At 39.5% G+C, this 288,358-nt stretch overlaps 2 protein-coding genes and 1 pseudogene across 4 annotated transcripts; 2 read left to right on the forward strand and 1 right to left on the reverse strand.

Annotated features, from left to right (window-relative positions):
* Nucleotides 1–95,485: 95,485 nt before the first annotated feature.
* On the reverse strand, nt 95,486–208,471 carry GUCY2F (guanylate cyclase 2F, retinal). Its single transcript, XM_054472791.1, has 20 exons — nt 208,251–208,471; nt 201,521–202,333; nt 191,445–191,746; nt 179,824–180,178; nt 178,342–178,426; nt 174,388–174,484; nt 167,678–167,809; nt 159,005–159,094; nt 131,519–131,695; nt 126,855–127,011; nt 121,106–121,255; nt 117,905–118,053; nt 115,465–115,628; nt 114,475–114,667; nt 111,059–111,233; nt 107,758–107,856; nt 104,687–104,781; nt 98,642–98,730; nt 98,461–98,549; nt 95,486–95,578 (listed from the first exon to the last, which is right to left on the reverse strand). Exons 2-19 carry the CDS (start codon nt 202,248–202,250, stop codon nt 98,462–98,464), a joined length of 3,327 nt encoding a protein of 1,108 aa, XP_054328766.1. The 5' UTR covers nt 202,251–202,333; nt 208,251–208,471; the 3' UTR covers nt 95,486–95,578; nt 98,461.
* A 44,502-nt stretch (nt 208,472–252,973) lies between these two features.
* Nucleotides 252,974–261,894, forward strand: NXT2 (nuclear transport factor 2 like export factor 2). 3 transcript variants are annotated; one of them, XM_054472792.2, is made up of 5 exons: nt 252,974–253,164; nt 254,124–254,208; nt 255,247–255,333; nt 258,689–258,833; nt 259,720–261,894. In XM_054472792.2, the coding sequence occupies exons 1-5, from the start codon at nt 253,073–253,075 to the stop codon at nt 259,899–259,901; spliced, it is 591 nt and encodes a 196-aa protein (XP_054328767.1). In that variant the 5' UTR covers nt 252,974–253,072; the 3' UTR covers nt 259,902–261,894. The 3 variants fall into 3 exon arrangements, with proteins under 3 accessions (XP_054328767.1, XP_063516050.1, XP_054328769.1); XM_063659980.1 differs by lacking the exons at nt 252,974–253,164; nt 254,124–254,208 and adding an exon at nt 254,357–254,456; XM_054472794.2 differs by lacking the exons at nt 252,974–253,164; nt 254,124–254,208 and adding an exon at nt 254,561–254,906.
* Nucleotides 261,895–267,542: 5,648 nt separating this feature from the next.
* Nucleotides 267,543–286,522, forward strand: LOC129024161 (mitofusin-1-like; annotated as a pseudogene).
* Nucleotides 286,523–288,358: the final 1,836 nt, after the last annotated feature.

Below are 288,358 nucleotides of genomic sequence, written 5' to 3' on the forward strand. Positions count from 1 at the left end.
TCTGGTTTTGTTATCAGGTTAATACTGGCCTCATAGAATGACTTTGGAGGTATTCTCTCCACCTCTATTTTTTGAAGGAGTTTGAGTATAATTGATATTAGTTCTTTTTAAAATGTTTGATAGAATTCAGCAGTGAAGCCATAGGGTCCTGGGCTAGTCTTTGCAGGACAATTTTTATTACAATTCCAATCTTATTACTTGGTATTGGTCTGCTCAGGTTTTGGATTTCTTCATGGTTCAATCTTGGTAACTTGTATGTGTCTAGGAATTTGTCCATTTCTTCTAGGTTTTCCAATTTATTGATATGTAGTTGCTCATAGTGGTCTCTAATAATCCCTTTAAATTCTGTGGTCGGTTGTTATGTCTCCTTTTTCATTTCTGATTTTATGTATTTGTGTCTTCTCTCTTCTTAGTCTAGCTAAAGGTTTTTCAATTTTGTTTAACTTAAAAAAAAACTTTTGTTTCATTGATCTTTTGTATTATTTTCTTCATTTCAACTTCATTTATTGCTACTCTGATCTTTATTGTTTCTTTTCTTCTACTAATTTTGGCCTTGACTTGCTCTTGCTTTTCTAGTTCTTCAAGGTCCATCATTAGATGATTTACTTGAAGTTTTTTCTCTTTTTTTTTTTTTTGATGTAAGTACTTACAGCTATAAACTTCACTCTTAGTATTGCTTTTGTTGTACTAGGTTTTGGTATGTTGTATTTCTGTTATCATTAGTTTCAATTTTTCAATTTCCTTCTTAATTTCTTCACTGACCCACTGGTCATTCAGGAACATATTGTTTAATTTCTATGTGTTTGTATAGTTTACAAAATTCCTCTTCTTATTAATTTCTAGTTTTATTCCCTTGTGGTCAGAGAAGATGCTTGATATTATTTCAATTTTTTGAATGTTTTAAGACTTGCTTTATTAGCTAACATATGGTCTATCCTTGAGAATGATGCATGTGCTGAGGAAAAGAATGTGTGTTTTCTAGCTTTTGGATGAAATATTCTGTAAATATCTATTAGATTCCTTTGTTCTATAATGCAGATTAAATCCAGTGTTTCTTTGTTGATTTTCTGTCTGGACGATCTCTCCAATGCTGAAGGTGGAGTGTTGATGTTTCCATCTGTTATTGTATTGGGGCCTATCTCTCTCTTTAGCTCTAATAATATTTGCTGTATATATCTTTAAGTATACTTTAAATTGTTATATTCTCTTTCTGGATTGATCCCTTTATATATAGTGGATCTTATATAAAGGGATCTTGTCTCTTCTTAAAGTTTTTGCCTCAAAATCTATTTTGTCTGATACAAATATAGCTACTCCTGCTTTTTTTTTGTTTCCATCGGCATGGAATATCTTTTTCCATCCTTTAATATTCAGTCTGTGTGTGTGTTTATATGTTAAGTGTATTTCTTGTAGACAACAACTCATTGGGTCTTGTTTTTTCAATCCATTCAGCCACTCTCTGGCTTTTGATTAGAGAGTTATTCCATTTACATTCAATATTATTGTTGATAATAAGTAAGGACTTACTAATGCTATTTTATTGGGTTTTTTGGTTGTTTTGTGGTCTTCTCCTCCTTTCTTTCCTTCCTGTCTTCCTTCAATGAAGGTTATTTTCTGTGGTGTCATAATTTAGATGCTTGATTTTTATATTTCGTGTATCTGTTCTATGTGTTTTTGGTTTGAGGTGACCATGAGGCTTGCAGTTATACCTTATAACTCATTATTTTACACTTATAACAACACTGTTTTCATAAGCAAATAAACAGAGACAACTAATAAAGATTCTACACCTTACCTTCATCCCCCCTTTTTGTTAACTTTTTGTTGTTTCTATTTACATCTTATTGTACTCTCTACGTCTTGAAAAGTTGTTGTTGTTTTTATTATTTTTGATTGGTTCATCATGTATTCTTTCTACTTAGGGTAAGAATAGTTTACACACCACAGTTATAGTGTTATCTTATTCTGTGTTTTTCTGTGTAATTATTATTACCAGTGAGTTTTGCATCTTCAGGTGATTACTTCTTGCTCATGAATTTCCTTTTCTTTCTGAATGAAGTACTTCCTTTTGCATTTCTTATAGGACAGGTCTGGTGTTGATGGAATGTTTCAGCTTTTGTTTGTGTGGGAAAATCTTTATGTCTTCTTTATGTTTGAAGGATGTTTTGCCAATTTACTATTCTAGGGTAAAAGAATTTATTTCCTTCAGCATTTTAAATATGTCATGCCACTCTCTCCTGGCCTGTAAAGTTTTCACTGAAAACTCTGCTGCCAGACATATTGGAGCTCCATTGTATGTTATTTGTTTCTATTTTCTTGCTGCTTTTAGGATCCTTTGTTTATTCTTGACCTTTGTGAGTTTCATTATTAAATGTCTTGAGGCAATGTTCTGTGTGTAAATCTGCTTGTTTCTATAACCTTCTTGCACTTGGATATTGATATCTTTCTCTAGGTTTGGGAAGTTCTCTGTTATCCATTTGAATAAACTTTCTACCCATATTTCTTTTTCTATCTCCTCTTTAAGGTCAATAACTCTTATAATTTCTCTTTTGAGGCTATTTTTATATCCTGTAGGTATGCTTCATTGTTTTTTATTCTTTTTAAAATTATTTCTATTTTTAAAATTATTTTTTCTGTTGTCTCTTATGACTGTGTATTGTAGTCATAAGACCACAATAGCACATGGTCAAGCTCACTTAAAGCCATCCCATTACTGGGTATATACCCAAAGGAATATAAATCATGCTGCTGTAAAGACACATGCACACATATGTTTATTGCGACACTATTTACAATAGCAAAGACTTGGAACCAACCCAAATGTCCAACAATGATAGACTGGATTAAGAAAATGTGGCACATATATACCATGGAATACTATGCAGCCATAAAAAAGGATGAGTTCATGTCCTTTGTAGGGACATGGATGAAGCTGGAAACCATCATTCTCAGCAAACTTTTGCAAGGACAAAACACCAAACACTGCATGTTCTCACTCATAGGTGGGAATTGAACAATGAGAACACTTGGACACAGGAAGGGGAACATCACACACTGGGGCCTGTTGTGGGGTTGGGAGAGGGGGGAGGGATAGCAAGCATTAGGAGATATACCTAATGTAAATGACGAGTTAATGGGTGCAGCACACCAACATGGCACATGTATACATATATAACAAACCTGCACATTGTGCACATGTACCCTAGAACTTAAAGTATAATAAAAAATATATATATTAAAAAAAAATTTCTTTTGCTTGATCAATTATGTTATTAATGGACTCTGATGCATTCTTCAGTATGCCAATTAATTTTTCTCCCCCAGAATTTCTGCTTGGTTCTTTTTAATTATTTCAATCTCTTTGTTAAATTTATTGGATAGAAATCTAATTTCCTTCTCTGTGTTATTTTGAATTTGAGTTTCCTCAACACAGCTTTTCTGAATTCTCTGTCTAAAATGTCACATATCTCAATTTCTCCAGGATTAGCCCCTGGTGCCTTATTTAGTTCACTTGGTGAGGTCATGCTCTCCTGGATGGTGTTGATGCTATTAGGTGTTCTTCAGTGTCTGGGCACTGAGGAGTTAGATATTTATTATATTCTTCACTGTCTGGGCATGTTTGTACCTGTTCTTCTAGGGAGAGCTTTCCAGATATTTAAAAGGTCTTGGGTGTTGTGATCTAAGCTGTATCTGCTTTGGGAGGAACCCTAAGCCCAGTAACACAGTGGTTTTTGCAGACTCATAAACCACATTGATGATCTTGGATAAGATTCAGGAGAATCCTCTGGATTACCAAGCAGAGACTCTTGTTCTCTTTCTTTATTTTCTCCCAAACATACGAGGTGTCTCTCTCTGTTCTGCACCCCCTAAAGCTGGAGTGGGGTGACACAAGCTCCCCTATTGCCCCCACTGCTATGACCAAGCAGGGGTAGATTTGAAGCCAACACAGCACTGGGTCTCACCCAAGGCCTGCTGTAACCACTCCCTGACTATTGCCTGTTCATTCAAAGCCCTGAGGCTTTACAATCACTAAGTGTCAAAGCCTGCCAGATCTGTGTCCTTCCCTTCAGGTCAGTGAGTTCTCTTATGCCCTGGGTGCATCCAGAGGTGCCATGTGGGAGTCAAGGACTAGAGTCAAAAACCTTAGAAGTCTACCTGGTGTTCTACTGTAGTGTGGCTGAGCTGGCACTCAAACCACAAGACACAATCCTTGCCACTCTTCCTTCCCCTCTTCAAAGGCAGAAGAGCCTCACCCTGTAGCCACCACCACCAAAGGCCACGAGGAGTACTTCCAGACCACTACTGATGTTCCCTGAAAGCCCAAGTGCTCTTATTTCAGTTTTGGTGAATGCTGCCTGGCCTGGGATTCACTCTTCATGACAGTGGGCTTCCTTCTGGCCCAGAGCAGGTCCAGAGTTCCCATCCAAGAGTCAAGTCCTGGAATCAGGTGCCCCAAGAACCTGCTAGGTGTTCTACCCTCCTGAGGCTGTTTTGCTACCTGAGGTGCAAGAGCAAGTTCCTTTTACTTTTCCCTTTGCTTTTCTCAAGCAGAAGGAGGTGCACCCCATAGTCACCACAGCTAGTAATGTGCTGAGTCTCACCTGAAGCCAGCAAGTTTAACAGGCTCACCCAAGTCTCTTGATGTAGTACCTGGGTATTGCTGCTAATTACTCAGGGCCCAAGGGCTCTTCAGTTAACAGGTCATCAGTGCTACCAGGACTTGGTCCTTCCCTTCAAGGCAGCAGGTTTCATTCTAGCCCAGGGTGTGTCTAGAAATGTTGTTCATGAGCTAGGGCTTGGAACAGGGGGTTCCATGACTTTGACCAGTGCCCTATTCTGCTGTGGCTGAGCTGGTATTCAAGATGCAAGACAAAGTCCTCCCTACTCTTCCCTCTCCTCTCTTCAAGTGGAAAACAGGGGTCTCTTTTGGTGCCATAAGCTGTGCAGCCTGGGGTTAGGGGAGGAGTGATGCCAGTACTCCCTCAACTGCTCTAGCTTTTTTCTCAGTAGATCTCATGTCCTGCAGTCCACTGCCTCTGGGCCCAGTTCAGCACTAGTACTCACCTATGAGTTGCAGTCTTTATGGCCTAGTGTGCCTTTCAAGTTTATTTAGAGCACAGAGCACTTTAGCCCACAGTGGTGAGGTTTGCAGGAACTCAGTTTCTGACTCTGGGATTAGCGATTCCCCTCTGGCTTGGTCTGGTTTAAATGATCCCTCCGTGGGTGGGCATTAGCTGAGTTTAGTACAGTTTTCCTTTCTGCTCTAACAGGACAGCACTGGGTTAACTGCTTCACAATTGTATTGCTCTCCCTCCCAGAGAGGTGCTCTCCATACCACAAGGCCACTGCCAGGGGTAGGGGAGGGTAGCATCAGCAATTCAATACTGTATTTTCTATCTCTTCAGTGCCTCTTTCAGTGATATGTCAAAGCCAGGTACTAGGAGTGCTCACCTGATTTTTTGCTCTTATGAAGGTGCTTCTTCTGTGTAGATAGTGTTAAATTGGTATCCTTGAAGTGGCAATGATTGGTGGAGCCTTCTATTCGGCCGTCATGCTGTGCCTCCTCCCACTATGGTTTTTTTTTAATTATTATTATTTTTAACAAGTTTCCCTTCAAAATGCACATTTATTTTGGAAAATAAATATATTTTGGAAAATAAAATTATTTTGGAAAATAAATATATTAAGCCATCCACAGTTGCCATCCACACCTTAAGTCAAGTTAATTTAATCAGAATTCTTCCTCTCTAACAAATAGATGGGTTTCACTGTGGAAGAAATTAGAGACTGTTTTGAGTAAGGGACAGAGATAAGGTTAATTTGAGAGTGTGGAAACACTGCTTAAGCATGGGGAGGATTGCACAAAGCTTTCCCCAGCCCTTCTTTTAAAGTGCCAACATTCCTGGGAAAGGTTATCCAAAATAGTTTCACATTGGTCTATCTGATCTGGTTTACTCCTAGCAGGAATGAGGAGGGCCTGGTGTAACAAGCTGGAGAGGAGGAAGGAGGAAAGGGAGGGCATTTTTGTGCCTGAACCCCATCAGCAACCTAGGACCTTCATGTGGTTCATGCTTCATAGATCAGGGAAAAGCAGAAAGGGGAAGTTAAGGAACTAGTGGGGTTTGTCCCAGCCAAATTATTTGTCCCTAGTGCTTCCCTCTCTTAAGTGAAAATTCAAGCCTCAGCAGAATATTCCTAGAGGTTCCCATGACTCTTCAATAGTTGAGAATATCAGTTTAATTAATGGATCAGAGCCTTGGCACTCTTTAATGTAACAAGGGTACCCCAAAGCTGGCCACTGCAGCTGTGTCTGCATCACAGGGAATAGTCTCTGCCATACAAAGGACCTAATGGTGGACTTTCAGGTGCTACAGCAGGCCCGCATGAGAACAAATCTCAGTTGAAGAAGCCTTTCTGGTTATTCTAAAATCATATCACAAAGGTGAGGATCTACCTTTACATTTGGCTGTGGTGATTTTCTAACCTGTATGTTCTTCCTCTTATATGCAAATCTGCTTGTCTAACACACGGACACAAATTTGAGTTCATATTGAATCGGCTTACGATTTGTTTCAGAGCCAAGGATTGCAGTCCAACTCTTTCAGATGTTCTTCCCCTCACTGTTACTAGGGTGAAAAGTCAGTAAGGTTGTAGACAATGAAGGGAAGGGGAGGGAGGAGAAGTTACTTGAGGGCAAGGGGAAAAAAGGAAGGAGGAGAAAGGAAGTAGCTAATTGTGACCTGTTGGTTCCAAAACATACACACAAATTCATAAAAGAAAGAAACCATCTCTACTACCTAGGCCTCCTAAGGATGAAATCAAGGCCAAAAAGTTTAAGGTGTTGTTAGAAATGGAGGAGTCATGCTTAAGGTGGTCTTCACAGCACAGTTTGAGATCATGAAGTGCAGAAAGTGCAGTGAAATACATTCATGCAGATGTGACATACCTCTTCCCCATATGCACCCTCACCCAATATATGCATGGATGTAGTTGCATACCATGGCTTCTGCACTCACACAGACACACACAGAGGTACACATTGCCAAATACCAAAACACACGTATATACCCATATAGGTACATGTATACAAAGTCAAATATGGATGCCTGGAAAATATAAACATGGTGGTACACACAAGAAAACACAGTTATAAACAAGATGGCTATGTAAATGATAGTACCTACTATTTATCAGGGGTCTACTGTGTGTCCAGCACTTCACATATCCTGGCTCATTAATTCTCAAAAATTCTGCTCTGTGGGAGATATTATTAATCTCATTTTAAAAATGGGAAACTAAAACTTAGAGAAGATACTAACTTACCAAGAGACATAAAGTTAGTATGGCTTATAGCAGAGCAGAAGTCCAAAACCAGGCCAGTCTCCCTGAAAAGTTACAACTCTCCAGTAGCCATATGTTGTAGACTGTCATGACAGTTCACAGACATGACACTTTAGAAACATCCATAAACAGATGCATATCCATTTATAGGTACTCATGCTCCTTAACCAAGAGAATTTTAAAATGTGATTAACATAATTGAGGGTCTGTTGTCATCTTAATCATTTGTTTGAACTAAACAATCTAGAATTCTGTTGAGTGATTAGTACCCATTGGTAAATTAAAATGTGTTTAAATTATCTCTACAGTATTTAAATTTAAACACTCTTGTATCTTGGAGCAGGGCCAGCCAATATTTTTAAATAATAACACTATAATTAAAGCTTAGGGTAGGCTTAGGATCTCATTCAAGTTAACAAAAGATTACCCTTCACACCAGAATTTAAAACAAGGCTCTAATTAATTAATGTGCTAATTGTTCTCTTTTTTTGCAATTGTTCAAAAAGATGCTACACAGATATTCACACAAAAACCACAGCTGATACCCTGGTGGATTGCAGTGCTCAGAAAGCTGTCATTTCACTGTGCTATGGTGGGCAACTGTGGGGCACTCCTGTGATGTCAAATGTAGGCCTAGAGTAGAGTCCTTTAATGTGAATTTACACTCTCAAGTATTGGAGAGCTGTAGCTATCTCTAGAATAGGGAACCCAGCCCCCTCGGTTTGCCTGAGACAGTCCAGCTCCCTCGGTTTGCCTGAGACAATCCAGCTTACTCCTATTGTCTTGATTTAGTTGTTAAGAGTACCTTAAAGAGTGTCCTAATTTAGGTGATAACTTACCTGGTCACCCTACGTCAGATCATTCGCAGAGTCTTGAATCTTACCAGCAGAGAAGGAGACAAGGTGGGGAAGAGAAATGAGGAGATGGATAATGGTGACTTTATTCCTGGGCCAAGACTCCTATTAGCATTGATATTTTTGCCAGAGGGTGGATTTCCTGTCATGGCCCCCTAGTTTGTACAATCATAACCACATACAGTTCCAGTTATTAGGGGCTTTCCACCTTCCTCTGGCACAACCAAAATTATAGTGTTTCCTGGGAACTAAGACTTTTTTCTTCTTTGTGGTGCATACAAATTTTAGCACCTTGTAATAATGGTGATGATGCTACAGAACAGACATGGGATTCAAAAAACAATTCCTTAGTGTTTCACAATTTTATCTGGCTAGGAATTAGAAGATTACAACTCAATGTAACATATAAACCTTACAGAAGAAAGAAAATGTTTGCAGAACATTTCCAACAAAACATTCAGGGGAAGGCACATACTCTGAAGATTGGAAACACTAAACAAAAACACATGGGGTGTGTCATGGGGAGCAATCCTGCCTGAGCAAGCAAGAGGTTGACTGCTCTGCTGGACATTTTTCAAGTCTAACTTCTAAGGATTTTTCTCCTGAAGAGACTGAAAGGAGAACAATGGGGGTCAAACTGCAAAACACACAGCCAGCAAAAGCCAATCTTTTCTGTGGGATCTTTGAAAGACAATGAGAAAAGATAACACCTCAGATCCCTACAATACCTTTCTTTTGAAAAGCCCATTGCTCTTTCACATTTTAAAATTATATTCTCTTGACATTTCTATAATATAGTCATGAAGAAATAGAGGGAATTTCCCTAAGTTTTGCAAGACAATGGCAGAGCCAGAATCAGACTAAGCTTTCTTGATTTCAAGCCTAGGAGGGTTTTTTTTGTTTTGTTTTTAACTGAACTTTGTGCCTACGGTAAGATTCCTTTAGTATAGTGGCTAAATGCAAGGACTCTTGAACTTGACTGTTAAAGTTTGAATCCTGGCTATACCACTTACCAGCTGCATGACTTTAGGTAACAACCTTCACTTCTCTGTGCCTCAGTTTCTTCATTCATAAAACAGAATAGTAATAAATAGTAATAGTACTTCTTTCAGATTGTTTCTGGAAGGATTATATGTGATATTACATATAGAACTCTTAGAGCAAATCTTGGCACATAGCAAACATTCAATAAATGTCAGCTGTTACATAAAACAATTTCTAACACCAATTGTGGGTCCTTCACTAAGCAATCAGTTGGATAGACACACAGCTGAATAAATCTCAAAACATCCATTAATGATCAACTCATGTTTGGGGTAACCAAATAAGGAAGTCACGTTAATTGTGTAACCATAAATTTGGTAGTTAGTTCCTGTGATACAATTACATTTTCGGCAGTTCTGTTAAAGCACAGGTTTCTGAGCTCTTTAGATACCAAGAAATGAGTATTAATATTTATCAGAGTGTGTTGCAAGTTTCTTTCTAAATAATTAAACAGGAGGAGGGCCTCCTTAAAGGGTTTTTCATGACCCAAGAATGAAACTTATCCTAAGCTAAATTGTACAGAAAAAAAATTAAAACATGCGGAGAACATGACATGGTTTAGTTTTCCTCCTGGGGATTAATAAGTATGTGGCATTTTACACTCAACTCTAATGCTACAACCATAATCTATTGTTTCAATCTAAAGTTCCTGCACCTTTAACATTAGTTTCTTGAACTTGCCATTTAGATGCCAACAGTAATACCAAATATCTGCATTCTCCAATCAATGGCCTCTACGTGCCGTAAATGCCTTTCTCTGTATTGTCCAAGGCAAAAGAAAGGGCAGCCAGAAACAGTGTTTACAAGGTGAATTATCCAGGAAATTGTGCCCAAAGTGGAGGAGGATTGTACCTTGTACATTTTGTAGGCAAAGAAGAGTTGGCTGAAGAACAAACACGGATTTAATGTTCCTTTCTTCCTTCCATATGAAGAGAGCCATGCAGGCTCTAAAACAGCTTTCTCTGTCATTCAGGCAAGATATGAACTCTGCTGTTGTTCCACATCACCAGATGAACATCTGACAAGCCTACAGGGATGCAATTGAGGTGGGACACTTAAAACTCCCTGCAGTGGCCCCTGCTATCTCTTTTATCTACTGTCTGATACCTCCTTCCCAAGGAGCAGGTTGGAGAGGCAGGACAGTATATAAGCATTACTCTTTCTATCCTCCCCAGTCCTTTCCAGCCCCAGAGGCCTCAGGTCTCAAAGCTTTGAGCTATGTGAGCTGTTGTATAGATGAAGTGGGTGCTGTGTTGGTGTTCACTTGCATCAGCTCCTAAGGGCTGATTGTGTTCATCTCTTTCCAACTCCATATTTAGTGACATGCTACTAGCTTGAAGTTAATTATGGTGGAGATATTTTCACTATGGAAATTGGCAAATGTTTCAAATCAAGGCTTCCCTCTCCACATCACAGGGCTAGTCATTGAACATTTACCAGCACATCCCTGGGCAGAATAAACTGCCATTGTGTCAGACACAGCTCCTTCATATGGTTAGGTGAGGTGAGAACTTTTGGCCCTTGGCAAATATTGAGAGCTTTTAACTAGCTGAAGAGCTTCACTGAATTAGGACTGGACAGTTTTGGTTCAATTTTTCACTTCAAGGTTGTTGGCTGTGGCAGTGCTAACAACATATCTGCAAAGGGCACTAGATTACCCAGCCTTTCCACACCTAAGAGGTCTCATTCAATCAAAGAAGAATTTGAGGCCCAAGATGCTAGATGTTTCTCTAAAGAGCAAATCCAAAACAAGCTAATATTGGAAGAAACTGAATTCAATGAAACGAGCACAACTAGCCTGCTTTCAAGTTTTTGATCATCATTTCAGAGAGTGAGATTTCTTCCATTATCAAAGAAAGAAGGGGATTGTACACAAACCCAGGAACCAATTTGAACTTTAATGACTAAACAGAGAGGATTGGGTTAAAGCCAACTTATAGAACCAGTGAAAGGGATGGAAGTTGAAACAATACAGGCATAGAACAAACAGGCTTTAGGCCACATGTAAATCTAGACAAATACAAAACACATGGTGTGGTCTCAGAGCACAGGCTTTGCTCTTTGCCTCTCTCTCTTCCACACTGCTTCCTTTAAAGGTGGTTGATCACATCTTGATAGTACTGTAACAAGAGAAAGGTATCTGTTGGTATTTTGCCTATGTTAGACTCCAAAATAGAAGGCAAGGCCCCAGCTTGCCCTCCTAGAATAAGGTCAGGATCCAGTTCTCTCTGTGGTACTATCATAGAATTGCCAAATCTGAGCACTAGAAGATTATCTTCTAGTTCAGTCCCCTTTGTTAATAACTTTGGAAACTGAGACCCAGAGAAGTGAATTCTCTGAAGTCTCAAAGCTGATTAATGGCAGTTATGGCCCAAAAGCTCAGGACTGATACATTACTGTGAAGCACAAGTCAAATATTCCTTAAGAGTTTCTCTTGTAAATATCCACGTAGAGATGGGGTATGTCCTTGTGAAGTTGAGAAGACCCTGATCTTCTAGTTACTGGTCCTAACTTTCACACTGCAGCCCAAAATCTACAACTGTTCATCCAGATCACAGAAGTATTTACAAATTTAATTCATATACAGTCTAGAAATCTTGGCTTTTAAGAATTATTGATAGCATATACTTGACACAAGAGCATCTGTGAACCAAGCAAAATTCTATGATATGTAGGGAGTAAATCATGGCTGGGATTCCTTTACTGTATTCATAGTCAACAAGCTTTTACCTCCTGGTGGGACTTATTCTGACCTCTGAAACAATACAGGCTTGAAAATGACTGAGTACATTGAATAGATTTTATCTCTGAGTTGCAGAACTCTATTACTGAGGACTTTCTCTTCACTCTTCAACCATTTTCCAGTTGCTGTGCTATATAGTCACCTTGAGACAGCAAATCCCTTTGTACAGAATACCAGCCTGTCTGCAGAAAGTTCTTCTAGGGGTATTTAGGCTCACTGTAAACCTTTTACTGTAACCAGTTCCCTCACACAATTTTTTATACAAACTCAATATTATATGATTCAGCAGGTGACTGACCATGCCTTCCTTGGGCTTCCTTGAATCTTGAGGACTCTCCTGGTTTCAACATCACAGGGTCAACTTGTGATATCACTTTGTAGTTCTGCTGCTGGGAGGGAAGAGGAAAGGGAATAAAGGATAATAGACTGCTATGAGCTGACAAACTATAGATGGCCTGCAACCTGGGGAATCATTGTATTTCTACAAGGCTCAGGGCAAACGGGAGATCTAAATCTGCTGGATGAGAGAGAACTAACATTTTTTTTTGAAATTTCTTTATTTTTATTATACTTCAAGTAACATTTCTTAAAGGCCTTTTATGTGATAGGGAAGTTAACTTTGAGTCTTCCCGAAAATTGCATGCACTACAGGGAAATTGAGCCTCATAGAAATTAAGTTATTCAGGTAGGAAGTAGCACAACTAGAGTGAGACATCGGGTCTGTTGGATTTCTAATTCTATTTCAAAATTCATACTCTTTCTACAAGACCAGCCTGCCTCCATAAAGGGAGGGAGGGACACCTGAGCTGAGTTCTGACTGGCCTCTTCTTACATCTCCTCCTTGAAGAAGGGCCTCTCCTTAGCCATGTTCATAAGCTCATCTGCTCAATCTGAGTTTGACAGCTGCAAAAAGAAAGTTTGCCAGCCTAGAAAGAGAAACAAAGGCAGTGGGAGTCAGAAGCAGCAGCCTTCCAGGTGCAGAATTCAGGCTGAACTCAAGGCCTTGCTTTGGAGAATTCCCATATGCTGACTCTTTACACAAGCCACATGAATAGTTCCTCAGAGATGTGGCTGTTCTCAATATACCTCTCCAGCATGAACACCATTTGCCTCAGAAAGAAAAAGCATTCTAATTATTCACACTACAGAGTGGACAGTCAGGGCTTGTGCAAACTAATTTTAATGCTTGTGGAAAGGGAAGTAGGCAGGAAAGCATTTTACCTGTCTGTCTGTCATTGTCTTTGCCAAGAGTACCAAATCATAGCATTCATTAGTTCACTCATGCAGCCTACAAATAATGACTCCGACTATGTGCCAGTTAGTGTGCTAGGCTCTGGGGCTACAAAGGCAAATGGCATAGTCTCTTCCCCTACCCTTGAAGAGTTCCCAGTTCTTAGCATAACTATAAGCAAGCTCCTAGAGGCAGTCTGGATTGGTGGCTAATAAACTGGGTCCTAGAATCAAACCTCTGGGCTAATGTCCTGATTCCACCACTTACTAGTTGTGTGACCTTAGACAGATGACTTAACCTTTCTGCTCCTCATCTTTGAAATAGGGTTGAGAGGATTAGTTAGCCCATGTCTGGCACATTGTAAAGCCTTAATAAATACTAGTTATCGTTACTATAAGCCAAAGTAAATTTTTCTAAAGCCTGTCCTATCAGAATGAGTGTATTCAGCAAATGAGATAACTTTAGATTTTTGGAAAATTACCCTGAATATGTGGATAGAAATAGAGTCCAGCTGGGGTGATCTTCAAATGAGGCAAGAATGATTCTCCATATCCAGTTTATTTTGAGAATGAATGCCAATTAGAAGCAGATAGTACTATTGACATTTTATAAACAATGAATTACCCTAAAAGCCTCACATATGTGGAAAATTTCCTTGAAACAACACAGCTTGGGCTGGAAACTGCCTCTTTGTAGGCCTCAATTTCTCTATCTGTGGGTTGAAAGAGTTGGATTAAATTGATTACGGGAGGCCCTTTGGGCTCTGACATTCAATATTTCTTTTATACTCAGTGCTCAATTGTTATTTATGGAGAAATAAAATTTAATAAAATCTTGAAAGGTTTGTTAGAAAAGTTCCTGTTTTGTCAAATAATTTTGGCTGTGAAAGAAAATTCTAATTTAGTGACTATTGATCATTGCTCAAAATATATGATTTTATTATAATTATATTCCAGAATAATATAAAGCAGTGTAACAGGTTGAAGAGACTTTAAATTAGATCATCTAGTATAGAGCTTCTCAAACTTGGCACTATTGATATTTTGGGCCAGATTATTCCTTCTTGTTGGGGGGCTGTTCTGTGCATTGTACGATGTTTGGCAGTATCTCTGGCTTTTTTGCTCACTAGATGCCAGTTGCACCCACACCAGTTTTCTCCAGACATTGCCAATGTCCCCTGGGATAGTGCTGACAGATTTAGCAGGTATATTTTATGTGTGAACCCTAGCTGCAAGGCAAAATTGACTCCAGTTAAGAATAACTGATCTAGCCCCTTGCTACTCAAAGTTCAACATGGGCATCACCTTGGAACTTGGTCAAAGAGCAGATTCTCAAGCCCCAACCCACACCTACTGATTTGTAAGGGAGAGACAGTTTAACAACAGCAATAGGTGATTTTTATGCACATTAACTGTTGAAAAACCTTGATTTAGTCTTAACCGTGTTTGTGTATCAGAATTACCACTGATGCTTTAAAAAATACAGATGATCCATAGAGCCTAAAGTATAATAATAATAATAATAATAATAAAAAGAAAAAAAAAATACAGATGATCACAATGATTCATTCTGATTCAGTAGATCTTCAGTAAGGCCCCAGGATTAGTATTGTTGATTTTTGCTGCTTCCTCTGCCTAATGGTTATGAGGTGCAGCTAGGCTTAGGAACACTGATCTAGTCCAACCCCTTCATTTCACAAATGGAGCTGAGTCCCAAAATGCGACAAGTGACTTGCACAGATCACAAAGACTCACTTGAAGAACTATACTTAAGCCCCAGAATTAGACCTCAGGTCCACTGCCTTCTCATCTAGTACTCTTCTTAATTTCCACTGTTTCTTCCATTGTCATTAAAATTGTCTGGCAAAAGTAGTCTCTTCCTAAGAGGAAATCAAGGGAGCAAAGGTGTTGCAAAATCAAATAAACTTTCACAATTCAAAAATGTTAGGAGTTACTGCCATACAGATGGATAGCGCTCTGGGAGGAATTCAGAGTCCATTCTTTATAATCAGCTGTAAGGAATGTTGCAATTAGAAACAGATGGCTTTAGGGTAAGCTATATCTCAACTCAGTCATCAGGGAATATTGCAGACAAAACACCAAGAGGATCATTGATTTGGGTTCATTTTGAAATAAAATGAGGAGCAAGCAAAGACCATTCTAAACAGCATGTCAATGAGCCTGTATTCTACTTTAGGTCAGTTGTAGCACTGAAGAGCCACCATCCCTGGATATCCCTGTAGGAGCAGACAATCCTCTACATCCCAAGATATAAAGGCATACATTCAGGGTAGGATATGAGAGTTCAGTTCTAGGTACCTTGGAAGCCAACAGTCATCTCAGAAGAATTTAGGAAGTACCTCATTTCCTGGATTGCATTAGAATACTCTGGGATTCAGCAGTCTCCGGCTGGTGTTTGACACTCCCAGAAGCTGTTGAAATTGGTGGAGGAAGGGGTAAACAATTGTGTTTTTGAAGCAAGCCTCAGTCTGGAGAATTTGATGGCTCCAGAAATAACTTTGAATTTTAATGTCTTCATATTCCAGAAAGAATGCAACATCTACATCTTAGAAGAAGAAATCTGGAAAGTGGAGGGTATAGAGTAATCTTTGCAGGTTGACCACCCCACCCTACCTTACATAGCCCAGGGCAAAGACAGATGGAAAACTTAATGTGTTCATTTGACAATAACCCCAAAGTCTACATTCTGTAATTCATTTTTCTAGGCCCCTAAGTTATTCATCAGTGAGTGTGAAGTGTGCCTGAGGGACATTCCTGGATCAAATTTATCTTTATAGTTAAAGTGATTTGTTAGGATTTATGAGTAAATTCTTTAACACCAGTTGATTACTGGGTTGTCTTAGAAAAAATCCCACTTCCAACACTGTATCCTTGCCAATTTCCCCACCTGGAATTAATCAACAAATGGTACAGTATTTTGATCACTTATTATGTGCCCTATGGTGTGCTGGGCATGACAGAAGATAGAGGATGGAAAAGGAGGGATATTACTGTCAGTTTCAGAGAACATAAAAACAAATGTTAAACCAATGGTACAAGAGCAGTTACTCATTAAACTGCATGCAGTTGGAGTTCAATGAAGAAATAGAGTTATCTGAGAAGAAAGGCTTTATGGAATAGGTATAATGAGACTGGGCAGAAGGAGGTACCTTTATGCCTTCCCAAATCACACAAGCCATTTCCAAAGCAAGTAATAATCTATATGAGATCACTGGTTCAAAATATGGTGTCCAATCACCTATTTGGAATTTATATAGCTTTTTCAAATGTTATAACATCCATCCATTCAACAAATATTTATTGAGTCCCTACTATGTGCCAGGTATTGTCCTAGGAACTGCAGATATGCCTATAAACAAAGCAGGAAAGTCCCTGCTTTCAAGGATAGTCCATTCTAACTGGGGGAAAGGATACTGATGCAGGAGTTTTCTCGACTCCTTCATTGGACTTGTGACAGGGATGCCCCATTTACTCAGCCTGCCATGCTCGGCATCTTGCAGGAGGGAGCACTTGAGCAAGCAAGTAAGATCCAGCCGGACACTTTGGGCACCAGCAGGAGCAAGCTCTCTGTGAGCCCTATGGTGATGCCCAGGTGGGGGTGCCTGTGACTCCTGAAGCCCCAGAGGGTGTGTGACAGTACTCTCTTAGCTCTGCTGTCTGTAGACAGCAGTGTGTTATTAGCTCAGTGGGCCCCTTGCCTCATCACGTGGACAGCTGTCCTCCACCAGTGAGGGCAAAGGGCCAGTGTGACAGCCTTTTTGGGGTACCTGCACTCAGTGGGTCCCAAGCTCTTGTCTGGCAGCTAGGAAGAATGAGGTCACACAGACACTTGAAGGATGGTGGAGGGGGAGAATTTCACTTAGCAATGGAAATGGCTCTCAGGGGAGAAGGGATCTGCAGAGGTGTAGGAACAGGCAGAAATCTTTCCTGAAGTTCAGCTGTCTGTTCTTCGAAGTTAAGCTGTCTCGCCTCTGAAGTCCAGCCATCTCTCTGAAGTCAAGTCACCTCTCTCCAGTCAAACCACTTCTCCCCCTCTACCAACTGAGTCTGGGATATTTATAGGGACAGGATGAGGGGTGGGGTGGGCCATAGGTAGTTTTGGATAAGGCAATATTCAATTGGTAAAAAGACATTATTCAGAAAGAACCAATCGGGAGAGCAGGCAAACAAGGATGTTTGTTCTTACTTTGGGCCATGGTTTCAGGCTTTTCAGCTTGAATATGGAGTGTTGCCAGGGACCTGCTGCTATCTGCCTAGAATTTCTCTGCCTCCTGCCTTTATCATTTCCCCCTCTGAAGAGGCACATCTAACTGCTGTTAGAATACAGATGATGTCCGATCTTAGTAACTTTGTACTGACAGGGGACGTTGTTTTGGGGAAAATGGCAGTCAGATTTCCCTCAGAGGTCTACCTAAGAGTTCCCAGTAAAAGGGAGCCATCATCTCAGGCTCCAGTTGCATGATCACTTGGAGTTTGATAGCCTCTAGGTGAGAAGAAACAAGTTTTACCAGGTTAAGTATGCATGGGTCAAATATGCGTATTATACAAAGAGAAGTTAAAAGGAATGAATCTAGTGCCAAAGATTACAGAAATAAGAAGTGAAATATACTAATCGTTCTGAAAACAATATTGTGCCCTGAGCTGTTTCACCCTGGTGAAAGAAATTAAACCTTGTATGGGAGTAGTTACAGTTTAGGAGAGGATAACTGTTTAGGGGAGTAGATATTTCCATGGGGATTCAGGATTAAGGGGTCTTTGGTAAATGTGCCCCATGGTATAGAAGAGAACAAAGGTCAGAACAGCAAGCATGGGCAATACTATACAGAGGATATCCATGGAAAGTCAATTATTAACACTTATCTTTTGTAATTTTTAGCTTGAGATCCCTGATTTCTTCACATTTGTACTTTGAGTGCTCCACTGGGTGGACAGAGGTAACTCCATCAGCTTCCCAGGCCTATACTCGAGTATAATGAATTATAATGAATTCAAGAATCTATTCCAGTGACCTTTACTACTGTAGGAGTAGAAATAAGTACAGTGCAAGGTCCTTCCCAATCCATGCTTGTAGAGGGAGAAAGGGAAGGAAGTACTTTTACCAGCACTAGGTCCCCTATGTTGAATAGACTGCAGGATCCTGTAATGCCCAAGAGTTCCCTCAGTTGCTTGAGGGTTTTGGTGAGTGGAAAGAAGGAGATGAGCTTAATCATTTCTTTGCCCAGTGCCCTGGCCCCCTCTGACAAGACCAAACCTAGGTAGTTCACTGAAGTCTGACAGAGCTGAACTTTAGATTTTTAAACCTTATGTCCTCTGTTAGCTAGAAAATTAAGAGCCTTACTGCCCTTCTGAGAGATTTCCTCAGTTGGAGCACAGAGGAGAATGTCATCTACATATTGTAAAACTTTAAAAACCTTAGGATAAAGGAGTTCAAAGAGGTCTTTGGACAATGCCTGCCCAAACAGGGTTCTGTCCCAGAATCCCTGAGGTAACACCATCCGAGTTAGCTGGGTGGCTTGGTTAGAGGGATCCTCAAATGCAAACAAATACTGGGAGTTGGGGTGTAATGGTATGCAGAAAAAGGCATCCTTTAGGTCCAGGACTATGAACCACTTAGTTTCCTCAGGTATTGGAGCTAGCAGGGTATAGAGATTGGAACCCACTGGGTGTATTGGAACCACAGTTTAATTAACGAGGTGGAGGTCGTGAACTAGTCTCCATTCCCTGTTGGGTTTTGTACCCCCAATATTGGGGTATTAAAAGGGCTATTGCAGGGTTTGAAGAGCTCCTGCATCTTCAAATGATCAGTGATGGCTTCTAGTCCTTTCCTAAATTCTGGCTTCTGGGGATATTGTCTCTGGTTAGGAAAGGAGGTGAGATCCTTAAGGTGGATCCAGACTGGTATAGCGATTATGGCTCAGCCAATTTTCCCTTGAATTGCCCAAATTTCTTGGTAAATATTGGTCTCCACTAGGGGTAGACAAAGAGTTTGTCCTGATGCCATCAAGATGGTGGTCTCTGTCAGAATATCCCTACCCAACAGAGGAATTGGGTTTTCAGGCATAATTAGAAAGGCATAGGTGAAGAAGAGGTCTCCCCAACTACAACTAAAGAGTTGGGAAAAATATTGGGTTAAATACCTTCCTGAGATGCCCCTCATGATTGTGGTAAGAGAGAAGGGAGTGGCCAGATTGGAGAGGATAACTAAGAGACCCACCCCAGTGTCCAGAACGAGTTCCACTTTCCTCCCTTCAATTTCCAGAAATACCTGGGGCTCTTGTGTGGTAGTAGTGGTTTGGACCACTGGAACCAGAAACAGGAGCCCGCAGGAGCCATCAGTCTTGATGGACCATTTTGGAGATTGGCTCTGGACCTGATGACCTGCATCTCTGGGGACAGTCTGTCCTCCAGTGGTCCCCATTGCAGATTGGACAGGGTCATGGTGGCTTCCTCATGCTGTCGGGACAATCCTTCTTAAAATGCCCTGACTTGCCACATTTGTAGCAGTTAGCAGATGCATCCTAGGGGTTCTGGAGTTTTTGGGCCTAAGAGGTGGCCATTAAAGCCTCTGTCTGTTTCTTGTTTCTCTTTCCTCTGTCCCAGGCCTCCTCCATGTCCCTATAGTAAAAGACCAAGATGGCCACTTTCAGGAGGTCCTCTCTACTGTCTGGTCCCATGGCCTGTTTCTGCAGTTTCCTCCTGGTATCAGGAGCTGCCTGAGTAAAAAACTTATCCTTTAGGATAAGTTGTCCCTCAACTGAATCAGAAGAAAGAGAGGTGTGCTTATCAAGGTCCCTATAAGCCTTTCCAAGAAGGCAGCAGGATTCTCTTCAAATCCCTGGTCTATCAAGGGTAGTTTGGAATAGTTGAGAGGCTTAGTTCTAGTCCTACGTAAGCCCTCCAGCATGCACACCTGAAAGTGTTTTCTCTTCCATTCTCCCAGTTCATCACTGGGATCCCATTTAGGGTCATCCAATGGTACTGCTTCTCTTCCAATTGAATAAGGCTCATCCTCTTCCCTGATACTATATGAAATACAAAGCTTATCCAGAAATCTCTCTGCCACATGCAAAGCAGCCTGCTTCTCAATGTTAGTCAGAGTTTGATTCAAAAGTAAAATAACATCTTTCCAAGAGAGTTCAGATACTTGGGATAAGTTCTGGAAAGCCTCTATATACCTGTCAGGGTCATCTGAAAACTTGCTAAGCTCCCCCTTAATTTGCCTTAAGTCCTGTAGAGAGAAGGAGGACCTGGACCTTACTGGGGCCATATTCACTAGGCATCTGCTATAGGGGCAGGAGTGGGACTGGGGCCTGTCTGGAGTGAGGATTTCTAGAAGGGGGCAAGTGAGAGAGATAAATTGGATGGGGAGGATGGGGTGGACCTGGAGAAGCAGGGCCAGAGGGAGCTGGCTTCCCTGCAGGAGGTGCCTCTTGGGTTTGTTTCTCTAGCTGCCTGAGATTTCCCCCTTGCAGCATCTCCTGAGATGGCAAACAGGAGGGCTGGATCAATCCTACACTGTCAGCAAAGGTCTGGATTACCTGCAAGGTAAAGAAAGCCTGCACATATGGGGCCTCAGACCATCTGTCCTCATGTTTACAGAAAAGATCCAGCTGCAGGATGGTATAGAAATGAATGGTTCCTTCTTGAGGCCATCCAGTCCTTCCTGCAAATCATAATTTGGCCAAACCTTTGTGCAAAAGACTATGAGGCATTTTTTCTCCAGAGTCTGAGGGTCAAAGCAGTCCCAGTAGTTCAGGGTACACTCCAGAGGAGTGTAGGCTGAAGATGATTGGTTAGCCATTTGAAAAAGAGAGAGAAACGGTGTCCTTTAATTCCTTTCTCTCTTTCAGTGGAAACTCAGTGTGTGAGGGAGAAAAGGGTGTCTCCTTTTTTCTTCCATCTTTTCATCCCTGAGTCCCAGTGGCCTAGGTCGGACACCATCCATGTGTGCCAGTGCAACCTGCACCCATGAAGCAGTGGGGCCTAAAAGGCAAGAGTTATTCACATTTACCTACACAGTCTATCATCCCCATTGTCGGTAATCTTTGAGTTCCCTGGGCTTAATTTATGCCATGGATACTAGCATGACCTCTATCCATGAAACAGCGGCTTAACTGGCCCACCTACACTGTGCCCCTACTTTCCATTTTTGCATGCTTTTGGATCCCTCAGATCTAATTTTTATTTCTAGGGCTTCAACCCAAAGCTTGGAATTGAGTTTGGGACAAAAGGTGTCTCAGAGGGATGCATGGATTCATTGAGATTAAGTCCCAGATGGCCTTCATCAAATTTGCAGCCAGCCACCAGTGAGGCCACTCATTGCTTCCCTATCATAAGCAGAGTGTTAAGGTAGGGAGAAAGAAACCCAGTCACATAGAAAAGGTCGCTGTATTTGCATGGCTATGACCTCCTGACATGGTGGAGAAAAGGAAAAAAGCAGCTTAAGTGAAGGAGGGAAAGAGGTGCCTGGAGAGAAAACTCTTGTTCTATGCAAATTGGTTCCTTTAACAGAGGAAAGACCTGTGCCCCAAGACCACCCCGGGACCTGGGTGGCAGCCACAACTCATCCGTGCCCTGTGTGATTGTTGGGTGCAGTGTGCACATGCAGTGGACATGGCCATGTGCCCCAGCCGGGGGTAGGGGGAGCCGCCGTATGCGTGTCCATCCATTGCACACACCTGGAGCTGTTGGGGTGGGGGTGGGACCTCTAAGAATAGACAGAAATTGCATTGTTCTGAATTGCATATCTGATGGCTGGGCCAAATGCTTATTTTACCTAGTAATATTTCTGCAGTTTGCAGCAACACCCTTAACATGATAAAAGAAGAGATAAGAGCCATTTCAAACCATGAAAGAAGGAAGAAAAGACACCATAGAAAAGTCTGGGCATCTTGGCCAACACACTTACAGGCAGTCATGGATGGAACCAGTTTAGGGGCCTTCCAGAAACACTGAGGAGTGGTCTCAGTGAGATACCTTCAGTTGCCCCAGGACATTATCCCAGTCCCACCCAATGGCTAGACCTCCATGAAGGGAAACAAAGCTAACATTCCTTTCACTCAAAAGAAAGAGAAGTGGCAGAGTCACATTCTGTCTTCTGTAGCACTGCTATTTGCCTTTAACTGGACACTCAGAGGTTTGGTGCATCATCTGCCTTCAGAGGAAAGTCTGAAGACAAGAAGTCTTGGGAAAAAAAGTGAAGAGACAGATCCACATTTACTGACCCTTCTGATGAATCCCAGATGAGTCCCCAGATAATGCAGGAGTTTTCTTGACTTGTTCATCGGACTTTCAATGGGGGTTCCCTGTTTACTCAGCCTGCCATCCTCAACCTCTTGTGGGAGGGAGCACTTGAATAAGTGTGTGTGGGATCAAGCCAACTAGCCGCTTTTGGCACCTGCACGAGTAGGCTCTATGCAGGCCCTGTGGCCAGACTAGGCATATTCAAATGAGTGAAGCATATGGCTGGCTGCTTCAGGTGCCAGCAGAAGCTGGCTCCTTGTGGGCCGCATGGCAGTGCCCAGGCAGAGGTGCGGTGATCCCTGAAGTCTCAGATGATGTGTTACAATGTTCTCTTAGCTCTGACATTCATGAAGAGTGGTGTGTTATCAGCTCAATGAGCCCCTTGCCTCGTCACATGGGATGGCTGCCCTCCACCAGTGAGGGCAAAGGGCTAGTGTGATGACAGCCTTCTTAGGATACCCACACTCGGTGGGTCCCAAGCTCTTGTCTGGTGTCCAAGAAGAATGAGGTCACACAGACATTTGATGGATGGTGGAGGTGGAGAATTTTATTTAGCAATTGAAATGGCTCTCAGTGGAGAGGGGAGCCAGAGAAGGGTTGGGACAGGTGGATAATCTTCCTGAAGTTCAGCCATCCCCAGGCATCTCTTCTTCGAAGTTAAGACATCTCTCCTCCAAAGTCCAGCCATCCCTCTGAAGTCAAGTTACCTCTCTCCAGTCAAGCTTTTTCTCACCCTCTTTTGACTGAACCTGTGGTCTTTATAGGCACAGGATGGGGGATGGGGTAGTCCATAGGTAATTTTGGAAAAGGCAATATTCAATTGGTAAAAAGACATTATTCAGAAAGAGCCAATCGGGAGAGATCAGGCAAACAGGGATAGATGTTCTCACTTTCAGCTGTGGGTTTCAGGTTTTTAGGCTCAAAGGTGAAGTTTTGCCAGGCACCCACCCCTGTCTGCCTAGAATTTTCCTGACTTCTGCCTCTATCAATACTAAGCATATATTTAAATAATTATAAAGCAGGATAGGAGAATAGTGATGGAGAGTGTGACTTTCTACAGAGAGAGTTAAGGATAGCCTCTCTAAAGAGGTGGCATCTAAACTGAGACCTTAGTGGAGTGAGGGAGACGGCCAGGTAGATATCAGAAGGAAGAGTATAAATTCATTATTCTGGTCAATCTTGCCTTTCATGGGCATCAGCGCACCTTCGTAATATCCTACTCCCAAGTTATACCCATTTCCATGAAAGGTGAAAATTTTCATTCTGCTCCTTTAGTCTAGTGCACTTGCTTCTGAGATAAACAATTTTTCATCACTTCTTTGAGCATACAGCTTATAGTTGCCTGCAAGCACACTAGTAATTTTGATGGGAGTTGGGTGATCATTTTTAACTAGTGGTGACTAGAACAATGCTAGAAGATGTAAAATGGCTTAGTTTTGACTCAGGCAGGTTCATAACCTCTAGACTCTATTTCTGCCAATCAGTAAAAAATCAGAGCAAAAGCTATTTAGACACTATTATTAATCCAACCATATTATTAGTCTGACAATTTCTTTTATGAAAACAATTGGAAAATTTTTTCTAAACTTAAACTTTAAAAAGCCTTCTAACTTCTGTTTCGAATGTCATAGTTTATTTTTAAGAGCATATTATATCTACTTTGTTCTTTAAGTCTTATGAAGGCCTCAGATGAAAAGCAATAAAATTTTGAACTGACCTAAATGCCTTTGCCTTCACCTATCCAACTCCTTTTTATGCCAAATCCTCACAATTCTATGAAATCTGCTAAACCAGCCTCATATAAGCTCTGCCTCTTCAATAGACTGTTAGCTGTTTCAGGATGGAAACTATGTCTTATGCAGTGTTTGTACCTCTCTATTGTACCTAGCATACTGCTTTGTCCCTAGGTACTCTATAAATATTTGCATGTTGTTTAACTAAATTTAGGCACTCTAATATAGGTAAGCCTGGGCAGAAGACATGATGCTGCAGAAACTGTTTCCAAGTCCTTTGTTGACTAACTCAGTTAGTGATGTGCTCTCTGATAGCTGGAGTCCTAGGAATAAGGGGAATGACTGACCCTATTAACAAGGGTGGCTTCCTGGTCAGACACTGAATCACCATGTCGTAATCTCTCTGCTTCAATCTGCACCACAGGAAACCAAGTGATCTGTTACATGCATGGGTCACTTCAGAGACCGTTGACTTTCTCTTTTTCTGGGGAAAGTAGAGCCACATGTCTGTGAGAAAAATAAAATGAGCATTCCAACATCTTATTTTTAAAACAGAATGCAGTGTATACCTGCCCATTCAGGGCAGAATGTCTGAGATTACTTGGGAATCTCAAATAGAACTATTAATTATGAATAATGTAAAACTTAGACAAAGCTGATAGAAGAGGCTATGGAGTTGAAGGGACAGATGCAAAAGATGCTTTGAAAGAACAGATTAGGTAACTGATAGGCTCTGGGTGTAAGGCAGTTGTTAACGTTTCTAATATTGGGCCTGGCAAAATAATTTTTCCTTTACCTTAAGGACTGCCACCCTTGTCAGACCTAAAGCAAAAAGGCCAGTAGAGCATGCATATCTTTTCAAGTGACTACCACCTTCTCCAGTGTTAGCCTCTGATAGAGGTGCATTTAATGACTTCCCTTCCATCCTTTTCTTTGTTTTTTTTTCTTTTTTTTAAATTATACTTTAAATTTTAGGGTACATGTGCACAATGTGCAGGTTAGTTACATATGTATACATGTGCCATGTTGGTGTGCTGCACCCATTAACTTGTCATTTAACATTAGGTGTATCTCCTAATGCTATCCCTCCCCCTTCCCCCCACCCCACAACAGGCCCCAGTGTGTGATGTTCCCCTTCCTTTGTCCATGTGTTATTGTTCAGTTCCCACCTATGAGTGAGAACATGCAGTGTTTGGTTTTTTGTCCTTGTGATAGTTTGCTGAGAATGATGGTTTCCAGCTTCATGATGAGTTCATGTCCTTTGCAGGGACATGGATGAAGCAGAAATTTATTTCTCACAGTTCTGGAGGCTCTGAAGCCCAAGATCAAGGTGCCAGCAAGTTTGGTGTCTGGTGAGGGCCACTCTCTGCTTTTAAGATGGCACCTTATTGCTGCATCCTCTGGAGGGTTTGAATGCTCAGTCCTCACATGGCAGAAAAAGTGGAAGGGGTAAATTTGCCACTTCAAGTTCTTTTATAAGTTGTTAATCCATTTATAAGGGCAGAGACCTCATGGACTCATCACCTCCTGAAGTCTCCACCTCTTAATGCTCCACCTTTATTGAACTGGGAATTAATTAAGTTTCAACATAAATTTTGAAGGGGGCACAAACATTCAAACTACAGAAAAAGGTCAATCTTCTTCTTGTTTCTGGGCCTTCAACTGACTGGATGAGGGCTATCACATTAGGGAGAGCAATCCACTTTACTCAGCCTACCAATTCAAAGGTTAATCTCTTCCAAAACACCCTTACAGATAAACCCAGAATAATATTTGACCAAATATCTGGGCATCTAGTGGCCATTCAAGTTGACACAGAAAATTAACTATCACAACATGTAAGGTATGATTTTATTTTTATAGACCAAGAGGCAAATACATACATAGACAGAAGGAAATATTAATAGCAGTCACCTCTGGGAGAGAGGGCCTGAGATTTGGAGTATGGATTGGGAAGTTCTTTGACCTTTTATTCTTTTACGGTCTCATTTTTAGTTGACTTTTAAAATCATAACTTGTATTTTATTGCTTTTTTAATTTTAAAAACTAGTTAATAATAAAATAGAAGGTAATGTAGAAGTCTCTCTAATTCACACCCACTGGAATGGTTGTAAGGGAAAGAGATGTAGGAGAAAAATCCATCCAAAACTACTAGCTACAGACAGGTTATAAGGATAGCACACTTTCCCCTTTAGCTTTTCTTATCTCCTATTTCCAATCTCTTCTTTCTGTTGAGTACCCTTTGCCCCTCATGTCTTATGATTCAGCACTTCTTTTTTTAAATGTTTATTTTATTATAGTTTAAGTTCTGGGATACGTGTACAGAATGTGCAGGTTTGTTACATAGGTATACACATGCCAATGGTTGGTTGCTGCACCCATCAATTCATCATTTACATTAGGTATTTCTCCTAATGCTATCCCTCCCCTAGCCCCCCATACCCTGACAGGCCCGGGTGTGTGATGTTGCCCTCCCTGTGTCCATGTATTCTCATTGTTCGACTCTCATTTATGAGTGAGAACATGCGATGTTTGGTTTTCTGTTCTTGTGTTGGTTTTCTGAGAATGATGGTTTCCAGCTTCATCCACGTCCCTGCAAAGGACAAGAACTCATCCTTTTTAATGCCTGCACAGTATTCCATGGTGTATATGTGCCACATTTTCTTTATCCAGTCTATCATTGATGGGCATTTGGGTTGGTTCCAAGTCGTTGCTATTGTGAACAGTGCTGCAATAAACATACATGTGCATGTGTCTTTATAGTAGAATGATTTATAATCCTTTGGGTATATACCCAATAATGGGATTGCTGGGTCAAATGGTGTTTCTGATTCTAGATCCTTGAGGAATCACCACACTGTCTTCCACAATGGTTGAACTAATTTACACTCCCACCAGCAGTGTAAAAGCATTCCTATTTCTCCACTTCCTCTCCAGCATCCGTTGTTTCCTGAATTTTAGTGATTGCCATTCTAACTGGCATGAGATGGTATCTCATTGTGGTTGGATTTGCATTTATCTAATGACTAGTGATGATGAGCTTTTTTTCATATGTTTGTTGGCCACATAAATGTCTTGTTTTGAGAAGTGTCTGTTCATATCCTTCACCCACTTTTTGATGGGGTTGTTTTTTTCTTGTAAGTTTGTTGAAGTTCTTTGTAGACTCTGCATATTAGCCATTTGCCAGAAGGATAGATTGCAAAAAATTTTTCCCATTCTGTAGGTTGCCTGTTTACTCTAATGATAGTTTCTTTCACTGTGAAGAAACTCTTTAGTTTAAAGAGATCCCATTTGTCAATTTTGGCTTTTGTTGCCATTACTTTTTGTGTTTCAGTCATGAAGTCTTTGCCCAAGCCTATGTCCTGAATGATATTGCCTAAGTTTTCTTCTAGGGTTTGTATAGTTTTAGGTCTTACATTTAAGTCTTTAATCCATCTTCAGTTAATTTTTGTATAAGGTGTAAGGAATGGGTTCAGTTTCAGTTTTCTGCATATGGCTAGCCATTTTTCCCAACACCATTTTTTAAATAGGGAATCCTTTCCCCCATTGCTTGTTTTTGTCAGGTTTGTCAAAGACCAGATGGTTGTAGATGTGTGGGGTTATTTCTGAGGCCTCTGTTCTGTTCCATTGATCTATATATCTGTTTTGGTACCATTACCATGCTGTTTTGGTTACTGTAGCTTTGTAGTATAGTTTGAAGTCAGGTAGCATGATGCCTCCAGCTTTGTTCTTTTTGCTTAGGATTGTCTTGGCAATGTGGGCTCTTTTTTGGTTCCATATGAAATTTAAAGTTGTTTTTTCCAATTCTGTGAAGAATGTCAATTGTAGCTTGATGAGGATAGCATTGAATCTATAAATTACCTTGGGCAGTATGGCTTTTTTCACGACATTAATTCTTCCTATCCATGAGCATGGAATGTTCTTCCATTTGTTTGTGTCTTCTTTTATTTTGTTGAGCAGTGGTTTGTAATTCTCCTTGAAGAGTTCCTTCACATCCCTTGTAACTTGTATTCCTAGGTATTTTATTATGTTTGTAGGAATTGTGAACGGGAGTTCACCCATTATTTGGCTCTCTGTCTATCATCACTGTATAGGAATGCTTGTGATTTCTGCACATTCATTTTGTATCCTGAGACTTTGCTGAAGTTGCTTATCAGCTTAAGGAGATTTGTGGCTGAGATGATGGGGCTTTCTAAAGATACAATCATGTCAACTGCAAACAGAGACAATTTGACTTCCTCTCTTCCTATTTGAATACGCTTTATTTCTTTCTCTTGCCTGATTGCCCTGGCCAGAACTTCCAATACCATGTTGAATAGGAGTAGTGAGAGAGGGCATCCTTGTCTTGTGCTGGTTTTCAAAGGAAATGCTTCCAGTTTTTGCCCATTCAGTATGATATTGGCTGTGGGTTTATAATAAATAATTCTTATTATTTTGAGATACATTCCATCAATACCTAGTTTATTGAGTACTTTTAGCATGAAGGGGTGTTGAATTTTGTCAAAGGTCATTTCTGCATCTACTGAGATAATCATGTGGTTTTTGTCATTGGTTCTGTTTATGTGATGGATTACGTTTATTGATTTGCATATGTTGAACCAGCTTTGCATCCCAGGGATGAACCCAACTTGATGGTGGTGGATAAACTTTTTGATGTACTGCTGGATTTGGTTTGCCAGTATTTTATTGAGGATTTTTGAGTATCTTATTGAGGATTTTTGCATCGAGGCTCATCAGGGATATTGGCCTGAAATTTTCTTTTTTTGTTGTTGTTGTGTTTCTGCCAGGTTTTGATATCAGGATGATGCTGGTCTCATAAAATAAGTTAGGGAGGATTCCCTCTTTTTCTATTGTTTGGAATAGTTTCAGAAGGAATGGTACCAGCTCCTCTTTGTACCTCTGATAGAATTTGGCTGTGAATCCGTCTGGTCCTGGACTTTTTTTGGTTTGTAGGCTATTAATTACTGCCTCAATTCCAGAACTTGTTACTGGTCTATTCAAGGAATCGACTTCTTTCTGGTTTAGAATTGGAAGGGTGTATGTGTCTAGGAATGTGTTTATTTCTTCTAGATTTTCTAGTTTATTTGCATAGAGGTGTTTATAGTATTCTCTGATGGTAGTTTGTATTTCTGTGGGATCAGTGGTGATATCTTCTTTATCATTTTTTATTGCATCTATTTGATTCTTCTCTCTTTTATTCTCTATTAGTCTGGCTGGTAATCTATCTATTTTGTTGATCTTTTTGAAAAATAAGCTCCTGGATTCATTTTTTTTTTTTTTAAGGGATTTTCGTGTCTCTATCTCCTTCACTTCTGCTCTGATCTTAGTTATTTCTTGTCTTCTCCTAGCTTCTCTAGTTCTTTTAATTGTGATGTTAGGGTGTCGATTTTAGATCTTTCCTGCTTTCTCTTGTGGGCATTTAGTGCTATAAATTTCCACCTAAACACTGCTTTAGCTGTGTCCCAGAGATTCTGGTATGTTGTGTCTGTTCCCACAGATTTCAAAGAACTTATTTATTTCTGCCTTAATTTCGTTATTTACCCAGTCATCATTTGGGAGCAGGTTGTTCAGTTTCCAAGTAGTTAGTTGTGCAGTTTTGAGTGAGTTTCTTAATCCTAAGTTCTAATTTGATTACAGTATGGTCTGAGAGACTGTTTCTTATGATTTTGTTCTTTTGCATTTGCTGAGGAGTGTTTCACTTCCAATTATATGGTCAATTTTAGAATAAGTGCAATGTGGTGCTGAGAAAAATGTATATTCTGTTGATTTGTGGTAGAGAGTTCTGTAGATGTCTATTAGGTCTGCTTGGTCCAGAGCTGAGATCAAGTCCTGAATATCCTTGTTAATTTTCTGTCTCATTGATCTGTCTAATATTTACAGTGGGGTGTTAAAATCTCCCACCATTATTGTGTGGGAGTCTAAGTCTCTTTTGTAGGTCTCTAAGAACTTGCTTAATGAATCTGGGTGCTCCTTTATTAGGTGCATATATATTTAGGATAGTTAGTTCTTCTTGTTGCATTGATCCCTTTACCAATATGTAATGCACTTCTTTGTCTCTTTTGATCTTTGTTGGTTTAAAGTCTGTTTTATCAGAGACTAGGCTTGCAACCCCTGCTTTTTTGTTTGTTTGCTTTGTTTTTGCTTTCCATTTGCTTGGTAAATATTCCTCCATCCCTTTATTTTGAGCCTATGTGTGTCTGTGCACGTGACGTGGCTTTCCTGAATACAGCATACTGATGGATCTTGACTCTTTATCCAATTTGCCAGTCTGTGTCTTTTAATTGGTTCATGTAGCCCATTTACATTTAAGGTTAATATTGTTATGTGTGAAATTTATCCTGTCATTATGATGCTAGCTGGTTAATTTGCCCGTTAGTTGATTCAGTTTCTTCATAGTTTTGATGGTCTTTACAATTTGGTATGTTTTTACAGTGGCTGGTACCATTTGTTTCTTTCCATGTTTCATGCTTCCTTCAGGAGCTCTTGTAAGGCAGGCCTAGTGGTGACAAAATCTCTCAGCATTTGCTTGTCTGTGAAGGATTTTATTTCTCCTTCACTTGTGAAGCTCAGTTTGGCTGGGTATGAAATTCTGGGTTGAAAATTCTTTTCTTTAAGAATGTTGAATATCGGCCCCCACTCTCTTCTGGCTTGTAGGGTTTCTGCCAAGAGATCCGCTGTTAGTCTGATGGGTTTCCATTTGTGGGTAACCCAACCTTTCTCTCTGGCTGCCCTTAACATTTTTTCCTTCATTTCAACCTTAGTGAATCTGACGCTTATGTGTCTTGGGGTTGGTCTTCTTGAGGATTATCTTTGTGGTGTTCTCTGTATTTCCTGAATTTGAATGTTGGCCTGTCTTGCTAGGTGGGGAAGTTCTCCTGGATAATATCCTGAAGAGTGTTTTCCAACTTGTTTCCATTCTCCCCATCACTTTCAGGTACACCAGTCAAATGTAGGTTTGGTCTTTTCACATAGTCCCATATTTCTTGGAGGCTTCATCCATTCCTTTTCATTCTTTTTTCTCTAATCTTGTCTTCATGCTTTATTTCATTAAGTTGATCTTCAATCTGTGATATCCTTTCTTCCACTTGATCGATTGAGCTATTGATACTTGTGTATGCTTCACAAAGTTCTTGATTCAGCACTTCTAAATGCACTCCCACTTATGGCTCTTTTCTTGTGAAAACTTTTATTTTCAACTGTTTACTTTCTCTATTTCTCTTAGTGCAGTGATTCCAAATAAGGGCAGAGTCCAGCTAATTCTCACTTTGGAATCAGCTTATACGTGAATTAATCAGTAGATGCTACTAACTGGCAACTACTTTATTTACATATTCAACAAACATGTAACATCTACAGAGTGTCTACTATGTGTGCATCATTGTGCTAGAGGATAAGTAGTTCTGCCCAGGGGAAGTAGAGGTTTGATCTCAGGAAAAACTAAGTAAAAGTTGTGTGAAACATGGGACACAATATTCTAGGCAGAGGGAACAATGTCTTTCAAGGTTTGGAGATATGAAATTCCATGACCTTTAAGAAAAATTGTGGGCCGGGCACGGTGGCTCACGCCTGTAATCTCAGCACTGTGGGAGGCCAAAGCGAGTGGATCACGAGGTCAGGAGATCGAGACCACAGTGAAACCTCATCTCTACTAAAAATACAAAAAATTAGCCAGGTTTGGTGGCAGGCACCTGTAGTCCCAGCTACTCGGGAGGCTGAGGCAGGAGAATGGCGTGAACCCGGGAGGCGGAGCTTGCAGTGAGCCAAGATTGCACCACTGCACTCCAGCCTGGGTGACAGATTGAGACTCCATCTCAAAAAAAAAAAAAAAAAGAAAAGAAAAATTGTGTGTCATTTAATATGGCTGGATATAAGATGTGAAGAGAGCACACAGTGAGAAATGAGGATGCAGAAGTCAACAGAAAATATTAGCTGGACATTTTTTCTTATGTGAGATTGCTTCTTTGTTTGCAGAATATTGGGCATCCCTGTCTTCTCCCCACTGAATGCCAGAAGATGTCCCAGTCATCACAGTAATTAAAAAAAACCCACCACACATACTCACACATTTTAAAACACTTCTAAATGAGTACCCCCTTTGGTTGAGAACCACTGGGGCTTGATCAAGGATGACCTTTTATGCTCTTCTAATAAGTTTAGACTTACACCTGTAGGGCCTGAGATTCTCAAACTGCAGTAGAGGATGGTGTGCAAAAGGATATATAAATTCCTAAGACATATATGGCTAATTTTTAAGCATTAATTATATTCATTTTTTAAATTAATGAAAGTATAGTAATATATTATTTTATATTGAAATAAACAGATAAAATATGGAGTAGAATTCTAAATGACCCTGAATTTTTACAACAAAATAAAAGAAAATTTTTGCATGCACTGCCACTTCTAACTATATCTCAAACTCCTGGGGATATTTCAATTGGAAAGTTTGAAAAGCAATGGAAATTATGAGTCAATGAAGTGTTTGCAACAAGGAGAAAGTGCAATCAGATTTGTGTTTTAGAGAGATCACTTTATCTGCTACTGGGAAAGGCACTGGAAAATGTAAGACAGGCAGACAGACCAGTTAGGAGTAATAACTCATGACTGAAATAACAAGAGCCTATCCTATGAACAGGAGGGATGGATGTCAGAGTTATTTAGGAAGAAGAGTTGGCATGGCTCAGTAAATGAATGGATGTGCAGAATGAAAGAAAGTTATTGAAAACATAAGCCAGGTTTCTTGCTTGAGCATTTAGTGAATAACATGAAAGTGCTCAAAGGATCAGCTGAATTGGGGAAGGAAAAGGAAAGATACTGCAAGGTTTTGGACACGTTGAGTTTGAGTTGGATACAGATTTCTAATGTATATGTCAAGTAAGCAATAGTAAATATGCACCTCTAGCACAGGAAAGATAATACGAGTTGGTGATCTGGCTTTTGAAATTATAATTATGTTGGTAGTCAAACTCAGGGGCATGCATAAGTTACTCCAAGGAAAGTGAGCAGAGTGATAAAAAAAAGAAGAGGGCTGGGGAGGCAGCAAATGGCCAAATATAAGTCTTCACCCATCATCCTCCCTGCGGGAACACCAAATGTAGCAACCATCTACACAAAAAACACATTCATAGGAACAAAAAATTAGGTTAGTAATCACAGTACCTGGTTTTAACTTTGTATTACTGAAAGAGGCACTTAACAGGGTAGGAAAACAACCTTGAATTGCTGATGCCATTTCTCCCTCATCCCCTGGTGGCAGCAATGTGGCACAGTGAATCTTTACACTTGGGGGAGGGAGAGTGCAGTGATAGTAGGACTTTGCATTGGAACTCAGTGCTTCCCCATCACAGCAGAAAGCAACAATGGGAAGAACTCAGCCAATGCCCATGAAGGGAGTACTTGCAAAGCTCTAGCCAAAGGGGGATTGTCTTTCTGAGCAGTCAGAACTTGAGTTACCGCAAGCCATGCCACTGCAAGATAAAGGGCTCTGGGGTTCTAAATAAACTTCAAAGGCAGCCTAGGCCACAAAGACTGCAACTCCTAGGCAAGTCAAAGTGCTGTGCTAAACTCAGAGCCAGTGGACTTGGGGGGGTCATGCAACCTAATGAGACATCAGCCAGGGTGGCCAAGGGAGTGCTTGTGCCACAGCTCCCCAAACCAAGGGCAGCACAGCTAACAACTCCAAGAGACTCCTTCTTTCTGCTTGAGGAGAGGAGTGGGAAGAGTAAAGAGGACTTTGTCTTTATACTTGAATACCAGCTCAGCTGCAGTAGAATAGAGCATCAGGTAGAGTCCTGAGGCACCCATTCCAGGTCCTGACTCCTGGATGACATTTCTAGACACACCCTGGGACAGTAGGGAACCCACTTCCTTGAAACGAAGAACCCAATTCTGGCAGGATTTATCACCTGGCAAAAGAGCCCTTGGGCCCTGAATAATCAGCAGTAGTAACCAGGTAGTACATGCGATTGGTCTTGGGTGACACTCTGAGACATGCTAACTTCAGGTGTGACCCAGCACATTTCCAGCTGTGCTGGCTATAAGGATATACCCCTTTGGCTTGAGAAAATGAGAAGGAAGAGTAAACGGGCTTTGTCTTGCACCTTAGGTACTGGCTTACCCACAGTGGTGCAGAGCACCAACGAGGCTCTTGGGGTCACTAATTCCAGGCCTTGGCTCTTGGGCAGTATTTATGAACCTGTCTTGGGCCAGAAGGGAGTCCACTGCCCTGCAGGGTGAGTCCAGGCCTGGCAGAATTCACCACAAGCTGACTGAAGATACCTTGGGCCTTGAGTGAACATTGGTGATAGTTTGGCAATACTGCCCACAGGCATATTGCAGTGGTGGACATGGAGAGGCTTTTCTGCTTATAAAAAGGGGAGGGAAGTGTGAGAAGGACTTTGTCTTGCAGCTTGAGTGACAGCATCAATAGAACACCTGGTAGATTCCTAAGGTTTCTAATTCCAGCCCTTGGCTTCTGAGCAGCATCTCTGGACCTGACTGGAGCTGAGGGAAACTTGCCACCCTGAAAAGAAGAACACAAGCATGGCTGGCTTCTCCACTTGATGATTGTAGATCTCTAGGGGCTTGCTTGAACACAGATGGAAGCCAGGCAGTGATTTCTGTGGTCTTTGGGCAAGATTCAGGCCTGTGCTGGCTTCAGGTCTGACCCAGTGCAGTCCCAATGGTGGTGGCCATAGGGATCCTAATGTTAACTTTCCCCTAGCTCCAGGCAGCTCAGCACAGAGAAAAACTGTATTTGTTTGGGAAAAAAGTAAGGGAAAAGAACAAGTGTCTCTGGCTGGTAATCCAGAGAGTTATTCTGGATCTTATCCAAGACTATCAATATGGTACCTTTAAAAGTCTGCAAGAGCCACAGCGTTACTGGGCTTGGGGTGTCCCATAATTCAGATATGGCAGCAGCAACAGAAAACTTAGATCAAAACACCCAAGTCTCTTCAAATCCCTGGAAAGCCTTCTTAAGAAGGATGGGTACAAATAAGTCCAGACTGCAAAGACTACAATGACTATCTAACCCTTCAATGCCAAGACGCTAACAAACATCCACAAGCATCAAGACCATGGAGGAAAGTTTGACTTCACCAAACAAACTAAGCAAAGCACCAGGGATGAATCTAAGAAAGACAGAGATATGTGACTTTTCAAAAATAGAATTCAAAATAGCTGTTTTTGAGAAATTCAAGATAACACAGAGAAGGAATTTAGAATCTTCTTAGATAAATTTAACAAAGAGATTGAAATGATTGAGAAGAATAAAGCAGAAATTCTAGAGTTGAAAATAGGAATTGGCATACTGAAGAATGCTTTGTAGTCTCTTAACAGCAGAATTCCTCAGTCAAAAGAAATAATTAGGAAGCTTGAAGACAGATTATTTGAAAACATGCAGTCAGAGGAGATAAAAGAAAAAAATTGAAAATGAGAAAGCATGGCTACAAGATCTAGAAAACAACCTCAAAAGGATAAATCCAAGACTATTGGCCTTAAAAAAAAAAAAAAAAAAAAAAAAAACAGAGAGAGACAAGGGTAGAACGTTTATTCAAAAGAATAATAACAGAGAATGTCTGAAACCCAGAGAAAGATATCAATATTCAAGTGCAAGAAGATTATAGAACACAAAGAAGATTTAACCCAAATAAGACTAACTCAAGACACTTAATAATAAAGCACCCAAAAGTCAAGGATAAAGAAAGGATCCTAAAAGCAGCAAGAGAAAAGAAACAAATAATATACAATGCATCTCCAATACATCTGGCAACAAACTTCTTGGTGGAAAACTTATAAGCCAGAAGAAAGTGGTATGACATATTTAAAGTGCTGAAGTGAAAAAAAAAATATGCCAGAATAGTATATCCAGAGAAAATATCCTTCACACGTGAAGGAGAAATAGACTTTTCCAAACAAACTAACCTGAGGGATTTCATCAACACCAGATATGTCCTACAAGAAAAGCTAAAAGGAGATCTTCAATCTGAAAGAAAAGGATGTTAATTAGCAATAAGAAATAATCTGAAGATACAAACCTAACTGGTAATAGCAAACAGGAAAACACAGAATATTATAACACTGTAATTGTGTTGTGCAAACTACCCATATCTTGAGTATAATGACCAAAATATGACCCTATCAAAAATAATAACTATGACCAGGCACAATGACTCACACCTGTAATCCCAGCAGTTTGGGAGGCTGAGGTAGGTGGATCACCTGACGTCAGGAGTTCACAACAAGCCAGGCCAACATGGCAAAACCTTGTCTCTACTAAAAATACAAAAATTAGCCAGGGGTGGTAGTGCATGCCTGTAGTCCCAGCTACTCAGGAGGCTGAGGCAGGAGAAATTGCCTGAACCCGGGAGGCAGTGGCGGCAGTGAGCTGAGATCATGCCACTGCACTCCAGCCTGGGTGAAAGAGCAAGACTCCATCTCTAAATAAATAAAATAAATAAATAACAAACTACAACAGCTTCTCAAGACAAAAACACTATGAGATGATATAAACAGAAATAATGAAAAGCTGAAAAGCAGGGGGATGAAGTTAAAGTGTGGAGTTTTTTTAGCCTTCTTTTGGCTTGTTAGTTTGTTTCTTCATGCAATTGGTGTTAGGGTTTCATCAATTTAAAATAATAAGTTATAAGATATTATTTGCAAGCCTCATGGCAACCTCAAACCAAAAAAAAAAAACTTACAACAGATATACAAAAAATAGGAAACAAGAAATTAAAACATCATTGAAGAAAGTCACATACACTAAAAGGAAGAGAAGAAAAAAGGAAGAGAAGACCACAAGACAGCCAGAAAGCAAATTATTTATTTATTTATTTTTTTAATTAATTAATTAATTTGTTATTATTATACTTTAGGTTTTAGGGTACATGTGCGCAATGTGCAGGTTAGTTACATATGTATACATGTGCCATGCTGGTGTGCTGCACCCACTAACTTGTCGTCTAGCATTAGGTATATCTCCCAATGCCATCCCTCCTCCCTCCCCCCACCCAACAACAGTCCCCAGAGTGTGATGTTCCCCTTCCTGTGTCCATGTGTTCTCATTGTTCAATTCTCACCTATGAGTGAGAATATGCAGTGTTTGGTTTTTTGTTCCTGTGATAGTTTACTGAGAATGATGATTTCCAATTTCATCCATGTCCCTACAAAGGACATGAACTCATCATTTTTTATGGCTGCATGGTATTCCATGGTGTATATGTGCCACATTTTCTTAATCCAGTCTATCATTGTTGGACATTTGGGTTGGTTCCAAGTCTTTGCTATTGTGAATAATGCCGCAATAAACATACGTGTGAATGTGTCTTTATAGCAGCATGATTTATAGTCCTTTGGGTATATACCCAGTAATGGGATGGCTGGGTCAAATGGTATTTCTAGTTCTAGATCCCTGAGGAATCACCACACTGACTTCCACAAGGGTTGAACTAGTTTACAGTCCCACCAACAGTGTAAAAGTGTTCCTATTTCTCCACATCCTCTCCAGCACCTGTTGTTTCCTGACTTTTTAATGATTGCCATTCAAACTGGTGTGAGATGGCATCTCATTGTGGTTTTGATTTGCATTTCTCTGATGGCCAGTGATGGTGAACATTTTTTCATGTGTTTTTTGGCTGCATAAATGTCTTCTTGTAGATTCTGGATATTAGCCCTTTGTCAGATGAGTAGGTTGCGAAAATTTTCTCCCATTTTGTAGGTTACCTGTTCACTCTGATGGTAGTTTCTTTTGCTGTGCAGAAGCTCTTTAGTTTAATTAGATCTCATTTGTCAATTTTGGCTTTTGTTGCCATTGCTTTTGGTGTTTTAGACATGAAGTCCTTGCCCATGCCTATGTCCTGAATGGCATTGCCTAGGTTTTCTTCTAGGGTTTTTATGGTTTTAGGTCTAACCTTTAAGTCTTTAATCCATCTTGAATTGATTTTTGTATAAGGTGTAAGGAAGGAATCTAGTTTCAGATTTCTACATATGGCTAGCCAGTTTTCCCAGCACCATTTATTAAATAGGGAATCCTTTCCCCATTTCTTGTTTTTCTCAGGTTTGTCAAAGATCAGATAGTTGTAGATATGCAGCATTATTTCTGAGGGCTCTGTTCTGTTCCATTGATCTATATCTCTGTTTTGGTACGAGTACCATGCTGTTTTGGTTACTGTAGCCTTGTAGTATAGTTTGAAGTCAGGTAGCGTGTTGCCTCCAGCTTTGTTCTTTTGGCTTAGGATTGACTTGGCGATGCGGTCTCTTTTTTGGTTCCATATGAACTTTAAAGTAGTTTTTTCCAATTCTGTGAAGAAAGTCATTGGTAGCTTGATGGAGATGGCATTGAATCTATAAATTACCTTGGGCAGTGTGGCCATTTTCACGATATTGATTCTTCCTATCCATGAGCATGGAATGTTCTTCCATTTGTTTGTATCCTCTTTTATTTCCTTGAGCAGTGGTTTGTAGTTCTCCTTGAAGAGGTCCTTCATGTCCCTTGTAAGTTGGATTCCTAGGTATTTTATTCTCTTTGAAGCAATTGTGAATGGGAGTTCACTCATGATTTGGCTCTCTGTTTGTCTGTTGTTGGTGTATTAGAATGCTTGTGATTTTTGTACATTGATTTTGTATCCTGAGACTTTGCTGAAGTTGCTTATCAGCTGAAGGAGACTTTGGGCTGAGACAATGGGGTTTTCTAGATATACAATCATGTCATCTGCAAACAGGGACAATTTGACTTCCTCTTTTCCTAATTCAATACCCTTTATTTCCTTCTCCTGTCTAATTGCCCTGGCCAGAACTTCCAACACTATGTTGAATAGGAGTGGTAAGAGAGGGCATCCCTGTCTTGTGCCAGTTTTCAAAGGGAATACTTCCAGTTTTTGCCCATTCAGTATGATATTGGCTGTGGGTTTGTCATAGATAGCTCTTATTATTTTGAGATACATCCCATCAATACCTAATTTATTGAGAGTTTTTAGCATGAAGCGTTGTTGAATTTTGTCAAAGGCCTTTTCTGCATCTGTGGAGATAATCATATGGTTTTTGTCTTTGGTTCTGTTTATATGCTGGATTACATTTATTGATTTGTGTATATTGAACCAGCCTTGCATCCCAGGGATGAAGCCCACTTGATCATGGTGGATAAGCTTTTTGATGTGCTGCTGGATTTGGTTTGCCAGTATTTTATTGAGGATTTTTGCATCAATGTTCATCAAGGATATTGTTCTAAAATTCTCTTTTTTGGCTGTGTCTCTGCCAGGCTTTGGTATCAGGATGATGCTGGCCTCATAAAATGAGTTAGGGAGGATTTCCTCTTTTTCTATTGATTGGAATAGTTTCAGAAGGAATGGTACCAGTTCCTCCTTGTACCTCCGGTAGAATTCGGCTGTGAATCCATCTGGTCCTGGACTCTTTTTGGTTGGTAAGCTATTGATTATTGCCACAATTTCAGATCCTGTTATTGGTCTATTCAGAGATTCAAGTTCTTCCTGGTTTAGTCTTGGGAGAGTGTATGTGTTGAGGAATTTATCCATTTCTTCTAGATTTTCTAGTTTATTTGCGTAGAAGTGTTTGTAGTGTTCTCTGATGGTAGTTTGTATTTCTGTGGGATCGGTGGTGATATCCCCTTTATCATTTTTTATTGCATCTATTTGATTCTTCTCTCTTTTTTTCTTTATTAGTCTTGCTAGTGGTCTATCAATTTTGTTGATCCTTTCAAAAAACCAGCTCCTGGATTCATTAATTTTTTGAAGCGTTTTTTGTGTCTCTGTCTCCTTCAGTTCTGCTCTGATTTTAGTTATTTCTTGCCTTCTGCTAGCTTTTGAATGTGTTTGCTCTTGCTTCTCTAGTTCTTTTAATTGTGATGTTAGGGTGTCAATTTTGGATCTTTCCTGCTTTCTCTTGTGGGCATTTAGTGCTATAAATTTCCCTCTACACACTGCTTTGAATGCATCCCAGAGATTCGGGTGTGTTGTGTCTTGGTTCTCGTTGGTTTCAAAGAACATCTTTATTTCTGCCTTCATTTTGTTATGTACCCAGTAGTCATTCATGAGCTGGTGGTTCAGTTTCCATGTAATTGAGCAGTTTTGAGTGAGATTCTTAATCCTGAGTTCTAGCTTGATTGCACTGTGATCTGAGAGATAGTTTGTTATAATTTCTGTTCTTTTACATTTGCTTTGGAGAGCTTTACTTCCAACTATGTGGTCAATTTTGGAATAGGTGTGGTGTGGTGCTGAGAAGAATGTATATTCTGTTGATTTGGGGTGGGGAGTTCTGTAGATGTCTATTAGTTCCACTTGGTGCAGAGCTGAGTTCAATTCCTGGGTATCCTTGTTGACTTTCTGTCTCATTGATCTGTCTAATGTTGACAGTGGGGTGTTAAAGTCTCCCATTATTCGTGTGTGGGAGTCTAAGTCTCTTCATAGGTCACTCAGGCCTTGCTTTATGAATCTGGGTGCTCCTCTATTGGGTGCGTATATATTTAGAATAGTTAGCTCTTCTTGTTGAATTGATCCCTTTACCATTATGTAATGGCCTTCTTTGTCTCTTTTGATCTTTTTTGGTTTAAAGTCTGTTTTATCAGAGACTAGGATTGCAACCCTGCCTTTTTTTTTGCTTTCCATTTGCTTGGTAGATCTTCCTCCATCCTTTTATTTTGAGCTTATATGTGTCTCTGCACGTGAGATGGGTTTCCTGAATACAGCACACTGATGGGTCTTGACTCTTTATCCAATTTGCCAGTCTGTGTCTTTTAATTGGAGCATTTAGTCCATTTACATTTAAAGTTAATATTGTTATGTGTGAATTTGATCCTGTCATTATGATGTTAGCTGGTTATTTTGCTCATTAGTTGATGCAGTCTCTTCCTAGTCTCGATGGTCTTTACATTTCGGCATGATTTTGCAGCGGCTAGTACCGGTTGTGCCTTTCCGTGTTTAACACTTCCTTCAGGAGCTCTTTTAGTGCAGGCCTGGTGGTGACAAAATCTCTCAGCATTTGCTTGTCTGTAAAGGATTTTATTTCTCCTTCACTTATGAAGCTTAGTTTGGCTGGATATGAAATTCTGGGTTGGAAATTCTTTTCTTTAAGAATGTTGAGTATTGGCCCCCACTCTCTTCTGGCTTGTAGAGTTTCTGCCAAGAGATCCACTGTTAGTCTGATGGGCTTCCCTTTGTGGTAACCCGACCTTTCTCTCTGGCTGCCCTTTACATTTTTTCCTTCATTTCAACTTTGGTGAATCTGGCAATTATGTGTCTTGGAGTTGCTCTTCTCGAGGAGTATCTTTGTGGCATTCTCTGTATTTTCTGAATCTGAATGTTGGCCTGCCTTACTAGATTGGGTAAGTTCTCCTGGATAATATCCTGCAGAGTGATTTCCAACTTGGTTCCATTCTCCCCGTCACTTTCAGGTACACCAATCAGACGTAGATTTGGTCTTTTCACATAGTCCCATATTTCTTGGAGGCTTTGTTCGTTTCTTTTTATTCTTTTTTCTCTAAACTTCCCTTCTTGCTTCATTTCATTCTTTTCATCTTCCATCACTGATACCCTTTCTTCCAGTTGATTGCATCAGCTCCTGAGGCTTCTGCATTCTTCACGTAGTTCTTGTGCCTTGGTTTTCAGCTCCATCAGCTCCTTTAAGCACTTCTCTGTATTGGTTATTCTAGTTATACATTCTTCTAAATTTTTTTTCAAAGTTTTCAACTTCTTTGCCTTTGGTTTGAGTATCCTCCCGTAGCTCAGAGTAATTTCATCATCTGAAGCCTTCTTCTCTCAGCTTGTCAAAGTCATTCTCCGTCCAGCTTTGTTCCGTTGCTGGTGAGGAACTGCGTTCCTTTGGAGAAGGAGAGGCACTCTGCTTTTTAGAGTTTCCAGTTTTTCTGCTCTGTTTTTTCCCCATCTTTGTGGTTTTATCTACTTTTGATCTTTGATAATGGTGATGTACAGATGGGTTTTTGGTGTGGATGTCCTTTCTGTTTGTTAGTTTTCCTTCTAACAGACAGGACCCTCAGCTGCAGGCCTGTTGGAGTACCCAGCTTTGTGAGGTGTCAGTCTGCCCCTGCTGGGGGGTGCCTCCCAGTTAGGCTGCTCAGGGTTCAGGGGTCAGGGAACCACTTGAGGAGGCAATCTGCCCGTTCTCAGATCTCCAGCTGCATGCTGGGAGAACCACTGCTCTCCTCACAGCTGTCAGACAGGGACATTTAAGTCTGCAGAGGTTACTGCTGTCTTTTTGTTTGTCTGTGCCCTGCCCCCAGAGGTGGAGCCTACAGAGGCAGGCAGGCCTCCTTGAGTTGTGGTGGGCTCCACCCAGTTCCAGCTTCCTGGCTGCTTTGTTTACCTAAGCAAGCCTGGGCAATGGTGGGTGCCCCTCCCCCAGCCTCACTGCTGCCTTGCAGTTTGATCTCAGAGTACTGTGCTAGCAATCAGTGAGTCTCCGTGGGCATAGGACCCTCTGAGCCAGGTGCAGGATATAATCTCCTGGTGCGCCATTTTTTAAGCCCATTGGAAAAGCACAGTATTCAGGTGGGAGTGACCCGATTTTCCAGGTGCCGCCTGTCACCCCTTTCTTTGACTAGGAAAGGGAACGACCTGACCCCTTGTGTTTCCCGAGTGAGGCAATGCCTCGTCCTTCTTCGGCTCGCGCATGGTGCGCACACCCACTGACTTGCGCCCACTGTCTGGCACTAGTGAGATGAACCCGGTACCTCAGATGGAAATGCAGAAATCACCTGTCTTCTGTGTCGCTCACCCTGGGAGCTGTAGACTGGAGCTGTTCCTATTCGGCCATCTTGGCTCCTCTCCCCTGCAAATTTTTTAAATGGCAGGAGAAAGACTTTACTTACCAATAATATTGAATATAAAGGGACTAAACTCTCCAATCAAAAGACACAGAGTGGCTGAATGGATAAAAAACAAGATGCACTAATCTGTTGCCTACAAGAAATGCACTTCACCTATAAAAACACACATCAATTGAAAATAAAGGGATGAACAAAGATATTCCATGCCAATGGAAACCAAAGAAAAGAAGGAGTAGCTCTACCTATATCAGACAAAAGAGGTCTCAAGACAAAAACTCTAAATAGTGAAAAAGAAGGTCATTATATAATGATAAAGGAGTCAATTCAGCAAGAGGATATAACAGTTGTAAATATATATGCACCCAACACTGGAGCACCCAGATATGCAAAGCAAATATTATTAGAGCTAAAGAGAGAGATCATTCTCAATACAACAACAGCTGGAGACTTCAACACTGCACTTTCAGCATTGGACAGATCTTCCAGACAGAAAATCAACAAAGAAACATCAGACTTACTCTGCAATATGTACCAAATAGACCAACTAGGTATTTATAGAACATTTATTCAATGGCTGAAGAATACACATTTTTCTCCTCAGCACATAGATGATTCTCAAGGATAGATCATATGTTATACCATAAAAGAAGTCTTAAAAATTTCAAAAACAGTGAAATTACATTCTGCTTTTTGTGACCACAATGAAATATAACTAGAAATCAATAATTAAAAGAATGTTGGAAACTGCAAACACATGGAAATTAAACATTATGCTCCTGATTGACCAGTGAGTCAAGGAGAAAATTGAAAAATTGCTGGAAACAAATGACAATGGCAACACAACATACCAAACCCTATGGGATACAGTGAAAGCAGTACTAATAGGAAAGTTTAGAGCTATAAGCACCTACAACAAAAAAAGATAAAGACTTCAAGTAAATAACCTAATAATCCATGTTAAAGAACTAGAAAAGTAAAAACAAATTAAAACCAAAATCAGTAGAAAAAAAGAAATTATAAAGACCAGAGTAAAAATAAATGAAATTGAAATGAAGAAAACAATACAAAGGATCTATAAAACAAAAAGTTGGGTTTTAAAATATTTTTAAGTTCAGTTGTACATGTGCAGGTTTGTCATATAGGTAAACTCATGTAACAGGGGTTTGTTGTACAGAATATTTTGTCACCCAGGCATTAAGCCTAGTCCCCAATAGTTATTTTTCTAATCCTCTCTCCCCTATCCCCACCCTTAGGGAGGCCCCAGTGTCTATTGTTCTCCTGTTTGTTTTCATTATATAGCTCCTACTTCTAAAAGACAACATGCAGAATATGCTTTTCTGTTCCTGTGTTAGTTGGTGAAGGATAGTGGCCTCCAGCTCCATCCATGTTTCTACAAAGGACATGATATCGTTCTTTTCTATGACTGCGTAGTATCCCATGGTGTATATATAGCATATTTTCTTTATCCAGTCTAGCCATTGATGCCATTTAGGTTGATTTCATGTCTTTGCTATTATGAACAGTGACGCAATGAAGATACACATGCATGTGTTTTTTATCATAGAATGATTTATATTCCTTTAAGTATATACCTAGTGATGGGGTTCCTTGGTCAAATGATAGTTCTGTCTTTAGGTTTTTGAGGAAACGCCACACTGCTTTCCACAATCACTGAACTAATTTATGCTACCACTACCAGTTTATAAGCATTTCATTTTCTCTGCAACCTCACCAACATCTGTTATTTTTGACTTTTTTGTAGTAGCCTTTCTGATTGATGTGAGATGGTATCTCATTGTGTTTTAGATTTGCATTTTTCTAATGATCAGTGATGTTGAGGTTTTTTTTTCATATGATTGTTGGCTGCATGTATGTCTTCTTTTGAAACATGTCTGTTCATGTCTTTGCCCACTTTCCAATGGGGTTACTTTTTTCCTGTAAATTTGTTCAAGTTCCTTATAGATGCTGGATATTAGACCTTTGCTGGATGAAGAGTTTGCAAAAATTTTCTCCCAACCTGTAGGTTATCTGTTTACTCTGTTGATAGCTTATTTTGCTGCACAGAAGCTCTTTAGTTTAATTAGAACCCATTTGTCAATTTTTGCTTTTGTTGCAATAGCTTTTATCTTCTTTATCATGAAATCTTTGCCCATTCCTATGTCAAGAATGATATTATCTAGTTGTCTTCCAGGGTTTTCATAGTTTAGGTTTTACAATTAAGTCTTTAATCCATCTTGAGCTGATCTTTGTATATGGTATATATGGGGTCTGGTTTCAATCTTCTGCATATGGCTAGCCAGTTATCCCAGCATCATTTATTGAATAGAGAGTCCTTTCCACATTGTTTGTTTTTGCCACCTTTGTTGAATATCAGATGGTTGTTGGTGTGTGGCCATATTTCTGGGCTATGTATTTTGTCCCATTGGTCTATGTGCCTGCTTTTGTACCAGTACCATGCTGTTTTGTTTACTGTATCCCTGTAGAATAGTTTGAAGTCAGGTAGTGTGATGCCTCCAGCTTTGGTCTTTTTGCTTAGGATTGCCTTGGCTATTTGGGGCTCTGTTTTGGTTTCATATTAATTTTTTTTAATTTTTAATTTTTTTATTTTAATAGGCTTTTGGAGAAACAGGTGGTGTTTAGTTATATTAATAAGTTCTTTAATGGTGATCTCTGAAATTATTGATGTACCCATTACCCAAGCAATGTACACTGTACCCAGTGTGTAGTCTTTTATCCTTCACCCTCAATCATTTCTCCCAAGTTTCCAAAGTCCAGTGCATCATTCTTATGCCTTTGCATCCTCATAGCTTAGCTCCCACATATGAGTGAGAACGTACAATGTTTGTTTTTTACTCCTGAGTTACTTCACTTAGATTAATAGTCTCCAATTCCATCCAGGTTGCTGTGAATGTCATCATGTTGTTCCTTTTTATGGCACAGTAGTATTCCATGGTATATATATTGTCCACTCATTGATGGATGGGCATTTGGGCTTGTTTCATATTTTAGCAATTGCAAATTGTGCTGCTATAAACATGTGTGTACAAGTATCTTTTTCATATAATGACTTATTTTCCTCTGGGTAGTTACATAGTAGTGGGATTGCTGAATCAAATGGTAGACCTACTTTTAGTTCTTTAAGGAATCTACACACTGTTTTCCATAGTTTACATTCCCGCCAACAGTGTAAAAGTGTTCCCCTTTCACCACACCCACACCAACATCTATTATTTTTTGATTATTTGATTATGGTCATTCTTGAAAAAGTGAGGCGGTATCACATTGTGGTTTTGATTTGTATTTCCCAGATACTTAGTGGTGTTGAGCATTTTTCCATATGCCTGTTGGCCATTTGTATATCTTTTTTTGAGAATTGTCTATTCATGTCCTTTTGATGGGATTGTTTTTTTCTTACTGATTTGTTTCAGTTCTTTGTATATTCTGGATATCCTTTGTTGGAGATGTAAATTGTGAAGATTTTCTCCCACTCTGTGGATTGTCTGTTAACTCTACTGATTACTTCTTTTGCTGTGCAGAAGCTTTTCAGTTTAATTAAGTCCCATCTATTTATATTTGTTTTTGTTGCATTTGCTTTTGGGTTCTTGATCATGAAGTTTTTTCCTCAGCCTATGTCTAGAAGGGTTTTTTTGATGTTATCTTCTACAATCTTTATGGTTTCAGGTCTTACATGTAAGTCTTTGGTTCATCTTGAGTTGGTTTTTTGTATAAGGTGAGAGATGAGGATCCAGTTTTATTCTTCTACATGTGGCTTGCCAATTATCCAAGCACCATTTGTTGAATAAGGTGTTCTTTCCCCACTTTATGTTTTTGTCACTTTGTTGAAGATCAGTTGGCTGTAAGTATTTGGCTTTATTTCTAGGTTCTCTATTATGTTCCATTGGTCTATGTGTCTATTTTTATACCAGTACCAGGCTGTTTTGGTGACTATGGCCTTATAGTATAATTTGAAGTGGGTGATGTGATGCCTCCAGATTTTTTCTTTTTGCTTAGTCTTGCTTTGACTATGTGGACACTTTTTTGGTTCCATATTAATTTTAGAACTGTTTTTTTCTAATTCTGTGAATAATGATGGTGGTATTTTGATGGGAATTGTGTTGAATTTGTAGATTGCTTTTGGCAGCATGGCCATTTTCACAATATTGATTCTACCCATCCATGAGTATGGGATGTGTTTCCATTTGTTTGTGTTGTCTATGATTTCCTTCAGCAGTGTTTTGTAGTTGTCCTTGTGGAAGTCTTTCACCTCCTTAATTAGGTATGTTCCTAACTTTTTTTGTTTTGTTTTTGTTTTTATTGTGTGTGTTTTTTTGCAGCTATTGTAAAAGGAGTAGAGTTCTTGATTTGATTCTCAGCTAGTTCATTGTCGGTGTATAGCACAGCTACTGATTTGTGTGCATTAATTTTGTATCCTGAAACTTGCCAAATTCATTTACCAGTTCTATGAACTTTTTGGATGAGTCTTTAGGGTATTCTATGTATACGATTATATCATCAGCAAATGGTGACAGTTTGACTTCCTCTTTACCAATTTGGATGCCCTTGATTTCTTTTTCTTGTCTGATTACTCTGGCTAGGACTTTTTGTACTATTTTGAATAGAAGTGGTGAAAGTGGACATCCTTCTCTTGTTCCAGTTCTCAGGGGGAATGCTTTTAACCTTTCCCTATTCAGTATAATGTTAGCTGTGTGTTAGTCATAGATGGTTTTTATTACCTCAAGTTATGTCCCTTCTATGCTGATTTTGCTGAGGGTTTTAAACATAACAGGATGCTGAATTTTGTCAGTTGCTTTTTCTGTGTCTATTGAAATGATCATGTAGTTTTTGTTTTTAGTTCTGTTTATGTGCTGTATCACATTTATTGACTTATGTATTTTAAACCATTCCCACATCTCTGGTATGAAACCCACTTGATCATGGTGAATTATCTTTTTCATATGCTGTTGAATTCAATTACCCAGTATTTGTTCAGGATTTTTGCATCTGTGTTCATCAGGGATATTGGCCTGTAGTTTTCCTTTTTTCTTATGTCCTTCCCTGGTTTTGGTATTAGGGTGATACTGGCTTCATAGAATGAATTTAGGGAGAATTCCCTCTTTCTCAATCCTGTGGAACAGTGTCAATAGGATTGGTACTAATTCTTCTTTGAATGTCTGACAGAATTCAGCTGTGAATCTGCCTGGTCCTGGACTTTTTTTGTTGGCCATTTTTTATTACCATTTCAATCTCACTGCTCATTATTGGTCTGTTCAGAGACCAATATCTATATCTACCTGGTTTAATCTAAGAAGGTTGTATCTTTCCAGGAATTTATCCATCTCCTCTAGGTTTTCTAGTTTATGTGCATAAACTTGCTCATAGTAGCCTTGAATAATCCTTTGTATTTCTGTGGTATGAGTTGTAATATCTCCTGTTTATTTCTGATTGAGCTTATTTGGATATTCTCTCTTTTCTTGGTTAATCTTGCCAATGGTCTATCAATTTTATTTATCTTTTCAAAGAACCACCTTTTTATTTCATTAACCTTTTGTATTTTTGTTGTTGTTATTGTTGTTTCAATTTCATTTAGTTTTGCTCTGATTTTCATTATTTCTTTTATTCTTCTGGGTTTGGGTTTGGTTTGTTATTGTTTCTTCAGTTCCGTGGGGTGTGGCCTTAGATTTTCTATTTGTGCTCTTTCAGGCTCTTTAAGGTAGGCATTTAATGCCATGAGCTTTCCTTTTATCACCACTTTAACATCCCCAAAAGATCATACCAGCTCATCAGCAATGGATCCAAACAAAGACAAAATCTCTGAATTGCCAGAAAATGAATTCAGAGGGTCAATTATTAAGCTAATCAATAAGTCACCAGAAAAAGGTGAAGTTCAACTTAAGGAAATAAAAAATATGATACACAATATGAAAGGAAAATTGTTTAGTAAAATAGATAACATAAATAGAAAGCAATCACAACTTCTGAAAATCAAGGACACACTTAGAGAAATGCAAAATGCACTAGAAAGTCTCAGCAACAGAATCAAACAAGCGGAAGAAAGAATATCAGGGCCCAAAGACAAGGCTTTCAAATTAGCCCAACCTGTCAACGACAAAGAAAAAAGAGTAAAAAAAGATAAACAAAGCCCCTAAGAAGTTTGAGACTATGTTAAACATCCAAATCTAATAATAATTGGTGTTTCCAAGAAAGAAGAGAAATCAAAACATTTGGAAAACATTTTTGAGGGAATAATTGAGGAAAACTTCCCTGGCCTTGCTAGAGATTGAGACATCCAAATACAAGAAGCTCAAAGAACACCTGGGAAATTAGCTGCAAAAAGATCATTGCCTAGACACCCTGTCATCAGGTTATCTAAAGTCAAGATGAAGGAAAGAATCTTAAGAGCTGTGAAGCAAAGTATCAGGTAACCTATAAAGGAAAATGTATCAGATTAACAGAAGAGTTCTCAGCAGAATCCTTACAAGCTAGAAGAATTTGGGGTCCTATTTTTAGCCTCCTTAAACAAAACAATTACCAGCCAAGAATTTTGTATCCAGCAAAAAAAGATACAGTCTCTTCCAGATGAACAAATGTTAAGAGAATTTGCCACTGCCAAGCCAGCACTACAAGAACTGCTAAAATGGAACTCTAAATTTTGAAACAAATTCTCAATATACACCAAAATAGAAGCTTCTTAAAACATAAATCTCACAGAACCTATATGATGATAACACAATGAAAAATACCCAAAGTATTCGGGCAACAAATAGCATGAAAAATAGCATAGTAACTCACATCTCAATACTAACATTGAATGTAAATGACCTAAATGCACCACTTAAAAGATACAGAATGGCTGTAATCCCAACACTTTAGGAGGTGGAGGCAGGTGGATCACGAGGTCAGGAGATTGAGACCATCCTGGCTAACATGGTGAAACCCTGTCTCTACTAAAAATACAAAACATTAGCCAGGTGTGGTGGTGGATGCCTGCAGTCCCAGCTACTCAGGAGGAGAATGGTGTGAACCCAGAAGGCAGAGCTTGTAGTGAGCCGAGATCATACCACTGCACTCCAGCCTGGGCAAAAGTGCAAGACTCCATCTCAAAAAAAAAAAAAAAAAAAAAAAAAAAAAAAAAAGATACAGAATGGCAAAAAGGAGAAGAATTCACCAATCAAGTTTCTTCGGCCTTCAGGAGATTCACCTAACACATAAGGACTCACATAAACTTAAGGTTAAAGGATGGAAAAAGGTATTCCATGCAAATGGACCAAAAGCAAGCAGGAGTAGCTATTCTTATATCAGACAAAAAAACTTTAAAGCAACAGCAGTTTAAAAAGACAAAGAGGGATATTACACAATGATAAAAGGACTAGTCCAACAGGAAAATATCACAATTCTAAATACATGTGCACCTAACACTGGCACTTCCAAATTTATAAAACAATTGCTACTAGACCTAAGAAATGAGATAGATGGCAACAAAATACTGATGGTGGTTATGTATGAGTTTTTAAATATTTTTTCTACTTGTGTGAAGAATGTCATTGGTAATTTCATAGGAATAGCATTGAACCTATAAATTGCTTTGGGAAGTATGGCCGTTGTAAGCAGACTGAGTCTTTCTATCCATGAGCATGGAATATTTTTCCATTTGTTTTTGTCATCTCTGATTTCTTTGAACTTGTAGTTCTTGTTGCAGAGATATTTCACCTCCCTGGTTAGCTATATTTCTATGTATTTTACCCTTTTTGTGACAATTGTGGATAGAATTGCATTCCTGATTTGGCTGTCAGCTTGACTGTTGGTGTATAGGAATGCTAGTGATTTTTGTACATTGATTTTGTATTCTGAGATTTCATTGAAGTTTTTTATCAGCTTAAGGAGCATTTGAGCTAAGACCATGGGATTTTTCAGCTATATAATCATGTTATCAGCAATAGTCTGACTTCCTCTCTTCCTATTTGAATGCCCTTTATTCCTTTCTTTTGCCCGATTGCTCTGGCCAGGACTTCGAATACTATGCTGAATAGGAGTGGTAGAGAGCACATAGTTTTCTTGTGCTGGTTTTCAAAGGGAATGCTTCCAGCTTCTTCCTATTCAGTGTGATATGGGTTGTGGAATTTTCATAGATGGCTCTTATTATTTTGAGGTATGTTCCTTCAATACCTAGATTATTGAGAATTTTAAAATGAAAGGCTGTTGAATTTTATTTAAGGCATTTTCTACATTTATTGAGATAATCATGTGATTTTGTCTTTAGCTCTTTTTATGTAATAAGTCGCATTTATTGATTTGCATATGTTGAAACAACTTTGCATCCCAGAGATGAAGCCTATTTGTTTTTGGTGGATAAGTTTTTTATTTGCCGCTGGGTTTGGTTTGCCAGTGTTTTGTTGGGGATTTTTGCACAAATGTGCATCAAGGATACCGGCCTGAAGTTTCTTTTTTTGTTGTGCCTCTGCCAGGTTTTGGTATCAGGATGATGCTGGTCTCATATAATGAGTTAGGGAGGAGTCTTTCCTAGTCAATTTTTTTGGGATAATTTCAGTAAGAATGGGACTAGCTCTTCTTTGTACATCTGATAGCATTAGACTGTGAATCCGATCCTGGGCTTTTTTGTTTTGTTTTGTTTGGTTTGGTAGGCTATTTTTACACATTTAATTTTTGAGATTATTATTAGTCTGTTCAGGGATCAAAATTATCTCTGGTTCAGTATATGTGTACAGGAATTTATCCATTTTTTTAAATTAGGTTTCCTAGTTTGTGTGCAAAGCAGTGTTTTAATATTCTCTGATGGTGGCTCACACCTGTAATCCCAGCACTTTGGGAGGTCGAGGCGGGTGGATCATGAGGTCAGGAGATCCAGACCATCCTGGCTAACACATGAAACCCTGTCTCTACTAAAAACACAAAAAAATTAGCCTGGCGTGGTGGCAGGGGCCTGTAATCCCAGCTACTCGGGAGGCTGAGGCAGAAGAACGGCGTGAACCTGGGAGGTGGAGCTTGCAGTGAGCCAAGATTGCACCACTGCACTCCAGCCTGGGCGACAGAGCAAGACTCTGTCTCAAAAAATATATGTGTATATTCTCTGATGGTTATTTATGTTTCTATAGGGTTGGTAGTAACATCTCCTTTGTCACTGCTAATTTGGATTGTTTGAATCTTCTCTCTTTTCTTCTTTATTATTCTAGCTAGTGGTCTATATTTTATTAATTTTTTTTCAAAAAATACAACTCCTTGAGTTATTAATTTTTTGAATGGTTTTTCTTTTGAATGGTTGAGCTCAAATCTCCTTCAGTTCAGCTCTGATTTTGATTTTGGTTATTTCTGGTCTTCTACTAGATTTGGGGTTGGTTTTCTCTTCATGCTCTAGTTCTTTTAGTTGAGATAATTGCTTTTGGTTCCCTAGTATTTTTAGTTGTGATGTTAGGTTTTTAAATTGAGATCTTTCATACTTTTTGATGTGGGCATTTTGTACTATAAATTTCCCTCTTAACACTACCTTAACTGTGACCCAGAAATTATGGTATGTTTTATCTTTGTTCTCATTAGTTTCAAAGAACTTCTTGATTTCTACCTTAATTTCATTATTTACCCAAAAGTCATTCAGGAGCAGGTTATTTAATTTTCATGAGATTGCAGAGTTTTGAGTCATATTCTTGGTCTGGATTTCTCAATTTATTGTGCTGTGGTCCAAGACAGTGGTTGGTATTATTTCAGTTCTTTTGTATTTGCTGAGGATTGTTTTATGTCCAGTTATGTGGTCAATTTTGAAACATGTGCCATATTGTGATGAGAAAAAATGTCTATTCTGTTGTTTTGGGGTGAAGAGCTCTGTAGATATCAGGTCCATTTGATCCAGTACTGAATTGAGGTCCTGAGTATCTTTGTTAATGTTTTGTCTTGATGATCTGTCTGATACTGTCAGTGTGGTGTTGAAGTCTCCCACTATTATTGTGTGAGAATCTAAGTCTCTTTGAAGGTCTCTAAGAACTTTATAAATCTTGGCGCTCCTGTGTTGGGCTCATTTATTTAGAATAGGTAAATCTTGTTTAGTTGAACCATTTAACATTATGTAATGCCCTTCTTTGTCTTTTTAAATCTTTGTTGGTTTAAAGTCTGTTTTTTTCTTTTTCTTTTCCTTTCTCTTTCTTCTTTTATTATTATACTTTAAGTACTAGCATGCATGTGCACAACGTGCAAGTTAGTTACATTTGTATACATGTGCCACGCTGGTGTGCTGCACCCGTTAACTTGTCATTTACATTAGGTATATCTCCTAATGCTATCCCTCCCCTCTTCCCCAACTCCACGACAGGCCCTGTGTGTGATGGTCCCCTTCCTGTGTCCAAGTGTTCTCACTGTTCAATTCCCACCTATGGGTGAGAACATGCGGGGTTTGGTTTTCTGTCATTGCAATAGTTTGCTCAGGATGATGGTTTCCAGCTTCATCCATGTCCCTACGAAGGACATGAACTCATCATTTTTTATGGCTGCATAGTATTCCATGGTGTAAATGTGCCACATTTTCTCAATCCAGTCCATCATTGATGGGCATTTGGGTTGGTTCCAAGTCTTTGCTATTGTATATAGTGCCACAATAAACATACGTGTACATGTGTCTTTATAGCAGCATGATTTATAGTCCTTTGGGTATATACCCAGTAATGGGATGGCTGGGTCAAATGGTATTTCTAGTTATAGATCCTTGAGGAATTGCCACACTGTCTTCCACAATGGTTGAACTAGTTTACAGTCCCAACAACAGTGTAAAAGTGTTCCTATTTCTCCACATCCTCTCCAGCACCTGTTGTTTCCTGACTTTTTAATGATCGCCATTCTAACTGGTGTGAGATGGTATCTCATTGTGGTTTTGATTTGCATTTCTCTGATGGCCAGTGATGGTGAGCATTTTTTCATGTGTCTGTTGGCTGCATCAATGTCTTCTTTTGAGAAGTGTCTGTTCATGTCCTTCACCCACTTTTTGATGGGGTTGTTTGATTTTTTTCTTGTAAATTTGTTTAAGTTCTTTGTAGATTCTGGATATTACCCCTTTGTCAGATGGGTAGATTGCAAAAATTTTCTCCCATTCTGTAGGTTGCCTGTTCACTCTGATGGTAGTTTCTTTTGCTGTGCAGAAGCTCTTTAGCTTAATTAGATCCCATTTGTCAATTTTGGCTTTTGTTCCCATTGCTTTTGGTGTTTTAGACATGAAGTCCTTGCCCATGCCTATGTCCTGAATGGTATTGCCTAGGTTTTCTTCTAGGGTTTTTATGGTTTTAGGTCTAATGTTTAAGTCTTTAATCCATCTTGAATTAATTTTTGTATAAGGTGAAAGGAAGGGATCCAGTTTCAGCTTTCTACATATGGCTAGCCAGTTTTCCCAGCACCACTTATTAAATAGAGAATCCTTTCCCATTTCTTGTTTTTCTCAGGTTTGTCAAAGATCAGATAGTTGTAGATGTGTGGTATTATTTCTGAGGGCTCTGTTCTGTTCCATTGGTCTATATCTCTGTTTTGGTACCAGTACCATGCTGTTTTGGTTACTGTAGCCTTGTAGTATAGTTTGAAGTCAGGTAGCGTGATGACTCCAGCTTTGTTCTTTTGGCTTAGGATTGACTTGGCAATGAGGGCTCTTTTTTGGTTCCATATGAACTTCAAAGTAGTTTTTTTCTGATTCTGTGAAGAAAGTCATTGGTATCTTGATGGGGATGGCAATGAATCTATAAATTAGCTTCGGCAGTATGGCCATTTTCACGACATTGAGTCTTCCTATCCATGAGCATGGAATGTTCTTCCAATTGTTTGTGTCCTCTTTTATTTTGTTGAGCAGTGGTTTGTAGTTCTCCTTGAAGAGGTCCTTCACATCCCTTGTAAGTTGGATTCCTAGGTATTTTATTCTCTTTGAAGCAATTGTGAATGGGAGTTCACTCATGATTTCACTCTCCATTTGTCTGTTATTGGTGTATAGGAAAACTTGTGATTTTTGCCCATTGATTTTGTATCCTGAGACTTTGCTGAAGTTGCTTATCAGCTTAAGGAGATTTTGGGCTGAGACAATGGGGTTTTCTAAATATACAATCATGTCATCTGCAAACAGGGACAATTTGACTTCCCCTTTTCCTAATTGAATACCCTTTCTTCTTTCTCCTGCCTGATTGCCCTGGACAGAACTTCCAACACTATGTTGAATAGGAGTGGTGAGAGAGGGCATCCCTGTCTTGTGCCATTTTTCAAAGGGAATGCTTCCAGTTTTTGCCCATTCAGTATGATATTGGCTGTGGGTTTGTCATAAATAGCCTCAAAATATTATTTTGAGATATGTCCCTTCGATACCTAATTTATTGAGAATTTTTAGCCTGAAGGCTGTTGAATTTTGTCAAAGGCCTTTTCTGCATCTATTGAGATGATCATGTGGTTTTTGTCTTTGTTTCTGTTTATATGATGGATTACATTTATTGATTTGTGTATGTTGAACGAGCATTGCATCCCCGGGATGAAGCCAACTTGATCATGGTGGATAAGCTTTTTGATGTGCTGCTGGATTCAGTTTGCCAGTATTTTATTGAGGATTTTTGCATCGATGTTCATCCGGGATATTGGTCTAAAATTCTATTTTTTTGTTGTGTCTCTGCCAGGCTTTGGTATCAACATGATGCTGGCCTCATAAAATGAGTTAGGGAGGATTCTCTCTTTTCTATCGATTGGAATAGTTTCAGAAGGAATGGTACCAGCTCCTCATTGTACCTCTGGTAGAATTCAGCTGTGAATCCGTCTGGTCCTGGACTTTTTTTGGTTGGTAGGCTATGAATTGTTGCCTCAATTTCAGAGCCTGTTATTGGTCTATTCTGGAATCCAACTTCTTCCTGGTTTAGTATTGGAAGGGTGTATGTGTCCAGGAATTTATCCATTTCTTCTAGATTTTCTAGTTTATTTGTGTAGAGGTGTTTATAGTATTCTCTGATGGTAGTTTGTATTTCTGTGTGATCAGTGGTGATAACCCCTTTACCATTTTCTGTTGCATCTATTTGATTCTTCTCACTTTTCTTCTTTATTAGTCTTGCTAGCAGTCTCTCAACTTTGTCAATCTTTTCAAAAATCCAGCTCTTGGATTCATTGATTTTTGAAGGGTTTTTTGTGTCTCTATTTCCTTCAGTTCTGCTCTGATCTTAGTTATTTCTTGCCTTCTACTTGTTTTTGAATGTGTTTGTTCTTGCTTCTCTAGTTCTTTTAATTGTGATGTTAGGGTGTCAATTTTGGATCTTTCCTGCTTTCTCTTGTGGGCATTTAGTGCTATGAATTTCCCTCTACACACTGCTTTGAATGTGTCCCAGAGATTCTGGTATGTTGTGTCTTTGTTCTCATTGGTTTCAAAGAACATCTTTATTTCTGCCTTCATTTCCTTATGTACCCAGTGGTCATTCAGGAACAGGTTGTTCAGTTTCCATGTAGTTGAGTGGTTTTGAGTGAGTTTCTTAATCCTGAGTTCTAATTTGATTGCACTGTGGTCTGAGAGACAGTTTGTTATAATTTCTGTTCTTTTACATTTGCTGAGGAGTGCTTACTTCCAACTATGTGGTTAATTTTGGAATAAGTGTGATGTGGTGCTGTGAAGAATGTATATTCTGCTGATATGGGTTGGCAAGTTTTGTAGATGTCTATTAGGTCCGCATGGTGCAGAGCTGAGTTCAATTCCTGGATATCCTTGTTAACTTTCTGTCTCATTGATCTGTCTAATGTTGAGACAGTGGGGTGTTAAAGTCTCCCATTATTATTGTGTGGGAGTCGAAGTCTCTTTGTAGGTCTCTAAGGACTTGCTTTATGAATCTGGGTGCTCCTGTATTGGGTGCATATATATTTAGGATAGTTAGCTCTTCTTGTTGAATTGATCCCTTTACCATTATGTAATGGCCTTCTTTGTCTCTTTTGATCTTTGTTGGTTTAAAGCCTGTTTTATCAGAGACTAGGATTGCAACCCCTGCTTTTTTTTGTTTTCCATTTGCTTGGTAGATCTTCCTCCATCCCTTTATTTTGAGCCTATGTGTGTCTCTGCATGTGAGATGGGTCTCCTGAATACAGCATACTGATGGGTCTTGACTGCTTATCCAATTTGCCAGTCTGTGTCTTTTAATTGGAGCATTTAGCCCATTTACATTTAAGATTAATGTTGTTATGTGTGAATTTGATCCTGTCGTTATGATGTTAGCTGGTTATTTTGCTCGTTAGTTGATGCAGTTTCTTCCTAGCATTGATGGTCTTTACAGTTTGGCATATTTTTGCAGTGGCTGGTACCAGTTGCTCCTTTCCATGTTTCGTGCTTCCTTCAGGAGCTCTTGTAAGGCAGGCCTGGTGGTGACAAAATCTCTCAGCATTTACTTGTCTGTGAAGGATTTTATTTTTCCTTTGCTTATGAAGCTTAGTTTGGCTGGATATGAAATTCTGGGTTGAAAATTCTTTTCTTTAAGAATGTTGAATATTGGCCCCCAGTCTCTTCTGGCTTGTAGAGTTTCTGCCAAGAGATCTGCTGTTAGTCTGATGGGCTTCCCTTTGTGGGTAACCCGACCTTTCTCTCTGGCTGCCCTTAACATTTTTTCCTTCATTTCAACTTTGGTGAATCTGACAAATATGTGTCTTGCAGTTGCTCTTCTCGAGGAGTATCTTTGTGGCATTCTCTGTATTTCCTGAATTTGAATGTTGGCCTGCCTTGCTAGGTTGGGGAAGTTCTCATGGATAATATCCTGAAGAGTGTTTTCCTAATTGGTTCCATTCTCCCTGTCACTTTCACGTGCACCAATCAGACATAGATTTCATCTTTTCACATGGTCCCATGTTTCTTGGAGGCTTTGTTCATTTCTTTTTACTCTTTTTTCTCTAAACTTCTCTTCTCACTTCATTTCATTCATTTGATCTTCAATCATTGATACCCTTTCTTCCAGTTGATCAAATCAGCTACTGAAGCTTGTGCATGTGTCATGTAGTTCTCGTGCCATTGTTTTCACCTCCATCAGGTCATTTAAGGACTCCTCTACACTGATTATTCTAGTTAGCCATTCATCTAATCTTTTTTCAAGGTTTTTAGCTTCTTTGTGATGGGTTTGAACGTCCTCCTTTAGCTCAGAGAAGTTTGATAATCTGAAGCCTTCTTCTGTCAACTTGTCAAAGTCATTCTCCATCCAGCTTTATTCCATTGCTTGCAAGGAGCTGCATTCCTTTGGAGGAGAAGAGGTGCTCTGATTTTTAGAATTTTCAGCTTTTCTGCTCTGGTTTCTCCCCATCTTTGTGGTTTTATCTACCTTTGGTTTTTGATGATGGTGATGTACAGATGGGGTTTTGGTGTGGTTGTCCTTTTTGTTTGTTAGTTTTCCTTCTAATAGTCAGGACCCTCAGCTGCAGGTCTGTTGGACTTTGCTGGAGGTCCACTCCAGACCCTGTTTGCCTGGGTATCACCAGCGGAGGCTTCAGAACAGCAAATATTGCAGAACAGGAAATGTTGCTGCCTGATGGTTCCTCTGGAAGCTTCATCTCAGGGGGGCACCTGGCAGTGTGAGGTGTCAGTTGGCCCCTACTGGGGGATGCCTCCCAGTTAGGCTACTCAGGGTTCAGGGACCCACTTGAGGAGGCAGTCTGTCCGTTGTCAGATCTCAAACTCCATGCTGGGAGAACTACTACTCTCTTCAAAGCTGTCAGACAGGGACATTTAAGTCTGCAGAAGTTTCTGCTGCCTTTTGTTCAGCTATGCCCTGCCCCCAGAGGTGGAGTCCTATGGAGGCAGACAGGCCTCCTTGAGCTACAGTGGGCTCCACCCAGTTTGAGCTTCCTGGCCGCTTTGTTTACCTACTCAAGCCTCAGCAATGGCAGGCACTCTTCCCCCAGCCTCGCTGCCACCTTGCAGTTTGATCTTAGACTGCTGTGCTAGCAATGAGTGAGGCTCTGTGGGCATGGGACCCTCTGAGCCAGGTACGGGATATAATTTTCTGGTGTGCCTTTTGCTAAGACTGTTGGAAAAGCCCAGTATTAAGGTGGGAGTAACCCGATTTTCCAGGTGCCATCTGTCACAGCTTCCCTTGACTAGGAAAGGGAATTCCCTGACCCCTTGTGCTTCCCGGGTGAGGTGATTCCTCACTGTGCTTCAGCTGTTGCTCAGTGGGCTGCACCTCCAGTCCTGCACCCACTGTCTGACAAGCCCCAGTGAGATGAACCTGGTACCTCAGTTGGAAATGCAGAAATCACCCATCTTCTTCATCACTCATACTGGGAGCTGTAGACTGGAGCTGTTCCTATTCGGCCATCTTGGAACCTCCCTCTAAAGTCTGTTTTGACTGAAATTAGGATTGCAACCCTTGTTTTTTCTGTCTAAGTCTTTTTGGAGGTCTCTAAAGACTTGTTTAATAAATCTGGGTTCTCCTGTGTTGAGTGCCTATATATTTAGCATCGTTAGGTCTCCTTGTTGAGCTGAGCCCTTTGTGTAATGCCCTTCATCGTCTTTTTGTACCTTTGTTGGTTTAAAGTATGTTTTATCTGAAATTAGGATTACAACCTCTGCTTTTTTTCTGTTTTCCATTTTCTTGGTGGATTTTTCTTCCTCTCATTGTTTTGAGCCTATTGGTGTCATTGCATGCGAGATGGGTCTCTTGATGACAGCATACCAGTGGGTCTTGGTTCTTTATCCACCTTGCCCCTCTGGGGCATTTAGCCTGTTTACCTTTGAAATTAGTATAGATATGAGTCTATTTAATCCTGCCATCATGACATTAGCTAGCTGTTACACAGACTTGTTTGTGTGGTTGCTTTATAGTGTCACTGATCTATGTACTTTAGAGTGTTTTTGAGTTGGCTGGTAATGGTCCTCCCTTTCCATATTTAATGCTTCCTTCAAAAACTTTTGTAAGGTAGGTCTGGTGGTAATGAATTCCCTCAGCATTTGCTTGTCTGACAAGGATCTTATTTCTCCTTTGCTTATGAAGCTTAGTTTGGCTGGATATGAAATTCTTATTTGAAGTTTATTTTATTTAAGAATGTTGAATATAGTCCACCAATCTCTTCTGGCTTTTAGGGTTTCTGCTGAAAGGTCCACTGTTACTCTGATAGGCTTCCATTCACAGTTGACCTGGCTTTTTACTCTGGATGCCTTTAATATATTTTCTTTTACTTCAACCTTGGAGAATCTGATGGTTATGTATCTTGGGGATAATCTTCTTGTGTAGAATCTTTCAGGGGTTCTCTGTATTTCCTAAATTTGACTGTTGGCCTCTCTAGCGAGGTTGGAGATATTTTCATGGACAATATACTGAAATATGTTTACCTAGTTGTTTCTTTTCACCCCATCTCTTTCAGTGATGCCAGTGATTGGTAGATTTGGCCTCTTTACATAATTTCATATTTCTCAGATTTTCTTCATTCATTTTTATTCTTCTTACTTTCTTTTTGTCTGACTGTCTTATTTCAGAGATCTAGTCTTCAAGTTCTGAGATTCTTTCCTCAGCTTGGTCTATTCTGCTGTTAATACTTGAAATTGCATTGTGAAATTATTTTAGGGTGTTTTTCAGCTCTGTCAGATCCATTAGGTTCTTTTTTTTCTCTCTATTTTGTCCTAAAGCTCTTGTATCATTTTATTGTGATTGTTAGTTTCCTTGGATTGGGTTTTGCCATTCTCCTGAATCTTGATGATTTTCGTTTCTATCCATATTCTGAATTCTGTCTGTGTCATTTCAGCCAACTCAGTTGGGTTAAGAAACCTTGTTGGAGAACTAGTTTGATCATTTGGAAGACATAAGTCTCTCTGGCCATTTGAGTTTCTGGAGTTCTTTCATTGGTTCTTTCTCATCTGTCTTTGTGGGTGCTCCTTTAACTGCAGTGTAGATTGAGTACAATCAAAAGACTTCTTCTCTGCATGTTTTCACAGAGTCAAGACTTTGTACAGGGTCGTTATTTGTAGCTCACTTCTTGTCTTTGGTTTCACAGGAGAATATATTTTTGCTGTTGAAGCTTTGGGGTGTGATCCAGTAGGTGGCACTAGGTATAGTGTTCAGTAAGTAGGCTCTTGCTCAGTTGTGTGACTCCCAAATATTTCCTCATGTTTGCAGCTGTGCTCCCTCTTAATACTCTGAAAGCAGGGGCTCCTCTCCTACTTGAGTGCTGCCTCTATATTACAGCTTGGAAGTACCAGGCTCTTGACTGCTGCTCTGGGGTAATCTCAAAGTTTATATTCCCTCCCCAACTTGGAGGCAGCAGAGGAAGGGACCTTCACAGTGGTTGTGGCCAAGGGTCTTTTACTTGTTTCCTGGAGGGTCTACTCCAGAGGGATGCAGGTCAGTAACCACTCAGTGCAATCAGCCTGGGATGGAGGAACTGTGCTGTGGGCCCAAGCTGGGGGGCTCCCTGCCTGGTGATGGAGGGGTGGGTGGGACCCATGGGAGACAAACTGGCTTCCTCTCCTTGAGTCAACTGCAACTTGTTGGAGGTGTGGATAAAGCACTTAGGGAGTTTGCTCCTTTGTTAGCCCAAAGGTAGCAGAGATAGTACCACTGCAGAGACAGTGGCAGAGGGGCTTTCAGTTGCCCCTGGGGGCATCCACCTCCAAGAAACACAGAGCTGATGTTACTGGGAATGTTCAGTCAGTAGGATGTGGTGGCTGCACTGCTCGTATGAGCTGGGGGTTCCACTTGTTGGGGAGCAGGGAGTGAAGGGCTCACTGGGAGGAGAGATTGGTCTCCTTTCCATATGGCGACTATGGCATGCTGTAATCTTGAGTGTAGCTCATAGGTTCTTTGTTTCTTCCCCCAACCAGGGACAGCAGAAATAGAATCACTGCTGTGGCAGTGGCAGAGGGGCTGTTAGATATCTCTGTGAGCCTCTCCCCAGCAAGACTCCAGGCCACTACCAGTGGGTATGCTCAGCTGTGGGTGGAGGAGATTGTTCTATGGTCATAAGCCAGTGTCCCAGCCTAGTGAGGAGTGGGGAGTGGGAATTCTCAGAGAAGAAGGGCTAGACTCCTCTCTGTTTGGTGGCTACAGTGTGCTGGAGGTGCCATCACAGTGATGGGGCACTTTGTTCCCTCCCCAGCGTGAGGGCTGTTATGGTGGTACCACTGTAACTGCCATCACAGAGGGGTTACAGGTTGACTCTGGGATTTCATCCATGGAGAAATGCTGGGCTACCTCTGATTGAAGTGGTCAAGCAAGGGCAGGTGGGTTGTGCTGGAGTCCCAGGTCAGACAACCCTGCCCAGTGAGAAGAAGTAAGAACTGGGACCTGTGTGGAGAATAACCTGGCCACTTTTCCATGAGGTAGATGCTCTGTTTGGGGTGTCTGGGCCAGCCCCTGGTCCCTGTGGACTCTCCAGGACCTGGAGACATCAAGGGTGAGGGCTGCAAGACAGAAAAGATAGCAACACACTTCTCCAACTGTAAGCTCTATTCCAGACAATTACAGAACTGCTACTAGCTTGATATCCCTGGCTTGTGGCTGGTGGGGTATTGCTGGAGACCCAAGCAAGGACGACTCATCCAGTGAGGAGATACAGGATCAGGCACCCATTTAACAAAGAGTCTGAACACTTTCCTATAAGCTGCAGTATGCTGGGCACCTGCTCTGGACCCCAGTCACCTCAGAATTTCCAGTACCTGTTGCCAGCCTGAACACACCAGCAGAAGGAGGCTGGAGACCCAGGTTGGGAGGCCCTGCTCAATGAGGAAGAACAGGATCAGGGAACTGCATAAAAAAACAGTTGGGCCACTTTTCTGTAGAACAGCTGTGCTATTCTGGGGGTGCACTCCAGCCCCCAGTTGCCACAGACTCTGTGAAGTCTGAAGGCAATAACAGCTAAGGCTTCAACACAGCAAAGATGGCAGCCTGCCCCTCCCTCTGGGAGGTGCTGAAAAAGTGCTCAATGTCATTGATCGTCAGAGAAATGCAAATCAAAACTACAATGAGAGATTATCTCACTCCAGTGAAAATGGCTTTTATGCAAAAGACAGGCAATAACAAATGCTAGAGAGCATGTGGAGAAAAGGGAACCCTCATACACTATTGATGGGAATGTAAATTAGTACAACCACTATGGAGAACAGTTTGGAACTTCCTCAAAAAAACCTAAAACTTGAGCTACCATATGATCCAGAAATCCCACTGCTGGGCATACTCCCAAAATAAAATAAATCAATATATTGAAGAGATATCTGCAGTCCAATGTTTGTTGTAGCACTGTTTATAATAGCTAAGATTTGGAAGTAACCTAAGTGTCCATCAACAGATGAATGGATAAAGAAAATGAGGTATATACACACAATGGAGTGCTATTCAGCCATCAAAAGTAATGAGATTCTGTCATTCACATTAATGGTGATGGAACTGGAGATCGTTATGTTAAGTTAAATAATCCAGACACAGAATGACAAATTTTGCATGTTCTCACTAGTTTGTAGGAGCTAAAAATTAAAATAGTTGATGGCATAGAGATAGAGAATAGGATGGTTATAAGAGGCTGAGAAGGGTAATGGCAGGGTTGGGAGTTGGGAAGGGAAGTGGAGATGGTTACTGGGTACAAAAAATAGAGTGAATAAGATCTGGTATTTGATAGCACAACAAGGTGGCTATTGTCAATAACAATTTAATTGTACATTTAAATATAACTAAAAGAATATAATTGGATTGTTTGCAACACAAAGAAATAATAAATGCTTTAGATAATGGGTGTCTCATTTATCCTGATGTGATTATTATGCATTGTGTTCCTGTATCAAAATATCTCATGTACCCCATAAATATATACAACTACTATGTACCCACAAGAATTAAAAATTTAAAAAAAAAAAAAAAAAAAAAGAAAAGTGCTGAGAATAGAACCCAGGGAAACAATGACATTCAATGGTTTGATAGAGGATAAGGAGCCTAAAGAGAAGACTGAAAAAGTGCAATCTGAAAGATGGGGGTGGGGGAAACAGGAAAGAATACTGCCATGGAAGTCAAGAAAGTAAAAAATTTTAAGTAGAAGGCAGTGACCAATAGTAGCAAATGACACAGAAAATAAAATTAGGTAATAATTGAGATATGTACATTCAATTTCACAGTTATTAAGAGGTAATCTTAAAGTATGTTCAGCCAGATTGCAACAGGTTGTAATAGGTTACAGGAGTGAGTTCTCACTGCAGTGAGACAGTGAAATGGATAGAATGATAGTTGAAGGAGTTGTTTCTTGAGGAGTTTTTTTGTTTGATTGCTTATTTGTTGTTATTGGAATAACACTTGATGATTTTTAAATTCTGAGAGGGAACCCAACTAGAATATTGGAAAAGATTAAAGTCAGAGTTGAGCAAAAGGAAAATTAGTGAAGAAAGATCTCTCAAAGTATATATGAAGTGGGGAGTTCTAGAGAACAAGTAGAAGGGAAGAAGACAATGGTGGGTATAGGCGTAAGTATATTTTTCACCAGGTCAAGGTAGAAATTTTGAGGTGCCCCCCTCCCATGTGGCCTCTATTTACTTGATGATAGAAAAATTAAAGCAACTTGCTGCAAGAGTAAGGAGTAGATGAGGTGGAGAAGGAGTCTGAAAAGACAGGTTATAAATTTTGGAATAGGCATTAAAAGAATGGGGAATGTTACTGACTGAGGCAATACAGAGGTATTTCTGGGTAGTGTGGTTCTGCTTGCTGAAAACAAAGCTTTTGTAAGAACTCTGGTGTGGTTGTATGATTATCTTTTTTCTAGGCCAAGCAGCTTGGACACAGAAGTAGAGATATGATAGCTTGAAATACAACTTTGTTTAATGAATACAATTTGAAGACTGCTGGGGAGTAATGAAGTCTCATAGCTCAACCTATCCGGCCATTAAAAATGGTATGAGTTAGGCGGGCATGGTGGCTTGTGCCTGTAATCCCAGCAATTTGGGACGCTGAGGCAAGAGGATTGCTTAAGCCCAGGAGTTCAAGACCAGCCTGGGCAACATAGTGAGACCCTCTCTAAAACAATTAAAATTTAAATTTTCTAGACCTGGTGGCACACGCCTGTAATCCAAGCTACTTGGGAGGCTGAGGTGGGAGGATCACTTGAGCCCAGGAGTTTGAGGCTACACTGAGCTATGATCGCACCACTGCACTCCAGCCTGGGCCACAGAGCCATATCCCATCTTAAAAAAATGGTGTGAGTCAATTGTGTTTCACTACTGAAGACTACCTCAACTATGTCATCTATGTATATGATTCCTCCCGTGAAAAGTTCAACATTATTGTCGAGGTTAAGAAATGCAAACTTGTCTATATTAGGAAACCCATTTCCACTTTCTAGGAGTGAGATATTGCCAATATCAAGTAAGATAATGCTAGCGTCTAATATGTTATGTAGTCCACTAGTCTCTTTCTTCTCTTGGAGAAGGCTAGAGTTCATGTTAGAGTTGGAGGCACATTATCTCTTCCTATTCTGCAGATGGCCCAACGTTTGTGATGGAAGTGAACCATGAGAAGTATGACCACTTCTCCTCTTGTACCACAAACTCTCTGGTCCCCTAATCAAGGTTATCCATCCATGACAACTTTGGATCATGGAGATACTCATTATCACAGTTCACACCATCACTTCTATCGTGAAAAATCCAGATGGTTTCTTAATAGGAAACTGTGGTATGTTAGTCATACCACAGTTGGTGCTGTCCAGATCATCATTGCTGCAAACACTGACACCACCAAGGCTGTGGGGAAGGTCATTCCTGTGCTGAATGGGAAGCTCATTGGCATGGTTTTCTCTATCTCCAACATGTCTGTCATGGACCTGACCTGCATCCTGGAGAAAATATACAAGTATAGTGACATCAATAAAGTGTTGAGTCAGGCATTGGAAGGCCCCTTAGAGGACAGCTGGGCCTATGCTAAAGACCAAGTTATCTCCTGTGACTTTAACAGTGACACCCATTCCTCCATCTTTGATGCTTGGGCTAGCATTGATCTCCATGACCATATTGTTAAGTTCATTTACTGGTAGGAGAATGAGTTTGGCTATAGGAACCAAATTGCAGACTTCATGGTTCATGTGACCACTAGGGAGTAAGGGCTCTGGACCAGTGTTCCCAATGACAGCACAAGAGGAAGACAGAGGCCTTCAGCTCTGGGGAGTTCTATCTCAAATCTACCCATCAACACAATGAGAATCTCTGTTCTCAACATGATTCACATCCCAATCCCCCTAGAAGAAAAGTGCCATCAATATAGTTGACTATAGCCACCAGGAAAAAAAATGATATGGTTTTCCATGAGCAAAAATTTTAGCAGTCCATTGCCAGTTAGAGTATGAGGCATTGCAAATAAAGGCTTCAGTGCAGACACCATTTAGACATGGTGTAGAAATGGGCCTCCACTCATGGTTACTAGGCATGACTGTTTAGGCCCTGTGGAATACATTGAAACGCTTTCTCCTTTCCTTTTCTGTGTCATTCTGTGCTGTATTTTTTTTTTCTCTACTGCTCTACTGATAGGGGTTAAAACTGGTTGTACATGTCTCTTTAGCCACTAGCACCCTGCAGCTGTGACACCATTGTGAATGTCACCTTTTAACCTAGGACACCATGATATATGTCACAAGGTACAAAACCTAGTTACACTACCCTACTTAAATAGAGGCAGTTGGTCCATTTAGGAAGAGGGAGGCTATTTCCCATGTGGGCCTTCTATGTGATAGGGGAGGCTCTTTGGCATAAATGTGTGTATATAGAAGTAGGGGGCTTCCTGTGAGCTCCAAGGGTGGTCTCCAAGTCAGGGACCCTTCAGGTCATATTTCTGCCCATGTTTTTATTTGTGCATCCATTAAGAACAGATCTTAAGAATAACTGTTCCTAAGCCCCTCACCAGGCATTGGCTCTGTGGGAGGTCTTAAGCCAAGCACAGAAACTATTAACCAAGTTGGAGTTTAGGAGACTCTGTGAGTATAAAATGGGAGCCTGAGGAAATGTTGGTCTCACATAGAAAATTTGGAGTTAGTCACCCTGGCCATGTGTTCTGTGGGTCATGAGGAAGAGCCTTAAATTCCCAGATAGCTCCCCATTGAATTATACCATCAGGATCCATTATTTTGGATTAAGTCATTACTTTCTCTCTTTTAGGATATTGGGGGAAATGCTCTTTAAAAACATACGGCTAGAACAAGGAGGGAGTAAGTGGAAGCACTGGAAGATTTGGGAGAGAGCCAGAAAATGTTAAGTTTGGGCTGATGAGGTCAAAACTCCCAACTCTGGGAAGGGCTGGCTCAGAGCTTGCTTCCTTCCTTGCTTGCTTTCTGTACTCAGCGTGAGGGAGCATCTGTCAGACCCAAGAAGGCACAGAACCACAAGTGCCTTGTCTCTTTAGGATGAAACTGGATAGTTGTTGAGCAGGAAGCAGCTTGGCACATAGAAGTAAGTGATTTGGGATTCCACTGAGGGAAGAAGATAAGACCTGGGTAAGCCATGGGCTTGTGCTGGCTTGAATTTCAAGTATCTTTGGGCTTTTAGCACTGTGAAAAGCAGGGAGCTCTTGAGAAGAAACTGAGGGAAGAAAGTGGAGATCATATGTTGTTAATTAGAAAAGAAGGAATGACAAGAATGCTAAGCTTTAGCTTCAGTTCTCCTTGTAAGTTGATGACAAGCCACATGTAAAGTTTAAGATGGGTATCTTTGAACTCATCCTTCTGCCCACTGGAGCAGCTCCAGCTGTATGGTAAAGAAACAAATGTGGCAAAACAGGATGTTTCAAGCTTTTACTTTCAAAGGGCCAAATGGAAGTAGAGATCTGGTCCTTTGGTCTCCTAATCACTGAAGATTGAAGGGTTTGTGACTCTCTAGGGCTGTATTTCTCACCCTGAGTAGGCATGCTGTTTTTTCAGGTGTGATTACAGGATGGAAGAAAAGAGTAATCAGGTTAAGTAGGCGCTGTGAGGGAAGAATATGGGATTTCTCAGGTACAATGGCAGAAATAGGTGACCACTTCTGAGTCTACCAAGAATCCTTGAGCATTTCACTAAAACTGTCACTCAAAACTCCCAGATGGAATAATCTGTAGGTATCCAAACAGAAAGATGGTGTCTTTCCTGGATTGCAAGCTTCTAGATACCTAGATCTCCTCTGGATAGAAAGAAGGAGACGCTTGACTGTGTATGCCTTTGCCTGGGGAGAATATAAGGAATTTTAATGATTTCCTGTGTAAAGTCGTGAGGGGCCTTGGGTAGCCAGTATAAACACAAGGCATTTCAGTTTATTGGATTTATGTTCCTGAAATCAGGAAACAGGCCAATGTAAGCCTCTGTTTAGCTCCATTCTACAGGATTGGAAGTTGGAATGCAAGGAGATGCTGCCTCAGTTTTTATCTTGTAGTCAGTGGCCACTCTGTTCTTTTTGGCTTTTGTTTCAGCTACTTAAATGAGTGTGTGTGTGTGTGTGTGTGTGTGTGTGTACAGTGTATACATATATGTATATATATTCACATAAATATATATATTCACATAAATATAAATATATATATTCACATAAATGTATATATATTCACATAAATATATATATATTCACATAAATATATATATATTCACATAAATATATATATATATAAGCTACCTCACTTCTCAGGGAGGTTAGGGGCTGACAGAGGGTCTGACTTCCATGGATAGGAAGACTGAGTCACAAAAGGACTCCCTTCAAGCCTGGGATAATGTTTCTGAAAGATACAGGGATTAGATCATATGTTCTTGAACATCCTTTTCAGAAAAATCCCTTGTGTAAGAAGCACAAAGGACATCCAGGAGCTTCCATTCTTCATCTGTTATCCAAGCCTATAGGGTCTACATCACTTTATCTCAAACTCATTTTTACCCTGTCTTATGCAAAGAACTTGACACTAAGTTAGACAGCTCTGGAATCCAGCTTGGGCTCTGCCATCAGCTAGTTGTTTAAACTAAACAATTTACTAAGTAAAAGTAGCCACCACTGACTGCTGTGTCAGCCCAATGCTCAGTGCCTTACATAGATGTTCACATTTCATCCTCACAACCCTGGGAGGTAGGGACTACTATTATCCTCACTTGAGGAGGATACTGTTTTCTAGTTGAGAAAACTAAAGTTTAGTCATTGACTCAAAGTAAATGGCTAATCAGTGGCAAAGTCCAAATTAGAATCCAGAACTGTTTCCAAAGCCCACCATCCTAAGCACTACAGTGGACTGCTTCCACTCATACACTTTGTACTCTTTGTCTTCTGGGGTCCTTGTACAATAGGAATAATTATTTGAAAATACCTAGCCTGCCTTCTTTACGAGAATGTTTCCAGGACAAAATGAGAGGATGGCTATCTCATTCCATGAACATTTATGTGTTATGGGCAAGGCATTATTCTGGGCTGTAGGTATTCAAAAAGAAATAAGAAGAGGTTCCTTCCCTCCAGGAGATTACCATCTGTATATTCTGTCTTGAAATCTTACCATCTGTGAAACTGCCTGGAAAAACATAAAGCATTATGCAAGTGCCTGTTTCCTATGATACTGTTTTATTGCATGTACAGTGAAGGAAAACTAACAGCCATGGGTACAGAACAAGCCAGGGTAAAATTCCACATGGCTTTCAGCTGCTCCCTACAAAACTTGGCAACCAGCTGTTGCCAATCCCAAGTGAGAACAAAAGGAGAGGAAACGGGCAGTAATTTGAAGAGTGACTATAATGTAATGTGACTGCCACTTTTTTGCAATCATATTAGGATGTGCACATCCTAAAGAGTGGTGTCCCCTTCAGACTAGTACCTTGGGAGGCTAAATCCCTGTACATTTATTGCAATGATGTTGCCATTTCTCAAAATATTTTTTGGAACTCCTCTTTAGTAATTGAGTTCAGAGCCTGGGGCACATCCTTTTGAATAACCATAGTGGTGATAAATCTTTGTCCTTTGAGGGTGGATTTGATTTTGGCAAACAGCCAAAAGTCATTCGTAGCCAAGTCTATAGAATAAGGTGGGTGATCCAGCTCAGTAATAGAGTCTTTAATTTAAAAAAACAAAAAAAAACACTTCCTCTCTTCTGCATTCCTTTCCCCACCCTACTTTCCCCTTTCTTCCCCTCTCTTCTTCTCCCTTCCAAGTATGACTGTGAACCGTGAAGACCAGTTTTCTTGTGTGGTTAATAACCTAGTGTAAGCATTAAATGACTACTATACAAGGTCACAAGACTATGTAAGCGGTGAACTAAGATTAAACACTATGTCTTATGCAAATCACAGCATTAAAAACTTCAGCTAACAGAGAAGCTTTATGATGACAAAGGAACCTAAATAATGGAAATACATGAGCAGAGGACTATGGGTTCTTCATCTCTAAAGGTTTTGCTATATCCCTCACAGAGGACACAATTATATCATTGCTTGATGTCAGCAGAAATGTCCTGTGACTTGGTACTTCTTTCCAGACAAATCCAACTGGGGATAGGCCAACACCTCTGAAAACTGACTTTCCAAATAGATTATAAGGATGAAACAAGAACTCTCTGCTTCTCTACCCACCCTGGAAACAATATTGTAGGAGAGTCAGGGCTGCGCCTGAGCAAACTTGTGAAGGCAGGGAAACGTGTGTCTTTGGCAACCACTTTTTCATATCTGCCTCCTCAATTGCTATCACCACCTTCTCTTTATCTCCCTATTCCCCAGTTAAGGAGAAGAGTGTCCAGTTAGTGCATTCATGTTAAGAGATTACAAAGACCATATACATTTTAGAAGAGGGCATCAGGGCTGTGATTAATCCAAAAAAAAAGAAAAAAAAAAAAGGAAACCAGACAAGCAGAAGAGATTGCCACATCAGGGAAGAGATATTTTAAGGCAAGGCCAGAATAACCCAAGTCACCCAAGAGAGGCAATATCTGCCACTCCTGTGCATGACATTATCCCTAGAGTGAGTTCTACCACAGGCTTCTTTCTCTCAAGTGTTGGCTTCCATTTTAAGAGCTAGACTTTGAACCACAGAATTTCAGAGCTGCCAAAGCCCTCAAGAAGACCCCATACTGTCATTTTAAAAATTGAAGGCTAGGATGAGTGCAAGGGAGAAGCAGGAAGAGTAATAGCCTGCTCCCAGATCACAAAAGAAATTAATGGCCCTACTGGAGCTAGAATGCAGGTCCCTGGCTTCCCACCACAGTGTTTTTTTTTTTCTCTCCAGGCCAGCAGTGGTTTGCAGAAATGCCTGCTTCAAAGGCTTTGTAAAGTGAGTCACATTTCCCATGCTAGTTTCCTCTTGATACAAGAAGCTCTTATGTTTCTCAGTGGAGGAAGGAATGAGAAAAATGTCAGAATTCTATTCCATTTCCAGAGGCCCAACAGCTTCTCTCTTCTGAGGACAAGCAATCCCCTTGGGAACTCAGGAGCATTGCTTTTGAGTTCAAGCAGCTAGCATGCCTTTCACAGCAACTCGAGTTTGTGTGTGTTATTGAATCCCCAAGATGAACTATTAGAGAACTAAGTTTCCATGGGTCCCAGAGCACATGGTTTTAATTAGAATGTGCAAGAGCAAAGCAAATTTCCCCTTGTGAAGGTCTGAAAGTAACTTGAAATCCAATCAATATTGTTCCAGCAGCCAATGCCTGGCTTCCAGCTGCTGCTTGGTGAAAATTCAAAACTCAAGATGACGCGTGGAGGGGTAGGTAGAGGTACAGAAGGCCAAACTGGGGAATAGAACTATAGGAGGACTGTAGTTAAAACAGTACTAGATTGTAGCTTCCCCAGGCTTCACCTCTGTCCCATTTCCAAACCTCAACAAACTCAGGCAGAGCTGATTGCAACCCCATCCTAGTATGGGGTTCTATAGTGAGACCCATTGGACACTAGATCAACTCCTACCTCTTATATAAAGTCTTTCTAGACTACTCTAGCTCACCAGGAAACCCTCATGGCCCTTCAGCTCTTTCAACAAGAATATGATTACTCACCAGGTGTGGTGGCTCACGCCTGTAATCACAGCACTTTGGGAGGCGGAGGCAGGAGGATCACAAGGTCAGGAGATTGAGACCATCCTGGCTAACATGGTGAAACCCCGTCTCTACTAAAAATACAAAAAATTAGCCGGGCGTGGCGGCGGGTGCCTGTAGTCCCAGCTACTCAGGAGGCTGAGGCAGGAGAATGGCGTGAACTCGGGAGGCTTGCAGCGAGTGGAGAGCTTGCAGTGAGTGGAGATCGTGCCACTGCACTCCAGCCTGGGCGACAGAGCGAGACTCCGTCTCAAAAACAACAACAACAACAACAACAACAACAAAAAAGAATATGATTACTCACCATTGAGTACATCTTTCCACTATTATATCCAATTCTTCAGTCTTCAGTGGGTGTGTTACCTTCTTCCTTCTCAGCTATATTGCAAGACTCTTGAGATCAGAATCTATCTCTTCGTTTTTGCATATTCTATAGTGCCTGACTCAACTAAGGCCTTGCAGGTGACTGACCACAGAGAAGAGTTTGGACAAGGCACAGAAGCACAAATGGTCCTCTCATCTTTTGCTGACCTTTTCCATCCAGGTTGCCACTCTGATCTGCACAGTTGTGCTGGACATGTGAACTATAGGAAAGGCCAGCCCCTGAAGAAACCACCAGAGATAAGGCAGTGGAGGATAGGTGAGTGCTTTAGTAGGGTTAGGCAGTGAGGCCAGGCAAGTTGGATAAAGGGCAGGCAGAAAGACATTAAGAGGAGGAATGTAACTTCCCTCCCCATTTTCATCGAGGGTTGGTTAACTTGCTGGAGGAATATCTGTTGGAGAAGGAGGAGTTAAGAAGAATCTAACTTCTTCCATCCTGATGTTTGCTAATGCCAGATTTGAGCCTTATAGTTCTTTTTTTTTTCTTTTCTTTCTTTCTTTTTTTTTTTTTTTTTTTTTTTCTGAGATGAGTCTGACTCTGTCGCCCAGGCTGGAGTGCAGTGGTGCGATCTCAGCTCACTGCAAACTCTGCCTCCTGGGTTCAAGCGATTATCCTGCCTCAGCCTCCTCAGTGGCTGGGATTACAGGTGCACACCACCATGCCCAGCTAAATGTTTTTGTATTTTTCGTAGAAATGGGGTTTCACCATGTGGGCCAGGCCAGGTATCGAACTCCTGACCTCAAGTGATCCACCTGCCTCGGCATCCCAAAGTGCTGGGATTACAGGGGTGATCCACTGTGCCCGGCCCCCCCTTATAGTTCTTATTTGGGTACATCTAGGAGTCCAAGTTTTACTGCTGTAGTTGTTTATGTGGGGGGGGAGGTGGACTCAGGAGGGGAGGTTAGAAGAGCCAAGAAACTTGTGGAAGCATGTCTGTGTGTGTCTATATATTTGCACTCTATTTTTTTCAGACTGTGTCCTAGCTTGGATGCTACTAGACAGTCAAATCCCTCTGTCACTTCTCTAAAATGTCACTAACACATCCCAATCCACACAGCTCCCACCGCCAATAATATGGTATATGTATAATAGGTTAACTGTCACATGCTAAGTGGAAACACATGACCTATCAATCAAATGGGAATGAATTTTTTCTCAAAGATTCAGAGCATTGGTAGAGAATGAGCCCCAAGGTAGATGCCAAGAGCTGGAAATAACTTCCCTACAGGTAAGCTGGAGAGAGAAGCTGGTTCCTGGTTTGGTTTTGCTTCAGTTGTGCCATGAATCTCTAAAGCACCCAGGAAATTAGAAAGGGTTCTGACAAGGATTTCTGTGAGATTGCTCAGAAACAATGAGGGCAAATATGGTTCTGGACATTTTTTGGGCAAGTGTCACATAACTCATGGAGCTTCCTTGCTAACATTTCTTAGCCTGACCTGTCTAGGACAGCCACCTATGTTATGTCATGCCCTCAGGAATTCTGAGCTAAACAAACGGCATTCAGGTTCTCTATAAAGCATTATTAGAGAGGGCCACCAGATCTTGGAAGTGAGATCTATTTTTTCCTCCCTTGTATACCCCATAGTGCCTCACTTAAGACTGCCCACTCATTGCAACCAGCATCACTTGCAAACCAAAAAGTAAGAGCTAGTAGCAGCACACTGACTAAAAGTCAGGCAAAAGGGAGCATTTACAAACAATAATTAAGGCAGTTTCTCAAGAAATGTTTTAAATTAGGATGTTGTGGCATCTGTCTGGGATGATTTAAGCTGTTTCTAAAAGTTCCTTCTTAGGCTAGGATTTCACCATTTCTAAGTTCTCCCTTCTAGAGGCCCAGATGGAAAACAACTTTCATCCAGGAGCCACGTGGCCCACCCTCATTGCCTCCTCCTCTTTCACTTAGAATGTTTTGCTCCCTGCTTTAGGCACATGTTTCAACCCTGACAGCTTTGTTGAAATATGTTGGTGCTTGTTAAGGATGCAAGGCAACGGAAGTAATTACGTGTGTGGGCTGGTGGGTATCCTTGTGTCAGGAATTCCTGGAGTTTGAGCCTATCTCGGTGGGCAGGATAAGGTGGGCTGAGGGCATGGATGGAGAAACTGCCTTTGGATGAGGCTCTATATCTCTTTAGGTATCTTTTTTCCTTTGGAAAGAAATACACACACACACACACACACACACACGCACACACACACATACACACCCCCTTCCCAAACAGATTACAGGAAAGCTGAATGATAGACCTATATCCTTATCACTGGGGGCAAGAGATCAAGGGAGCCAAGTTTAATGTTTTCTAAATAAAATAGTTTTAAAATGACAGTACTAGTTACAGAATCTTGGGGATAATAAGGAATCTTGAAAAAAAATCTGTTCTAGCACCCTTGCCCTCAAATCTTCAGAGAGTGTATTTATTTACTCTCTGTTCATTGAGGATGTATCTGCTGCTTTGTGTGTGTGTGTGTGTTACAACAGAACCAACATAGTTTCTCAGAATGTTGGCCTTAATGTCTCTACTGTTGCGTTAAGTGTAATGGATACTGGTTCTGGAGTTTCACATGAAATCACAATGAGGTATCAGATCTCCACAAGCTGCTGCAAGAAGGAGACTACTGCTGACATGGAAGTGGAGACAGATAGCAGTTTTGGCCAATAGGTGACACAGTGGGATATAAGAAATCCAGTACTCCATCTCCAGGCTGGAGCATTTAAGCTGCATGAGGAAAATCACGTAAGCACTTCTATAAATCTACTTAGACTATACTACTTCACATCTGCTACACTTTCTTGGAATTGTCCTAAAGTCCTTTTGAGTATGTTTAGATGCAGAATGAGGCATACCAGGGCAGGGAGGGCCTCCTGGTTCTTAAGTTCCTGCCATAATTGCAGTGCTCTGAATTGATCAGTCACACACATTCTGGTTGTCTAGCTATGTGCAAGTACGATCTCAACACAGCTCATTGTCATGGCCCAGGAATACTCAGATGCAAGGTTTGCCATCTTTTATTTATTCCTCCTCCCTTCTTTCCTTCCTTCCTCCCAACCTCCTCCCTCCTTCCTTCCTTCTTTCATTTGTACTTTCTCTCTCTTTATTTCTTGTCAACACCTCTTTTAGGATCAGAAATTGTAGCCGGTTCCTGGAAGTCTGTGCTGCACTCAGCACGGCTGGGTGGAAATAAGTGTGCTAACTTGGCTGCAACAACTCCTGCATGGCACAGAGCTAACTGGCCTTGAGGTCTGGCGAGACCTGACTTTGTCAGGTCAGGGAAGCCCTACCGTTCTTGCACTCTGCCCTCCATTGCTCTGGCTCAGCTCAAAGCAGAGCACAGTGGCTGACCTTGTGTACTTTGGCAAGGCAGCACTGTTGTAATAGGCCAGGATGAGGTTTTTCTCAAGCCACTGTACAGTCCCCTGGGAGACTGTGGATGGCCCAACCTAGCTGAAAATTCACTTCCTCTTAAGACTTCATAAAGAAATTGTAAAATGTTCAATGACTGCCTTAGAGATTGGAAAGAATACAGCTGCTGTCAGGCCTGGAATACTCACCAAGGGAGGCTTTCCAAAAAGGGAAGAGTTCCTAGGTTAATGACAGGCAGTTAGCTCAGTAGTCTAGGGAAGAAGCCAAGCTGGGTGGAGGCAGTTAGTCAGGATGGGTAATATGGATTCTCCGTTTCTACTGACAACAGCGCCAGAGAAAGCGCCCTTAAACTGCAGCATGCAGGTTTAGAGAAACTTTAAGAAACAGTCTGAGCTGCTGGCATGCAATGGCCTAGGCTTAAAGGAAGACATGGACAGCAGCTCCAGAGTGGATCTTTGACAGCTTGGGGGCTAAATGTATATACCTTGTGTGGAATGCAAAGACCATTCTCCAATATAACATTTGGTACCTCTGATCAAGAAGGGGCCTTGGATGGGTCAGGCCATGGTGCCCAGCCAGAAAAGACTTCTTTTTATCAATCCCTGGGATAGAAAACAGAAAAATCCCTTTCTGCCTGAGGAGACTAAAGGAATAATACACTAAATGATCGGCAAAATTGCTTTCATCTCAAGGAGTTGCTGAATATCAGCACCTGCTCAAATAGGGTGCACTTAATATATGAACCTGACCTAAGAAACTGAAAATGCTCTCTCCCAGCATTGCTTCGTCCTTCTACATAGGGGAGCAGCTTCAGCAAGAGCTAAAGATGAGGTTTCTTCTTGGACACATAGAGTATCAGGTATCTTCAGGTTGTTCTCATCATTAGTCCACAAAAATCTCTGCACTGGCTTCCCAGCCTATGTTCCCTCTATCCATTTTATCATTCATTTATTCCCTCATCCCTGACCTTCCAAATCGTTCTCTCTGCCATCTCTGTCTTTAGAGTGCAGTAGTTTCTGCTTATCCTCAGTTTCCCTGTCTATGGTTTCAGTTATGTGCAATCAACCTCAGTCTGAAAATATTAAATGGAAAATTCCAAAAAATATACAATTCACAAATTTTTAAATGCATGCCCTTCTGAGTAGAGTGATGAAATCTTGCACCATCTGAGATGTGCAAGATCTGTCCCACCTGAGATGTGAATTATCCCTTTGTCCAGCATATCCATGCTGTAGATGTTACCTGCGCATTAGTCTCTTAGTAGCCATCTCAATTATCAGACCCAAAAAACAGAGTATACACAGGCATACCTTGTTTTATTGCCTTTCACTTTATTGTGCTTTGCAAATAGTATGTTTTTCAAAAATTTAAGGTTTGCAGCAACCCTGTGTCAAACAAGTCTATCAGTGCCATTTTTCCAACAGCATGTGCTCACTTCGTGTCTCTGCGTCAGCCTTTTTAAGCAACAAATTATTTTTTAATTAAGGTATCTACATTGTTGTTTTAGACACAATGCTATTGTACACTTAATAGACTACAGTATAGTGTAAACATAACTTTTATATGCACATATGCACTGGGAAACCAAAAAAAATGTGTGTGACTTGCTTTATTGCAGTATTCACTTTATTGAGATGGTCTGGAACCAAAGCTGCAATATCTTTGAGATACCCCTGTATAGGGCTTGGTACTGTCTGTGGTTTTAGGGATTCTTGGAACATATCCTCTGAGTATAAGGGGGACTACCATGTGTATATATTTCTAACTATATGTGACAGTTATGTGCATTAATCAGAATAATGTTATGCTATGTTACAATAACAAATAGACTTTAATCTCAGTGACGAGGCACAACTAAAGTTTCTTTCATATACACATAAAATCTGATGAGTGTCATCAGGGGTCTCTCCTCCAATTTTGGCAATTCCAGGCTCCAGGCTCTTTCCATTTTATGATGGCACCATCTCAACATGAGGCCCCAAGTTCTCTGTAGTAGGGGGAGAGAGGGCTAAAGACTCCTGTAAGATATTTTAAGGGCCAGGCTAGGAAGTAGCTTATGTCATTTATTCCAAATCCCATTGGCAAGAATGTAGTCACATGGCCCCCATGTAATTGCAAGGAAGGGTGGGAAATGTAACTTTTCTATGCAAGCAGAAAGAGGAAGAAAACAAGACTTGATGAACACATAACATTGTATCTTCCAGAGTGTGTCTGTGGTGCTGTGCCTCCTTTTCCATCTTGGTGTCAGTGCCTTGAGGAAGCTTGTTACCTCCCAACCCATACACAGCAAAGCATGGGTGCAACAAGGTGTTAGTGAACATGAACATTATCCCTGAGCTAAACTAATTAATAGGTAGAGCATGGCACCACCAAGGCCACAGTAGCATGTGAAACTAATCTGTGCCTCACTCTTTAACAGTAAAATGAGGATGTAATGCTTATCTTGCAGTGTTGTCAGCATTAGAAATACCACATGCCAGACACAGATAGAAAAGGGACACCACAGTAAAAGGCTTCACTTTGCCCCATGAAGATCCATGGTTTACAGGGTGGTTCCAGAAGCATTCAGGCTGGCTTCCTCAAGATCTGAAGATGGCTGCCTGACTGTCACTGTCAGTTTGGGTGTATGTATTTCACTTTTCTGAAGAAATTGGCCTGTTTTTTCTTACACCTAGCTGGGGAGACTATCCAGCTCTGCCCAGAAGGGCAGTAAGAGCTTCATTATATAGCTATAGAACTGTTCTAAAGAACTGCAATAGCTACCATTTATTGAATGTTTGCTATATGCTAACTACATTATATTCTTCTCTAATCTGCATCAAAACTCTCCAAACTTTACAAATGGAAAAACTGAAGCTCAGAAAAGTCAAGAAAATTGCTCAAGATGGCACAGCTAATAAGCAACAGTGCAGGGCATGGATTCAGATCTGTATGGCCTCTAGTGCCCCTTGGGGGTATAGAGGGGAAAGGAGTGCTTGGAAGAGTGGCCACGTCTGTTTCAACTACATTTTTCCCTTCCTCTACTTCAGCTCCTTCCTCTGTTTGAACTCCCCTTCTGTCCACTTCTCCTTGTCTTAAGAGTGCAGCTCCAACAATATCTAACGAAGGACAGCAATTCAGTTTTGAAGCCACCTCCACACCATAGAAACATCCACTCAAAGAGGGTTTCTGGGCCCAAAGCAATCTTGTCTGTCTTAAATGGACACATTGGTCTATTAGAAAAATAGAATATAGCTGGAGACCATGACAATTAGTGAAGTGGCCTTGAGTTCTCAGCCCACAACCCCCAGCATGAAGCACTCTTTCAGTGATATCATGCACAGCTGAAAGGGAAACAGGCTTGAGCTGACCTTGCTGAGCTTGTAACGGCGGATGAGAAGAGGAAGAACAAGGTAAGGAGGACTCTGCCACCAATCCAGCAGAGACCAGATAAGAATCATGCTGGTAAACAAGGAATGGGTTGCCAGTGAAGCCTCTGTCAGCCCCAAGTGAACTAAAGAAATTAACTAAGACCAGCTTGCGACAGGGGTGGGGTGGAGTGGAGAGGATGTCAGAGCTACATGGGCCTTCAGATAAGCCTAGTCCAATTCTGTCATTATACAAGTGTGGAAACCAAGGTTCAGGGAAAGGAGAAAACTTGCCAGAAATCATGCTAGTGTCAGAACCAGGACTGGAACTTGGGTATTTGGACTCTAAGTGGAAGGCTCTTTTAATCTTGTCAATACATATTGCAGGCAACTAGTATTAGAAAAAGAAAGGGTGTCCTGTGTGTGTGTGTGTGTGTGTGTGTGTGTGTGTGTGTGTTTGTGTCTTTGGAGAGGTGGGGAAAGGACCACACTGTGGACAGTCTTCTGGTGCTACCTTGCTCTATCCAGGAGCTATACCAGATTATTGCTGGGAAACCATCAATTTGTCTGTCCACAAGACATTTGTGCTTTTAGCATATCCCCCTGTCTCAGAATGATAGTGGAAAGAATGATCCTTCCATCTTCTTGCCTTCTTGTTCCAGAAGCTTCCTAACTTACGTCTTTACATCTGATTATTCTTCTGGGAAACTAACCAGTGTCACCCCAGACCAGCCAGTAGGCACCTCCATAAAGCTGAGATTGTTAGCTCTCATGTAGACCAGAACTTTCCAAAAGCCAATGTGTGTACCAGTTCCAGTTTGTGACCATGTTTCCACAGGAATTAGGACAATGCAGTGAGTTTTTCATGAATTAAATTTACTCTAAATCTATTCTGTCCTTTCTACGTCTTTGGAGTTCAAATGTCATTTTTAATTGAAATGATAGAGATTTTCACTTGTACAGGTTTTTTTGTCTTTTTTTTCACAAAATAAATGCCAGTCACCCTATATGAGTCCCAAATTACATGATTTTTACTCTTCTACAAAACTCTAAGCTCTGAGGACAATATATCTGCCCCCTCTCTGGGCCTTATTATCTCTACTTGCTGCTTATTTTCTCAACTTTGCTTCCTGTCCTGAAAGGTAAATGCAAAGCACACAGCCAGTGAGGTGTTAGTGATGATAATGCTAATCACTGCTCTATCAAATGCTTAATGAAGTGCCTAGGGGAAGGCACACACATCATGCATGTTTGTTAACGGAATTAGGGGCAGCCACAGTATTATTAATAAACTAATTGCCTCGTTATGTGACATGCACACACCCCTCAGGCTCATCCACCTAGTCATTGGCACTATTAAAAGAAATAATTTGTTCCACTGGGGACACCCCAAGGGAATTTTTCAATGGTAAGCCAGGGGGTGGGGTAGGTTAGAAAGGTGCACAAGTATATCAAAACATCATGCTATATACCTTAAATATATACAATTTCAATAAATTTTTTAAAAGAAAGTTGATTAGGGTTTTTATGACCATTGTCATGCTCCCAACTTAACATTCTAGTTTGTATAAAAATCATTTCTTTTCGTGTTAGAGCTGGAAAGCAAGACAAATGCAAAAACCCTTAGAACTGGAACATGAAAGCTGCAAAGCAAAAAGACCATTCCCATGACCCAAAGCCACTTGATCTCTGAAAAGCCAGTGGCAGCCACAGAAAAGAATGAATAATATGCCCATGGTCTGATGAGATACTGGTATGTGTTTGACTATATGATTTTTGGTCCCTTCCAGCTCTGCCATTCTGTGGGTTTATGCATTATAGGCTGCCTATTACAGTGATCTTTGATCTTTAAACCTTCTGATTAGACTAAGTCCTCCCTGAGCAAAGCAGCATGTTTCTTAAACCAGTGAGTTTTACAGCTTCCTGAGTTCTAAAAACCCTAAATATAACACTACTGGGTTGGTTGGTGATTATCCAGTTTGGAAAAAGAGTGTGGCATTCCAGCAAGAAACATATCCCACTGTGTATCAATTTTAAAGTAGAATGGAAAAGCTAAGATTCTTAACTTCCTTGGGTCCTTGGTAAAATAAAACGAGGAGTGAATGAGTAAATGCATGCAAGCATGCTAAAAATCTGACTCTATTGACCCTGGTTCTGAGAAGCAGAAAACAGGGAGTGAAACTCCTGGCTTCCACTAGCCTTTCAGTTCTTTTTCTTACTGCTGGGGTTTCCATTGTCTTTATCACAAGCCAAATATCTAACCTCCACTCTTGAGGTACTTCTTCACTGGCAACCCAAGGAGGACAATGTATGTCATAGCTTATGACACTTGTGAGGAGATGACTCACAGGTCTTAGGGAACAGAGGACTCTTTAGGTGTGCCTTTTTCTCTCTTCTTTATTCACAAAGCAGCCTCAGCCTCTACCCACCACTACCCCACCACCTTTAAAGCTCAAGATCCTTCTTGCAGCATGCAGTACTCAGTCCCACTGGGGGCATTAGCCAATGGCTGTGAAGTCAATTCATTTGAAACTTTGGGGAAAGGCAGATTTGTTTTTATATTTCATCAAAGTGATAGGGAGAGGAGGTAGAGAAATTCTAGACAGAAAAGGGAGGGGTCCCTGGTGAAGCCCCACCATCAAGCCTGGAACCACGGCCCAAAGTGAGAACATCCCCATTTTCCTGCTCTAATGTTGCCTTTTCGAAAACCATCCATAGCCCACCCTGCCCCACATCCTGTACCCATAAAAACCCCTGACCCAACTGGCAGAGAGCAGAGAAGGAGAGAAGAGAAACAACAGCCATGTCAGAGAGAAGCAGCTTGACTTCAGAGGGATGGAATGACAACAGGACTTCCAGGGGAAGATCACCTTCCCACTCCATCCCTCTTCCAGCTCCCCTTCTCACTGAGAGCCACTTTCTTTGGCAATAAAATCCTCCACACCACCCTTCAATTTGTTCATGCAACCTCATTTCTCCTGGACACTGGACAAGGACTCAGGTGCAGGGGCGAAAGGCTGTCACACTGACCATTCGCTGAGATGTTAGCACTTCAGCCATCCACAGATGGCAAAGCTAAAAAAGCACACTGTAACACATGCCCTCTGGGTCTTCAGGGATCACGGGTACCACCCCAGATGCTGCTGCAGGACCATACAGAGTTTTGCTCCTGCCAGTGCCCAAAAGCATTCACTCCAGTTCCCGCACCCACTCACCTGTGTGCTCCCGTCCCATGAGGGGTTGAGAGCTGCTGCAGACAAATAAGTGAGGCACCCCTGACATGAGGCCCACAAAGGAGTCAAGGAAAATTTCCTGTTTCAAAACTAACTATTCCAGCCTGTGATCCCTAAAGGCATGCACAGGTGATGGATGTTGTTTAGCTGTATTGGATTTGGGCTCAAGGCAGGTGGATACCCACAAGGACACCGAGATATCTGATGACTTCTGATTACTTGTTCAGTGTATATCCATGGCAAGCCAGAGGATTCTAGGAAAGAGGCCAACTACTTCCATGAGCCTCGTGGTCCCAGGCCATTTGAGAGACTGATGATCAACCAAATTTTGAAGGACTAAGGGGCCTCTAGCTTGGTTCATGAAGTAGCTGAACTCAATGGATCATTAGCCTGAGTCCCTGCCTCAAATATGTAGCTCATTTCCAGGACCAGCACAAGTTTTGGCAAAGAGAATCAGTTAAGATTCTGGCTTCATTTAGACTGGCTTTTTGACCTTTAGGCACACTCTGCCAGGGAGTGAGATTGGCTAGGTCCATTGGCAGGTAATTTATTTGCTTTTTGTCCCCAGGGGTTTATCTTAATTTGAGAATATGAAAAGATAACATGATGTTACATGGGGTTAAACCAGTGAAAATGGTTTCTGTTTTAATAAGGTTATCACAGAAATCATTCTCTATTAAGGTGACATTTGAGCAGAGACCTTAAAGAAGGGGTGAGCAAATTAAGTGAGGGCAAAGTATTTCAGACAGAAGGAATGGCATATGCAAAGACTGAGGCAGGAGTATGTGTGGTATGTTTGAGGAATAGCAAAGGAAGCCAGTGAGCATTTTTCAGTGTCATCCACGTGCATCCTATTGTATTTGGAAGCAGACAACTCTCTTCCACCTTAGTTTGCTGCTCATGCTCTCTCAGAACAAGGGTGAGTTTATGGGTAATGTGATCCATGGTCTTCAAGACAGTGTGGCTGAGTTGTTCAGTCAAGGCAGAGCTGGGCTCTCCAAACACAGAGCAGATCTTTAACCCTGGAGTTTCAGTGGCATCATTAATCAAGGACTAAAATTTACTGGACTGTGTATCAATTCCATTCACATTTAATATTAAGATTATTTTGAAGATTTTGTTAGTTTGGGTTCAATCACTTTAGAAAATACACAGCATTGGTTCCTGTTTGAATCAATTCACTGTATGTTAAGAAACAAAAACCAACAATAGCAAACATTGGTTCAGGTCACAGTTCAGTAAGAATATTCAGCTTCAGTTGATCTGGGGTTTAGCAATAGAATGTGGCTACTTCCCATAGTTTGGTACCTGGTTGGGTTCCATTCAAATTCGAGTCAATATTCAATATCCACCAGAGACCCCTCTATAGTAGACAAAGGTAGACATTCTTGAAGCACTGATGGTATCAGTGATGTGAAACTTTTATTAAAAAATGATTCAATAGATAGTTTTCCTTCTGTCAAATGTTTTGAAACAAAACTTCTTTAAAAGGCTGAAACTCTAACAAAAATGTTTGGTTTTGTTTATTTCATTTTTAAATTTGAGAGAACTTATTTCCACCTACCAGGTCAGACAAAACCAAGAGAGTACACGCTCTGACTCTGGTTGCTGAATATGCTTGCCACGCCCCCACCCTTTGACGTTCTCCAGCAGCTGCCTCATCCATCAAGTATCTGTTGAACCAGGCCTCAAAGCTAGGAAACTGTTCACTCAAGTGCAAAATAAATTCAGCATTCTAAATAGTCCAATGCCTTGCAAAGTCTACAGTGAAAAATGTTATTTTGGTCTCCTTGGATAATTTCACATCATTTGAGTATAGTAGAATGAGAATGGGCCTTGGAATAAAGATGGGTCTGGGTTTGATTTTGCTGGTCACTTATCACCTCTGTGGCCTTGAGCAATTTGCTTAACTCCTCTGAGCCTTAGTTTTTTCCTTTGTAGATTGGGGTTGATAATAATACCTGACTCCCTGGATTGTTGTGAAGATTAGAAGAGATCACACGTGTAGCTTTTGCCACATAGTAGGAATATAGTGACAGCTGTAATCATGATGATGATATTTTCTGCTAAAGGGAATAGATTAGCAATTTCCTGATTTGAAACTGACATGTTGTTAACTGGCTCTTAAATTAATGGTGCCTGGAGTTACTAGCTATACAACAAGGATGATGAGCTTAAAAGGAAGTAAAGATTTGGAAATTCCACAGTTATTTGATTCCTCATAGATAATCCAGATCATTTCAGCACCCAAACTGCAAATAAAAACCCACTTTGGAGACAATTTATCTGGTTTGGCTGTTTCTCTGGATCTGATTAAGAAGGTATTTGTCAGATCTTGCCATATGTGTCAACCTTGCCTTGATTCCTTAGCTCTGACATGGGATTGGAAGAGAAGCAGAAAAGAAACTCCAAGTCTTGCCCATCTGGCACTACCTCTTTGACATTGTGATTTAAAATAAGACTGGAGAAACTTCCAAGCACATGCCAAGGACTGCCAGGCTATATGAATACCCAGCTGGTCTTCATATAGCATGGAAGGATGCAGATTAGCCAATGAGTTACTCCAATGAATAACACCTTGGACAGAATCTAGAAGATAGCCTATTCCAAATTATCTCATTGCAGTCAGTTAGGTGGATGGTCTATTAGGCCTCTGGTTAGTAGTCTGTCTCACTGGTTAGCATTCAATGTATTAAATCATCCTTCTGAAACCTAAGCTTATCTCTATGTAACTGACCAGAGAGAGAAACAGGTAGAACAGGTCAGAACTAAAGTTCTACTGAAGTTAATGTTTTCATTGCCTACAGCTGACTTTGAATACATTCAGTTTTCTCTTTCCCAAGATAGATGACACCACTCTGGTGAATGTCACAATTAAGTGAATTAGCACTCATTGATAAAAATACAACATGGAATTTTAAAATCAGTTAACCTAATACAATGAAAGCATTATTTTAAAAAGTTAATCTGAAAAGCTGTTATCGAGCAGATCTGGCAGTTCTTAGTAGATACTTGTACTAATTGTAACTTTTCACAGTCAAAAGATTTGGGTCAGAGGAAAAGGAAACTAGTTGGTCGATATGTGATCCTAAGCTGATCCATAGATTGGCAATTTCACACCTTTCTCCCATGGGGGAGGAGAAAGCTGAATAAATATATTATTCACATAAATAAGTGAATAATATGCTTACTTCCTTGTAAAGTCTAAAGACTAAGTCCATTTAAAAAATATAAGTCAGGACATTCTTAAGAGCGTAGACCAAATAATGAAAAGCTGAGGTCTTTCCTTTCTACTGATGTGATATAACTAACCAACTGAGCTCGTCCAAAAAATAGTCTGTGTGGCTTTTTCAATTGATGCCAAAGAGGAAGGGATAAAATGCAAGATCAAGGAGCAGACTACAAATGATACTGTCACATGAAGACCTAATTTGTCACTAATGATTCATTAGTTTCATAATGGAAAGGGTTTGGAATATATTGAACTGAAATACAGAAGTTATTAAGGACACTTGGTGCATTTTCAATAGTGGATACTCTGCTGACAGCCAGAGTTGGAATTTAACAGTAACTATGCACCTGAAACAGGGAGAAAGGAAGTTCTAGTCCCAGCTCTGCCACTAGCAAGCTGTGCAAACTTTGAAAGGGTACTTTCTTTTCTGGTATTAGTTTCCCAGTCTGTGAAATAAGAAGGTTGAAACAAATGATCTTTGAAATCCCTTCCAGCTTTGAAATTCTATGACTCTATTTATTGGGACCATAAAAAGGAATGACAAGGTACAAAAACTGAATATTTGAAGGCCTATCAGCAGGACGTTTTGGTAAATGACTAAGGATCTATACTGTTGTCATCAACCACCAAGAATTTCTGTCTGTTAGCCAGAATTCTTGTCAATTGAGAAGAATGGTGTGATTAGTTATTGAAATGTTTATATTTGGCCTTATAATTTGGGGTTGCATTTTTATTTGAAAAGGTGCTCCTAATGCTTCAGGACTTCACACCATAAACCAGAGATAGCCATGTATCACTTAACAATGGAAATACATTATAAGAAAAGCATCGTTAGACAATTTCATCATTATGTAAACATCATGGAGTGTACTTACACAACTTTTGATGGTATAGCCTACTACACACCTAGGCTATAATGTATAGCCTATTGCACCTGGGCTACAAAACTGTACAGCATGTTACTGTACTGAATACTGTAGTCAAATGTAACAATGGTAGCCGTCGACTCTTGAACAATGTGGGGGTTAGAGGCACTGACCTCCAATGCAGTCGAAAATCCACAAATAATTTTGACTTGCCAGAAAATTAACTATTAATAATCTACTATTGACCAGAAGCCTTACTGAAACATAAATGGTCATATATACACCGATTATGTATCCACAAACATTTTAAAAAGATTAAAACAGCCAATTAACACTTATTTTGTATGTTATATGTATTATATACTTTACTATTACTATAAAGTAAGCTAGAGAAAAGAAAATGTTATTAATAAAATCATAAGAAAGAGAAAATATATTTACTATTTATTAAGTGCCCTTGGATCATCATAGAGGTCTTCATCCTCCTTGTCTTCACATTGAACAGTCTCAGGAGGAGGAGGAAGAGGAAAGGGTTGGTCTTGCTGTCTCAGAGGTGGCAGAGGCAGAAGAGGTGGAGGAGGTGGAAGGGGAGGCAGGAGAGGCAGGAACACTCAGTGTAACTTTTATTGAAAAAATCCACATATAAATAGACCCATGCAGTTCAAACCCATCTTGTTCCAGGTTCCAATGCATTTGTGTATCTAAACATAGAAAAGGTACAGTAAAAATGTGGTACTATAATCTTACGGGACCACAATCGTATATGTGGACAGTCGTTAACCAAGTCGTTCTTCTGCGGCACATGACTGTATTGAAGCTGCACTGTAGAGGGCAGATTTAGGAAGCATTGGGAAGTCCAGCCAGCCCTTCCTTGTTCCCTCTCTGCATGCCGAAGATGGCACTCTTAGAAGGATTTATACCAACAGTCTAAAAGAAGTCCCAATCTTCCCACCAGGCTTGCTATCTTTTCTAACCACATTTAACATAAGGTTTTGCCATAATTAACTATTTGTTTCCAAATATCTTTATATTTCTAATTCTTGTGGGAAAGCCTAGTTTATAAATTGGAATTAAAAAAGAAAGAAATTGTGTTAATAACAAAACAGGCTTGAAATTGAGTGATTCTGATAATTCATCTGTCCAAAGAATAGACTAAACTTCTATGACAGTGTGATGGGTGATGGGGTGAAAGTTACAAATGTATTTATGTTCACAGCCTTTTCCCTGCCCAAGTGCATCAAGGAGAGTTTGGTTTTTGTTTTTTCAGATTCTCACAATTCCAACCACTCTCTCCTTTTATTGGCAAATTTGATTCTTTACCTCTTGGGTGCAGAATCAAGAAGAGAAAACAAGAACACATGAGAGGCAGGGGGAAAAGATTTAAGCTACAATCTAAGTCAATATGCATAATAAAGTGCTCAGAGAGGGGAGTATTGAGAAAAGTAATTGTTCAATCTGAAAGTACAGGAAAAGTTGGAGGGTGGCAATGAATTGAAGAGAGAGGTACTAGAAACCCCTGGAATATGATGCAAAAAAAAAAAAAAGAGAGAGAGGGGAAAGGAGATTTTAATGAGTTCTCCAAGATTTTTGCTTAATGTGAGAATTTAAATTGTTTTAAAATTACTTTTGGTTGCTAGACTATGTCTTTGATCAAGGCACTACTCTGATACTCATTGAGAAGGGTCCTTACTCCATAAAAGTTTTATTAATTTCATAAATTCATCTCTCTGTGAAGTTGAGTGCCTTGCCCCTGTAGACATGCAATGACACTTCATAGCAGATCTGGCAAATTGGCTTTTCCCAATAGCTAATCACCAAAGCCAGCAAGTAATTGGCAGAGACCACACATTCTCCTTGAGGCAACCTTCAGGGAATTTGACAATAAATTTTCTGTGACCTAAGAGGATAACTTGATACAGAAGACACTTGAGAGCTGATAAGGGTCATGTTAACTGTCTATTCTTGTAGGTTCTCTGTGCCAGGTCCCTATAGTAAGCCAGATCAACAGAAAACAACTTACTGGAGCCATAATACCTTAGCTTTCTGGGTCGGGGAGACCCTTAATGGCTTAAGATTTGACATTTTACAGCCTTTTATTCCTTTTTGAAGAGGAAGAAAAGATATTTCCATTTGAAGATTGTGTCTGTATCTTTTATAAAACCACATTGTCCATTATAATAAACAATATCTATTATACAGGATTTACATGATAAATTCCTCCTGGAATTCAGTGGCAGGGAAAAGAAATCTCTCTAGGCAGATGAACTCACAGGCGTGTTGCTGTTGTTGTTGTTTTGGTTTTTTTTTTACTTGACAGAGAACCACGCAACTCAATTTTGTTGTTTTCTTCCCTTTTTGCTTTAACTACCAAGAAACTCAGAGTGAGATTTAGTGGGCAAATACAGTGATTTATCATGGGACTGCCTGAAGCTTCTAGTTATGTTTCTTATAACTTTTTCTGGTTTGGGGTTTGAACTGACCTGTTTTCATGTGTTCTTAACACTTGAAAACCACTTAGGTCTGTTTTAAGAAGGTGTGTCAAGGAATTGTAGAACCAAAAACTCTCAGAGTGGGAATAGAACTTGAAATATCATTTATCCTAACTCCCATACAATGCACAAAATATCATCTACTCTGTTCCCATTACACTATCATTTAACTTCTGTTTGAATATCCCTAATGACAGAGAACTCACCATCTCTCAGACTCTGACATTCATTTTCAGATATCTCTGACTACTAGAAAGTTCTGCTTTATGTTTATTTTATGTCTCCAGCTTCCATCATTTGATTCAGATTCTATCTTCTGAAGCAACATAAAACCTGTTCTCCATGGTATCCCTTCATATCTATTAAGAGAGCTATCTTGCCCTTCCTTTGTCCCTTAGTGTCCATTTCTCTTGGCTAAGTATTACAATTCTTAAAATTGACTGCCCTCAATGCCACAAGTTAAAACCATAGTAAACAATAACTAGATTCTTTTCAATGCACAAATGAGGAATGTTTTCACTATCAAAGGTTAGTGGTCCTCAAGAAAAAAGTTAACCAACTATGACATACTAAAAATGTGACTTAATTTAGCTCTTTAGTATTTTATGAAGGAAATATAAAAACACTCGAACACTTTTCAGATAAAGAGCAAGGTATCTAACCTCTAATAAACACAAGAAATACAAAATATACTTTGTTTTTAAATAATAGCTATGAAGTTACATATATATGTGAGTATATATATATGATATATATGATTGATATATATGATATATATGATATATACGATATATAGGATATATGCATGATATATATGATATATACAATATATATGATATATATGATATATATATCATATATATAACATATATATATCTCTCTCTCTCCACAGGTAGTGTGAGAGAGGGTGATAGTAGATAGACGGATGGGAACACAAGAAAAACATTAAATAACAAAAGAAGGGGTAAAAGTGCACAGAAAAAAGATACATACACAGAAAGACATAGAAATATTCATTTATTTATTTAACATATATTTATTGAGTGCCTGTCATATGCATTAGGCACTGCGCAGAGTACAAAGATGAATTAAACATAGTTCCTGCCTTCAAGAAGCTTGTAAATTTTTTTTAAATCTAGGTCAAATATAGTTGTGACAAGAAGACAAGCAGACAACCATAAAATAAGTTAATGTTACATAACCATTAAAGAAGTATAGGTAGGAATTTAGAAATGGAGACATATGATTATAGTGAACAAGGAAGGCTTTTGGTGAAAAGAGATATTTGACTAGACTTTGAAGAATGGGTACAATTTGGACATGTGGTGGTAGGAGACAGAGAAGGAATTTTAGGTAGAAGAAACGGCATGATTAATGACATGAAATCAGAAAATGTCAAAGGAAAGAGCTAATAATAGATTTTGACTAGAGAATAAACTGCAAAAAGAAGGGTAGAGAAAGCTAGGTTGGAAACCAACTAAGGAATTTATAAAACTAGAGGAACATTGAAGTTTCTGGAGCAGGAAAATTATAAGAGGTGAACTGTGATCCCAGAAAAATACTCTTAAATACAGAAAAGATATACATACAGAAGGAAAAAAGTTACTTCTCTGGAGTAACATAATCACCTTATGATATGGTTTGGAATACTGTTACTAAAAACCATTAAAATAGTGTTGTACTTTCTAATTGTAAGCCTAAGTGGGGATATTTTGTGTTAATGTTTGTCCTGTGGGGTCAGTGACTAAATCAACCCAAATCTGACCAATGAGGCAGGTTCTACAGTTTCACAACCATCCAGAAAATTTAATCTGACCCTAGATTGCTCCTGGACCAAGGGATGCCCCGCAAAACAAGTTGGACTTATTTCTAAACCACATCAAAGATGTCCCAGTGAAGTTAAAATACTGCCACTAATAGTGAGCCAAAGTGAGTATATAGGTTAATGGTCACCTCTACCCCCAGTCTCTCTTTGAAAGATATTCATTATTGCTTGGCCTACAGCAAACCCAAACTGGCTCTATCAGCTAGTCCCTGAGAGGGCTCATTCTTATTACCAATGCTGCTTGAACAATTGTTTTTCCTATGATCTATCATTCCAGGAAGCCATGTCATGAGAAGTTCACCTGTGTCTATTCCCCATGATGAGCTCAATCACCCCTGAAGTAAAGCCCTTCTTTGGCTAGTCTATACCCAGTGGATACAAAATTGTACTCACAACTCAGGAAATTTCCTGTCTCTGGAGGAGAAAGTTGGTGTCGACAAGTAGTAATCAGATTCAGTTCTTATCTTGCTTTAAAGTTCGCAGGTTTGGTTCTCCCCTAACTTCTCTCACTATATATAGGAGCTACCATTTGGATATTGGGCACATTGAAAATATTCTTGGTGTTCTCCAAAGTCAGGCATTTCCTCATGTATTTCTGAGACTTTAGTTCTATAGGACCTGGGTCCTGTGCTAAAAGCTACAAATGAATCCATAGGGCCAGGCAGAATTAGAGGTTTATTTTCCGTCCACTTGGGCCAGATCATCTTAGATAGGGGCATATATGGATTAGATCCTGTCTGCATGGTAAAGCTGATTTAGTGATCAAGGAATCTGCTATCTTCCTTCTGTACTCTATTTCTTTCTGGATCGTGATGTCAGCAGTCACCTAGCTCAAAACACCCCAAACCAGAGTATTCCTGCCAAGCCCGTGCTTGTACATACACAGTTAGGGATCTTACCCCCAGAATTTCTAAGAAGTATTCCTAAGGGTCAGAGGTTTTCCTTGATAATTCAGACCTATTTTTGACTTGGTAAAGCAAGTTCTTATTTACTAACTAGACGGTAACTTTAAAAGGATAGCTTCTCCTCTCAGAATCTTCATATTTTCCTTCATGCTATAACAGGGTTGATAGTTTCCAAAAGCCCTGCCAGTTCTATGATTCTATGTGTATATTCATTTGCTTGGAATAGTCACCTTTGAAAGCTCTTTAGTGGCATCTGGAGCCACTCTAATTTGTAGTGAGCCAAAGTGAATATATAGATTAATGGTCACTTCTGCTTCTCTCTTTGAAAGCAATTCATTATTGCTTGGCCTACAGCAAATCCAAACTACAAAATAAGTAAGATTGCAGGGGTTTTACAAACCACTCCAGGAGAAAAACAAACAACACACAAATAACAGACACATAATGTCTTATAAAAGGTAAGTTGTGTCCATGTCTATGGTGTACTCATCAATTATCTTGACCCGAGAAGAAGGCGTGGACCACAGAAGGGGTGAGAGAGAATTCTATTGCACAGACTCCACTATTTTAATGGGCTATAATCAACCAGTCAGATGGGAAATGCATTGATTAGGTCCACCAGCTGTGGCTGGAGAAGAGGTTAAAGTAAAATGGTCAATCTCCTGTGGCCTTTTGGCTAATTAATGCTTACTTGATTCAATTGAGTGTTTAAGTTACATTCAATTATTTGATATCACATAGATGTGACCACCCAGTGCATGAAGTATTACTGTCTGGCTGTTTGCCACCTCCTACTCCTTGCAAGTTGATTCCAGTTGGATTAAGGACAAGAATGTAATTAAATGAGTAGTTCGGTAATAAAGTTGTTTATACTATGTCTAAGACAAGGTAGGAAAAATGAGAGTTCTTGCAACAATACTTCTTGTTAGAGTTGCTTTATGTAGTAAACCAAGTTATGGCCCTCTGATGAAGTAGATAGCCATCTGCTATCTCTTCCTGCTTCGCTATCCCAAGTGCAATAAAGAATGACTGGATTGCCTGGGTGATGGAGCGAGTCTCTGTCTCAAAAAAAAAAGAATGACTGGATCACTGAAAGCTTCCCAAAATCTAAACAGATTCAACTTCTAACATCAAAAATATGAATAATATTGCCAACAATAAAATAAAATAAAAGCAAACTGGGTTAATTTCAGAATCAGCTGAGTTCAGGTATTCTTTGGCTAGGTAGATGCTATAATAACATGTAATAATCTATGAAGTGAAGCCAAACAGGGAAGATAGAATAAAGGATCTAAAGGAATTTTGAACAATCCTAACTTCCTGTGTGCCTTTCTGTGTTTTTCTAAATTTTCTACAATGAACATATATTGCTATTGAGGTCCGTAAGGGAAAAAAAATCTAAAGAAAAGGACTTATATAATTCCCCATGGGATGATCATTTTATTCAGTTATGTTGTAAAGTACAGTAAAACCTCAAATAAGCAAAAGCTAACTTGCAGTTCATTCACATTTGGCTTTGTTTTTCCAATAATTTATTTTTAAAAGATAAATCACAAGAAAACAAGCAGATATGAGGGATGTGATAAAACAAATTTAAATTTGTTTGAAAACTTTATTTAAATTGTTTTCTAAATATTTTATTTTATACAAGGAATATAAGGGTACTTAGGAAAACAACTGGGGAGAAATTTTTACTCCCTCTTAATGACCAACTCAAGCCAGTGTGCTAGTAGCAACAGACAAATACAGAAATAATCAGCTGTATGTGAGAATCATGCTATACCTCACTAAACAAATCAAATAGTATATGAGAGTAGGGAATGGTTTTTCTTCTGATCAAATAATTAAAGCACTAAGAAAAATTGAAGAAAACTTAGTTTTGGTCAATGCAGAAGGCCTTAATGAAAAAGAATCTAAAAATGGATGGAATAGTTTTACAAAGGGCCTCATGATAAAATCAAGCAAAGGAAGATGTGATCGTGAACAAGACAGAATTAGTAGGCTTGACAAGATAAACTTGGTTGACATGCTGGACTAGAGAAATACTAAGGAGGGAAATAGGGGATAGGATCAGATACAGAGTTAGGAATCCCTCTCAGTGGGTTTTGTGCTTAATAAAAGATTTTGGCTGAGCAGTGTTCATTTTGCAGGCCCATCCCGGAGCTATAGGTCCTAGGGCTAAATAACTGAACTGTGTTTGGGAGAATACAAATTCATGGAGGCTCTGGAGCTGCAGCCCCACTGCCACTCCCTTGCCCTCAATTATCCTTCCATATGTATTCTGCAGGACAGTGCTACCATCTCTGGAAGAAGTGAAGCTTTTTTATTGCCTCACCAAGAAAAGATTCAAATCTTGGAGCCCTTTGCCCTAGAGCGAGAGAAAGAGAAAACAGTAAGCATGCCTTACATATCCTAGGCCTTTCACAGGATTTCAATATGAATAATTCCAAGCCCCCACACCACTACTACATTCCATAAACAGCTTGCAAATTCCTCAACTTTCCTGGATTGTTAAACAAATAAACATTATTACATTTGTCACCCAAACTTCTGGTTAGATCTTAAAAGCTCAGCTTTTGACTGAGACCTTGTTAAAAATAGAGGATGATATTTTATGCATCCTTCTCTGGCATGTCTGGAAAAAGGAGTTAGAAACTCTGCTTAAGGAAGTTGAAAGGCAACTTAAGCCTTTTCTGCATCCTCTTGAACAGCTTTGGCATAGTAAGTAGACCACCTGAGGCTGGCAGAAGTTGGATTCTGTTAAGAGATAAGTAGTCCAAGGGCCTTTGACTGAAGGTTGAAGGAAAACTGCTGGGAAGAACTTTTCACTCTAAGCTCAGATCCAGGGTGAGTTGATAGTGGAAAAATTAAATAATAGTGAGAAAGGTATCAAATTATACCTTAGGCATTTATTTCTTTAAAAGGGGTTGTACTAAAAAGAATTAACTGCTTTACTAGCTGATATGTTTGGGTTCAGCTGTTTTAATAAAGAGATTTTTTAAATATAATAAATGAGAGGAAAAGCTTGCTTAACTATTTTAAACATGCCTGAGACTTAAGCCTTATTGCTTTGGTCCACGTGACTGTGGCAAGCCACTGCCAATAACCCCTTGAAAGTGGAATCTGGAAAACTAAAAGCATAAAGTAAAAACAAATGTTCAAAGGGATTTATTTTAGGAGAAGGGGTAGAGGGTTGAAAGGCAGGGTGGGAAGGAAAAGGGAGGGAAAATACAAAACTTGAAGGGAATCGCTCAGTTCAATCTATGATTTTTATATCTTTTACCCCGACAATATATCTTACATTTATTCTGTCATGTTTAGAATACTACCCTGAGTCCCAGTTAAATACTCATCTAGCAAGGACTATCCAATTATGTTGCCTAACTTAGGAAAAGAGACAGTGACAGTTTTGGAAAGATTTTGAAAAATGAGCACTAAGAAAACAAACTTCTTAGCCTTCAGTTGTCCAAACAACACAATTAACCAGACTCTTCTCCCTCTTTCTTCCTTATGCATTCCAGCCAATTGAGGTCACAATAGACTGGGATTCAGATGTATGTTTGCTGGAAGGTTTTTTTTTTTTCCTGGCACTAATCTTATAGTATCTGAGTTATAAATTATGTTCATTAAATACTTCCTAGAGATTAAAACAAAATGAAAAAGAAAACATAGTGAAAATAGAGAGCTTCTCATCTTAATCCAAGTTGGGCCTGCTACTTTGGAATGACTAAACTTGGAGGTGGCTCTCTACTCTTCCATAAGGTTCACATCTATTGCAGTTTACATTCATACGGCCTTGCTAGTGATAGCTGGGTATTGAGCAAAACTTTTAAAAATTACTTCCCAGGTTCCTGCTCACACCGGAATTAGGTCATCCTCAGAGATGTAGTCATTCACTAAATTTCTTGCCCAGGTAGAACAATTTGTTGAACTGAAGTGAGCTTTCCCATTGCCTCACCAAGAGAAGATTCAAATCTTGGAGCCCTTTGCCCCTGGGCGAGAGAAAGAGAAAACAGTAATCATACCTTATATATCCTAGGCCTTTCACAGGATTTCAATATGAATGATTCCAAGCCCCACACCACTACTATACTCCATAAACAGCTTGCAAATTGCTCAACTTTCCTGGATTGTTAAACAAATAAACATTATCACATGTGTCAGGTTTGCAAAATTAGACATTGCTATCTACAAGGGTTTTACAAATTTAACAAAAAAGAGGGCATGTTAATATACAGGTGGTCTTCAACTTACTAACGAGCTATGTTCTACACATTTATAAGTCGATGATTTGGAACTTGGAATGGCTTCCTCCATAGTAACAGTGCTATATGTGTGGTGGTCAGGTTTCTAGCCAGTCCACAAAGGCTGATTTAACCCACATAGAGCAGAGTTATATTAAAGCTCTGGTGGGAGTCCTGGGTCCTGATAGCAGAAGGAAAATGTGCTTTCTCTCCATTCGTTGAGTCCAATAAAGACTCAAAAGGTTTAAAAGAGGTGGAATCTGAGCTAACTTTTCCACCTTCATACTTATTTTCACCCTTCTTCTATTTCCCAGGGATCCACTGCTTTTATGTTATACCAAGCCTGCCAGTGTGACCGTCTATTCTTCAAAACTGCCAACTTCCCCATTTCTCCTTGTCCTAATCAAAATGAAACTGCCAAGTCCTCCTGAACATTTAGGTCAGTTCACCTTCATTATGATATGGGTGATTAATTGCTTCTCACCCTCAAGAAAGCACATCTATGATTAAAAGAGGGGGTTGTCAGCCCAAAATTAACCCCAGTTGTTGAAATTTTATGGAAAGTAACCAGATGATACAAAAACCAGGTTTGAGAAGTAGTGGATATTTGGGGACACAAGATAAGAGTTATCAGGTGAAGCGTAGGGACCTGCTTGAGAGGCAGCCCCTGTAATCACTTCACCAAAGCTGTGCCCCCTTTCATAGCAGTTTTTCTTCCTCCCTGGCCAGCCTCACGGGGCTCTCTTAAATGTTTCAAGTTTTTCCTCAACATCTCTTATGACGGTGGCAGCAAGTCAGTGGCATTCATAGGTATCATAGGTCTTTTGTAAGTTGGGTCTATCCCAGTAAGTGTCAGCCTGTAAATTCACACAAAGTTGGAAACATTCTGGAATAGGTGGTATTAGCAAGTAACAGCAACAGAGGAGTGCTTGGATTTAGGACAAGCCTTCTGAAATTTGTCAGGGATGCACTTCTTGGGGATTTTTGTGATTTGTATAGGCCACCAAGGCCACGTGGTCAGTTAACATGCTGGTTGAAGTACATGTGTTAACAAGGCCAGGACCAGAGGTGGAATCCTCTCTTGACCCAATGGCTTCAATCTGTTCCATATATCTACAGTACACAGAAGCTGGCCCTCTGTCAAGGGGTTCCAGATGAGTGAATTTACAAATGACCTAAGCAACATTCATCTGCATGTCAGGAAAGCACTACCAATCACACAGCCAATGATGGTAAGTGAGCTGCAGTATTTTCTGCTGCAAACTCCAACACATTCTTAGGAGTGGATGGGTTCTTGTACAGTGCCTCCAATGCCACACTACCCTTCCAAAGGGATAAATCCTTCAAGAGCTTCCAAACACTTTCCTGCAGAGAGAGAGAGAAAGAGAGAGAGAGGCTAGAGAGTATGTGTCTGGATCTGTGTGTGTGTTGTTCCTGTGTTTCCCTACTCACAGGAAAGAATGTTTCTGGAAATTGGAAGACTGTAGAACAAATCTTGGCCCCAGGTGTCAGTGAGTCAGAGGGTGATGCAGGAGGCTGCAGAAGAGCCACACACTCAATACAGAAGCCTTTGTGATGCATAAATGTTTACGACTAGTTCAGGGTACCTGTTATTGTTGCAGAAATGAAGATGCATTGGGGTTTCCTTAGGACAGAAACAGTCACAAAGAATCAACAGTCATCAGAGGCCAGTGGGAGAATATGAAAGTATGTGGATGCCTTTAGTAGTGGCTGCTAGAATTGTGATTATTCTGGGACATGTTAGAGAACAAGGGAGCAGGAGTATGTGGAGATGCCTTAATGTTTACCTTAGAATCTTGTGATTTCCAAGGATATGTGGAGGAAGCAAAGTGTTTCAGGGCCAAAGTTTCCATGGAAGAGAGAATAAGAAAGCAAGATTTAAAAGAAAAAAAAGCAAACACGATAAAGAAGAGAAGAGATACTGAGAAGGGCCCAAGAACACAATGGATTCCTCAGAGATAAATACGGATAAATATGTGGAGAGAATTCTTGATAATTAGATGGTTGTTGCTGCTTCAGAATTGTACCATCCTAGTAAGGGAGGAAAGATGGGAGAAATTGTCCTGAATACAAGCCAGGCAGTCAAAGAGTAGCCAGTCTTATTTTGGTTGGCAAAACTGATCCCTTGAAAGGGATCAGGCAGCAGTGCCTCCGGAGGAAATGACATAAACATCCCCTCCAAGGTGATCTTGCCAACAGATCCCAGGAATAGCAGGTAGTCCTACTGCTATTGCTTAGACAGATGTAAGTCTCTAAAGATCTGATGTGGCTCACCATGTGGCCCAGGTGCTCAACAATAAAAGAGACAGGTGTACCTGCCTGATAACTGGATAGCAAGGCCAGCTTTGTTAGCATTCAAATATGTTGTCAGGGCAAGAGGTAAGGGTCTCTCTCGGGCCAGGGCAGACAATTTCCCTCAGGTGCAGCTCACCCTGCATCAGGCCTCCCCACAACAAGTTTTTCACCCATTTTATTAGAGCTTGGAAATTCTCCAGCTCCATCACACTATGCCAACAGAGTGTAGGCTGACACTGGCACGCATGCCAAAGGAAGCCCCAGATTTGAAAATTTGGCAAGCTGCTGTGCTCTGTTTTCCTCCTGGCCATTACCTTATGGCTTGTTTCTCACCAACTGCCTTTCTGCTTTTCTTCTTTGGAAGGCTGCAATCTCCACTGGTTGCAGGCCATGGCCCACTTGCCTGCAGGGCAGGGGAGACATCAAATAGGTAGTGAAGAAAGTGTGGCAGAGTGTGGCATAGGAAGACTCCAATTAAATGTGGACTCTACTTACCCATCTTTGTCCACTGGTGGGGGCACAGGAAGGGGCTTCATGAAGCCTTTTTTCCCAACCAGCCAGAAGGTCTCCTCAGTGCCTTTGCCCTTATTATAGAAAACATGAAAAATCTTAAGCATGCTATAATCAATTTTCCAAAAGAATATAAGCATTCAGGTTGGCTCAGAAATTGCCTCACCACTCCCTGGAGTCTTCCTCCCTACGGGCCTGAGCCAGAGCAGCCAGATGAAAAGTGAACACTATATCAAGCTGTCATCCAGATGTTTTGTCTACCGCCACCATACAGCTTCATCATTGGGAATGTGTGGATGTTTGGCTTCACAGCAACCAAATGTCTGGATGCTCAGTTGAAGATTTTGTTTATCATTTGTGCCCTGATCTTTTGGCATTAGGTAAGCCATTGTCTTCTGTATCTAGAGTACATATATTCAGATTCTACCTACCCGCTTACCCTCTCATTCATTGGCTCTCACCAAACCCAAAAAGAGAGTAGAAATGGAAAACAGGCTGTTAAATTTTAAGCCTAAATTATCCTGGCTATTTTGAGAGGTCTACATTTGTGCAGTGTTCTTTCCTTCCAGCCAAGGAACTCTTACAGGTAGGGCAAGACCCCAAGTTGGCCTCCATCTATAGCTCAGTTACTTGGTTGTCAAGAACCATAGGTCTCAGAAGAGAAAAGGAGTGTAAACTCAAGTTAGTCACCCCAGGGCCTGAGTGATGACCTCAGAGGAGTCAAATTTTCTGCCTCTGTTCTGCCTTTCTCTCTTTCCAGTAAACTCTCCTCTCAATGTGCTTCTCTCTCCTCCTTTCAATTCTCTTTCATCTGTTCTCTCATTTCCTCTAATCCATAAGAAAAAGATGTGTTTACCAAGACTGAGAAAAGTAATGGGATGTGTTTCCAACTCATTAATCTGAAATACGGTCTCACTCTCAGCAGCTCTCATTTGGAGCAGTTCTGAATTGTTTAACTTAGAAATTCCAATTAGATTTACCCCTTTAAATATCAAGTCCACTGTTCCCTATTTTACATCACATATATTTATCCCTTAACAATAATGACAACAACCATAATAATTAGCACATTTAATTGGAGAATATCAAAGCATTTTGCAAATATTTGATTCAAGGCTTGAACAAGCCTTCTGTGAGGCAAGTAGAAAGAGCATACCACTATAGTCCAACCTCCATTAACTGGCATCAGACTCTCCCTAAGCCTCAAATAGTTCAAATAATTGGACTATTTGAGCCCACTCTGTTTTCAGAAGAGGTAAGCAACTTGAAAATATATTCCATCACTCATTCTTTCATTTATTCCACTCCTCCTGTACTAGGGCTGAGAATACAGAGATGGCTCCATCCTTAAGGAGCTCACAGTACAGTTAAACACAACCATTAGGACATGTTATAGGTTCTAAACACATTAAGCCCAACTCCTCTGATTCCAAAGCTTTTTCTTTTTACACAGTACGTAGTGTAGTGTCTTATACAGACAGTTGCCCAGTAAATAATCAGACTGTTTCATTAATTGAAACTCTCAGCCCTTGTGCACTTGGAATACTCAAGGCACCACTGGATCTTATTTTGGAAAAACATACTATTAAAGTTCAAACTCAAGGGCCCCCCACCCTCAGCCATATTTGACTGTTTGTCTTGAGATCTAGAGGCTATCAGAACAGCATGCCAATCCCCAAGGGAGCTTTGTAGATGCCAGGATTGTCCAAAGATTTGGGTGGGTCTTAGGACACACTGGGATGCCAAAACTAATGGTTGCAAAAGAGGATAGAAGTGTTATGGACTCAGGCAAGCTTCCAAATCAAAGAGTATGCGGGGGAGCTCCAGAGGCTCCCTGAGGTTTTGGAGCCCATCCAAAAGAATTCTTAGAATCCCCGTTCTCTGTTTACCTACCTGACTTCCACAATTTTGCTGAAGGGAGAAAAAGAGAGAAAACAAGTATGGCAACAACTAAAGCCTGAAGCAAACTCTTTGACCCAATATCAATCCCCAAGCAGTCCTAGAGATCCCCCAAATAAGAGCATCTTACTTTGGCATGATGCTTATGAGGCATTTTGGTATCTCCTATCTTATTTAATCCTCACAAAAATCTAGAATGTAGGTTAATTATTAATCTCATCCTGCGAATGGGGACACTGAGATTCCTGGAGATTAAATGACTTGTCAATAAATAGGCACAGTTGGGACTTGAAGCCAGCTCTACTAGACACCAAATTTTAAATGCTCTTCCTTCCATACCACAAAGCTTCTCCAACACACTGGAGTCAAAAGGCAGATCTAGAGGCCAAAAAGCAACAATTGGGAAATTTGAAGCTTGTGAGATTAATGAGCTTCCTGATAACCACAAGTCAGATGAGGCCTCTATGTGGACAAACGAAAGCACAGAGAGAGGGTGAAATTACTTGTCTGATGTCAGACATTAAGTCAGTGATGGGGCAAGAATTTGAGGCAAAACTTTCTGACCTTCATGGATCTGTCAATACAATCTCACTATTTCTTAATTCAATTGCTGGTGTGTGTGCATGTGTGTGCTCATATGCACACACAACTGCTTGTGTGTGTATGCTGGGATTGGGGTATGAATGGGAAAGACTGGGGAAAATAAAACAAATACTAATACTTAGGAACCTGAGAACCAAATACTGTTTAACCCCAGAATTCAAAGACAAGTTCAGAAAGTGCACACTTCTAGAATGTAAATTAGTACAGCCATTATGGAAAACAGCATGAAGATTCGTCCAAAAAGTTAAAGTAGAATTACCATATGATCTAGCAATTCCACTTCTGGGTATTTACTCAAAATATTGGAATCAGTTTGTCAAAAAAATATCTGCACTCCCATGTTCATTGCAGCACTAGGCACATTAGCCGAGTTATGGAATTAACCTGTTTATCAACAGATGAATGGATAAAAAAATTTAGTGTATACATACAATGGAATACTATTCATCCTTTAAAAAGAAATAAATTCTATCACTTGTGACAACATGAATGGAATTGAAGAACATTTGCTAAGTGAAATAAGCCAGGCACAGAAAGGCAAATACTGCATGTTTTCACTTATATTTGGAATCTAAAACAATTGAACTAATAGAAGCAGAGAGTAGAATGGTGGTTACAGAAGCCAAAGGTAGGTGAAATGAAGAGATAATGGTGTAAGAACACAAAATCTGTTCAGTTAGACAGGAAGAATATGTGTGATTTTTTCAGCTCTATTGCATATCACGGTGAATATAGTTAATAATGTTGTACATTTCAAAATCACTAAGCAAATGCATGTCAAATGTTCTCACCACAAAAAAAAATGTTAAGTATTTGAGGTGATGTCTGTGTTAACTAGTTTAATTGAATTATTCCACATTGTATTAATAAATCATAACATCACTTTGTACCCCATAAAGTACACAATTATTAATTGTCAGTTTACAATAAAAAATTACAAAATATTTTTAAAGTGTCCACCTCTGGCAACAACAACATAAACTGGCTGAAGAGCAATCATTTGAGAAAGTCTCCCCAGAACGTAAATCTACCTAAAAGTTTCTGGTAAATACAGCTGATAAGCCTAGATATATACAAAAATCTCAGCAAGGAGCTCCACACTTGTCAGAAAAACAGTGACTGAAACAGGACTCATGTATGAGAAGAGGTAATACAGTGACTTATCACTAGCCCACCAGAAGAGAAATACTGAAAAAGTAGAACTGGCCAGTTAGGCATTGATAATTTGTTGCCAGTATAGTACAAGAGGGGCTTGAAGTGGGCAATGGGCAGTAGGCCCAAGAGGCTGAGCTTCTCATCTCTAAATGAGTCCTCCCCCAAGCTACTTCAGCTTCCTCACTTTGGTCTCTTTCTTTGTAACCTCAACCCAGCCAATTACTCAACTGCCCTATGTTCTCCTCTCTCACCCAATTAATCCATGTTTTTGATTCCACTAAGGGAAATAACGTAAAGTGTCATCAACCTAGTAGAGGAGATGGCGTGGAGGGAAGGAGGTTCTTACTGGATATAAACCTTGAGCCCAAGAGAAAAGGCTTTAATGGAGGAATTTCAAACATCGGTCAGCCGGAAGGAAAAGACATTCCTAGCCATCAACTTTGAAATCACACCGGGCTCACCATCAAATGTGATATTTCTGCCCCATGTACTGGAGCAACTCTTGCTTCCAGTAGCACAGAGTGGATGAGGAGTGAAAATGTTGAATCAGAATTTCTGAAGTGTGCTGGCGACATGGTCTTATTGGGGGTATATTGCATGTCCCTGGTGGACCAGAAACCCCATGTCCCCCAGCCCCTATGATGCAATGTACAACACCTGTTTCTGGTGGGGGAGGTAGAGGGTACAGACACAGAAAGGATCTCTCCTCCTCTCCTGACCTTTCCTTGGGCCTTACTTCCTCTCCTCTTCCTTGTTCTCATTGCCCCTTCCTTTCCTCTGAGGCTCCCTCTTCTCTTCCCTCTTAATCTCTCCTCCTCATAAGGACCCTGCCACCACAATAATTGAGGCCCAATGTGGCATCAGGGAAAGGCTCTTCTTCCAACTTGCTGCAAAATGTTCCCAAATTCCCTGGGGTTGGGGAAACCATGAAGCTGCAAAGGGCCCTTTTGAAGTTAAGTTCTGATTTTGTACTTGAAACACCCAAAGATGTGAGTGCTCTTGAATTGAATTTGTGGGACAATAAAAACCATTGGGACAGGGACGCATTTTCGTTTTTCAGTTTCAAAAGTGGCAACTCTTCAGCTTTTAAATGAGGGGTCTCTGCCCAGCAATGCAGAGGAAAAGGTCTTCAGGAAACCAAGCTGCATTTCTACTCCTCTGTTGAAATATGACAGAATGTATAGAAGGATCACAAAAGCTTTGGACAGTTAGATTCGCTGCCCAAGTAATATCCCTGTCCCCATCATTTTACTGTCTGAGTTCTCTGCAAGAGGTGGGAAAGGAGCCTCTGTCCCCTTGTAAGTGACTCATCCAACCTCCTGGAAGATACTAATGACCTATTGGAAGGAAAAAACTAGGACTAGCCATAGGAGGAAGTTATCAACTAGAATTAGACCTTCCAAACTTTAACGTCTGAAATCTAGCTACATGTAACTTGCCACTGTTTAGAAAAGGAATGCCAAAGTCAGAAGCTAATTGTGCATCACTTAGTGCCCTGCTCTTGCTTTGCCCAAAAATAATCACTGAGAAAATCATCTTCATGCAGCATGGTGTCATGGAAAGATCACTAAAAAGGAAGTCAGGCTTCCTGATTCTTGACCTGATTCTGCTATCAGTTGACTGTGTGACCCTGCTCAAACTGCTTCACCTCTCTGGACCTTGGTCTTCATCTGAAAATGAGGGAGTTAGATTATTATATCACTGAGCTCTCTTATAACAGGGTCAACCGGTGGTCTTTGGGTCATTCAGAAATAGATAAATAGAACGTAGTGGAAATGGCAAAAAAAGAAAACTAAAATTATTCTAATCCTATATCTCAGGCCAAGTGATAACTCTAACCGGGAAAAAGGGGCTACAAAATGTTTGCCTTTCATAGAAACTGACTTTGTTCCTCCTGGTTTCTTAGGGAAAGAAAAAGTCTCTTTGCAAATAGTGTGCCAGTGGGTGCCTTTCACCCAGGAGGGGTGGCCACTAAGAAAGTGAATAGCAAATCCAAACTCACAATTACTATGGCTTATTGAACAATGTCTGGCACTGCCAAAGAGTGAAAAAATGTAGGTTAGAAAATGTAAATAATAGTGCAGCTCATCGGAAAGCCAAATTCTGTGCAGTTCTTTAAGAGAGAAAGATACAACTTACAGTCTGAAAAATGCAGAAAAAATCTCAATACTCCTCCCCACTGTAGCCATATTTTAAAGAGAAGAAAATTGAGGCAAAATGGAGCAATCTTTTGGGAACCCCAAATGGGGCTGAAGATTCTGCCCAAGTTATAGCTCTGAGTCTCAGACTCCCAGATAAACTCAGCAGACCATGACCTCTCCAGAAGCAGGTGTATCCAAGTAGTCTGGCTCAAAAAACAAAAAGACATTATACCTTGAGCTCTGTTCTTCCTCGAAGCTCCATTTCATAGCCCTCACTCAGATTTTGAAGAATTGTAACAGTGCTGAGACTGACATGAATGCGATAAGCTGCAAAAGAAAGGGAGACATGATTTGGGCTCCTTTCTCACTGGTAAAATTAATGAGAAAATGTCAATGTAATAAATGTCTGCACTTGTAAATGAACTAGACCATTAGCAACGTCCTGAGAGAGGTTTACTTACGGTTTCACAAGAGGAGGAGAGGGAGTGATGGCCTTCTTCACCAGGCCCAAATAAGGCATTGGTTGTAGCACCTATCAGCCTCCTAGACACTATCTTAAATGAAAGGCCATGCAATAGAAAGGTGTTAATTTAACTCAAAGGTTGAGATGAAGAAACCAGCATCTACTGTGCTCTCAGCTGAAACGTGACATCATTTGAAGAAAGTTTGACTTCAGCAGCTTCTTTCACAGGCTGCTACTATGGCTGAACTCTCATGCTTTACATATCTTAAGAGGCAAAAGGATGTCTTTTCCATATGCATTCTTACAACTATCTCTCAACATTGCTATACTTAAAAATAAAACATCAATGAGAAATATCCCAAGAACTCTTTCAACAAATATTTTATGAAGACTGTACATTTATAGCTGACCTTTGGGTGGGGGCACCTAGCTGTGTTTACACATGAATGTACTATTTTCTAACCAGTGATCTCAATCTGGGATAATAGATTTACATGGGGAACTGCCACGTTAAAATTTTATTTAGAACCTAAGGGTAATTATTTGATGAAGAATAATCACTTATTCACTCAGGTAAGATCCTTGACATTTCTAAAAACTCACCCAGTGAAGTGAGACCTTGTTGAGGTTGAGTCTTAAATAAAAGTCCAAGGCTAGTTTTCACACATGCTTGAGAAAATCATTTTTTTTTAAAAAAAAAAAAAAAAAAAGCTGATTACAACCTGAGTAGGAAGGCATGGCTGGAGAGAACTGCAAGGAGTTTCTGCTGTGTATACTCACAATGACTTTCTTTCTCTTGATAGCTCAGTACTGTTTTTTGTTTGTATCTTCCTCATTAACTCATGATCACCCAAAGCCCTTACTCAAAAAAGGTTGTCCTATTCCTAAAATATACATGCCCAGCCAGTATATTCCTAGCCAGTCCTATGTGTGCATCCCACAAGCATCTGGTCTTCAGGGAGCCTTTCAGTAGAGTAATCTCGATGGTAGGGAACACACAGCTTAAAAGAGAGATAGCTCATGCCAACCACCATCCACTTGTATGGTAGGGAGGATCACTCCAGGGCTGGGTCACGAGTCACTTCCATTCCAGAATCTCAGTGGTTTCAACTGAGCACAAAGGAGATATTGATGAAATAATTTTTTTATTAATAGATGTGTGACATGTCCTGATTTCATATCCAATGTGAGGAGAGGCTACCTCTCTACAGATCTCCATTCAGTTGTGGAGCTTAATGTCATATTTGGGTCATAGTCATTAGCTTTTAGAAAAGCACATTAACCAGCTCCTTTAGCACAGAGAGCACATGTGTATACTTCTTTGTATGCTTCACAATAACTTCCTTGCACAGTCAGTGCTTAATAAACACCTGCTGTGGGTGATTCACTCCATTTTCTTCGTTCTAGCTGATCACTGGGCAAGGTGCTGTCTAAATCTCAAAATTCAATTTCTGGTCTCAACTTTGTATTTCCAATGTGAAGTGCGTGGAGTTTTCCCTGGTTCAGACCAGAATATGACTTCAGCCTTCTACAAGCTTACATCAGTCCAGAATACTGTGCCAAATCTGCATTGCAGTTCCATGATAAATTTTACTTCATGTTGGGTTGCACTTCAAGAGTAAAGTCATATGCAAAGTCATATTAATGCAGCAGTTCCTGGATGACTACTTCCATGGCCTCTGCCATATCTAAGGAGTTTGAAGACTTTCCCAGATGTCAGAAAATTTATTCTGACAACAGCTTCTAAGTTCCATACTGCCTCCTTAATCATGGCTGCACAGGCTAGATTGACTAAGACTGGACCCATTGTGTAAGCCTGTTTCTACACATAAGTGATGGGAAGTGGGGTCAGACGGGGCACCACCCACTGTGATACAGTCCACCATAACATCAGGGACTAGTTTGAGTATGTTGCTGAAGTTTGGAAAGAACTTGTCTTGCCAGAGTTAAGCCCTTCTAAGGGCTTAAGTGGTTTCTTCCCTTTTTTGGTATAAAATCCATGAAAACTGCATATAGAATTTAATGTTATTCTCTATGCTTTTCCTACAGTAGCATAAAAAATGCTTTGCTCAACCACGATATAAGCAAAAGGCACATTGTGATTCTGTAGTGGCAGTAAATAACCGAGTAAGAGTTGAGCCAGCATCTTACAAACAACAGACAAATGGCATATGGTTTCTACAGTTTTCTTTTCAAAGAAGCAGAGAAGAAATGGTATCTTTGATACTGTATCTGTTTTGATAGAAGCTAAGGGTTTTATATACAGGGAAGGTGCAATAAATTATTTCATAATTCCAAGCTACTTGGATTGAGGGATTATTGCTAGCTAAATTCTAGAGGCTATTTGATGAAGCCAGAACTCCTGGGGTCCTAACTGGTTCAAAAAGGGGACTGCAACAGCAAACAGCAGCCAACTGGGAGGCAGCTGGCTTCAGTGCGTCTCCACAAACTAGTTGAAAAATGGAAAATGTCAGTCCCTTATGTAGTTCTTTTCTCAACATGACTCCCACAAACCCACAAGCCCGGCCAATTTTTTTCTTTACCCAAAATACTATTTTAGTTGTTTTTATCAAATTGAGTGGCTGTTTTGGTGTCACTTAGCTACAGCTTCATTTCTAGAACAAGAAAGGTACATGTTCAGTCCAACATCACCCCCTACTGGTTTGCCATTAGAGACCAGGAAAATGCGTGATAAATCTTAGTCTTCTCAAATTATCTTTTATTTTTCTTTAAAACATTGAAACATCAAGTACCTTGCTCTCTTTCACCTCTCTGAAGAAGAATCACCTTCTCAATAGCAGGATGGTGCCATCCTATCCATCTCTCTATTAGGTACTCACGTAAGCCTGTTGATTCCATCCGAGAAGCTGTGTTCACAGTGTCTCCAAACAAGCAGTATCTGGGCATGGTGAGGCCCACCACTCCAGCAACAACCGGCCCTATAGAGTAGCAGGGGGTTGGAATTACAGCCAACAGGTGTGCACCCAATGCTAATAGAGGAATAGTGCAAAGAGGAAGGAATGTATCTTTGTAAAAGAATAAAAGTTGCCATCATATAGCTCTGGGAATCTGAAGAAAGACATAATGAGTAACGAACTCTTTGCCCTACAAGAAAGCAAATTTATAACAATGCTGACATGACTGCCCTTCTGATTTATACCTTTGTTCCACGTAACAGTTACACCTGAGATGTTATATCTGTCAACAGGGACAAATAAGTATCAAACCCAAACCAGAAAGTCCTGGGCAGGGACTCAGGGTCCAAACATGTTTGTTGTAAGGAAAAAAAAACGTGACTTTTTCTTGTGCCTTAGGGTTGGAAGAAAGGCTTTCATGGGTTTATCTGGTTCCCAAACTGTGTCTATCAAGAGAATTATTCTAAAACATTTCAAAAATCTGAAAACAAATAGAGCTGACTTTCAATTATCTGTGTTGGGGCATGGAAAAGCAGTATGTATAAATAATCAAAGGATATTTTGCACTTAGAATTTTTTGTTCTTACATTTTAATATGGCTGTGTTAAGTGTTCAAGGTAATTGAGAAAACTTCAGCAGCCATACTGAAAAGTCAGTTTGGGAGTATCTAGAAAGTTCTTAACCTTCACCTTTCTGGTTTCTGCTCTGATTTTTTTTTCCTAAAAGGAGATGGGGGTCTCACTATATTTCCCACGCTGGTATCGAACTCCTGAGCTCAAGCGATCCCCCAACTTTGGCCTCCCAAAGTACTGGGATTACAGGCATGAGCCACCATGCCTGGCCTTCTGCTCTGTTTTTACGGCTAGGCCCCAAGGGGAATAAAAAAGAAATGTAACACATAGTCTCAGTTCTCCAGGAGTTTATAGTCTAATTGAAGAGAAGATACTATCAAAGAGGAAGCATTTAAGCAGTAACCCAAGACAACATATGGCTGAGGCAAGAAGCACAGACAGAGGTGCTATAATAATTCAGAAAATGGGAGGAGGTGCTTATTAGGACCTGACTCAATCAAGAAGGGTCCAGTGGAGAAGGTAGGATTTGATCTAGGTCTTGATGGGTGAGTAGGATTTGAACTGTGGAAAAGGGACATAAATCAAAGGCTTGTGGTTGGGATTGTACAGGGAATTTGGGAAACTCTTAGAGAGAACAGTCTGCCTAGTTCACATGGCTCACGAGAAACTGGAGACAAGGTTGGATTAAGTGGGCTGTACAAGATGGAGGATCTTGAACCACTAGAGAATTGTGAGCAAGGAATTGCATGATCTTTTTACTCAGATCAGTGTATAAAATGCATTGAAAGGGGAAGAAGTAAAACCAGGAAAACCCTCCAGATGGCTGCTGCAGTAATCCAAGCACAAAGTACTTAAAAGGAGGCAATGATAAGAAGTGGATGGCCATGAAGAATAAGAGAGACGTAAAAGAATCAACAGACTTATTGGCTGTCTGATTGACAACCATGAGAAAATTGCCATGAGCTTGTGAGTTTATGCTGATTTGTGGGAAAAGATGACTTGAAGTTTTAAATATGTTAAATTTGAAATAATGGTGAACCCTACAAGAAGAGGTATGCTGAGGGGGGTTGGAAATGTGAAACTGAAGCACAAATGACAGATGAGGGCTTTTCTCTAAAAGAAAAAATCAAACACCTGCTATGTGCTAAGAACTCTGGATACAAACATGAGTAAGATATGCTTCCTGCCACCAAGGAGCTTAAAGCCTAATGGAAGGACAGACAAGGAAACACAGATTATGCTGATGAGTATGAGAAGGATGGATGGTAAGAGGCAAGAGTGGAAGCAAGAAGATGCTATTGCAGTGATCCAGGCGAGAGATGTTGGTGTCCCAGGCTTGGGTTGTGAGAGTGAATAAAAGACAAGAGAGATCAATAAATATTTAAAAGGTAAAGTGTTCAAGACTTAGTAGTTAGTTGAACGTTAAAGGTCAGAGTAAGGGAGGAGTCAAAGAGAATGACTCTCAAGACTAACTGGAGTAACTAGGTCAATGATGGTACCACCAACTGAAATAGAGAATAAATATAAAAAGAGCAGGAAGTTTGCATGGGTAAAAAAAAATTCTGTTTTAGATGTGTCAAGTCTAAGGTCCATGTGGAACATTCAGGTAGGCATATCAGCAGGAATTTTGATATAGAAGGCTGAAGCTTAAGGGAGAAGACTGCACTAAAGCTGTGGAGTTGGAAGTCATCAGCGTACAAGTGGTAGTTAAACCACAGATATGAATGAGATCACCCATGAGAGTATGTAGGAGGAGAAAAACAGTGGATCATGACAGAACACTGGAGAATACCAATATAAGGGACAATTAGAGACAAAAGGAATTATCAGACAGTGGTAGGAAATGAAAGTCAGGTTGCTGTGGGTTGAGTAATAAATTAGAGGTGAGACATGCAGACAGCAAAGAGATCACAAGACTGAGAGCTTTGCAGAAAATGTTAGAGAACAGGAAGAGTCAAGAGAACCAGTAAATAAAGTGAAAAGCAGCATTCACAGAGTGAGGAGCATGTCATAAAAGCCAATTGAGGAGCATTTTAGGGAGGATTGTCACGAATTGCAGATGCTGCAGAGGTAAAGGCAGACAAGGACCGGGGAAAGTGGTGAGAACTGAAGTCAGATTGCAAAGGGGCTAAGGAGGGAGTGGACAGTGAAGAAATGGCACAGTGGATGTCATTCATTTTTTTAAAGAAGTTTGGTAGGGAAGGGGTGAAAAGGATGGGGGAAGGAAAGGAGCCTAGAAGAGCAGAGCAAAGAGAAAAAGGTAGGGAGTGGATACAGAAGCAAGAGGAGCTAGTAGGTAATGAATGTGGGAGGAAAATAGTTCAGAAGTTGGGATTTTAATTAATTAAATGAATTATCCTAACTACAACATATACCTGTTGATCTTGTAGCACAGTCAAACATGGAAATATTGCCTCTAACCAAAATGGTAGATTAAAAGAGTTTAGTACCTGGAACAAGGAGCTGCTGCCCACTGTGTTAGTGCAGGTACTGGGAGGAGAGTAAACTTGGGTAGGCATAAAGGAATTATGCAGCCCTGGACACCTGGATAATCTAGTGGCCAGGAATCAAGGGAGAGCTATCTTTTTCCCTTTCTTTTTTAGTCTTCCTAGAAGCGCATGAGAATGTTTCCTCTTACTTTAACTGGTTATTACCTGAGTGCAGGCCAATTCGAATTCGGACTGGCACCTCTGGCATGTGCCGCATCTTGAAAGTGCCCACAGAGCTCAGGATATCTAAGGACATGTTTGCAATCTCAGCTGCATGCCTACTGCCATTCCTCTTTGGGAGGCCTGAAGCCACCATGTAGGCATCTCCAATGGTCTCTACCTGGGAATTAGGAAAAATAGAATTAGCAAACAACTTATTTGTGCTTCTTTTTAGCACAGAGCTGTAAGGGTATAATGGAGGCCAGGTGGTCTGTTGTAAAGTGAGAAAGGCAGAGAGGGACCGTCAATGACCCACAAGTCTGGCTGCATGTTAGAATTGCTTGGGGAGCTTTATTGAAAATACTGAAGTCTAGGCCCCACGCCAAGAGATTCTGAAATAAGTGTAGCTACCTCACGGGCTCCTGATTGACCTTAGAAAAATACCAGGCTCTGAGACATTTGGGGAGAAGAGAAAAGGGAGATTTCTGGGACTGTCCCTAGGGTGTCCGTGGGGGAGCATCTTAGGAGAAGGTGCCTATGATGCTTCCCAGCAAACGTTTCTATAGATTATTTGGGGTAAATAAGCTAGGGTAGCCTTAAGGAAAATATAGGGAAGGGGAAAGGAAGAACGAGCCTGTTCCCTCTGCTTTGCCTTGCTAATATGATGAAGTTAGTTTTGCAGGCCTGTTGGGTATGAGAACTGAGTCTCTTTCCACCAGTTACCTCCTCCTCTCCTACTGCTACCTCCCTGAGGAGCAGCAGTACTGGCCCTCAACTGCTTTGCAGGGGACGGTTAGGGCTGGACACTTGGAAATAAAGCCAAATCTATGTTCCTCGCCTTCCCCACAGAAGTGTGCTCCCTCTTTTAGATAACCAGTAAGTTGAAACTTTTTGGGTAAATCCAAAAAAATAACTAAGCTGAAGGGACTTTTTATGAAATGCGCCAGTCAGACTGTGTTACTACAAGTTTGAATCCAGTTAAAACCCATGTGTTCCTGGAGAACTGCACTCACAGAATACAACAGTTAAGAACATGAAACTCTGAAGTTATACCATCTTGATTAGCATTTAAGATTCAACACTTACAAACTGTGTGGCCATGGGCAAATCACTTAATCTCTCTGTACTTCAGTATCCTTATCTGTAAGATAGTGATAATGATAGTAAAAACTTCATAGGGTTTTCTAAGGAATAAATAATTTAATATATGTCAAAGCATTTAAAACCTGCCTATTGGATGATAACATATAATTAGTTCAAGCTATCACCATCATCATCAACATCATCATCATCATCATCATTATCAAATAGGTACGTCTTGAAACCAGCCTCGGAACTGTGGGTATGATTCAGCTCCAGAGAAAGAAGTTTAGCAATCAGCAATAGGCTCATCATGAATTACTATAGCCAATAACAATAATCCTTTCAATCTGTAGGACTTTCTGCCTCAACATGTTTCCATCCAAGGTCTACCTTACCTTGTGCAATTTGAGGAAAGGATACCTGCCCTCAGATAGGCATGCCAGCCTGCGCACAGGAAGGAAGGATTACAATGTAAATGCTACATGCAAGGGGAAGTCAGTGGCTGGCCATTATCAGAGATTAGTTGCTGACCCTTTAGCTTTGATGAGTCAGTCACCCAGGAGGCCCCAAGGATATGGATGAGGAGATTAGAAGAGCAGGGAGTATGGGCATGCATGGTCTTGGTGTGCAGACTGCTGTGGAAAATTGTGGGTTGTATCAGTCAACACAAGGATGCTGAGAGGGAAAAGGAGGTTTAGAAAAGGGTGCAATTGAGATGCACATAGTGGCAGGAGAACTGAAACTGAATCACTAACTTCATAATTCTACAGTAGCCTTCTCACTTCCATTTCAGATTATCAAGTACCAGGGGAGGCGATTCAAATTTTACAGGTAAAGAAAATGAAAATACAAATGAGTTTGGTCATTTGCTGCTGGTTCAATTTTTATTTCCTTTGCACTGTGCCGTTTTTAATAAACAGGGCTGAAAAAAAAATAAATTTCATTTTTGGATTTATATAGCCCTGCTCTGTTCTGAGAACAGCCCATTAACTCCCTACTGCAACCATTAAGTACCAAAATATCTAATGGCCTATTGCTAAGACCCCCAACAATTGTCTGAACAGAATCAGCTGGATTGATTAAACCGGTAGCTGTGTTACAGCCCACACTGAATCATCTTTGATTTTAGTTTCAACTGAATTAGCTTTCAGTGATTTGTTTTTCTCTTCAGGCTGTTTGAGTTCAACAAGTTAAGACAGGTACTCTGATTCCATGGATTTTTCCTGCATCGTGGTTTCCATGTGTGCTTCTTGATTAGCTTGCAGCTCCTGCTGATTGACAGGTATGATGTTTATTTCTGAGCCCTATTTAGGTGGCTTGGCCTAGCCCTGAGGCTCTCTATCTGACCTGAAAAGGCCCTGTCTAATCTGAGATAAACACACTTTCTTGTGTGTGATTTGAGAGCTAGAACATTTCAGACTACTGTGAAGAATCCAATGAATGGAGCTACTGATTCTCCAGCTCTACTTTGGTCCTGGGACAGAGAAGCTGTCTAAAGTTTAGGATGCCTGGGGCATCTTTCTCCATCAATAAGACAAGTATCCATGATGCAGACAACGTAGAAATGTCCCTGCACAGCTATGAGATTTTTAGTCATTTTTGCTTAGAGACAAGACAACATATATAAACAAAGGTAAGGAAGCATGGCATCAAAATTAGTCAATGTAGTCATTTTGCAAACTCTAATAGAAAGAGTGAAAATTCGAAGGCTGGAGGAGTGAGAGAAGCTGGGAACAGGGGCTTGCCACCCCATAATTAATCACTTCCCCAGACCTCAGACCAATAGGCAGCCTTTCAGTTACCCTGTAGCAATCCCAAAAAGCCTCGAGTCTAATATTTCCCTGCTGTAATGTCAAGTTCTCTCCGTATAAAACAGTACCTGAAGGAGGAGACCAAATTTTTATAGCATCTACACAAACCTTACCAAGATGAACTCTGTAGCAGTCACCAACTATGGGCAAAACACCAATTCTTCCTCTTTATCCCCTTCAGTACCTAGTACAGTACTGCCTACACTACGAGTACTCAGCCACTGATGTGCAATAACTCTCTTGGTCCCAACATCTTCTTAGTCCCAATTCTAGAAAAAAAGTTCGAAAGAAATCTGACTGGCAATCTTTTGCTGGGTTAAAAGTTGCTATTTTGTAAATTGGGAAATTACATGCATTCTACCTGGCTTTCATTTCCAGTGATATACCAATGGAAGGGGTGTACTATTTAATTTGTTATTCCTAAATAACAATATTCCATAAATTTTATTCTTCAATTTTGGAATATACATGGATGGGCCTCATATAAAAATTTCACTATGGAATATATTTTCCTGCTAATTAACCTACCTTGTAGACATCATGACTGCCAATTATTGCATCAAAGAGTGTGTACAGGTCATTCAGAAGATCCACCACCTCAATGGGCTCACTCATGGCTGAAATGGTTGTGAAGCCCACAATGTCGCTGAAGTACAAGGTGACCAAGTCAAAGCCCTCAGGTTCAACTGTGCAGCCCTTTTTGAGAGATTCAGCAACTGATCTGAAAAGCAGACACAGCTATTCCTAAGATGACACTGGTCCCCCTTCATGCCACATACACCTGCTAAAAATACACCAAATAAACCTCTAAAAATCACTGCTATTAAACGATGAGGAAGAAAGTGTTACATGGATGAAAACATTAATTCGTTCATTTATTCTACAAATAAGTTTTAAGTGCTTACAATCGGTCAGGAACTGTGCCAGGTGCTGGAATACAGCACTGGACAGACCTGGTCTGTGCCTTCATGTGGAGGTTTTTCATCTCTCTATACTTCTAACTCAGACCCCTGGGGAATGCTCCCAGGTGATTGCCCTTTCATGAGGCTAGTTTCCTTAATTATCTCCTAGAAGATCATGTTACAACATAATAAGTAAGGTGCCCTGGAAAACTTGGAAACTGTAGCAACAGATAAGGTTTTCAGCTAAGAGAGGAAAGACCTGGAAAAACGACCTTGCTACTTTCCTCTAGGAGCTCAAAGAACTGCTTTCTTTTAATCGGTCAACCTCCTAGCAAAGTCACGAAGTGACACACAGAAAAAACAAGGCACAAAAACTTAAATGACCAGCATGATCTACAGGTAGTGGAAAATTAGGATGTGTGCTCTGCTCCCTTGGTTTCCAATTTTACTTTGATTTGAAGGTGTGACTCAAGCCCACTAGGAGGAGAGAGGGTGTAGGACAAGGGGAGGCAGCAGTTAGTTGATGGGTAATTTTTTCTTTCTTTTCTTTTTTTTTTTTTTTTTTAACAGAACACACTGCTATAAGGATTCACACTCCTCAGGTGTTCTCACATACGGTGGTAGCATCTGTGTTAGAAGCTTTTCCGTTTTCTGTTTTTCAATTTCCAGCTCTTCAGTCCGCTCCCGAATCAAATCTTCCAAGTTGCTAGAATATTGCTCCAACATCCGAAGCATAGAATCAATAATGTTGGTCTTCCTCCCTTTATTAAAAGTTTTAAACTGGAAGTAAAATAGAAAAGGGAACCAGAAAATGCTTACTCCTCAAACTCAGAGATGATGGAACAGGTCCCCTTATCACAAATCCATTCCACTAAAATGCCAGGGCAGGAAAGGTGAACCCAGATATAAATAGGAAAAGTCACCACCCATCCTCACTGTCACCCTGACCCATTTACAGGGCACTACCACTGCACCTCTGCCCCCGCTGCCCCCCCACCAGTTCTTCCCCTACCCTTCTGGTTCTTTCAAGCCTGAGCAAAGGTGCTCTGAGCCGGCTCCTTCAGTTCTGAGATGCTATCACGTGAATAGTAGCCACTTCTAAGACAACAGGATTTGGTCTTGAGCCCAGGCCAATTGTGTGTGAGGTAAGGGGAGAGAGGGCCAAAAGCGCCATTTTACTCTTCTGGATCATCAGTCTACTAAATCATTCTTATCCTCAAATGCCACTATGTTGCCAGTTTTTGAACAGTGAGAGGTTCCTTGACCTCTTACAGAGGGCTTAAGATCCACATGATAAAATCAACCCCTATTTCTTACCGTGGAGTCCAAGAATAGTGGTGTCCTCTAGCACCTGTCCTTCGGTCAGTCAGAGTGATGTAAAATTCAACTGATTTTGCCCCATTCTATGCCCTGATGCCTTAGAGATGTCTGCATGTCACAAATTTTCAACATGCCTTTTTGGGACCTGGTCTATCTACAGTAACAGGGAGCTAGACATAGTATTAGAATCATGAGGGGTAGCCCCTCTGTACTGCTATAGTCAACATGCACATGACTGTGTTCACAACAACAAAAAATCGGAGGTGGTTTTGCTAAACAGACATCTAGGGCTCTGTCCCAGTGAACTTCTTATATATAGCTGGGCCACACATGCTCCACCTAGCACCCAATGCCCCAAGGCCAACACTAGAAGTTTCCCTTCTGAGCCTGGTTCACATCTGCAGGTCCATCAAAGTCCCGGGGATAACCTCATAGCCAGTTTAGATGCTTTGGGCTCCCCCTATTGCCTAACCCAGGGAACCTCCCTCTCCTCCTCCTTCCACTTAAGTTTTATTAACTGCAGGAAGTTAGGTGGCTAGCCTTGTCATCAGACAGCCTAAACTTCCACTGAAGCATTTTAGTGAGGGCAGCTATAGCAATGTCTTGTTTGAAAGTCTCATGATGTACACTCCCCCTATCTATCACTGGCTTCTCTGCTGCCTTCTGAAATAACATCTCTAGCATCAACACAGGGGCAAATGCTCTTTCTCCTGCCTCATGGTAAGGTTTTAGAAATTTGACCTTCATGGTCCTTCGCCTTTTCCATACTATTGAACACCTGTTTGAGTGTCCTCAAGAAACTCAGCCGGGCTAATGGAGGCATTGTTAGCTGGGGACACGGATGACTTCATAAGCAGGGCCCCTCAGGCTTTCAATCCAACTCTTTCTTTCCGCCTCAGATACCTGCCACTCATAAAGCATCTCATTGCTGTACTCCAGCCAGGCACAAAAGCCTCTCTGCCAGAGCTGACACAGCACTCATGGTGAGCACCCTCAGTTTTGGTGTCCTGTAATTTCAACAAAGCCTAAACTGCATGCTCCAACATTGGAATTGCACATTAGCTTCCATAGCAGGGCTCACTCTGTCCTTTCCTTCACTCCCCTTTCAATCCCCACCTCTAGGGAAAGAATCACCCCTTTTAGAAATTCAGTATGTTAAGGAGGAAGGTTATCACTTTTCATGTACCCCATTGCCTGGAAACTTAAGGAATCTCCTGCTTTTGCACGCCACATTTGCACTTTCTCTTTCTTCCATCTTGAACACCCTTTCAAACACTCCGTATTTTTCCTGACCTTCCAAAAACAACCTGAAATTACCTAATTGGTACACTCATGAGAGTTCTCTGGTATCCCCAAAGTAAACATGGCTCTGTGAGGAGCCCCATCTATTCCATGATACCCATCATCTAATAGTTTCAATGCCATTGCCTTACAAATGCCTGAAGGTTCAATTCCATCTCTGAAAGGTTGATCAGGTCAGATTGTGGATGGTCTGGAACAGAGGTTCAGACACAGAAGAACACTAGAACCAATCTTTGGGCTCTTGAAGGATGTGCTGATGACACTCCAGCACCAAGAGCCTCAAAGTAGCCACTCCCAGGCTGTTCCTCCAAGAGGAGTGCCCTTACCCCTTGAAAGAGGTTCCTTCCACAATATGACAAGGACCCAAGGAGTTAGCCTTGTGTAGGCTGACTTCAGGAAGGCTCCTGGGCAATGATAAGATTTGGAGTCCTTACCTGGTTAAATATTTCATCAAAAGTTGGTCGTTGTTCTGCAGCCTCAGCCCAGCACTGCTTCATCAGCTGGAGACATTCTGGAGGGGCATGCTCAGGAGGAACTACTGGTCTGTAGACAGGAGGAGCCTTCTTAAGTCTGTTTATGATTTCTGTCCAGATGCGAGAAGAGAAAAGTTTACAAATCATGGAAAAAAGGACAAAGATTTGGCAAAGATAACTGACTTTTAGCCAAGAAGGGGGTAGGTTAGGAGATAACACAGAAGGGCCATCTCCTTTGCTCTCTCCTTAGGTGGCCTGAATATAGATTATATTTGAGCAAAAGCTGCATTAGGCAATGGGGGAGGAGTGAGAAATTAATCAGTTGGACTCTTGGTATCATTTAGGCACTTTATTCTGCTTCTGCTAGGTTTTAGATACTGCCTATCTGATGTCAATTCTAATGCTCTAACTTCAGTGACCTGGCTCCCCTCACCCATCCCCAATCATCTAAGCCTTCCAATCCCCACAATAGACCCACTTAACTCTTCTTACAAGCCCAGGCCCAGCCCAGGTCCAGTTCTCTACCTGGTGTCTAGGCAAAGGGAATTAAGAACTGCAGTAAACAGTTCAAGGCCTCATCAAGATCCTCCTGGTTGACGGTCCATGAACTCTACTTCCAGTGGAATATTTACTATATACCAGTAATGTGCTGAACGCTTTGCATGCATTATTTCACTGGATTCTCACATACAAACAGGTGAGGTAGGCACTCTTATTTTAATTTTACAGCTAGGGAAACTGAGACATGAAGAGAGTAAGTAACTTACCCAAGGTCAAATGGCTAGTAAGTGACAGAGTTCAAATTTGAACCCAGAGAATCTCAATCTGTTACACTGTCCTGCTTCCAAATGTCTCAGACTTCAACTGGGAATTCTTAGACTCCCTATTCAGACCCAAGAGCCATTAGTGACAAAAGGTCTAGAGCAGTCAGACTGACCTTTTTACGAAAAGAAAACTCCCTGGTAGCAGGAAAAAAAAATCATTATCTCTCAATATCCCCAGCAACCCACACTGGGCCTCAAACTGATCTCTCTGCTTCCAGCCTACCCTTCTCCAAACCTTTCCTAAAACACAGATCTGGCCGTGTCACTTTCTTGCTCAAAAGCCTTTTATGACTCACCATCACCCACAGAGTAAAATCCAGGCTCTTGTCCCTATCTCTTCAGGCTCATTTCTCATCTTTAGTCCCCTCCCCACCACCTCCAATTCTAACTGCTACATCAGGAACCAAGCTTTGCTTGCCCCACCAGTGTGACCTTCCCACCCCTGAATTGGCTATAACACTCCAACAGTGCTGCTTTATCCCTAATATGAGCCCCTTGCCTCCATAAAAGAATTCCAGTTGTTGCCTCTGACTTCTCAGCTCCTTGTGACATCACACATTCTGTTCCTTTAACCCAGATCAGGCTGTACCAGTAATGATTTCTCCATTACAGCATCATGCTCTCAGTACAACAGATTCCATGAGCATGTACTCCCTGAAACTTGACTGCCTCATCCATTCTCTGGCAGATGAAGTCTTTGTCCCTTTCTCAGAACACCATCAAGTTGAATGGGCCACCTCTCTGCTTAGGCACAGCATGATTCACGCCCTTAAGGATCTCACAGTCCAATTGCAATAAACAGTGGCAAACAATATAAGTGCTCTAGCTGAGATAGGCACTTGTGAGTATAAAAAAGGCAGCTGACCCACACTAAAGAAGTCAGAGAAGGTTTCCCAGAGAAGGTGACATGAGTTGGATGAGGCAAGGTTGGGAGGAGGTGGAAAAATTCCACCTCCTAGTATGTGAAAAGGCACAGAGATGGGAGAGACCATGATATTTACAGGGCCCTGCCAGTCATGTGGTTTAGCTGGGATATAGAGAGTGACAGAAGATAAGCCTGGAGAGGTAGCTAGGGGCCAGATTGTAAAGGGCCTTGTATGTCATGGGAGGAGTCTCACCTTCACTTAAAAAGTGATGAGGAACAGTTGGAAGGCTTTAAGTAGAGGAATAATGTGGAACCCTGAGTGGGACAAAGCCTAGCTAAGTGGTTTTAGTTTTTCTTTCTTTTTCATTTTTAAAAGTTTTTATTTTGAAAAAAAAAATTAAACTTCCAGAAAAGTTGTAAAAATAGTACAATTGCCTGTATTCCTTCACTCAGCTTCCCCTATTGTTAATAACTTACAGAAAAATAGTACAAAGAAATTAACATTTGTACAATAATATTACTAGGGTTCTTATTTGAATGTCATCAGTTTTCCCTTAATGTCCTTTTTCTGTTCCACAATCCAATTCAAGATCCCATGTTGCATGTAATTGTTGTGTCTTTGTCTCTTTCAGTCTGTGATAGTTCATCATTCCTTTCCTGTCTTTCATGACTTAGATACTTTGGATTAGTCCTAGCCAGTTATTTTGTAGAATGTCAGCTGGGGTTTGTCTAAAGTTTTCTCATTATTAGATTGAGGTTATGTATTTTTTTTTTGTCAAGAATAACACCGAGGTGACATTGTGCCCTTCTTAGTGTATCATGTCAATGGGTACAAGACATGGGTGTGCTGTATTACTGGTAATAGCTTATTATTGGTAATCTTGATCACTTGTTTAAGGTGGTGTCTACAGGATCCTCTACTTGTAAACTCTATTTTTTCCATTTGCAATTTGTAAGTATCTTGTGGGTTCATAATTTGAGAATATACAGATATCCTGTTTCCCCTCAAAGTTTTGTCTACTGATTTTGTCATTATTGATGGATATTGCCTAATAGCCAAGTGCCTTGGTGGGAGATTGGGATGGAAGCCTGGAGCATGTCACAGGGAAACAGTGGTAAGGCCTTGACATCCAGAAGCATCATGAGGGATACTAAAATACTTGGCAGGGAGTGTCTCAAAGGAGTAGAGGGGACTGTGAAATTAAAAAGAAAAACAAAAGGGATTGGCATCTGTCCTGTAGGCCCTTGTTTTACGTCACAGTCTGAAAAAAGACCAGCTTCTTGGGTGGGGAAATTTCTTCCAGATGCCTAAAGCTGTCTGGCTATAAGTCCCACCTGTACATAACTTGAGCTGCTTGCAGACTATCAGGCTGTTAGCACTAACACTCTTCTGGAAAATCATGACAGCCTGAGTTGGTCTGATGATCTCGGTCATGGTGGACCCCTGGGGCCCTTTTCTCACCTCCTGCTTACCTTGAGCTGGCAGATCCATCATGCAGAATGGGGTACCCCGGACCATCACTTCTTGCATGATGATGGCAAAGCTATAGACGTCTCCTGCAAAAGAACCTAACCTGCTGCCTCTTGGAGCTCTCAACAGTTCAGGGGCAGTCCACAGCAGCTCTAAAAAGAAAGCATTGTGTAATGAATGCAGGGAGGATTAACTGACAACATCTGCAATGCCCTCAAGGGCTCAGAGGGTACTGTTTTATTGACTGCCTTATATTTTTATTAGACAGACTGACATGCTAGTGCCCCCCATCCCCCGGGGTCTGAATCTATTCTTCTAAGGAATTATGAACAGAGAAAACATACTACTCTCTCCACCCCAGGACCACGCAGGCAGACACAGCAGCGATGTGGGAAAGGGCACAGAAGCTCAAAGTATAGAAATTCTCTGGTGCTTGCTTTCTTGAGCCTGCAAGTAGCAGTTGGCAGGTTTCCAGGGAAAGGCAAGTGTGCTATCACACTGGTTGCCATGGATTTGCTGTTTGCTGAGATCTATATGTGTCTGGTAATTTGATTGTGCTGGGGCTAAGAGATTCACAAGTTGCTTTCTCTAGGTCTCCTCTAAAAGGATTAGAGTTACCCCAGCCTTCCTGTTCCTTGCAGTGCAAAAAGGTGCAACAATTCCTTCAACTCAGTTCTGCAAATATTTATTGATGGTCTACTATGTACTACGCCCTGTGCTAGGTGCAGAGGTGGTGCCACAGATGAATCAAACTTGAGGAGTTCACAGACCAGTAGGAAACACAGACATATGCACCCCTAACTGCAATAAAAGAGAGGGAATGATGAGGGCCACTATATAGTAAAGGGAAATGAATCCATTAAAGGTCAAAGTTAAACACCCATTGTGTGCTCTGCTGCATTTCAGGCCCCATCAGGGACAAAACATTATTTCTGCATTCAGAGTTTATGGCAGTGAGAATGTCAGAAATTTTTCTTGGGAGGGGGGCACTGTAAGCAATGTATAAAGAAATATAATTTAACAATAGAAATACAGTACTCAAAAGCTGGAAGAAGAGTGTTTTAGATTGAATTATATAGTTATCATTTCTGTGAATCAAAAACAGTTAGATATCGGCAATTTCATCAGGTTCAAACTAAAAAAAAACCTGAGCTGATCAAATTAATCCAGGAAGACTTCCTGGAAAAGTTAAATTTTAAATGTGCTTGTTAGGAAGGTCAAGGATGCAACTTTCTGGAGCTGAGAAGGTAAGGGCTTTGCAGGGAGAAAGAACAGTATGTGCAAAAGAACAAGAGGCAGAAAGCAGCAAATTGCGGGTGGGGGGGGTGCCGGGTGGTGGTAAGCAGATTAGCTTGGCTGAAGAGAAGGGCTCTGTTAAGGAATAATGAGAAATGAGAAGTGGGGTTGATGAAGTGGGGGAGGGCGGGTGTCTGGAAGAATGGGGGCAGAAGGTGAGAGGCCCTGAGAGCCAAATGAAGGCATTTGGAGTGAATACAAAAGGCAGTAGGGGTGCTGGAGCTGGACAGGGATTTGATGAAAGCCCTGTTCGGGAAGATTAATCTGGCAACCTGCACAAGCTGGATTGAAGGAGAGAGGCTGGAATCAGGGAGACCAGCTAGGAAGTTATTGCAGTAAGAGCAGGTAGTGAGGTGAGACGGGCCTAAATGGGGGTGGGGGTACTAGCAGCAACACAGGGAACCAGATACACTGGAAGGCTACAATGGAGAAGGAAGTGACAGGGCTAAGGATAGGCTCCCTGTGCCTTGAGAATGAGAAGCAGTTGGAGTAAAGAACAAGGTGACATCTAGATAGTGAGGTTGGAGACAAATGTCTGCTAAGAGTGAGGGTATCAGGGAGAAAGTAATGGCTAACTTTTCATCTTGTTAAATTTTGGGTATTGGGAAGAGAGTCCAAGAAACAAAGTCCTATGAAATAGGAAGAAGGGTGAAAGGTGAGAGATTATTTTGGTTTGTTAGCAAAACTCAGGAAAGAGAAATCCACCATGGAAATTCTTATTTTCAGCCAATCCTGATCAAAATGGTGAAATAAGAAATTCCAGTTTCACCACCAATCATGTACCCATCTTCTCTCTTTGCTCTTTAAGTGTCCCCAGGCTTTGTCCCCCAACCAGGCCCCTCTGAGCTTCCACCCACCATCCACAACTCACTCACACCCATGAAAGTCTCCAACACACTCACTATAGTGATTTTGCCCCTATGTCTCCCTGCCTAGGAAGATTTATATTTACAGATCAAACGGAAAACAATGAATGATACTTGAATGATTGAATGTCAAAGGAATACATTTATAGTTGCAGGATTTTAGGCACCATGGTTTTGGAGAGGAGTGCAAGGATGAATATTTGAGAGCAGGAAAAACGGCATGTGGCTGCTTCTTTTTGGCATCCTTTCTCCCTGCACATTTAAAAGCACAAGATGGAAAAAGAGGGCAAAACTCTCTGGTAAAAGCTGGGTGATTAAATACAATCATTACGAAATAGTATTTCCAAAGAGCACTTACATGTATGTTGTTAATGGCTATAATGAGGCTTTTCTGCACTATACTTATATAATTGAGAGTGGACAGTAATAAATACACTTACAACCCGCCCCCATTTCCTCATCTCCACTCCAGAACCAAGTAAGAGCCACTAACTACCATTAGAGTTGAACTCTCGGGAAAACTAGAGAAATTACTTTGGTTTGTTTTTTATCTGCTGGAGCCAGTATTAACTCTGAGTTTTGCTAGGGTGATAGGATTGACTTTGGAGAGCTACTGTGGTATAGTATAAAAGAACACAGAACTGGAAGTCTAGAGACCTGGGTTCAAAATCTTAGCTTGGCCACTAAGTAGCTCACCTTTCTGAACCTTGGCTTCCCTATCTATAAAATGGAAGTTGAGTCAGATGACATCCAATGGCCTTTCAATTATAAGATTCATTTAGCCTCATATCTAAGGTAGGGAGACAAGTTCCTTTATTTCATTTTATTTTGTTCTTTTGTTGATTCAACAAATATTCTGTCAGGAACTATGAAAGGCACTGAGAGAGGCAAACCTGTTTCCTGCCCCCACAGAGCTTGTAGTTTGGGTGGGGGGAGACAAGGCTAATTGAATGAGTAATGCTAATGAACTATGGTATCACAACAAAGTTCAGGGCCCTGAAGGATCATAAAGAGGGAAACCTAGCCCAGCGTAGGGGTCATGGAAAGCCTCTTGAGGCAGTGGTACTTAAGTTGAACGCTGAAGAAGGAGTAGAATTTAGCCAGACCCAGATAAGTGTATGAAAGAGTGGGAAGAGAAGAGTGTCCCAGGCAGAGGACACAGCTTGTGTGGAGATTTGGTAGTAAGAGACAGCCTGGTGTAAATAAACAACTAGAAGGAGTTCAGCATGGCCAGAGCATAAAGCAGGGGGGGAGTGGTTAGCATGAGAGGTCAGCAAGTTCCAGGCCATGCAAGGCTCAGCTCATAAGCCATGTAAAGGAATTTGAACTTTATCCTTAGAGCAATGGGAAGCCATTCAATAGATTTAGGCACAGCTGTAACATGATCAGATTTGCAGTTTAGAAAGTTCCTTCTGGCTGTAGTGTGTGAAGAATGGACTGACCATCCATACTGCCACTGCAATTCGGAGAATGGAGTAAAATGATAAGAGGGAGAGACAGAGACAGAGACAGACAGACATAGTCCACCCAAAAGCACAAAACCAGAAAAGAGAGCCCTGCAACTATCCTTTACCCACCCTAAGACTAGATTTTCTTCAGTTTCAAAGCTGCCAATCTGGAAATTAAATGGAACTCTGAGAAGCTAGGCGTTTTTTTGTTTTTTTGTTTTTTTTTGAGACAGAGTCTCGTTCTGTCATCCAGGCTGGAGTACAGTGGCGCAGTCTCGGCTCACTGCAAACTCCTCCTCCCGGACTCAAGCGATTCTCCTGCCTTAGCCTCCCGAGTAGCTGGGATTATAGACGCGCACCACCACGCCCAGCTAATTTTTGTATTTGTAGTAGAGATGGGGTTTCACCATGCTGGCCAGGTTGGTCTCGAACTCCTGACCTTGTGATCTGCCCGCCTCAGCCTCCCAAGGTATTGTGTTTTATAGAGAATTGATTTTGACAAAAATGCTAAGTACTTCCCCTCTCTACAGGATAGGGGCTAGACTTCAAAAACATGAATTTGAAGTCCTAGAACTGCTGCTAAGTCACTGCAGGTTTGGAGCAAATCATGAGCTTCAATTGTCTCATCTGTAAAAGGAGGGAATTGGACTAGATGACTCCCTAAATTTAATAACCCACAAGTCTTATAAAGAGCAAAGATGATACCATCAATGACTGGACTCTCTGTCTATGCATGTGTCTCTCTCTGTGTGTGTGTCTTTCATTCTTCTTTTCTTTTATGTAGTAAAGTCAGCAGTTTTAAAACTTATGCCAAAGATAATTTTAAGAATATGGATATATGATGTAGTTTTGCATCTCTCTGTCTCTGTCTGTCTTTTTTGAGCTGTTTGCTTTTCTGTCTTTTGTGTCACTATCTCTCTTCTTTATGCTTGCAATATTGGTTAAAACATTTAATGCCCACATTTCCTATACGTATTTCATCATGTTTGTTCTCTTTCTTTTTCCTCTTTCTCTCCCTCATCTATCTGCTCCTTCCTCCCTGGTTCTCACCCACCCACCCCCATCTCAGATTTCTCCTATTTCTTTGATCTGTTATGACTCCTACTGTCATTGTTTAGTGCTATCATTGGTGCACCAGACAGAAGACAAAAACACAAAATGGACGTTGTTGGTGTGAAAATTGATGATATGAACTGGAGTTATCTTATTATATCCAATTAAATTGGAATCCAGAGACCACGGGAGAAAAAGAAAAGCACTTGGGGCACAAGTGCCTGCCCAGGAATAATCTTGCAAGCCAGATACCGAAATGACCTTCTATAATCTTAATATCAGTTTTACCTAGTAGCTGATGAAACAAACTCTCATGACTCTAAGACGAGTTTTACCTACAGCCATCACTTACCAATCGGAGCTTTCCTGCTCCCCAAAACTTTGGTAGTGCCAATGACTTTTTTTTAAAAACCATATGTAACATTTCTCTTTCCAATAAAAACCCCAACTTTTCTGTGTTCTTTGGACACACCAAGGACCACCCTGGTCTATGTGCATGCCACAAATTGAAATTCTGATAAAATGTTTCATTTAAAGATTTGTCTCTATATTTTTATTTGACTTTGACACAGCCATGGCTACTTATTTGCTAGAAGGCGACAGTTCTGCCTGAAGCCTTCCCACATAACCCATAGAGCATTTATTTGCTGAGAGATCACTCCTCGCTTCTTCCTCCCTGACAGAGACTATGCTGGTATGCTCTAGGGACATCCCATTCTAAAATGTACGTTGTGGGGGTCCAGCTTCCAAATTACTCTCCATTCAACTTGACAAGTATTTATTGAGCACCTACTGTGTGCCTAGTGCTCAGCAAGTTTTTCCAGGGACGGCTGGGGTCTCCAAACAATACAGCCTAATCCTCCCACAGCAGGAACTGAACATTATTACACTGGCTTTGTTCAGAAAGCTAGGCTGGGCCGAGGTTACAGCAGGCCTACTTCATTCAAGTCCCTTGGCTTGGAAATGAGGCTGGATTTTCAACAAAAGTGGAGAGTTGAAATCAGCCTGAGGCTTTAATTCAGTGCATATTTTCATTTGAACTTTGGAGTTACCTCGTGTGCATCAGAAGGGTACAACTCATTGCTTACCTTCCACAGAAGATTCCTCTTCAGAGAGTCTCAACATTTCTAAGATGTCGTTAAAGCCATAATCTGTCACTTTTAGTACAAAACGCCCATCTACCACACAGTTTCGAGACTTTAGCCTCCCATGAACAAACTCTCTGTGGTGTAAGTACTTCATGCCCTGTAGATGACACAACAGGATTTATTTAGCAACTCATTTAACTATTTTGTGCTTTTAACACCAATTTCTGAGATTGTTAATGGCATGAGCTATTATGATCCAGAACTCAGCTTTCTTCTCTTCTATGCAGGCAAAGTAAACCTTTGACAACATGAGTCAGTTTTCAGATCCCTTGGAGCTCTAAAATTTTATGCTTTGGTGAAGAATGTTATCTTGTGTGTGCAGAGAATTCTGTGTTACTAGGAGATTTATTAACATTTCAGATACAGAATGGATCCATATACATATAATTGCCAGGAATTTGGAGATTTTGATTTTCCCCAAAAGTTCTAACCCACTCTCACCCATTATTGGCAAGAATGGAAACTGGGACAAACTTGTGCATGGGCAATTTGGCAACAGCTATCAAAATTTAAACTGTGTGTACCCTATGATCCAGGGGTTCTACCTCTCCTCCAGAGAAATGCTTGCATGTATACACGAAGAGACAAAGATAAGAATGCTTGTTGTAGCTTTGCTTTTATAATAGTATATAATTGGAAATGCACTAAATATCAATAAGGAACTGGCTAGAGTGTGGTACATTCACACTAGGGAATATTCTGCAGCACTTAAAAAGAATAAGATCGATCTGTATGTAGCTGACATAGAAACAACTCTAATCCATAAAGTAAGTGAAATATAGTAATTACAGAACTATGTGACAGCATGTATATTTAACAAACAAAAAATCATCTATAATGCATATAAATACACATGAAATTAATTACAAGGTGGGTTGCCAAATTGTTAGCAGTAGTTAACTTTGAGGGGGAGTATGAAGAAAGAGGGTTGAGTAAATGTGAGTATTTTTCCAATATATGTCATTTGAGTTTTACACTTAATATATTATTTTTGTAATTAAAAATAGGCAACCAGAAAGAAGAAAGCTGTCTAGTGCTGATCTCTGCACTTGCTTGGCAGCCTTCATATGGTATTCAAATGTGACCAGGACTCTCGTTCAGATGGATTTATTCATTCTGCATATACATACATTTATATTCTAGTACAGTCATTTCAGAACTTTGTTTGCTGAGTGTCCTTTTAAGTATCTGGCTCTTTTGCAGTGTGACACCCCTTTGTACTTGGAATTTTTTTCACCCTGTGCTCTTGGATAGTCTGCACTCTTCAGTACTTCTGAGTAGAGTCTACAGTGGGCAAGATTCCCCCCCATGTTGTCTAACGGTTGCTTTTCATTCATCATGGCCTTGAGAGGATTGTCATATAGAGGTTTCTCCCTTAACTCACTGGGCTTAGCTTACAGTGTGAGCAGAAAAAGTACTAGAATAAGAATCAGGAGATTTGGATTTTATTATCAGCTCTGCCACCTAATAGTTGGCTGAGAAATATTTATTGAGTACCTACTATGTGTGCCAGACACTCTAAAACAATGTGTACTTCATTTAGCCTCCCTGAGCCTCTGTAAAAGAGGCTAATCACACCCATCTTAAAGGGAATTGGCATAACAGAATGTCTTTCCTTTTCAAGGGCCCTGAAAAAGGATTAGGCTAGCAGAAAAAGGTCAAGACTATGATCAATATGCAGGAAGCCCAAAAAGTCATTGAGTATGCAGATCAGCCCTGTAAAAAATGCACATATACACAATTTGCACATTATTCCATGGTGTTCATGGGATCCCCAGAAGCTCCTCCATGGGACTCATCTATGAACCCTACCTTGGCTGTCAGGAATCTTTGGCTCAGAGAATAAAGGTGATGCCTGATAGATCCACTGGTCTTTTGGTTTTCCAGTGGCACTGAGTTCCACATACACAGCCATGGTATGTAAAGACCTGTCACCTAGTTCTAGACTGAGCCACCATTTAGAAGGGTGAAAACTAGGAGGTAGGGCTAAGTAGCACCAAATAATCTGGGAATGAGCACTTTCCCACATCCACAAAGCAGAGAAATTGGATGAAAGAAAGGATGGCTTAAGGCAGAAGAGTGCTTAATGGCAACAGGAAGTAAAGAAAAATCTGGACCTCAAACTGGGGAGAGGACAGGCAAACCTTTTCCGTATCTGTATCATATAACAGATATGGACAAAAGGACTGTGAGAAGGGTGGTGGGGGCAAAACTTGGGAAGGAAAGTGATATGGTTTGGCTGGGACCCCACCCACATCTCAACTTGAATGGTATCTTCCAGAATTCCCATGTGTTGTGGGAGGGACCCAGGAGGATGTAATTGAATCATGGGGGCTGGTCTTTTCCATGCTATTCTCATGATAGTGAATAAGTCTCACGAGATCTGATGAGTTTATCAAAGGTTTCCACTTTTGCCTCTTCCTCATCTTCTCTTCTTGCTGCCATGTAAGAAGTGCCTTTTGCCTCCCATCATGAATCTGAGGCCTCCACAGCCATGTGCAACTATAAGTCCAATTAAACCTCTTTTTTATTCCCAGTCTTGGGTATGTCTTTATCAGCAGCATGAAAATGGATTAATATAGTAAGTTGGTACTGGGAGTGGGGCATTGCTGAAAAGATACTCGAAAATGTGGAAGCAACTTTGGAACTAGGTAACAGCCAGTAGCTGGAACAGTTTGGAGGGCTCAGAAGAAGACAGGAAAATGTGGGGAAGTTTGGACTCTCCTAGAGACTTGTTGAATGGCTTTGACAAAAAATGCTGATAGTGAGATGAACAATAAGGTCCAGGCTAAGGTGGTCTCAGATGGAGATGAGTAACTTGTTGGGAACTGGAGCAAAGGTGACTCTTGTTATGTTTTAGCAAAGACATTGGTGGCATTTTGCCCCTGCCCTAGAGATTTGTGGAACTTTGAACTTGAGAGAGATGATTTAGGGTATCTGGCAGAAGAAATTTCTAAGCAGCAAAGCATTCAAAAGGTGACTTGGGTGCTGTTAAAAGCATTCTGTTTTAAAAGGGAAACAGAGCATAAAAGTTTAGAAAATTTGCAGCCCGACAATGCAGTAGAAAAGCAAAACCTATTTTTTGAGGAGAAATTCAAGCTGGCTGCAGAAATCTGCATGAGTAGCAAGAAGCCTAATGTTAATCCACAAGACCATGGGGAACATGTCCCCAGGCCACATCAGAGACCTTCATGGCAGCCCCTCCCATCACAGGCCTGGAGGCCCAGGAGGAAAAAGTGGTTTCGTGGGCTGGGCCCAGGGTCCCCATGCTGTGTGCAGCCTAGGGACTTGGTTCCCTGTGTCCCAGCTGCTCCAACCATGGCTGAAAGGGGCCAACGTAAAGCTTGGGCTGTGGCTTCAGAGGGCGGAAGCCCCAAGCCTTGGCAGCTTCCATGTGGTGTTGAGCCTGCAGGTGCACAGAAGTCAGGAACTGAGGTTTGGGAACCTCCGCCTAGATTTCAGATGTATGGGAATGCCTGAATGCCCAGGCAAAAGTTTGCTGCAGGAGCAGGACCCTCATGGAGAACCTCTGCTAGGGCACTGAGGAAGGGAAATGTGGGGTCAGAGCCCCCACACAGAATCCCTACTGGGGCACTGCCTAGTGGAGCTGTGAGAAGAGGGCCACCATCCTCCAGATCCACTGACAGCTTGCACTGTGCACCTGGAAAAGCCACAGACACTCAATGCCAGCCCATGAAAGCAGCCAGAAGGGAGGCTGTACCCTGCAAAGCCACAGGGGCAGAGCTGCCCAAGACCATGTGAACCCACTTCTTGCATCAGCGTGACCTGGATGTGAGACCTGGAGTCAAAGGAGATCATTTTGGAGCTGTAAAATATGACTGCCCCACTGATTTCGGACTTGCATGGGCCCTGTAACCCCTTGGTATTGGCCAATTTTTCCCATTTAGAACAGCTGTATTTACCCAATACCTGTACCCCATTGTATCTAGGAAGTAACTAGCTTGCTTTTGATTTTGCAGGCTCATAGGCAGAAAGGATTTGCCTTGTCTCAGATGACACTTTGTACTGTGGACTTTTGGGTTAATGCTGAAATGAGTTAAGACTTTGTGGGACTATTGGGAAGGCATGATTGGTATTGAAATGTGAGGACACGAGATTTGGAGGGGCCAGGGGTGGAATGATGTGGTTTGGCTGTGTCCCCACCCAAATCTCAACTCGAATTGTATCTCCCAGAATTCCCACGTGTTGTGGGATGGACCCAGGGGGAGATAATTGAATCGTGAGGGCTGGTATTTTCTGTGCTATTCTCATGATAGTGAATAAGTCTCATGAGATCTGATGGGGTTGGCAGGGGTTTCCACTTTTGCTTCTTCCTCGTTTTCTCTTGCCACCACCATATAAGAAGTGGCTTTCACCTCCTGCAATGATTCTGAGGCCTCCCTAGCCATGAGGAACTGTAGGTCCAATTAAACATCTTTTTCTTCCCAGTCTCAGGTATGTCTTTATCAGCAGCATGAAAATGGACTAATACAGAAAGTAAGGAGTGAAATGATCACAACAATCTGAGGAACATAAAATATCCCAAAACATTAAAGTTCTAATCTACAGAGAAAATCCAAGATTTCCTCAGTCTTCCCATTAACCTTTATGAGATCCAGCAGGAGTGATGATTTAAACATCCAGTCGAGTTTCACATCTTGATTTGTCAGTATGTCTTCTAGGCTCCCTCGGGAACAGAATTCTGTTACAATGGCAAACATCCCCAAATCATAGAAGAAACCCAATAAAGGGTTAATATTCTCATGACGCAAGTCCTTCATCTGGAAATGAGAGAGAAAAATTAGAGTCACAGCTGTCCTGTCTCAAATGGGGACCAGAGTTGAGGGCACATAACCTTCTCTTGACCCTTCTTATGATTGGTTGTGTGGTTGACAGAATTTTGACTCCCATGATCTCCAACCCCTAGTGTTACTCCTGTGATTGTGTTTTGCTATACAACAAAAAGGAGATTATCAGGGTGAGCCTAATCTAACTAATCACATGATCCCATAAAAGCAAAAGAAGAGTGCAGAAGATAAATCAGAGAGATTCAAAATATGAGGACTCAACAGACCATTGTTGGCTTTGAAGATGGGGGAAGGAGGCTATAAGTCAAAGAATGTGGGCAGCCTCTAGAAGCTGGTAACCACCCTCAGCTGACACCCAGCAAGAAAGCAGGGACCTCAACTAATATGGTTTTGCTGTGTCCCCACCCAAATCTCACCTTGAATTGTAGTTCCCATGATTCCCACATATTGTGAGAGGGACCCACTAGGAGGTAATTGAATCATGGGGGCAGGTCTTTCCCATGCTGTTCTCATGATAGTGAATAAGTTTCACGAGATCTGATGGTTTTATAAAGGGGAGTTCCCCTGCCCACGTCCTCTTGCCTGCCACCACGTAAAACGTGTCTTGCTTCCCCTTCACCCTCCACTATGATTGTGAGCCCTCTCCAGCCATGTGGAACTGTGAGTTCATTAAACTTCTTTCCTTTATAAATTACCCAGTCTCAGGTGTGTCTTTATTAGCAGCATAATAACGGACTAATACATCGATCCTATGACCCCACTAAACTGAATTCTGCAGGCAACCTGAAGGAACCTAGAAATGGTTCCCCCTCACCCCAGCCCTGCCCCCTGACACAGGTCTCCAGATAAGAGCACAGTGCAACTGACACCTTGACTTCAGAGTTTTGAGATGCCAAGCAAGACACCCAGCTGAGTCGGCATTGACTGCTGATGTACAGAACTATGGGATAATAAATTAGTGATGTTTTACGCCACTAAGTTTGCTCTAATTTGTTACAGCAGCAGTAGAAAACAAATTCAATGGCCAAAGGGGAAAATTTCAGAGAGGGATCTCTTTTAGCATAATTATAAGTGAAACTGAAGCTGCAGATTTCTCCCTGATTCCTTTGGGACTTTCTGGAATGGAGCTCAGTGGCTCAAGAGGACTAAAGAGAGATGATACAGTAAAATGTAGAATAGGTTGTCTTTCTATGAATACTCATCTACCTAGCATCTATTAAAATAGTTTCCCCTATATAAATATCAGGCCAGAGCTTATACAATTTTTTTCAGAAGAAACATTTAGAATTTTGGCCACACTTTCTCTTTGCATTCATTCATTTTATTTCACTAATGTGAGAAGCATTTAGTGCATGTTCACAACATCCAAGACACTGGAATGCATGCTAGAGAAAAAGAGACAAACAAGATAAAATCACTGTCCCGAAAAAGCTCACATTCAATGAAGGGTGATAGGCAAGTAATCCAACAATTGTATTTCACTGTGAAATGTGTTCTGAAAAATGGGGGCATGGGATGCTGTAAGAGCTCAAATGTTAAGTATCTAATTCACCCTAGGGTAGTCAGAGAAGGCTTCCCTAAGGAGGTAATATGTGGACTCTCTCAAAGGACAATGAAGAGTTGATCAGGTGACGATGACATGATGAGAGGGGTTGAGAGTGATAGCACATTATGTGGAGAAAACCACAACAGGTTTAGGGTGGCCACAATGGAGTGTAAGGAAGAGAATATTAAATACCAGACTGGAGAAATGGACAGGAGCCATATCCCATGAGACTTTACGAACCATGCTATGGAATTTGAAATTTATATTGTGGGCATTCAATAATTATCATTTATTATTATTACTATTTAAATGAGGGATGAGAGAGGGGAAAAAAGACTCCATGATCACTCCCAGATTTCTACTTGGATACCTGGGTAGACAGTGGTGCTACATATTAATATAGGGAATTCAGGGATGAGGTAATAGTGGATATGCTGGTGCCCCACCCATATGCCTTTAACCATGCATCCCCCAACTGCTGTGAATGTTGACTGATAACTCATAGTTACTCCATTTTCAAAAAAAAAAAAAAAACTGTCCTAGAGCCCAAATTAATGGTGAGCCACCTTACCTGAGAGGTTAGGTCCCACCCACAGGCCTCAGGCAATAATTTACTCACTGAGGACAGTACAAAAGTACAGCTTCCTAGCCTCAAGGTAAGAGTCATGGTATAAGGAGGAGCCAAGATGGCCGAATAGGAACAGCTCCGGTCTACAGCTCCCAGCGCGAGCGAGGCAGAAGACGGGTGATTTCTGCATTTCCATCTGAGGTACCGTGTTCATCTCACTAGGGAGTGCCAGACAGTGGGCGCAGGTCAGTGGGTGAGCACACCGTGCGCCAGCCGAAGCAGGGGCAAGGCATTGCCTCACTCGGGAAGCGCAAGGGGTCAGGGAGTTCCCTTTCCAGGGGTGACAGACGGCACCTGGAAAATCGGGCCACTCCCACCCGAATACTGTGCTTTTCCGACAGGCTTAGGAAACGGTGCCCCAGGAGAGTATAGCCCGCACCTGGCTCAGAGGGTCCTACGCCCACGGAGTCTCGCTGATTGCTAGCACAGCAGTCTGAGATCAAACAGCAAGTCGGCAGCGAGGCTGGGGGAGGGGCGCCCGCCATTGCCCAGGCTCGCTTAGGTAAACAAAGCAGCCTGGAAGCTTGAACTGGGTGGAGCCCACCACAGCTCAAGGAGGCCTGCCTGCCTCTGTAGGCTCCACCTCTGGGGGCAGGGCACAGACCAACAAAAAGACAGCAGTAACCTCTGCAGACTTAAATGTCCCTGTCTGACAGCTGTGAGGAGAGCAGTGGTTCTCCCAGCACGCAGCTGGAGATCTGAGAACGGGCTGACTGCCTCCTCAAGTGGGTCCCTGACCCCTGACCCCTGAGCAGCCTAACTGGGAGGCACCCCCCAGCAGGGGCAGACTGACACCTCACACGGCCGGCCAGGTACTCCAACAGACCTGCAGCTGAGGGTTCTGTCTGTTAGAAGGAAAACTAACAGAAAGGACATCCACACCAAAAACCCATCTGTACATCACCATCATCAAAGACTAAAAGTAGATAAAACCACAAAGATGGGGAAAAAACAGAGCAGAAAAACTGGAAACTCTAAAAAGCAGAGTACCTCTCCTCCTCCAAAGGAACGCAGTTCCTCACCAGCAACGGAACAAAGCTGGACGGAGAATGACTTTGACGAGCTGAGAGAAGAAGGCTTCAGACGATCAAATTACTCCGAGCTACGGGAGGATATTCAAACCAAAGGCAAAGAAGTTGAAAACTTTGAAAAAAATTTAGAAGAATGTATAACTAGAATAACCAATACAGAGAAGTGCTTAAAGGAGCTGATGGAGCTGAAAACCAAGGCTCGAGAACTACGTGAAGAATGCAGAAGCCTCAGGAGCCGATGCGATGAAATGGAAGAAAGGGTATCAGCCCTGGAAGATGAAATGAATGAAATGAAGCGAAAAGGGAAGTTTAGAGAAAAAAGAATAAAAAGAAATGAGCAAAGCCTCCAAGAAATGTGGGACTATGTGAAAAGACCAAATCTACGTCTGATTGGTGTACCTGAAAGTGATGGGGAGAATGGAAACAAGTTGGAAAACACTCTGCAGGATATTATCCAGGAGAACTTCCCCAATCTAGCAAGGCAGGCCAACATTCAGATTCAGGAAATACAGAGAACGCCACAAAGATACTCCTCGAGAAGAGCAACTCCAAGACACATAATTGTCAGATTCACCAAAGTTGAAATGAAGGAAAAAATGTTAAGGGCAGCCAGAGAGAAAGGTCGGGTTACGCACAAAGGGAAGCCCATCAGACTAACAGCTGATCTCTCGGCAGAAACCCTACAAGCCAGAAGAGAGTGGGGGCCAATATTCAACATTCTTAAAGAAAAGAATTTTCAACCCAGAATTTCATATCCTGCCAAACTAAGCTTCATAAGTGAAGGAGAAATAAAATACTTTACAGACAAGCAAATGCCGAGAGATTTTGTCACCACCAGGCTTGCCCTAAAAGAGCTCCTGAAGGAAGCGCTAAACATGGAAAGGCACAACCAGTACCAGCCACTGCAAAATCATACCGAAACGTAAAGACCATCGAGACTAGGAAGAGACTGCATCAACTAATGAGCAAAATATCCAGCTAACATCATAATGACAGGATCAAATTCACACATAACAATATTAACTTTAAATGTAAATGGACTAAATGCTCCAATTAAAAGACACAGACTGGCAAATTGGATAAAGACTCAAGACCCATCAGTGTGCTGTATTCAGGAAACCCATCTCACGTGCAGAGACACACATAGGCTCAAAATAAAAAGATGGAGGAAGATCTACGAAGCAAATGGAAAACAAAAAAAGGCAGGGGTTGCAATCCTAGTCTCTGATAAAACGGACTTTAAACCAACAAAGATCAAAAGAGACAAAGAAGGCCATTACATAATGGTAAAGGGATTAATTCAACAAGAAGAGCTAACTATCCTAAATATATATGCACCCAATACAGGAGCACCTAGATTCATAAAGCAAGTCCTGAGTGACCTACAAAGAGACTTAGACTCCCACACATTAATAATGGGAGACTTTAACACCCCACTGTCAACATTAGACAGATCAACGAGACAGAAAGTCAACAAGGATACCCAGGAATTGAACTCAGCTCTGCACCAAGCGGACCTAATAGACATCTACAGAACTCTCCACCCCAAATCAACAGAATATACATTTTTTTCAGCACCACACCACACCTATTCCAAAATTGACCATATAATTGGAAGTAAAGCTCTCCTCAATAAATGTAAAAGAACAGAAATTGTAACAAACTACTGTCTCTCAGATCACAGTGCAATCAAGCTAGAACTCAGGATTAAGAATCTCACTCAAAACCGCTCAACTACGTGGAAACTGAACAACCTGCTCCTGAATGACTACTGGTTACATAACGAAATGAAGGCAGAAATAAAGATGTTCTTTGAAACCAACGAGAACCAAGACACAACATACCAGAATCTCTGGGATGCATTCAAAGCAGTGTGTAGAGGGAAATTTATAGCACTAAATGCCCATAAGAGAAAGCAGGAAAGATCCAAAATTGACACCCTAACATCACAATTAAAAGAACTAGAAAAGCAAGAGCAAACACATTCAAAAGCTAGCAGAAGGCAAGAAATAACTAAAATCAGAGCAGAACTGAAGGAAATAGAGACACAAAAAACCCTTCAAAAAATTAATGAATCCAGGAGCTGGTTTTTTGAAAGGATCAACAAAATTGATAGACTGCTAGCAAGATTAATAAAGAAAAAAAGAGAGAAGAATCAAATGGATGCAATAAAAAATGATAAAGGGGATATCACCACCGATCCCACAGAAATACAAACTACCATCAGAGAATACTATAAACACCTCTATGCAAATAAACTAGAAAATCTAGAAGAAATGGATAAATTCCTCAACACATACACCCTCCCAAGACTAAACCAGGAAGAAGTTGAATCTCTGAATAGACCAATAACAGGAGCTGAAATTGTGGCAATAATCAATAGCTTACCAACCAAAAAAAGTCCAGGACCAGATGGGTTCACAGCCGAATTCTACCAGAGGTACAAGGAGGATCTGGTACCATTCCTTCTGAAACTATTCCAATCAATAGAAAAAGAGGGAATCCTCCCTAACTCATTTTATGAGGCCAGCATCATCCTGATACCAAAGCCTGGCAGAGACACAACAAAAAAAGAGAATTTTAGACCAATATCCTTGATGAACATTGATGAAAAAATCCTCAATAAAATACTGGCAAACAGAATCCAGCAGCACATCAAAAAGCTTATCCACCATGATCAAGTGGGCTTCATCCCTGGGATGCAAGGCTGGTTCAATATACGCAAATCAATAAATGTGATCCAGCATATAAACAGAACCAAAGACAAAAACCACATGATTATCTCAATAGATGCAGAAAAGGCCTTTGACAAAATTCAACAACCCTTCATGCTAAAAACTCTCAATAAATTAGGAATTGATGGGACGTATCTCAAAATAATAAGAGCTATTTATGACAAACCCACAGCCAATATCATACTGAATGGGCAAAAACTGGAAGCATTCCCTTTGAAAACTGGCACAAGACAGGGATGCCCTCTCTCACCACTTCTATTCAACATAGTGTTGGAAGTTCTGGCCAGGGCAATTAGGCAGGAGAAGGAAATCAAGGGTATTCAATTAGGAAAAGAGGAAGTCAAATTGTCCCTGTTTGCAGATGACATGATAGTATATCTAGAAAACCCCATTGTCTCAGCCCAAAATCTCCTTCAGCTGATAAGCAACTTCAGCAAAGTCTCAGGATACAAAATCAATGTGCAAAAATCACAAGCATTCTTATACATCAATAACAGACAAACAGAGAGCCAAATCATGAGTGAACTCCCATTCACAATTGCTTCAAAGAGAATAAAATACCTAGGAATCCAACTTACAAGGGATGTGAAAGACCTCTTCAAGGAGAACTACAAACCACTGCTCAAGGAAATAAAAGAGGATACAAACAAATGGAAGAACATGCCATGCTCATGGGTAGGAAGAATCAATATCATGAAAATGGCCATCCTTCCCAAGGTAATTTACAGATTCAATGCCATCCCCATCAAGCTACCAATGACTTTCTTCACAGAATTGGAAAAAACTACTTTAAAGTTCATATGGAACCAAAAAAGAGCCCGCATCGCCAAGTCAATCCTAAGCCAAAAGAACAAAGCTGGAGGCATCACACTACCTGACTTCAAACTATACTACAAGGCTACAGTAACCAAAACAGCATGGTACTGGTACCAAAACAGAGATATAGATCAATGGAACAGAACAGAGCCGTCAGAAATTATGCCACATATCTACAAGTATCTGATCTTTGACAAACCTGACAAAAACAAGAAATGGGGAAAGGATTCCCTATTTAATAAATGGTGCTGGGAAAACTGGCTAGCCATATGTAGAAAGCTGAAACTGGATCCCTTCCTTACACCTTATACAAAAATCAATTCAAGATGGATTAAAGACTTAAACGTTAGACCTAAAACCATAAAAACCCTAGAAGAAAACCTAGGCATTACCATTCAGGACATAGGCATGGGCAAGGACTTCATGTCTAAAACACCAAAAGCAATGGCAACAAAAGCCAAAATTGACAAATGGGATCTAATTAAACTCAAGAGTTTCTGCACAGCAAAGGAAACTACCATCAGAGTGAACAGGCAACCTACAAAATGGGAGAAAATTTTCGCAACCTACTCATCTGACAAAGGGCTAATATCCAGAATCTACAATGAACTCCAACAAATTTACAAGAAAAAAACAAACAACCCCATCAAAAAGTGGGCGAAGGACATGAACAGACACTTCTCAAAAGAAGACATTTATGCAGCCAAAAAACACATGAAAAAATGCTCACCATCACTGGCCATCAGAGGAATGCAAATCAAAACCACAATGAGATACCATCTCACACCAGTTAGAATGGCAATCATTAAAAAGTCAGGAAACAACAGGTGCTGGAGAGGATGTGGAGAAATCGGAACACTTTTACACTGTTGGTGGGACTGTAAACTAGTTCAACCCTTGTGGAAGTCAGTGTGGCGATTCCTCAGGGATCTAGAACTAGAAATTCCATTCGACCCAGCCATCCCATTACTGGGTATATACCCAAAGGACTATAAATCATGCTGCTATAAAGACACATGCACACGTATGTTTATTGCTGCATTATTCACAATAGCAAAGACTTGGAACCAACCCAAATGTCCAACAATGATAGACTGGATTAAGAAAATGTGGCACATATACACCATGGAATACTATGCAGCCATAAAAAATGATGAGTTCATGTCCTTTGCAGAGACATGGATGAAATTGGAAATCATCATTCTCAGTAAACTATCGCAAGAACAAAAAACTAAACACCACATATTCCCACTCATAGGTGGGAATTGAACAATGAGAACACTTGGACACAGGAAGGGGAACATCACACTTCGGGGACTGTTGTGGGGTGGGGGGAGGGGGGAAGGATAGCATTGGGAGATATACCTAATGCTAGATGACGAGTTGGTGGGTGCAGCGCACCAGCATGGCACATGTATACATATGTAACTTACCTGCACATTGCGCACATGTACCATAAAACTTAAAGTATAATAATAATAATAATAATAATAAAAGAAAAAAAAAGAAATTAAAAAAAAAAAAGATTCATGGTATAACTTGTGCTCCAGCATTTCCCCATAAGATCATACTGTTGCTAGTTTCCAGCTGAAATCAAATACTTGCTTAACTTTTACCCTGTCCTATCCTACTTCCCTCACTCTTTACCTGAAAGCATTTTCTCCATAAATAATTTGAACAAGAATTTCCATCTCAGGCTCAGATTTTGGGGAATCTAACCTAAGACAGATGGAAAAGCACATTTGGTGGTGGAAAGGCTGATAAATTCAGTTGGAGACATATTGAGAATGAGGTACCTACAGAACATCAAGGGGGAACTATTGTAAAGACAGTTGTATATTCAGGGTTTGAAGCTCAGGAATGAGTTCTGACCAGTACAAATACATGTGGGAATTGTAAGCAATTAAATTTTAGGTAAAATCAGTGGGAACAAATGAGATTACCCAAGGAAAGTATAAAGAAAAAGAGAAAAAGGAAAAAGCAGCATTTGAAGGGTGGGAAAAGGAAGAACAGCCTGCAATAATAAGACTTAGAAGAAAGGCCAGGAAGTAGAGAAAAGCCTATTTAAAACCATATTGTTAAAACCACAGGATTAGTTTCAGGAAAGTGAGAAAAATGCCTGCCAGAAAGAATTTCAGGAAAGTGTGATAAATACCAGAGAGGTCAGGTAAGATGAAGAAAAGTGTCTGGTGAATTTCACCATTAAAATTTATTAATTACAGAAACTTACAACATGTTTACACAGATATGTATATCTATATCTATCTAAATAGATAGAGAGATAGGCTTAGAATGGTAACAGTGTACATGAACAGCAAAAGGTAGATCTGAGATGTATTTTGGAGCTATAAATCACGTGACTTCTTGTGTGGGGAGGGAAGGAAAGAATGAAACAAAGAATTACTCTATTTTGAACACTGAACTGATGGTGGGCCATCTATTGAGATGAATTACACTATAGGACTTAGAATATGAGCTTGCTTCTTAGAATATGATCCAAGCAAAGGTTAAATTATCCCTGGTGGGAATGTCAGCTATTGACCACCAAGGTTGCCTTCTAAGCATAAGAGCCTGGCACCCATGACAATTCTCTTCATCCACTGCAACCTAAACCAGTTAAGGTGGACAGAAACTCAGCCCACAAACAGCAAAATAGGCATTGCTCCTAAAGTTCTATTTTCTTATGAAGCAAGCAGCCAAAGCTACTGGGCTCTGGAACTCTGTTGGAAGAAAAAGTAAAAAGTTGTCATATTCAATGCTGCTAGCTGTTCAACACAAATGTATTTTCTCTTCTTCTTGGGCAGAGAGCTAATCCATGTTTTCCAGTCTTTCTTGGGCCTAAGTGTAGCCATATGACTGAATTCCAAGCAATGGAATAGAAGAGGAACCGATATATGCCCCTTCCTCTAGGCAATAAAATGGGAGAGGAAGTGATATGTGTCATTTCTAGGCTAAGGCTTTTATACCCTCTTCCATATTATTTTCCCACTTCTATGGATGAATGCAGATGATGACACGGCCCTAAGACATAGCAGAGCCGTGAGATGGTTATAGCTTGGGTCCCTGAGTCATGATATTGGAAGAGAGTCACCTGCCAACAGTACAAGAATATCCACCTTGTGCTGTTATTTGGGTGAAAATTAAACTTCTGCTGTGTTTGAGACATTACATATTTGAAGGTCTATTTGTTAAAACATCTAGCATTACACTAATGGTACTAGCATGGGAATAATTCTGTCTAGATCTTTGATAGATCTTTATAGGCATCCATCCTCAGCTGTAATCAATAGAGAAGATCCCATATAAGGAACAGGTAGATGCCTACATGCAGTCGTGTCCTACCAAGATTCTGGACAACCCCAGGATGCAGAGAAAGTTTGCAACATCAGCTTTAGCAAGATGAGCATTTACGGGGTAGACATATACTTTACTTCTTCCATAATACCTATCTGGCTGGCTACCATCAAATGTTTAAGAGTTGAATGTGTCCTGTCTCTCAAGGATTTTGTTAGCTTCATATTTGACATGACATCTTTTTTTTTTTTTTTTGAGACAGAGTCTCGTTCTGTCACCTAGGTTGGAGTGCAGTGGCGCAATCTCTGCTCTCTGCAACCTCCGCCTCCCGGGTTCAAGCGATTCTCCTGCCTCAGCCTCCTGAGTAGCTGGGATTACAGGTGCACACCACCACACCCAGCTAATTTTTCATATTTGTGGTAGAGACGGGGTTTCACCATGTTGGCCAGGCTGGTCTCGAACTCCTAACCTCAAGTGATCCACTCGCCTTAGACTCCCAAAGTGTGACATGACACCTTTAAGCATACAGCCACCAGAGACATCTGCTCCTAAGTCAAATACTGACCTAAGTTATCTGAAAGACTCCTTCACCCACTTGAAAAAAGTTCCTAGGATGTCATAACACCAGAATTAATCTCTACTTGTCCCTCTTCCGCAGCAGCTGAAATCCCATCCTAGAGGTGGGTATGTATACCTTTATGAAAATGTCATTCTCCACATAAGTGCTCACCCGCAGCTATATCAGCAACAATTGCTGTCTATATTGACAAGAAAATTTTCTTTTTTTTTTTTTTTTTTAGGCAGAGTCTCGCTCTTGCTCTGTCGCCTAGGCTGGAGTGCAGTGGCGCGATCTCAGCTCACTGCCACAACCACCTCCCAGTTCAAGTGATTCTTGTGCGTCAGCCTCCCAAATAGCTGGGATTACTGGTGCATGCCACCATGCCCAACTAATTTTTGTGTTTTTAGTAGAGACAGGGTTTCACCATCTTGGCCAGGCTGGTCTCGAACTCCTGACCTCAGGTGAGCCACCCACCTCGGCCTCCCAAAGTGCTGGGATTACAGGCACGAGACACTGTGCCTGGCCTCGACAAGAAAACGTTCTACCTCCATGAGTTAATTGGTGATTCATGTCTGTTTCCTGCATTTCTCTTTATTTTTATTTTGTTGTAAAGAGCTATTGTTCAAGACCTCCTATTGCTGTATCAACCTACCCACTATCTAACACCCAGAAGTCAATGGTCATATAGAACACACTAACCAGGTACTAGTGAAAGACTTCTGATCCTATATTTCCCACTAGCAATATTTTATTCATTTAACAAACTTTTTCAGTACCTATTATTTGCCAGTCCCTGAGAGATAGACTGGGGACAAATGATGAACAAAATGTTACATGGTTTCTGACCTCTTGTTTTAACCAGATGATTACACAATGATACATAATTTGTGACTCTGACAAGTCCTGTGGAGGAGAGTTACATAATGTGAGTATGTATAATTGGGGCTTTGACCAATCAGAGAAGTTGGGACAGGGTTCATGAGAAGTAAGAATTGATCTGGGAGTTAAAAGATGAGTGGATTAAACCATGCAAAGAAGGGAAGGAAAAGTATTTCAGGGGTTGTAATAGAACAGGTAAAGGCTTTGTGCTGGGAGCATATCACAACCCAAACACTAAGTAAAAGCCAGTGTGCCTTAAGCAGAGCGGTTGAGGGAAATATGATGGTGATATAAGACTGAAGAAACAGGGAAGAGCCAGATTATACAGAATCTAATAGGTCATTTTAAGTAGCTATTTATTTATATTAAAAATGATTATAGGGACATTGAATACCAAGTAGGGTGTAGTAGGTTATGGCAGACCACCATTCCTGATGCTACAGCTTTTAACAACTAGAAAAATTGAAAAAATATATTAAAAAAAAAAAAAACACTGGGGACATGTAGGTGCAAAAAAAGAATCTAAAATTCAAAGATGTAAGAGCCCTTCTAAGATAACCAGGCTGTTGTCAGCCATTTTCTTCCCTGAGGACACTTGCTGATTTCTAGCACAAGCCAAAGATTGGGCTTAGCCTAACAGAAAGAATTTGCTAGGAAAATACAAAAACTGGTAATGCTTTTGGCAATTGTAGAAGACTGGTATCACAATTAATAAATTTCAGGAGACCTAAATGTGAGCTAGTTTTCTCCCCACAGCATATTTTCTGAGTCTGGGGGCTATAGAGGAGACTAGAAAGCTTCTGTAAAATTGTTTGAGATCTTCTGTAGTTTCCAAATATTTAGGAGACAAAGTCTCACTGAAGAAATAGGGCTTGCAACAGACATTCGGTTGGTGTCTTCCTCAAGAAATTTGCCAAATTTGGAAGCAGCATGGATTGAGAGTACAGGAAAAAGGTTATGAAGTACAGTCTGAATATCCCAATCTTTCAAAGTGGAGGAGAGAGACTTGTAGACTCTTGGAAGGATATGCCTGAGAAACAGTAGAATTAGTGGTGGACTGAGTCTAACCAAAACTGCAACACAGCTTCAATCCAGCTCAATCTTTGACTCAATTAATGTGATTAGTTCCTTACCCAATCTACCTAACAAATGAAAAGAGAAAAATCCTTACTGGTAGAAATTATGACCTGGAGCTTCTACCATTTATTTACATAAAATATCTAGCATAAAATAAAAAACATTAGATATTTGGGAATGCATAACAAAGTCAGAAGACAATTGAACAATGTCTTTGAATACTCAGTAGACAAAGAAACCTATGAAATATGAATCAAATATTCTAAAAACCATTTGAAGACAGTGGAGAGTGACTGAAAGCAGAAATGGAGGTAGAACTATATTTGAAAGACAACTAAAATGAGTAAAATTTGGGTTTACCTCCAAGAACAAAAAAATAGTTCTTTGGAGCAACACCACAGAATCCAGAGTTTCTAAAATGTATTATTCATAATATTCAGTAATGAACCAAAAAGCCTTAGATGTACAAAGAAATAGAAAAAATGTGACTCATACTCAAGGAAAAAAAAGGTCAATAGAAATTAATCCCAAAATGACACAGATCTTGCGATTAGCAGAAAAGGCCTTTAACACAGATTTTATAAATATATTTGAAGATTTAAAGGAAAATATATGCAAAATGAATATATGGGTATAGAACATGGCAGAGAAAAAGAAACTATAAATATGAACCAATTGGAAATTACATAGCTGGAAAATATAATAACTGAAGTAAAAAAATTTGCTAGGTGGGCTTAGGAAATGACATAAGAGTAATGAACTTGAGGAGAGATCAATAAAAAATACCCAGTCTGAAAAACAGAGGGAAAAAGGATAAGTGGGACAATATCAAACAGACTAACACATAGGTAACTTGAGTTCTAGAAGGATATAAAGAAAATGCGGCAAAACAATTTTTTTTAGAAATAGTGGTCAAAACCTTTGTGAATTTAGTAAAAGACATCAACTTAAAATTCTAAGGAGCTCACTGAACTCCAAACAGAATAAACACAAAGAAAATGCCCTACATATATCATATTCAAACTCCTACAATCCAAAGATGAACTTAAAGATCTCAGAAGTTCGGTGACCCACCAAAGAGATTAAATACAAAGAAAGCAATACCTAGACATTTAACAGTCAAAACCCTGAAATATGAAAATAAACTTTTGAAGGTAGTCAGAGAAAAACAGTACACACTACATTACAAAGAAATGAATAATGGCTGACTTCTCATCAGAAACAAAGAAATGCAAAAAAAAAAAAAAAAAAACCAATGAAACGAAATCTTTAATATGCCAAAAGAAAATAAACACAGATGTCAACTCATAATTCTGTACCAAACAAAAGTGTCATTCAAAATTGAAGACATTATCAAATAGATGAAAACTGAGAAAATTCGTCATCAGCAGGCCTGCAATACAAGTAATGCCTAAGGGGAGGATCTTCAGGTTGAAGAGAAAAGATGCTAAATGGTAACTTGGCTCTATTAGGAGATAATTAAAGTTATCAGAAATAGTAAATATGTTGATAAATATAACAGAATATATTTTTATTTCATTCTCTTCATTTCTATGAAATGCATATGAATGTTTAAAACAAATTTTAACACTATATTATATGGTTCACAATAAATGTAGGTATATATATGATAACAATAGCGCAAAGAATAGTAGGCTAGTAAATGGGACACTGCTGTTACAAATTTCCTATGTTTTAGGTAAAGAAGTGGAATATTAATTCTAAGAAGATTATGATAAATTCAAGATGCATTTAAGCAATTCCTAGGACAGTCACTAAAAAGTGCAAAAATGTATCGCTAAAATGCCAATAGGAAACAAAATGGAATATATGAAAAACACTTTTATCCCAAAGGAAAGCAAGAAAACGGAAACAAAGGAACAAACAGAGACACAGATGAGTCAAATAGAGAACATATAGCAAAATAGATGACAAGAAATCCAACTATATCAATAAGTGCCTTAAATGTAAGTAGCCTAAACATTTCGATTAGAAGACAGATTGCAGAATGGGGAGATAAAAAGCAAGAACCAAATGCCTTCTCCCTAAATAAGATGAACATTAATCCAAAGACACAAATGCATTGAAAGAAAAAGTACAGAAAAAGTAAATCATGCAAAAACTAATCAGAAAGCTAAATTGGCTATGTTATTATTGGACAAAATAGAAATCAAGAAAATAAGTATTATCAGACATAAAGAGAGACATTTCATAATGATAAAATAATCAAGACATAATAATAAAATGTATATGTGCAAAGATGTGCTGGATCATAAGAAGAATATTTTGCATATTTCTTACCATCTCTGTGTTCAGTGACATCACATGGGTAGCCCCAGATTAGTTACAATGGAGGTACTTACAGCACAGAAATCAGAAAATGCTCCAAATTAGGGATCTTTTTCAGAAAGCCTGTTGTTAAACATTTACTAGCACACCAATATGTATGTACTTAATAATAGAACTTCAATGCACCTGAAGAAAACACTCCCAGAATTAGAAAATAGGAAAATTTTACGGTAATTGATGAAACATATTGACAAAAATGCAGTAAGGATATAGAAGATCTGAATCACACTATCAACCATCTTGACCTAATTGATATTGATAGGACTCTATACCAAACAACTGTACAATATGCATTAATTTCAAATGTATGTGGAATGTTCACTAACACAGACCACATGCTTGGCTATGGCCAATGTTTTTGATAAATTTCAAGATTAAATTTGCAGATAATATTCTTTGACCACAACAGAATTAAATGAGAAATCTATTAATTATGATATCTAGAAGGGCCACAAATATCTGGTAATTAAGCATATATTTCAAAATAATACATGGGTCAAAAAAGAATAATGAAATCATAATTACTTCAAGCTGAAAAGTCAATGAAAATATAACATATAAAATTTTGTGGGAAGCAGCTACAGCAGAGCTTAAATGTAAATATGTTGCTTAAATTAAAAAGAAAGAATGTTAAAAAAATAAGAATGAATAAACCAAAAATAAGCAGAAAGAAGGAAATAATAACAATAAGAGCAGATAAAAATAGAAAACAGCCAAAATGTAGAGAAAATTAACAAAATCAAAACATTGTTCTTTAAAACAAAGTAATAAATTTAATAAATCTCTAAGAAGACTGATCAAGACAAAAAGAAAAAGAAAAAATTATTAATATCTAGAATGAAAGTTATGGTATCACTACAGATCATACAGATATCAGTAAGATGATAAAGGAATTTTTAAACAACTTTATGCTAATAAAGTCAATAACAAATTTGACATTTCTTGAAAAACACAACTTATTAAACTTGGCACAATATGAAATAATAATCCTAACAGCCCTATATTTAGCAAAGAAATTGAATTTGTTTTCAAAAACATCCCCACAAAGAAAATCCAAGGACCAAATGATTTTATTGATGAAATTTATTAAAAATTTTAATAAATAATACCAGTCTTACACAAACTCTCAGAAAAAGGCAAAGACTTCCAAACTTGTTTTATGAAGCCAAAAATAACCCTGACCAAACATTAAAAGTATAGACTAATTCTTCTTAAAAACATAGATGCAAAAATTATTTTAAAAGATTAGCAAATATCGTCTAGCAAGATATTAAAATGATAATATATCATGACCAACTGGAATTCATCCCAGGGATATTAGGATGTGCTTAATATTTCTTTTAAAAACTATGTAATTCACCATGTTAACAGAATAAAAGAGCAAAACCATTGAATAATTGCAATAGGTAGCAATATAAATATAAAACCTCTTTATGATTAAAAGAATCATAGAAACTCAGAAATGTGAAAAACTTTCAGGTAACATCAAACCTAAAAATAAAACATTGATTCCTTTTCCTCTAAGGCCAGGAACAAGGCAAAGATGTCTGCTCTTACCATTTCTACTCAACGTGTATAATAGCATCAAAACTTTGATAAGAAAAAATAAAGAAAACTTAAATAAATGGTGACATATACCACATTAATGGACTGAAAGACCAGTATTATTAAGATGTCCATTTTACCTAAATGTCTCTATAAATTCATTGCAATCCCCATCAAAAATTACAGAAAGCCTTGTGGAAGTAATAGACAGGCTGATTTCAAAATTTATTTTAAATTTAAAGAATTTACAATGTCCCAAACAATCTTGAAAAAAAAAGTTAGAGGCTTACACCACTTGACTTTAGGAGGTACTCTATAGTTATGATAACCAAGGGAGTGTGATATTGGCATTATGGTTACACTAATGAGTGAAGGAAACAGAACAGAGACTCCAAAAATATATGCACACATATATGGTCAGTTAATTTTTCACCAAGTTACAACATTAATTCAATGGAAAGCTTTTTAAAAACAATTGTTACTGGAACCCTGGGTATCTATATGCAAAAAATGAACCTTGATCATTGTCTCAGTCTCTACACAAAAAGTAATTCAAAATGGATGATAGGCCTAAACCCAGAATCTTGGACTAGACAAGGATTTCTTAGGCCACCAAAAAAAAAAGAAGAAGAAGAAAAAGAAAGAGAGAGGGGGAGGGAGGGAGGGGGAGAGAGAGAGACAGAGAGAGAGAAAGAGAAAGAAAGAATAAAGAAAAGAAAAGAAAAGAAAAAGAAAGAAAGAAAAGGAAGAAAGAGAGAGAGAAAGACAAAGAGAAACAAAGTAGGAGGGACAAAGGGGGAGGACAAAGGGAGAAGGAGAGGGAAAGGGAGGGGAGTTGGAGGGGAAAATAAAATGATAAATTGGACAATTGGACTTCCTTGAAACTAAAATGTTGCTCAACAGAAGACATCATAGACAAGCCACAAATTGAGAAAAATAATTACAAAATAAATAGTTCAGCAAAGGCTATTCAGGATATATAAAGAATGTCTGTAATTTAAAAACAAAAATACAAAAAAGTCCCAATGTTTAAGAATGGGCAAAAACTTGAACAGGCTCTTCACACAAGAAGATATACAAGTGAATTGTAAACACATTAAAAGGGTGCTCAAAAACTTTAGTCATCAAGAAAATGCAAATTAAAGTATAAGATACCATTTCACACACATAGAAAGGCAAATATCAAAAAGACAAATGTTAAGAATTTAGAGCAACTGGAATATTTCCGATGGGAATGTAAAATGTCAAAACCGATTTGGAGAACAGTTTGGATGTTTCGCATAAAGTTACACATACAACTACTCTATGACCCAGTTCTATTCTTATGTATCTACTCAAGAGAAGTGAAAATATATGTTCACAAAAGACATATATAAAAATCTTTATAGTTTTCTATGAAAAGATGGCCAACACCACCAATTAATAGAGAAATGAAAATCAAAGCCTCTAGGAGATATCACCTTAACCCCATTATGATGGCTACAGAAAATAAGTGTTGGCAAAGATGTGCAGAAATTGGAACACTTGTGCACTGTTGGTGGGATTGTAAAATGGTGCAACTGCTATGGAAAACAGTATGAAAGTTTATAAAAATATTAAAAATAGAGCCATCATATTAGCCAGCAATCTTACTTCCAGATATATGTACAAAAGAATTGATGGCACAGTCTCAAAGCGGTATTTCTACACCCATGTTCCTAGGAGCACTATTCACGTTAGCCAAGAGGTGGATGTAACCCAAACATTTAACAATGAACAAATGGATAACATACAATGGACTATTACTCAGCCTTAAAAAGGAAGGAAATCCTGTCACATGCTACAACATGAATGAACCTTGAGGACATTATGCCAAGTGAAATAAGACAGTCACAAAAACACAAATACTATATGATTACACTTACATGAGATATCTAAAGTAGTCAAATTCATAGGAACAGAAAGAGTAGTAGTTACCAGGGGCTGTTGGAAATAGAAAAGGGGAGATTTTCAAGATCAGATTTGCAAGATGAAAAAGCTTAAGATTTGCAAGATGAAAAAGTTCTGGAGATATGTTTCACAACAATCTGAATATGCTTAACACTACTGAAATGTATACTTAAAAATGGTTAAGATGGTAAATTTTATGTTATGTGATTTTTTTTTACCATAATGAAAAATGTTTATAATTGCCTTATTCATAAAATTGTCAAAAAAAAAACTCTTCTAAAAAATTAGAATCAAGCCAAATGTTCAACAGGAGAATGATAAACAAATTGTGATATAGTCATAAAACAAAATACAACTAGGCAATTTAAAAAGTGACCTACAGGTATATGCAAAATCATACGTTAATCTTAAAAAGCATTGTGCTGACAGAAAGAAGACAGGCACAAGATACTGTATCATTCCATTTACATAAAATCAAAGAACAGAAAAAAATACTAATTTATTTTAATAGATATCAGAATAGTGATTGCCTATGGAATAGGAGAAATTACTGAAAAGGAGGACAAATGAACTTTCTGGTGTAATGAACATATTAGTAACTTTTTTGGAGAATGGTTACATAGATACATGCAATTGTCAAAATTCATTGAACAGAACATCTAGCATGTGTACATTTTATTTTATGTTAATTATACCTGAATAGAAAACATATTTTATAAACATAATGAAACATTATGCTAAGTTAAATGAGTGAGTCACAAAATGACAAATACTGTATGATTCTACTTATATAGGATATACGAAGTAGTGAAAATTCATAGAAAAAGAAAATAGAATGGTGTTTACCAGGAACTTCAAGAAGAAGGAAATGGAGAGTTGTTTAATGGGTACAGAGATTCAGTTTTTCAAGGTGAAAAAGTTCCAGAGATATGTTGTACAACAATGTGAATATACTTAACACTACTTAACTGTACACTTTAAGGTGGTAAATTTTATGTCTTTTTAGCACAATTAAAAATAAAAAACACTATGAGATAACCTCATCAAGTCACTAGAATGACTAAAATTAAATTAACTGACAACATCAAATATTGGCAATGATGTAGACCAAAGGGAATTCTCATAACTTGTTTGCAGGAAAGTAAAATGAGAAAATATTTCACAGTGTGTTATAGAGTTAAGTGTATACTATTCTTTAACCTAGAAATTCCCTTCCTGGTATTTCTAGGAGAAATTCTCGAGAGAAATTCAAATATGTGTCCATAAAAAGACTGGTTCAAGAATATCCATTGCACTTATATTGACAATAGCCAAAATTGCAATCAACCCAAATGTCCATCAGCAGGAAAATGGATAATTAAATTGTGCTATATTTATGCAATGGAATACTACTTAGCAATAAAAAGGAACAAGCTACTTATACATGGATGAATATCACAGTCTTTCTGTTGTCTGTTTCCACTTATATGATGTTTTAGAACAAGCAAAATTAATGCAAGTTAAACAAACAAACAGAAAAACAGAACTGTGGTTGCCTCTGGTTTTCGGTGAACACAAATTTACTAAGGGACACAAGTGAAATTTTGGAGAGAAGGGAATGTTTTATATCAGGGTCAGCAATCTTTTTCTATAAAACTACAGATAATAAATAACTTGGACTTTGCAGATAATACATGGTTTCTGTTGTTGTTTTATTTTTTCATGACACTTTTTAAAATGTAGAAAATATTCTTTGCTTCCAGTCTGTAAAAACAGGCTATGGGCCATAGTTTGCTAATCCCTATTTTATATCATGATAGAAGTCTAGATTGTATGGGTATGTCCTTTTATCAAAATTATAGAGAAATGATATGGGCATTTCAATGTTTGTAACTGTACCTAAAAATACAGAATTAAAAATTAATAATAACCACCACCAAATTAGGGATGTGAGAAATGGGTGAAGGTATAGATGAAAAAATATAGGATAATGATGATTGTTGAAGGTGAGTTTTGGACACATAAATGTCATACTATTTTGTTTATTTTGCATATGTTTCTTCTTTTCCTTTTTTTTTTTTGTTTTGGTAGCAATGGGGTCTCTTTATGTTGCCCAGGCTGGTCTCCATCTCCTGGGCTCAACTTATCATCCTGCCTCAGTCTCCCAAAGTGCTGGGATTACAAAAAGTGGTTTTTATTAAAAAAAAGAAAAATTTATGGGTGGTAGATGAAGCAGTGCTTAGAGGAGGTTTTCTAGCTGTAGGTGACTAAATTAGAAAATAAGAAAGGTTAAAATCAACCATCAAAGCTTCCCACTCAGAAAACTAGTAAAAGAGCAACAAATTAAATACAAAGTAAGTAGAAGGAAGGAAAAAATAAAAATATAAATCAATGGGACAGAAAGCAGGCATACAATAGAGAACAATCAACAAAGTTCAAAGTTGATATTTGGAAAAGATGAATAGAATTAATAATCCTCTAGCAATGCTGATTAAGAAAAAAACATAAATTATCAGTATCAGGAATGAAACGGAGAACATCATTACAGATCCTAAGGATATCTAAAAGATAGCTTGAGCATATTACATACAACTTTGTGCCAATAAGTTTGATAACATATATGAAATGAACAACTTCCTTTAAAGCCATAAATTACCAAAACTGGCACAAGAAGAAACAGAAAGTTTGAATAGTCCAGTATCTATTAAAGAAATTGAATCTATTATTTGAAATCGCCACACAAAGGAAAGAACAATAGGAATCTATTAAAGAGATTTAAGCAGAGAAGTGATAAAATAAGACTCAATTTTGAAAAGAGTAGTTTGCAATGTGAAGAATGGATTTGAGAGTGGATGTGATTAAAATACTTAAAAGACAATTGTAAGGTGCCAGGGGTTAGGGGGAGAGAGGTGTGAATAGGTGGAGCACAGAGGTTTTTAGGGGACTGAAACTATTCTGTATGTTGCTATAATGGTGAATACATGCCATTATACATTTGTCAAAACTCGCAAGATATATAACACCAAGAGTTTACTCCAATGTAAACTATGGACTTTGGGTGATAATGATGTGTCAGTGTAAGTTCATGATTATAATCAGTGAGCCACCCTGTTAATAGTGGGAGAGGCTGTGCATGGGTGGGGACAGGAGGTACATGGGAACTCTCTGTGCTTTCTGCTCAATTTCCTGTGAACCCAAAACAGTTCCAAAAAATTAAGTCTAGATGTTGGCGTGGATGTAGTGAACAGGGAACACATTTTTTTTTTTTTTTTTTTGAGATGGAGTTTCACTCTTGTCACCCAGGCTGGAGTTCAATGGCATGATTTTGGCTCCCTGCAACCTCTACCACCTGGGTTCAAGCAATTCTCCTGCCTCAGCCTCCAGAGTAGCTGGGATTACAGATGCCCACAACCACACTCGGCTACTTTTTGTATTTTTAGTAGAGACAGGGTTTCACCATGTTGGCCAGGCTGGTCTCGAACTCCTGACCTCAGGTGATCCACCTGCCTCGGGCTCCCAAAGTACTGGGATTACAGGCATGAGCCATCATGCCCGGCTGAAGAGGGAACACTTCTACACTGCTAGTGGGAATGTAAACTAGTACAACTACTACGGAAAACAGTGTGGAGATTTCTTAAAGAACTAAGAGTAGAACTACCATTTGATTCAGTTTTCAATCCCACTACTGGGTATCTACCCAGAGGAAAAGAAGTCATTATGTGAAAAAGATACTTGTACACGCATGTTTATAGCAGCACAATTTGCAATTGCAAAAATATTGAACCAGCCCAAATGCCCATCAATCAACGAGTGGATAAAGAAATTGTTGTGTGTGTGTGTGTTTGTATATATATATGATATATGCATATATATACGATATATATGTATATATATCTAATGATATATATGTGTATATATCTAATGATATATATGTATATATATCTATTGATATATATGTATATATATCTATTGATATATATGTGTGTGTATATATATATCACATCATATATATACATATATTTATATATATGATGGAATACTACTCAGCCATGAAAAGGAATGAATTAATGGCATTTGCAGCAACCTGGATGGAACTAGAGACTATTATTCTAAGTGAAGTAGCTTAGGAATGGAAAACTAAACATCGTATGTTCTCACTCATAAGTGGGAGTGTTCTCACTCATAAGTTATGAGGATGCAAAGGCATAAGAATGATACAAAGGACTTTGGGGACTTGGGGGAAAGGGTGGGGGGGCGAGAGATAAACGACTACAAATTGGGTTCAGTGTATACTGCTTAGGTGATGGGTGCACCAAAATCTCACAAATTGCCACTAAAGAACTTATTCATGTAACCAAATACCACCTGCTCCCCCCAAAAAACTATGGAAATAAATTTTTTAAAGAAATTAAGTCTATGAAAAGAAAAAAGGACAATCTTAGTAGCTGTAGTGGGAGATGATGGTAGCTTGGACCAGGATAGTAAAAATCGAGAAAGAGAAGGACATTGGAACTTCAAGGAAAATGGAGAAGCTTTGATGTATGGGTGGTAGGAAGTGAATTAACCAATGAAGTATAATGGAATTATGAGGTAGTAGTAAGGGACATTTAACTATAAGAAACCATGAATTTATAGTGGACACAATATACTTTGTTGCATAACTTTCTGCTACAATATTTGGCTGTTCAAGTGCAAGCACAAAGAAAGTTAAGAGTTGGGATCATACAGAACTAGAGTTTTGCAAGTGTGTCTGACCAAAAAGACAGAAATATTAATAAGAACATGTTCAAATGATAGATTATAGAATCTGAATTGGACAATAAAGTAAATAAAACAAGGGCTTGTGAGTTTGGAGAAAGCAGAGGTCAGTAGACTGGAAGACCTGCTATAGTCAAATATAGGCACAGTTGGGATAAAAGGAGGTTGAAATCAGAGAGTGTGATGAATTCATTATTTGGGAGGTGAAGCACTTTCTTTTTTTCTTTTTTTGAGACGGAGTCTCGCTCTGTCGCCCAGGCTGGAGTTCAGTGGCGTGATCTCGGCTCACTGCAAGCTCCGCCTCCTGGGTTCACGCCATTCTCCTGTCTCAGCCTCCTGAGTAACTGGGACTGCAGGCACTGGCCACCACGCCTGGCTAATTTTTTTGTATTTTTAGTAGAGAGGGGGTTTCACCATGTTAGCCAGGATGGTCTCGATCACCTGACCTTGTGATCCACCCGCCTCGGTCTCCCAAAGTGCTGGGATTACAGGCGTGAGCCACCGCGCCCGGCCAGGTGAAGCATTTTCAGTAGCAGTTATAGAAGATTGAAAAGCAGAAGGTATTAATATAATGGTAGCAGTGTTGGCCAAAGTAGAATGGAAGAGAAGATTATTAGGATGATATGGCAAAGAATGAAATAGTCAAGATATATAGCTGTCCACAGTCCATGTCCAATTGATGTCATCAGCATAACAGCAGGTCTTGGAGTAGAGAGGAGGACCATGATCCATATCCCAAAATATTCAATAAATTAGGGGTAGTGAACATGGAGAGTAGATGGAAGTAACAGGAGGTGTAGAAGATGCTAAAACAGAGAGTGTCATTAGCCTCAAAAGCTTGTGAGTGTGTTTAACAAAGGCAAGAGGATTATTGTTTGGGAAGCATCATCAGTAAGCAAGGGATACAATTTCACCACATGGTCATGATTTTGAGGTACTGAGGCATAATAACAGCCACCACTGGAGAAGAAATGGCTACAGGGAAGATAATATTCTCAATAGAGGCTCTAGAATGGCCCCAAATATTTTTTCACAAAGTAAACACTTGGTTTCACAGCAACTGCAGTTTCTTCCTCTTCACATTTCTTAAAGAAAGAGATACTCTCTAACAACTGAGAATTTCCTTTAAAGAACTCCAGGATACTTTCCATTTGCCGTTAGAGGAGTACAGGGAATATGCCAATCAGTTCCACATTATGGGGAAGAACATGAGACTAAGAGATACAGCCTAATTTTTCTATACACAATTTTGCAGAAGTTGTGATCTTAAAAGATGCTGAAAATTATCAGCTCTGCGGCCTTCTGACTCCAGTTGTTTGTTTTTCAAGGACATCCATCCCATTGTGCACTGCTCCTTTCTATATCTGGCTCACAAAGATCTGCTTTCCATCTGGATCCTGGTACCCAGCCCTAACGTTTTAAGGTCATGAATACACATAAGTAGTCAAGGCAGTGCTGGACTCACAGTAACAGTATGATCAGATCCACCTCCAGCTTCAAAAAAGCATTCAACTAAAAAGCATTAAAGCACGTCTACATGGTAAACTCTAGAAAATCCTGGCTTTCTCTCTAAGTTTGAGTTACACTCTATACCTGACATGGCCACACAAGTCAGTGAAGGAAACACATAAAGAGATGTCATGAGGATAATGGGAAGGTAGTTTTTTCACTGTCAGAGAAGGAAATTACAAATACGGAAAAGTTAAAAAAAAAAAAAAACAGAATTAACCCTGTGGCACTGGATTGGAATTAGAGAGTTTAGTATGAATTTATGGTTTTAGATAGACAGATTGATTGATATGAATATTATAGATACTAATTGAATAAAATAAAACCCATATATGCACACTGATATAAATAAATGAATGAATAAATAAGTGAGGAAGAAGAGAAGATTCTTATAATAAGATGTCAACCAGTAAATGCAGAAACAATGATGGAATATGACATTTATCAATGGATGTCAAAATTATTGGGTAAAACTTTGATGAAGAACAGGATATTTACATAGATTAAAGTATCTCCCCCAGTGTTATATATTAATTACAATGAGATAAAAACAGTTACTCTCCAGTGGAGGAACTTGGCAGACACCACCTAAATTAAGTAATCAGGTTAACAGCACCAATAATGGGATGATCAACATCATCCTGATAAAGTGCCTCCTGATAAAGTGCACTGAAAAAGACACATAACTTCTGTAGTATTCCGGCTGAAGATGCATAGTCTAAATCGATCTTGAGGAACACAGGCAAACTAAAATTGAGGGTCAGTCCATGAAATAATTGATCTGAATTCATCAAAAGTATCAAGATGAAGAAAAACAAAGAAAATCAGAGAAACTGTTACAGATTAAAAGCAACTAAAAAGATATGACAGCAAACTAAATGTGTGAGTCTGGATTGGAAACTGACCTGTGGGAATATTAGCTGTATTGTATAAGACCATTAGTAAAATTAGAATATGGGAAGTAGTTTAGATAATAATATTGCAGCGATGTTAAATTTTCTGATTTTGATCATTATACTGTAGTGTTTTTAGGAAGTACACACTGAAGTGTTTAGAGGTAAAAGGGCATAGGGTCTACAATTTACTCTCAAATGGCTCAGAAAAATAATGCGCATAAATATATAAATAGATAATAAAAAGCAACTAGACAAAATGTAAACAATTGCTGAATGTTTGAATTATTATTAAAGCTTTATGTAGGTTTGAAATTATGTCAAAATTAAAAGCTACCCCAAAAAAGACGTCATGGACACACTCTACCTTGGGTCAATACTTCTAGTGTATCAGCTGTCTCAGATTTGGACTGTTTTGGCACCATAATTTGGATCTAGATTTCTGTGTAGCATCCTGGATTACCAAACCAGTGTAGAATTGCCTATTTTAGTTCTGACCTTGATCTCCCTTCTGGACTCATGTCTCATTATCTTGCCTTCATCTCCAGGCATTACAATCACGTGTAAGAAAAATACCAAATTGGCTGGGCACGGTGGCTCACACCTGTAATCCCAGCACTTTGGGAGGCTGAGGTGGGCGGATCACCTGAGGTCAGGAGTTTGAGACCAGCCTGACCAACATGGTGAAACCCTGTCTCTACTAAAAATACAAAATATTAGCCAGGCGTGGTGGTGGGTGCCTGTAATCCCATCCACTCAGGAGTCTGAGGCAGGAGAATCGCCTTGAACCCGGGAGGTGGAGGTTGCAGTGAGCTGAGATTGCGCCATCGTACTCCAGCCTGGGCAACGAGAGCGAAATTCCAGCTCAAAAAAAAAAAAAAAAGAAAGAAAGAAAGAAAAATACCAAATCATAACATCTCTTCCTAACCTATAGGACATGTCCTATCTTCCACAGGCCACATATCTTCCATTTCCTTTGTTTTCTCACTTGTTCAGGGCTCTGGAAGTAGTAGTTGCCTCATTCAGATTTGTTGGAATGATTTGAAATTGCTCACTTCATAAATGTAGAGCAATCTATGATTGCCTTTTAAAATCCCACTTTCAAGAACCTGAAGGGACCCAAGATAGTATTCACAAGTCTTGTATGGACTCAGTCCAAGGAGGAGCCAAGATTTTAAAATGGCTTAGGAAGGATCATCAGTATCCCTGCCTTATCTACAGGCTGCTTTCTTAAGCAAGCCATCCAAGGACTCCTTGAACATAATTAGTGGGATTAGGGAAATAACCACTTTTCAAATAGAAATTACCAGGTGACTGGAAAATGAAGATTTGGAATGATGATGGGATATTCACTTGATAATAATCATAATAGCTACCACTTGATAAAGAAGCTATGCGCCAGGAAATGCGCAAGATGCTTTACGTGTATTGTCTCTTAAAATCCTCATCCAACCTAAAGGGTAGACATTAATATAACCCTTTTATAAATAAGGAAACTAAGGCTTAGGGAGTTTAGATGACTTGCCTGTAATACAGCTCTTACATGGTAGAGCTGAGATTTGAACGCTTCATATCTCTTTGACTCCAGAGCACATACCTTTGCCATTGCATGATATGATCATACCAACCCATTAGCAACCCTGCAGTTCCCTTCACTGATTTGTTCAGGGGTCTTCCTAAACAGCTCTGATGTTAGTTACTTTGGAGAACAGATTTATTTTAGTGAGAATTTACATAAATGAAGGTTTCTCATACCATTTCGAACACATCACTTGCTCTTGATTTGATGGACTTAACGTCTCCAAAATCTCCAGGGGAGAACTTTTTCAGCCACACCCAATCACCCTAGAAAGAAAAGGAGGAGAATTAATAGTGATGAAACTTAGTTGCCAGCAGTTTTAGAAAAATGTCCCTTCCACATAAAGAGTTTATACCTATAGCAGCAATCCAAATAAACATTTTCCTTCTCTCCCACCCTCCACCTCACAGACATTCTGTATTCTGAGCTGAAACGAGGTCATGCACAGAAGTTAAACTTAAAAATTACAGTTACTCAAGACAGGGAAACAATTGCAAGTATGTAGATTCCAGAAACAGAATGATACCACTCTTTGCAAAGCCTTCTTAACTAACTGCAGGAAGTGCTAGGTCATTTCACTTTTTCATAGCTAAGTGATGTAGCACCAGGTTCCCCGCGATTAATGGCGATAGTAGTTGCAATTCCCACTGCCTTGAGGCGTCTGTGGAGGGAAATGTGGGGTGGGAGATGTAGTGCAGCAAATGTTTCCTGCATTTACCTTGATCCATTTTTCTCTCGTGGGACAGGCCATTTGTGTGTATATGGAAGGGGGGTTGTCTTATGCTTTAGTCATAATCCAGTTGGCTTAAATCTAGATTAAATATTTTTTATTTGAATGCTCAATGTACTACCATAGTAATGTCAGTAATCTAGAGTCTTCCAAAAGTCTATTTCTGACTTATTAAGTAAAAAACTGCTATTTTAAGGTTTCTGTCAAGTTAAAAACAACTATTTCATTGTTTTCACTTCAACACCAGCGCCTGATAGATAACCTTTTTCTATGTGCATAGCCTCAAGGATTCATCAGTCATAAAGCCCTATTTAGTTTCCGTCCAACCCAAATTGTTTTAAAAAAAATATCAATATAGATTCTTTTTTCTCCATAATAGTAATAATGCCTTAAATTTGCACAATGCTCTCTACTCTTCAAAGTGCTTTCACATCCATTACCTATAGCCTGGAGATTCCATTTCGGGCTGCACCAACTTGTCATCAAGTAGAGATAATAAAGCAGAGGGCACTTGCAGTCAAATTCCAAAAATAAGAGTGTAACCGGGCCGGGCGCGGTGGCTCACGCCTGTAATCCTAGCACTTTGGGAGGCTGAGGTGGGTGGATCGCGAGGTCAGGAGATCGAGATCATCCTGGCTAACATGGTGAAACCTCATCTCTACTAAAAATACAAAAAATCAGCCGGGCGTGGCGGCGGGCGCCTGTAGTCTCAGCTACTCAGGAGGCTGAGGCAGGAGAATGGCGTGAACCTGGGAGGCGGAGCTTGCAGTCAGCGGAGATGGCGCCACTGCACTCCAGCCTGGGCGACAGAGCTAGACTCCGTCTCAAAACAGAAAAAAAAAAAGAGAGAGAGAATGGCGTGAACCTGGGAGGCGGAGCTTGCAGTGAGCGGAGATGGCGCCACTGCACTCTAGCCTGAGCGACAGAGCTAGACTCTGTCTAAAAAAAAAAAAAGAGTGTAACCACTCTCTTATTAAGGAATATATCCGGCTATGGCACTGCATCTGGAAACCTGCCAGAGGCAAAGGCTAATGGAAGCTGCAGGCTTCTGAGTTACCTGCCAGCACTTTGTATTAGCATTTACTAGCCAAGGAGCTCAAAGTCCTTTAAGAAATGGCCCTCAGAGACCTTCAGCAGCTGGAAAAAAAATAAAAATAAAAAATAAAAACTGCACTGGCCAGGCTCAGTGCCCAGAGAGTTCAGAAGGGTAGTCCCGGATCAGTGCCTGCCTGCAGCAGAATGGTCAAAGCATTTGATCCAGTAAATCTCCAAGTGTGGTCCCTGGACCAGCTGCATCAGCATCACCTGGAAACTGGTCAGAAAGGCCAATTCTCAAGCTCCACCCGACACTTAACGAAGTCAGAAATCGTAGTAGGGTGAGGTCCAGCAATCTGTGTTTTAACAAGCCCTCCACGCGACTCTAATACAGGTGAAAGTTTGTGACCCACCATCCCAGCCTTTGCCTTTTCCTCGTATTTATGGAACTCTCCTCACTCATACTCTCTTCATTTACCTCTTACTAAGTTTCTTTCATCAAAATCTGCTCTCAGTCAGGGATCTAAAACTCATTCACAGAAGTCAGGAGGGCCTGACACAAGCTTGAAGTTTTACCTTTCAGAGAACTTTGCCCTTTAGCGGGACCAAAGGCTAAATATTAAGCTGAAAGAATAAAACTCTAACTGAAAATTTATGGAATCAGCCAATGTATAGGAAAGACTGGTGAACAAAAAAGCCTTCCCAGCACCTTTGCAGCTGTGTTACTGAGCCCATGGTCACTGCTAGCCACTATGGCACCTTTGTGCTAGTTAGAAAGGGTATTTTCTCTCAAATTTAAAAAATCTTAACTTTGTGAGTATATTATCATACAGCCTGTGGCAGCCCTGTGATGTTAGGCAGCACACCCTGGCTGTATACATACAAGTACCATACTCTCATTTATGGACACATCCCCCAGACACCAGGGAGCACATTCCACTAGCAGCATGGATGCTCTGCACATCACCAAATTCTATCTGCCCAGTGAGGCCTCTTTGTCAGCTGTGGAGTCAGACTTTAGGAGTGGGGGTGAGAAGTCGAAATTGGTCCTCTGAGAATATTAGGCAGGAGAGAAAAGCAACCTCAAGAAACTTCTGGAACATAGTCAAGATAGTACATACCCAGCTACACATGAGTTTACCAGTGACGGTGTATGTGCATAGCTGGGAGTGCCAGTATAGATGTAGATGTGAGAAGGCTCTTCTACCACCTCATTCCAGAACTAGGCTGGGAAGCCAGAATCTCTGTGCCCACTTTGGTACCACTCACACATAAGTTGGCATATGTTACAATGTGAATATTACCCTCTTAGATGTAGTTCCCTTTTGCAGTACACAACCTGAACATCTGTACTCGCAGTCCTGACTCTGCCTCACACCTGGTACCCGATACCTTCTTCCTAGAGCCAGCCCTATTGCAAACATGGGCTAGCCTTCTGTCTGGCTTATTAAGTGCCACGAGCAGCTAAGCAGAGCTTTTTCATGCCAAATCAACAACTATGAGAGCTGGAAAGGGTCATAGGTATCCATACCACAATCCCTTCATATTTTGATAAAGAAACTGAAAACTTAAGAGATTAAGTGACTGTCCCAAGGTCAGAAAACTAGGTAGTAACAGAGCCGCAAATTGACCCAAGGTCTTCCATCTCCTACTTTGTTGCTCTTTCCTCTCGTTGGGCTTTCTTTGGTTTGGGAGATTTGTGTGTGTTTGTTTTAAGATTTAAATAATTCTCACAAACTTTGTGAGCAAATTTTTTATTGAGTCTGTGTGCGTTCTACTTCATGAATAATGAAGAAAAGGGAGGAAATGGGCAAGTTTTATCTTCACCACACATGCACTATTTGTTTTGTTTTTTTCTTTTAAGAGAGAATGATAAAATACTTCACTCATCACTCACTTTTTAATTAAGAGCAAGAAACATCAAACTCTATTCACTAAACTTTTTAGAAGTAATTTAAAGTCCATCAGTTTTGAACTAAAGCCATGGTGTATTAATAAGGGGAAAGAGCACTAGATCCTAGACCTGGCTCTGCTTCAAACTCAAGGGTGGCCTTAGAACAGCCACTCAATCTGCCTGAGCCTCAGTTTCCTCACTGATAAAGCTGGACTTACTAGATGATTTCTGGACTTACTAGATGATTTTTTAGCTCTGATGATCTGCGATTCTGTGATAAGAAAGAAAAGATGGTTGACGGAAGGGAGGGGGCAGGGAGAGAGCTACAAGGAATATAGAATGTGAGAAGACAGAAAAAATGCTCTAAGAAAGAGAGATGAAAGGAGAGAGAGAAAGATGAGACAAAGAGGAAAACACAGGGAGAAGCAAAGAGGAAAAAGTAGTCAGAAAATGAAGAGGGAAGATGAATTCAGTGGGTTCTCTCTGAATGTGTCAGGGTTACACTGCTGCCCACCACACCCCATCTCACCCAGACTGTAACTATTAGAGCAGATCACGACATGTCCCCACTGCATCTGCCATTCACAGCTCTTTCTGCCTGGCAGTTAGCTCATCTGGCTTTCCTTTCACATTTCAAAGGCTATCTGTGAAATAAGGGCTGATTTTCCCACACAATTCCAAAGGTTATGCATCTGTGTGTACAATAAAAGTGTGAATTTGTGTAAGTGTAGTACAGCGTGATGGCATGTCCTAGAGAAACCTGTCTTTTGCTATATCTGCTACTCCGGGCACCTTATCTGGAAATTCCAGGTCTTCCAATGACAATTCTTATGAAAACTTGATTTATTTTAAACAGCAACTACACAATGAGTCTTCTTTAAAACATTCCTAATAGAGTACTGTTTCAGAAGACACACTACTTCTTTGTTTCATCTGTTAATTTGATTGGCTTATGTTCCCTCTTTGAGTCCTCTTTAACCTCTTTAGTCAGTCCTCTTTAGTCAGGCCAGTTTTCTAGCCTCAGCTGCCTTCCTTCACACCCTGCCATCGGCCTAATATTGACTTTACCGTGTAGGTATTATTCTCATAACACCCTCCTTTTGTAAAAATAATATCCCCATTTGGCCTATACCATTTAGAAATACTCATGATCTGACTGACCAATAGTCATTCTTGGAACTAACTTAGCTCTCTGCCTCCTTCCAAAATGAGAAAAGATCTGACAGACTCTTAAAAGCCAGTTACATACAGATGTTTATTTTTTCCCCTTCTCAATTCTACACTATAACCTTCCAGCCCCACCAAGTAAAACATACCACAATTTAACACATAAATTATTCCACAGAATCAGAGAATTATAGCATATTCAGCCAGAAAAGGCCTTAAAGCTCTGTTAGACCAGCAGTTCTCAACCCAGGCTGCACATATCAGAGAACTTTAAAAAAATACCAATACCTGGCCCCACTTCATGCCAACTGAATCAGAATTGCTGAGGGTGGGGCCTGGGAGCAGGTATTTCTTAAATTTCCCCAAGGAGATTCCAGTAAGCAACCAAGATTGAGAACTTAGTTCAACCCTTCATTTTACAGATAAAAACCAAGTTTATGGAGATTTACTTCAGAATCCCAGAGGTGTCAATACATTTCTAAAGCCATCAGCTCATTCCATTTGACATTCAAAGCCATCTGATTACCCTATCTTAGGTCTTTGAGAGAGTAGAGCTGATAATTCCCCAATACCTCAAGTTTACATTTGAAGCGGTTCTCCTCTTTGATTGAATTAAGTCCAAGGCAAGATCCAGAGGTTTCCTGCCACTAATTTAAGTCAAAGCCCTCACATAGACTGAACAAATATACACCATGCCAATGTTGGTGTTGAAGGCCTATAGTCCATTTGTGCTGCTATAACAGAATTCCTATGACTGGGTAATTTATAAAGAGAGGAATATATTTCTCACAGTTCTGGAGGCTGGGATGTCCAAGATCAAGGTACCAGCAGGTCTGGTGGTCTGGTGAGGTCTGTTGTCTGCTTTCAGGATGATGCCTTGTTGCTGCATTCTCTCCCAAGAGGAGGAACACTATGTCTTCACATGGCAGAATACAGAATAGCAAGCTAGCTGAAGGCTGCATTAAGCATCTTTTATAAAAGCCTTAATATCATTCACAAAGGAGAAGCCCTTGTGGCCTAATTACCTCTTAATGTCCTCACATCTTAATATCATCACATCAATCTGTGAAATCAAACAAATCATGTGCTTCCGAAATACAATGGTGGGATATGCACAAGATAAACATTTCTATTCCAAAAGTGAGAAGTAGGCAAGAAGAAAGAGGTAGCAGGTCCAAAGTAAGTCCAAAATCCAACAAAACAAACAACATTAAGTCTTAAGTCTTGAGAATAATCTTTGACTCCATGTTCCAATTCCCAGACACACTGGGGTGGGTGTTGGGCCCCCAAGGCCCCAGTGGATTCCACCTTCATGGCTTAGCTGGGTGCAACCCAGGCCACAGCTCTCACAGGTTGCAGTCAGTATGACTGCAGCTCTCCCAGACTGGCATTGCATTCTGGTGGCTTTACAGGTCTGGGGTGTCAAGGGTGGCCATGTCCCAAAGCCCCACTAAGCATTGTGCTAGTGGAGGATCTTTGTGGTGGCCCTGACTCCACAGTTCCGCTGAGTATTGCACGAGTGAGGACTCTTTGTGGTGGCCCAGACCCCACAATTCCACTGGGTATTGTTCTAGTGGGGACTCTCTGCAGTGGCCCTGCCTCTGTGGCAAGTCTGTGCCTGGGTCCTGAAGCTGTACAAGACATCCTTTGAAATCTAGATGGATGTATCCATGCCTCCATACCTCTTGCACTCTGAGAGCCTGCAAAGTTGGCACCGCGTGGATACTACCAAGATTTATGGCTTGCATCTTCCAGAGCAGTAGGCCAAGCCACACCTTGGATCAGCTGAGTCACAACTGGGAAGGCCAAAGAGCCCTGCACTGAAATACGGGAAGCAGAGATTTGAGTCAGCCCCAGGCGGCAAGCCCTGGGATCTCAAAGGTGCCCTGGACAGCATCAGTGTCCTGGGCCTCTACTTTGAAACCAGTTCGACCCTCAAGGCCCCGGCACTCTGGGCCTGTAATGGGCATGACAGCTTTGAAGATCCCTAAAATGTCTTTGGGGTCATTCTCCCATTCTCCCGTCATCTTGATGAATAGCATCTGGCTTCCTCCTATCCATACCAATCTCCTTATCAAAACTTTTTTTTTTTTTTTTTTTGTCACACCCTTGGTTTTCTCTCCCAAACATACTTTTTCATTCTTCACATGGCAAGGCTGAGAATTTTACAACTCTATATGTTCTGTTTCCCTTGTTTTTTTTTTTTTTTTAAATACATTCGGTCTTTAAGTCATTTCTCACTTTTTGCATCTTACTATTATAAGCAGTTAAGAAAAGCCATTCAGCACCCTGAATGCTTTGCTGCCTAGAGATTTCTTCCATCAAAAATCCTCATTCATTGCTCACGAATTCTACCTTCCACAGGGTCCTAGAACATGGACATAATTCAGCCAAGTTCTTTGCCAATTTATAAAAAGAATGGCTTCTTTTCCAACTTTGTTCCTCATTTCCATCTAAGACTTCCTCAAAATGGTCTTTAACGTACATATTTTTACCAGTGTGGTCATTCTGTTCATGACCACTTAAGTAATCTCTAAGAAGAATCAGGCTTTCCATACAGTTCATCTCTTCTTCCAAATCCTCACCAGAATTTCCCTTAGCACTCCACTCACAGCAATCAAGACTTTTTCCAGCATTCCCTTCAAAAGTGTTCCAGCCTCTCCCCATTACCCAGTTCCAAAGCCACTTCCACAGTTTTAGGTATTTTTTTGTAACAACCCACTGCTCTGGTACCAATTTCTGTCTTAGTCTGTTAGTATTGGGTAATTTATAAAGATCAGAAAATTATTTTTTACAGTTCTGAAGGATGGGATGTCCAAGATCAAGGTGCCAACAAGTTTGGTTGTCTAGTGAGGGCTGCTCTCTGCTACCAAGATGGTGCCTTGTTGCTGCACCCTCCAGAAGGGAGGAATGCTGTGTCCTCCCAGAGCAGAAGGTGGAAGGGCAAATTAGCCAAACACTGCATGAAGCCTCTTCTATAAGGGCTTTAATTCCATTGATGAGAGAGGAGCCTTCATGGCCTAATCACCTTCTAAAGGGCCCATCTCTTTATACCATCACATTGGCCATTAAGTTTCAACACCTGAATTTTGAGAGGGACACATTCAAACCATAGTAAGGTCCCTGTCAATTATTTATCTAATAGAGAAGAGTATTCACTTGAAAAATCCAATGTGGTTGACAATCTAAAAACTCATTCTGTCCTGTTTTGGACTTTCTTTGTAGTTACTGTTGAAGTTGAGAGTGTTTGCTGCTCTTGGGAGTATCTTCAAACAAAACAAGGAAACCACACTGAGAAGGCTTCACTTAGAAGGAACAGAAAGGCAGTCTAGTTTCCCTTTTACCCCCTGCTTAACTCATTCCTGCTGAGAAGAAACAGTTCATCTCTCTGATGCAAGATTTGTTCTGGTTGCCAAATTCTAGTATCTTAGATCAGGTGGTACAGGGTGGCCTCTTAAAGCTTGAAAGACAGAAACCTCAGTGGAATAAAAAGGATTTCTATTTTCAGCAGCAGAAAGTAACCTGTTACTCCAAGAGGCAGAACAGGTGAAGAAAAATAAATAACTGAATAAATTTTAAAGTCTCAATATCAGAGGATAACAAGTACAGGAAGAACAACTAGAATTTGAAGAGAATGGTACCCCAAACCCTGCTGTGCACGTGCATGTCTCTAGACATCTCATTACAAACAATAGACTCAGGGAGTCATTTCTTCTATTGTTATCTATATATCTTCTGGAGTGACAGACACATTTAAATGTTCGGGTCTCAAGAACTTTTTTCTACATGCATAGTAAATACATGGAGTTGAAAGATCAGTCAAGTTATAAATAAGTAGATTTGTTGCTGAGGAAAATAATTGCCAAGAATGTCAACCAAACAAGTCCATAAGCAAACACAGACACCAAACTGGAAAGACTTGCCAAAAGCCCCAGTATTTTTACCCAAAGACTAATTACTAAATCATTGCCTCATTTTAAAATCCAAGAAAGCAGTAGATTAGACAGCTGTTGAATATCTTACCTCATAAATCGCTATGTTGGAGTTTTCATAGGTAGCTGGAGTTAGACTCCCTGAAGAAAAGGAGAGTCTTGGGGACCTCCCACTTTGGACCTCTGAGGTAATCTGGAAGCTTACACTGGCACGACTTCCTCTCTGTGAAAGGATTAGGAAAGAAAAGTTATGACCAAAATACTCATGATCTGGCACAGAGCTTATCTGAATTTGCTTTTTTATTCCTAAGAAAATAATCATATGAGTTGAACCCTGTAAACATGAGATTGATTCATTTTCCCTATCCTTCTGAACTTTTTTTTTTTAGTTCAGGGTTGGTACCTTGTTTAACCACCATGTAGCACCAAAAAATTATAAAGGTGCTTCTACCTCCTAGAGAGGATTAAAATTACAGATGGGGGCAAGAAAGAATGCCAGTCATAATTTAATCTGGGACCCTCACTTTATAGCAAAAAAGTAAGACCAAAAAAAAAAGATGAAATAAGTTTCCTAATATCATACAGCTAGTCAATTATTTAGTTACAAGATTATTGTTTGTAAAAATCTAAGGTTTAAAAAAAAATCTATAGCAGACCTAGGACAGCATCCCACCTTGCTGACTCTCAGGAGTGGCTCTTTTTGTGATACTATGCTGAATGGCATCCTTCTTTGTGCAGATAAGATTAATGGCAGAGGGTATCCCAGAAAGCAATAATAGTAGAGAGTGAGCAGATCACATGCCTATGTATAATTTATGAGTCTGATGCTTAAATAGGTCAAATTCTCTATTCCTTGATTTTTGAACTTGCACACATAAGTCTGGTAGGAAAGGGCTGGGAACTGCACAGTTGAATGACAAGAGGAAGAGTTACCTGCAATCTGTGTTAACCTTTAAAATTGAACCTCTATATCTTCAATTGAACCAGTAGACTTATTTCACATGAAGACATATAAATCAACAGGTTCCTCATATTCTCCATACCTCCAAATGTGCCTTTCTTAGAATTAAAGCAATCCAGAGCTAGCAGTTACATTTTGGTATTGTCTAGGAGTTCCCCTACCCTCAACTCCAACATCCTTATTTTATAATTAGGAAACAAAGACCTAGAGAGGTACATAGGGACTGGGACAAGAATCTTGGTATTATATTTTCTGGTCCTGTGCTCTCTCTACAACTACATTATGCTTTATTTTACTTTGCTTGCCAATAAAAATTAATCTTAACTACTTCCCAACACTCTACCCCTTAATAGTCTCTGATCAACTAAAGATTATACCTTAATAGTCTTTGATCAACTAAAGATTACACCTGAGTTAGCCCAGAGTTAAGCTCCTTCTATGAAGACTATCACGAAGTTCCAAGACAGCGGTAAACTCTACCCAGCCCCCAATGTGCTGAAATCTCAACAGCTCAAAATTCAGACAAGATGTAAAACTTGACTCTTCACATAACCCCTGTATCAACCTGAACACTCCCCAACAGAACAAGGTCAGGGAGGAATCTACTTCCCTTTCATTCTTTATTTTCATATCTCAGCAGGAGTACCTAGATCTGTATATTGAGATATAGACCTCTCCATGAAGGGCAAAGGAGAAAGCGAGAGAATTGCCAAAATCCACACACATTTTGACTTCAGATTCATTTTCTTCTAAAAACTTCCTTTCCTAACCTGACTTCTCCTGACCTGCCAATTTTTCTAGACGGAATTAATTTTATATTCACTAAGAGTTTACACTTTCAGACATTCCGTTTGGATGGAATTCTTGGCTTGGCTTCTTGACTGATTAGGCACAGCCAGCTGCAAGTTTGTGACTACACAGCAATTAAGGAAAATGTATGCTTCCCCTATCTTTTCCCATCAGAACCTCCGATACAAGCCAAATACCAAAAGGGATCTGGAGGCCAAGAGCTATGTTCTTCTAGGGTAATGCCATCCTTTTCCACCTGGGCCAAAATAGTAAAAATAAAACAATTTATTTATTTTTATTTACAAAAGAACATTCCCTACTATAAGGCTACCCATCCCTTATAACAGTATACCAATCCCTTAGTAACAGTAATAGCCCTGTTACTATTCATTTTTCTCACTCATATGGTGAAAAGTGATGACTTTTTATTCTCATGTCAAAATTTATGCACAAGTGAAAAAAAACTATCATGGTGAGCAAGATTTTAAAGCCCTAGGTACTTTGTTTACCTGAAGGTAGCACTGCTCAGCTATTTATGGTAATTTTGTGAGGCCTGGTATGCTTTAATCACCCAAATATGGTTTATGTCCCAGTACAAATAAGAGGAGGCATAGGTGGAGGTCTTATAGACTACACTGGGCTATTGAAAGCCTATACAAATAAAAGCCTCGTTCAGTCCAAAATTGAGCTATGTGTATCATTTTGATATGTTAGAGCTAAAACATCTAGGCAATTGATATGAACTGTCATTTTGACATGGATACCACCAAAGAAGTGGGGATTTTACAAATAGGTTTATTGCTTTTGACTGAAACTTTACTATATTTTGCTACATTTAGACAATAACTTCTAGTCATCTACTTTTACTACTAAGCATCAATTTCTTGATAAAACATCTTGTCACAAAAGTGAATACTTTTTTCTTAGTATTGGGTTATATATTAGGATTGCTTCATAGCTTGTATTTCAACATCTATACTTTCTACTTAAGGCAGGAAATTTTATACAAGGCATATTGAGTATGGCAAATCCAGACAAATTCCACTACTATGAGTCCTAGGGTCCTTTGGTGTCTCCAAAAATGGGGACTAACATCAACAAATTTTTATGTCACAAGGGTGGAGTGTAGGCTTCAGCCACAGTGATAGTTTTGGCTTTCAGCAATACGTTTCCAGGAACACAATATCAACCTTACAAAAAGATCTGATGATTTAAACAAGTAAGAATTACGGTTATAATTGAAAATTAAATCTAACAGCTGAACAATTAATTTCACTCCAACTGCTCAGGGTAGTACCATGTAAATCCATTCTCACCCAGCCAACTAATTAAATAGACCTTTCAATTTCACATTCAGGCAGAAGAGCAGTTTGGTCACTGAGACAACAATTAATTCTCAAATCTGGCACAGTTGTGTAGCAAGAGTAAACGGCACATGAAGACAATATAATGTATTTGTATACTCTTCCTACATCCACTACCGTACTATAAATTACAGACTAGTGTCTTTACTGTGGCCACATATACTAGCACAAGAAGACACACTAGCTAGCTTTGACAGTACTCTTCCCTACATATTCTCTTCTCCAAGCTTCTGTTTTTACTGTTTCCTCTGCCTAGGACGCCTTGCCTATGGAACCAGACAGGTAATATAAAGACGTGAAATATGCTGAGTATAAGACAATATAGAGTGGTGGGAATTGTATCAAACTGCAAAGAACATGCCTTTTCCACAAAACGCAACTACTACTGAGTTATAGCCGATTGTCATGATGAGATCCAAGGTTGACAGATCTTCCAACTTTTAAAGAAAACTCAGAAATCCAGATTTTTATATGTAATTTCACAATTTCAAAATTCTGGCTTTTTTTTAAATAACTGTGAGGGTGAAACAAAGGTGGTTACCAGTTTGTAACCTAAACAAACCCTATCATTCCTTCATTGGACTCAGTTTTTGTGTTGAATTTCTGAAAGCCTCCCTCCACTGATATGCCTCCTCTGAAGTCCTACCACATTCTAGTTTCTTCGTACAACATGGTGCTCATCGCCTCTCTTGTGTGGTATGATTTGTCTCTCTAACTTAACTGTAATCCTCTTGAAATCTGGGACTACATGTCATCTTTCACAAGGCCTAGCCCCAGGGGTAGGACATAGTCGCACACCTTTAATGAAGATCACCAATTACATTACAATCAAAACCAGAGAAGATCTTTTGGTGGAATCCAATTCTTTCACTAGTTGATTAATTCACCAAACCTTTACAAGCACCTACTATATTATAAGCATTATGTCAGGCTAACATTTTAAAAAATATATTGTTGCCCTTGAAGAAATAGCCATCAAATGTTGAGTCCAAATAAACAAAGAACTACATAAAGTCAAAGCTAAACTATTGCTCAAAGTGCACTGCATTCACTTCCACAACACTGTTCTAAGGCTGCACGATGTAATAAAAGTGTAACATGAGCCATATATGTAATTTTAAGTTTTCTAGTAGTCACAATTAATAAACAAAAGGAAATAGGTATCCCAGGGATGAAGCCCACTTGATCACAGTGGATAAGCTTTTTGATGTGCTGCTGGATTCGGTTTGGGACATATCTCAAAATAATAAGAGCTATTTATGACAAACCCACAGCCAATATCGTACTGAATGGGCAAAAACTGGAAGCATTCCCTTTGAAAACTGGCACAAGACAGGGATGCCCTCTCTCACCACTCCTATTCAACATAGTGATTGAAGTTCTGTCCAGGACAATCAGGCAGGAGAAAGAAATAAAGGGTATTCAATTAGGAAAAGGGGAAGTCAAATTGTCCCTGTTTGCAGATGACATGATTGTATATTTAGAAAACCCCATCATCTCAGCCCAAAATCTCCTTAAGCTGATAAGCAACTTCAGCAGTCTCAGGATACAAAATCAATGTGCAAAAATCACAAGCATTCCTATACACCAATAACAGACAAACAGAAAGCCAAATCATGAGTGAACTCCCATTCACAATTGCTTCAAAGAAAATAAAATACCTAGGAATCCAACTTACAAGGGATGTGAAGGACCTCTTCAAGGAGAATTACAAACCACTGCAACGAAATAAAAGAGGACACAAACAAATGGAAGAACATTCCAGGCTCATGGATAGGAAGACTCAATATCATGAAAATGGCCATACTGCCCAAGGTAATTTACAGATTCAGTGCCATCCCCATCAAGCTACCAATGACTTTCTTCACAGAATTGGAAAAAACTACTTTAAAGTTCATATGGAACCAAAAAGGAGCCCGCATTGCCAAGACAATACTAAGCCAAAAGAACAAAGCTGGAGGCATCATGCTACCTGACTTCAAACTGTACTACAAGGCTACAGTAACCAAAACAGCATGGTACTTGTACCAAAACAGAGATATAGACCAATGGAACACAACAGAGCCCCCAGAAATAATACTACACATCTACAACCATCTGATCTTTGACAAACCTGACAAAATCAAGAAATGGGGAAAGGATTCCCTATTTAATAAATGGTGCTGGGAAAACTGGCTAGTCATATGTAGAAAGCTGAAACTGGATCCCTTCCTTACACCTTATACAAAAATTAATTCAAGATGGATTAAAGACTTAAATGTCAGACCTAAAACCATAAAAACCCTAGAAGAAAACCTAGGCAATACCATTCAGGACATAGGCATGGGAAAGGACTTCATGACTAAAACACCAAAAGCAATGGTAACAAAAGCCAAAATACACAAATGGGATCTAATTAAACTAAAGAGCTTCTGCACAGCAAAAGAAACTACCATCAGAGTGAACAGGCAACCTACAAAATGGGAGAAAATTTCTGCAATCTACCCATCTGACAAAGGGGTAATATCCAGAATCTACAAAGAACTTAAACAAATTTACAAGAAAAAATCAAACAATCCCATCAAAAAGTGGGCGAAGGATATGAACAGACACTTCTCAAAAGAAGACATTTATGCAGCCAACAGGCACATGAAAAAATGCTCATCATCACCAGCCATCAGAGAAATGCAAATCAAAACCACAATGAGATACCATCTCACACCGGTTAGAATGGTGATCATTAAAAAGTCAGGAAACAACAGGTGCTGGAGAGGATGTGGAGAAATAGGAACACTTTTACACCATTGGTGGGATGTAAACTAGTTCTACCATTGTGGAAGACAGTGTGGCGATTCCCCAAGGATCTAGAACTAGAAATACCATTTGACCCAGCCATCCCATTACTGGGTATATACCCAAAGGATTATAAATCATGCTGCTATAAAGACACACGCACATGTATGTTTATTGTGGCACTATTCACAATAGCAAAGACTTGGAACCAACCCAAATGTCCATCAATGATAGACTGGATTAAGAAAATGTGGCACATATACACCACGGAATACTATGCAGCCATAAAAAAGGATGAGTTCATGTCCTTTGTAGGGACACGGATGAAGCTGGAAACCATCATTCTCAGCAAACTATTGCAAGGACAGAAAACCAAACACTGCATGTTCTCACTCATAGGTGGGAATTGAACAATGAGAACACTTGGAAACAGGGTGGGGAACATCACACACCAGGGCCTGTTGTGGGGTGGGGGGAAGGGGAGGGATAGCATTAGGAGATATACCTAATGTAAATGACGAGTTAATGGGTGCAGCACACCAACATGGTACATGTATACATATGTAACAAACCTGCACATTATGCACATGTACCCTAGAACTTAAAGTATAATAAAAAATAAATAAATAAATAAATAAATAAACAGGTAAAATTAACTTTAATAATATACTTTAACCCAATATATCTAAAATATTTAATTTTGACATTTAATTAACATTTTTAATTTTTTAAATATTTTTTTAAAATTTAATAAGATATTTTACATGTTTTTATACTGTTTTCTAAACCCACTGAGTACTTTACTCTTATAACACATCACAATTCAGACTAGCCACACATCAAGTGCTCAGTAATTATCTGTGGCTTGTGGCTGCCATATTGGACAGGGCAGCAAAAGAAGAGGATACGCCTTACCTTACTGCCAAAGTGGGGATTGATAAATGTTACATCCTCCAAAGTCAGTAGAATTCTACTGGGTCCTTTGATCAACTGGATTTTATTTATACGACGCCTAAAACAAACATGAAATCAGAAGGTCACAAGGGACTGGGTGTTTTGGCAAAGCCAGGGTTAATTTGCCCTAAGATAGCACTTAAAGAATATACACGGTATACAAGGTAATTGGGAGGATAATCACACATGGATTTTTACCATAGTACGCACAGGAAAAGAAGGAAGCAACCCTGGCCCGCACAACTTGCAATTACAAAGACCAAAAGAGAAAAATCAAAATGCTCTTGAAGAGGCATCAAAAGAGAGGTGCGAAGGTTCTGCATGGGAATGGTATCTCAGGCTAATAAAATGGTGATCCCACATCAAGGACACATTCAAAACAACACCTCTGAATACATTTAAGGAACTCAACACCCTTTCTCACATGCCATAGTATTTATCCTAATAACACCAGGGCCAAGAATCATTAATCTCCATTTTATAGACAAAAACACATTAGAGAAACAAAACAAAATTGAGCAAATTGGCATGAGATCTCCTAGCCTGAGGCAGAGCTGGAACTTGAATCCTTGCTCCCTGGCTGTGGGCCCAGATTTCTGCCCGTAAGACACTTGTCTTGTAAAGTTGCATCTACGTGTTGCCAAAGCAACAGGTTGAAAAGTGGAAAAATTCAATCAGTTGGTTGCTTTGTCTACATGATTCCAAACAAGTAGGCTGACTGAGTTTTTTTCTTTTACTGAATTGGTCTCTTGTCTGAGCATTACAGACACAGTTTAAACCTGATTCTCTCTAAACATGCCCATTAATTTGTAGTGAATGTCATTATTTTCTACAAGTCAATTACTAGACATATAGGAGTTTATGATGTGTATTCACACAGTCAGGTAGGTCTGACTGGGTAACTTGAAGACTTGGAGGGAATCTTGATTAGTCGGTATGCTCGTTTTGTTGTTTTGTCTTGGGGGCTCTGACAGCTACAATTTGGCTTTGCTTTTTCCATAACCCCATAATGGTTACTCTGTGGAATGCGTTAAAGCCAAGAGCCATGGTGGAGAAAACCACCACTGAATCAAAATGCTTCGTCAAGTTGCTTTAAGGAAAAGTTTACAATGTCACTGTAGCTTTAAGTATCAGCAACTCAGTTTTTCTCAGTGATTCCACTGGTTTGTAAACAAACAATTAACGTGTTTCTAATTGTCTGCCAACAAATATGTCCCTTATCACTGTGGGAGCTGCTGCCCTGCAGAGAAAATTAAAAGAGCCCTGTAGTGGATTCTTGGGTAGAGCACATGAATCTTTTGGCAAAGTAAAGCATCACTCCCTAACTGATCTGTTTCATATGTGTAGTGAATTGTCTTAAAACAGGCACACCTGTAAAAATAATCATGCTACAGAGTACACTCTAGTAGAAAGCAAACTGGACTCCCAATCCAGAGACCTGGGGTGTGGTGCAGATTCTGTCATTAATTAGCCAGGTCCAGGTGACCTTGGATAAATAATTTATCCTCTTCATGGCTCAGTGTCCTCATCTATCTAGCAGGATAATAGTCCTTGCATTACCTGCTTTATAGAGTTGTTTTGAAAATCAAATCAGATAATGTATGTGAAAGTGTTCTGAAAAGCATAAAGCATTATGAAAGCATGAGGGCTCATTATTATCATTATCATCATTCGTATAACAAAGCACGGGAGAGCTTCATAGAAAGGCGATGCAATCTGGTTCCAGAGGAGTAGGGAGAAAGGAGGAGTTCAAAGAATCCTTTGTTTTGGGGTGGTTGGGTTCTTTGCATGTCTTTCTTTCTGAAAAAAAAACTTAAACAATCAAAACATACAGAAAAGGAAGGAACAGAGAGTTACTCTCCTGCAAGTAATCACCGTCTATTACAGAATCTCATCAGCCGCTCAGCTCTTCTGATTGCAGCCGTGGTGGGCAGAGAGAGGGAGGAAGGCAGCAAAGAGGGGGCATCTTTTGTGCTTTGTTAGCTGAAGAACCAAGGACCAAGTGGGTCTGGGAAATGATGTACCTCTTTCCCATCTCTGAGTTTTCTGTGACCACTTGAAGTACGAATTGTCTCAAACTCATTTTCCTCTCCAATCATTTTCCTCTCTAATCATGTCCCTCTCCAATAATTTTCCTCTCCAATCTTTGCCCTTCAGCCCACAAGCTTCAAACAAACCCCTCCCCGCTGTTTTTGTTTTTTTCTTTTTTCCTTCCTTTTCCAAGAATTGCAGACCAGGCTCACTCAAAGCCCAAAGAACCAGTCCACACAGTGGGAAAGACCAGTGAAAACTGTCAGTTGGGGGGTTGACGAGTAACATAAACAGCTGAGTGACTCCATTTCCCACATTGCCATGGGATGTTTTGGCATTAGGTAGACAGAGTCTGTTACTCCTCAAATCTCTCCAGAGAGGGAAGCTTTTTGATTGGATAGAGTTTATTTTTGCTAAGAATCTAATGATGTTAATTAAATACTTTATTCTTTGGCAGCAGCTAAGTTAAAGATATTAAATTTCTGTTCTTAGCAGGAATATGTCCCAGTTACAGAAATTAAAAGAAAAACTTCCTTTGAACTAGTGTCTTTATCAAGTGTTTTAACAATTCATAAGCTACCTACAACTCTGCGTGACTTTATCAAATTTCCAATACTGGGGAAATTGGATAATAGAAGTTTTCACAGCTATGCCAACATTTTAAACACTAAGAGTAACACCTGTTATGGTTTCAATCCAGGATTTCATAGACTTATTAAAATATCAGAGCTGGGAGAGCTCTTAAACATCACCTAATCCAATTTCTTCATTGCACAAATGAGAAAATTCCGGCCAAGAAAGGTTAGGGGGCTTACCCAAGGTCACACAGCTATTTAATACACTATAGAAATTTTTTCTTACAACTCACCAAAACAGCCTCACCCCATTCCCTACCAATCTACACCATGTTGTTGTCAGGACCACCCTTACTAAGAGGTGACAATGATGTGGTTTGCAGGGTGGCAATAGGAAAATGGGATGGTAATAATTTATTTTATTTTTCACTTTCCCCCAATTGTTCTAGTATGGAGAGGGTCCAAGTGTTAAAATGCAAAGTTTATAGGAAAGAGGTGTCATGTTAGGCCATCTTCAGCCACTTATCCCTGATTCTGAAGTAGCTCATTAGATTATTTGGTCATGTACTAAGGGATCTGAGAGACGAAGACAAAACTTCATGATAATAAAGATGTTGATGATTAGACAGGATAACTTTTGCCCAAGGAAGCAAGATGGTAGAAATCTAGAATGTGATACCCTGGACAAAAGGCATGAGTATCAAAGTGAAGATCCTGAGCTTCCAACAATCAGCAAGAGAGTTCCTTGTGTCTGGGAAGGGGTTGAGATTTTACCATTTATTGAGCACCTACTATGAGTCGCATACTGTTCTAGGTGCTTTACTTATTTTAGTTTACTTAATCCCCATTATAATCCTATGAGCTCATACCATTATTCCTAGAGCTTGGATTCTAGCAAAATCTGCCTAATTCTTGGAATTCATTAAAATATCTCAATTCCATTCCCTATCATCACATATCATTTGGGCAAGGAGATGGTTATAGGAGACTCTGCTAGGAGAAAGGAGAACAACGATAGGGAGTAGACAGGCCCTAAAGTACTAGTTCTCTTATTTCACCATTGTGTTGAGAGCCAGATCTATTCACAGGCAACAACACTGACAACACAGCTGAGGAAGTTATTCTTGGCATCATGAAAACACTTCACTCTAAATGGGGCCTGTAGGAATGGTAAACCACTGTGGAAAAAAGAAAATCAGTGGGTCATGTAATGAGGCAATTGTACTGAAACAGGACTTCCTGGAAATCAATATTAACAAGGCTAATATGGGCTTGTATTTTTTATATACAAAAAGAACAAAAAATGTACCTTATACAGTAAGCAAATCCATTAATAGACAGCAGGGCTATAAGCAAAGTAAGGCAGACCATCATGGCAAAGGCAGGGTCGATGCCTGCAGAGAGTGAGAGGAAGAGGAAGAATGGCATTATCAGAGAGAGGCAGTAAATAAAGGGCACCACAGAGTGACTCCTCATGCTTTCTGGTGACTCTAATATCAAGCCACATCTACCTAACCTAATTCCATTTTTTCTCAGCACAGTCTGTCTTGTTGACTTTATGGACACAGAAAGCAATTTCACTGTTCTGAAGCAAAACCACTAACCACTCTGACAATAACAAATCACATGAATTAAGGCTGACCAGAGTGTTTCTTTGGAGGAAAAAGTCCACAAATGGAAAACTTTGAGTACCTTAATTTAAGTTGGACAGCAATAGAGTTCTTGAGAATAAATATGTTATCTCACCTGTGAAAGTTAAGTATTATCTTGCCTTCATAAAATAAAAGGCCTTTTTAATTCACCTGAGCCCATATGAGTTATAGATGAAAAACATGGTACTTCTCCTTCAAGGGTGAGGGTAAGTCTGGTTTTGATAATTAGTGTTTTCATCAGAATGTAAATTAGCCTCCATAAAATCTAAATATTTGGATAGATTAGTAAGGTTTTTTAGGGAAATATGATGTGAGTGAAGAGGTAGTTGGGTATATCATGCTAAAGCAAAGTAGAAATCAAAGCCCCTTTCAAATAGATGCATTTGGTTTTAAAAGTGTATGGTATACAGTTGCATAATAATAATATGGGTCCTTCCAATGATCCCCTCTGGCTCTCAGAGATTTGACAAAGTTTCCCCTCTTCCACAAGCTAGAGGAGTTCCACCAGTCAATCAAACGGCAAGTATTTACTGGATACCTACTGTGTTGGGCAGTTGGGCAGCATACAAATTATTAGCTATGGTCCCTACCCTCAACAAGCAATATATTTGGGAGTGGAAGTGGAGACACAATTAGTACACAAGAAACAATTGAAAAGCAATTTTGTGCTAAGCTGTGAGGTACAGACTTTTACTTCAATGGGAGTTCAGAGAGGAGAGAGTATAGATACGGTATTTCTGTGGTGGGACCTGATTGGCAGGATTTGGAAACATCAAGGGATGGATAGGGGACCTTGAAAGCAGGAGAAACAATCATAGGTCATAGCCTACAAAAGAGCAAGAAGAAGGCTAATGTCTTCCTCTTTTTAGAGTAAGCTCTTTGGGAAAGAGTGGGATTCTTTTTAAAAAGAGTGGTGGGGAGGCTTTTAAATTTTGGATGGTTATTCAAGGCTGCAAAGTACCTCTCATTGTTCTTATTATTTTAAATTAACTAGATAGAGTGCCAAGAAGTGTTTGTCACTCGAATGCAAATGACTGATTTTATGAGTGTTTCAATATTAAAATATGCCTTCTCCTAAAGAGGTTCCCTTGTAACCCAAGCTGAGCCAAATTGACTACTAGTGATTTTCCATTCCTTACCTCCATGGCAGATCTTCCGTTCTGCAAACCAGCATTTTGCATCTGCTCTAGGGGGCCTGCCACCAGGGAAGTGAATAGGGGTCCCTCCAAAACGTAGCAGCTCCATTTCCATGTCCACAGTGTAGGTGCTATGGAGTTCCCATTCTTTCCAGTTGGTGTCCAGGATTACATATTCTGAAATTCCATTTCCATTTGAATCTGTCCTTATCAACTGGTTGAATCCATAGAACTGCATGTTTCTGGAATGCTGAACCAGGCTGGCAGCACCAGCCTGTCCATTTTCTTTCATAGCATTATTCATGGCTTGTGCGATAAAGTAAATTGAATTGTAGATGGTTCCAAACAACGGTGAAACCTATTTTTAAAAATTACAATTACCTTGAGCCCTGGTCGCCCTAGAGCGATCTCAGAGTATATTCCAAGCCTGTGTTCATTATTATGGTCTGCACATCTGAGTGAAGTAGAGCTATGAAGACCCAGAGGAAAAAAATTGTTTCTAAGGACTTGCTTGGTTTCTCCCCTGAATTTTTCTGTTTCTTTCCCCCAGGCTGTCACATCTTTAAATATATCAAATATGACAATTTTATGAGCAAACCAAGTCATACACAATATATTTTTATGCTCCTAAACTAAGAAAATGATTTAGAATTATAAAGGGCACTTAAGAAAACAAGTATAGAATAGACAAGTGGAGTTCAAAGGAAATATGCCAGGTTAATTACTGGTGCACTGTGCATGGTAAAAATCATTTTGCTGGCACCACTGGAGTGGTAGATGTGTGTGGAAAGACTGTAAATAATGTGTCTCCATGTCTGTATCCTGTCTTAGTTCAAAATGGCTATTTTTCTAGACACATGCTCCCCAGAGAAAGTGAACATTAGAATTCAGTTTTAAACACATACCTACACATACACACTCACATGTATGCACACACAGACATCCACCCTGACACATATGCACCCAGCTATCTAGAGCCAAAGTTTGTAGAGTATAGAGAATGTGAATTTTAGTCAGAAAACCTATTGGTGTGCAAAGTGGCAAAGCTTCAACAAGAAGCCACTTTAAAACAGTAAGACTGCTAAGGTGGATAGCATAACTATGCCTGCTAAATAAATATGGTAAAAGCAACAATGTTTTTGTATACTATGCCCAGATGCACTGCCCATTAACCTTGTAAGTTTATTTTTGGATAAAATCTTGTATCTTTTTTTCCAAAAAGGTAGAGAGGATGAGCAAACAATTCCTCCCTTCTCTGTACCTCCCCCGACATGGCCCCTCACACACGCGGCCATGGCTTCATGGTTTTCCACGTCACTTCACTTCTAGGATGGAGTTCAAGAAAGCTATGGTCATGCCATTTTACTGAGCATCAGGGAAAGCTGATACTTGCTACTTTGGTTTCACAAGGTCTAGAAAGTTAAGCTCCTGTAACAACCTTCATGTGAAAAAAAAAAAGGGCTTAAAATTGAGTGAATCATTTTTTATTAGAAATAAAAGTCAAGATGCAGAGAGGTGTAGCAGATAGCAAGACACTGCCATGTCTTGTTAATGTAGAGTGGGAGTTTTCAACACCAGCTGCACATTAGAATTACCTGAAGAGTGTCGAAAATAGCAATGCCAAACCCAACCCAGACCAACAAAAAGAGATGCTTTTAGTTTGATACCCCACTAATCAGCATTATTAAAAGCTCCTCAAAGATTCTAATATGCATGCAGGATTTTAAGACATCAGTATAGAAGATGATACCCTGTCCTGTGATCAGTGCCTAATGCCAGAATGTTTGAGAAAGTCATTTATCAGCTTTCTCTGTGCTTCCATTTCTTCCTCTGTGAAATGAGAATACAGAATCATAAATGTCTAAACTTTAGAAGTCAACTTGTCTAACTATCTTACTTTATAGGTAAGAAAGGGAGACACAGAGAAGTTACATGACCTGTCAAGTTCACCTACCTGAGCATAAAATAAGGAGCAAAATCCAGGTCTCCTGTTTCTTAGTTTAGCATTCTTGATTGGAATATATGTCCCCTGTGGTCCCTTCTGGCTCTGAACTCCTGTGAAAATTCCTAATACTTGGTATAGTTCAGGGACAAAATTTAGCTTGTAGACATTTTTATAGCCTGTTTAAGGGTTCTTCATCTCGCTGACCTCTCTCTTCATGTTGGAGTGCCCCACAGCTCAGTCCTTGGCCCTCTTCTCTGTCCACACTAACTTCCTTGGTGATCTCTTTTGCTCTCATGGCCTTAAGTACTATTTCTATGCTATAACTCTCAGATTCATACTTCCAATTCAGACCTATATCCTAAATTCCAGATTGATATAGTCAATGGCCTACTTTTATATCTCCACTTGGATGTTAAAAATCAACATACCCAATGTTGAACTCATGATATTCACCCCAAATCCTCCAGATCCATCTACAACGAGTCTTGCCAGTCTATGTTAATAGCTACTCCATTCTTCTAGTTGTTCAGGCCAAAAACCTTGCCCCACATAACAGAGTTAACTACTAGCAGAGCAGAAATCAATACCTCAGTCTCCAGAGGGTTTTATTCCAATGATCTTCCTTCATCACCCTGTCTCAAGATGTACTCTGTAGAAATAGATCATGAATGGATGGCATGTGCTGCCACCAAGGTATCCACACTTAGTTGCCTAGCACACGCTGAGCTCCCTTAAGAGGTTTTCACTAATTCCCCCTCCTGACATTCTTGGATGCTGTATTTGATTGTCTTTGTAATTTCTGCAAAACCCTGACTGTTTTCTGGGGGCTTTGGTAGGTTATGACAATAAGTGGAGTATAAAATCAATACTAGTAAAACAAATAAGTGAAACACACACACACACACACAGGGCAGCAAGCTCCTGAAAGCAAACAGAATGCTAGTGTTCTGTTTTGAAAGGCACAGAGCCTTCTGGGAAAGAAACTGCATCTACCTACAGCCAAAAGTGAAGATTAAAACTCAAAAACAACATTCCCACCTCTGAATTGATCCAACACACTGGGTTTTCAGCTGGCCAGGCTGTGCTGGTCTTTGTGCTCTGATTGACCCATTGGAGCTGACTGACAGAAACTCCCCAGGACGACTGAAACCTGAAGCCTGTTCTTCAGGATTCTCTAGCCTAGACAACACATGTACTCACAGTCACAAAAGTATGGTAGAGAGACTTATAGCATAGCTATAGCAACAGCATTCATTTGCAAAAGAGGGGCTGTCACAATGGTCCACTGTCACTTCAAGGCCTTGGAGTTGTGCTGTAGTTGGCTTGAGTTCCTGCTTCACCCATTGTGCCCTTCAGCAAAGGGAATTGCCTCTGCCCATATGTCAAGGGCACACACTGTTAGCACCACTCACAAAAGGTCTGTAGTTGCACTTGCCACAAATAATGAGAAAGAGAAAAGGTAAAGGGTGGAACACGGGAAGAAGAGGCATTCTTTACAGGCCTCTATCCAGCTTCTCACTACAGCTCCAAAAAAGTAAGACAGAATTGGTGGCAACTTCTGTCAGAGAGATGACCTTGTTGAAATCACAGTCCAAAATGGTGAGACCACTGATGATGAAGGCCATTGTTTTTGCCTGCTCTATAGACCTGAACCTGAAAGAATTAATTATGAATGATAATTAAAACATATCATTGGTTTTTATTCTGTTACTTTAGATAGCTCTACCTGAGGCTTTTAAAGTTTTTATCCAAGAGAATAAGGCCTGGATCAGGAACAGTAATATATGAATTTATTCAGTATAATGGTTTGTGCTGTTGTTAAGTTGACTACCATCAGTTCAGATTTACCGTGTCTGAGAAGACACAAAACTGGCTTCCAAAGAATTTTATCCTCAGAAGTGTACATTAAAACATGCCTAGCTTGAAAAGCCATCACATGAAGGACAAAATGGCACATCAATTTTGAACAAAAAGTCAGGCACATGCACAGATCAAGAAACCAAAGGATAATTGAAATCTTGTTATTAAAGGCAGCACCTCCAATAATGCATGACCTCAACCCTTGGGCATAGTCAAGAGATGGATAAAAGACCAATGTGTTTGATGTGATGCACATCAACACAAAACCCTTATTTTGTATAGAATGGGGTAGAAAGACAATCTTAGTCACTGTGAGCTACAGGCAACCTTTTCTGACAACCTTGTTTGGTGGGCCCCATTCTGGAATGTTCCAGTCCTAACCACATCTGCTGCAGCCTAGAATTCCCCTGCCAGGCACCCATATTTAGGGTAATGGAAAACAATAGCAATAAGGAGCATAAGGTCCCCAAACTTTCTAAGAAATCCTGAGGATTTCCTTTGCTTAATCAAATAACTGTACATTTGGAAAAATATCCAAAATGTGTGTTCCAGCCATATACATTTGTGGCCAATAGAATTTAACCGAAAACAAGCATTGGGAATACAATGAAAAGGAAGAATGCAGGCATCAAACCCTAATTCAGAATTCTAATTTGGCCAAAATATAAGGGTACAAAGTTATGATCCTTGCCCAATCATCCTGAGACTAAATTAAGAAGTTCATCACTGGTGTCCCCACCCCTCAGATCTCTCTATTCTGATTTATTGTTCTCTTTTCACAGGTCCTCATAAGGCCCTAGTACCTCCTACATTACAGGAAAACAATTCAATAAATCTATTCAAATCAAAGTATTAGTCACTTAGCAATGTTACTTTGCCTGAGTAAAGCATTGGCATTAGATACTATTAGCACAGTGGAATAAAACACAACAAGCCTAATGTGTGGTTCAGGATCTGGTAGCAGACTTGGGTTGGAATCCCAGCTCTGCCACTTCCCAGATGTATGACCTTGAGCAAGTTACCTTGAGCCTTAGTTTCTGCAACCACAAAATATAGACATTAATATCTAATTTGTAGGTGTAGTCTGAGGATCCCATTGGATCATTTATGTAAATGACCTGGTACAGAGTAAACACTGAATATACAACAGGCTGCTATTATTTGTATTTCGGAAGAGGAGCACAGGGCTCTGGTAACATTATCCTGGAAGTATAGTGTTCAAGTCCCTTGTCCTAGTTTTGAACTGGTGACCAAGAAGTACTAGAGTCCCAATTTTAGATCCAATTTCCTTAGCACCTGAAATGGAAAAACTGTTCTACTTCATCGGGGGAAAGATCTCATTTCTATTTTGATCTCTATTATATCCCCTGCAAAGTGCCTGACCCACAATAATAATAATAACCACAACTTTAATAATAGTAATGGCTAACATTAATTGAGGGGTTATCAGGTGCCAGGCAAACTATTTAGTTTGTTAATTCATTTAATCCTCACAAGAACCCTGTTAGTTAGGTACTACTGTTATTTTCAATTTTAAAAATGAGGAAAAGAAGACGTGGAGAGCTTAAGTAAACTTAAGGCAGTCTGCCTTCAAAACCCATGATCTTAACCTTCATATTAAATCTGAGCTTAATAAATACTTACTAACTTAATTAATAGGCTTTGGCAAACTCACCAGTAAAATAATATCACATGCACCCTTTTGTGACTTATTTTTTCCTTCATGACTTTCCTGATTAAAAATAATGAAATCAAGATTTTTTTTTACTTCACTCTCTTTCTCCTCTCAAACATCACTCTCAAACAAAGAGAACAAGGAACAGAAACACTAAATCTCCATATCTAATGGTATTAGGAAACATCTATAACCCTGTACCACAGAATCTGAAAATAAAAAGTTGGTACAAACATGGCAACTGATTTAGCAAAGTGAAGAACAGTCAAACCTAAGTGCCTGCAGAGGGAATTACTGATAAGCAACAAGCAGATCTGCCCCATAAGAATCCTGGAAAGAGTAATTACAACCACCAAGTACTGTAGAAGTGAAGGTGAGGCCAAACACTAAAAGAGCGAGAGCTCTTTGAATGTCTGTGTAATAAACATGTAGACATCCCCCATACCCACCTCTACCAGGAGGTGCAGACGTCTATAGGAAACAGATTAAATTGATTCAGAGCAGCTCCAGAGCTGGGGCACTAGACAAAAAGGAAGTTGGAAATGAGGTGGAGCACAAAAAAACAGTGATGAATTTAAAGTTTTCATGCTTAATGGTGAGAATACCAGTCTCCTCCCAACATTGCTTCCAGAATACTGACAGCTATGATTATGACTCCCAAGAAGATCAGAAGACTATTCTCTGAAGAAAAAGACTAGCTCAAGAGCCGAGGCCTACAGATATTAACCAAAAGAAGCAAACAAAAAGCAACTGTTTAGCCAATTACCCTGTACTGAAGCCCACTTGTCAACATATCCATCATGCACATAAACCTTCAAATCCGCAGACATCTAAGGAAAACTTTCAACATGAAATAAAAACATGAAAAATTAGGAACTGAGGAAAAAATGGATAAAATAGAGAGCAGAAGAAAACTTCAAAAAAACTATGAGTACCTCAGGGAAATAGGAAAAATACTATATTGATAACAACAAGAATGAACTCTTGGAAATTAAAAATATAACTATATCATTCTTAAGAATTAGTGAAAGTGTTAAAACACAAAGATGAGAAACTCTCTGAGAAAGGAAAACTAAAAACAAAAATATGGACCATATAAGATAAATAATAAGACAATTAAAAGATCAACCAATGACATCTTATATCTTATATATCTTATAGTATTTCCAGAGAGAAGACAGACAATGTTGTTGAAGAAATTATCAAATAAACAATAGAAGAAAATTTCTCAGACGGAATCAGCTTCTAGATTGAAAGGCTCCACCAATACAGCATATTATGTGTCAAAGACTCATACATCATCATGAAATTTCATAGCATCAGAAATAAAGAGAACATTTTAAAAGTTTCTGAGAGGATAAAGAGGAATAGAAATAGGTTGTATCAAAAGATTAGGAATAAGAATGACATCAGTGTTCTCAACACCAACAGTGGAAATTGGAAGACAATGTGACATGTCTTCAAAGTACTGAGGGAAAATGATTTCTACCCTAGATTTGTATACTCATTCAAACTATCAATCAATAGTGAAGATGAAATAATGACTTTTCGGACATGCAAAATCTCAAAAATTTGCCTCCTGTAAAAAGCTACTACAGGATGTGCTCCACAAAAATGACAGATTAAACCAAGAATATAGGTCATGAGATTCATAAAACATAGATCCTGCAGAGAAGAGAAAGAAAGAGACATTTAAGAATTATGAAAATAGAAAACTAGCATAATATTAATAGCTGTGCAGCAGCCTTAGGGAGCAACACGTTTAGATTAGAATAGGAAGATAGAGAGCCCCAGCAAAAACAAATGAAATTGATAAGGTATTTAATAGGCTTTACTATGCATAAAATTGTTTTGACAGGATTTTACAGCCTTGTCAGAAAGTATGGAAAGACTTAGACATTCAAATTAAGGTAAGCAAATTAAAAATCGAAGTAATTATTAACCCCGGTAAAAATGAAGTTACATGTGACAAGAATTATAACCATATTATATCATGTGGATTAGCAATAAATGATATTTACATAGTTACTATGTTAAAAATACTAAATATGGATTTAACTATAAATTGGGACATAATCATATTTAAGATTTAAAGGAGAGTAAGGAAGTACAAAAAGACTAAGAATGCTCCTCAACTATAATAGTAATACAACAAATAACGCTCAAAATTGATTAATCAAGAGTCATCAGTAGCAGCATAGCATTTAGAAACATAAAGTAAATACCAGAATAAAGAGCTAAAAAAATATGAAAGTGGTTGCTTCTGATGAAGGGAAGAAAGGAGGCCTTATAGACTGCTTTGTTACTGATATAAACCTTTTAGCATTTCTTGACTTTTAAAACTATGTGTATGTATCACTTTGATAGCTTTTTGTTCATTTCATTTTTTACTTGTTAAAGAAGCAAGGGTATAAATTAAGAGATGTTGCAGACCACTGCTGTAGGCAATGCTCCTTGTACATAGAAATCTCTGTTTCATTGAAAGTTATTGGGCAAGGGAGAAATACAGCCATCTTGTTAATGCATTTGCTTAACCATTTATTATCTGTCTCTCTCACTAAAATCTAAGGTCTATAAGGGTAGCAATGAGTGGTGTGCTAGTAAATGTTTGTCAACAGCTATATGGACAGGGAAAAAAAAACTCTTATTTGTAGCATTTGCCCGTTTCTGCGGTGTAACTACTACTATCATGCCTGATTTCAAGCTACCAACTGATGTCACTGAATGGAGAGCTGGGAAAAGATGCACAGAATCAGCTTTTCTGGACTGGCTCTAACATACCATTGCTAGAAATCCTGTCTGTCTTGTATAGTGTTCTATCTAGGGTTCAACATATTGCCTAGCACATCACAGGTGCTCAATAAATAGTTGTTGACCTGTTGACCAAATAGGGAACAAACAACAGAAGCCCAGGGATAGGCAAATATCAAACTACATAATTTGATCTGAGAATATGCCATTTATAATTTTGAAACCTGGAAATATTGAGAGACTCTCTGCCAGTAATCAGAAAACTTCAAGAGAGTAGGAAGCTAAAGATTGTAACTTAGATGCTAGGTCACCACCAATCAATAAGGTCATCCTAGCCTCAAAGGAGAAAAAGTGGAAAGAAAGGTAGCTGTGAGCCAGGCACTCTGATAGTCACTTTTTACATGTTACTTTGTTTAATTTTCACAGTAGTCCTAGAAGATATAGCTCACTAACCCATTTTACACATGGAGAAACTGGGACTCAAATGTCTAAGTAAATTGCCCAAGGGCACACAGCTAGTAAAAGTGAGAGCTGGGATGTAAACCCAAGTTTGTCTAACACCTTAACATATGCAGTTTCTGCTATACTGGCTGCCTTCTAAAGTACCTTTGAGCAAGATAATTTAGGTAAAATTGGGGTTTTGCTTATCAGAGACATGAAGATAATTATCTCACCCTTTTATCATTCTTTGGTTATGAAGGTCCAGACTGGGCACCTGCAAACTGAGGGGTACAAATGCATCCAAACAGCCTTTTTCATAAGCTCTGGATTCTTTGTTGTAGCTATTCTATTTCCTTGTGTAAAGCAGAGTGCAGGCTGCCTAGCAACCAAGCTAATGGCATCTTTTTTTGCCTTAATTACCTTATGTTTTCCACAAGCTCAAAAGGATTGACGCAAATATCAAGAGAAGAAGGTCTGAGTTTTATATCAAAATATCTGTTCATATATATGAAAAATATACATACACATACATACATGTGCACACACACACACACATACACCATCTCCTTCCTTCCTTTGATCCTTTGATTAAAATAGAAATTTGACTTTAATTGTATCTATGTGATGCCATATCATTGGCTAAAAAGTACAAAAATTTACCATCTGGTTGCTTGCCTATAAACACATCAAACAACTGGTTTGACCGACCATTTTTAGCAGTTTGAGGAGTTTTGCAATTCTTGACTAAACTGACCAGTTGTTTTCAGTTATGTGTGTGTGTGTGCATGTGTATGTCTCCTAAAAGACAGTAATAATTATTATAAACTTATCAGTAACAATAAAGTCCAAATCCAGCATTGTTAATATCTCTGTTATTAATTTTTTTATTAGAACAAGGATCAGAAAAATATTTGATATAAATCCTCCAAGCAGAAAGAGATACATAAACCTAAATTTCATTTGAATCACTATTCAGACAGAGAAGCAGCCCACAGAATGATGAAATAAAGGACAGATAAAAAAGAATATGAATATCAGACACAATCAACTGCCTACCTAACAGCCTTCTTTCTTGCTAACAGAATCTCAATTTTGTTCACATTTTTCCAGCAGCTACATATTTTGTTCACACTTTTCAATCACAGTTGTCACATTCCTCCTTCCAGATTATTGGTTTAGGCATGGGCATGGGACACAATCGTGACAAAGTAGGTATGGGAAGAAGTCTGCTTGGGGAGATTCTGGGAAAGATTTCCTCACTCTTTTTTTTGGAGATGGAGTCTTGCTCTGTTGCCCAGGCTGGAGTGCAGTGGCGCCATCTCCGCTCACTGCAAGCTCCACCTCCTGGGTTCATGCCATTCTCCTGCCTCAGCCTCCCGAGTAGCTGGGACTACAGGTGCCCGCCACCATGCCCGGCTAATTTTTTGCATTTTTAGTAGAGATGGGGTTTCACCGTGTTAGCCAGGATGGTCTCGATCTGACCTCGTGATCCACCCGCCTCAGCCTCCCAAAGTGCTGGGATTACAGGCGTGAGCCACCGTGCCCGGCTGATTTCCTCACTCTTAAAAAGAGACACAAGGGAAAGACAGTCTCTACTTTCACCTCTGGACATTTCCACCCATAAGTGATGTCTGGAACTGTGGCAGCCACCTTGGGACCATAAGAGGAACCAGCTCATGAGGACAAGCTCAGCATGCTATGGCTTGTAAAGTGGAAAGATGAACATGTTTCATTGATGACATCATTGACTGCTGAATTAACCAACCCTGGGGCCCTATCTTCAAATTTTGAAAAAGAATTATTACTTAAACCATTTTGTATTGAGCTATTACTTACAGCTGGAAGCAATATGACTAATGCAGTATTCTAGCAAATGCCAGACCTTTTAAACTTACGTGTATGTTGTTCTAAGTACTTTTGAAAATGTCTGCTTTCTACATCTGACCTCCAGTGCACAGAAACGTCCCTCTGTATTTTTTCCAATCTAAATGGCTTCTTTTGTCTCCCCATCTTCCTCTCATATTCCTCGTCTTCTTTGTGTTCATCCTCTTTGTTTTTGTCTTTGCTCTCCTTGTTTTCTCTACTTTCTTCCCCTCCTCACTCCCTTTTCTTTCTCTAAGCCTTCAGTGGCTATGATTGGAATCTGAAATATGCCTATACATACATTTATCTACACATATATAAATACTATTTCTTGTATATCAGAAGGGAGGACTTCTTCCCCATTCCAAGTGGCCTGTCTTCACCCACTTACTCATTCCTCCCCACAAAGGAAAAATGAATTAATCTGACTGGTTAGTTTGGAAGGAGGACTAAGTATGTGTAGCTCAGCCCCTCCTGTCTTCTTTCTCTCGGGAGCAGACTACATACAAGAAGCAAATGCTCTGCTGTTCCTCTCCAGACTACACATTTTAAAAAAGACCTGCCCTCATGGGGCAGGACTGCAGTGGTCCAGCAATGCCATTGACCAGATGGAGAAATTTGTTTAATCCTTGGGTTCAGTATTGGGAAGCTCAAATGCCTACAGGTAGAAGCCACATCCTCCAATACCAGTGTTATCAAAAATGAAGGAAATAGTTTCTTATATACTAGCTCTTTTGCCTTATTGTTAAATTAATTCAGAACTTACACCACAAACAGGACTTATTTTTATTAGGCTCCCTTGAACAGCACCAGTATATATTAAAGTTTTGTTTATCTGTTCTTAAATACATTTATTCTTCCTGACTATATAATGTCATCGTGGGCTGCTTAAAGATAAAAGAAAAAATCTCAAATAATATGCCTTTGTTTCACAAATGTTTTCAGCAAACTAAAGATGTTTTTAATTTGTCTGTGGTTGCCTGCCATTGACTGGGTCTCCTATGGAATTGAGACTGTTGGTATGAAAATAATTTACCATGCTGATGTTTTAGGTTCTCAGCTCATGATAACTTATGAATGTGTACTTACTTGATCGAACTCCAGCTTCTCAGGAATTTCACCTCTTGCTGCTGCCTCTGTAAAGGCTTGATAGAAGGTCTTTTCTTGGGACTCCACTGTAATGGTCAACACTGCATCATAGGCTTCCCGGAGCTTTGGGTTGTTCCTTAGGACCTGGTAAGGGGTGTGCTTATAAGGTAAACTGTAGAGCAGGGCATCATAAGGAACAAAGACGTAGGTTCCATCAGTCATTTTCAGATCATGAGCCCATTCCAAGAGATGCATCTGAGTCTCTCCCCCAATCAAAGCTGAATGCATACACATGATGATTACTGAAACCAACAAAGCAAGGAGGTTATGGAAGCAATCTGTTAGTAAAGCACAGTACCAAAAACTACAGAGAGGAAAAATAAATGTGTTCTAACCAATTTGTAAGTGGTTTCTTATGCCTCCAAGATAAGCAAGATGTTGTCCTGAGCTGAAGCTAAGGTATACTCATGGACTCTGGATTGGGGATAGTGACAAGAGAGAGATGCCTACAGGCTGCAGAGCCTAATACCTAGACAGGAACAAGAACTAGTATAATAAATGGGGAGTAGCATAAAAAAAGAGGCTTTAGGGTTGGAAAAATCAGCTTTACATTGTAACACCACCAGTTTTAACTGTGTACCCTTTTTAAAATTACTTAACCGCTCTCTGTCTCTTCCATAAAATGGAGATAACAGTATGTACTTATGGGGTGGTAGTGATTGAAGAAAGGAGACAAGTCATTTACTTAGTACATAGCACACAATAAATAGTAGCTACTATACACCTAAGAATTAGAAGAGAGGATAGTAAGAGAGGATGGGAGACGTTACCATACCACAGCCACTATTGCTTTTTATTGTCCATCTCCTACAAACATGCATTTTAATACATTTTGACCAACTGTTCTCATCCTTACCGAGGTCATTATAGACAATGAAAAGCACTAACTCACTCACTTATAAATGTTACTACAGGTTGAGTACTCCTTATACAAACTGTTGAAGACCAGAAGTGCTTCAGACTTCAGACTTTTTTTAGATTTGGGATATTAAGTATAATATTTGCATTATACTTACCTGTTGAGCATCCCTAATCCAAAAATCTGAAATCTGAAATACTTTAATGAGTATTTCCTTTGAGAGTCATGTTGGTGCTCAAAAGTTTTCAATTTTGGAGCATTTCGGATTTCAGATTCTCAGATTAAGGATGTACTCTCTGTAATATTATGGGTGAGATATTCAACTTTTAAAAATCTAACTTCCCTGTAATTGGAATTACTATGCACTCAATTTAATTTTTCCTAGACTTATGAAACTATGTTGTTTGGCAAGGTTATGCTAGAATAGAGTGGATTCAAGGGGGCCACGGTTGAAAAATGGCAGCTAGATGGTGAGACTGAAAGTCTTATATCCAATTTTGCCCTTGGCATGCTAAATAAGTTTAGTTTAAGCCCGCTTGTGCTTCAGGGCCCACATCTTTAAAATATAGATTCCAATGCATTTTACAGGTACACTGAGTAGTTTAATTAGATAATGCCTGGCAAGTATTCTGAGCTCCTTGAAGAAAGGCAAAGACTCTATTGCTACTGGTAAATATTAATTATACATGTTTACATGGAACCTTTAATCTCAAGAACTAAGGGTGCTTAATTACATTCAATGACTTGTCTTTGGCATTTGCATATTGTTTCATCTACTGTCAAACACCTTTTTACACCTGCTAAGCACCCCTAGAAAGTTTCCCTTTGAGCTAGAGCTGGTACCTTTTAGTTTTTAAAGTGTAACTAATAAGTTATGAAGTTTATTTAAACATACCACACACATATGCACACACCACAGCATGACATGAGTTTTCAAATGACCATTAACTCCTTCAAAATAATTACGCTAAGAGGTTCTACATGTATTCTGATGTTCAGACCTTCCTTAGAATTCTCGAAGGATATCTTTGGAGCTAGTTCATGAGCCACACAAGGAATTCAGCCTCACTTGTTTATAATCACACATTGTATAATGGGAAAATGGAGTGCCAGAGATGTTTGGCAATGCAAGAGTTGGATTTAGAAAAAGAAAGTAGAACTGAAGACCTCTCACTCTCTACATTTGGCTGAACCATTAAAAGTAAATTAGTTTGGTCAAATTAGTATAGTCATAGGTCCATTGAGGCGGGGAAAATGAGTTTAGTCAGAGGCTTCAGTTGGCCAGTTTGTCCAACAGTATCCTCAGCAAGTAGATCAGTATTAGCATCTTTCTTCTGCAAATCAGAGATTGAGTGATTTGTTCAAGGTTACTCAACAGTGATACAATTTGATTTAATTTACTTAAAGGGATATTAAAATGACTTTACTGCATGGAAAATGTTAAATAGAACTAGTGTTTGGTGCTGATTGCAATACAGCAAATACTTTAACATACATTACATGTAGTAGGTGCTATGATGATGTGCCATCAAGATACACACTTCAGCACTGAAGCACTCATTCCACCAGCTGCTGGGTGTGTTAGTAGCTGATAGGTGATTTTTCTCTGAGAGTTGGCCTCAGCTAAGGAAAGGCACCTCTCTCAAGGTTACATCCTCTCAGTAGTGTGCTGGGGTTCGCTTTTGCTGGTTCAACTTTCAGAGATTTTGTGAGCCAGTTAACATCATGTTATTAGCTTGAAATTGACCATTGTGGGAGTGGTTACACTATGGAAATCAGCAAACACTACAAATCAGAACTTTTTTCCATCTGAAGATCTGACTGTTAAACAATTATTATTACACACTGTGCCCCTTTCTGTGGCTGAGACTGAACCTAATGACTATTCCATATGGACGTAGAAGAGCCCAGACTCCTCATCTCAATTCTGGACAACTCTGAAGGGTCATACCAGCTCTAGAGCTCCCCCCTAAGACTGGCTGAGGCCTTTGTTGTGGCTGCACTGCAGTTCAGTTCTCTCTGCCCAATCCTACTGTCTTCTCTTCCTCAAAGGTGTTCTTGAAAATACTCATTCAATAAGCTTCGTGCACTCAAAGCTCCATCTGACAGGCTGCTTTTCAGGGAAACTGACTTGTGACACTGGATTAGAGCCCCCACCTTACCCTGAGATGATTTCTATCCTGGCACTTACAAGATTTATTGCTCTTATTTACCTATATCAGCTTCTACTACCAAACTGTGAGCTCCTTGAGGTCAGGAACTGTGTCTTATTTATTTCCATATCCTTGTACATATTATGCACACAATGAATGTTGTTTAGATGAATGTTTGTAAACTAACAGCCTCTTCAGGAGGAGAGCTTGTACACTTGGGTATTTTTTGTGGGTTCCTTGAGATATGAGATATGGGCATATATTGATTGTTAGGATGGAGGAAAAATTGGAAGTGATATTTGCTGGGCAGGTAGATACTGTCGTGCCTGTTGTTCATGCCTACTATCATTAGCTATGCCCAGTACCTTACCCTCAACCCTGAATCTCTCCTCTTTATTTTTCTTTCATTGACCCACACTGACCATATTTCAAAGGGTCCGAATTTTTATAACTGAAAAGACCCTTTAAGACCAAGTAGGCCAACCTGTCCCCATCATTTTATAGAAGAAGAAATAGGAAACTCAACAGGGAATAATCACAGGCTCCTCTATTTTTTTGCCTGGAAAGATCTTTCCATTGAACATGATTAAAGTAGAAAGCATAAATACTGAATTCAAACAACAGCATCTTAATTTAATAGATTGAGTGCTTTGTGAACAGGGATTTGTAGATACATCTGTTCTACAAGATAATTTTACTAAATAGTTTTATTATGTTAAAATTACATTCATTAAAATGGGATTTGACCTGTAAGTTGTTGTCAGGAAAGGATTAGTGTACAGAAATCTTAAATCCTAAACAAGGCCTGGGTCAACAGGTGGTCACTGAATAATACTAATTTGTAAGTTTCCATCCTGTCAAGCTACTTTATAGTCAAAACAAGGACCAGGAAATACACCCTTCTGAGATCGCATCTCACCAGGATATGACACCAGCACTTTCTCTGAGCTACTTGAGCTGTCTAGTGTCTATGTCTTTATATTGTGGCACCAACCATAGCAGGCTGTCTAGGACCCTTTCTTTCACTAGCAGCAGGAAATGCCATGAAACTCCGGGAGGAGCCAATTTCCATGTCACTCAAGTCCTATTTCTCTTCCTAAATTAAAATATTATATCAAATATTTTCTTGAGAGAGAGTAACTGTGTTTCTGAAAAGGCAAAGGTCACTTATTTCTCTCAGATTACTGGCTATGGTGTCCTCCATGGAGGAAACTGGGCCCAGTTTCACACCTTGCAAGATGGAAATGATTCCACTTGCTGCTGCTAAAGAAGTCCTTAGGAGCCATATTCATATTTGTGAGCCATCGATATTGCTCACAGTCCACAGAGACACCCCCCCCATTCTACTGTCTTTGCTCTTTATTGTAACCCCTTTGTGATATTTCCTGCCACTGTCATTCATTTGAACAGTTGCTAAGAGGGCGGGGAGGGGGGGCAGACCAGAGGAGGAGGGCAGCATGCAGATTTATCCCAAGTCTCATCTTCTCTCAGGATTCTTTCCTAGCTGGCCATATTATGAAAGAAGCACATTCCTACCCTCTCCCTCTCAGTTTTCTCCCACCCAACCTAATAAATGGCTGTGTAAGAGGAAGGTGGGAGGCTCTGGAACGTGCATGTTTCCCAGGCCCCATCTCCAACTTTGACTCAGTGCAGGAGGCTCTCAAAGTAGACTTTTGGAACACTATACTAGGTGATGTGTGGCTATCTCTATCAGCTAAGGACACCCCACACGTTTTTGGCCATAAATCCTGAAGCTACCACTTACTTAACTACCACTGGTGTTGAACTGGTCCAAGTAGCTCAGCACAATGGTACACAAATATATCATTCAAAGACTATTCCATCTGCATCAGACCATGTTTTTTTCCGTACTCAAACTTGTATTGCAATTGCATTTGTTGCCTTAACATTGCTGCCCAGCTTGAGATAAGGTTTTATATTTCTCCATACCTTGAAACATATGTTTTCTCCTGTTTTTCCTAAACTGCTATGTACATAAGGCCTCTTAAATGCAAGAAGTCTAGATGTTTAGCGATTTCCTCTTGTGTCAAGCCTTCAATAATTTGATCATTAGTGATCATTTGCCATTCATGAAAGCCAGTTGTCCTCTTGCCATTTATATTTACTTACATTTGGTGTTACATTATACCAAATCCTATACCAAATTCCCTAGTGATGCTAAGGCTCCTAGTCATAGTATTATCAGTATCACTGTTGTTATTAGTATAGGAAAACAGGGCTGACACCTGATACGTTGAGGCACATAAAAGAATTTTATCTATGGGTCCAAAAGTTAAGAAAGAAAAGTGGAAGGGCTGAATTATATGCCACATATAGAACACAGGATCTCAAGTGAGTATGCTTCAGGAGGTAGTATAGTATTTGTCTATCAATACACCAGTGGTTCTCAGAGTGGTCCATGGACCAGCAGCATCGGTGTCACCTGAGAATGTGCAGTATTAGAAATACAAATTCTGGGGCCCCGCACCAGCATTCCTCAACCAGAAACTCTGGAGGAGGAACCCAACAATCTGTGTTTTAATAAGTCTTCCAGGGGATTCTGATGCCCACTGAGATTTGAGAGCCACTGCTTTAGACTACTCCGAATATATATCCTGGCTTTCTCATTCACCAGTTGTGTGACATTGGGTAAGTTATTTAACCCCTTTTAGCTTCGGAAGTCTTATTCATAAAATAGGTAAACAATAATTGCCCTTACTTAATAGGGGTGATGCAATAATTGGATGACATAGTCCATACAAAGCCCTTGAAAAATTACTAGCACGTAGTAAACTCCCAATAAATATTAACTATTACCATTATTTTTATTGCTATCTTTTTCTTATATACAAGAATCTTCAATAAATGAGAAGAAGCCATTCTGTCCTAGGCAATAAGACAGCAATCAGGTATCTAATTTTGGAAGAGCAAGAGAAGGCTATTCCAATGGTGTCATATTTACTTAACATCATGTTGTAATGAAGCATTCCCAATTCGGAAGGATTGAAAGGAAATCCCAAATGGTCCAACATCCTGGTAAGCCCAAATTGAAAGGATTATACAATCAGCCAAGCACAGGGCTGATCAGCAAGAAGATGAGGAGAAGAGAGGGCTTAGAATAGCCATTTGAAAAGTTTTCTAAAGAGCTGCAGGTAGAGCCTCCCGCTAACCTTCGCAGGAATTAGAAGAGGAACCCCTTCTGAATGAATGCAACCCTACAGGTGCCCTGCTTGGTAAGTAAATGCCCTTTTGTGCCATTGGACAAAAACTTCCAACAGGGCTCATAGTTTGAGGAGCAGAGACTGGACTGGATTTTGGCCCTCAAGTCCAATCAGCTAGGTTTCCTTGTGCAGGGCACAACCTACATAACCACACACAGCAGCCCTGACTATAAATTAAGGCCTTTGTCTTTGATTAATAACTCTCCTATTTGACTTTGTCAGAAGAAAAGAATATTGGTAATTGCTCCCAAGGCTTAAGAGAATTGAGTTGAGAATCTGGGAGAGGCTGAATCCCCCTACTCTGAGACTTTATTTATTCCTTCTTTAGTGTTGATAGTGCTTACACATATGCACTTACAGTAATAAGTATTACTGTGAGACTCGCAGGTATTGTAAAACTTGAAAGAAAATGCCTATCTCCTGGATAATCCTGAGAATTAAATGAGATCTATGTGCAAATGCCTTGTAAAATGTAGAGAGCTGTTTACACGTAAAGTAATAGTATGGTTGCTTTTATTGTCTCTATGGCAGCATATAGTAACTGCTGTTTTCCCACTCAAGAGCGCACGGCTATTATTATTGCTATTATTACCTACTATTCAATCTATCATTGCATTGATATTATGTAAGTGCAACTTAGACCTGTTTCTGAGAAAGACGCTTCCTCTAACTCCAGTAAGTTGCCAATGAGAGTTCCTAATTAGAAATACTAACTTATAAGAACCAGAAGTGTCATACCAGCCAGTAATAGGCTGCTCTTCTCTCCCCTCCCACACCACTACCACCATCACTACAACCACCACTGCTACTGCCACATGGCAATGCCATCACTGCTTTTGTGAACAGATCAGGAAAAAAAAAAAAAAAACAACCTTCCAATTATTTCTACTACTTCCAAATATTTCTAGGCCCCTCCAAAGGAAGGGGTCCCTTTCCACTGTATTTTGTATGTCACAAAGGGTCTTCTCTGAAGGTTTGCTTGGGGGTCTACAGTGTTAAAAAGTAGCCTCATATCCAGCAAAATAGGGAAGAAGTCAGGCTCTGCCGTCCTCAGACCTTCTCAGCTGAGATCACACAAAGTTTGTTGTCTTTTTAGTTCTTCTCAGTCCAGATAGATAACATCCAGGAATACTTAGCAGCCTCAGTCCCAGCAGTTGAGAGGAGCTGGGAAATTAGCTAAAGATTTGATCTGGTATGTGCTATGGATGGTGTGTTGCAGTCTTCCTCACTGTTGTGTTGACCCAAGCTGTACTCACTGGCTTCTGGCTCGGTTTCTCACCAAATCTCCAATTTTCTAATGGGACAAAAGATGTGCCCTGACCCTTAGGCCACTTAGCTAAAGCTCTGATAATCTATTTTTGTTCATTCTCTGGATCCTGCTTTACGCGTTCCCATGGGCTGGGGCATTGTTTTCAACAAATGATCAAGTGGACAACAAGGGCAAGGTCTATCTTACTTTAACACTCACTCCCCTTCCACCATTCCCCCTGTCACACCTCACCCACCAGTTGGCATGCCCTCAGATAGAGACATGTGCCTGTACCACGTACGGGTATTACACACTCCTTTGAACAAAGCACAGGGAGCTGCCTGAGGTTGTACTCAGGCCACAGCCCAACCAATGGCTCAGTTCCCCTGCCCCCACCCCACCCACATTCTGACTCATGTCACTGAGGTCCCAGCATGCCTCATCTGAATCTGCCTATGTTTTGTCAAAAAACAAAGGAAAATCCTGCAGTGCAGAGTTTTTGTCTTCACTCCCTTTAATCTCTCTTTCTGAATCCCTCCTCCACTTCCTGTTGCTGTCCTTGCTATTCAAGGTCTTCGTTTGCTCCATAACCATCCTCTCTAGGTTTTTTTCTCTGCATCCTCAAAATTTCCATTCCCTTAGTGAGCAGATCTGTACTGTAATAAAGAAAACAATCTGACTAAGCGAAGTCATATTAAAACAATGGGAACTTAAAGCGAGAAACATTTATTTGATTATTATTAAGTTAAGCAGCATTTCTCAACTCTGGCTGCAGGTTACAAGCTCCCGGGAAGCTATTTAAAATACCTTTGCTGGGACCCACCACAGACCAATTCTAGTAGAATTTCTGGAGGTGGCGCTGTGGCACCAGTAGTCTTCAAAAGATGTCCAGGTAATTCTAGCATGCAGCCAGACTGAGAACCCTTGACCTAAAGGAGTCTCTAATGGTAGGGCAATAATATGTGCATTTGTTTCCTCCCTGCCTCAAAGGGGTTGTGGGTGGTTAGCACTCAATCCTAATTCTTCTCAGTCTGGCAGCCCAAAGAGCTTCAGGGCCTGGATTTATTTAACATTTTATGGTAGAGGCCGAAATGTCATTTCAAAGTATACAAATGGGTGGGATGTGAAACATTCATGGAATATAAACTTGCAGGAGACATTGGGCTTCAAGAAGATTTGTAACCTATTATAAAGTTATGATACGAAATATATTAGCCTGTTTCTGGCATGGCTCCTCCTGCAAATGATTTTATATCTTTCAAAATAATTCTATGCTCTGCTTTGAAAGTATCAAGCTCTATTATGAAGTAATCAGAGCCACACTGATTGCTAAACATCACGGAATCTTGTCAACTGGAGCTGGAGGCAGATTACTATAGTTCTGGAACTAAAAACTCCTCTTGCCCCCATCCTCTTGTAATCATCATAATTAAGGTCCAATACTGAAGCCATTTGAAACTTAAAACAGGCTTCTGGTTATAGACCAGGCCTAAGCTGGACCATTCTCTAACAAACTCATTGTTAAGGAAATGACTGGGACCAGGACTAATCCTTGAAGGAATCAGTTTGTCAAATAGTTTCTGAGATATCCATCCTAAAGTGGTGGAGTGGCTGCAATGGGGGAATGAGCAGCGTTCCCAAGAATCATAGCCATCTCCAGAGGAAGGTAAAATGGAGGTTAAAAAATTGGAATAGAAAAAAATCAAAACCAGGTGTCACAAGGGCTTGCCATAAGTGTGAGTAAAAGAGATCTGATTCAAGAGGACCACGAAGGGCCCCCTTTTGCCAAAATGCACCCAACTAACTTTGAGAATGATAGCTTTAGTAGGTCAAGTCCTTTGCTTCACATTTTGTCTATTGTCTCTGCAAGAATCATCTTTGAACATTAAGCTTCCATTGGAAGGGGAAACTGTTAAAATTTATACAGTCTTCTCATTTTAATATGCTTTCATTCATCAGCTAGGTGCCCTCCATATCAACTAACTGTGTGCTGCAAAAAGAAAAGCCCTGCTTTGAGAAAAGGCAGAAGGTATGGACATTTTGGAGTCCAAAGAAGACAGATTCTAAGTAAGTGTCCTACAAGGACACTGGGTACCTTTGAAGGGAAGTATCCAGAAAGGAGTCAAAAGTAAATCTCTCCTCAGTGACTAGAACAAACAAAAATGAAGCCATAAGAAGACCCTCGCCTCCCCATACCATTTTGGCACTTTCGAAGCTACCAGGGTCCTAAGGGCAGAAAGAAAGGATGTATGGCCACAGTGCTCTTGACACCATTCTTCACTCAGGTGCTAAGAGCAGGCACTAGCATCCACAGGCATATGAAGCACAGAGTTCTTTGTACTGTATTCAGTTCATAAAATAGGCTCTGTTGAAGAAGGGCAGTCTTGGGACCTGTATGTGAGTGAAAAAGGGCAAATGTGTAAAGAAATGGGAAGGGATGTGCTACCCTAGGGTGTGAGGGTAGGAAACCTTTTGGAGATTGTAATCTCTTTCCCTGAAGTCACGTTTAAATTTCAGCAGGAGAAAGCACTCACTGCGAATTCTGTCTGCCTGGTGAATCCTCTGGAGAGCTTTCCGCATGCTTTGGCTGTCTTGTCCTGTGGTCAGGACGACCCCTACAGGTAAGCCGTGGCTCCGAAGAGCACTTGCGACTCGATTGGCTGTATGCACCCAAATGTCTTCATCTGAGGAAATGACTCCAGCATGAGCCCACTGGAAATATTTCATGACAGTTACAAGCACCCGGATGGGAGAAGGGAGTGTCCGAGAAAAGGTCGGGTAGCTATTTTTATTGTCTAATTCATAATTCACACAAGCCCAAGAGAAAATCCCTTTGTCCCAGCTGTTTCCCAGGAGCGAGGCTGCCTCGCAGTAGCCAGGGTTGGTAGGGCCAATAAATCCTGAGGCCATCTGGTGGTGGGAAATGAAACTGGAGAGGGCCCTCGAAGTCTGGCAGTCTTCATTGAGAATCACATATTCAAAAGAATAACTCAGGTCAAAAGATGGGTCCCGGTTGATTCGCTCAATGGCTAATCGCGCAGCAACCTCAGGCAGGGCCTTCGAAAACAGCGAATCACAAGCCCAAGGGCCCACCACCCCTATCTTGTAGGGGAGTGTCCACACCTGCTGCGGAAGGGACATGACAGACAGAAGGCACAAGCACCACAGGAACTTGGAGGATGCAAGGCCATGGTGTCCCAGCAGTTTCCTGAAAGCCGCAAACCAGAGCACAAGGCGAGAAAAACGCCCGAGTCCCAGGAACATAGCCCTCCTGCTTCCAGCAAGCTAATGACGAGATACTGGAGTTATTCTTCTTTCCCGACACAGACAGTGGTGTTTCCAAATGCCTGTCAATCAGAGGAAAAGGTTTGTTACTCACATTATTTCTGAAGCTTCTGGAAATCATCGATTGTGAAAGAATGGCAAAAAAAAAAAAAAAATGGTAGTGCCCAAACTAAAAGTTTCTTTCCCCCATCCTGACAAAACTCCTCCTCTTCCTGTACCCCGTATCTCAGTACATGGCACATCCATCCACTGTTTGCCCACTTGCTTCTTTCAGAAAACGAAATCACTGAGACTCCTTCTCTTCCCCCATATTCAATCTATCACCAATTCCTATTTATTCAACTTCAATAATAGCTGCCCACCTTACAGTGTTGTGAAAATTACATAAGTTAACACACAGCAAGTGCTTATAACAGAGCCTGCAAGTCATTGGCATTATATTAGACATAGTATCATTATTATACTTTGCAATATGTCCATTTTTCTCTCCCATACAGCTCTCTTGGAGAGAAATAGATGTAAACAGATAATAACAATGCAGAGTAAAAAGTGCTATGATTGAGGTAGCCCAAACAGAGAGACAGAGAGGATCATCTAAACCCAGATTTCAGGGGAGGGAGGAGAGAAGGGAAGAAGAACAGTCTCTCTGGATTGAGTACTGAAGAAAAGTTAGCCAGGTGAATGAGGTTGCAGGAGTAGTTTGGTGCTAAGATGCTAAGAGCCTTCCAAACAGAAGGAACAACATGCAGAAAGACCCAGAGGTAAAGATAGATAGATATATATATATATAGATAGATAGATAGATAGATAGATAGATAGAGATACTGTATATATATATGTGTGTGTATATATATGTGTATATATGTGTATATATATGTGTATATGTGTGTGTGTGTATATATGTGTATGTGTGTGTGTGTATATATATATGTATGGATTCTTAGAATTCTAAAGCATTTGTTCTGCTTGAGTTTGTGATGTCAGACAAAGCAAGGGCCAGATCACCAAGATATGCCATGACTGAATAGTGTACCCAATGGTTTTAAGCAGGGAAATAGTATTATCAGATTTCCATTTTAAAGGATCTCTCTAGCAAAAATGTGGAGAATGAGTTGGAAGAAAGCAAGACTGGAGGCAAAGAGACCAGTTTGGAGTCTGTCATAATAATCCATATGAGAAATGATGACAGCCCAAGACAGTGGTAGTGAAGACCTAGAGGAATGGGATCATTTCCTCCAAGATTAAAAATATCAAGATTAAGAAAATAGAAATAACAAGAACTTGGTGACTGACAAGATAGAGAAGGTAAGTGAAAAGAAAGGAGGACTCTAGGATGATTTTGAGCTTTTCAGACCTAGGAAACTGATTGGAAAATGGCACAAGTCTCTGAGATAGGAAACATTGGAGGAAGGAGGTGGGAGAGACGACGCATTCTGATAGAGATCTTGAATTGGTCAACAAGTGGCAATATCCAGTAGATAATAGCACATACTGGAGGGCCTAGGAAAAAAATAGAAAGCTGAACAAGAGTTATAAATTCTTAATAGAAAGCTGAATAAGAGTTATAAATTTGAGTGTAACCAATTGATAGAGGGTAATTTAAAACATGCCTTTTGTGGAGTAAAGAAAGAAGACAAAGGACAAAACCCTGAGACCCCACAACACTTAAAGATAGGTCACAGAGGTGTTAATAAGTAGAATCCTTAGTAAATCCTTAATTCTAATCAAAGATCAAAATAATGGCATAGCTTTCTTCAGGGCTGATAATCAGCGCTGGTGTGCACCAGTCAGGACAAACTGGTTGTTTATGGGCAGCAACAATTCTGTCTGTGCCAGCCCTGTTGGTTATTATCTTGACTCTCACTCCTAATTTTATGAGAAACCTTGACTCCTGAAGAGACCAATCTGAGGCATATCTAGTGAATCTTAAGGGCCTACCACAAATAGTATGCCCCAACATTCGTATATTGGTGAAAGCTGATTTGAATGAGAGTCAAGAAAGTCTTGGGGGAGCAAACAGTTCACAAAACAACATAAGCCAGTGGCTGAGGGGTGTGTGGGATGGGGGAGGACTTCTAGCTTTGCTTTGGGGACAGTGGAAAGATGATTCTGAGCTGATTATATGCACAAGAGCAGCAAATTTATTCCTAGGCCCTCAAAGATAATCCAATCTAACGTGCCTCCAAAAAATTAGATCTATTCTGTGCACTATGTTGAATGCATGAGAGTGAGATACAGGATGGATGAAGTGTGAGGTGTTGACTCAGGCTTCAAGGAGCTCCCAACCCAGAGCTGAGCTCTAGTCAAGAGCCACGAGCTTCTCTTCCCAGCTTCTTCCAGCCTCCCTCTTTTCTCTGCCATGGCAAAATTTGGGAGCAAGGACACTGTAGGAGCCACTCATTATCTGGAGTAATATGGGAAGGGTCTCTATTTCTGGTCTGTATTGTGACAAGGATATTGAACTACATTATCTCTCTGTCCTTATAGGCCTCACTCTTTTGACCACTAGGAATGGGCAACAGTGAGGACAGCTCTATATGGGAAACAGAGCCCTATTCACAGCAACAGGGCAAGAAAGCCGACATACTGCCTCTTCTTCCCCAAACACACTAGTTTCCTGGGTTCCTTCCCAGTATCTGTGCATTTAATCCAGAAATTAGCACTTAGACTAAAAAAGTCTAAGATATACTGAGTTCTTGCTATGTGTTAAATGCTGGGCTACACTCTTTCCGTGTATTGTCTCATTTTAAAAACTGAATTTAAAAAACTCATCACAGTCCTTTGAAGGAGGTGTTATTATCATCACTATTTACAGATGATGAAATTGAGGCTCAGAAAGGGTAAGTAACTTGCCTAAGGGCAAACCACGGTAGAATGGAGATTTGCACCCCAGTTGATTGAGCACTGTACTAGATAGAAGTTCTGCAGATAGCCCCTCATCTATGAAGTCAATGAGACTACCATTATTATACCTGCTATATTACTCAGACTGAGTTTGAATCATTCATTTGCAGTTTAAAGAAGTTCCCCAGTCATCCATGAAAGAATAAATTAGGTAGAGTTGGGGAGGGGCAGAGTAAATTTGGAGGAGCCACCAGAAATTCATTATCCAACCAGAAGTAATTTGCTACTAGTGTTCAAGCCTAGCCCTGGGACTGCCCACTTACTCCTCACTCAGGGCACAGTGCTGCACAGCTAGGGGTGGGGAGCACCAGTTCCACTGTATTCTATATAAAGCTAATCCTAATCTTTGAGAATGGAAATCTTGAGGGTACACCCTTCAGCATATTAGCCCCAATTTTCAACTTCCTCGTCTGCAAAGTGGGGGTAAATTTAATTTAATCATTTTGAGATAAAGAATTAAATAAGTTAGAATACTAAGTGCACAGTTGTCCTTCAATAAACACTGGTTCTTCCTTGCTATTTGGAAAGAGGACTGTACTGGGAAACAGAAGGCCAGGGTCCTGGACCCAATTCTGCACCGACTCACCATGTGACCCGAACAGATTGTTGCCTACTCTAGGTCTCTCCTTTTTCCCCTTTAGCTGGACTAGCAGATCAGCAAGTCCCTTTCTTCTCTGACCTCCATCCATCCTGGGATTCTATACTTTGTCTAGGCAGTTACTTTTCCAAACCTCTGCACTTTGAAACTGCTGAGTTCATTCAACATTTTCTAGCCTTTGCTGCTCTAATTAGCTTCTCACTGGAGTTAGATTCCCCCAAAGTACTTGCTTCTATCTGGTAGATCCAGTTCCTGATCATTTTTAATTTTGGCCTAGAATCCTCTGTCAAGCATCTGTGATGTGAAGACTCCACTCCCCGACAATGCTGGAGTTATGCTACACTGAAAACCTGGGCTCCTAAAATCACTGGTTAGCTTATTATCATTAATAACAAACACATGTTGAGAAGTTGGTCTGTGCTAAGACTAACTACAAAAAAAATGGGAGAGTATAAGGGCCTGGCCAAGAAATCTAAACAAGAAAAGCAAGCATGTACCTCAGGAGGGAGAAAACCAAGTTAGTAAGTTCCCTGCTTGCTTTTGCTTAACATTAAATCTCCAGTGCCCTTCGCAGTGCCTGACACATAGTAGATGCGCAAAAAATATATGTTGAATTAATACTGAAGAGGAGATATGGAGCATGAATAAAATGTTTTGTATTACCATGTTATTTAAAATGCTCTAGTTTAGGCCTTAATCAAGACCCACCTTTGGCAAAATTATCAAGGGGTAAAGTTTGTCTTCAAACTTCTAGCACAGCTTTCTCTGCCCTCTCGTTAACGGAGAGAAAAACAACTCTAAAGAAAGAAACTCTTTAAATGATTTGCACTAATATGTAAATGAATGATAATATTTGACACTTTCCTCTATTCCTCCCCAACCAGTGGTGTTTGTTCTCTCATAAGGGCTGGGGAGAAGTTTATGCCAAAATAATTAATCTCTAATAATATAATGTCTATTTCAAGCATCAGTTGCAGGTAGGCAAAGGAGGATGGACTACTTTTTGAGTAAAAAAATGGTGCCCCTCAGATCAAAGTGACTAACTGTCCATTCTAGGTGTAAGGCTGGCATTTTTGTGTTATAATCCAGGTCACTCCTAAGCACAATGCCCACCCCCAAATTCTAAAAAGTTGGATTTTTTATACCATTTCTAAAATTCGTACAACACGGGTCCCTCCTCAGGCCACATGCCACAAAGTGCCCCTTGGCATTCACTCTCAGTTTTTGTTGCTCTTTTCCCTTTGTTAACTGCAAGATAAACATTCCCCAAGCTGAAGGTCTGCCCTTACATTTTTTTCTGGTACCAATGTGATGCATTTGGTGATATTTCTAACTCTGTTAGGACTCCCTGGACAACCAGAAAGTTTTATGTTGCTGTAGGATTTAGTCTTGATCCCCCAACTCAAGATTTTACAGAAGGAAACTTATTCTTTAAAAAAGAAAAAAGAAAAAAAGAAGGAAGGAAGGAAGGGAGGAAGAGAGAAGGAAGGAAAAGAGGAAAGGGGAGGAAGGGAGAGGGAAGGAGGGAGGAAGAGAGAAGGAAGGAAAAGAAGAAGGGGGAGGAAGGGAGAGGGAAGGAGGGAAGAAGAGAAAGAAGGAAGGAAAGAAGGGGAGGGAGGAATGGAGGGAGAGAAGAAGGAAGGAAGGAAGGGAAGGAAGGAAGGAAGGAAGGAAGGAAGGAAGGAAGGAAGGAAGGGAGGAAGGAAGGAAGGGAGGGAGGAAGGGAGGGAGGGAGGGAAAGAAATGGGCAAGATAGAGGGAGGATGCCCTAAACCTCCACCTGCTGATTTTGGTTTAAGGAAAAAAATTAGTTCACTAAAGTCTTTCCTGGGGTTAATGGGAAATGTGGATATAACTAAAACAAAGTTTGAAGGTATGAAATTTTGGAAATAGAATACTGCTGACCCACAGTTGTTCTGGGGCCATTGCCTAGGTTACTCAGGTATGAACGCCTGCATGGGATCAGACTTCCATGGAAAGCGGCTAGAGCACAGGGATGCATAATTTCATTTCAGGTAGTTTTCACAATCTGGTGGGAAGCCTGGCTTCACACAGAAAACCACTGTTCGTTAAACATGTACAAAGAAAGACTATGACAAATAGCTCTGAGGGAAATGGCTCCTCATACCAGCTTGTCAAGCCAAGGACTTCTATGAAAGATTGATTTGTCTTTCTAGTTACAGCCTGAATCAAGTTAATAGCTTGTATAAAACAACATCAGGAAGAAATAAAAAAAAATCATGAGAGAAACTAAACGAAAGCTTGGATGAGAGCCTTTGAGCTCAAATCTTGACTTAAAGTATCTCGAAGGCTCTCTTTAACCCTTCTTTCCTTCTTTCCTTCATTCTTTAAATTTTTTTTACTACATATTGCAGTAAAACTAATGTATCTCAATCAGAGTCTCAGCTCCCAGGTGGGCTGTGTCTTTTTTCCCCCATTACAATCTTTCTTATAAACAAGAGCTGTCAACTACTCACCAAGTAATTCACCGCTCAAATGTCTTCAGTTTACTGCCTGTGCATGCAGACCACTGGCATAGCTACCCCAGTGTGTCCATTTCTTTGCATCCTCTATGCATTCACAATCCTGTCAAGGACTCCAGTCTGTTGATAAATTCCATTAATGGGGTAAATAATTGAAAGCGTTAGTAAATGTTTTGAAAATCACTCTTCAGCATCCGCAGACCAAGACTTGGATTAGGATTTAGAGTGACACTTCTAATCCTTTAAATTTATCCCACCTGTAGCAGAGTTAGTGCTGACCTAAATGCAATGACCCAGAGATTAACAAACAATTAGAGTCCTCTGGATAAATACGTCCTCCACAGACTACTGCCTTCTTTTACCTTTCAAAGTCAGACACAAACTCTCAGATTTTGCCTCTGTGTTCTTCCTTGTTCCATTCTGTCTAATAACCACCAATCGCCCTTTCTCCAGGACAGTTCTAAATGCCAAAACATTCATCAGCTGTGATTCCATCCCAGCATATAAAAGGCGATCCAGGCTGGCTCCCTGCAAAATTCAAAGCAGGTGAATTTTGTCTCCTTCTCCTATTCCCCTTAAGTGCCTTCACTGCCTTTCCTTCCAAGAGAGACTCCCTACTTCCCTCTACACCTTTGTACAGAGACATTGTTTCCCCATACTTTAGATGTATTCCTTTTCCTTAAGAAGTCCCTCTCTGTCCTGAGCATCATTCACTCCGGGCCCTGTTCTGGATTCCCAACGTGAGAACTGAGGTGTTAAGGGCTAAAAATGACTTATATTAAATGAGAAATGTTTTTTAATAATAGTTTTATTGAGATATAATTTATCTACCACAAAAGTATACAATTTAGGGGTTTTTTAAGTATATTCACAAGCTTGTGCAACATTTTCATTATCCCCACAAAGAAATTCTATTCTTGTTTAAAAGTCACTCCCCATTTCTCTCCTCCTCCTAGCCCCAGGCCACCACTAATTTACTTTCTCTATGGATTTTCCTATTCTGAACACTTCATATAAATGGAATCATACAACAGGTGATCTTTTGTGAGTGGCTTCTTTCATTTAGCACACCGTTTTCAAGGTTCATGCATGTTCTAGCCTGTATCAGTACTTATTTCTTTTGTGGCCAAATAATATTCCACTTTTTTGGATATACCACATTATCAGGATGGAAATTTGGGTTGTTTCCACCTTGGGCTATTGTGAATACTGCTTTTATTACCTTTGTGTAAAAGTTTTTATATGGACATATTGTTTTTATTTCTCTTTGGCATATACCCAGGGAATTGCTGGGTCATATAATAACTCTATGTTTAACATTTTTTGAATTGGCAAACTGTTTTCCAAAGTATATGCACCATTTGGCATTCCCACCAGCAACATATGAGGGTTTTTTTACCTACATTCTTACCAACACTTGTTATTATCTATCAGTTTTTCATTTAAGTATGACAGGCATTTTATACGTACATTATCTTACTTTATATTCACAACAACCATGAAAGTAGATATTACCCATTCTTTCCATTTTGTAAATGAGGATGCCAAGACTGAGATAAATTAGGCAATAATCATACTTACTGAGTGCCAATGATGTGACAGGCATTTTTGGAAGCCCTATCTCCTTAGATCTTCACAGTGACCCCACGAGATAGATACTATTTGAATTCCCAGACGTCCAGAGAGGCTACAGTAACTTACCAAAAATCACACAGCCACTGGTCAGTAGAGACAGAATTTGAACTCAGACACTCTAATTCTAGTAAGTAATAAAGCCAGAAAATTTAAACGCAAGACTATTTGGCTCCAAGAAAGCTCATGTTTATCCTTGATATATTCCACTAATGCATCCTTGTGCTATCCCTCCAAAGACTGCTTGCACTCTAATAGGGTCTCCAGAAACACACTGTGACTACCCAAAGGAAACAATCCCTAATTGTAGAATTTCAGGTGACCTAATGGAAATACTGGTGCAAGTGAGGGCCCCAGTTAGCATTCTCTATGTAGAGCTGCACGGTGCCATGAGCAACCCCAGTATGGATTTTATGATAAGGTTCTGATGAGGACTAGGATATTCAAGGGACCATCATTCAAAGAATCTTCCAAAATCCTGAATAGACATAAGATTCTAAATTTATAGGTAGAAGTAGCTGGGAATTAGCACATAAATAAAATTTCTAAAGTGAATTTGCTTCTTTTGTTTAAGAGTTCCACAAACACTTGTTGCTCTATGGGCTTTACATATACTAACTCAATGAATCATCACAACTGTCCTATGGGGTAGGTATTATTGTCATCCACATTTTATAGATGAAAAACTGAGGCACAAAGAGATTAAGTAACTTGCCCAAGCACATACAGCTAGTTTGTGGTGGAGCCATCTGTGAAAATAAGTAGTCTAGCTTTAGAGTCAGGGCTCTTAACCACTGCCTGTTAATCACAGTATGGGGGTCATTGGATTTATCCATACACTCAAAAATTCCCATTAGATCTCTAAGTTTTAGTTACAGTATAATTAAAGATTATTTTAGAACAGAAATCTAAAACTATTTGGGGTCCTCATGAATCTAAAATTATACAGATACTTCAAACCCATTCACGAGTACAAACTTAAGAATTATTCCTACACACCTTTTAGAACTGCTATGTCAGAAACATCAGCACACTGTATGATTAAGTATTGACCTTAGTGTTCTCACGGACTTACAACACCAGAATGTTCATGGATTCTACTAGATGTTGTTGGAACTCGTATCAGTTCCTGTCTATGTTTCCAATATCAAAGCCTAACAATTTACAAAATTTCGTCTTCTCTGGATGATCTTTACTCCCTAAGGTGCCATGGAATGAAAGAATCCAAAATAGCACCCTCTCCCTCCACAAAATTGTGAAGCCAGTCACATCAATTTAGCTTTCCTCTTAACATTAGTTGCAAAGAAAAAAATGTGGCCCTTTTACATTTTATATATACATATATTACTACTAAACACTACAGGGAACTCCTAATTACACACATCATGGGAAATGGCCTTACATAATATTAGCCTAGGATCCTTGCATTCCTTTGGAGACTAAGATGCAGGGCTGGGGCATGAGGTATAAAAATGATTCAGAATGGTGCGCTTCTAGTTAATCATCCAGAATAAGGCTTGGACAAGTAGCTCCTTGTCCTGGGGAAAGTGAGAACCTGGGGAACAAGGGAGGTGATGGACAAAGATAAATTAGAATGAGAGAGGAAAACTACAAGAAAGGATGTTAGGCAAACTTATACATTTTGCTTCATTCCAGTGAGGGCTCTGAACTGTGATTCTCGACCTTCCTTTAGATTTTTCACCTAACCCTACCTGACAGAAAGTTATTTTTCTGATTCAGTAGTAATAACAAAATTCTCTGTCTGCTTATAGTACTAAACAAATACTTATAGTACTCAACAAGACATATATTGTTTCATAAAAGTAGAATAGCTTTGGGCAACAGGCAAAATGATAATTTCCAATTTTTGAGCATCTCCTTTCAACTGGCACTGTTAGCATTACTTCATTTATTTCCCACAGCATCCCTAAGAGGTAGGGAAAATTCTTATTCTCACTTTAGAGATAGAGAAAAAAAAAAAAGTACAGGAAGTTTGTGTGCTTTGGCCAAAGACACAGCTGATAAATGGTGGAGCCATGATGCAAATTCAGGTAGCATAGTTCCAGGGCCTGACGCTGAATAACTTTGCTATACTGCTTCAGGATGCAAAGAAGTTATTGAAGTGTATTACGCTTGTATATTTACAGTATACGTTATTTTGTTTACACATATGTGTATGTATTTATGGCATTATAAATGAGTTTGCTTTTCTTCAGTTTTGAGTGGAGAAGTGATCCAGCTTTCTGCCACATTCAGCCCAGAAAACGTGACCCGAATAAACCTCAGTGCTGCCCTCTAGCAGTCAACTCCCACACTGAAAGTAAAGGTTGTAATTACACCACGTAGCCGCAAGATGTCAATATTTTAACATTATTATCAAACTCCTCTAAGATCAATTTTTTTAGAAATTAATACGGGTTACCTGATTGTTGTAAAAATATGTTAGAAAATTCAGAACAGTAAAAAACAGAAAAAAATTTTTGCTTTTATTGAATCCTGTATTTTTCCAAAGTTATACTCAAACCAGGTATACAATTTTGTAAACTTATTTTTTTAATTTGACATTAAAACATACCTATGTTCTCACTAAGGGCACAGGATTTGGAGTCAAGCTGACCTGCCTTCAAACCCCGTCACCATATTCCCTAGCTGTGTGACCTGAGGTTAATTACTTAATTTCCCTAAAGCCCTAGGTTTCCTCAAATGAAAGAAATTATGATAAATAGAACTATTTCCCAGCCCTGTTGTGCGGATTAAAAAGAATGATGCATATTAAGTGTTGCACACAGTGGGTGCTCCAAACATGGCATTTCTTTAGACCATGCTAATCCCACGGCACTCTTGTTTTTAGAAGCTCCACTCTACATTTTATCACATATACTTTGACATGTACACACCCCATATCCTATGTCAAATAAGTATAATTTTTGCTAAAAATTTGAGACGATTTTAAAATTTTGCCTTTGAAATTTATTATCAGTTATGCTTCTTAGCAGATATTATATATACCAAAGAATTCTTACCAACTGATAAAATCTAACCAACCATTTTTCCAATGTGTCAAAATTGTTCTGAACACAAAATGTAATAATCTATAAAAATGATGAGTTACATTTTTTGACATTTACTTAGACATTTATAGACTTTAATTTTGCAGTTATCTTCATATTTTAAAGCCAATAACTTTTGTCAGGCTTCAAACCCCTTTAGCAGATCCTTGGGAAATCCTTATTTATGAAAATAAGCCCAACTTTCTGCATGTTGTTTTTCCCCTAGGGTATTTCTCAATTCTTGGTCCAGAAACTGGTTAGAGGGTGACTCCTATGAGGCAGAGAAGTCAACAGAGCTTTAGGTAATATCACAGAACTCGGAATACACAAATTGAAGTCTAAGGTCTGCCAAGGTCAGCCAGGATTTGAACAGCCATGAAACTGCAGAAAGAAGCAGCACAGGAAAGTGAACCTGACACTTAGCACAACTTTTCCACTCCAGGAAATTGCCAATTAAGTTGCGCAGGGCAAAAGATTATAAAGATTATAAGCCCTGCAGAGTGGCTAAAAAGTAGAGCGGAGTTTCAGGAAGATTCACAGAGCTGAAGATACAAAAATTGGAGTTCAGAACTTCTCAAGAAGGAGTGTCCCTAGGAAACATCTATCCCTGGTTCTCATTTGGGATCCCTGGAGAGCTACATCCTAGGAATAGAGCAAACTAGAAATAGGTTGAGTCTAGCAAACACTGCAAACCAGCCTCAGGTCAGCTCAGTGGCTGAAAGGATTAAGATAATTTGCCCTTCCGCTGCCTGGCAAAATATAAGGTGAATCCTCTCTGGAGCACATCAGATCATCTAGAGTCTATATACTTTTTTAGGCACAAAGTCTGGCACTCAGTGAAAAATTAACTAATGTACCAAGAAACAGCACCAAGAAGAAAAAAAAAAAGCAGGCAACAGGAACAGACTTAATGACCAAGTTATTGCAGTTATATGACATGGGCTATAAATATTCAAGAAAATGAAGAACAATGTGGAGTATTTCACCAGAAAACTAGAATCTATAAAAAAGAATCAAATGGAAATTCTGAAAATGAAAAATACAATAAAAGAAATTAATAATTCAATAGTGGGCCACATAAAGTCTAAGGTTCACCACTACTTTGTATGATATTCTGAGTACCAGTTATGTTATTCCCTCTGGAAGACTCCCTTCGCCCATTGTGTGTAGCATTCAGGGACTGCCAATCAATATGTCCTGCCCCCCTCTGATCAAGAAAGTGGTGGGTACTAGGTCCAAACCAAGTCAATTGGATTTGCCTAAGAATCTGAATCTTGAGCTAAGCAATGCAAAGATGAAAAACAGCTGATTCATAGTGCCAATGGTGCCCTGGTGATATGGTTTGCCTCTGTGTCCCCACCCAAATTCCAACCTTGAATTGTAATAATTTCTTCATGTCAAGGGCGGGACCAGGTGGAAGTAATTGGATCATGGGGGTTGTCTTCCCCATGCTGTTCTCATGATAATGAGTGAGTCTCATGAGAGCTGATGGTTTTATAAGCATCTGGTATTTCCCCTGCTGGCACTCATTCTCTCTCCTGCCACCCTGTGAAGAGGTGGCTTCCACCATGATTGTAAGTTACCTGAGGCCTCCCCAGCTGTGTGGAAGTGTGAGTTAATTTTACCTCTTTTCTTAATAAATTACCCAGTCTTGGGCATGTCTTCATTAGCAATGTGAGAAGGGTCTAATGCACCTGGAAAAGTATCTCATTAGTTCCCTCCATATAGATCCTGGATGATGTCATGATGTCCATCTTTTTTGAGACCTGCTGGTTTAATTATTCCTTCTGCAAGCTAACTCATTGTCTTCCAAATAAACTCCTTGACTAGCCAGTGTGTTAACTTGCGTAAGTAATACATCAACTGCCAAATGTCAGTGGCTTTAAAATATAAGTCTATTTCCCATTCATGTCCTACCTAGAGTGGGTCTACTAAGGGACCCAGGCTCTTTCCATTCTTTGGCTCTGCTCTCTTCTAGGTCTTAGAAGTCCTCTACATTCAACTGGCAGGATAAAATGTGGGAGATTTTTTATGGAAAATGGCACATATCACTTCTGCTCACATTCCATTGCCCAGAACTTAGATACATGACCATACCTTGGTGCAAGGTAGACAGGGAAATGTAATCTAGACGGGTGTCCAAACAAAAGAGGAGAACATTATTATGTATGAGCACCTGCAGTCTACATACCACAGCCAAGGTCAGTTCTGTTACTTGCTAACAAAGGACCATAATCAATACAGATAGATAGGATTTTAACAGAGCTTAAACAGGAGAACAACTCAGAGAGAGGAACTGGTGTAAACAAAGAAAATAGAGCATCATGTGGTTTGGCTGGAATGTTGAATGCATGATTGGGAGCAGCAGGAGGCCAGTGTAAGAGGTAGATAGGGTCTTGAATGCCAAACTGAATTCCGTAGGCCAGGAGTTGACAAACTATGGTCTGTAGGGCAAACAGAGCCTGATCCCTGTTTTTGCAAGTAACGTTTTGTGGGAACACATTCACATTCATTTACTTATGTATTGTCTATAGATTATTTTCTTATGCAATGGCAGGACTGAGTAGTTGCAACAGAAAATACGTGGCCCACAAAGCCTAAGAATACTTAGTATCTGTACTTTTACATAAAAAGTTTGCCAACCTCTACTGCAGGCAATTGGGAATTACTGAAGGAAATTGATTAGATGAGTGGTATGTAATATTACAATGGCACCACTGCATAGAGGTAAACTGGAATGTGTGAACCAGTTGTTTGGTTTGGGTTAAGGGATCAGAGAGAGGGGTCACGTAAATTACTTAGGGAACTACTACAACAGTCTAAGAAGTAACAATAGTAGTTACCGTTAACTGGGTGGCTACTACTTGACAAGCACTGTGATATGTATTTTGCAAGCATTATAAAATTTTATCTTCACAAGAACCCCATGAACCACATACTTTTTATTTCCATTTTACAGATGAGAAAACTGAAAATCATACAGATTACATTACTTCTTAGTCTCTTTTACTGGCTCTTCTTCCTCTCCCTCCTCTTGGGAGGACAGCATTCTGCATGGTAGTTAAGAACATGGATTCCAAAACAAGACTGCCTATGTCCAAGCCTCAGTTTTATCGTTATTTTCTATGTGAGCTGGGGAAGTTACTTAACCTCTTTGTGCCTCAGTTTCCTTATTAGTATAATGGTGGTAAAGATCAAAATGATACTTCCTAGGGTTTTGGTAAAAGATTCAACGAATTACTCTATGTCATGCACTTAGGACAGTGCCTGGCATTTAGTAAGGCCTATAACACATTTGCTATTATTTTTCCCAACCTCTGAATCTTGGCATATTCCAGGAATTGGTCCAGGACCCTCTTTTCTTCTCTAGCCACACTTCCATCATGACTTTGTCTAAGGTTTCCATCTCCCATGACACTTACTTTCCCACTACCCTGTTTTGTTTTCACTGGGGCACAATCTAAAAATATCTTATTTACTACTTTGTTAACATATTTATAATCTATCTCTCCCACTTGAATGTAGGCTTCATGAAGGCAGAGACTTATTGTTGTTTATTGCTGAATCCTTAGGGCCTAGAACAGTACCTGGTGCTGTTAATGCCCAATAAGTATTCATTGAATGAGAAAATGAACTTAGCCAAGTAAGTGGCAGATATAGAATTGAAACCCAGGTCTGACTAAGGCCAATACCTATGCCCTTCATCACCATGCTATATAGTATAGTAACCATAAAAACAGCAGACAGTGGATTCAAGAATCATTTAAGAGGCAGAATTGAAGTAACAGTAACTGATTTGATGGCAGTGGAGGTGGGAGTGGAGGAGGACTGCGAGTCAAATATGATCTTGAGATTTAGACCTGGATGACAGTGACAGTAGTGTTTTAAAATGCCTTTTCTCTGAGTGTAATTGACTTTTACTCATGAGAAGAGGACCCTTATCCCTGAAATATCTTAGAACCGAGTTAGAAACACAGCAAGAAGCACACAGTCTTGGGGAGACAGGGACTAATTTCATTTTTGGAAATGTTAACTTTTAAGTGGTATAGTAGGGAGATGCAAAGGCAGAGTTGAAGCCGAGAAGAGAAATCCAGGCTAGAGCTATAGATTAGGGGTTAATCAGCTTAGAGGTAATAGTTGAAATCCTAGTAATGGACTCTAAGTAAGTACCTACAGTTAAGGGAATTAGAGAAGGAAAGGGGCAACATAGAGAGGAAACAACCAGAAGGGACATGTTAGGGTCCCAGCAGGAAACAGATGACATATTCAAAACAGGAAGATTCAAGAATGGCTTAATAAAGAAATTGTTTACAAAGGTGTGGGCAGGGTGCAGCAAAACCACAAGGGATAACACTCTTAACTGGAGATATTAAAACCCTTAGGCTGGAAGGACTGAGGGAAGGCAGTAATTACCAGAACTCAAAAAAGTCACGTAGAAAGGACCACTCGGAAAAGAATCGTGACCTTTAACAAAAGGTCTATCAACAAATGGACACAACCAGCTCGAGGTGACCCAACAAGAAAAGAGCTGAATGTAATAAATAGCCTAAGCTCATTATTTTCTTTATGATATCCTTCCATGGTCCCCATGGGCAAACAAAAATAGAAACTAACTAAAGGAAAGGAAGTCTGTTGATATAATCCATAAAGATCACCCTCTCAGGGATGAGAGCAGAATAAAAAAAAGGCAGAGAGTGGATCTGGAGGAGTAAGTGATACATATCTAACATAGTGCAACCCTTTTGCCCCTCAGTGTCCACTATTGTTGTTCACCTAGGTGAAGAGTTAGTTTCCCTTGCACAGGATAACAAAAAGACCCACAGCTATTGTATGATCAAAGGATGATGTCAATTGAGTTGCATTCCCAACTGAAACCTAAAACAATCACCACTAGTGCTCTTCACATAAGGAAGAGAGTATAAAAATAGGACTTTTAAAAGTAACATAAAAAGTAGCTGCTATAGTATCTGTTTTTGTAACCTGCTTAAGTAATCAAAGCTAGCTTCTTCCACTACGCACCTCATGATTCCCTTATCTTCTGCCAGCATCCAGGTTCGATGGGGCTCTTAAACTGGTGGGAAAAACAAACTCTTTAGATCAGTAGCATATGAGTGTGGTCATATCTATATTATTGGGTTGTCCCATTTCCAATTTGACCAGTACTATGGGGCAAAGAAGTACAGGAGACACCCCAGTGAATACGCTGGGTTCCAAACATACTCTTATTTTTCCCATGTGTAGCAGGAACCCAATTTTCCCCTAGTAAATGGGATTAGTCCCTCCAGACAACACACTGACGTGTTGGTTCAATAGCACGGTGTCTCCAAAATGACCAGGTGATATCGCAGCTCCCAATTAATTGGAAACATCCTGACCATGTATCCTGGTATAAGCAATCATCTTTTAGCGCTTTAGCTCCCTTGGTGACTCCAAACACACCAAGTCCAAGCTTGCAGATACAGGAAGATAACATTCTTTAAGTGAATTATTGGATATAATACTGAGAAGGGCCACTCCTAATTCCACTCCTTGGTTGTTATACCTATACATTCTGGCCATGGGTTGCTTTTAAGCATAAACTGTCCTGCAGGATAACACCCCAAGCTCACAAAGTATTGTCTCTCAGATGCTGCCATAAATGAGCCTTCAGCAGACCATTACACATTTTATGAAGACAGCTATTTCTGGATGAAGGAGTACATAGTAAGACAGTGAATTCCATGGGTATGAGCCCACTGTGTTATTATTATTTTTTTTTGCCATAAAGTGAATTTCTGGTCAAAGAAATGTTGGGTGGGTGTATTAGTCAGGGTTTTCTAGAGAAACTGAACCAACAGGATATGTATACCTAGAGAGGGAAAGGTTTATTTTAAGGAATGGGTTCATGTGATTGTGAAGATACAAGTCCAAAATCTACAGGGTAGGCCAGCAAACTGAACACCCAGGAAATAGTTACAGTCCAAGTTTAATGGCAATTTGCAGTCAAGAAATTATTGCTTGAGGTAGGATAGTCTTGTTTTATTAAGGCTAATTAAATTTGATTCACTCATACTATGCAGTGTAATCTGCTGTACTCAAAGTCCACCAATTTAAATGTTAATCTTATCCAAAAACACATTCACCAGAAACATCCAAAATACTGTTTGACCAACTCTGTGAGCAGCATGGCCCAGCCAATTTGATACAAAATTGTTTTAATTTTTGTGGGTACCCAATTTTTTTAATTTTTAATTTTTGTAGCTGTTTATATTTATGTGGTACATGAGATATTTTAATACAAACATGCAATATACGATAATCAAATCATGGAATATGATGTAACCATCCCCTTGAGAATTTATCCTTTGTGTTACAAACAATCCAATTATATTATTTTAATTATTTTAAAATGTATAATTAAATTATTATTGAATATAGTCACCCTGTTGTGCTATCAAATAGCAGGTCTTATTCATTCTTTCTAACCATTTTTATACCCATTAACCATCCCCATTTCCTCTTTCCCACGAATTTCCCCCTACTACTCTTCCCAGCCTCTGATAACCATTATTTTACTCTCTACCTCTGTGAGTTCAATTGTTTTAATATTTAGCTTCCACAAATAAATGAGTACATGCAAGGTTTATCTTTCTGTGCCTGACTTATTTCACTTAACATAATGACCTCCAGTCCCATCCATATTCTTGCAGATGACAGAATCTCATTCCTTTTTATGGCTGAATAGTACTCCATTGTGCATATAAATGTACCACATTTTCTTTATCCATTCATCAGGTTGCTTCCAAATCTTGGCTATTATGAATACTGCTGTAATAAACATGAGAGTACAGATATCTCTTTGATATCCTGATTTCCTTTCTTTTGGGTATATACCTAGCAGTAGGATTCCTGGATCATATGGTAGCTCTATCTATAGTTTTATGAAGAACTTCCAAATGGTTCTTCATATTGGTTGTACTAATTTACATTCCCACCAAGAGTGTACAAAAGTTCTGTTTTCTCCACAACTTCTCCAGCATTTGTTATTGCCCGTCTCTTGGATAAAAGCCATTTAAACTGGAGTGAGATGATCTCTAATTGCAGTTTTGATTTGCATTTCTCTGATGATCAGTGATGCTGAGCACCTTGTCATATGCTTGTTTGCCATCTGTATGCCATCTTTTAAGAAATGTCTATTCAGATCTTTTGTCCATTTTTTTAAATTGGATTATTGGATTTTTTCCTATAGAGTTGTTTCAGCTCTTTATGCATTTTGATTATTAATCCCTTGTCAGGTGGGTAGTTTGAAAATATTTTCTCCCTTTCTGTGAGTTGTCTCTTCACTTCATTGATTGTCTGTTTCGCTGTGCAGGGGCTTTTTAACTTGATGAGATCCCATTTCTCCGTTTTTGTTTTGGTTGCCTCTGCTTGTGAGTTATTGCTCAAGAAATCTTTACCCAGACCAATGTCCTGGAGGGTTTCCTCAAATTAATAGATTCATAATTCGAGGTCTTAGATGTAAGTCTTTAATCCATTTGGATTTGATTTTTGTATATGGCGAGAGGAATCCAGTTTCAGTCTTCTGTGCGTGGATATCCAGTTTTCCCAGCACCACTTATTGAAGAGACTGTCTTTTCCCCAAAGTATGTTTTTGGAAACTGTCAAAAATGAGTTCACTGTAGATGTATGACTTTCGTTTTGGGTCCTCTATTTTGTTCCATTGGTCTATGTGTCTGTTTTTAGGTTAGTACCATGCTATTTGGTTACTATAACTCTGTAGTAAAATTTGAAGTCAGATAATGTAATTTCTCCAGTTTCGTTCTCTTTGCTCAGGACAGCTTTGGCTATTTTGGGTCTTCTGTAGTTCCATATAAATTTTAGGATTCCATATAAAATTTAGGAATAAGACCTACTATTTGAAGCCAGCACATATCCAAGTTTCACACAAGGCCCATAACGTTACTCCCTGGGTATCACTGTTGGTTATTCACTGCCCAAGGACTCTTTAGTCAGCAGGTGATGAATCCTGCCCAGACTGGGTCCTTCCCTTCAAGGCAGCAGGTTCCCTTCTGACCCAGGGTGTGTCTAAAAAAGTCACCCAGGAGCTGGAGCCTGGGATGGGGGTCTCACGACTCTGTCCAGTGCCATCTTCTACTGTGGCTGAGCGAGTATCCAAGATGCAAGACAAAGTCCTCTTTATGCTTCTCTTTCCTCTCCACAGGCAGAAGGAAGGACTCACTTTTGTTGATCTGACTTGTGTTGCCCGGCACTGGGAGAGGGGTAATATAAGCTCTCGCCCAGCCACACCATCTGGTGTCTCCCTAGGTCACATGCAGACCCAGTCCACTGATTCTAAGCCCAACATAGCATCAATGCTTGCTTAAGAATTGCAGTCCTTGTGTCCTAGACTGTCTTTCAAGTTCACTTAGGACCCTGTGATGGTTAATACTGAGTGTCAACTTGATTGGATTGAAGAATACAAAGTATTGATCCTGGGTATGTCTGTGAGGGTGTTGCCAAAGGAGATTAACATTTGAGTCAGTGGGCTGGGAAAGGCAGACCCACCCTAAACCTGAGTTGGCACAATCTAATCAGCTGCCAGCACAGCTAGAATATAAGCAGACAGAAAAATGTGAAATGAGAGACTGGCTTGGCCTCCCAGCCTACATCTTTCTCCTGTACTGGATGCTTTCTGCCCTCAAACATCGAACTCCAAGTTCTTCAGTTTTGGAACTCTGACTGGCTCTCCTTGCTTCTCAGCCTGCAGACAGACTATTGTGGGACCTTGTGATTGTGCAAGTTAATACTTAATAAAGTCATGTATATATATATATATATATATATATATACGTATATATATATTCCATTAGTGCTGTTCCTCTAAAGATCCCTGACTAATACAAACCCCAAATCACTTTATTCCATGGTGGCAAGGCTTGCCAAGAAACTCATGTTCTGACCACTGGGATGGGCACTTCCCCACAAGCTAGATGTGGTCCAAATGCTCCCTCTGTGGGTGGGCACTAGCTAAGTTCAGCATGGTTTTACTTTCCGCTGAGACACAGCAGCACTGATTTCAATACAGAGTCCCACAATCACTGCACTCTCCCTTCCCCAAGTGCACAGATTATCTCTCCACAGCACACAGCTGCTGCTGGGGGTTGGAAGAGGTGTGGCATCAGTGATTCAAGACTGTCTTTCCTACCCTCTTCAGTGCCTCTTTCAGCAATATGAAGTTAAAACCAGATACTGTGATTGCTCACCTTATTTTTGTTTCTTATAAAGGTGCTTTTCTGTGTGCAGATAGTTGTTAAAATTTACTGTTCCTGTGGAGGAGGACGACTGATGGAGGCTTCTATTTGGCCATCTTGCTCCATTCTTGACACATAAAGTTTACCATTACAATTGGTTACTCTGGCATAGACTAATCATTCTCTAAATCTATGAATGACGGTGACTGGGAAGAAGCCCTGTGAACATTAAGGACAAATCTCTATCAGAATATGTCTATCTGTGTGAGGACCAAGTACTGTCCCTTTCATAATGAAAAAAGTCAGATGTTATCAACCTCCCACCAGGTAGCTAGCTGGTCCTCCCAGAGAATAGTGCCATATCAGGAGCTCAACACTGGCTTATGCTGTTGGGAGAATGGACACCCAGTAGTAATCAGAATCAACCTTAATGAGTTTTATGCTGCTGGGCACAGACTTAACCTCTATCCATGCATGCACGTCTGTTCTGTTCATGGGTCTATTACACAAGCACTGGAGTGGCAGAAGAGAGAGTCTAGCTGACTTCCACAGGCTGGGTCATCTTTCTCACCTGATCATTGAGAACCTCCTCTGGACTAACTGGCCTCTGGTGAGCATTTATGTAAGGCATAACTATCTTCACACTCTGCCCATTCCAAGAAGTCCATCTACATATCTTTCCCTCTAGATCTCCTGTCATCAATTGTCGAATTATGTTCTTTCCAAGTCCCTGACCAGCAAATACATACCTCAGGCCATCTCTTCTTCCACATGAAATGGACAACTGGATGCTCCTGAAGTTCACTTCACTGGAAGGAAATTCTTTCTCCACTGTCTTTCAGAGCCATCCAGAGGGGCTTGTAGTGCAAAGGCCATCCACTTCTAACTAGTGATGGCCTACCATGCAGATGCGTGCCTAAATCAGCCATACATGTCTCCTTTCTCCCTTAACTGCTGTCTTAGTCCATTTTGTGCTGCAATAACACAGACCGGGTAATTTATAAAGAACAGAAATATATTCTCTCACAGTTCTGGAGGCTGAGAAGTTCAATATCAAGACACCAGCAGGTTAGAGCCTGTTCTCTCTGCTTCCAAGACGGCAACTTGAATGCTGCATCCTCTAGAGGGGAGAAACACCATGTCTTCACCTGGCAGAAAAGCAGGGGAAAGCACCTGCTGTCATAAGCCCTTTTTTTGAGATGAGGTCTCACTCTATCTCCCAGGCTGGAGTGCAGTGGCACTATCTTGGCTCACTGCAGCATCTACCTTCTGTACTCAAGCAATCCTCTGACCTCTGCCTCTAAAGTAACTGGGACTACCAGGACATGCCACCACACCCAGTTAATTTTTGTGTATTTTTGTAGAGACAGAGTTTTGCCATGTTGTTCAAGCTGGTCTCAAACTCCTGGGCTCAAACAATCCACCTCCCTTGGCCTCCCACAGTGTGGAATTACAGGCATGAGCCACCGCACTGGCCTCACCAACCCTTTTTACAGGAGCGTTAATTCATTCATGTGGGTGGAGCCTGAACACATCCTATTGGGCCTAAACACATCCTATTGGGCCACACTTCCACACAATGCTGCACTGGGGATTCAGTTTCTAACACATGAGTTTTAGAGAGGACAAAAACATTCAGGCCAGATGCAGTGGCACTTGCCTGTAATCCCAGCTAGTTAGGATGCTGAGGTGGGAAGATCGCTTCAGCTCAGGAGTTTAAGTCTAGCTTGGGCAACATGGTGAAACACTCCATCTCTAAAAAAAAATTCAAACCGTAGTATTCTACCCCTGTCCCTTTAAAATTCATATCCTTCTTATATACAAAGAAATTAATTCCGTCTCAATAGCCCCAAAGGTCTTAACTTGTTCTAACATCAACCCAAAAGTCTACAATTCAGAGTCTCAACTAAATCAGATATGAGTGAGACTCAAAGCACATTCACTCTGAGGCAAATTTCCCTCCAGCTGTGAGCTTGTTAAATCAAACAAGTTATGTGCTTCCAAAATACAATGGTAGGATAGGCATAAGATAGACACTCACATTCCAAAAGGGAGCAGAAGGAAAGAAAGAAGGAGCAAAAGGTCCCAGGTAAGTTCAAAACCCCATAGGGCAAACAACATTAGATCTTAAGGTTTGTTTATTTGACTCCATGTCCTGCCATCCAGACACACTAATGTGGGCAATGGACCCTCAATGCTCCTTAGTGTCCCCACCCCCACAGTTTTGCTAGGTGCAGCCTGCATTACTCTCATTGGTTAAAGTCAGGTGCCTGCGGTTTTCCCAGGCTGGTGTTATACACTGGTAGCTCTACAGTTGTTATCTTACTGAACCTGGGTCTGCTTGCTCAGTGCACAACAAAGCCAAACACTGATACTGGGATTTGCAGCAAGAGAAAGTAAGGCATTTATTGCAGGGGTCCAAGCAAGGAAAACAGGCAAGTAATGCTTAAGACCTGAACTCCCTGACAGCTTACAGTCAAGGGTTTTTAAGGCAGGGATAGAGGGATTTCCAAAGTGAGTTAAGGGGTGAGGAATCTCTAGAACTTCCTTACACATTTTCTCATTTCAGTCTGTCTGACATCTATGTGACAGTGGTTGGCATTTCCATCTGGTGGAGGCTGTGGCTTCTGAAAAACAACTCAAGGACATATGTCAATACATTCTCTCGAGTTTCTATAGGGAATGAAACATCTTGTGACTCTGACTCACTTGGGGGACTATTGCTTATGCTATTATCACCTTCTTGCTTAGCAGGTTATTCATTTACTTCCCTAATTGCTGGTTACAGTGCTAGCTAGGTGCCTGGTATTTCCCTTGAAGGGACTCAAATCTTTCTTTATTTCCATGCCTTTAAGGCAGTCGGCAGTGGGGTTGGGGGGAACCCAGCAGGCCCCTAAGAGGGGTGCCTGCTCTGTCTCACAGTTATGGAGTCTCAGAGGCTGCTTTGACCCCACAACTCCACTAAGTAGTACCCTAGTGGGTATTCTCTGTGGTGGTTCTGCCAGCCACTGTGGTCTTTACAGTGGTCCCAAGGCTGTTTGAGACATTCTTTGAAATTTGGGTGGAAGAGGCCATGTCTCCAAGTTGTGGCATTTTGTGTGCCTGCAGAATTAGCACCACGTGGACACCGGTGAAGTTCATTGCTTGCACCTTCCCCAGTGACAGCCTGAGCAGCTTTTGGGCCCACCTGAGCCACATCTGGGGTGGCTGATGAGTGCTGTGCCAGAATGTTGGGAGCAAAATCATGAGGGCGTCCTGAACAGCGAGCAGCAAGGTCTCCCAGGCACCTTGGGCCTCTCTCTCAAAACAATTCTGTCCTCAAGGCCCTGGCATTCTAGGCCTGTCATGGACATAGCATCCTCCAAGATCTCTGAAATGCCTTTGGGGTCACTCTCCCATTGTCTTGATGAATATCATCTGGATTCCCTCTATCCATACTAACCTTATCAAACAGTAGCTTGGCAACACTCTTGGTTTTCTCTTCTAAACACACTTTTTTATTGTTTACAAGGTCAGGCTGAACACTTTTCAAATCTTTATGTTCTGCTTCCATTTTAATTAAAAATTTCATCTTTAAATTGTTTCTCTGTACTCACTTCTTACTATAAACAATTACAAGAAGCCATGCGGCAGCTTCAACATTTTCCTGCTTAAAGATTTCTTTTGCCAGATATCCTAGTTCATCACTCTTAAATCCTGCTTTCCACAAAGCCCTCAGACATGGATACAATTCAACCAAATTTTTTGCCACCTTATAATAAGAATGACCCTTCCTCTAGTTCCCAGTAAGATAATCCTCATTTCTATCAAAGACCTCATCAGAATGGCCTTCACTGCCCATATTTCTACCAATATTCAGTTCACAACAACTTAGATAATCTCTAAGACTGAGTTTCCCTCTATAGCTCTCTTCTTCTTCTGAGCCGTCACCAGGGTCACCCTTAATGCTTCCTTCATAGCAATATAGGCTTTTCCCAGAATTCTCTTCAAAACTGTTCCAGCTTCTACCCATTACCGAGTTCCAAAGCCACTTTCATTCACATCTTTAGGTATTTGTTATAGCAACACTCTACTTCCCTGGTGCCAATGTCTGTCTCAGTCTGTTTTGTGCTGTTATAACAGAATACTGCAGACTGGGTAATTTATAAAGAGCAGAAATTTATTCTCTCACAGTCCTGGGCACAGAGAAGTCCAAGATCAAGGTGCCAGCAGGTTTGAGCCTGTTCCATCTGCCTCCAAGATGGCAACTTAAATGCTGCATCCTCTGGAAGGTAGGAACATTATGTCCTGACCTAGCAGAAAAGCAGGAGAGAGAACTCACTCCCAGCAGCCCTTTTTATAGCAGCATTAATTCATTCACAAAGTCAGAACCCTCATAACCTAAACACCTTCTATTAGATCCTACCTCTCAATACTGTTGCAGTAGGAATTAAGTTTCTAACACATGCATCTTGGAGGAGACAAAAACATTTAAACCACAGCAATTGTTCATAGGAAAATCTCCATGAGGCCATAGGAGTATGTTTCAGGAGAAATTGGTAAAGTACCAGGAGCAAGTACCATAGGAGTCTTGAATAACCTGCTCAAGTGGATGCCTTTCAGACCTGCTTGTGCCCAGTCTCATATATAACACTTCAATTTTATAGCAGAACACTGATGAATATATTCATTTTATGATTCAGTTAATCAGTTAACACACCCAGTTTATAAGGAAAAGTTCAGGTCATATAGTTTCCTTATGTCCCATAGTCAGGAATTCATTTCCTGCCAGGGTCTAATAGCAAGCTAGGAGCTGACTTTCAAACAGAGAATTGTTGTCAGTCAAGGAGAGCATGGACTTACTCCAAGCATTTGGTCTGCAATGTGATATTTTTATTGGAGACTTCCAGAGACATCATTCAGAAACTTTGTCTTCTGTAGACTCGTCCTTATTATTATTCTTCTAGTCATAAGGCCAAAGTGGCAGCACAGCTTGCCCCACCATTGGGACCCTTTTCCGCACTGGGCCTTTCTTTAGTACCTAATTAAACATGCTCAAATATAACGTATATTGCCTTCAAAATCTGAAAAGGCCCACCAAACATTAAGCCTTTTTCTTTACGGTGAGCCGTGCAAAGTGCAGCAACTTTCCTTTTAGAAGGATATCTCAAGATGCTTGAAATGGGACCCCTAGAAACTTCATCTACATGGAAGGATCTTGAACTATGTCCCACCATATATATGAACATATCTTACTAAGGTATCTAGTTTTATTTCTACTTCCTGATCATCAAATCTAATTAGCATAATATTGTCAATTTAATAGAACAATAATGATCTGTGGGATATCAAGATGGTCAAGATCCCTCTCAACTATATTATGATAAAGAATAGGAAAATTAGAATAGCTCTGGAAACAATACAATCATCCCTACTTCTGATTTTCATTACTGAGAGGAATGGGAAGAGGAAGAAATTTTCAAGTCAACAGCTGTATACAACAGGCCAGAATCTGTGTTGATTTGCCTTAGTAAAAATACCTTATCCAGAACTGGAGCTGTGGTTGGCATCATCACCAGAATAAGTCCGTAACAATTTGCTGTCATTATCCACAACCTATCTCACTTTTGTACCAGTTAATCAGATGAGTTAAATGGGGATGAGGTAGAAGTTATCACCCTTGCATCTCTCTAGTCTTATCTCTGCAGTTCCTCCAGAGATATGGTATTGCTTTTGGTTTATTGTCTTTGAGTGGGATGAAGGGAATTTCCAAGGGCTTTTACTTGGCCACTGCCCACCATAAGAGACCTCATCCTTCAGGTGGGGACAAGGTAGAGATTCTGCCAGTTACTAAGTATATATGTTCATACTATACGTTCAGAGTCTATAGAAATAACCACTGAATGGATCTCTTGTTCCAATGGATCAGAGCCAGTATATAATAGATAATTTTAAAATTCTGGTATGTTTCTTTCCCCACTGCACAGTCCCCTTAGTACATGGCTGAAGGCCACTTTGGGAAAAGCTTAGGGTAAGATTGACAGTATATACATATGGCCATATTATAGGATGCTTCTTCAAAAGGATCCAACCACCTCTCTATTTGAGAAGCTCCAAGTCTATTAACAAGCTTAAGTCTAAGAACTAGGTAAGAGGCTATGAATTGCCACTGTTTTGACTCAAGTTAGATTTTTGTCCAACAGACCTAAAATTTTTCCACATGTATCAAACAAGCAGCATTTTAATAGGCTGCCCATATATTTCATTTTGAGGGATCTGTTACCAATCAGCTACCACAGTTCTCTCCATTCCAGAATACTCGAGTTGCCATTATGCCACTGTGGCTTACTATGATAATTGTATTCCCTTATTTCTAATGGTTAGGTGTCACCATCTGTGTTCTATAATTCCAAAAGTCCATTATTCCCAAAATGATCAGAAAATCCAATTCCACTACATCATGGACTCCTTCTACAGTGCATTCAGGATGTGCAAATATTTTTGTCTTATTAACTAGGCCATGATTGATATACTGAGATTAAGCTTTGATTAGTCATCCTGGTGGACAACTAATGACAATCCCAAGTGCAGTCATGCATAACATAATGACAGGGATATGTTCTGAAAAAGGCATTATTAGACAATTTCATCATTGTGCAAGCATCATAGAGTGTACATGTTCAAACCTAGATGTATAGCCTACTACACACCTAGGGTATATGGGATAGCATACGGTTTAGGCTACACGCTTGTCCTGCATGTTACAGTACTGATTTCTATAGGCAACTGGAACACATAATGGTAAGTATTTTTGTATCAAAACATATCTAAACCTAGAAAAGCATCAGTAAAAGTGCAATATAAAATATAAAATATGGTAAACCTGTATAGGGCACTAACCGTGAATGGAGTTTGCAGGAAAGGAAGTTGTTCTGGGTGAGTCAGTGAGTGAGTGTTGAGTGAATGTGACAGCCTAAGACATTACTGTATACTACTGTAGACTTTATAAACACTGTACACTTAGGCTACACTAAATTTGTAAAAAAAATAAATAAATAAGTAAGGTAACTACATTATGATGTTACAATGGCTATAACATCACTGGGCAATAGGAATTTTTGGTTCCATTATAATTTTTATTTAATTTTTTTTTAGGGTCTCACACTATCACCCAGGCTAGAGTGCAGTTGTGTGATCACAGCTCACTGCAGCCTCGACCTCCTGGGCTCAATTGATACTTCCACCTCATTCTCCTGAGCAGCCGGGACTACAGACACATACTACCATGACTGGATAATTTTTTTTTAATTTTTTGTAGAGAATGGGGTCCCAGTATATTGCCCAGGCTGGTCTTGAACTCCTGAGCTCAAGTGATCCTCCTGCCTCAGCCTCCAAAAGTGCTGGGATTACAGGTGTGAGCCACCATGCCTGGCTTCCATTATAATCTTATAGAACCACCACCATATATGCGGTTTGTCATTGCCCAAAACATCATGATGTAGAGCATGACTGTACTTGAGTACTATCATATTCAATCCTGAATCTTGGGAGAGTGAACCTCTCTCAATATACCTTACATTTCCTCCCCTTGATCTAACATTTATAATGTGATAAATACATGAGTAAGCTAAAATAGTGACTGTGTGAAACAATATCTAATTCATGGGATCAAAAATATAGTAAAAAATTGCTGGACAATGAATACATATAAGTCAGAGTGGGATGATCAGAATTAAAATGTTCTATGGTCCTTGTATTGTTTGGGAGGGTGGCAAATATAATGATTTAACTTAAACATTATTAAATATGCAGCACATTTCTAAAATAGAAAAAGAGAATATAACTAAAATAATGGAAACAGAGCATATAACTTTCAAGTCAAAAAGGAAAAAAATAGTTGGGGATAAACAGACACATCCATAAAAATATCAATCTGAAAGGAAGCAAAAAATGAGGTGAAGAAAGAGAAACAAAAGAACAACAATGAAAAACATAAAAATGAATGTTAAATGTATAAATAAATCCAAATATACCACTAACCATAATGAATATAATAGACTAACCTCTTCATTTAAAGTCATAGACTGGACAGGAAAAAAGACTTCTACTTCTAACTACAAATGAGTAGCATTTATCTGACTAAGTCTCCCCCTGAAAATAATTATAAAAATTGTACAAAATACATTTTTAAAAAAAGTCTTTGGAGATACTGAAGAACAACCAACACAGGCAAGACATGATATGTTACTTTCCTTGAAAGGAGAAATGCACATGAGGAGACCTTCACATTCATACAGGCATTCACCAAAGGATATTTTTCTGATTTGAGAAAGCATGAGTATCTAGGATGAGGAGACAGAGGTAAGATCTCAGGCTACTAAATTGAGTTAGGGTTGAAGGTTGAGGGACAAAATCATAGAAAGAAGGGAATCACAGAGAAATTGATCTCCAAATCTGCATACAAATCTTTCTCATATTGTTAGGAGACTCCAAAGCTACACATGTCCACAAGACTCCAACAAACCAGTTCTGTCTTAGAGTCAACTCACAACAGCTCATTAAAGGTGATTGTACACATCTCTTCCCAACTTCTCATTCAATTATGTTACATTGGTATCTTGAAATTGCTTATGATGGGAGTACTTACACCATGAAAATCAGCAAGTCCCGTAAGTCATGGCTTTTTCTACCTCCCTAAAGAGGTGGCTTACCAGAAGACCTCCCAGTAGAAAATAGCAACTGAGAGGCCAAAAATGATAAGCTAATCTCCACAGCTCTGTAACAGCGGGAAGAAAGAAGTAAACATTCATGTCTTACCAAAGTGGAAGAAGGAGACATGATAACCCCTCTTGGATTTCTGTTGAAAAAAAGAGAGGCCACATTCTAGGAGTAAAGGCTATAAGCCTAAAAGTAAGAGTAAAACTGAAAAACAACAATCTCAACAAAGCCTAAAACTAGCTGGTGATCCATCAGTAATTCTGTCTGCCTCCAGAAGAAAATTTAACACTATTTGGAGGATAACAATATTATCTAGATTTCTAAAATATCAACAACTTTTTATACACAATATCTGTCTATTCAATAATCACAAATTATGCTAAAAAATAAAACCAAATATGAAAAGAAAAAACATAGAAACAGACCCGAATGTATTTCAGATTTTAGAGTTGGCTGAGAAAAACTTTTAAATAATATGATTAATACATTCAAGAAAACAGAAAGAAAGATGGAAATTTTCACCAGACGTCTGGAATCTGTAAGAAAGATCAAATGGACTTCAACTAGCATGAACCCAAAGAGTGCTCACAAGGCTGGGCACGGTGGCTCATGCCTGTAATTCCAGCACTTTGGGAAGCTATGTTGGGTAGATCACTGGAACTCAGGAGTTTGAGACCAGCCTGGGCAACATGGCAAAACCCCATCTCTACAAAAAATTAAAAAATTAGCCTGTCATTGTGGTGTGTGCCTGTAGTCCCAGCTACTCAAGAGGCTGAGGTTGGGAGGATAGTTTGAGCCTGAGGCAGAGGTTGCTGTGAGCCGAGATCATGCCAGTACACTCCAGCCTGGATAACAGAGTGAGACCCCATCTCAGAAAACACACACACATACACACACACACACACACACACACACAAAGAGTGCCCACACCAGCACACATTATAGTCTAACTGTCAAAATTCAAAGACAAAGAGAGAATCTTGAAAGCAGCAAGAGAAAAGCAACTCATTATGTATAAGGAGCTCCCATGAGATTATCAGCAAATTTTTCAGAAGAAATATTATATGCCAGAAGGGAGTGGGAGGATATATTCAGAGTGCTGAAAGATAAAAGCTACCAAGAACATTATATCCAGCAAAACTGTCCTTCAAAAATAAAGGAGAAATAAAAACCTTCCCAGATAAACATATTCATTTGGAAAAGGCTGAGAGAGTTCATCACCAGTAGACCTGCCTTACAAGAGTTGCTAAAAAGAGTCTTTCAAGTTGAAACAAAAGGACACTAGACAGCAGCATGAATGTATATAAAAATATAAAGCTCTCTGGTAAAGGTATAATAAGTATATAGACAAATACAAAGTTCCCCAATATTGTAATGGTGGTACATAAATCACTTTTAATTGAGGTATAAAATTTTAAAGATAAAATTATAAAAATAACTACAAAATTATATTAATTGATACAAAACATAAAAAGATGTAATTTGATAATATAAAGTGCAAGGGGATGTAAAGGAATAGATTTTTTGTATAGAACTGACATTAAGTTATCAGTTTAAAATAGATTGCCATAACTATGTTTTATGCAATCCCCATGGTAACCACAAAGAAAAGACAAGAGAAAGGAATCAAAGCATGTCACTATAAAAAATCAACAAAACACAAAGGATGGAGCAAGAGAGAAAATGCAAGGCAAAATAACTACAAGAAACGCAGAAAACAATTCACAAAAAATGGCAATATAACTACAAGACACACAGAAAACAATTCACAAAAATGGCAATAATAAGTCCTTTCCTGTCAGTAATCACTTTAAATGTAAAGGAATTGAACTTTCCAATCAAGAGACATTTATCGGCTGGGTGAATATAAAAAACATACAAGATCCATCTATATTGTCTCTACAATAGACTTACTTTAACTATAAGGACATACACAAGCTGAATATGAAAGAATGGGAAAAAAAGATATTCCATAAAAACAGTAACCAAAAGAGAGCAGGGGTGGTCATACTTATAACAGATAGAATAGACTATAATTCAAATACCGTCACAGAAAAAAAAAGGACATTATATAATGACAGAAGAGTCAATTCACCAGGAAGATATAACAATTTTAATATGTATGTACCTGTCCATCCACAATAAGAAGAAAACATTGGCAGAATTGAAGGGAGAAATGCATAGTAACATAATAATAGTAGGAGATTTTAATACTCCACTTTCAATAAGGGATAGATTAACTAGACAGAAAATCAATAAGAAAACAGAGAACTTGGACAACACTACAAACCTAATAGACCCGATAGACATATACAAAACATTCTCCTCAACAACAGTAAAATACATATTCTTTTCAAACACACACAGAACATTCTCCTGGAAAGATCACGTTAGTCGCAAAAAAAGTCTTAACAAATGTAAGAAGATTGAAATCAAACCAAGTATCCTTTGTGACCACAATGGAATGAAACTAGAAACCAATAGCAACAAGAAAACTGGAAAATTCAAAATATGTGGTAATTAAACAATACGCTCTTGAACAACCAATAGGTGAAAGAAGCAATCATAAGGGAAATTAGAAAATATTTTTGACAAATGAAAATGGAAACACAATATATCAAAACATGTAGAATATAGTAAAAGCAGTACCAAGAGGAAAGTTTGTAGCAATAAACACCTACACAAAACAGAAGAAAAATCTCAAATCAACAACCTAACTTTATACCTTAAGACACTAGAAAACAAAGAACAAACTAAAATTAGCAGAAGAAAATTATAAAAATTAGAGCAGAAATAAAGAGAGAAGAGAAACCCAATAGAAAAGAATAAAAAATAAGAGATTTTTTGAAAAAATAAGAGAATAGCTTTTGAATAAGCTATTCTCCAGACTAATAAAAAACTGAAAAGACTCAAATAACAAAAACCAGAAATTAAAGAAGGACATTACAACCGATGTCACAGAAATGAAAAAGGGTCGTAAGAGATTATGATGAACTATTATACACCACAAAATTGGGTAACCTGGAAGAAATTGATAAATTTCTAGAAATATACAGCCTATCAAGACTGAATAATTAAAAAATAAAAAACCTGGACAGATTTATAGCTAATAAGAATATTGAATCATAACCAAAAACTTTCCAACAAAAACAACAAAATTGCCCAGAGGAGAATTCACTGGTAAATTCTACCAAAACTTTAGCGAACAATACACATCAATTCTTCTCAAATTCTTCCCAAAAACTGAAGAAGAGGGAACACTTCCAAACTCGTTCTATGAGGCCAGCATTACCCTGATATCAAAATCAAAGATACAACAGGAAACAAAAACTACAGATCTACATCCCTGGTGAATATTGATGCAAAAATCTTCACCAAAAATACTAGCAAACCAAACCCAACAGCACAGTAAAAGGATTATACCTAATGAGCAAGTGGGATTTATTTCTGGAATGCAAGGATGCTTCAACATACAAAAATCAATGTAATACACCACATTAACAGAATAAAGGAAAAACTACATGATTATCTCAATTGATTCAGATAAAGTATTTGACAAAAGTCAATACACTTTTATAATAAAAAAAAACACTCAACAAACTAGGAATAGAAGAAACTTACTTCAACATAATAAAGGCCATATATGAAAAGCCCACAGCTAACATCATACTCAACGGTGGAAAACTGAAAGCTTTTTTTCTAAGATGAGGAACAATGCAAGGATGCCCACTCTAGCTACTTCTATTCAACATAGTACTGGAAGTCCTAGCCACAAGAATCAGACAATAAAAAGAAATAAAAGGTATCCAAACAGGAAAGGAGGAAGTGAAATTTTCTTTGTACACAGATGACATGGCCTTGTATGTAGGAAACCGTACTATGTCATTTACAAAACAATTGTTAGAACTAATAAACAGATTCAGCAAAGTTGCATTATACAAAATCAACACATAATCAGTTCCATTTCTATACATTAAAAATGAACAACCCAAAAAGAAAGTTAAGAAAAAAATGTTATTTACGGTATCATCAAAAAGAATAAATTATTTAGGAATAACCTCATCCAAAGGGGCAAAATATTTGTACACCAAAAACTACAAAATATTGTAGTAAAAAATGTTAAAAACATAAATAAATGGGAAGACATTCCATGTTCATGGATTGGAAGACTTAGTATTGTTAAAATGTCCATACTATTCAAAGAGATCTACAGATTAATGCAATCCCTGTCAAAATCCCAATGGCATTTTTCTTCATAAATGGAATGATAATCCTAAAATTCATATGGAATCTCAAAGAACTATAAATAGCCAAAGCAATCTTTAAAAAAATAAAGAAAGAAAGAAAACTGGTGGCCTCACACTTCCCGACATCAAAACACATTATAAGTTTACAGTAATCAAAACAGTATGTAGTAGCATAAAGACAGGCATATAGACCAATGAAACAGAAGAGAGAACCCAGAAATAAATCTGTACACATATGGTCAAAGAATCTTCGACAAAAGTGCCAAGGCTTCAAAATGGGGAGAGGATAGTTTCTTCAGCTGGATATTACAAATACAAAAGAATAAAGTTGGACACTTACCTTAAACCATATACAAAATTAACTCAAAATGGATTAAACACATAAATATAAGACCTGAAACTATGAAACTCCTAGAAGAAAACATGGGTGAAAAGCTTCATTACATTGAATTAGCAATGATTTCTCCAATATGCACACCATACGCACAGGCAACAAAAGCAAAAATAGACAAAAGAGAATACATCAACCTTAAGAAACTTCTACAGAGCAGAGAAGACAGCCAACAGAGGAGAAAGGCAATCCATAAAATTGGAGAAATATTTGCAAACCATATATCTGATAAGGGGTTAATATCCAGAATATGTAAAGAACTACAACTTATCAACAACAACAAAAAATCCAATTTAAAAACGGACAAAATACTTGAATAGACATTTATCAGAAGAAGATAAACAAATGGCTAAAAAGCAAATGAAAAGATGCTCAATTGCATTAATCATTACAGAAATGCAAATCAAAACCAAAATGAGATATCCCACACCTATTAAGATGGCCATTATTTAAAAACCAGAAAATAAGAAGTGTTGACAGAGATGAGGAGAAATTAGAATCCTTGTACACTGCTCGTGGGAATGTAGAATGGTGTAGTTGCTGTGGAAAAGAATGTAGTGGTTCCCAAAAAATTGATAATAGAATTACCACATGATTCAGCAATCCCATTTCTGGTTACATATCCAAAAGATTTGAAAGCAGGATGCCAAAGAGATATTTGCACACCCATGTTCATGTTAGCATTATTTACAATGGCCAAGAGATAGAAGCAACCTAAATGTTTATCTGCAGATGAATGGATAAAGAAAATACAGTATATACATACAAGGAAATAGAAGTAGAACTACCATTTGATCCGGCAATCCCACAATTGTTTTTTAATTTTTTTTTTTTTTGAGACAGGGTCTCACTCTGTCACCCAGGTTGGAGTGCAGTGGCATGATCTCAGCTCACCACAACGTCCCCCTCCCAGGTTTAAGCGATTCTCCTGCCTCCGCCTCCCAAGTAGCTGGGATTACAGGCACCCGCCATCATGCCTGGCTAATTTTTGTATTTTTAGTAGAGATGGGGTTTTACCATGTTGGTCAGGCTGGTCTCGAACTCCTGACCTCGGGTGATCCAACTGCCTCCGCCTCCCAAAGGGCTGGGATTACAGGAAGATGGAGATTTTTATGTTACATTTTTACCATGATTTTCTAAAAGGATATAATAAGAATTATAGAAGTGTAATTTAAAATTAACTAAATGGACTTATCAACAAATTAGGAACAGCAGAGCAAAAGATTAGTGAACTAAAAGACATTACAGTTGACCTTGAACAATGCAAGGGATGGGGTGCCAGTCCCTCGTGCAGTTGAAAACATGTGTATAATTTTGACTCCCCCAAAACTTAACTGCTAATAGCCTACTGTTTACTGGAAGCCTTACTGGTAACATTTACATTCGATCAACACATATTTTGCATGTTTATATATTATATATTTAATTATTACAATAAATTTAGTAAGCTAGAGAAAAGCAAATGTTATTAAGAAAGCCATAAGGAAGAGAAAATATATTCACTATTTATTAAGTGGAATTTGATCATCATAAAGATCGTCATTCTCACCATCATCTTCATATTAAGTAGACTGAGGAGGAGGAAGAGGAACGGTGGATCTTTCAGTCTCAGGGGTGGCAGGGACAGAAGAAAATCCATGTATATATGGGCCCACGCAGTTCAAACCTGTGTTGTTCAAGGGTCACCTGTAGTAGAAAATATCTATATTGAATCCTATAGAGAGAAAAAAAATGAAAAATACAGAAAGAGGGCATTGGAGATGTTAAAAATATTTTGTATATGTGCAATCAGGGTCAGAGGAGAGAAGAATCACAGTGGGTAGAAGCAATATATGAGGAAATACTGGCCAAAAACTTTCCAAAACTGAAGAAAGACATGAAACCACAGACAAGAAACATTATAAAACCCAAAATAAGATAAACCCAAATAAAACTATACCAAGATACACCAGAATCAAACTTTTGAAATTGAAAAGAATAATTGAAAAGTAGCTAGACTGGGGAAAAAAACCCAACATTACCTACCAAGGAGCGATGATAGATTTTTTTTAACTTTTCTACAGAAATGACAGTAGACAGAAGACAACAGTATGGAACCATCAAACTGCTAGAAGAAAAAAATATATTTACAAACCTAAAATTCTTTAGCGGGCCAAAAAAAAATTCTTGGCCAGGCACGGTGTCTCACGCTTATAATCCCAGCACTTTGGGAGGCTGAGTCGGGTGGATCACTAGAGGCCAGGAGTTCAGGATCAGCCTGGCCAACATGGTGAAACCCCCATCTCTACTAAAAATACAAATATCAGCCCAGGCATGGTGGCATCGGACAGATCCTCCACACTGAAAATCAACAAAGAAACATGGGATTTAATCTGTACTATAGACCAAATGAACCTAGTAAGTATTTACAGAACATTTCAGTCACCAGCTGCAGAATACACATTCTTTCCTCACTACATGGATCATTCTCAAGGACAGATAATATATTAGGTCACAAAACAAGCCTTAGAACATTCCAAAAAATTGAAATAATATCAAGCATCTTCTCAGACCACAATAAAATAAAACTGGAAATTGATAACAAGAGGAATTTTAGAAACTATATAAATACATGTAAATTAAACAATATGCTCCTGAATGACCAGGAGTCAATGAAGAAATTAAGAAGAAAATTGAAAAACTTCCTGAAACAAATGATAATGGAAACACAACACACCAAAACCCATGGGATACAACAAAAGTAGTACTCAGAGGAAAGTTTATAGCTTTAAGTGCCTACATAAAAAAGAGAGAAAACTTTAAATAAACAATCTAACCATGCATCTTAAATAAGTAGAAAAGCAAGAGCAAAGCAAACACAAAATTAGTAGAAGAAAAGAAATAATAAAGATCAAAGCAGAAATCAATGAAATTGACATAAAAAAATACAAAAGATACATGAAACAAAAAGATCTTTTTTGAAAAGTTAAATAAAATTGACAAACCTTACCCAGACTAAGAAAAAAGAAGATCCAAATAAATCAAATCAGGAATGAAAAAGGACACATTACAACTGATACTGCCGAAATTCAAAGGATCATTGGTGGCTACTATGAGCAACTCTATGCCAATAAATTGGAAAACCTAAAAGTAATGGGCACATTCCTAGACACATAAAACCTACCAAGACTGAACCAGGAAGAAGTCCAAAACCTGAGCAGACCAATAACAAGTAACAAGATTGAAGCAGTAATGAAAAGTCTCCAAGTAAAGAGAAGCCTGGGACCCAATGGTTTCACTGCTGAATTCTAGCAAACATTTAAAGAACTAATACCAATCCTATTCAAACTGTTCTGAAAAATAGAGGAGAGAATACTTCCAAACTCATTTTATGAGACCAGTATTACCCTGATACCAAAACCAGACAAAGTCACATCAAAAAAATAAAACTACAGGCCAATACCTCTGATAAATATTGATGCAAAAATCCTCAACAAAATACTAACAAACTGAATTATTCAATACACTGGAAAGATCATCCATCATGACCAAGTAGAATTTATCTCTTGGATGCAAGAATGGTTCAGCATATGCATATCAATGAATGTGATACATCATATCAAGAGAATGAAAGATAGAAAGCATATAGTCATTTCAATTGATGCTGAAAAATCATTTAATAAAATTCAACATCCCTTCATGATAAAATGATCAAACAACTGGCGATAGAAGGAACATAACTCAACATAATTAAAGCCATATATGACAGACCCACATCTAGTATTATACTGAATGGGAAAAACTGAAAGCCTTTCCTCTAAGATCTGGAACATGACAAAGATGTGCAATGTTGGCCGGGCGCGGTGGCTCACGCCTGTAATCCCAGCACTTTGGGAGGCTGAGGCGGGTGGATCACGAGGTCAGGAATTCAAGACCAGCCTGGCCAAGATGGTGAAACTCCATCTCTACTAAAAATACAAAAATTAGCCAGGCATGGTGGTGGACACCTGTAATCCCAGCTACTCGGGAGGCTGAGGCAGAGAATTGCTTGATTCTGGGAGGTGGAGGTTGCAGTGAGCCAAGATCATGCCACTGCACTCCAGCCTGGGTGACAAAGCGAGACTCTATCTCAAAAAAAAAAAAAAAAAAAAGATGTCCAATGTCACCACTGTTATTCAACATAGAATGGAAGTCCTAGCTACAGCAATCAGATAAGAGAAAGATATAAAGGGCATCTAAATTGGAAAGGAAGAAGTCAAATTATCCTTGTTTGTAGATGATATGATCTTATATCTGGAAAACCCTAAAGACTCCACAAGAAAACGATTAGAACTGATAAACAAATTCAGTAAAGTTGCAGAATACAAAATCAATATACAAAAATCAGTAGCATTTCTATATGCCAACACTGAACAATGTGAAAAAGAAATAAAAAAGTAATCCCATTTGCAATAGCCACACATAAAATTAAATACATAGGAATTAAGCTAACCAAAGATGTGAAAGATCTCCATAATGAAAACCATAAAACACTGATAGAAGAAATTGAAGAGGACACAAAAAATGAAAAAATATCCCATGTTCATGTATTGAAAGAATCAATATTTTTGTTTGTTTATTTGTTAGTTTTTTGAGACAGAGTCTCACTCTTTTGCCCAGGCTGGAGTGCAGTGGCATGATTTCAGCTCACTGCAACCTCCGCCTCCTGGTCTCAAGTGATCCTCCTGCCTCAGCCCCCACAAGTAGCTGGGAGTGCAGGCATGAGCCACCACGCCAAGCTATTTTTTTTTATTTTTTGTAGAGACAGGATTTCACCATGTTGCCCAGGCTGGTCTCAAACTCCTGAGGTCAAGCAATCCACCTGCCTTGGCCTTCCAAAGTGCTAGGATTACAGGCATGAGCCACTGGACCTGGCCAGAATCAATATTGTTAAAATGTCCATGCTACCCAAAGCAATCTACAGATTCAATGCGATCCCTATTAAAATACCAGTGACCATTCTTCATAAAAATATGAAACAGAAAAATGAATGGAACGAATAGAAATAGAAAAAACAATCCTAAAATTTATATAAAACCACAAAAGACCCAGAATAGCCAAAGCTATCATAAGGAAACAGAACAAAACTGGAGGAATCACATTACCTGACTTCAAATTACACTACATAGACCAACGGAACAGAATAGAGAACTCAGAAACAAATCCATATATCTACAGTGAACTCATTTTCGACACTTTCCAAGAACATACATTGGGGAAAAGAAAGAATCTTCACTAAATGATGCTGGGGAAACTGGATATTAATATGCAGAAGAATGAAACTAGGCTCCCATCTATTGCCATTTAAAAAATCAAATCAAAATGGATTAAAGACTTAACTCTAAGACCTCAAACTATGAATTTACTAGAAGAAAACATTGGGTAAAAAATCTCAGACCAATCAGGACTTTGGTCTGGGCAAAAATTTATTGAGCAATACCCCACAAGCACAGATAACCAAAGCAAAAATGGACAATTAGGATTACATCAACTTAAAAAACCCCTGCACAGTGAAAGAAACAATCAACAAAATGAAAAGTCAACCCACAGAATGGGAGAAAATATTTGCAGACTACCCATCTGACAAGGGATTAGTAACCAGAATATACAAGGAGCTCAAACAACTCTACAGGAAAAAATCTAACAATCTGTAAAAAATGGACAAAAGATTTAAATAGAAATTTCTTAAAAGAAGACATATAAATGGCAAACAGGCATATGAAAAGATGCTCAGCATCATTGATCATCACAAATCGGAACTACAATTAGTTGTCATCTCACCCCAGTTAAAATGGGTTTTATCCAAAAGACAAGCAATAACAAATGCTGGCAGGGATGTAGAGAAAGGGGAAACCCAGTACACTGTTGGTGGGCAGGTAAATTAGTACAACCACTATGGAGAACAATTTGAAGGTTCCTCAAAAAACTAAAAGTTGAGCTACCATATGATCCAGCAATCTCACTTCTGGGTATATACTCAAAAGAAAGGAAATCAGTATATCAAAGAGATATCTACACTCCTATGCTTTTTGCAGCACTGTTTACAATAACTAAGATTTGGAAGTAACCTAAGTGTCCATCAACAGATGAATGGATGAAGAAAATGTGGTTCATATACACAATGGATTTGGATTACTGTTCAGCCATAAAAAAGAATGCAATCCAGTCATTTGCAACAAAATGGATGGAACTGGAGATCACTGTGTTATGTGAAATAAGCCAGGCACAGAAAGGCAAACATCACATGTTCTCACTTATTTGTGGGATCTAAAAATGAAAACAACCAGACTCATGGACATAGAGAGTAGAAGGATGGTTTCTGGAGGCTGGGAAGGGTAGTAGGGAGTTAAGGGGGAGGTGGGGATTGTTAATGGGTGTTAAAAAAAAAACAGAAAGAATGAATAAGACCTACTATTTGATAGCACAACAGGGTGACTGTAGTCAATAATAACTTAATTTGTACATTTTAAAATAACTTAAAGAGTATAATTTGATTATTTGCAACTCAACGAATAAATGCTTGAGGGAATTGATACCACATTCTCTATGATGTGCTTATTTCTCATTGCATGCCTGTATCAAAACGTCTGATGTACACCATTAATAGATACGACTACTATGAACCCATAAAAATTAAAAATAAATAAAAGTTGAGCTGAAAGGGGAAAAAGAAGAAATAAAAATCTGATGCAATTTTCTATTAAAAAATAGCAGAGATATCATCAGCAATCAAAACCTCTCAATTCAAAGAAAGCCCTGAACCAGTGGCTTCACTGGTGAAGTCTGCCAAATCTTTAAAGAATAATTAATATCAATCCTTCACATACTCTCCAAAAAAACTGTACAGCTAGGGACACTTCCTAACTTATTCTAAGAGGCCATTATTACTCTGATACCAAGATCAAAGATATCGCAATAAAATAAAACTGTATGCTATACCCCAGAGAATTGAAAAAAAGTACTAAACAAAGACATGTGCATGAATGGTCACAGCAGCACTATGCACAATAGCTAAAGGTGGAAACAATCCAAATGTCCATCAACAGATGAATGGATAAGTAAAACATCATATAGCTATAAAATGAAATATTATTCAGTCATAAAAAGTAACGTACTGATATAACATGAATGAACCTTGAAAACCTTATACTAAGTAAAAGAGACCAGACATAAAAGGTTATATATGATCCACTGTATAAACTATCCAGAATAGCTAAACCCATAAAGACAGAAAACAGATTGGTGGTTACTTGGAGCTGAAAGGAGGAGGAAATTAGGAGTAACTGCTTAATGAATACAGTGTTTCCTTTTGAAGTTCTGAAAATATTTTGGAACTGTATTGAGGTGGTGGTTGATCAACATTGTGAATATACAAAATAAGACCGAATTTTTCACTTTCAAGTTTTTGATTTTATGTTATATTACTTCACTTCAATAACACAAAATATATTTTCAGAAAAACAAAAATTAGTTTTTTTTACTAGATGCACACTACAAGAAATATGAAAGAAGAGACTCTGTGCTGAGGGAAGATTATTACACATAGAAGCCTGAAACTACAGGAAGGAACAAAGAGCACTAACTGTTTAAAACAATGATAATAATAATTTCCTATGTTTTTATTGTAGTAAAATATACATAACATAAAATTTACTTCCTATAGGGATTTAAACATAAATAAAATAAAAGACATAACAACAATTGTACAAAAGTTGAGAGGTCAGTAAGTGGGGTGAAACTGTTATATACCACATGTTCAGGAAATAGTAAAAATACTAATTTAAGATAGACTGGAATAAGTCATGGATGCCTTTCATAATCCCTAAGATAACCAAGAAAAAGAATTATAAAATAATGTATAATTAAAAAGCAATAGAGAAGAAAATAGTGGAATAGAAATACTTGAATAATAAAACAGAAGTCAAGAAAGGAAAAATAAAGAACAGACAGGACAAATAGAGAACATATAGCAAAATGATAGCTATAAAACCAAGTATATTTAAAAATTACATGCAAATGGACTAAACACTCCAATTAAAATACTACAATTGTCAGACTGCTTCTTTTATATATAAAAAAATACAACTACATGCTGCTTAAAAGAGACTCCAAGTAAATAAAAGGATACAGAAAAATCAAAAGTAAAAAGGGTGGGAATATATATCATGCAAACACTAGAAAAGAAAGCTGACCCGGCTATATTTGATGAGACCAATGGAACCCTGAAACCAAAACCTAATGAGATATAGCAAGAAAGGAAAATGTCAGGCCAATATCTGTTATGAACATAGATGCAAAAATCTTGAACAAAATATTAGCTACATTAATCCAGTAATATATAAAACAAATGATAACTAACTGAGATTTAGATCAGTAATGGAACCTTGGTTTAACATTTGTAAATCAACCAATGTATTTTATTATATTCGATGAATAAAGGGGAAAGCCACCAATAGATGCAGAAATGGCACATGATAAAATTCAACATCTGTTTTTGATTTTTTTAAAAAAGCATACCAAACTAGGAATAGAAAGGAAATGTTCTAATCTAATAAGGGTTATTTTTAAAAATCAGACATCATACTTTATGTTGAAATATTGAACTCTTCCCCTGAGAAGAGAATCAAAACAAAAGTGACCACTATTTCCATTTCTCGAAATTGTACTGGAAACCCTAATCAGTTTGATAAGTCAAGAAAGTTAATTTTAAGATATAAAGATCGTAAAGAAAGAAGTAAACTGTATTTTGGATAACATGATTTTGTATATAAAATATCCAAAAGAATATACAAATTGTTATAAATGTTTAAATAGGTTGGGCACTTTGGCTAATACCTGTAATCCCAATGCTTTGAAAGGCCAAGGCAGGAGGAGCACCTGAAGTAAGGAACTTGAGATCAGCCTGGGAAATATATTGAGACATTCATCTCCACAACAAAATTTAAAAATAAAAAATTAGCCAAGCATTGTGGTGCACATTTGTAGTGCTAGTTACTCAAGAGGCTGAAGTGGGGGGATCACTTGAGCCCAGGGATTCAAGGCTGCAGTGAGCTATGATCATGCCACTGCACTTCAGCCTGGGTGAAAGAACAATACCCTGTCTCAAGAAAAAAAATATTTAAGTAAATTTAACAAAGTCTCTGGATAAAGCTTAACACATAAGAATGAGTCACATGTCTAGCAGGTGAGATGTCATGGCTAATGCCTGAAATCCCAACACTATAGGAATCCAAGGGGGAGAATTCCTTAAGCCAAGGAGTTCGAGATCAGCCTGGGCAGCATAGAGAGAACCCCGTCTCTACAAATAATTTTTTAAAATTCAGCCAGGCTTGGTGATGCATGCCTGTAGTCCCAGCTACTCAGGAGGCTGAAGTGGGAGGATTATTTGAGCCCAGAAGGTTGAGGCTGCAGTGAGCCATGATCGCACCACTGAACTCCTGCCTGGGTGACAAAACGAGACCCCCGCTAAAATAAACAAATAATGGCAAACAATGGGAAAATGTTTTAAAAGACAATATCATTTGCAATAGTATAGAAAATGAGCTATCCGGGAATTAAACTAGTGAACGATGTTTAAGATCTCTCCTATGAAGCATTGCTGAAAGAAATCAAAGAAGACCTAGATAAATGGAGAGATACATCATGTGCATGGATTTGGAAAGTTAATACTGTTAAGATCTCAATTCTCTGCAAATTGGTCTAAGATTCAATGCAATCCAAATCAAAAGCCCAGAAGGATATCTTTGTGTAGAAATTGAAAAGTTACATATAAAAGTTATATGGAAATGCAAAAGATCTAAAATAGGTACAGACAAATTTTGGGGAAAAGAGGAACAAAGTTAGCAGATTATACATCCTCAAGTTTTCAAGGCCTATTTTAAAACTCCAATATTTAAATGTGATAGTGATGAAAACACAGAGAAAGAAATCCATGGAACGGATTAGGAAGTCAAGTAATTTATAAACAATTACCTGAATTACAGCAAAGCATCCATTGCAATTTAGTGAGGGAAAGAATGGCTTTTTCAGTAAATTGTTCTGGATCACCAGATCTATGCTTCATACTACACACAAAAATTTATTTAAGATGGATTAGATATTATGTGAAATATAAATTAATAAAGCATAGGATAATATCTTAAGGACCTTCAGGCAAAAAAAAAATCCTTCATTAGGACACAGAAAACGTAAACTTAAAAGGAGAAATTGACAGATTGTACTTCATAAAAATTAAAAGCTTCTGTTCATTAAGAGGCATCCAGACAGTAAAAAGGCAAGCCGCAGATTTAGAGAAGACATTCACTATATATATAGTATATATGTATATATATAGTATATATGTATATATACTATATATACGTATATACGTATATATTCACTATATATATATACACATATATATGACAAAAGACTTGTATCTAGAATGAAGAAAAACCCTACAAATTAATTTTTGTAAAAGACAGGCTACCTATCTTTTAAAAAAACGGGTAAAAACAGACTACCTGTCTTTTCAAAAAATGGGTAAAACACTCAGACCTTTCACTATAGAGGACAAACAAATGGCCAATAAGCCTATTACAAGGAGTTAAACTTATTACCTATCAGGACATGCAAATCAAAATCATGCTGAGATACCAGTACACATCCATCAAAATAGTTAAAAATAAAAGGACTGACAATACTGACAATGCCAAGTGTTGGCGAAAATGTGAAGTAACTGGGATTTTCATAGGTTGCTGGTGAAGGTGTCAGTTGGAAATCCATGTGCCAGAATCTACTAAAGCAGATCATATGTGTACCGTATAATGTAGCAGTGCCACTCCTGTGTATATACCCAAAAGAAATGAGTGCTCTTGTCCAACTTTAAGGCACATACAAGAATATTCACAGCCTTAGAGATATTTAAGATATTTAAGATACCCAAGAGGCAAGAGGATTGCTCGAGTCCAGGAGTTTGAGACCATCCTGGGCAATATATCAAGATTCTGTCTGTTAAAAAAAAATATTTAGCCAAGAATTGTGGCATGCACCCGTATTCCCTAGTGACCCGGGAGGATGACAGTGAAGAATTGCTTGAGCCCAGGAGTCTGAGGTTGTAGTGAATCACGATTGCCCTGCTGCACTGGAGTGAGATCCTGTCTCAAAAAGAAAAAAAAAAAAAGCCCCAAACCAAAAACAACACAAAGGTCAGTCAATGGGAGAATAGACAAACTGTGATATATTCATACAAATACTTCACAGCAATGAAAAAGAATGAACTACAAGGCAAAAACATGGATAAATCTCACATTAATGTTGAGTTTAAGAAGCCAGATGTTTTTCAAAGTCTATTGCACGACAAGATGACCACAGTTAATAATATATATTTCAAAATTGCTAAAAGAATAGATTTATTTTTTGAGATGGAGTCTCACTCTGTCACCCAGGCTGGAGTATAGCAGCGTGATCTCGGCTCACTGCAACCTCCGTCTCCTGGGTTCAAGTGATTCTCCTGCCTCAGCCTCCCTAGTAGCTGGAATTACAGGCGTGCACCACCATACCTAGCTAAATTTTTTTTGTATTTTTAGTAAAGACAGGGTTTCACCATGTTGGCCAGGCTGGTCTCAAACTCCTTACCTCAAATGGTCCACCTGCCTCAGCCTCCCAAAGTGCTGGGATTACAGGCATGAGCCATCACACTCAGCCCCAAGAATAGATTTTTAAATATTTTCTACAAAAAAGTAAGTATGTGAGGTGATGCATATGTTAATTAGCTTGATATAATCATTCCACAATGTATACATATTTCAAAACATCACATTATATCTCATAAACATATACAATTATTAGTCTAGTAAAAATTAAAATTTAAATTAAAAAGAAGCCAGATGTTAAAGAATACATATTATATTATATCTTTTATATGAAGTTCAATAACTGACAAAAGCTATTTATAATCATAATAGTCACTATAGTGGTTATCTTTGGGGAGTGTTGACTGGGAGTGGACAGGAAGGAAATTTCCAGGACAATGGAAATACTCTGTTTTAATGGAGTTAGTAGTTATGTGAGGGTATACTTCTGTAAAATCAATCCAGCAGTACACTTAAACTTTCTGAACATTACTTCATGCAAATTATACATCATGTTCTTAAAAAAAGGATCGTCAGGCCAAAAAAATAAAATCCAGCTATATGCAATGTACAAAAGACACATCAACATAAGGATTCAAAAAGGTTGAAAGTAAAATGATGAGAAAATGTTATATCAGGCAAATACTAAAATAATTTAGTAGATCTATTTTAATATCAGAAGAAAATATACTTAAAGGTAATAGAGAAAAACTGAGTCACTACATTAAGCCTCTAACATTTTATGTCTTTTTTTGCGGGGAAGAGTCACTTTTTGTTTTCTCTATTTGTTGTTTCGTTTTTACTGAGTTCACGGGAGGGGGAAGAAGTTTGGGGCTAAATGGTAGGGAGAAAGTAAGAAAGAAACAGGTGTTTAGTATGAAGACGACTTCTCAGGTAGAGCCAAATAAGATAAGGAAACAGATTTTAGTTCATCTTGTTAATGTATGTCTCTGCCTGAACCTTTCATTATGATATCCTGACAATTATAAATTACATTTTTCTAAGAAATTTGCAGAATGAGTAAGCCAGAGTCTTAGAGGGACTTCCCAAAACCTGAGAGCTCAACCAATACAAAAGCCTTATTATTCGTTTTGCTTCTGCAAATAATTACTTGAAGAAAAATAAGTTTCCAGCAGGGAGTTGAAAGAATTGTTCTCCTTTGAAGATAAGACTTGTGAATATCCCATAGAGGAGGCAATTGGAAAGTAATGAGGCGAAAATGGATTATACTCTCACTTCTATGCCACAGGAGGAAAACGTTTCCTTTATAGGAAATTAATTCACACCTTCACTTCCTTAAGAATGGATTCAGAATGGGGATAGAGACAAGCTAAAAGGAGGAGGAAATTTTATTTGGTCACTCAATTTTAACCACCTACTTTGTGTAAGATTTTTTCTCAGTGCCAGTGGTTTGGGTAAGTGTTTAATATATGAAAACTATAGAGTTATCTCTGGGAACTTAAAATATAGTAGGAATTTAAATATACAAATAATAAAAGACAGACTATAATGTCTTTTTAGAATGCATTTTATGGTATGTATTTAAGGTATACAACATTATGTTATGAGATACACATATGATAAAATGGTTATCATAGTGAATCAAATGATCATATCTATCATTTCACATAGTTACCCATTTTTCCCATGTGGCAAGAGCAGCTATAAGCTACTTGTTCAGAAAATTCCTGAACATAATACTCTATTATTAATTACAGTCCTCATGTTATATATTAGATGTTTAGATTTGTTCATCCTACATATCTGCTACTTTGTATCCTTTGACCTACATCTACTCATTTCCTCTCCCTACCTGCCCCAACACCCCTGTGACCACTATTTTATTTTCTATCTCTATATATTTGACTTTATTGTCAGATTTCACATATGTGAGATCATGCAGTTTTTTTTGTGTGTCTAGCTTACTTTATTTAGTATAATGTCCTCTGATTCATCCATGTTGTGGCAAATGACAGGATTTATTCCTTTTATAGGGCCCAATGATATTCATTTGTGTGTGTGTATATATATGTACACACACACACACAATCACAGATTCTTTATCCATTCATCCATTGGTGGACACTTGGGTTGTTTCCATATCTTGGATATTGTGAATAATACTGCTATGTACCCAAAGGAAATGAAATCATCACCTCATAAAGATATCTTCACTCTCATGTTCATTGCAGCATTATTTATAACAATTTATTTCGAAGGATGTGCAAAAGTACCATCTAGGCAGGACTACTGGAACGGCAGAGTGCACATCTCTATAAACCCACCACTCCATAAAAACAATAGAAACAGTGACAAAAATGGTCAAAATCATCTTTTGCAGAACTCTAGAAGTTAAGTAAATACCTGTGAGAATCTGAGGAGTATTTACTCAGAAACTGCTAAATATTTCTAAGGACACCAGGATTTGTAGAATTATAACTTGACACGCTCAACTACTCCCAGACCTCTCTCAACAACTCCACAGTAGCAAAAATTAACCCACGAAATGAGACAAAATATTTGTACATCATATATCTGATCAGGGACTTGTAACTATATATATAACACAAAACTCAATAATAAAAAACCAAATAACCCAATTTTAAAAGTAAACAAAAAAATAAATAGATATTTCTTCAAAGAAGATATACAAATGGACAATAAGTTCATGAAAAGACGCTCAATATCATTAGGTATCAGGGAAATGCAAATCAACACCACAATGCCCACTAAGATGCCTGTAATAAAAAATATAGACAATAACAAGTGTTGGTAAAGATGTCAAGAAATTGGAACCCTCATGCATTGCTGGTGGAAATGTAAAATGTTGTAACCACTGTGGAAAGCAGGTTGACGGTTCCTTAAAACATTAAACATAAATTACAATATGAATTAGCAATTCCACCCCTAGGTATCTACGATATGTCAATACAAAAACTTGTACACGAATGTTCCTAGAAACATTGTTTGTAACAGCCAAAAAGTAGAAACCATCCAAATGTCCATCAATGGGTGGATGAATAAATAAAATGTGTTATACTCATACCATGGAATATTATTCTGCAATTAAAAAGAATGAAATGTTCATACATGCTACAACATAGATGAATCTTGAAAATATTCTGCTAAGTGAAAGAAGCCAGACACAAAGGACCACATAATGTAGGATTACATTTATATGAAATGTCCAGAATAGGCAAATACATACAGATAGGAAGTAGATTGGTGGTTGCTAGGAGCTGGGGTATAAAGGGAAGTGGGAACTGACTGCTAACGGGAAAGAGGTTTCTCTTTGAGGTGTTAAAAATGTTCTAAAATTGTGCAGTGATGCTTGAATAACTGTAAATATACTAAAAACCACTGAATTGGTTTTTAAATAAGTGAATTGTATATGTGAATTATATCTCAATTAAACTTTTTTTTAAAAGCACTATTTGATATGAACACTATGGTTGCCAATTAAGGAACTCAGAGGAAGGGGTTGACTGCTCAGATCACTTCCCTTGTTGTTCTAGATTAGTTCTGCTCAAGTCTTGAGCAAGGCAAAGATTCAGATGGGGATGTTGGTAATTCCCAACAACATTAATTCCATTAGGTTTACACTTGATCAGAAGATCTAGCTGCACAGCACAGCCTCATTTAGTCCTATCTGACACAATTTATTGCTCCTTACAGTCTGTTATCCCAGGGTCACCAGCCATCTCCTAAACTGTGTAGATAGATGCCTCTCAATACCTCAAACGTTATCTAATCTGTCCCCGCCTCATACTCTCAAATAAGTGGCTGCCTAATTTCCTCTGCCATGGGTAGGAAAATAATGCTCCTCAAGCAGGAACTATACGACAGGCACTGACTCATTTAATTCCTAAAGCAATGCTGTGAAATATGTACTAATATCATTTCAATTTTACAGATCGGGAGTATGAGTCATGGAATGGTAATTTTGCCAAGGTCACAAAACTAGTCAGTAGCATGATTAGGATTTGAGCCCAGACTGGTGCCAACAACAATGTGCTTAATCAAAATGCTATGCTGTGTTCCAAGAAAAGCCCTTTCACACCCTTCCTAGTCATTCTTCCCAAGTTTTATACATTTGCAGTCATCTAGTGAAGAGCAACTCCGTGTCTTACTCACTTTGTTTCCATTTGCATCCCTCCCCCTCCACCCAACATAGTTTTCATATCTTTAAATTCACTGCTCTGACAACCAGAGCCCATCATTGGTTTCTATATTTATCAGTTTACCCAGTCTCCTACCTTTGTAGCACAATGTAGCAATTTCCACTTTGTAGCACAAAATTCTGTGCAAAAATTCAGTGCAAAATTGAGCCCCCCTCCACCTCTAACTCAGCTGTCCCTTTCCAATACTTCAACCCTCCCATATTTTTCAACACTATTTCCCACACCAATAGCCATCCTCATAGCCATTAAAGAGCTCACAACAGTTGGGGTTCAGGGGACATGAAATGAGGGAAGACTTCATAGGGAAGATCGCACCTGTTCTGGTCCCTGAAGGACAGCTGGAAATGGAGGGAACATTCCAAAATAAGAATATATAAGTAAATGCATGAATAGCCAAGTGTCTAAAAGCAGACTTTGGAATTTGAAAGTTTGGGATTGAAATCCCAGGTCCACTAGCTGTATCATCTTAACCAATTTACTTAACTTCTTTAAACTTAAGTTTAAATTTTTAAAAATCTAGATAATAATGTCTGCCTTTCTGGGGGTTGTAAGGATTGAATGAAATCATATAAAACACAATCTCTCGATCAAGAAAAACAATCACCAATGAAATAGTAAACATCAGTCATTCTTGGCAAACAGTGGTAGTTAACTTTGCCGGTGTTCGTGAATTTGGGAGAATAGCCTGGGAAAATAAATTCAGATCAGACCAAGGTAGGTATTTAAAGATTATGAGAATTTGGAAGAAAATAGACAATAGAGTTATCAAAGTTTGTGTGGGAGTAGAGAATGAGAGGGGGAATGAGAGAGGGAAAGGAAGAGAAGTAGGGGGGAGAGAGGGAGGAGAGAATGAGATGGGGAAAGTGAGAGAAGTGTGGGGGAGAAAGGGAGGGAGAGAGCCAAGAAGAGAGAGGGAGAAAAAGGAAGAGGGTTAGCCGGACGTGGTGGCCAGCACCTGCAGTCCCAGCTACTCTACTCGGGAGGCTGAGGCAAGAGAATTGCTTGAACCAGGGCGGCAGATGTTGGCAGTGAGCCAACATCATGCCACTGCACTCCAGCCTGGGCCACAGAGTGAGACTCTGTCTCTACAAAAAAGAAGAGGAGGAGGAGGAGGAGGAGGAGCAGGAGGGGAGGGGAGGGGAAGAGAGAGAAGGGTTGCTATAGGGAATGGTCAGAACTAAGCAAGTTACTTAGTATTTCTTTGTAACTCAATGTTATGTTTATTGTCTAGCACTCTTGTTACACTTTGAGCCTCACAAGGATTCGAAACATGCCTATTTTATTCACCACTCTATATACAGAGCCTTGCACAATCCTTGGCACATAGTGAATACTTGATAAGTATTTATTGAATGAATTATAATGAGGAGGAGAGGGGAACCGAAAAAATAAAGATTCCGAGAATTCAAGATAGGTGACTGGGAGAATACAAAAGTTTGGAAGTGCGGAGGAAATAATGAGTTTAAATTTTGGACGTACAAGTTTGAAAAGCCTATAGTGCACTCATGTTCATGTTTAGCAAAATTCATATGTGTAATTGGAGCTCAGATAAGGGGTGGGGGCTTGGGATAGGTTGTTTAGATTCATTAGCATACGGGTAGCAATTTAGATCACCCTGAAGAAGGGAGGCTTTAAAAGGGGGGATGCACCGGAAGTGACGCCAGAGGTTAACGGAAAACGGAAGCGGGCTGGCTGAGAAGAAGCTTCCGTTAGTGCTACCTTGAAGAGGAAAGAGCCAGATAAAGAGAGATTAAAAGTATGAGAAAACACGGAAGCCACTGGTCTCAGGGAGACAGAGAAGGATACCAAAGAAGTAACTATTATGAGGGGCCACACACCAGCCACTCAAGGTAAAACTACGACATCTAATTAATTTGCCATTTAAATCAGAAGTCGTTGGTGGCTTTGGGATGAGAGGTTTTTAAGGGGTGTTGGGGAGCAAAGCCACATTGCCATGATAGTTATATTGCTTGAGTTTGAATCTCAACTAGTTTGTGACCGCAGGCAGGTTTTTACAGTCTTAGCTGTAAAATGAAGATGATAAAATAATAGCAATTACCTCAGCATTGTTATAATAAGTGAATATATGTAAAACTGATTAGAAAAGCACCTTACATATAGTCAGCACTCGACATTTTAGTTATTGTTAGACTACTTTGCAGAATAAATAGCCCTTAAAAGATGGTGAATAGCACTGTAAACTTAATTTTTGTTGGTGTCTGCAAGACATTTTAAAATGCCAGAATGGAGAAACTAGATGAACTTTTCCTGTTGAATATGGCTAGGTTAAAATGAAATAGTAATTTAGGCATACTGCCAAAACGTGGTAATTCAGTGAGGATGATCCTTACAGAATGTTCCAGAATGCTAAATTGTTCACTAGTCATGCACGCCTTTCCCCAAGCTCCGCCCACTTATCCTATAGGCTACGGAATGGTAGGTCTCCTCGCATTTCTAATTGGTCTTCAGAGGGCTTTGGCTCCGCCTGCTGGGGCAAAAAATTCCCTGTAATTGAACACTTTCATTTTTGCTTGTCCCCAGGCTTGTCGTTAGAAAACTAGGGGACTTTCCTTTTGAGTATCATGTTTACAAAAGCAAAGTGGCTTTTAAATTTTAAACTAAGTATCAAACAAGTAGATAAGATGGATGGGAGGGATCTTCAGGAACTGAAGGGTGGTGGAACTTAAGGTTGGAACATCGGTGTGCTTTTAACGACGTACCAAGCTACTTCCGGGAGAGAATGGGAGGGTGAAAAATTATGTGCCTTTGGCGGGTTTCGCTCTCTTCATAAGTATTGATCATTCCGCAGCCGTGGGGGCCGGACACGTGAGGAGGTAGTGACGCCGCCACTGCCGGAACACGCTGCTACAGGCTCCCAGATGGCCACGTCTCTGGTGAGTGCCTGGGCCGTGGCAGGACGGCTGGGCGCCGGGCTCCAGTGGCTGAGGGGAGGGACTCCGGGGCGGTCTAGCTGCTGCTCACGTGGATAGGTGACGAATCACGGCCCGGCTCTCTGCACTGCGGGGCGGGGCCCAAGCTTTGCTGCCCGCCCTGCCGGCCCCACCCCCGCCTGGTTAGCAGTCGCTTTCTGGTCCCGGAAAGGACCCTGAGCTGGGAAATAGCGAGAGGCGGGGATGTTTGGGTTTGTTGTTTATGGCTTGCAGTCTCTTTCTCTCGATTATCTTCCTCTCTAAAAATCACTTTCAGTCACCTGACAAAGAAACTGGCGATTCATTGTTCTTAATTTAGTAGTAGACTGGGCCCCGTAAATGAATGAGAAGGAAGGTATTCCTTAATTCTCCGGCACGAACGCCAACAGCATTGCTTTCTTCGGTTTCACAGTTCTTATGCAAACAGCAGTGAATATTTACGCAATGTGGGAAAGTTTCCTAAGGGGAGCTGCCGGTTTTTCAAGTAGTTGAACTACTTTCGTGTGTGTGTGTGTGTGTGTGTGTGTGTGTGTGTGTGTGTGTGTGTTTCCCATTCAACAACTTTGGAGTTTGGCTCTAACACCTCACTTGAAAAGAGAAAACACTTTCCTAGCTTATTCAGTGGCAGTTTTCGCCGCTCTCTCTCCTTTTCTAAGGTTCAGGTGGTGTCATTTTCATTGCCGTGAATGTTTGTAAAATATTGAAAGTCTAAAGTGTTTAGTTGCCAAGAAAAGATTATAAATTTATATGTGGAGACAGAAAAAGACTCAGATTCATTGAGAAGATTATGTCCTAAAGACATGCACTTAAAATTAGTGAAAAATTTTAAAATTGCAAACTTTAGAGTCCAGCCTTTAAAATGTCTGAATTTATATGAAAGAATGTGGACTGTATATAGAGCTACATAGTGGTTGAAATAAATCATCAGCTTCCATCAGTGGTTTTGTGTTTGTGAGGGATTGAAAAGGTTGGTAATCTATACTTCTGGAATTTTTCTTGTAGGATTTTAAAACTTATGTAGATCAGGCATGTAGAGCTGCTGAGGAGTTTGTCAATATTTACTATGAGACAATGGATAAAAGAAGACGGGTGAGTGTTATAGACTCTACTACTGTTTACAGACTACTACTGTTTATTAAATACCAGGTTGTGTCTGGAGCCAGCATTTCATCTGACTTGCATAAGTGGTAACTGTGGACTTACTCTTTAAAAGCAAATTGCTCAGGGAAGGATTGGTATGGCATTAGTGGGAACATGGGCTCTGGAATCATATCCCAGGTTTACCTTTACCTAGTTCTTTGACCTGGAGCAAGTTGCCATTTTCCCTTAACCTCATTTTATTTTCAGGTTGGTAAATATGAATTAATTAAAATGCCGCACTTAACATTGGGCCCAGCATATTTTCTTAAATATGTTTCCTTTTCTTAGTTCCATCAATTAACCAATATGGTTAAGGTAGTATTAGTGCTAATGAAGGGGTGGGTCATTACGGGGAATATTTCCTGATTCGACCCTTTTATGTCATATATTTATAGATAATTTCTGATTATGGCTCAAAAGTATAGCTTACACCCACAAAAAGTATGCATGTAGCATGGATAATATTAAGTCCTCAACAGACTGAGATTTCATCAGCTTTTTCATTGCAACTTATCCCTGCACCATATCTTTTAAGTAATTATGTCAGTATGTGGTCAAGTGAGTCTTGCCTAGGTCTCTTACCAGCATAGAACTGTGCTTTGGAGAACTACTTCTATCCTGCAGCTGCAAAAGTTAATACCCTATCTCTAAAAACCTATTTTTTATATAAAACCCATTTATTAAACATAGGATTTTATATATATATATACTTTAAGGTCTGGGATACATGTGCAGAACGTGCAGGTTTGTTAGATAGGTATACACGTGCCATGGTGGTTTGCTGCACCCATCAACCCGTCATCTACATTAGGTATTTCTCCTAATGCTATCCCTCCCCTAGCCCCCTACCCCCTGACAGGCCCAAGTGTGTGATGTTCCCCCCACTGTGTCCATGTGTTCTCATTATTCAACTCCCACTTATGAGTGAAAACATACTGTGTTTGGTTTTCTGTCCCTGTGTTAGTTTGCTGAGAATGATGGTTTCCAACTTCATCCATGTCCCTGCAAAGAACAGGAACTCATCCTTTTTTATGGCTGCATAGTATTCCATGGTGTATATATGCCACATTTTCTTTATCTAGTCTAACATTGATGGGCGTTTGGGTTGGTTCCAAGTCATTGCTATTGTGAATAGTGCTGAAAGAAACGTATGTGTGCATATGTCTTTATAGTAGAATGATTTATAATACTTTGGGTATATACCCAGTAATGGGATTGCTGGGTCAAATGGTATTTCTGGTTCTAGATCCTTGAGGAATCGCCACACTGTCTTCCACAATGGTTAAACTAATTTACACTCCCACCAACAGTGTAAAAGCATTCCTATTTCTCCACATCCTCTCCAGCATCTATGTTTCCTGACTTTTTAATGATCACCATTCTAACTGGCCTGAGATGGTATCTCATTGTGGTTTTGATTTGCATTTCTCTAATGACCAGTGATGATGCGCTTTTTTCATGCTTGTTGGCTGCATAAATGTCTTTTGAAAAGTGTTCACATCCTTCACCCACTATTTGATGGGATTGTTTTTTCTTGTAAATTTGTTTAAGTTCCTGTAGATTCTGAAATTAATAGATTGCAAAAATTTTCTCCCATTCTGTAGGTTGCCTGTTCACTCTGATGATAGTTTCTTTTGCTGTGCAGAAGCTCTTTAGTTTAATTAGATCCCATTTGTCTATTGTGGCTTTTGTTGCCATTACTTTTGGTGTTTTATTCATGAACTCTTTGCCCATGCCTATGTCCTGAATGATATTGCCTAGGTTTATGCTTTTGGGTGTTACGTTTAAGTGTTTAATCCATCTTGAATTAATTTTTGTATAAAGTGTAAGGGAGGGGTCCAGTTTCAGTTTTCTGCATATGACTAGCCAGTTTTCCCAACACCGTTTATTAAAGAGGGAATCCTTTCCCCATTGCTTGTTTTTGTCAGGTAAAAACCCATTTTTTAAGGCAAAAGATAAAAGAAGTTTCTTGTACTGATATTTGATGTCAGGGAAAAGGGTTGTGACAATGGATGTTTATTGTGCCTTGCCTTGAATGTGTATTGTACCTTACTGCTTTCAAAAAATAAAGTAGAAAAAAAAAAGGCAACATAGTTTATTACCAGTGTCAAGCTATGTGTTGACCTTTTTTTTAATTTTTATTTATTTATTTATTTATTTATTTATTTATTTATTTTTGAGATGGTGTCTCACTGTCACCCAGGCTGGAGTGCAGTGGCGCGATCTTGGCTAACTGCAACCTCTGCCTCCCGGGTTCAAGCGATTCTCCTGCCTCAGCCTCCCGAGTAGCTGGGATTACAGGCAACTGCCACCACGCCTGGCTAATTTTTGTAGTTTTAGTAGAGATGGGGGTTTCACCATCTTGACCAGGCTGGTCTTGAACTCCTTACCTCATGATCCACCCGCCTCAGCCTCCCAAAGTGCTGGGATTATAGGCGTGAGCCACCGTGCCAGCGCCTGGCCTTTTAACCCAAGTTACATTATAGAATTAAGCTAATAGTGTGTCTTGTGACCCCAGAGTTTTAACTGTTGAATTTCTGCCTCATTTGGGCCTGAACTTATTTGATTTATCAAAGTCTCTGCTTTAGCAAGTACTCATGATTCTTTTGAACTAAGTACACGAATAGAGTAGTACTATAGCCGAGCATGGTATGACATGCCTGTAACCCCAGCTACTTGGGAGGCTGAGGCAAGAGGATTTCTTGACCCCAAGAGTTTGAGACCAGCCTCAGGCAGCAGAGCGGGACCCTGTCTCAATTTTTTTAAAAAACCAGAATAATTTTTAAGAAAACATAAACCTCTTCTCTAAAAAGTGGGAGTAGTGAACTAATTCTTTCTAACACGTGCAAATATTAAATGTTTCATTTATATAGCCACTAGCATTAAAGGATACAGGTAGGGCTTGATCAAAAACTTTGTTAATTCTCATAATTACAAAAGGAAGACACACTAAGACTGGCTTGGGGCTGCATTCGCTTGGAATTTGTGATCATTTAATTTGTTTTAATACAGAAAGCAGAACTTAATTGGGTGGAAGGTTTTATTGTGTCTAAAGTGAAATATGAAAAATGTATTTTACTGCCTAGTTTATAAAGAGTAAGGTGATATTTATTTAAGGCCAAGATTATAAGACAGACATTTTGTTCACATTGGTTTCCAGTGGAGATGGAGCAAGGGGAGTGGAGATGAAGGTAGAACTACAAAAAATGTTTATATACCATCTGTAATATCTTAATCCATTTCTATAAAATGTTTATCTAGAAACAGAATTATTTCCCTTTTTTAAATTTGTCTTTCTTTTTAGGCACTAACCAGGCTGTATCTGGACCAGGCCACTTTAATATGGAATGGAAATGTTGTTTCAGGGCTGGATGCCCTAAATAATTTTTTTGACACATTGCCTTCTAGTGAGTTCCAGGTCAATATGTTAGATTGCCAACCAGTTCATGGTAAGATCATGATCTTTCAAGATGCTTCCTTTGTTTTCCTTTAGTAAGCACTGAGCTTTTACACCGAAAGCAGTGAGAAACTTTTAGTGGTAGAACTATTTACTTATTTGAGCAAGTTAAATATTATGAAAAATTTAACTGTCCAGTCAAACTTTGGTCTTCCCTCAGATTCTTTCCACTAGTAGGTTTTGATGGATTATGTGATTTTGGCTTATTAAAAGTTGTATGAAAAGTTGAGATTAATGTGATTTTTGTAAATGGAGGGGAAAGATTATCTGATTTCTCTAAATAGTTGCCTGCTGGACCCTGAAATGTCTCCAGAGTGAAATTATACCATATCTCTGATTAATGTGTTCAGTATCTTACAATCTATTAATATTTCACAGAAATTTACTCTGTTATGTGAAAGGATGACTTTTTACAAGACAATTTGATGCCAGGTAGATTGATACAGTTTAATAAAACCTCTAGGTGGGGTCCTAAGTGTCTTAAATTGTAGTTTAGGGTGATTTTTTTTCCTTTATAATTCCTGAAAGGAACAATAGTTTAAGAAGCAAAACATGAATAAGCTCTGTTAGAAACCTGAAATATTAATTCTGAAATATTTATATATATATGAAGCAAATGGTCCTATGCTAGATATAAGCTCCTCATTTTGAAACTAGAGTATCCCAAAGTTTTCTGGACTGAAAATAATTTTAATATCTTTTAATGAGTATTTAGTTTTCTGGGTTTGAGTATGCGTGCTTAAGATTATGCTCAAGGGACAGAAAGTTTATGAAAAAAATTTTAAGCATTAGTCCATAAACAATGTATTTTAAGCCTGAAAATCTGTTTATTTAGAGATAGAAAATGACATGTTCTCTTTTTTTTAATGTGGATGAAGAGCAAGCAACTCAGTCCCAAACTACAGTTCTTATTGTGACCAGTGGAACTGTGAAGTTTGATGGAAACAAACAACATTTCTTCAACCAGAACTTCCTGCTGACTGCTCAGTCCACTCCCAACAATACTGTGTGGAAGATTGCAAGTGATTGCTTCCGTTTTCAAGATTGGTCTAGTAGTTAAAGGGGCAAAAGTCCATTCTCATTTGGTCCATTAGTTCCAGCAACTGAAATTTATGTGAATTATTTTGATTGTAGAAGCACTATAATATGTGCTGAAACTAAATTTCTTTAATATTTTCTATTCCTATCAGCACCTTTTCTAGCAGCTGCCAGTTTGGAGCATTGACCTCTAAGAACTTTAAAGCTATTTTTTTACATGCCTTATATAGATTCCACTAATGACATTCTTATAGTAATATTAAACACTTGATCTTGGTACTAACATACTCACTGTGAACTCAGCCTATTGCAAAAATAAAATCTTTTTATAATATTATCTATGGGATGTCAGCACAATATAACACTCTGGGAAGAAGTGGAGTTTTTTGGTTATTAGGTTAATTTTCTAGTAAAACACGTTGCCTGTTTTCAGTTAACACTGGTAATGCCATTTTAATATATGGCTTTTTCAAATCAGTTCAGTGAAAATAGTACAGATTTAGGTTTACATAACTACTCTGACATATTGGAATTGCATATAGAGATGTTCAGTAGTCGTTTTTCATTTTAAGTAATTTTTATTTTGGCATTTTTTTGTGTGAAGTAAATTAATCAACTAGAGAGGTGCAAAACGTTCTCAGTTGATATCTGAGTATTGGGTGCATTTGGCGACTTAAAAGCAAAGCTTCCCAAAAAGATTTTTCTTGGCAGCTCCAGGTCTATACATTTAGGTAATGAATGGTAGTAGAACTAATAGCTTTAACAGGAGAATAGGGAATGAGAAATAGAAATCCAAGGCTGAAGCGAAAAGTAAGGAGGGTGGCCAAATGGTAAACTGTTGGTACTTGTTTTCTACCTCCTAAAAATGTAGCTTATTTTTAGGATTTAAATCACTAAGTTAATAAGTATCCTTGCCAAATGATCATGAGTGTCATTTTTGTTCTAAGACTAATATTTTTAGATCTTTTTACTTCACCGCATACTTATCACCAATGTATATCTCCATTTATTCAATAACTTACTGGGGTAAAATAACAGCAATAAACCTAACCTCTTAACAGGGTCTAACATGAGAGTTGGAGTCAAAGCCATTGTTATCTTTTGGTGACACCCTTAAATTTTAAGTCTTCCATGTGAACTTTAGGCCCAAAGTTTCTTATGTATCACACATCCCCCAAATAAGTGATTTTTTCCCAGTGCTTTGTACTGTCAACTGCATTATCTTTAGTTATTTAAAGGTAGAATTATTTAATTTTGTGATTTGTTCTTCCATATGATAGTGAGCAAATAGATGTGTTTCAAAATATGTTCCCGCTATGTGGCTAACTCGTTGTCTTTTTAAAAAGAAAATAGAGAATAGCAAATCTTCATGATAATCCTCAAAAGAACAAAATGCTTAACTTTATCTCTTGATTTCTAAAGGTAAAAAACCTAGGTTCGGCTTTTGCTTAAACATTAAATATCTTTTCCATTTTTTAATGTTTGTAAGCTAGATATGCCAGCTTTGTTTCTACATTGCAACCAAAAACTTTTTCACTTAATTATAAAACCAGTAATTCATTTACTCTTGCCCAAAACTATACACTGTGTTTCTGTTATAGTAACAAAATAGAGTTATGTAGAATTGTATGAAACTCAAATTTAAACCATGCTTTCTTGTGGTACTGATTGAAACTTACACATTTTATTCTACTCATAGTGAGCTTATTCTTATTTTGGATTGATTTTCCAAAACCACAGCTTTAGCAGCAACAATCAGAATGTCCAAATGCTGTCCTTTCCCTTACAGAGAAGAACAATGGTAACTAAACGCTGCATATAACTAGCAATAACTACATTGAACGATGTGCATTGCTCACGATTGTTGTGTGTTTTAAGACTTGTATATAAATTGCTTTTTCCAAACTCTGTATAACTTTTAAATGGCTGGAACTACTCTTATAAGGACTAGACTGTATTTTTGACATGCTCCTATTTTTGTAACTTGAAAAAATAAAATTTTGCCTTGTGACAGATTTTTTCAAGCTTGTTTTAAGGTCTTTTGATTTTTGTTCTTAGGTTTCAGAATGGTTACTTGTTTCTTTACAATATAAGGTTTTTCAAATTTAGAAAAAAATTACAGTAATGTGTTGACAACAATGGTTAACAACTTGGATCTTCTTTGTGTTCTTTCTGTAACCTGCCACATCTGTCCCCTTTTCCTTCCAATTATTCACATTCCTGAGATCATCACTTGTTTGAGATACCTATAGGTTTTTGGTGAGAAGTTGGAAATCTTAACCTTGAGAAACCAGCTAAAATGCTATATTGGATAGGCAGTGAAACCAAAATACAGTTGATTTCCGGAAAGAATGGTTCATTAAATTTAATTCTTTTTTTTATTATTATTATACTTTGGGTTTTATGGTACATGTGCGCAATGTGCAGGTTAGTTACATATGTATACATGTGCCATGCTGGTGCACTGCACCCACTAACTCGTCATCTAGCATTAGGTATATCTCCCAATGCTATCCCTCCCCACTCCCCCCACCCCACAACAGTCCCCGAAGTGTGATGTTCCCCTTCCTGTGTCCATGTGTTCTCATTGTTCAATTCCCACCTATGAATGAGAATATACGGTGTTTGGTTTTTTGTTCTTGTGGTAGTTTAATGAGAATGATGATTTCCAATTTCATCCATGTCCCTACAAAGGACATGAACTCATCCTTTTTATGGCTTTATAGTATTCCATGGTGTATATGTGCCACATTTTCTTAATCCAGTCTATCATTGTTGGACATTTGGCTTGGTTCCAAGTCTTTGCTATTGTGAATAATGCCACAATAAACATACATGTGCATGTGTCTTTATAGCAGCATGATTTATAGTCCTTTGGGTATATACCCAGTAATGGGATGGCTGGGTCAAATGGAATTTCTAGTTCTAGATCCTTGAGGAATCGCCACACTGTCTTCCACAATGGTTGAACTAGTTTACAGTCCCACCAACAGTGTAAAAGTGTTCCTATTTCTCCACATCCTCTCCAGCACCTGTTGTTTCCTGACTTTTTAATGATTGCCATTCTAACTGGTGTGAGATGGTATCTCATTGTGGTTTTGATTTGCATTTCTCTGATGGCCAGTGATGGTGAGCATTTTTTCATGTGTCTGTTGGCTGCATAAATGTCTTCTTTTAAGAAGTGTTTGTTCATATCCTTTGCCAACTTTTTGATGGGGTTGATTGTTTTCTTGTAATTTTGTTTAAGTTCTTTGTAGATTCTGGATATTAGCCCTTTGTCAGATGGATAGATTGCAAAAATCTTCTCCCATTCTGTAGGTTGCCTGTTCACTCTGATGGTAGTTTCTTTTGCTGTGCAGAGGCTCTTTGGTTTAACTAGATCCCATTTGTCAATTTTGGCTTTTGTTGCCACTGCTTTTGGTGTTTTAGTCATAAAGTCCTTGCCCATGCCTATGTCCTGAATGATATTGCCTAGGTTTTCTTCTAGGGTTTTTATGGTTTTAGGTCTAACATTTAAGCCTTTAATCCATCTTGAATTGATTTTTGTATAAAGTGTAAGGAAGGGATCCAGTTTTAGCTTTCTACATATGGCTAGCCAGTTTTCCCAGCACCAATAGGGAATCCTTTCCCCAGTTCTTGTTTTTCTCAGGTTTGTCAAAGATCAGATAGTTGTAGATATGTGGCATTATTTCTGACGGCTCTGTTCTGTTCCATTGATCTATATCTCTGTTTTGGTACCAGTACCATGCTGTTTTGGTTACTGTAGCCTTGTAGTATAGTTTGAAGTCAGGTAGCGTGATGCCTCCAGCTTTGTTCTTTTGGCTTAGGATCGACTTGGCGATGCGGGCTCTTTTTTGGTTCCATATGAACTTTGAAGTAGTTTTTTCCAATTCTGTGAAGAAAGTCATTGGTAGCTTGATGGGGATGGCATTGAATCTATAAAGGCTGTAAGCTTACAAGACTAATAATTCATGACTCAAACAAATTCTGTCACCATGCCATTTGTATTTCATGAATAGCTGTAAGAGCCACAGACTCCTCAGTGAATTTGAATCATGGTAACATTTTCATACTTTTTGGAAATCACCTAGTAATGTACAGTGTATCTATAAAGACAGTCCCAATAAAGTTCAAGGATAAGCACAGTGTTTGGAAAAGGAGCAGGAAGTCAAAAGCCAAGAAGGTACTGTCAATTCTTTTCTGAAATTTTGATGAATTTACTATTTGCCTGAAATTGGGCAGGAAATTTGGTAGAAGGGGATTCCATTTACTGATTTTTGTTGTAAGCATGTGTTGTCCTTCCTGCCCTATGTGTGCTTTAACATAACCACACCTATTTAGGGGAAAATGGTAAGGCATTTTTGGCTTTTTGATTTTGTAGTTGGCTCTGTGTAATGAAAGTATTTCATCAAAACACTTTTTTCCAAACTGCTGTATTCTATTAATAAATGCTTACCTTTTGCCAAATGCAGCTTTCTTTACAAAAGAGTTCTCAGTGACTCTCAGTCAGCTATGTAGGTCAGTCTAGCTTTCTAGGGAAGCAGTAAAATGTAGAAAAATGTATTGTTGGAATAATGTGTCAGATGGAGGAGTCTTAGGACACAACATAAATCTGGGATTGTGGTATATACATTCTTTAGAGAGATAGCTTTCAAAATTTTCACTGTGACCCACAGTAAGAAGTATATTTTACATCACAACCCAGTATACAGATGCACAAATAAACCTGTATGTGTGGGGGGTGTGTGTGTGTGTGTGTGTGTATGTGTGTGTGTATAATGTCCAAAATAAAACTCATGTTTACCACTTGCAGTGTGGTCCTTGCATTTTCTATTTCATTCTATTATTTTTTTTAAATGCTGGTCATAAATTGCTCAACTGATTTTTTTACAACTTCCTAAGGGGTTGTACCATCAGTTTGAAAAACACAAAAATAGATCAAGCATATTTTCACTATCACTTTTGAGTAGGGGTATAGGGCTGGCTTCCAATAGGTAGTGCCATATATCAATGATGTCACCCTGACTTAGAAGTGACCGAAAACTTCTTTCTCTTCTCAGGTTTTTCATATTTGTTGAAGGCCATGAAGGGCAGCAGTGTTTGCCTCCCATTCTTTGGTTTGCATGAGAAGTTCAGAGCTAAGAAAGCAAATGTTTATATTAGTCTTTAGGCAGAGTCTGGGAATAGAATGAGCGGCAATGAAAAGGAGTTGAAACGGAAGAAACTGCTATTTCAGGTGTCCAAGGAAAGAAGTGAGAAGGCTTTCTAGCAGAACCACTTTTGGACATGATCTAATATTATGTAAGCTGTATTTTGATAAATTTTAAATAAATTTCATGTGTTTTTTTTCCTTTTCCTCCCTCCTTGAACACCCCAAACATCTACATATCAACTCCCCTTGTTTGACAAAGGCTGTGGTGGTCTCTAAGGTGTAATCCTGGTCCCAGACCCAAAGAAGACCTGTGTTCTAAGGCTGTTCTGCCCCTAATGTGTTTTGTGACTTTGCACAATTCACTTACTCTGGGCCTCTCTCTTCAGCTATTGAATGGAGATACTGTTTGTCCTATCTGGCCCACCAAGTGGTTGTGAGAATCAAATAAGGCAACAAACGAAAATATTTAAGTGCCACGTGCTACACAAATACAATGGTTATAGTTTTTGACTTGATGATTGGTTTCCTCCCTTCCCAAAATTCTGGTTTTCTTTAAGGGTAAAATCAATTGAGAGTGACTGTTTCCCGCAGCCAGACACTCATTCTAAACCTTGCCCCTGACTTTACAAAGTAGTTGTTAATCCAGCTCCACAAAAAAAGTCTAAGATTAGATTTATAGAGATGGTTATTTTACTGTTAAAAAAAAAAAAAAAAAAAAAAGGATTCAGGGCCCTAAAGGAAATAATGATAGTAATTTTGCAAATGTATTTTCAAGTAGTCTTTCTGTAACTAGAGAAACAAAATTGACTGTAACATTATTCATTCCAATTCTCTTGCTCAACGGCAAGAAATTGGCAATAGATGCCTGCAACACTTCACCAAGCCCAGGTACCACGGTCTGACTTGGAGACCTGAGCTGCCTGAGGTGGCCAACAAGCACTTTGTTTACCTGACTCTTTTTTTTTTTTTTTTTTTTTTTTGAGATGGGGTCTCACTCTGTTGCCCAGGCTGGAGTGCAGTGGCCTGATCTCGGCTCACTGCAAGGTCTGCCTCCCGGGTTCATGCCATTCTCCTGCCTCAGCCTCCTGAGTAGCTGGGTCTACAGGCGCCCACCACCTCACCCGGCTAATTTTTTGTATTTTTAGTACAGATGGGATTTCACCGTGTTAGCCAGGATAGTCTCGATCTACCGACCTCATGATCCACCCGCCTCGGCCTCCCAAAGTGCTCGGATTACAGGTGTGAGCCACCGTGCCCAGCCGTTTTCCTGACTCTTTTTTGTTGTTCCTGGAAGAGCCTCTGGAAATGATTTTTCTAAGGTACTAATCTGTCCATCTGTGGCATCCAGGATTCCCAATGGTCTGGGCTCAATCTCAGACCTAATAATTCACTGGCTTTGGATGTTGCTGAGGAGAAAAGACAAGCCTGGGAGAAGGGATGGAAGGAGTAATTAGCTGGGGGAAGGTGAGGGAGAAGGGTAGGTAGGGACAGTTGGGAAGACACTGCTTTCCAAACAACTGCAAATAAAAGGAGAGGAAGAAGGGAGAAAGAAACTAGGAAAAACAGCCTCCCCAGACAGGAAATTTATAATAACTGGGAGGAAAATGAGAACTGCAGCTAAAAATATGTATACACTCACAAATCCCTGGAAGGCCAGTGGCAAAACTAGGAACTAGGAGACTTCCTACCTCCATGCCCCTTTCTCCCATCCTTCTCAGGCCCTATATCGCTATGCTTCCCAAAGCCCACACTGTGGTAGACTCTAGACCTAGCCCGCCCTCTTTTCAAATCCCTCAGGCCTCACCCCCTCCTTTTGAGCTAAATCTGTTAACTCATTACTTTGGAGGCAATAGGCTTTTATCTTGGGGTTGTTGCATTTTGGCTGGCAGTATCTGGAACAATACCATAACTGAAAGGAATATTTCATTAGTCTTGGTGTCAGAAGCGTTTGAACCATAGCAACTCCATCTTGAGCAGTGGCTGGGTAAAATGAGGCTGAAACCTGCTGGGCTGCATTCCCAGGAAATTAAAGCATTCTAAGTCACAGGATGAGATAGGATGTCAGCACAAGATGTAGGTCATAAAGACCTTGCTGATGAAACAGGTAGCACTAACAAAGGCGGCCAAAACCCACCAAAACCAATATGGTGACAAGAGTAACCTCTGGTCGTCCTCATTGCTACACTCCCACTAGCACCATGACAGTTTATAAATGCCATGGCAACGTCAGGAAGTTACCCTATATAGTCTAAAAAGGGGAAGCATGAATAATCCACTCCTTGTTTAGTATATAATTTTTTTAAAACATAAAAATAGGCAACCAGCAGCCCTTGGGGCTGCTCTGCCTATGCAGTAGCCATTCTTTTATTTCTTTGCTTTCTTAATAAACATGCTTTCACTTTACTCTGTGGACTCCCCTCAAAATCTTTCTTGCTCAAGATGCAAGAACCCTCTCTTGGGGTCTGGATCGGGACCCCTTTCTGGTAACATTTTTCTGGTGAACCCCAAGGGATGTTACTGAAGAAACTCGTGACCAAAAGGAAAATCATCTGCGCACACCAATTGGCTGACTTTGGGTAAGTGGGGTGCATATACCTGGGTAAAGGATGGATTGGGTTAGAGGCCCAACTTAGGGGAGTTAGAGTCTCTCCTAAGACAGAGAGGGTTAAAGGGCCCTCTCAATAAAAGGCAAGGACGCTTGACCAAACTTGGGTTGGAGGCCCAATTTAGGAAGGTTAGAGTCCTTCCTAAGATTTAGGAGGTTAGAGGACCCTCTCAGTAAAGGTGCTCTCAGCTAAGAACAGGTTTGGCACTATGGGATGTTAATGGCTATTCTCTTTGAATTAATCTACCTTGCAGTCTGCTGATGGCTGTGGGTGACAGGATGAGGCATGTACGGGACCATGGGACATGGGAAGCTTTTTTCTCCCTAAAAGGGGAAACTTGAGAGCTAATGGGACTGCTGGAAAAGATCCCTTCACAACTGACAAGCAGCTGCCTGAACTTTTCAATCACGCTGGGATGGGTGGGTCTTTCTTGGGCCTCTGTGAGATGCTCGCCTTCCCCACCCTGCCACAAGCAATGCTTTTCTCTCTCTCTTTCTCTTTCCTGTCTTTTCTATTACTCAGGGTGACCATCTTGCCCAGAGACCACATGTTGAAAAAATGTCCTTGGCAAATTAACCTTGTAACCACATGGCAGTACTTTCTCTTGGTCTCTGCCATCACAATAGCAGCCTGGGTTCAATTCCCAGCTTAGGGAATGAGTACTTTCTGGTTTAATATCTGTGTGACCTTTGCCATTTGTTGATTCTCTTTCCCTCCACTAACTGTCTTGAATTTTACTTTCTCAGTGCAACTATTAGGTTACTTTTGGTAAAGTTCAAAAGCCAAAAATATCGGCCGATTGGCCTGGCTAAAAGTTGGGTAATACTTTTTAATTTTAAAATTTTAAATTTTAAAAGGACTCTTTTTTTTAGAGTGCTGTGGTTAAAAGTCAGCTTAATTAAAAGCAGATATTCCAGCTCTAACAGGCGGGGACTCGGGAAAAGCAGAGGAGGCGCCACAGACCCTGTTTGGGGAAAAACCTCTGTCTTCCTCATGAAACCCCAGGAATTAAAAGTGGATAGATCCCTCTCAAAATCTAAGGCTTTGTTCTGTTTTGCATTGCATTATCTGACGTTTTTAACTTTTGGGGGTATCAGAAATTACTTTGCATTATGAGAGACTTAGTGTGTAATAGCTAGGTAGGAAATATAGTTTTGAGAGATGGACTGATTCCCCCTTTTTGGGGATCCAGGATCTGGTATAAAAATGGGACCCTTAATTTGGGGGGATCTGTTTTGCCTTCCAGCTGTGCCTGCTTATTATGCCCTAAAAACTGCATGCTTTCCTGGCCCTGTTCCTCCAAGGGCTCCATCCTAAGCCAGTAATCCATTTAAGAAACTGGCAAAAGAAAAATCTTACAAGTACTGGATCTTCTTCTGTCTGTGTATTTATATATGTTATGTCTGTGATATTTATATATGAAAGAGTTTTAATTAATTGGCTTAAAAATAATAAGTTCTTATTTTATCAGAAAAGTAAAAACTGTAATGCCTTTTAGTTCATGTGACCTAAGTAATCTTTGGGCAATAAAAACAGTTTTACATGCAAGGAGTGTAAGGAAAGTGAAATGTGTTTTTGGTAAAAGATTATAAGAAGTCATGAGAATGTGGATTTCCTGCCTAAGTTTAGAGGGTTAAAGGATTGTTTTAAGTTGGGATAAAGCTGCAAGTTTGAGCAAGTTGTGGAAGATTTGCAAAAAATTAATTGTAAAAAAAAATTCTGTGTGTGAACATATTGCCTAAAATTTAAAAAGGTATTCAGTTTTTCCATAAATTGAACATTGGAATAAGAGCACAACAGGTTTTTCTTAGAGCACTGAACTGCTCTTTCACAAAAATTGTAAAGGGTTATAAAAGGTTTATGATCCACTTTGCTGAGGAGGTAAGGAAAAAAAAAGTTTGTAAGAATCTTATGTTCAAACTGATTAAGATGGAATAAATTTGTCTATAAGGTTTTATTAAGAATTGGGGTTGACATTAATAGTACACTAGTGCAACAGTGAAATTTGTCTTATTTGGTATAAAAATCCTGCAGGAAGCATTGTCAAATATAAAATGATGTTTGGCTTTCTTTGGGCTGTATTTGTATAAATATGTTATTGGTATAAATATGTTATTGGTATGTGTTCCAAAATTATGAGAAACTCCTATAATTCTAATGACTTAGTGTATGTGATTAATAATCATCATTGTTATGTAAAATTGTTGTATGCCACAGAAGTAGCCAAAATTTCCTTGTCAATTGTGGTTTTAATCGTGGCTGTCCTAACTAATAAGACTTTTTGTCATCTACAGACTATTGTCTTGTTTTGGTCCTCTGTAGAAAGTGGTTTTATAATCAACTATAGAACTCTAACAAGTGGTCTTAAATGAAGGTTTCTAATGACTTTGGAGATTGTGACATTAGAATAGCGGAAAAAACTTGAAGGACTCTTATGGAAAGCTGAAATGTTCATGGATATCAAGCAAAACAGGACTTAACTGCATGGACTGAACTAATAGAAGACTGAAGTAATCTTTTTTAACTTTTTGCTTAAAACGTTGCTGATCCTTCGTTTTGTTTTTCAGAGTCAAGGAAACTTTTCTTTTTTTTTTTTTTTTTTTTTTGAGACAGAGTCTTGCTCTGTCACCCAGGCTGGAGTGCAGTGGTGCAGTCTCAGCTCACTGCAACCTCCACTTCCCGGGTTCAGGCCATTCTCCTGCCTCAGCCTCCTGAGTAGCTGGGACTACAGGCACCCACCACCATGCCCAGCTAATTTTGTTGTTGTTGTTGTATTTTTAGTAGAGACGGGGTTTCACCATGTTAGCCTGAATGGTGTCGATCTCCTGACCTAGTGATCCACCTGCCTCGGCCTCCCAAAGTGCTGGGATTACAGGCATGAGCCACCACGCCCAGCTGAAACTTTTCTTTTGAGCTATTAACAGCTTTCAACAATTGAGTAAAGTATACTCCTGTGAACAAAATTTGGAGGATATTTGTTTCGCTCTATCTAATTTCTCCAGAATTTGGAAACTAAGTTGTGGGTATTCTTAACTTATGGCAATATACTTATTTGCATAAGTGCAATAAGAATCTGTTTTCATTTACAACAAGACACAACTGGAGATACTGGTTATTTTAGGAAGGCTTTGACTGGAATGATGTGCTTTCCATTAAGGAATCACACTTGACTGATAGAGCCAATCAGAGCCCCTTGGGAAAACTGGCCTCATGCCTTGTCTACACAGTCCCTGTGCAGGGTTCCTGACCTGTGGTAAGTTCCTGACCTGTGGTAAGAATGTCACTTTCTGACAGGCCCAGGAGCCCCAAGTTATCTTGGGACCTCAAGAGGAGAGAAATTTACCCAAGTCATAGGTATTTGACAGTACAACCCCATGGCTGGGTTCAGCTTAAAAAAAAAAGTCTGATCTGAGATTCCTTCTATGGAACAGAGTTCCATCAAAGCCAATTTTAAAAGCCTATGTGAAAAATAATTATTCTTGCTGCACTTTATACAAATAATTAGGCCAAGTATAATAAAGCAAATCAGTCATACCATGATTTGTCTTTAGTAAAAAATGGGAAACTGGAGAGAGAAAAATTATGTTTCAATGACTGTGGTACACCTGTTTTTAGATTCTAGTCTCATCAGTTGTTTTTAAGTTTTTTTTTTTTTCCTGCAATTTAGACTAACCCTCTTATTCCTGTGAATCAACTGGTGATCTCTGGCTGCTGCTCAGAAGAAACAAGAGGGATGGGTAATGTAAAAATCTGGATGAATATTCTAATTCTGGGCACATTGGAATAAGCTAGTGATCCCATATCAGCTTGGTTCCAACAGTTGCTCAGCTCATGGAAAGCCTTCTAATTTAGTTTGCTTGGATAATTTTATTTATTTTGCTTTACTGTTGTGGAATACAATGCTGTTATACTCTTTGTGTAGAAATGCAGGATAAGCTTACTCAATATTTTCTTAAACACTTATTAATCTTCCAGATATCACTTTTGTTGGAACTCAAGAATTATGAATGACCCTCACCATACGGAGGCTTTCTAACTGAGCTCCTTTCTACCCTGAATACAAGAGACCCAGTAGTTAGGTAGGAATAACATTGCCTCTGTTCAGCATGAAGAAGTTACAGAAGATGGATCTTTGTCCCTCTACAACCCTTAGGATTAAGGGTTCACTTGTAAAAGGGAGGGGGGAAATATGTTAGAGGCATTTGAATCAGAGCAACTTCATCATGAGTAGGGGCTCAGTAAAATGAGGCTGAAACCTGCTGGGCTGTATTCCCAGGAGGTTAAGGCATTCTAAGTCACAGGATGAAATAGGAGGTCAGCACAAAATACAGGTCATAAAGACCTTACTGATAAAACAGTTTGCAGTAAAGAAGCCAGCCAAAACCCACCAAAATCAAGATGGCAACAAGAATGATCTCTGGTCCTCCTCACTGCTACACTCGCACCATGATAGTTTACAAATTCCATGGCAATGTCAGGAAGTTACCTTATATGGTCTAAAAAGGGGAGGCATGAATAATCTACCCCTTGTTTAGCATATAATTTAAAAATAGCCATAAAAATGGGCAAGCAGCAGCCCTCAGGGCTGCTCTGCCTATGGAATAGCCATTCTTCTATTCCTTTACTTTCCTAATAAACTTGCTTTCACTCTATGGGCTCGCCTTGAATTCTTTATTGCGTGAGATCCAAGAACCCTCTTTTGGGGTCTGGATCTGGACCCCCTTTCTGGTAACATTGGCACTTCAGGCATATACTTTGTGTTTTAGGAGAAGAAGGAGTTTGATTTGAGGATCAGAGGGACCTTTGGTGCCTTTCAAACTATACCTTGCAGAAAGCAAACTTCTATATATCATTTGTCATGAAAATACACATTAGCCCAACATATAGCCACCCAAATATCCCACCAGTTATGCATTATTTTGACTTTTGTTCACTGGAATAAATGGCTTGCATCCCACTGCTGCTCTCTCACCTAGTCGCTAGTGATCTGAGAACACCTCTAAACCCTGTTTGTGCCTCTTGCTCCCTATTAGCCTGCAGAACTCCTTCAGCAGCAGCCTAGGAAAACTAGGAAGTATTGTGGTGTGGGATAATGGGTCTGGGCTCTGGAGTCAGACCTGCAGGTGAAATTCAGACCTGCTAGTTGCAGGCTGTGTGATCCTTTAACAAGTTATTAATCTACCAGGGCCTCTGTTTCCTCATCTATAAAAGGGAGATGACTTCACAATAACCTTAGGAAATAGGTACTCTTATGATTACCATTTTTCAAATGAGGAAATTGAGACTCAGGAAATAGTCACTTGTCCAAGGTCACTAAGTGGCAAAATCAGGATTCAAAACTAGACCTTTTTGATTCTTAACCACTTGATATTAGAAGTACAGGCAGTTCAGAAATGGTAGTGATTACTAAAATTGTTGTGTTGTACATGCTTAGAGCCAAAATCAAAGGAGATTTAGCTGCCCATATACCCAGTGTATATATATATATGTTCACTAATCATATGTCTTGACAGCATTTTATTTCCTTATCCTCCTGACTGGGTAAACATGGAGAAGAAGCATATTCAAATATATGTGCAGGTATGTATCTATATACAGTAACTGAAGGTGAAGCTTGGGCTAATATCTGGAGGAAAAAATACAACAGCACAGGTGAGAGCTTCTCTCACCCCTACTCCCTGTGGGGCAGAATGAACTAGCCCAAGTTGCACTCCCTGTCGTAGAGGTGTCACAAGGTGACACCTTGCATTAATGCTGATCTGCTTATATACACCCATGGTGACCTTTTGCTGGTGGTTAGAAAGAGTTAGACATTGTGGCAGCTATGGACACTGCTCAATTCTCCCTTCAAGCAGGAACATACCTTTCATCTGTGAGCAGGGAAGTTAGCTGAGAACTTCTAACTGTAGCACCTGCAAGATTTGCACTATATTTGAACCAATGCCATGGTCTTCCAGGGCAGCCTGTAGCCAATGACTGAGCACACTAAATGTACTCAAGTCTGGCCATCAGTCCAGTGTGGGGCTTTTCTCATGGGACATCTTTGCTGCACAGCCCTCTCTTGGATATGCTGAGACTTTGTCAGAGCCACGTCACAGCCTGCCTAATTCTGCTTTTGTCCTTCTTTCCTTTCACAAGTGTCAGATATACATCAAGGTCTGAATGCTTTCCTGCCCAACACTGCCTCCTTTTTTATCTTTCACAGATATTAACTATCCCCCAATAAAGCTCTTTGACTCCTAACTCTATCTCAATATCTGCTTACTACTAGAGAACAAGAACTGACCCATGGGTTTTTGTTGCCTGTCCTTTGCTGAATTGAAGCACTGATCAATATTGAGAGTGAGCGGAGAGTGAGAGCCTGGTGGCTTCTCAGGCAGCTATCCTACTAGCCTGCTTGACCGTTACCATGGAAACATACACAGGGAAGGAAAACAAAAAACAAAAAACAGGAGACAGGGACTCATGGCAAAACCCCACAGCCAGGCTGTGGGAGAGGCTTCCCAGCCACTTGGGCAGAAGGCTTGGATTCACAGCCAATTGCATTTGGCCTTGTAAGGGCTGGAGTTGAAGAGGGAATGGAGAGACACTTAAGCTGCCCAGGCCTGAGATACGGCAGCAGGGAATAGAGGATAGAAGGGAATGCTGGGTAATAGGAGTGTATGGCCCACATTGCACTATTAGTATTCACTAACGGACCCCAGCTTCCTAGCGTCTTCACATCCTGGCAGCAAAATCCGCACTTAACCAATACTTTCCAAACAGAAGCTGACCTGCTAAAGATTTCTGTATACCCTGGCCTTCTGGCCCACACTACCTCCCACTCTTGCCTTTGTATGTCCTTGAATCATTGCTCCAGAACACAGATTCTGAATCTGGACTTGGGTCTATATAACTGCTGGAGCTTCCAGAGGGTGGTCTGTGATTTCCCCAAGGAAATTTTACAAATACTTCTCTGGGAACAAGGGCCATATCTTTCATTGGAGATTAGGAACTTTGGGTTCAGGGAAAGTGAGTCCATCTTTATGGATTAAGTAGGCAGTACTGGCACATAGTAGGTGCCCAAAAAATTGTTACGTAAATGAATGCATGACTAGAAAGAAGAAAATCAAGGTAGAAAAAATTAATTTAAGTGAGATAAGACATAAAACACTCAACAGTACCTGACTTATGGTACCTGACACATGGTCAGTCTTTTCAACAAAAATCTAATACTCCAGGCTGACTAAACAATAAAGTACTTAACCATTTTCTGTCGTTGGGTATACCAATTTTTCTCCATTTTTTCTTACACACTGAGACATTGAACATCTTTGTACACATATTTTTGCACACATGTGAGAACATACCTAGAGGATAAAGTTCTAGAAGTGCAATTGCTGGATTAAAGGATAAGCACATTTTAAATCTTGATTAAAACCATGAAATTTCCCTCCAAAAAGGCTCTACCATTTCATACTCCCACAAAATGTATATGAGTGCTCATTTACCCAGACTGTACTTATTAATTTTTAGGAAGTTGCAAAACTCATGAATGAAAAACAGTATTGTGTTTTAGTTTATATTTCTTTAATTTTTAGAAAATATAACTCCTAAATGTATGCTTCAGTTATGACCTCCAAACTTATACTGAAAATCAACTGCCTACTCAAATGCCTGACAACTCTAATTTAATTTAATCAAAATCCTAAACTGGAGGAATTTTTTAAAGGTAGAACTAAAATATGGACAACAATAATATTTAAGATAGGAGAGTGTTAAGATGTCCAAACTGAACTGATCTTATCCTCAAATCTGCTCAACCTATGCACTATCCAATCTCTGAAAATGGCAACTCCATTCTTCCAATTGCTCAGGCCAAAACCCTGGAACCATCCTGGATTCCACCCTTTCTGTCACACCCACAGATTCAGACATTTCTCACTACCTCCACCAATACCACCCTGGTTTAAACCACTATCATCTTTTGACTGCATTATTGTTCAAGCTTCCTACATGATCTTCCTGATCCCATTCTAACTGTTCCCAACCCCAGTCTATTCCAAGTATACCAAGTATAAAAGCAAGAGTGTTTCTTTAAAAAACACGATTCAGATCACATCAGTCCTCTGCTCAAAAACCCCCAATGCCTTTCCATCTCATTTTAAATAAAAGGTAAAGTATTTTCAGTGGCTTGCAAGGTCCCCACTGTCTGGCCCCTGCTGACTCTCTGGACCTCATCTTTCTCATGCTCACTCAACTCCAGCTGCTTGGCCTTTTTGCTGAATGTGGACCACTCTAGGAAAGACACCTACTTATGGTCTTTGCTCCTACTCACAAGGCTGTTCCACCAGATATCTTCCTTCATGCCTCATCCTCACACTTCAGTCCTTTTCTGCTCAAATGTCATATAATAAGAGATCCTCTCTACCTATCCTTTCTAAGATAGCACATCCTTCAGCACTCTCTATCCCCCTACTTTGCTTATTTATTTTGTTATAAAGCACTTTTCACCACTAATATGTATCTTAATTTTTGCTATTTGTCTAAACCCACCAGAATGTAAATTCCAAGAAGGTGAGGATTTTGTATATATCGTTCACGACAGAATCCTGAGCACCTATTACAGTGCTTGGCATGTAGTAGCTGCTCATTAAATACTTGTTGAATAAATAAATGACCAAGATTAAGCATTAGTGAGGACGACCATTTGTAGTGCTTCATCTGTGAACTGCCATTTCATGTCCTTTGCCTGTTTTTCCATTGAAGTTCTTTTTTATTTCTTATTGATTTTTGTAGGAGACCTTTAGAGAAAGTGCATATTAATGCTTTGTTACCTGTTATAAATATTTTCTCCTTTTTGTCACTTGCCTTTTTATTTTGTTTATATTTTTGTCTGTTGTAATGATTAATTTTCTATGTCAGTGTGACTAGGTTAAGGGATACCCAGATAGCTGGTAAAACATTGATCCTGGGTGTGTCTTTGAGGGTGTTTCTAGAAGATAGTAGCATTTGAGTCAGTAGATTCAGTAAAGAAGATGCACCCTCACCCTCATCATCCAATCCATCGAGGGTCCAGAGAGAACAAACAAGTGGAGTAAAGGAAAATTCACTCTATCTTCTTTTGCTGGAACATCCATCTTCTCCTGCCCTTGGACATCGGAACTTCTGGTTTTCAGGACTTTGGATTCAGCCTGAATCACACCACCGTCTCTCCTGTTTCTCCAGCTTGCAGATGGCAGATCATGGAACTTCTCGGCTTCCATAATCACGTGAGCCAATTCCCATGATAGATTCCCTCTTATCAATTTATCTCTATCTATCTATCTATCTATCTATCTATCTCTATCAATCATCTATCTCTATCTATCTATCTGTCTATCTAACTATCTATTTATATCCTATTGGTCCTGTTTCTCTGGAGAACCCTAATACAGCTGTGCAGCTATTTTATGATTTTTATCTGTTCCAGCTTGGCATTTTTTTTTTTGTTTATAACTTCTGGTGTTCATGGAAAGCTTAACACAGTATTCCCTACCACAAAATTACAAATATATGCTCTCATATTTTCAAGTACTTACATAGGTTTGGAGATGTTTGTTTTCCTTAAGCTTTTATAAGGTTTAGATTCATCTTAGATTTTTTTTCATTAGATATATGCTGTCAAGCAGAGGTCTAACTTTATTTTGCACTTCTATCTTCTACATCTGTATGCCTGTGACCCTTAGAAAAATGTATGTGGGACCCACAGACAAAACTGGGCAGCAAGCACTGAGTTCATTACTCCTATAATGGACCTTCCTATCAATCGGTGTGGTGGGAAAAAGTAAAATACCTTTGCCCACCACCACCCCCTTCTGGAGCCAGATGAGAAACCAAAGGATTAGGGAGCAAAGGTACCATTAGTTCCTTCATTCTCAGTCAATGTTGAAAAGCTTTTCTGGACAGAGGAGGGGCAAATACATTCTTAGCATAACATATACTTGCAATAGTTTGGATGTGGTGGGTTCCTACCAAAACTCATATTGAAATTTGATCTCCAATGTGTTAGGAGGTGGGGCCTGGTGGGAGGTGTCAGGGTCATGAAGGTGAATCCCTTATGAAGAGATTAAGGCCCTCCTGTGGGGTGAGTTCTTCCTCTCACAGGAATGAATTAGTTCCTGTGAAAGTGGGTAGCTAATGTGAAATGTGTTATACAAATTGTATCACTCTGCTTCAGAGCTCTAAAATGGAGTTGGGAAGCCATTCTCAGAAGGACTACCTATACAACATGTGAACTTGCAAAACAGGAACTTGCCTTGAACTTTGAACTGGGCTAAACCACCACAACAACAGCATCCTGGAAAACAGCTGAATTTTGCCAGTGCTGCAACTCCTGAACAGTGACAACTAATGAACTATAGGTTCATTTACAAAGCCAGCCACCTCCACCAATGATACTTATTTCAAAACAACTTCTGTAATCACCCTCAGCATCCTTTTAAAAATTGCTACTCTGCTTCCTCCCTTTGGCAGATAATTTGGCTTCTCGCTGAATCTGTGTCTCCCAATTTGCAATTCCTAAGGCCCTAATAAATGCTTGCTGCGTTGCAGTCAGTTCTTTTGCCTCTTCTTGGTCGACGTTAAACGGTGTCAGAAGTGGGATATGATGTTATTCTCTTACTATGCATTCTGGTGCTGCCACAGATTTGAGCACTGTACCTGCAGGAACTCCTTGTGTTCCATCACCTCCCTGACAGCTGCATACTCTGTTAGTGAGTCCCCTCTTTTCCCTGACCCTCCTAACTTGGTTTGAGGTTCATATCTTTATTGGGAGTTCTTTGTTGCCAGCTGTCCACAAAGGACATTTTCCCCTTGTGGTGAGTATTCATGAGGGCTTTTGCTTCTAAGAGTATAGGTGCTGAGTCACCCCTTTCTGGGAATCTCGGTTTCTTGGTGCAAAAATTATAGTGCTTCATCTTGTGAATTTCTTTCTTGATGGATGAATTTAACTGAAAGTGATTTGGAATTACAATGGCCTACCTGTTGATCTTTTGAATTTCCGCAATGCATTTTCTTCCACAGTTAGAAGGGCTAAAAGAAAAGACCAAATGGCATAAATAGGATGTCTGCTTTAATTTGGTATCTTGAGGCATCTAAAAGACTCTAGGAATCTAAACCAGTGTCTCTAAAAGATAACAATGCCAAATTAATTCAAAGACTAAATTAGAAAATACTCAGAAGCTTCTAAAGATGAAACAAATCTGGAAACAAGCACTCCTCTATTTGTCTTTGTCTTGTGTCTCCTCCCCCTCCTAGCCCTAGCTATTCCATTTCACTGCCATTCTTGGCACCCTCTTTGCTTATATGGTAAAAACTTATTCTAAACCTGAGCAATTCCTCCTGGGCTTTCCATAAAGAGGGTTATTGGATTGAGTCACTATTGGAATAATTATACCATTGGAAATTCTAATCATCAGTGGCCAAAAGCTGGATCCTTTTAAAGATCTCTCATTCTAAACAATTACCTTATTTGTATATATGGGAGGATGAAATTTCTTTTAAAAGACATATAATAGTGTCATGCCTAGCCTTAGAAATTTTCTTGACTAAATTAAAGGGCAATCCTAAATCAAAGTTAAAATATTTTGTATGCTCAAACTGTCTGCTTTGGAGCCCATCCAGGATTTACCTCCCTGCCCCCCCCCCCAAAAAAAAAACACTTTACCCTATGGTCTAGGGCTGGGATTTGATGCTCTCACTGCCAGGGCCCAGGTTCGATTCCCAGTCAAGGAATCAGTCTCTGCTGATGTAAGCCCTTAAAGGCAGGAAAAGAAACATTTATTGAAAAATTGGTTTGATATTTATGTGACTTAACTTTTTGGGGTATTCATTTATTATTGATCCTCTTCCCTCCCATGAACATCTTTTGAGTTCCTGTCTTACCAACTTTCTCTTTTAATCCTTCATCTGTGGGTACATGGGATGGTCAGCTTTTGTGTGTAGACAGTCGGCTAAGAAGCTGAGATGTTAGAGAATATTGCCGGATACAAATGTGGGTTGTATCCCATTTGTGGCTAGCAAAACTGTCCTTTCTTTGAGCTGTCTTTGGGATGGTTCTGGGTCTTGTGAGGAATACTTTGCATTTGGAAATGTCTCATGTGTCCTTGGTTAGGTCATATCCTTGGTTAAAGCTTTTTGGTTTTGGTGAGTCATTTGAAAGTCACCTTTGGGGGAAAAAAGTTCAAAAGTCAGTAATATTGACTGTTTTTCCTGGATGAAATCTGATAAGATATTTGAAAAGACACCCTTTTTATAGGAACACTATAGTCAGAAATCGGCTTAATTAAAAGTGGATTTTCAGGCTCTAATATTTTTAAAGGCCTTTCTGCTTTTTCTAGTTTAGATTCTGTTTTTGGGAATTTTTTCAGTCAACTGAAATCCCCTTTTCAATGATATGTTTGCTCCTTCTGTTTGCTCCCTTTCTTGTTGGCATGATTTTTGCTGAGAAAAAATGTAAAGCTTCATTGGTCTTTCTGGGAAACTTAAAATTGGCTCCCCAAATTGGCTCCACTAAGACTTGTTCCGTTTCCTTCCACTTCTCCTCCTCCTTCCTTTTTGTCATCTTCAATTCCATATAACAAAATCTAGAGGAGACTTCTAGCAGCCCTAAAACCCCATTAAAAGGTGCACAGAAAAAGGTGCCACACAACTCCTTTTTAAGATCTCCTGTTTTCCTTGTGGAGCCCTAAGAGTCATGGACAGGTTCCTTTCAGATTTCAAGCTCTGGTCTCTTTTTCATTGAGTTCCCTGGTCTCTCTGGCTTTTGGGGGGACCAAGGATTAGTTTATGCTGTGAGAGAAAACTTGACCTATGTGTGTTTGATGACTGGTGGGTCACTAGCAAGGGCTGCAGTTTTGAAGGTGGCTGACAGTGGTTATTTAGAGTGAATGATTATTACTGCACAGGCTACTCATTTTTTTTTTTGCATGTTTAAATTAAAAAAAAAGTGGTTTGCACATTTGCAGGCCATGAAAACATTTGCCACTGAGGGATGACTTCTGTGGTGAATGGGCTGATCACAGAGTGGGCTAACGAGTATTGGGTCTCCCACCACCTTCTGGAAATGTCTTTGCAGCGAAGTACACTGTGGAAGCCTTGCACAGCCCAGTCCTGTAGTGTTTCTCTCTTTTGGAGGACAACAGATTCAGTGTAAAAATGAGATCCTTGATTTTGGGGGATCTGGATGCTCTGCCTTCCAGCTGCTCCTGCTTTTCACATACATAAGTTTTAGGCCGTGGAAAGTGCAAATGATTTGTTGGCCCTATTCTTTAATGGGCTCTGCCCTGAGCTCAGTGGTCCAGTTGAAAAACAGAGACTAAATTAGAAGCCACCTATCTAAAAATATTAGTCTTCAAAATATGGCTTTCTGGCATTTGGTTATTTTGAAAACGTTTCTGAATTTTCCTAGGCTCATCTGTATAATCCTATGGTTAATTCCTATTTATTTTGTGTTACATTGGTATCCATTTTTAATCTTTCTCTAACTAACACACCCAAAGTCTTTCTTGAAAATGCTTAAATTCTCTTCCTGTGCTTTGAGATGTAAATTTTCTACCCTCTTTTCTCTAAAACTCAGTAAAAGCTTTGGTCATGTGGGACAGATAAACTTCAACTTGTTCCATTTACAGAGGCATAATTTAATCCAACTTTCTTTTTAAACTAGCGAATTTCACGTGTCGCATGACTAATATTTTACAATCAAAGCTACACATTCTTTGTATTTTATGTATACATGTGTACATGTCTGTTTGTACATTGAGTAAATGATACTAAATTTACTTATAAATAAATGAGTACTTATAAATTAAATAACTAGGCCATATGCATTTTGAATTCACGTGACTTTAGTAATTTTTAGTAAATAAAGCTAGTTTAAAAATTGTTGGTAAAATAAAATAGAAATGTCTTCAGAATTTTAGATATATTCACCTGAGTCTACCACTCAAACAAATGTATGCCATCTCTACTAGATGTTTTAAGGTCATAAAAGTCTTGCTTCTGTGATCATTTTGAGGCTTGCTTGATTTGTCTGTGAGCTAAAGCTGTAATGGGAGGGTGACGGACCTCCCTAAAGCCTTGTGCACATCTTTCTGTGAACTTGCGTCTTTCATTTTCAGCCTTTAAATACTGGGGTCTAGACAGGTGGCCATGGTGAGGCTGGAAGACATAGGTATGTCCACAGTGCCTAGGCCACAAGCTGCAGAGCAGAGCCAAGCCCAACATGGCCTCATCCTCTCTGGCCCAGCTGTGCCCCCTGGCCATGCTGGGAAGGGTCGGATCCTTCAGGCATTGTCTTCACAGCTCTGTCCTCTGTCCTGGGCTCTGCACCTGATATATATAACATTAAAATTACTTAACTCCTATGTTTTACTGTAGAAATTTGGATTACTGAAAGTTAAAATTATAGTTAATATATGTAATTAAAATTACTGGATATAAGAGAAACAATTCTGTACACAGACTGCATAAGAAAAGTAGGATGTTTTTGGTAAGAAAGTTTATAAGAAAGACAAGTGAATGTGTTTTTTCTTCAAAGAAAAGTAATCTTTGTCTAGTTTAAAGGTGATTTAAAGGTTGTTTTTGTTGAAGGAATAAAAAAGAATGATAGATATAACTGAATGGATATAGAAAGTTGAGGAAAGAGAGAGAATGAAAAAAACTTGTAAGAGTTTATAAAAGAGTTGTGGAAATCTTATCTTATGTGGTCAGTCTAAGAATGGATAAATTTGTTTATAAAATTTTAGTAAAATTAGCTTTAGTATTAATAATACACCAATGCAAAGGTAGAATTTGATTTTCTCTTTTGAACAATATTTTTGTTTAGTAATAATAAGAAACAGTAAAAGACTAGTTCAACTTTTAAGTAAATTGCAAAAAAGAGAGGAGTTTGCCTCATGCTATCTTTATTAGGTCATTTGATTATTTAGAAAACTGTTTTCTGTCAAAGAGTAAAAGTTTTTAGCTTTATGAAGACTTTTAATTATCACTTTGGCTAAATGAATGACTATTATTTTACAGTGACCTGTGATCCTATTCTGATATCAAGTGTTTTAAATCTTTGATATTTGACAAACTTCCCAAAATGAAATTTAAAATTGTAAATTAAGTCTTTTTGACTTTAAACAAACTTTCAGACATTTTTAAAAGATCCTCTGAGAAGGAGTTTGATACCAGCCTGGCCAATATGGTTAAACCCTGTCTCTACTAAAAAATACAAAAATTAGCTGGGCATGGTGGCATGCACCTGTAGTCCCAGCTACTCAGGAGGCTGAGGCAGGAGGATCTCTGGAACCCGGGAGGTGGAGGTTGCAGTGAGTGAGATCATGCCACTTCACTCCAGCCTGAGCAGCAGAGCAAGACTCCATCTCAAAAAAAAAAAAAAAAAAAAAAAGATCCTCTGAGAGTTCAAGAAAACGTATTAGGCTTATTTTGTATGTTAAAATCAAATGGAAATCATTGTCCAATAAGAAATGGTGTTTAACTTTGAATTATGTTCATAGGGATGTTATTAATATGTGTTCCAAAATTGTGTGAGATTCAAAAAATCTGATACGTCCTAGTAAATTGCTGTATTCTGATGCTCTTTTTCTAAAAGGTCTTTGCAAATCTTAAAATGTTGTGTCTTCAAGGAGGTTCATGGAAGAGGGTCTGACAGATACTCTGAAATACAGAACTCTGCTTATGGCATTCAAATTATTCAACTGTACTGGGTAAAATTTTTTTTAAAACTCTAATTTAAAAAGCTGTATTCATAAAATTGGTAACCCAACATTAAGCAGAACAAGAATTAATTACGTGAGACTAACTTGATGAAGGACTGAAATGATTTTTATGACTTTTTGCTAGAACTATTGCTAATTCTTTTTATGGTTTTGTTTTACAGAGTTAAGAATTTTTTTCCCTCTTAAGCTATTTTTACCTTATATCAATGGGTAATGTATACTTTTGTTAACAAAACTGAGACATTTACCTTTCTCTTTACCCGATTTATCTAGAATCCACAAATTATTCATGAGTATTCTTATTTTATGGCAATATAGTTGTCTGCCTAAGTTCAATAAGAATCTGTTTTCTTCTGTGACAGGATACAATTGAGCCACTGGTTATTTTACCAAGGCTTTGACTGGAATATCATATTTTTGAATGTGACCAGGCTGCTTCGAGAAATTGAGATTGACTTTAAAGCCAATAGATGTGGAAAAAGACTGGCCTGGTACCTTGCCTACATGTTCCCCTACAGGGTTCCTGACCTTTCAGTATTTAAAGAATGTCACTTTCTGATAGGTCCAGAAACCTCAAGGTATTTTGACAACTCTAACAAGAGAAGAATTCAGCTGGGTGTGGTGGCTCATGCCTGTAATCCCAGCACTTTGGGAGGCTAAGGTCGGTGGATTGCTTGAGCCCAGGAGTTTGAGACCAGCCTAGGCAACATGGTGAAACCCTGTTTCTACAAAAAATAAAAATTAGTTAGGTGTCGGTGGCATGCACCTGTGAACCCAGCTACTCTGGAGGCTGAGGTGGGAGAATCACCTGAGCCAGGGAGGTCAAGGCTGCAGTGAGCTGTGATCTTGCCACTGCACTCCAGCCTGGGTGACAGAGTGAGACCCTGTCTCAAAAAAATATTTAAAAAAGAGAATTCACGCAATTCATACAAGAATTACAAGCGCAAGTCTGACGGTGAATCCTTAGCTTGGCTTCCTACACTTAAGAAGCTTTTAAAAATCAAATCTGGTATTTCTTATTTTAAAAAGTTTCAGGAGTAGGAAGAGCCTCCTGGGAAGGTGATGACTCAACTGTCCTACTGAGAATGAGAAATAGGTGTAGCTTTGGATGTGAAAAAGGTCCAAAAGCCCATTTCTTGCAGAAAGCCATAAACAGAAAGGGGGAGAGAGACCACAGTGTGTTTGGAGAACTCAAGTAGTTAAATTTAAGGTGCTACGAAATAGTAGCAAAAGAAGAGGGTAGAGACTTTGTAAGCAAAAGCCAGATTGTAAAGGACCTTAGATTAATATATCATGGCCAAGCAGTGGGAAGAGTTCTGTTAACAATGCAATGTTGTGGGATAAAGTTCTCACTAGTGGGATTGGCCATATAACCAATTGCTTCCTAAGTGTTGAAGGAACTGATGGAGTTAAATCCTATCTTATGACAGAAGGATCAGATGAAAAAAGAGTGTAAAGACAGTTAATCAACTGGCCCATGCCCTTCACATGGACAAAAACTTGAAAGCTGGCTGTCTTGTACATGTGTTTTGGCCAAAAGCAAAATGTGCCCTCTTGAGAGATTACCTGGTGTTAGTAGACAGTCCAGGCACAGATGTTACTACAGAGCTGGATATCTGGATTGATAAGTTTTGCCTAGATGCTGATGTCTTTGTTTTGGTTGCAAACTCTGAATCAACACTAACGAATACGGAAAAACATGTTTTCACAATGTGAATGAGTGGCTTTCCAAGCCTAATATTTTCATTCTCAATAATCGTTGGGATGCCTCTGCATCAGAGCCAGAATATATGGAAGATGTGGGGCACCTGCTGAAGGATTTCAGGCAAGATTACAGGAATTTCAGAATTTTGAACAAATCTTTGAGGAGTGTATCTCACAGTCAGCAGTGAAAACAGTTTGAACAGCACACTATCAGAGCTAAACAGATACTAGCTACTGTGAAAAAACAAAGGATTCAATAAACATGGCAGCTGAACAGAAAAGGCATTATGCAGTGGAAGAGAAGGAAGACCAAACTGATAGACTGGACTTTATCTGAAACCAGATGAACCTTTTAACACTGGATGTTAAGAAAAAAACCAAGGAGGTTACTGGGGAGGTGGCAAACAAAGTGTCATGTGCAATGACAGATGAAATTTGTCGACTGTCTGTTTTGGTTGATGAATTTTGTTCAGAGTTTCATCCTACTCCAGATGTATTAAAAATATATAAAAGTGAATTAAATAAGCATATAGAGGATGGTATGGGAAGAAATTTGGCTGATCGATGCACCAATGAAGTAAACACCTAGTGCTTCAGTTCCAGCAAGAAATTGTTGAAAGTTTGAAGCCATTACTTCCAGCTGGTATACAGGATAAACTACATACACTGATCCCTTGCAAGAAATTTGATCTCAGCTATAATCTAAATTACCACAAGTTATGTTCAGATTTTCAAGAGGATATTGTATTTCATTTTTCCCTGGGCTGGTCTTCCCTCGTACCTCAATTTTTGGGCCCTAGAAATGCTCAAATGGTGCTCCTAGGATTATCAGAGCCTATCTTTCAGCTCCCTAGATCTTTAGCTTCTACTCCCACTGCTCCTACCAGTCCAGCAATGCCAGATAATGCATCACAGGAAGAACTCATGATTACATTAGTAACAGGATTGGCTTCTCTTACATCTAGAACTTCTATGGGCATCAATATTGTTGGAGGAATTATTTGGAAAACTATAGGCTGGAAACTCATATCTGTTTCATTAACTATGTATGGAGCTTTGTATCTTTATGAAAGATCATCCTGGACCACCCATGCCAAGGAGAGAGCTTTTAAACAGCAGTTTGTTAACTATGCAACTGAAAAAATGAAGATGATTGCTAGCTCCACAAGTGCAAACTGCAGCCACCAAGTAAAACAACAAATGGCTACCACTTTTGCTCACCTGTGCCAACAAGTTGATATTACTCAAAGACAACTGGAAGAAGAAATTGCTAGATTACCCAAAGAAATAGATCAGTGGGAGAAAATACAAAACAATTTAAAGCTCTTAAGAAATAAAGCTGTTCAACTTGAAAATGAGCTGGAGAATTTTACTAAGCAGTTTCTACCTTCACGTGATGAAGAATGCTAACAATAGAGATTGCTTTGGTGACCATGATAGGAGGAAATGAAACTTGTAAGATCGGGACAATTGTTGTTTTTATGAAATGACTTTAAATATGAATGTTACTAACTGTACCTAAATAGCAAAGCCCTATGTAGATTCTGGTAATGATGTATCTCATGGTATTTGTATTTTTTAAGAGTGTTGTGTCCTTAGTTTTAATTTTGGGTAAAGAAAAAACTAAAATCTGGAATTAGTTACAAGCAACAGTACCAACTTATGTGACCCTTGAGGGGTGGGGCTGTGAGCTCTTAATTTGTTTGATTCTGAAAATCTCTGCTTCCTGGCATCCAAGAGTTAGAGATTGAGCCTTTCATCTTCTTTCTCAAAACTAGTTTTTGATGCTTTCTTTCCTGGGAATAGTCACTTTTTAATTTTATTTAATAAACTGCATTGCTGGAACCACTCACAAAAAAAAGTTTCAGCAAAGCCAACTTAAAAGGAGCATATATGACCAATCATTATTTTTGCTACACTTTATGCATAATCAGGCCAAGTATGGTAAGACCAAAAGTTATTTTGCAAATAAATTGGCCCTACTATGATTCATCTTTGGTAAAAGTGGGAAACTGAAGACAGAAAAAATGTGTTTCAGAAGAAAACTATAGAACATCTGTTATTAGATTCTAACCCTGACCATTATTTTTTTGAGTTTTTATTATTTGCCTACAATTTAGACTGAATCTTGAATTCTTTCCTGGCTACAAGTCTCCAAACTAACAGTTCCACATATTTCTTCCATTTTTCCAACTGAAATTGCTACTAGGTTTGTTTTTAGGGCCTGCAAACTGAAGCTCATGTATAAATGACCTTGACATACAAACTACAGACCAGAAAATCCTTTCATATTGCCACTGCCTATTTCCACTTTAATTGAGGGTTTTTCAAGTCTAACATCTAGACACCTCAACTGACTGCTCTCCAGTCTCCGAGGAAACTGGTTTATAGACTATTCCAAACAATAGCTGTTTTTTTTGTTTTGTTTTGTTTTTGTTTTTTTTTTTTTGAGATGGAGTCTCGCTCTTTCGCCCAGGCTGGACTGCAATGGCGCCATCTCGGCTCACTGCAAGCTCTGCCTCCTGGGTTCACGCCATTCTCCTGCCTCAGCCTCCGAGTAGCTGGGACTACAGGTGCCCGCCACCACGCCCGTCTAATTTTTTCTATTTTTAGTAGAGACGGGGTTTCAGCGTGTTAGCCAGGATGGTCTCGATCTCCCGACCTCGTGATCCGCCCGCCTCAGCCTCCCAAAGTGCTGGGATTACAGGTGTGAGCCACCGCGCCCGGCCTAGCTGTTGTTTTTCTTCTGTTGAGAGCCGGCTTGAAATGCCATCTCCTGAAATGAGACACAACTGTTTAATTGGACTGGTCTCTTCCAAGAAATAGGGGACTAGTTTAATGGGATCCTTTGTCATTCAGCTATTGACTCAATTTTTTTCTCCACAGACACCAACTCAGATTTTAGTGTGTGAAAGTCTTAGGGAAGTATCAGACAGGGGAATGCTGGAATGCAGAAAATGATCCTCCATAATATGGCACGTTAGCATGCTGAGTGTTTTTGAAAATTGAAAAGCCCAAGAAATTAGCCTCAGAATCAAAGTCGTTTTAATCTTGTCTTATTCTTCCCATCGAAGGGCCAGGAAGGACTCTCCGAATTTCCTTATCTGACCAAGAAAGTTCATTTCCAAAAGAAACACAATTGCCTTCTATGCCCACCCTGAAATCTCATCTATTTCGGAAAAGAAGAATGAGGAATAACATTTAGACATGGTTAATTAAATGAATGCCTCTCCTGATATATAGCTAATTACTATAGACTAATGTGGGCCTCCTC

This window comes from Pongo pygmaeus, chromosome X, assembly GCF_028885625.2.
Source record: "Pongo pygmaeus isolate AG05252 chromosome X, NHGRI_mPonPyg2-v2.0_pri, whole genome shotgun sequence".
Lineage (NCBI taxonomy): Eukaryota > Metazoa > Chordata > Mammalia > Primates > Hominidae > Pongo > Pongo pygmaeus.

What these genes read in the sequence shown, in the direction of transcription:
- GUCY2F (XM_054472791.1), bottom strand. Translation starts at nt 202,250, where the DNA reads ATGTTCCTGGGACTCGGGCGTTTTTCTCGCCTTGTGCTCTGGTTTGCG. An exon ending in TCCTGCTGGATCTCATAAAG is followed by an intron (nt 127,012 to 131,518) that starts GTTAATGGGAAG and finishes TGTCATCTACAG; the next exon opens with GGCATGAAGTACTTACACCA. An exon ending in CCACCAGTGGACAAAGATGG is followed by an intron (nt 98,550 to 98,641) that starts GTAAGTAGAGTC and finishes CCTGCCCTGCAG; the next exon opens with GCAAGTGGGCCATGGCCTGC.
- NXT2 (XM_054472792.2), top strand. Translation starts at nt 253,073, where the DNA reads ATGAGAAAACACGGAAGCCACTGGTCTCAGGGAGACAGAGAAGGATAC. An exon ending in CAATGGATAAAAGAAGACGG is followed by an intron (nt 255,334 to 258,688) that starts GTGAGTGTTATA and finishes CTTTCTTTTTAG; the next exon opens with GCACTAACCAGGCTGTATCT. An exon ending in AGATTGCCAACCAGTTCATG is followed by an intron (nt 258,834 to 259,719) that starts GTAAGATCATGA and finishes ATGTGGATGAAG; the next exon opens with AGCAAGCAACTCAGTCCCAA.